Below are 262,303 nucleotides of genomic sequence, written 5' to 3' on the forward strand. Positions count from 1 at the left end.
TGAAGAGCTGCTGGCCAGAGAGCCTCCTGGCTGTCAGCCTGAAAAAAATGCTGTGAGTCTTTTGAATTTAAAAGACTGTGTTGCCCTTAAGGAGAGGGTGAAGAGGGGGCCTCTTCATCATCACCGGGACAATTTCAGAAACCTCTTGTTGGCTGCTTCAATCAATGCAAGCTGCCGGTGGTGGCCACTCCTGCTGCCAGCAGTCACCGAGCCAAAAGCATTGGTCACAGGCATAACGGGAGCATCCTGCAGTGCTTCAGGACAGCTCCGTGTCCATCGACCCCCACCTACAGCAATCTCATCATTGCTTTGTTCTGCCAACAGCCTCTGTGCCTTAGAATTCTGAAACTTCGTTTGTAGCCGTGCTAATGTAATATTGGTTGTGCTCTAGAATGAGTATTTAATAACTACAGGGATTCAAAATGAACAGCTAACTGAGCAGATTTAATAAGAGAGAGACAAAACAAATTCAATGACACTGCTTATAATGCCTAATAAAGTTATTTTACTGTACTCTGGAGGTTAGCTATTCAATTGGCTCCTACAACCCATGCCAATATTCTTAAAAGGCTCTAGCACCAAACGGGCACAGGTGCAGTGGTTACTCCGTGTGACAAGGATTTCAGAGACAGCTACTCAAGCATATGATCCCACCGACAGAAGACATAATAGAAGGATATTACTATGAAGCTGCCACAACTGCCAGCCCCCGTTACAGTGACTAGTTGATTAGCTTGTGCAGATAAATATCCCAACACCCACTGGGGTATTTTTCCTAGGAAAACAATCGACTCCAAGTTAGCTTGCTACATTTTTCCAAAAAGAAATGGTTTAAATTTCCAGCATTTCAAGAACAACCCAAAAGAAATGTTGCCATTCAATAATAAACTCTTCTCTAAAAAGACTTAAATGCAAGTCTTGTAATATATTCCTTCCTTCAGCCACAAGTTAATTTTCATCAAAGCTTATTTTGACACGGTGTCATCATAAATGTAAAATACGACTCAAGTGTTAGAATTATTTTCCTAAAGTGTTTTATCCACTTTAACAGTGTTGGTCTCCTGACATTTCTCTTGCACTCAAGCCCTAAATATTACTCATTTCCAGATTCAGGCACAAGGATGTTATCCAGCAGCCTCCTCCATCCCCAAGGCGCACTGTTGGCCTGGGCTCAGAGAGCTTTGCCTTTCCTACCCATCTGCTCACCTGTGAGCTGCACTCCTCAACAAAAAACATTCACCCAGTACTCCTGGTCCTGCACATTGGCTGAGAGCAGGATGAGAAGACTCATTCCTGAGGGGTCAAGGATCTTGTAAACATGAGAGCTGCAGAGAGAAGTGACCTACCTGCTTCTCATTCAAGACGTGAGGTTTGTGATCCGTGTATGTCTCGTTAACATTAACCCACTTAACAGAGACTTCTCTTGCTCCTGAAGCCTCCTGGCATTTTTAATGCAATCGAAGGATGAGCAACAGGCCCCGTTTCCCAGATTATATCATCAGCTGTCAAGGAAAGGGCTTCCTTTTCAACTGCTATTCGTTTTATTGTGATACATGGTATTGGTTTCAAAGAACAGTGATTTAGTCTGCTCTGTAAATAGAGTTATTGACTGGAATGTATTTTACCCTGCATTGCCATTTGCCTTTAACAGCACTTTTAATACCCTTGCTGCAGTCAAGCCCTGTAAGACAATGAGATGTTTTTGCTCCATGGTCTTTACAAAGATTCTTGGTACAGCCCAATCCTTCAGCTCAGAAGCATATTGAAAAAGAAATAAAGATGCCTGTTGCATATCAAGTATAGCTGTTTGTCTTTAGATATTCTACTTTTTGGGCCCAAATCCACAAAAACAGGATGCACATGTAGAAGGGGGGATAACCTGTCTCCAGGCTGGGGACGGATGGTGCTGCACGAGGGGACAACTGAGCAGAGGGCAGCCCTCGGGCAACACACCGCTACACGGCCAGCTGCAGCCTCCTGCAATGCCAGCAGCATCCTTCCTGCTACTGACACTGTGGCAGCAAGAAAAGCCCCGTGTCTTTTATAGTGGTAGTGCTTGTGCAGACACTGAAGTGAGAGTAGTCATATCATAGCCCTATTATTCTGGGCAGGGGACAGTGAACCTAAATTGCTTGCAAAGGTCTCCGTGTTCTGGTGTAGCTTAGGAAATATTCTTTCCTTTTAACCGAGGCTCGTGGTAGGTTCCTGAAGCAGAGTTCCATAAATCAAGTTTTGCTGCATCCTGACTCCTCTCTTGAAACTACACAGAAGTACTTTTGATAGCTCTGAAGAATACTGAAGCAAGAATAACTTCCCTGTGAAACAGTAATGGTGCAAGCAGCAAACATTCCTGCTACAGGGATTTTAAATTACTGAGCGCGTCAACTAGCTGCTGCAGTGTGAAAGCCAAACTTTTTAAAGAAAGTGAATGTGTGTGGTCTGGGAGAAAGCAGAAGGGGGCGGATGTCTGGAGCTGAACTCTCAGAACAAGCAGAAGAGGTTTATTTTAGAAGAATATTGTGTTGTCAAGTTGCTACAAAACTTCCCTCCCCAGTGCTGCTACTGCCGTATTTATTAAAAAAATCCAACTTTTCTTCTAACTTGGCAAGGTCTAGCGGAGAGAGGAGCAATAACATCCTCTCCGTGTTGTTCAAGATGCAAAGTCAAGCACCTGAAAGTTAAAAATGCCACAGCTGAGATTGACTGTGCAACCTTAATTTGCCCCCTTGTGCCTGTGCATAATTATATGGTCTCTAATTAAATGAACATGAGCTTCAATTAAAAGATCCTGCCTTGTTGAGCAGCACTGGATGGATGAGGAGTGAAGAGCGTGTTTGTAGGACAACTTGATCTTTCAGGATTTCCCACTTGTGTGCCATGACAGCAGGAATATGAGGAAAGCAAGAAGTTGGTCTCATCTTCATGGAAATCAACAGAATTGTCCTGCTTTTAAAATCAAACTGAGGTATTTCAACTTGAAACAAAATAAAATATTTTAAAGGAGGTAATGTGGGAGTTACATTTTTTTAATTTTTATTTTTTGCCACGTTGGTTTTCCATTTGCAGCACTAGCCCATGGCTTTAGCATCAGTTTTGGTTAGGCTCTGAAATTTACTGCAAATCAGAACCATTTAATTCCCAAGAATTGATATAATTTCCCCTCCCCCCCCCATTCATAAAGTGAAATGAAGTACTACTGCTCTGTTCCTAATTCAAAGTCTAAAAGAAGCAAAGTGAGAAATGCTTTGTACTTGGAATGAACAGAAACAGCCCCTAAACAGACACGGCTGGTGCACGAACCTGGGCTGGAGGCTCCTTCCACCCCCTCCTGGCCCAACTCTCCCACGTTCACTTTGCTCTTCAGCTCATCTCACACTCTGGGAAGTGGGCAAAGCGAAGCCTCAAGCCAACAGAAAATGAAACCCATCCTGGGATAAACCTGATGAAACTGAGCAGCTCTGCCCTTACCTTCCTTCAGCTCCAAAAGGGGCTGCAGCTTCAGAGTAATTCCTCCCTCCCCACGCAGCTCTTACAAGAGCCACAAATCCCTGGTTACTTTTGATTTACAATAGAGGCAAGGTCATCCGTATCAAGAAAAAAAACAAGGTCTATATTTTCAGGTACTGAGATACAATTTATCATAGAGATCAATGACACTTTTATTCTCTATAGAGATGAACTACCCATTTTGCAGTAAAATTATCAAAGGGTTTTTCTCCTTTCTGTTGCAGGAGCTGCATCATTTGAAAACCAACTTGTAACAGAACATTTTAGCATTAGCATCCAGCTCTTCCAGCTGCCTCTCTAACACATAGCTCACTTTTCTTATATTAGTGACCAGAAGAAAAGGGAATGGTGAAATTGGTGAAGCAAGATCTGATTTGGGCAGCAGAAGGTAATACTAATGGTACCCCCTGAGTCAAGAGGTATTGCTGAGCCCTTTCAATTAAAATAATTGCCCCTTCCCAGCTCTCAGGCTGTGCACCAAAGCAGTCACCTCCGGAGACACACACCAGTCTGTGCCAAAAGCTGTCATGATGGATTACCCAGGAAGTTGCCCAGCACTGCCTTTTTCCTAACAGGATATGAAAAAAACAGAGTCCTATTTGAAGTTCTCCGCCAGAGCCCAAACACGCCTCGTACCTTGTGCTCAGCAGCACTGCTGAGCATCCAAAATCCAGTTCAGGCATTTCCATATACAAAGACTGGCTGCTTGTCCCCTGCTTGAGTTTATTTAGGAGTTGTACAGTTGTCTAGTTTTACTGGAATAACAGAAATGCTCTGTAGGATATATGTAACCACACGCCCATCACAGACAGGCTTATTACAGCGGTAAGTAGGGCTTAGCCTTTGCTGCAAGCTCAACCAGTTTCATTCTCTACCACCTCATGACGATACAGAGCCATCCACAAGCACCAGCTACAAACACTGTTGTCAAAACCACCGACATGGTTATAACAGTAGGAAAAGAAAATTTCTTTGTCACCTTTTCAAACTGCATGACTAAGCTAGGAGGGAGGTGATGAACAGGTAAGCATTTGGTGGCACACGTCGTACCTGTGCCAGAGCTGTGTCAGCACAAACTCTACAGCAGAAGCAGCCTAAATATTCCTAGAAGTAATAATGTGCATGCCCACAGCTTGAGCCACAGTCTTTGCCTTCTCTGCCCACTGTATCCTATAGCAAGATAAGTCTATTAAAAGGATTTCTTTTTTAAAGTACTCCTTTAAAAGCACATGAAATTCCCAGTTTTATTGATGGTTACTCAGGATTAAAACCTTATTCAAATGAATTTCCCTTAAGCTATACACTCTCCCTAAGCTATTATCATTATTTTCAGTAAAAGATGTTTTTTGGGATTTTTTTCTAGTGTTTCAGCTCCTTTGGTATAAATTTACAATGCACGTTCAATATTTTTGACCTTACGCTATTCAAATACTGTCACTTCCAAAATGATTATTTGCTGTTTACTGATCTCAGGGTTGATGAAAGCAAAGTAACTTTTTGCCCCTACATGTGTACAGTTCTCTCCTGCTTCTGCAGACATTTCTGCTCCAACTGCCATGGACAATAAATACCACGTCTGGAGACACCAGTGCAGACAGCACAGCACTTGTTCATAGGGATTTCCTTCCTTTGACAATTTCCAGATAATAATAGTTGAGAGATTAAAGGGAACCTTTTTATTCTCTGTACAGTTCTGCCAATTAACCACAATTACGTCCAAAAGAAAAAAAGATCACTAGACTTTTTAGCAGCTTTTATGGCCTTGCCTCAAGCTATTTGCTCATTCCAGTTCTCAAAACACCATCTCCAGGCAGCAAGAAAACAAGCAGCAGGCACATCATAAGCAGCACACTTTTCCTTCAGGTACTCATCCACACGTCAAGCAGACCATTTCGGAGAAAAATAACTTCCTTCTTCATATTTTTTCAGTGGCATTACATTTCATTTGTGTTTGCCCAGACTTGTATGTCAGTGGCTAATATAGTGGAGGTATAGGCATACCTCCACCGTGGAGGTACTTCTGCGTGGCATTTTAAGGAGAATTAGGATTTTAAGGATACTACAGAACAATAATCAGGATGTCTTAAATATCTTGAACCTTCCTGAATAAGTCACTTTGTAGTACAACATGAATGAAAATCCCTATAACACAATGAAAGGCAAATATATAGATAGATATTAAAAATAAGGTCCCCTATTAAAAGGGGAGTGGGGTCCTGATTCAGCTCTTAGTGCTCTGTATTCATTTGCAGCTACATGAAGAGAGCAAAACGAATGCGAAGTACCATCAGGACCACCTGCTTGTTCTATTTTGCAATCACTTTACAATCAGCCTACAAGGTATTAAATGACTGCAAAAGTGCATGGCAATGGAAAAGCAAGGAAATAGAGACACCAGGAAATCATACGCTTGATCCAGCTGCGTCCTGGGCCCCATCATTTTTGATCCATAACGCAAGTTTGTAGGAGTGAACCACTCAGCTTTTAGAAGTGAAAAACATCATTGGATTTTCTCTGCCTTCATAGATCATCAGGGACATTTTAGGACAGGTGCTGCTTTTGGTTGAAGTATTGCCCAGAGTGGAAGCACCAATCTCCCCGAACAATCTGCATCCCTGCAAAAGAAGCACTGATCTGCTCCCCTGCCATCAGCAAAATACTTGCAGTTTTTGATTTCACGACTTTGGCCAAGCCAATACCCAAAGCATCAGCTATTTAACCTTCCAAAATCAGAGTGAGATCTGACTTCTGTAGAAGTTCTGTGGAATTATTCCAGATTTTGCAAGACAAAAATGCCTTAAAAATGAAGAAACCCTGGCTTCTGCAAATTGGGAATGGACTAATGGAAGCAAATCATCTAAATATTTTCAGGATGAAGGGCCAAAACAAAACATATTTTAAAACTGTATATTCAAAACGTTAATTGATGTTTTTATCATTATTATATTATCTTTTCTCCTGTACTGGGAATTAAATTGTGTGATGGAAACGGGAGTAAAATAAATAAATACATGGAACTCCCACTGTGTAAACTGATCCCAAACTACCCCCAGCTGTGCATTCACAAGCTCTGCAGGACTGAGTGCTTCCCTGACCTATAACACGGGGCTATTCCACAGCCTTGCTGCTCCAGCAGGTCCTGTCCTCTTTACAGGACGTGGCCAGCAGAGAGATGTCTCCTGTGGGCTGGGTAACACCAACACCCCCAGAGGCAGCACCACTTCCAGCACAGTCCCAGTCTCCTCTCTAGGGATTTGCCAGTTTGTCCTTCCCTCCTCCAGGCCAGGCAGCCATAAAACCAGCAGGTTGGATCCTGCAGCGGTAAGTGACAGCTCTGCAGTGATTTAATGGCAAATGGAAAAGCAAGGTCTCCTCACTGAGTGTCAGCTTCATCATCTGCCTACCTAACGGGCTGTTAACAAATTCACTTCACAACAAATGATTACAGGAGAGACGTTATTGCACAGGCTAGCAGAAAAACATACTTTTTTTTTTTCTAACAAATAAGCCGGGTTTTCTTTTGTCTGACTTCACCAAATCTCCTATTCTTTACATATTTCATAAGTGGTCATCCACAAGAGGGTCAGCCTGTGAGATTCAAGATCTCCTTGTCAAACACATGCCAGAGTAAAGCAGTGTTTCAGTATTCAGAAGCCAGCGTTAGATTTATCAGAGGTAGCAGCAGATGGGGGATCATCATAGGAAGTATACTTCCTAATTCACAAAACATATGTGCTGATGTAATGTAGCACGGTTGCATGATTTTTGTGTGACTTACAAAAGAAAAAAATTTTGTACGTAGGATATTGATTTATGGTCATGTGTCACACTTGTTACATATTTTACTTAAAAATCATTGCAAAACTGTGTACATTAAAGTACACTGGATGAAATAGAAGGCAATATCTTGTCTACATACCTTTAATGTTTGCTTTTAGATACAACCAAACCTAAAGCTGAAAGAAAAAGCATGAAAATGGAGTTTCAAAAGCTGTTGGAAGAAAAAAGAAAAAAAAAAAAAAAACACAAACCAACTATGAGATAAACCTGAGAAAAAACAAGTATGAGCTGTTTGCAGTTTTAGAATACACAGCACAAGCGGGCAGATGGCATTTCACAACTCCTTTATAATTCAACGTCTACAGCTAAGCCATATGTATTCCCAAAACTCCCACCAGCCATATAGAATTGCTCACATTACTACGGACTTACTTTTCCAGGTGCTAGATGTTAAAAGCAGAAGGTAGTTAAGGCTACTCATTTGTTACACCCCAAACTACATATTCTAGAGGTCCCAGCCCCTGGTGATCGCTTACAGCTTCACCCAGGTATAACATCCCTAGAAGAGGGGAGAGCAGACAGTTGCCTGCTGGCACGGTGAGGTTAAAACACCAGAAACAACCCAGCCCTACCAGCGATGTACTCAGCTGACTGTGGACATCCACCAGACCAGAACACCTTGTGCATAAGCCACCCTCCCAGCTGCTCCTTTGCTGGAAGGAGCTGAAAGGTTTATTGGTGTGAAGGTGTTTACATGGACCCCCCGTTACACCACCCAATGGAGCTCCCACCAGCCTTGTGTGAGCTGGGGGCCCAGACCAGAACTCAGCTCAGCCTCTGCTCAGCTCTGGCTTAGAGCAGCAACAAGCTCCGATCAATGATTTATAGATCATACATTTAAAATAAAATTTAAAAAAAAAAAAAAAAAAAAAGGATGAAAAAAGGAGGAAAAGACTTCTTCCCCTGTTGCCTGGTACAAACAGGAGCAGTAAAGCTCTTCACAGAAATGATTAGAAGTGGCAATAAACAGGAGGCAAAATTCATCGAACCTTGTTGTACAAAGTTAGCCCTAGAGAGAGGGAAACACCTGCTGTGGGAAAACTGAAAAGAGAATATTTTTCTAAGGTAGCACATAGTATAGGGTCGTGGAGCCCATTATCACTGCTAAATAATCACCTGGGCATGAGCTCTGCAACGCAGTAGTGTTTAAGACAACTGGAGCAGTGGGGCTGGAGCATACCAAACTAATGAAAGCAGGAGGCAGCCCTGCTTTTTTTTTTGTTCCTGCTGCCAATCCTATCAGAAGCAGAAAGAAAAATAAGCATAGGTACCCACACCCAGAAACTCTCTATGCAATACAGTGGGAACAAGGAGAAGGCAGGTGCTGGAGCAGTGCAAGGTGAGTGACGGGTCTGGAAGCGAGGCCAGTACCGAAATGGAACCCAGACTCTTTCACATGAGCCTGCGCCACAGCTCGCTGGAAATGAGGAACGTGAGCTCCCCCCTCCAACACACGCTCTGCCAGCAGTTGTCTTCCTGACAGACACACGAGCAAACCCCGCTCAGGCTGACAGCTCATAGCAGCAAACACACTAAATTGGCCTCCCCCTTTGGCTTTCCACTGGAAAACTCACCCGTGCAGTAGAACCCACCATTGCCACTTACTTTACTCACTTTCTTGCGGCACAATCAGATTCCAGCTCTGTTTGATCCACAGTTCACTTTATAGGCATCTAGTGTTTTAATAGGCTCTTCTTGGCATCTTCTCACTTTGGAAGCAGCTACCTCATCCTCGTACTTTGTGATACACATTCAGTGGTTTTGTGCCTTTGTTCTCTTTTACATCTTTAAATCCTCATATTGTGTTATGCCAACACACCGTAAAGTAAGGAATCAAAGCCATCATTCAATGCAGGGAATTTTTTCATTTGTCTTTCTGTTCCTCATCTTTCATTAATGATGCACAAAGTCTTATCTTCTGCTTTCTTAATCCTTTACCCTTCTCTACCCTTTCTACTTTGTGATGTACACGGACTTTTGTGTTACAAACTCTTCAAAGACATCATTACTCTTTACATTTTTATGCACTGAAATATCTTTGTAATCTATGATCAAAGACTTGCTATATCTGGCTGCATTCATTTTCTTTATTTACTCTTCCTATGTCAGCCATTTTTATTTACATTAATTTTGCTATGATGTTGTGCTTCCTGAGCCATCAAATCAGGAAGACCAGGCAATCCCAAGCCACGTTAGCCAACATACATTAAGCAATACCAACAAGCCAGACATGAACATAATAGATGAGGTGGTCACATAGTCTTGAAACAGCTAAGCTCCTACTATGTTAATTCTTATTTCCCTTAGGGTGACTAGCTAGTGACCCCAGATCACCACCCATATCCCTGTGAGCTTTCCTCAGAGCCCATTCAGCTGAATCATCCTAATCCCTACCGCACTCTGGATGCAACTCCTATGGTATATGCAGTCAAAACGTGGATGCTTACACCACCACAAAGATATTTATGCACGTAGCATGTTCCCAGAGCAGTACCACGTGAATTATGGCATTGTACTGTGGATGAACCACATTTTTAATCCCTGAATTTTCTCCATCAGTATTTTCATTTTTGGTGCTTGTGTGAATGAAGACTGAACGTGAATTACCATTTGGTCTAGTCAAGTACATGGATGATCACCATTACTCCACAACTAGACTACGAGGTCCAAGGAGTGCAGATTGGTAGCTTTTTTTTTTTTTTAAAGCCAGCAAGATATTGAACTCCCTTTGTAGCTTTAAACCATACACATTCTTTTTGATTATTTTTTTTATATATATTTGTTCTCCTGTAATCCATTTCTGACCTATTCCTTTTCTTTTTTTTTTCCTTATTTTTAAATTTCCTTAGCTTTCCATTTCACAAAGCTAAAATTTCCACTTACCCCATGATTGCCTCCACATTCATGCATTAACCTTGGATACTGAACAAACTTGATCATAAAAGCTTTCTGAGCACAACATTTCATTTGAAAACGTGCATCTATGCTCTGAAACATTTTTCAGCTCTTAAATGTTGTATTATGTAGCCATTTGATTTCAGGGTGGAGGTTACTGTGCTACTTACATGCCTTCTACATCAATATATCTGGTTTAAACAGGTTTTGTGTTTGATTTTTTTTTAATTTTTTTTTTTGTTGTTAGGTTTGGAGTTTTTTTGTGGGTAGGCTGCTTGGACAGTGGATGACTGAAATGCAGTTGTACAGGTAACCAGCACTGCAACTAATGCACCAAAATAAATTGTTTTATAAGTAAGGTGGAAGTGTTGCACAAATGTTATTAAACTGCAATTTACAACTATTTTTTAAAAGCCCATATAAGAAAGCACACATTTATTTAGCATCAGGACTGCATTATCGAATCTTGGGAACATCAAAATAAAATATGCCTAAAGAATCAGCAGGCACGTCGATGAAAATATGCATCTGTATGCTTTCAGCCTAAAAATATGAACTACAGAACTCAACAACCATATCCAAACTACTGTGAAACAGGTCTTTTGAAGATTTTCTATCACTAACTGGCAGGTTCAACAGCTGCTAATTTTAGCAGCATTTGTTCTACATTGTTTGTGATTCTGTTGTTTTTTAATGTGATTCCATGCGTTTATAAAGCAACAGAGAATATTAGCTATACGCTGCCTTGCTCCATCCAGGCATTTAGTAGCACACAACACTTGGTTTTATGTCTTATTTGACTCCTCTATAGCTTGGCTTCCCCATAGAACCTAATCCAGGTTTAGAATTATTTTAAACTACTCTACCTAAGTCCTTCTTAATTTTTTTTCATAGCAAGTTTGTCACCAGCCTAGCAAGGCAGTCACTTTTGTTTGCAAAAGCACACTCCTACCAGCAAGAGGAAATACTGCTCTGAAAATCTCTGCAGACTACAGATACTTTACAGGGCACCTGAATGTGTCCCTCACATGCCAGTGCAGAGGTATTTCATCCCCGAAGACCAGCAAAAACTGACTAAGTAGGTATTTATACCCTGATATAGCGGGAGCCATTAAAAAGCTGACAACTGCTACACCAAACAGAAAATGCAGCAAAACGCCCTGGTAAATTTAATTACTGCAAGTAATAAATGTGCAGGTTTTATTGGTATTCCCCATCTGCAGCTCTGCAAACTCTGTGAACAGCAATACTTTAAGCCTGGCATCACGTCTTGGAAGCGCCAACCCCGCTGCAGAGGGTCAGGAGCTCGCTAGAGATGCCACAGAGATGCTACAGAGATGCTACCCCTGGAAAGGAGGAAACGGTGATCAATTGTGGGCTGCTGCAGTGAGACAGCACCTTCTGTCAACATCAGGCACCGGATCAATATCCCTGGACATAACCCTCATGTTCATTCAGCTCTTTAGGAACAAAGAAGAATGACATATATACGGGGTAAAGTTTTTCTCACCTAATGTAACGCTATGGATGACCACAAGATCAGCCAGTTGAGTCAGGCAAAAACATTAACAACCTGCATAAACGGTAAGTCTAGCTTTAAAGGGGTAGAAAAACAAACAAACAAACAAAAAAGAATAATAAATTATTTCCTTTATGCATTAAAAACAACAGTACTCAACTCTTGCAGAAGGGATGGAAGTGTATCCTGTCAAACTGGAGCACTGACAGGACCAATACTCTTTTAAAGCAGAGTGAGACACTGAAAACATCAGTCTTTGGAGTTAACATCTCACAAGTCAAGTTCTGCCCCGGGACAGCAGGCGAAGTGCAGTGGGACCACTCTATATGCTTTTTATGGAGAGGAAAAAAAAAAAAAATCAGCTCCAAAGAAAGGAATTCAACCAGTCGTCACTGATGCTGGGCCAAAAAAGCTTTCTGGCTGCAGCATTCTTCTCTGCAAGGTCAGAGGTGAGCACGATACCTTTATTATTGCTCATAGCTCATTTTCCTTGAATCATGTATGAATACAATCCAAGAAGCTAATTAAAGACATAAAACTTCTCTGGGATTGGATTAAGGGTTGTCACTTTGTTCTTTACTGTAGAGGGATAATTTTTTACAGCTTGAAGCGAAGTTACATATTTTCACAAGACAATGCAGAATGAAAAAGGGAAACAAAGAAATACACACTTTACCGAAAGCCAATAAAAGGGAGACAGATTAGCTCTCAATCACACAGAAATGGGTCAAAGTAGTAAATCTAACTCTGCAGATCTATAAAGGAAAGATCCATCTTTGTCTCTGCGGTTTAAGTAAAAGTTTGACAAGAAAGTTAATAATGTGAAAAAAGGAAGGAGGATTTATAAAAATCTTTTTGCAAAAAGTAAATAATTGAAACAAGCTGCAGACCTCAGGAATTATTGTGGCTCCGCTTCAGCATGGAAAAACCATGCCTGAATTTTGTATGGTATGCAGAATGCCACTAAATGCCAAATGCTTCAGAAAGCCAACTGGCATGAAGATGCAGCAACTTCAGAAGCTCCATGACGTTACAAATATTTGTCAGAATTTTCCTTCAGCCCTTCCACACCTCTGCACTCATGCAAAGCCGGGGTAACATGGTGCAGCGTGTTTTGTAAGCACAAGACTTCGAGCCCAACACCTCCCTATGAATTTCCTCTCCCTTGACTGCCTTGTAGCACCTGAACCACACCACACACTTCTCTAACGTATTTAATTAAACCTCGCTCTCCCTTCTTTACACAAGACTGATGATGGGAGGGAATTTGCTGAGAAAGATCAAGCCGTGCTCCGAAGTGACAACCTTTCCTAGGAGAAGCCCCAGGCACACATCCCAAAGAACAAAGTCTCCGAGAAAATAACCGTGGCTTAGGTAATAAAGCAAATTTCATTCTGCTGTACTCAGGTGGTCATTTCCTTCTGCAACTGCAGTGCGGAAAGGTTTATTTCTGGCCCTGTCACAGAAGCAATTTCCATAAAAATCTTTCAAAAATGTCTTCTCTCACCTTAAACCCAGGCTGCTCAGCATTCAGAAACTCAAATGCAAGACAAAAAAATAAAAAAAATCTCACGCACTCGAGAGTTAAACCGACTGTTCATGGAAGGAATTATCCTCTGTGGGCAGCCTGGTAGAAGCTTTGAAGTTGGGAAAGCAACCGGTTTCCTAGCACCAGCTGGACTTTTTTTAGCCAGCAAATTTGCAGCTAATTCAGTAGTTCAAGACATCAGCAAGAGCTTCATGTTTCTTGCTTTCCCTCTGGCACATCACAATTTTTTCCACTTTTGTGCTAAAGGTCCCAGGTTTGCTACCATGCCCACAGCCCACACCAGGTTTGTGGCGTGGCTTTACCATGTGAGAGTCAGACTTTTTGTGGAATCTTCTGGACTGGTTTTAAGGGATCAAATGGTCTACTTCAGTCCCAAATTTTTACCAACGTTTTATCACCGCCAGTTATATCACTGCATACCCCTACTTTTCCAGCAGGATAATGAATATCTGCATTCCTCAGCTGCGAGTGACTGGTAAATCGTCCTGGCTTCTGCTGTTGCAGCTTTATTTTCCCACCTTGGTTAACTGAGCCTTATTTCCTCAATCTGCTTAGCGAGATACCTGATTCCCCAGAATCCTAAATTGTTGCTCAGAAATGAGTGCAGATTATTTGGCCTGTCTACTTATCAGCTTTCAAATGCTAATCTGAAGTGATGATTACCTCACGTTTTTATGTTTTGTCTTAGCCAGGATTGTAATTTCAAATATTATCTGATTATATACCTCCCCTGACGAGTTCAAAAGAAACAAAAGGCAGTAACTAAGACGCAAGCTTTAATTGCAGGAAGAAGAAAAGGCTCTGCACAAGGTTCATGTGGCAAAATCAGCAACAAATGTCATTTTGTCACGAAATAGGTTGTCACGTCAAAGAACGTGTGCAAATGAGGGCTGAGCATCTTCCAGAGCAAGAAAGCACTTGCACACTGGCTGAGAGATCCTGAACTCGTTATAAAGAACTGAAATACACAAAAAAAAAATAGCACTCATTACTGGAACGCCGGGTATTCACAAGACAAGCAGGGAAAAGAAGTTGGGAAAGGTAGAGGAGGTAGGGAAATGTCAGGTAAAAAAGGTCAAAGACTGAAGCTGTTTGGATCCAAGTCACTGGAGAAAAAATAGTAAGATTGGATATTCTGAAAGCCTGCTTTAGAACCCAATATCATTTTAAATGTACATTCATTCCCAAATTAATGTTCAGGATTAGGTTTAATTTTATCCATGACTTTTGTTACTATGGAATACCAATCTCCCAGCACAGGAAAAAACGTTCTGCTAACAGTACTTGTTTACTTTAAGCTCGATAGCAAACATATTTCAAACACCGCTGTTGAACCAAAAATTGGTGATGGATGTTATTTTAGATGTCTGAGAAAGATACTCTGGATCAAGAGAGATACAAACCAACTGGAGAGAGTAACAGGAGCGCAATGAGGCTAATCGGAGATTCACAAAGCATGACATGAAGATTAAAAACATTTAGAGCCGTGTGCCCTAAAGAGAAGGCAGCTCACGGGGAGGACCTCAAAGTCTTCATGAGGGGAACATAATCTTTTTTTCATACCTGTGACGGATAAGACAAGTTGCTCAGTTTTTTGGACTCGTTACAAAAAGATAGATGTTGGGAAAACGTTAAGAAAATCTTTCTAATGGCAAGGATGAGGAAGCAGAATAGATTAGCTGAGTCTCTAACATTGGAGATCTTTCAGAACGCATTGAATAAATATATGATACCATTAATATACCTTTGATCCTGCCATGGGGCTGATGAGTTACATGACCTCTCCAACACCCTTCCAGAGTATTCTACCATAGTTCTCTCACGCAGTTGCTCAAAAACGTAGGAACCAAGCTGATAACCAAAAATGCTGTTTCCAAGATTATTATTATTATTAATTTAGGAACTTGTAATCAATACAAGATAAATCTCATTTTCAGGTACCACAAAGTTGCTGGTTTCCCTGCTCTAGTTATCACCATCTTTAAGTAGCTGGGAACATACACAGAATTTGGGGTAATTTCCATTATTTGGTTTGCAAGCCGGTTCTGAAGGGTGGTTGATTAATTCCACTGGAAACGTGCTAAGGGGCATTTCAGCAAAGATGTTTCTGTTACAATTACCCTTGAAACGTAGAGATCTTTAAATATTTCAAGCTATCCACTTCAAAGCCTTTATTTCTGCAGAGGCAATAAAGGTCAAACATAGCTTGATACATAAACCAGGACATCCCTGAGAAACAAACAAAGGGTTTCGACATCATTTTGGAGGAGATCTTGCATTTAAATTCTCCAAGTCATTTTCTGGGAAGGCTCCTAAATCATTCATACTTAGTATCTGGTTGAGTTAATTCTCACCTTTAATGCAACCAGAAGGCTCCCATGAACCAGCTTACTGATAAATAGAATGTCCAGCATTTCCAAAATCTAGTTCATGGCAGTAAGAAGATTTAATATCTTTTCAATAAAGATTATCTCCACTTATGGGAGTCATTTGTTCTAGAGGAGTATTTTAAAAAATGCTGGCAATGACTTTAAAGAATCTATACTAATGATTCTTGCCCAGTATATTCTGAACACCTGCGCTTCTGCACATCTGCAGTTTGAACCCTGTTAATAAATCTTCCAGGCACTAGGAAGAGAGGGCTTTTATAGTAACTTAAATCAATGGCCATTTTGACTTAAATATATTCTATTTGGGGCACTGTCAAGAGGATTTTGAGTTTTGATTGTTAAGTATGGCTAAAACTGACTTACATTATGACAAACCATGAGGGCGCTTCACGTTCAGCCAAATCAAAGCGTCCTCTTGCTCCAGAGATGTATATTACATTTCGAGATCTCTCTATCTTGTGTAGCATATAGTTGCCTCTCCACTACCTCGACCCCCAAGCAAAAATATAACAGAGCTGAGTTGTCTGCAAGCTTTCAAAACTCATGACTGAAGAGTAGAAGATGAAAAGCTCTCTGCATCATGCCCCACGCTCTGCTAGAGGTTAGGACTAGGTTCTGTCTCCAAGCCTGTGAACTGAGCTCCATTTACTCAGCATCACTCAGTTTTTCTGTGAACCTATTTACAATGTGATCTGTTTTGATCACACGAGTAAATCATCTAGATACCATGTAAATGAAATTAAAGCTTCAGCTTTAATCAAAGCAATCCTTTTTCATGTTGTAAGTTGCGTACTTTGATCTCATTGGAGCCCAAGCTTTAATCCTTAGGGCCACATCACCATGAGCAGTACCTGGTTCTGCTCACCTGTTAACAGATAACTCCTGAAGCACCAAAACCACATTTGACTTTTTTTCCCCATCCTGGTCACTACTCCCTGAATCATATGACAAACTGTGAGAGCAAAGACATGCTGTACCCTGGGGCTTTCTGGACATGCCTGGGTACAGAGTGCCAGAGGGAGATGCACGCAAAGCACCAGGTTGGGCAGTCCAGGAGCAGCAGTGAGAGACTGCAGCACAGCAGAGCCTTTCCATCACCCTTGGCAAAGGACTCTTCTAGAGGCAAGGGAAAACCCTGAGCTTGAAACTATGCTTCCAGAGGAAAACAAGCCCCACAGGAAAAGATTTCCAATTCCCTGACAGAGTAAGGAGCAGAAAGAGTATTTGTCAAACAAACAGACAAAAAAACTATAAACAACAACCATGAGAAAACTGTCTCTTTTTAGGATGCTCACTTTAGGACTCTACATGTCATTTGATCTCCCCATATCAACTGTCTATGTTGGTGAGGAAAAACTGCCACAAATGAATTTTAAAGGATCTGGCATTTCACAACTATTTGAGATTTGCAATAAAGGTAAGTGTTGCAAAACAAGATGCTGGTAGCTTTTACAAGAATCAGCTGAAGCAGCAATGGCAAAAGTTCACGTTAAAAATTCAGTTCTTGCATCATTAGAAGAAACTGGACAGTGAAAAGTATTGACTAGCGTTGTACAGTGACAGAGGTAGATAAAATCTTCTCCCAGATCCTAGTTTTACAGCTTATTTTACCCTGCACTGCTCAACAGAAGGGAACGGTCACGTAAGCTGCTTTCCTGAGCAGTTTGTTGACTACCTCCTCTGTAAACAGCTGTTAACGCTGGGTAGCAGCTTTACCACTTCAATACACTGCTACAGGTTTCGTCTTCGTTACAAATCCCTTTCAGAAAGGGAATGAAAGAGGTTATTACCTTCACTAGTTCACTTACCTTGCTAAGATACTGCACTTTGTGTTTTTCATCCTCTCTTTCCAAGAAGAAAAATGTCATGAAACAATAGCCATCCAAGTACTTCAGAGTATGTGTGAATTTGCATTATGGTTAACTTCTGCTCTAGTTAGGATTTTCAACACAGCACTGTACTATACACCTCATGGACTGAAATTATGCTTTTGAGGCTACTTTAGCTATCATTTAAATATGCATTGATTTTTTATTTATTTTAAAGAGATGCATTATTAATTAACAGCAGAACAAAGAAGCTTCCCTGGAATTAATCCAGTCTGTCACTGAAAAGCACAGGCAGGATGCCATCCTGAACAAAACCACTTAGTAACCCAAGGGCAAGACTCCACGCAGCAAGCTCAATGGCCAGCCTTTCAAGAAAAGTCTATTAGGACAAAATCTCTTCTGTCTGCAGCTTATGTTGGGCACAACAGAGTAATTCAGTGACTGGACTGGGGATGGGTAACACTCAGCTTAGTTAAAAGCTGCACAAGTTAAAAGCAGCACAAGGACTGCTTGTATGATTGCCCAAGCAAGTTCTATCCTTTCCTCTTCTCCCATCCAAACCACTGATTTCTTTTGAGAGATTCACGGCTCACAGTGACACCAGAAGAACTAGCAAATACCACCCAACATCACCATTCTAGTTCAACAGCAGAATGATGTTACTACTTGAAATATCAAATCCATGGTCCAATTTGAGATGTTGAAAAAAAGAACAGTGTCTGTGAATTTAATGACTTCATCATAAACTTGCTCACACTTACCTTGTAAGTCCCTCTCTGATCTTGCTGGCCGAGTGCATGTGTGCACCACAGAGCTGGAAACCAGGAGTACTCAGCTCAGTAGAGAACAGATGTGTTTTAAAGATGCTTTCTTATTTGTAGAGGCAAAGACTGCCTTCAGTGCAAATTAACACAATCTGCATGCCATTCGGGCTTGTGCTTGCTGACAACACCAGGACAACAGTCAAAGATGCAGAGAGAAGTTTTTTTCAGAGAAAACCCAGCGTGGTCCTGCAAATGAATGACAGAAAGGACAGTTAGCATAGTAGCCAATGGAAAAGTATTTCACCAATCTTTAGGATATTACATTGTTTTTTACATTTAAACACGTGTAAAACAATAGTCACTTATTTTTTTGCACAAGCATAAATGAGAACGCGCGTTTCAGTTAATGGAGCATGAGCCACAGGTTGCTCAATAGAGCGGAAAGCAGAAGCCCATTAGAAAATTGTGCCTTGTCTGTTTGCACAAGACAGCTGGCAGACCAGAATCAGCTAAGAAGTTGTGACAGAGCAACCCAAACACACACCTCCAGCCCCACTTCAGAGCACCTGAGCACAACTGTTGCTCACGACACAGAAACAACTAGTTATTAACACCACTTATTTTGAAGGGTGCCTCGTGCTCATGCACAAATCAGGCAGGCACAGCTAAGCAGCCACTGCACACCAGCCATCTAGGTGCGTGGTTTTCAGCTATTAGAAACAAGGGAACATGACTTGGCCCCACTGGCAATGAACGAGCATCAGCTCACTCGGATTGCAAGTCACTCCAAAGACCAAGTGAGTCTGCCCACAGCCTCAGATGCCTACACGTGGCTGATACTAGCCAGCCTCTCTCTTAAAACCCATCACTATTCCAGAGAATTTGGGAGTTTACCACCCAATTTACCCACCACATCAGATGCCTGTGATGAAGAGCAGGCTGCACTCCAGATAAACATTTCCATGTGCAAGCCTCTAACTTATGCTTCCAGCTGACTGGCCCACACAGAATCCAGACTCTCAGATGTGCTCTACAAACGCATTTGGATGCCACATCACTTTCTGACAGGTGTTGGAAGTAATTCAGGAAAGCTGCATTAATGCAACTTTAAAGCAAGAGGACCCCAGGCTAAATAGAAAAAAAAAATCCAGAGGGAAGTACATACAAATTGACAGGGCTCTTATGTCAGGCTGGTCATTTTGCCTTTTCTCCTCTTCCTTTTTACTTTTCCCTTCCCGAGGGGCCCAGGCATTAGGCTGAGCACAGAACTGTCAGTTCAGATTTTCAGCCTTAGGAGATGGATTTCCCCTATGACATGAGTCACGCTCATACTAACCTTTTGCAACTGTATATGTGTAGTTAATCATATGCAGCCACACTGAACCTGATTGTTAACAGGCTGAGTAAATATAACTACACCCTCGTTATCTTGTTTAAAGGTAGAAAGACTAATTTGAATTCTAACTGGAAATACTGATTCAATGAATAAGCCTGAAATGTAGTGGTTTTCAATTACACTAAGAAATTGGTCTTTTGAATTTCCAAATTATGCAAGGCAAAGCAGGTTCAATTTAATCTATACACGGGGATATATTTGCCATCTTCATAGCGCTGCATGTCAGTGGTGATAGCTAAGAGGCAAATAAGGATCTGTAACGTTGGCTGTTGGTGCCCTCCAGGGGCCAGGCCGAGTATAGCTTTCAGCCAAAATATTTTTTGAGGATTCCAGCATATACGATAAATATTGCATATCAGCCTGCTTTAAAAGCCTGTTACTGCCATTATTCACTTTCTCTCAGAGGACAAATTCCCTCCACGGTCCCACAGACACTGGGATGCTTAATCAAACAGGAGCAATTAAGGGAGATATGTATCTATATTTAACTACTCCCATTCCCCTTGCCTAGATTCCTATGAAAATAAGGCTTAGATATGACCATGGCGTGCATCAGTCCATCCTCTTCCCCAAACCTGGAAGCCTTTCCCTGGATTCCAGTAAGCCTGGGGGCAAGTAGAGATTGTGAATATTCTCCGTGCTGACAGGACGCATGAAAACAGGCATCGGGAAATGAAAGCAGACTGCCTCGATGCCCCACGTACTGGGAGACTCAGTCCTTATACCCACTACAGGCTGAACCTTAGGGTGCAAAATCCCAAGGGAACTCAAGCTTGTAACTTCTATCTGTGGCATGAGCTATTACTTCTGCCCATTGTTGGCTGCAGGCTTGCTTCAGTTTTATGTCAAACAAGTGATACCCTCCAGTGTGCTTTGCAACAAGACAGGTGAATCCTTTTCCCTTATAGATTGCAGATTGGTTCCTTTAAATGTAGGGATTATTGATTTCATTTTTTTTCCCTTGCCATTCCACACCATAGCTGCCACAAAGCTAGACTTCAGAAAGGGGAAGGAAAAAGCAGGGCTATCAGAGTAAGGACAGAATAAGTCCACACAAGTCCAGAAGATAAACTGTACATCCTATTCATAACACAGCTCCAGCAGACATCCCTCTGATCCAGGATATTCCTGGGATTAGCGGAACACTTCACTGCCTCCCTGCACACCATTCAGTATCCGCAGGACAGCATGACAGAGGAGATGCATCATCAGGGCATAGTTACACTAGAGTTTCTCCTATGTAACATGTTATAAGGATTCCCATACATCACGAAAGCACGCTGCCAGAACAAGGTTTTCTTTAATTTCCAGTCTCATGTGCAATAGTAACTACTCCTTAAAGATACCCTTTCTGCAAAATTAGGGCTCAAACCCTTGGTATACCACAGGTGTCTGCACCATATTAAAGTCAAATTCTCCCTTCCCACCCTCACAGCACAAGTTATCCAATAAAAGAAGCCTTCGCTGCAGACTGCTCCTCTTCCACTGAAGCAGGTAGCGCACAACTGTTATGTTTCCAATGTTGAATTTTGAGTACCTGCTAAGATTTTTCAGCCTGCTGTGCATGAGTATTTAAACAAAAAGATTAGATTTCCTTATGGGCATAAGCAGGCAGGACTGTGCTGGACTCTGACCACCTAGCAAGGCGGCACATGCCTAGCTCTGGGCCCTGTGCTTTCTTCCCCAGAAAGCCCAGCGCTAAGCTCTAGGCCCAGCTGCTGCTGACCAGCCAACGCCTTACTTGGGGCTGCTGAGACTTCCAGAGCCAGCACTGCTGAAGGAAGTTCTACCATGCAAGGTGCACGAAGCAGCCTCTGACTATAGCTGCTGAAAGTCCACGTCACCTTCCCCTGCACACAGGTCTCTGGTCACACCAAGAACTGAGGCTTTGAAGATGAGGAGAAGCCAAAAAGTCTTTGCCATAATAAATACTAGATAATTGTTCTGATTCTTCTTCCTTCTGCCAGTTACAAGTGGAAATCAAGCCTACAGAGCTAGTGCAGATCATCTTTATGCAATTACGATTTATGATGAACTACCCAGCCTCAGCAGCACTCCCCAAGCTCCAGCACAACGATTCTAAATGGGAGACCTGTAGCAGCAATGACACAATGTCAATTCGCAGTATTTAACATACCCACAAGCTAGAATGTACACTCCTGGTTTGCTGCTACATTTGACCACATAGCTCATGGATGAAAAATTACTTCAGAAATCGGAATGGCAGGTAATTAGCAACACATGCTGTCTTCCATTGCTATGTTTTGTTCTCCTTAATTCATTTCCATCCATGTTCTCTCATTGTTTTCAGGGTTTATTTGTAGGCAGCTCCAAACTTGAAAAGCAACTTTGCTACTGGCAACACTACTACATTATTTTTGCAACGTGACAAGTTTGGAGTTCAGACTGAGCGTAGTCACAAACAGCTGAAAAATGTGACAATGGACAGTCAGAAACCTGAGCAGATTTCCTAACCTTAGTACCAGTTCAACCTTTGTGGAAGTGCAGCTCTGTCTTTTTGCCTCCCAGGCATACTGGGAGACATCAGACTTGAGAGAAGAGCATCAGGTAATACATAAACCAATACACCAAAGTATCTGACTTCTGGCCCATGGGGGACCTTAGACCTAGGGCTGCATGTGCTTTTTGTGAAGGCAACAAAAAGGAAAATCATACTCCACTGAGCCTGCCTCATCTGAGCCTATTCACTTACTTCTAGTCAAGATTAACACAGAAGTTCTGGAAGAGTGATCTCTAGCATATTTCATGCCTTTCACTTGCTGAAGGAAGGAGAAGAACTGAGCATATGTATCTTGATCACCTACAAACCTATGTGAGGGGCAGTTCAGCAGCTTTGCCTGTGCTGGACACTTGAGAACTGCACCCTCTCTCCAGCACCTGCAGGTGGCATGGTTTTCTTGCCTATTTCTAATCTATGCTCTATAATCACATTCCAGGGGGAAAAAAAATGTTCTAGATGAAAAGGGGTTTCAAAGATTAAGTACTGATTTATGATTTATTTTGTTCAAAGCCATCAATTTAAACAATTGCTTTATTTTCCACAGGCTGTGCTGGATTTGATTTAGAAAACATTGACAAGAAAAGATTAATGCTGGAGAGCAGAAAATGAATTAGAGGAGATTGACAATGAAATCCACAACACTGAGCTCTGAGCTGCACAATATGAAGGCTCATGAAAGCACGACTCATATTGATCATAACAGTAGCAAACATCTTCAAATAATGAAGCAGTGCCCGTCTTTGGAATTAAAGTTCAGCTGGTATTTCTACCTAGATAGTATTTCACTACAAAGCTTTTGCAGAATGACTAATCTTTTCTTACAACAAAATATTTTTTATCTCTAGTGCCAGGTTCTCAAACAGTGCTGACGTAGTCACCCATGCTCCCCCACCTCCAGGTGAAAGAAATTGAAAATCAGTATTTTGGGTGGCTGAAATGGTGCGCGGTCAGCTTGAAACAGCTTTTAAAGTTTTTTATCCACCTTCAGGAAATCAGAATTTGTATCATGTCTTTCTTCACACACCAGCGATTTCAGAAAATTTAGTCCAACATGCAGTGAGGTCTCTGATGTTAGCACGCTGACAGAACCAAGGACTTCACACTAAGCTATCCAACTTGCCATTAGTTTTACACATAGTCCCATGCACTTTGGCTTGAGCCAGACCCACTGTAGCTAGCTACCTGCCACAGATTAAATGTTAGAAATCTCACAGAGAACGTTAAAAACAGCAAAAACAAAAGTAGAAAGTACCCCCATAGCTAGTACAGACTGAGGTGCGTACACACCAGAGTGCTGATGTGTATCCAACTACTTCAGATCTACCAGAGATGATCACAGCTGCATGTGCCAACACAGAGCAAGCAAGGCAGCAAGAAGTCACCAAAAAGGGACAACCAACACCAAATAGGAGAGAAGCTGACTGAAAATTCACAGCATTTTTGCATTTTACCTCAGCGCACATCTCCATCCCTGCGGCCTGCCACAGCCCAGAAAACAGGCCCCAGCGCACTTCACCACAAACTAGCCACTGATCCTTAGGTTTCAAAAATAAAAATAATAATAATAATAATAAAAAAAAAAAGTATTGCACAGCTCTTGGAGGACTCCCCCCACAAGAAGTCACACAGACTGACAATTTTAGGGTGAAAAATCATCCTTGGCCCAGTGGCACCACTCCTTCGGTCCATGGCGCACTTCGTAGGGCCTGGAGATCCTGCACGGATCCCTTTCCACCAAGCAGCACGCGGCTCCAAAGCAGATTAGGCCCAAGCAGTTATTGAGTGACTTGGAACAAAACACGGGCTAGTGAGAAGTACATGGGGTAGTTTAAGATGCCATACACCACTGGCCTGGCAGAGGAGTTGATTTAATGTACATTTAGCTTGATGTTGTTGATGAAAAGAGTCCCTTTTTCTTAATGCCCGACAGTTTGTTTCTGCCTTTCATCCTGTGCCATTTCAAGTGTTGGCAAATTTTTGTCACAGATAGGATCTCCAAAGTGATCCAACTAGGAAAAAAATTAAGAAAACAACTTTGTTTCAAGTCAGGTCCTCAGACCATCAGCCATCACCTCAGGACCATCAGGATGCATCAGCCAGCAGAGCCAAGAGGGATGGGAGATGGGGCAGACAAGAAGAGCAGTCCCAGGCCCAACACCCCCATGTCGACATGTCTCAGACTCCTTGCAGTATCCCCTCTACCAGCCCCATAGCCTATCAGATATAGGATCTCACAGTCTTTACATTGAAAGTACCAGGATGTGGATTGAAGTAGGAAAAATACACACAGATACGTTTATGCTTGGTTCGGCTGCCAAGCTGCCTCAAAATGGGAAAGAACATTTGAGGCCAAACCACTTAAATTAATAGCTTTGTAGCCAGCCTGCAATACCTTGGACACAGAACTGAGACATTCATAGCATGTGACAATATTTCAGTAATCATAACTGCTTTTGAAAAGCAAACTGCAGCTAATCAGGGTGGTCTTGTTTCTCTTAAGTACATTAAAAAGTTCTGAGTTCAAGCACTCGTTACATCAACACAGCACTTCTTAGGCTGACAGCATTAGACTGCATTGAAGGGCTTTTGAGATGTTGATACTCTGTCCTGCGGCCCTATTACCTCATTCAACAGCTAGAAATGGTAAGCGTCTCGTTTCTCTGCTCAGGGCCCCTTGCTGCTCTTCCCTGGCACAGAGTCTTGCTGAGCTTGGAAAGCAGACAACACATATTAGAAATTTTAATTCAGATTAGGTATTTTAGTGTGGCATAGGAGTTTCCCAGAGTTTTCCTCCTCATGCTTCTGGCTTCATTAATCAACTCAGCTCTGCCAAAGCATATTGTAGGAAGATGTCTGTAGCTACTGTGGTCTAGGGCATAATCATACCTCAGCAATGAATGCTTACAAGCCCATGTCTTCTCCTTAAATGAGGACACAAGCAACCAAACTGCCTGGCATTCACACAATGCCGCAGTTAACTCCTCCAGCAAGAGGATGATTCTTGTACTCAAAAGGGAGAAAAGCAAGGGAAGAGTTGGGAGAAGTGCTAGGAAAGATGCAGACCTTGAAAAGAGCTTGTTTCAGAGAGAGGACTCTGGTAGAGAAGCCATGGTAGCTACCAGAGTGCCAGCCTAGCTCAGCAGTGGAAGGGGAGATCCACCTACATCTCCAGCAGTTAGAAGTACAGTAAATATTTCAGTGTTGTGAGCAACATAGCAGGACTCAATTCTTCTCCATCTTACTAAGTTCTTCATACCTCTACGTTACAGATCACGCTGTGAGATAACTGCAGTCAAACAGCAAAATCCTGCTGTGGTAACACAACGCACTTCGCTCCCCACCACTCCAGACAAGATGACGGCTCCCACATTGAAGGGATGTATGACAAAGTTTGCTGTCACAGAGCCACGGGGAGGAAATAACAGAATAAAAGCTGAGAAGCTCTTAAGATCAGCAGAATTTGAGCCAGAATAGCACAGTCGTCATTGCTCTGCTCTTAAAGAGCACCCACAACAGCACATCACAGCAAGCTATAAACACATGCCAGAAGCCTCCTCCCAAATATAATCCTTCTCCAGAACCCTGAGACCCACAAGTTGTCACCCACAGCCAGCCCCTCTCATTGAGGGGCCCTCCAGCCCTCACCCCTTTCTCAGCTGTGCATGTGGCACACCTGAGCTCTCTAAACACCCTGACAATCCTCATCTAGCTGATTAGGCTGAAAATAGGCACAACTGTCTTCTTGATAGCTGCAAGCAGAGCATAGCTAACAAGCAAAAATCTTGTGGCATTTCAATTTGAAAAGGTCTCTTGGTACCTTATTTTCTTCTGGTTTACATCTCCCATGTTTATGGTGGAGGAGACGAGAGGGAATATGGAGCTGAGACAGGGGTGGGACAGGGTGACAAAGCTGGTAGGTATGAAACAAAACTATTCACTACATCACTATTGACCAGTCTGTAGCCATACAATTTAATTTTCCAGAAGATAAGTTACAGCTCCTCTCTTTGATCCCCAGTTATCTAGCATCTCCACTTCTGTCAGAAGAGACTCGGTAACAATCTCTTTGCTTTGGCTGAAAGCAGAAAGAGCTGTAAACACTTGACTGCTTCCTTCCTATCCGCCCTCCTGCAGGCAGCGCACACATCTCTGTTGGTGGCCGCACCAAGCCCCTGGCTTACCTCTACCCGTTGTGCCCTCCCTCCTGCGTGAGGCACCCCACAGCAGCTGTGCAGCAGAAGCAGAGCTCTGCACTTGGCTTTGCCAGCGGGCACCGTCCACCCTGGCACTTCCCAGAGCCCGACCCCTTGCACAGAACCAGCTCCCTCACACACCCAAGCGTTTTTTTTTCTTGTACTCAAATTCCATTTTTCAAGAGCTGTGAGCACCTTGGTAGAAGGGAGGAGCCATTTAGCAGTATTAAATCTCAAAATATCTTAAATTACCCCCCTCCTTCTGGATCAGTTCTTTCCATTTATATCATCTTCCACCTGGGTAGTATGAAACACTAGCAGAAAGCTGATAATTATGTTTTTTATAGAGATTAGATGTTAAATGTTTTCTGATGATGTTTGGAGCTCAGACTTAGGCACACCAATTCAGCAAAGAAAATTATTCCCATTTTCCCCAGAGAAAAGCATTAGTGTCCATTGAATAGAAGGAGTATTTCCCCCACAAAAATTGCACTGGCTGAAGACCAAGAACAGACTTCAAGCCTGATCCAATAAGAGATTCACAACTCTAAACTCAGAAATTTTCCCCTTTAAATGCCTCTCGAAGAAAGGAAAGAGCTCCTATTGGAATTACTCCTAGAGCCGAAAGACCTTCGGATATCAAGCCCTAGAATTATTCAGTTACTCTGTGCTGAAAGAGCAATTTCAGAGTATTTGTGGAGGAAGGTTTTTAAACATTAATTAGTGAGCCTCCCTCTTACTCCCCAGTCTGTGAGAATATATTCTGCACAAGTGGAATCAAAGCTAAGCTTGTAGAAGAATTAATACTTAAAGCCTTTTGAGGATTTTTTTTCTTTTTCCTCCTAAAACAAAGACATTACTAATTCTCACCATGCCATCTACACGCCACCCCAAGACAGCCTGCCCGCACAGACAGGGCACACAAAAGCCTTGCACTCACCCAGCCATAAGGACACAAACAAGATCAGCACCCAGAACCAAAAAAGATCCTTCTGTACTGGAGACAAAAACAAAGATCAAACTTCCACAGCCCTCTAACAGGAGGCAGAAACCATGGAGCAACCCAGCTGCAAGACTGCCCAGCCCCAGGAGGCCTCAAGTAGGGGCCAGCCCTGCTCCCACTCATCCCCTACAGCTTCTCAGCCACCTGTGCATGCACCTGAGCTGCCTCGTGCCCTGTAGGCTCCCAGGGCACATCTCCCACAGCAGACTGGCTCAACGGCAATCACCCATCACATCTCCCTTTGGGGAGGATCTCAGGGATATCATGCTGCCCCCCGGGAGCTTGGCCCCCAGGGTATGCTGCATGCACAGCACCTGGATAGGGACACTTTGAAGGCCTCAGGACTGCTCAGGTCAATGTTTCTAGAACTTTTTATTCTGTGAAAAAAAAATCTTTTACATTTCAAGTTTATTTCCAACATAGGAGGAATTGCTTAAATATTATATTCTTTATAAGTTAAAGCATTTAAGATTTTGAACACCTCAACTTTTCCATTGTGCCAGCACATATATGTAGTACTTGAACATATACAACAACAAAACACCTGAAGTCCATCACTTGCAAAGACTTACCTACAGAGTTGTGAAGTATAAGTGTTTCCTTGGAGCAGTAAACACACGTGGTGAGTACCACTGTTGTAATTTAAACAGTGCTACAGAGTACTCAGCTGTGACTTAAATTCAGCAGCGCAGCTCAGGGCACTGAACACTGCGCCTGAAGCAAAATCTCCAGATATCTGTTCTGTCTCATGCTGTAGCAACTTCCCCTCCTCGTTTCTCCCACCCAGCACTCCCATTTTCAACTGCCTAAGGAGGAATTACCCACAAAGGCAGGCCGATCAGCTGTTTCTAAGAATTGGACTAGAATCTTGGCATCCTCTGTCAGATCTACAGAGCAGGAGGCATCTCATGCATACCGCTAATTTCCTCTCTTCTTTAAGTCCTTCTTTCCTCCAGCTTTCTTTAAGTCCTTCCAGGTTTCCTTCATTAAATTAGAGACTATAATGTGCATGAAAAGAGTAAGATAAGAATCTGCTAGAATCAAACTTTTCAGTACTGCTAGTTTAGAACAAATATGTATAAAGTGTACAACACAATTGACATCAGATGGAAATTATGCTTACTTTTTAAAAAACAGAAGATGACCCAAGTCCTTCCTTTACATTTCCTGATATGCTTTTCAGTCACCTATAGACAATATTTCATCTGTGAGAAACAGTGAGAACTAATCCTGTATGCGGTATTACTGTAATTAAAGTTACTTAATCTCTAGATACTATGCTCACCTCTATCAGCACCAGCAGGCTGAATTCCTATTTGAAAAGTAATACAGAGTGAAGTCTTTAAGGAAGACATACTTTTTCCAAGGACAAAACAATGAAGCAGCCAAGATTTGTTTCTATTTGTCTGGTAATCTCTTCCTTTGGAAATACAGTGAACCGTGCAAACTGGTTTACAGGTCTCAATGATGGTCCTGGGTGGTACGTGGTATGCTCTTTCTTCCTCTTCCCTTCCTCAAGTTATTAAAAAATAAATAAATAAATAAATAACAAGAATAGAGACTGAAAGCAGCCCACTGAAACAATCCAACCACATTTGCTAATGGGCCACTTTATTGCTTTCAGCAAGGGAATGCTATTACATTCCTTAATCCACCTGCAAATCGATGATGATTTTAACTTGCTTTCAGCAGGCAGATATGTGTGCACGAGCTATATTGTCTGACGAGCCAGCCACCCGTGCATGATTGATCAGCATCCTACCTTGGGTGTGTCAGAATCACAATAATATGACAAATTCTCTTTGTCATGCTTCAGCTTTTGCTGGTTGTTAACACAAAGCAGGTGTAAAGGAAAGGAATAAAAAACACCAGCCGTCATGGCAGATATTGGAGAAGAGGGCTGCGAACAAAGGGCTAACAGAAAGGATCCCGAGGGACTGGCATTCAGCAGGAAAGACCATCTGAAACCCCTTCCCGGTACCCAGCAGACAGTCAATCACTCGATAATTCCCTCCAATTGTTCCACATTAAACTGTTAGTTGGGTTACACTTAGATCTGTGTTTCATTAGTCTTTAACAAATTACAAGGAAACTGCCCAGGGTTAACTTTTCCTCCCCGTCGCCACAGAGCCACGTTAGCTGGGCTCTCTGCGGGATGATCTATGTTCCTGCAGAAATGACGGTCAGGCTCAGAAAGTTCAGTTCTTGAAGCTGTGCATGCTTTTTGTTTGGTTGTTTTTACCCAATGTCTGTATCATGTATCTGATAGCTCATCTTTGGGAGTTTTTTACACTGGATTTCTTCTCCCTTCCAGTTCTCTATATAAAAGGACTTCTACACTGTAGTAGAATAGGAGCCTATTTTTGACGTAGTACTCCGTGCTTAATGTTATTAAGTGTCATGGTCGATTTGGATGCATTAAAACATTACAGTTAACTGGTTAAAATCCCATCCTGCCACCATTTACTCTAAGTTATCTCAACTACTGCAGCAGAATCGCACAGAGGAATAAAATTACATACATGCATACTTATTTGCTGATAATGACTTCAGTTTGCATCCAGCTGAGTGAAAGATGCAGCTGAAGTACAATTGTACCATACCTCTCCCACAAATTTCCCCACAAAATCACCGAGTCATGAACTATGACTACAGAAATTCAGGGCCCCTTTGCTCAGGTGTGAGTACTGGTGTAAGATGCAACCTTCCCAGAAGTCAAGGCTACCGATCTTGCCTTCCTTGGCTCAAGCAAAACTTCAGAAACACTCCTCTATGTTGTAAAGACCTGAAGGTTAATATCCTGCTCAATATATCAGCTCTCTTTCAGAAATCACACAATGAAATCCTTTCTCCAGGCCAGCACAGTCACTGACATGAAATTCAAACAAAAAAAAAATGCAGGGCCTCTGCTTTTTCCTGAAATGAAAATTGGAAAGATTATCATTTCCTTAGGCAAACTATTATCTGGGTCAGCACTACTTTATTGTGTAGCAGGCAATACTAACTGGTGTTGATTTGGCTTCAGCCTCACTAATAAAACCAGAAAATATTGCTGAGGTACCTTTTGCTGGCAGTTAGCTTTGGAATTTCCGATGGCCCCCGAATTAGCAGAATCTGAGAACTGTAACTGCTGCTCCATAAATCTTGCTCGGTGTAGTCCTGAACTGAAGTCCACTGAGGCTGATAGGAGCCCTTATTTTAACACATTTGGGAAAATATCTACTGTGAGTTCTCTGAAAGCTACTAAAGTCCATAACAAAATATTCACTTACTACACTTGATCCCGAGTTTAGTTTTTCTTTCTCATGCCTGAACCATGACCTGTGCTTTCTTCTGAACACGAGAGCTTATCTGCAGCCACATCTTTCCCATTTTTGCTCTTAAGCCTTTACATAAAATGTTTTCAAATACAGACCACATGTTTTTTAATATACTGAACTTAAATTTCATTTTATGGAACCCAAGCAATCGTGCTCAGTAATTTCTTTTCCCTTAGATCTGTGCATCTGATTCATTTATTATTTTTTTTTAATACCAGCCATGTATTTACTACACTTCAATTTTCTGATGTGGCCTCACTTCAAGTTTTGACATTTTGCTGAAAAGTTTCAACAGCAATTAGTCAAAACACAATGACGTTTTGGTTTTCAGTTTAATCCATACCAGAGCTTAGACCAAAGCAGTTTTCTTGCAGTGAACACAGACTTTCTAATTACGCTCACTAATCAGAGGAGTTGTAAGAGCTTTTTAGGTGGAGGAGTGCCTCTCGGAGCGCATGGTCTAGCCTAACAAGCACGATTTGATGCTCCTTGAAGCTAAATGGCAGTTTCCACCCCAGCAGCTGGGCACGAGGGCACGCAGAAAGCAGACTCCCCTGAGTCCCTCAAGAGGCCTTGGCTCCGATGCACAGTTCCCATCAACTCCCCCTCTCTGCTCCTCTCCTTCCCCCAGAATCAGCCTTGATGATCTCCCAACACTTTCTGATTTAACCTTTTGGTACTTTTAAGAAATCTGCTGACTGTAACGAATTGAATTAACTTACCCCGAGCTAAGCAGCGCTGTTTCCAGCGGTTCTGGCACAGGCTGGGTGACCAGAAACTGAGACCAGCGCTGCAGGGCTGTATCTCAAATCTCATAGCTGAGGGAAACGTAGGATATTTAACCCTACCTCTTAACTGGCTTTCAGTTAACACTGGATCCTGAGCTGCTCCACACCTCCCAGTGGAAACCAGTAAGCGCAGGGGAGCAGCTAACTGGGCCAGCCCCTCACTTGCTCTCCTGGAGCACCCCCCCAGCTATCTCCAGGGGATGCCTAGGGGATTTTTAAATTGCTGTTACTTGACTAAGGAAATCCAGATCATTATCATGAACTACTTTTATATGCAAAGGATGCTATAGATTTAAAGTTTTCCAGCAGCAAAACAGATCTGTGTTGTTGCCCCAGAAACAATTGGGTCCACACCAGCATATCCAGAGACGTGTTGGACCATTCGCCCTTTCACACGTGAACCAGGACCTGCTGGAGCATTTTTCATAAAGGGAGGTACAGGGACAACAAATTTTGACTACATATTTAGAGGACTATGCACCACTTCATACCATTGTCATAAAAGGCCTCCAAGTTTAAAAACCCCTGTATCTGCCAACCGATTCCTACACACAGAAAATGCTGTTTCTGTAACGCTGTTCAGTTCCTCCCATTTTGGGAACATTGCATCTGCACGGGAGATGCACAAGCACTGAAGACACAAACGCAGCTATTCACACAAAAGCTAAAGCCAGCCAGATTTCCAGGAGCCAGGCCACCAGGCAGATCAAGCCCTGGCACAGCCCGCTGTGCTCCTCGTGCTGGGGGAAAACCAGCAGGAACTGCAGCTGCAGTGCCAGCAAGGTGTCAGCCAGGGGCAGTGCAGTTACAACTTCCCCAACAAGGCCGTTTTCCAGATGCCGAGTGCTATCAGCCAGCAGCAGGAACGGTGCCCAGGCCACATATGTGCTAACGTAGTAAGACACCGCGATGGGAGCCAACAAGCTCCTGCAGATAGCTACGAGGATACAAACCAAGAGCCATTCCATGGAATTACATGACTTATATCCCTCTATACTCATATACAAAGGGTAACTAACTGCCTCGAAAAATAACTAGGCCTGGTGTGGATTGCATGCCCCAGGCTGCAGCGAGGTTGCCCGTGCCAGCACTGCCCTCAAACATCCCCAAGAGGACGTCTGTGAATGGTGGAGAGCAAGGTGGGATAAAGCTCACGTCAAAACGCATGCTTGTTTCCAATCTAAAAAGATCTGAACTAGGAAAATCTGGAATTCTGGCTCTGTAACAACCATTCATCTGAAAATGCGGGTGCAGATATATACAGTGTTTAATCAGTTATAATGTGTAAGGGCCAGCTCTGCTCCCCCTGAATCCAAGGAGAACCATCCTAATGAGACTCTCACAGGATGTATGGACCACATGTTGCAGCAGCAAAGCTCCTTCAGGGCATAGCAGGGGCTGGAAAGTTTTACCAGAGAAACTCATCCATGAAATGCAACTCCTGATGCCCTTTATATCAGAGAGCGAACCTCATGCTGGCTCTGATTAGCTGGCAGGGAAGAGCTGAATTAAAAGCAGCGACCAGAATGCAGGATAAGTAGTTGTTATCAGAAAATCACCAGCTAATTGCTTCCCAGTCCCATTAATTTATTTACTGATCTCATCATTTGACTGCTGAAATTTTTCCAGCATCACTGGGTCTCATTGTCATAACATTGGATGCTACTAAAAAAAATTAAGAACGCAGCACACCATAGAATTGTTGCGTGCATATGAGGAGACAAGGGGCAAGTAAAATTTTAATACTATCTTCTTTATTATTTTGACTTTGGGGGAAATAGAGATTTGGGAGGAAGTCTGAAGATTGGCTTCTTTTCCTTGTTCTGAAAAGACAGAACTTTTTGTAAGAAACATAATTGGTAAAAACTTTCTTTGATGGAAAAAATCTTTTTCTTCAAAAGGCATACCGATAAAGAAGTTTTGTTCAATCCTAATAGGTACATTTTAGATTCTTGCACAAATTGTACTGCAACAATTTCGGATTTTGATGTATCCTTCCTACCTCAGTTACTTGCTAATGTAAGCATAACAAATTATCTGCTATCATCTAGCTGAAGCTATTAGACTGCAGTTAATAATTTACCTCTCAACTCATCTTTATTCTGAACATGCAAATTATTAATTGATTACAGGTTTTCCATAGTCATCTGTGTAAATGACTGCTCTTGCCTTTCATTACTGCCTCCTTTTCCACCTGTCCGTCAATCAGCTCTTCTTGGTGATGCCAAAATAACATTTCACGCTCGTGCTGTTTGCAGAATGCCAAGGCTCAAATGAAAGCACAAAGGAGGAGCCCGCACAACAGGAATGTAGCCTCTCAGGCGTGATGCTGCCCATTGGGATGCACGATGTTCACTGTTTTTTCAGCACTTTTGGAAGAAACTATGAAAAGTGCACAACATAAAACACTGCTTCTGTGCAGCGTGAATAGCAGCTGTAAGCAAGAAGTCAAAAACTGGAACAAATTTCAAGTTCTTCACGTATCTGCTGTCATATTTGCAGGTACATAAGGTAAAATGGATAGCTGGATCTCTGGAGATACGGGATTATTAAACATGATGCTGTTCACATACACTAGGCACAGAGCTACATCCTTTTTGAGACCTGACTTACTAACACAAGGGTATTTTGGCATCTTCACATGTGCAATGCAGAGCCATGCTTTGCACAGCACAGCTTTCGTACCAGTCTGTTATGTGAATCTGGAGTGCTTTATCCTCAAGATGCCATAAACAAAGTGCTTCTGTGTCCTTGTGCGAAAGGTGATGGGTGCCATTCAGCTGCTGGGACTGTCAGCTTTCTCAGGCAAGTATTTTCTGCTGTAAACCTTACCCTGTGCGCTCTTAAAATAAATCTCATTGTATATGAAAAATGCTTATTGTTGATAAAGGAAGGAAAAAGAAGAAAAAGAAAATACTGATAAAATACAGTGCTACCCTAAAGCTTTGGAAGGAAATGGAACAGTAGCAGATGCCTCCTCTAGCAAGGTAGATAACGTATGAGTCCAGATGAACTTCAAGAATTAGCTCTACTGCAGCTTCACCCGTTTTTCTCTCATGCACCAACAGCAGGTTACTAACAGTTTCCTGCTAGCTGCTAAACCAACAGTGGGTTAGGTCATGGTAAAAAGCCAGGATATTATTACAAGCTGTGGGTTTAATCTTGTAAGAAATCATGTGATGGCTTTATCTCTAGCTTTGAAGACCTACCTCCACAGATCCCTGCTCTTGGCGTGGCTGTGCTAGAGGAGGGGAGGCAGGAAAAGCCTGGCTAATTTCAGAGCTCTGCCGACAAGATAGCACCAGCCACAGGGCAAGCCAAGAGCACTCTCAGGCTCTGCAGGAAAAATCATTTATACCTGTACATACTGCACCATCCACTAAAAAGAATGGCCAGAAGTCAGAAAACCAGTCCTTTTTAGTTTGCTTTTAATATAATGATTCTGTTTTTGCTCTTTGCTTTGTTTTGTTTTGGAGTGTTTCGTTGTTGTTTTATGATACATTTGCATTACGTCTTCAATATTTTTCCTACCACCCTGATTAGAAAAATTCATTTTTCCCTTGGTGAGTCTCATACGGCATCTTCATCCCAGAAACAGAGACTATAAGAAAACACAACGAGGCTTGGATACTCAAAAGGTATTTGAATGACTAACTCCCCTCGGTTTCAAGCACCACATCACCATTATTCTTCCTGAGTGCTCTTCCACTCTGCCAAGCACAAGAACAAGAGGTTGTTCTTTACGCTGGCTGCCTCCTGATCTCCTCATGCAGTTTTGAATCTTTTCCAAACCACATCCCCGATTTTAGCAGGGAAAGGAGACCGGGAGAAAGATGTTCACATCTGTGAAGAGCCACATCTGCAGGCAGCCCTCCTGCGTTCAATCCTCTGCTTTGGCTGTGGAGAAGGCGGCCTTGATTGCACAGACCTTTGAAGTTTAACAGTGATTTGAATGTGCTGACAGACAGTGTCATTGCCACATTTATATCAAAAGTTGATTATCTATTGAAAGGAAGTCTGTTTATGTGTTTACTTCCACTTTTGTTAATATCGGGAAAGGAAAGGGAAATTAACATATGAAAATGCCAGATGTGACTAATAGCTATCAAAGTAAGACAGGACTGGGCTCCAGTGAAATGAGTCTGCTAATTTGGAATAATCTGATATTGTCTTTTCTGCCTTAGAGTTACTCAGGCCCCCACAGTAAAAAGATTTATTGGGAAGCAGAAAACCTGTGTTCTTCCTCACTAAGACTTTGCACTCATATGACGGCATTGTTTCTTGTACACAGTTGTAGGACAGCACCAAAAGAACAGCATAAATTCTCTCGGGTACCTTTCAGTCCCTGTTCAAAGACATGAAGTATTTGGCATCCAAGATTTATGCACCAAGGTGATACTCTAATAAATTATGTCAAGACATCTGAAAGTCATCATTTCTGTGCACATGCATGCATTTTAAAAGAAAATCTACAAGAGGATCAAAAACAAGATTAAACCACATCTGTTTGGGTTTAAACTACATTGTCTGCAGAGTTCAAAGTTGTTTCCCTTCATCTAAAAAAACTTATCCAGCTGTTTTTTATCTTAAATTCCTACCACTATCAAAGAAGTGTTTTCATTGGCCAACTGATGTTATTTCTAGAAGCTGAGCTAGTTAGGAATGGAGCTAAGTAACAAAATATGCTTTATTCATCAAAGGTCTACCCTCTGTGACTCGACTTGGCACACTGAGAAAATTAATAGAGAGGTTTCACCAGGTTCTAATGGGAGCCGTGTATCTACTGTATGTCATCATGCAATAAATTAGGTCCTCAATCTTTTTACGCCAGTAATTGACTACAACTGACACCGATAAGAAAAACATGAGACAGAATGAATTGGAAGAGGCACAAATTATACAATAAATAAACAAATACTACACAAATTCAATACGTGGGAAAGAGAAATGTTTTGAGAGCTGTCATCAATCAGTAAACATTCTGCATGAGTGCAGGTGTTGTGCGGTAGTGTTGTAATAGCCTGACTTGTTCAGCTACCACTGACAAATGTACACACCCAAGGACACGTGTCTGTGTACGTTTACATGCACACACACACACAGGAACACTAGAGCATGAACTCCCGATGTTCTGCGTTAAACACAGAGTGCAATAAGTGGTACGGCAAGCTGCCTCCATCACAATTACAGGGCTTTGTGTTAAAACAGGAAATAAATGCAAAGCTAATCTAAAGGCATATGACATGACAGCTGCATCCCAAGCAATGAATTTCACATTTTTATATGCCCTCTGCCTTTCTGAATGGCTGCAGCAGCACGTGAAGGCCTGTTTCACACACCAGGGCCACAATTTCACTCCAGTGGGAACTGGCTGAAGCCTCTCGTGCACCAGGCTACGTCCTAACTCCCAGAGGCCAAGTTCCCTAAAGCCTAAGGCCAGCTTGGATCCACAAACTGAGCAGCAGAATGGTCATTTTGGCCAAACGGCTCTCGGAGCTGCCCTCTTACCCCCTCCCCACACGCAGAGCCCAAGAAGGGAGCAGGCACCGTGCTTCCAGCCGGGAAGCTGCAGACACCTGGGGAGCTGGAGGGCAGGCAGGTGGGGGCCTGGGGGTCCTGTTCCTGGATCTTGGAACCTAAACACCCAGAAGTTTTCTTTACTTCACAGATCTGGCACTATTCTTTCTGAAAGCAGGGATATAACTTGCTTTTTTACGCAGCAAACAGGAAAACCGAACAGTTGGACACCCTACAGCTGGTCTACTAATGTCGCAATCTTTTCAATATGTTCATTATTCAGTTGCCACAGATTCATACATTTGATAGCTCTTGATCTGCAGATCATTCACATCGTGGCCTAACAGCTGGCATTTCATGCCATAACACTGTAACGATGTACCCGTAATGTATAGAACACATGGGGCTAACTCTGTTCACTGAGTACATATTATGTGCTCTGCTGTCAAACAATATTTTACACATTTCCAATTTACATTTAACATTGTGTGGGATAAACCAATAAATCATTTGGCCTGGGAAGAGGAACAATACCAGCTAATTCATGCAACTAATCCGAAGCACATCATTTTTGTTATTGTGATTGTTTTCACTGAAATCTTGAACTTGAAAATGTTTTGGGTGGTCTTTGTTCTGAATACGTCCCCCTCCTCTTTCCAAAATCCAGCATTTCAGAGCAAGCTCTGCTTGTCTTATCTGCTCCCAACAATTGGAAAAAAGCAGGGATTCAGCCTGCTGACACACGCTTAGAGACTGCTCACAGAAGGCTGGCCCTCGGTGTACAGCTCAGGAGGAAAACCTGTAAATGGATTCTCCAAAGCAGGAAAGTTCAAGAATGGAAATAAATCAAGATGAAGAACAACACAAAAATATGTCATCAATTTATTCAAACACCTTCTGGCATACAGCAAGAAAAATAGCCCCGGTGCCCCCATCACTACTTAATGCAATTCTCTTTTTCCTGGTCACGGTAATGCGCGTTCCAACCTCTGCCCGAAAATGAAATACAAATCTGGCCAGACAGAATTCACACAGCTCCAAGGGAACGAGTTCAGTAACGCCCAAGTGGCTTAGTAATTTCAGTCACATTTTCAAAGTCCCAAAGCAGCATTCAGGCCCAATTCCTGTGTTTAAGTTTCGTGCCCTTCAGTACCTTTTGGCATCTGGCTTAGGCCAGCAAGCGCATTCAGCTGTAGTTACACCGACTTCTTAATTTTTTATAGGAAAACCGTGCATCAACGTAGCAGATCTTCCACTCAGCAGCCATAGGATGGCCTAGAAATTGCAAATACACAGCAAAACCCAAGCAAATACGCAGCAAAACCCAAGCAGTTCAAAAACAAGCCCTCATTGCCAGCTCCACAGCCCTGTGAGGGAGGTGAGCTGAGGACAGATTGAGCAGCAAGTACCCCAGCCCGACCCGCCGCACGTACGAGCTCCTGGCAGTGCTAGGTCAGGGTATTTCTTTCCCCTTCCCACACCAACACACCCTTCATAATTTCAAAGATGGATGGATGCAGACTAGGAGTTTGAGGTTTTTGGCTGCCTAACAGCAGCAGGAGCCATCCAAGCAATTTGAATTTCAAATCTGTGGAGGAGCTGGAGGGCAGCCCTTGGTGGATGGCTGGTCACAGCTGCCTGAGCAGCAAATACTGTGGTGGGATCACTTTCTAACTGCTTTTTTACTTAGTAATAGACAAGTCTTATTTAGCAAAACTGTTCACAGTAATCTGTAATCTTCACTGCAGACCCTAAAAATTCAATGTGAAAAGGACAAATGTTTAGAAAAATTTGATGTGTAAATATTGCATAAATACGAAATAGGTGTTTATAAGGCTCTTGTGTGTCTTGAGTCTCATAAACATGCTGGGAGACAGGTAACTTCCTAGGTGCCTCTCACCCCACTGATAACGCGAGGACAGACGCACACACCATGCCTCACACCAACCAGTCCTCCTGCGATATGCCAGAAGCAACAGGCATCTCCAGCTGTGGGAAGACAGGCTTTTTTAGATCATTGCCTAGTGAGTAGCGATCAAAATACTCCCTTGTGCCTGGGCAACTCACGTCAGATATAACATCAAATAGCTTAGAATAAACATCCAGTCCTTGCGGTCCCACAGTCCTCCTACCAGCCCCACCGAGTCATTCAGTGACTATTTTCCAGCGCCAGAAAATATGAAAATTAAAACCTCAACAAGATTATAGAGTTTGCCATCACATTGGCTTTGCTAATATTGCTTCATATTATGTAAACTGTGAGCACTGTAGTTATGGGAAGGCATTGTAACCTTCCTTGCCAGAGTGGTGACAAACAGAATCTGAACCCTCTTTTTTTTTTTAAATACAGGGCTGAACCATCCCTCATCTTTTAAAACACATGCCCAGGAGCCAGCTATTCAGCTTCAAACTCACCTGCAAAGCACTTCAGGGACGTGCAGCATGTTATGACTTTGCTTCCATCTGAGCTCTGCACTGCTTTCCTCGGCAGTGGTGTCTTGCCTTACACCAGCAGCTCCAGTAACAGGGCTCTGGGGGGAGAAACAGACTCAGACAAAACCCTATTGTTTAATCACTCAGAAATACAGTAAATATTTCAAAAGAGCTTAATGTTATAAAAGCAAACACGAGAAGCAAAATCTTGCTGATCTGAAAGCAATTTTAGAGATATTTTCTGTCCAAGGAGACCCTTCTTCAGACCTCCAAAATGTTCTTATTGTTCCTCCTACCACAGGACCTGTGAGCTCTGGCCAAGTCCTTTGACTCTGACTGTTCAAGGACATGAAGACACAACCCATGCGAGACAGTTTGCAATTAAACCAGCACAAGAGACAATCTAGGGATACGGGTAAGCCTGGGGAGCTTTCCAGGCAAACATGATCATCTTGACAAGCCCCGGTATAGTCTGCATTTAGATTTCTGATGGTTATCAAACAACCACAGGGAGTTTTATGGAAATTTTGAAGGAAAGTATGCGCTTTGTGAATGTGGAAGAGATGTTCCTCCTATGAGCACGGTAAGTATATATCTGATCAGTACAGAATGGAGATGGGCATCGTGGGACAGCTGCATTTGGGAGGCAACCTTTTGATAATGATGGTTAAACAACCAGCTGGGCAGGCTGCAACAGGCCTCATAACACCTTGTAAGCAAAGCCAAAATGTTTATAGGTGATAGACGGGAAAGGGAAGTCAGTGATGAACACCAATGGAAGGACACAATGGAGAATGGCACAGGAACCTGTCAGGAAAACATGAATAAAATGCGATGAAAAAGCTTGCTGAGGGCACTGTTTGATTTCAGAATTTTAAATCAATTAATAACTTATTTTGGAAGAGCAGGGAGGGTCCTACTGTCCCTTGTGTGTTTCTCTTCCTCCCCACGTGCAGCCAGCAGGAACAGACCATCGCTACTCATCGAAAAGAGCAGAAAAGAGTGAACTGACTCACTGCCATCCGACGGGGTCTGAAGCTGACACAGAGCAGGAAGGTTGGGGAAGGAGGAAATAAAGAGAGGTCTCAGTGGCAGAGGACCCTTCCCAGGAAGAAAGGGAGCATTATCCTTGGAGTCAGAGCAAGGGGAAGGCTGGGGAGAGAGCAGCGCAACACAAAGAGCAGCCCCCATCCCTCCCCGTTCCGCATGCTGCTCTGATCTCACTCGTAGGCTGAAGGTCTAATTAGCGCTGTACTGGCCTGATGGTAACAGAAGATAGCAAACGAATTGCTGTTCTTCACATGGAAAGGAGATGTTTTAGTGGCTTGAGTTTTCCTTGTGCGGCTGTAAAGAAAATATGCTTATTTTCCTTTTTATATACCGGGAAACATATGGAAGCTGGATTATATTTGTCCCAGTCTGCCAGCATTTTAAATTTATAGAACCCAAATCCTTTGGGGAATGTAATAAATTTACATACATTCTCGAGTGCTAATGCTTGCACAGGGATCTTTAGATTAGTGAATCCGTGTGCACAAGCCCATATGCACAACCACCTCTGCAGAGGCCTCGCACACACAGAAGGCAACGCGGGTTGATGCTTCGCACGTTGGTGCTGCTCAGGCCTGTGTCAGACCAGAAGCTCCTTACTCCGTGCAGGCACAGCTCCTCGGAGGACATCTCCTTTAAAATCTATCTGTAGACTGTACAAAGGTATTTGTTTTATCAGCATACATCACCTAGGATGCAACAAGGCTTTCCAGGCTCCATTAAGCTCCAAACATTTCTCGGTCTTTTTAGCTGATGCAAAGATTTAGCCCTAAGAAATACCAGCCACAGCCCCCTCCGTCCTACAGCTAAGCACTTCATCTCAACAGTGCATTTAAATTGATGAAAAAATCTCACTTGCAACTATTTTACAATTTTATTATGATTGTTCTGTTTTGTTCAGTGACTGCCTGATGCAAGCCAAGCTGATTTATACGTTGAACTGGAATTTGTGTACCAGCAAGATTCCCTGATAGCATTTTTCAACAGAAGCATTTGAAAGCATCCCTATTTCTATCACGTGAAGGCCCAAAACTAGTTTTCTTTATCCTCACGAGTTACCAACAAATGTGTGCACACATTGACACGCCGCAGGAACTTTATAAATCTCACATCTGAGCTGGGGAACTGCAGGAACATGGGGATCCCACGAGGGGTCTCCTTTAGGGGAGCTCCCCCAAAGCGTGCAGCAGAGCCCGGGGCAAACCCAGTTGCCTGCAGCTTTTTCGAGAGTACCTAAAATCTGCAATTGCCAGACGTGAACCCACGCATACCTTGGCCCTGAGTTAGCAGAAGGTGGCAGTGTTGGATCCACCATCTCCCTGAGCCGCAGCCGAGCCTCCAGCAGGAGCAGCTGGCAGCACAAACGCCTTTAATAATGACAAATTACACATCCGCTGCTCAATTAGTCATCAGTCACATTGTGATCCCCTCCTCTGTCAGGTGGCTGCAGTCAAAGTCCTTAATTCGGAATTATCGGTTTTGTTTTTAAAATAATAATAATAATTAAACCCCCACCCCACTAACACAAGTGGGGAGGGGGGAGCCAGGGCGCCTGTGCCCACGCAGTCCCCTGGGCAGCCGGACCTGGGCTCGCTGCTTCTGTGGCTGAGATTTTTTTGTGAGGGCTACGGGAGCACCACACCAGGTCTCTTCTGTGCCATTGTCCAGACCCAGCTACATTATGAAGCCGAAAAATTACAGGACAGCAACCCCAGACCGTGCCCAATGGGCCTTTTGCAGATGAGATGTGTGTTCCTTACTCAGTAAAGCCTTAGGACTGCAAATGGAGCCGTGTCCTTGAAAAGCCTTACTACGAGCCCCAAGACCTCACCATCTGGCAAAATCAGTCCCCACACCACCACTGGATTCGGGGTTTGCACAGAAACACTCCAATTTCCCCTTCCACCACAGGACATCACAGCCAGGTGGTGAACTTCTACCTCATGTCCCATCTGAAAGCCTCAGGTGCCGAGGAGCAGCTTGCAGGCGCTCGCTCACCCACGCCGCTGGACGTAGGGGAAGGATCTGCTGCCAGGGAAAGGAGCAGGCAAACAGCCTGGCTCCGACAGGAAACATAACACCAGCTGATTCGGGGCTCTTTAGCATATGAATGTGTAAATTCGCTGTGACAGGTGGGATGTTTCAAGGACTTTCAATAGAAAGCCAACTGCTGCTCGGTTATCATTAGAAATTCCTCACCGCGATGCCAACGCCTGGCACCCCATGCTGGGGAACCCAGCTCCGAACCAGCTTCAGAGAGGGAGAGAGAGCAGCTCGAATCCATGCTCCTGCTGGGTGATTCCCTGATCGGAGCACAACTAGCAAAATATTTGCTCATGCAAATGTTTCCTGCCATGAGCAGCTTAACAATATCAATGTGTTTCATGCAGGCAAATAAACAGTAAATAACGGGAAGCATATGAGGCAAGGAGAAATACTTGGAATCCTCCAAATTGCCGAGCTCTTTGCTTTAAGGAGAGTCAGAGCCCAGCAGCCCAGCACTGACCTCACCCTGTAACACAGCCAGGGCAGGAAGAGGCTGAGGAAGGGCTTTCCAAGAGCACTGAGCCCTGCACCTCTCGGCCAGCCACTCGGGCGCTCACCAGTCTTCCAGCAGCAGCTGCTGGATGCTAAACCCCAGCGAAAGAGCTCAGGAGATCCCTCCCGTGCCCTGATCCAGCCTCCCTCCCCAGCAGGGCTGCTCCTGTTCTGCCCCAGTGGGGACGCAAGAGGTGGCAGTGCCACCCATGGGTGCCACCCAGTGCCACCCGCTGTCTGCAGGGCACTCTGCTGGCAAGGACGAGTGGCAGAGGGTAATTTCTCCAGATGGGTCTCCTGGAAAGAATCAGTGAGACAGGGACACGTTTTAAGGACTTGCTCAGAGTTTTTGGTGGCTCCTGTCCAACGGCCAGCACACAGGAACAGCCTGCATATTTTCACTCTCCTGGAATAACACTGAGAAAAGTTCCCATCTGCCTCCTACAGCTCCGTTCCCTTTCTGAGCTGAGGGACAACAGATCTCCAGCTGGGTCTGCCCGGCCTCAGGAAGGGACAAAACAGTCCCACAGGCAGCTCAGCAGGTCAGGCCCAGATTTAAATCCTCAGCTCATCACATCCACGCCTCCTGCATCACCCCTCTCCACCTCAGTCCCCCCAGTTCCCCCACTGTGATTTGGCTGTGCCTCATTTTGTTTTTATTGACATAAACACAAAGAGAGGTGCTCAGACACTGCAATACCAAAATGACCCACGTGCTGGCAGATACATACCTGGGAGACCTGCAACAACAGCAGCTACAAGAGACCTTTTTTTTTTTTTTTTTTTTTTTTTCCCCTCCTTCATCAGGCAGAACCTGTATTCCAGGGACAGAGGGGATTTTTCTTAAAACTAGGAAAACACTGCTTGCAGTGACCTAGCAGAGCCGTGCTCGGTGAACCAACTGTCATGCTCTACATACACTAAGTGCTACACTAAGTGAAACGAAACAAATGAATTAAAAAAGATTAACAGCTCCAAAGCTGAAAGACATGGAGCCTTTTATGTCTTTCTCTCCAGGATATCTGGGACATTTGTTGTGAACACAAGTACGCTGCACATGATTACAATTTATTGAATTAAACCCAGAATAGTTTCTGTTGTGTAAAGTAGCACTTTCTTCCCTTATCTAACGCAGATGAAATGTCAAACTTCAATGCCCATCTGCGATACCGTGTTCCATTACAAATCTATTGAGCAAATTAAACTAGGTTCATCTGGAATAGGTTTTTTTCTAGTTTGCTTTTTGAGGTTATGAGCAGGGCTTCGGGCAGCTGCTGCAATCAGTCTGCAAGTTAAATGTTGGTTTCATGGTGGCTGATGACCTAACAGGAACAGCGAATGTTGAGCACTAGCGGAAAATAGTAGGATTTTGTTTAACCAACTTACATTTCCTCTCTCTCTCTCTCTCTCTTTTTTTTTTGTCTGAAGAAGTTACTTTTCTAAAAAGGAAAATTTTTGCTGCAAGAGCCTTTGGTTTCCACCCCTAAAAGACCCAGCCGGGGGATTCACTTTGTTTAACAATCACCTTGAAATGTGTCCTTTAACCAAGACACACTGCGTTTAGCTCTGAAGTTCAGACGTTCGCTCCAGTTTGAATCTAACTTTGAAGGAAGTTTTGAGAAGCACGCTCGCACCTAGGCTTTGCCTGTAGAGGAGGATTTACACCGCAGGCCTTTAGCCACAAACCCCCATGAGTTCCACGGCCCATAAGCAAAATCGCAATGACTGCCCACAGGCTCCCGACACGCACCAAAGCTGCTGCTAATGTTTATATTACTCCCGGTGCTGCATTTGCTGCCGTGCAGGCTAAGGGCTCAGCACATGACTGCACTTTCAGCTGCAGGGAGCACTTGTGAGCACCGACAGCATGGGCAGTGCTGCCAACACGCACACGGCAGCAGGCACGGAGGAGGCTGGTGCACAGGGGCTGCGCGGCTCCGATCCAGCAAACGGGGACCAGCTCAAACAGGGAAGAAGCACAGACCTGGCACATCCTTGCGAGGATAAGTAAGGGCCAAGCAAGCCCCAGACCTGCAGGGAAGCTGCATGGGAGCAGCCAGAGATAGGGGCGGTGCAGGTTGGTGCTGGGGTATAGCCTATGCTCACACAGACACACTGGGCATTATAATGTATATCAAGCAGTTTAGAAAGGCCTTGCAAGGCCTCTGCTCACCTAAAGGTCTCCAGAATGTATCAGCTACCAAAAAACATGGCTTCAAAGTTACAGAAAGAAAGAAGAAAAAAAAAAAAAAAAACAAACATCTAAAAGCCCAAATGGAGGCAGACAGCTAGAGCCAGTGCTCCAGGAAGTGTCACTTTACAATACGCAAAGTCTGTGGAGGTGATGACATTAACACTCACGGCAGAATTTCACTCCCGGTGCTGCTAAGAAGCAGCTGAGAAGCTCACAGCTCTGCCCAAGGTGTCTCTTGAAGTCTCCTGTATTTCTTTGCACTTCCATGACAACAGCTTTCTGTCGCTCTCTCCTAGCACCGCATATTGTGAAATCAGAGTTATTAGCTACGTTAGCTGAGGCAGGGTGCAAAACAACCCTGAGCCCTCTTCCTTAGATCTTGGAAAACCATTTGACTCAGCTTGATTTCCTTACCACGAGTATAAAAAAAATAGGCATTGAAAATGTTTACAAACCCTTTTCATGTGGAGAGGAAGAACGTGAGTTCCCTTTAATCTTTCTTAGCTCGTGCGTGTTAACTGCACGTTTAGGGACAGCCAGCTGACTTGCATTTCAGGAGGGATGTGCAGGGACCGCTGAAGCCTCAGAAGGCTGCAGGAGCCAGAGGTGACTGGGGAACAACGTACAGAGATCACCACAAGAGCAAGAGCTAGCTCAGAGACCTGCAGACTGACGTCCCACACTCACCTGTCCCTGTAGACCAGGGAAAGGCAAACTTTCCTCTTCACCTCTGCTGGGGCCAGATCTCCAACTTGACAGAAAAGAGGAGAAAGATTTTCTTGCTTAAGTGTAGGTGTTTGCAGAGAGTGTGCTCTTTACTGCACTGATGGGGATCAACTTTAGTTTGTGGGTCATTGTGAAGGCAAAAGTTTAATTATCATTTACGATACAAGATAGTTTAAGGATGGGAAAAAAAAAAAAAAAAAAAAAAAAAAGAGGTGAAGAGAACAACCAACAGATCACACCAAGAGTACCGGGGCTGCTGCTGTTATGGAGTGATGAGATTTAGGCTTTAGTCAATGTATGACCACCACCCCAAGTACCCACACTACTGACACATTTCCTAAGTCCTTTCAAGAGTTTCAGGTTATTCTGGATGTCCTACAAGCCTTCTTGCAAGGACAGCATTGAAAAAAAATACACAAAGAGCAGTACTGGAAGGACAGTGGGGTGCATAGTGTAGTAGTATGCAGTACACTGCTATTTAGTACGTAGCTGTGTGCCATAAAACCCACAGCTCAGGGTGTCGTGAGCTACCTGAGGGCTCCAGTCTTTCAGTTACAACTTGCCACAGACAAACTGATTGCATTCAGGAGGGGTTTTATTGGGCAGCATTGATGTGAATTTTATCACATTATAGTTCTCCCCATTTGGGTTGCAAAATTGGCCATAGTTCCAAGAAAAGTATTAAATAGTGCTAAGAAAACAAGCAATATCTAACGTGAAATCTGCCACGTAATGTGAGATGGAGCTGGTGAGAAGTTTTCCAACAGGACCTTCTTCCAGGAGGAAATTTGGTTTCCTTGAATCCAAAATGTGTTCAGAAACGTGTCATGTTCAATGACACCATGTTTGAAAAAGAGCTGGAGCAGGGCTTACATTGAGGCTGAACATTCAAACTTTCCTGGAGTGGAACTTTTCTGTTTGGAAATGGATACTTTTGATCCTTTTAATCTGATGTTATGCAATACAAAACAGAAAAATCAAATTCAGACCATAATTACATTAAAGTAAAAAGTTTCTGTTGTCTTAAAATAATCCTTCACCCACAAAAACTCATGCCACAAGAATCCAAAACTGTGTGTAAAGCTCTCATTTTACAGTAGAAAGTGATTTGAAAAGTGATTTGAAATCACAGTAAAATCCTGTGAAACGGATCCCTCTCTGTTCTTGCAGAGGAAGAGCCTCTGCTTATGGCTCTTGGGTAAATTCAAAACTGGAATAAAATGTGCAATTGCTCAGCTGGTCTGAAATGCAATGAGAGCTGTAGACTTCGGGTATGCTATCTGTATAGAGGGTGAATTACAGATGATATGGCAGAGAGCTGTGTTCAGACCCCTCGAGGTCTGAAAAGATCCTGAGACATTTCTGCCCCAGTTCTGCTCCTCGCTCCGTTGGCTCTGACCCGGGAGAGCCGGTGAGCACAAGCCGTGCTCGCTAACAAATGGCTGTGTTCTTGCCATTACCCGGATTTCAAAGCCAGGAGGGATCACATAGACTCAACACCTGCGTAGCACAGTATCAGCGTTCTCCCTTTTAACACTGGCCCAGGTTGCCAAGTCCTGTGAATTTTTGGCAAGGGGTGGATTTTGTTCGGGGTGAGAGCTGCTCTTCCGACCACATGAGAACCTCCAGCTTTCTCAGAAATTTTAGCCAAGCTAAGGGGAACTTTCAGCCAACCTTTCTGACAAGCTGTTTGTCCTGGTGTCTGCTTCCCAGGATGGATGCAGCTGCAAACTTCCCGAGACCAGGCGATGCTCTCCTCGCTCCCATCGGTAACCCAACACTGGGCTGACAAGGAAGGAGGGGGGAATGGAGATGGAGAAAGATCAACAGATAAATAGGATCAGATTTCAAGCACAAGAAGCAATTCCTCTGGACTCCCCCTCCACTGCCAGCTCTTTCTTCCTCTTCTCCACCCAAGCTGGTTTGAAAGAGTAGGAGGGGAATGGGGCTGCAGCTGTACTTGGAGAAAGAATGAATCCCTCCTGCTCCTCCAGCCCAAGAGCATCCCATAATGAGCACAGTTACTGCTGCGGGAACAGGGCAGATGGTGAGGAAGTCTCTAGAGGAAATAGGACAGGCAGAATTGATGAGAATGGAGAAAGCAGAGGGAACATGAGTGGTTTGAAGGAGACTAAACAGGCCAATTTGGAGATAAGATAAACTGACGGAACCATTTTTATTGGTGAATCTGAGGGAACAGACAGCACCGCCTCACACGCACACCAAAAAGGGCAGGAAAGTGGGGGAAAAACATTTTTAAAATATCATCCAGAAAACAGACCCCAAAACTTTCTCTTTAAAAATTGTACAGTTGGGGATGGAAGAGGAAGGTGTTAAATCCCACCTCGTTTCAGATCTAGTCAGGTTAAAATTTCTGCACTGTAACACAGGTTTGCCAAAACCAAGACAGGAGGAAGCAGAGACATCGGTGTAAGCTGGGTCAGCCACACGCAAAGCCCCGGGCTGGCACCTGGTACTGTGACCCCCCAAAAAATGCTGTAATGAATCGATTGCTAACACCTCTTCCCTGGAGAGCCTTGGCTCTCCCTCTAAGCAAGAAACTGGGAGACTACAGCCCAGCTAGCTGAACACAAACCAATAAAGAGCCTTTGGAAGACCGTCTCTAAGTTGTAAAAAGCCACTGTGAAGCTGAAGGGTTTGTAGATCTGGAGGGTGAGCAAGGCTCTATCAAATAGCAACAGCGACCGAGCTGAACTGGCTCTTGTAGCTCATCAAATCTGTTCTTCTCTAATAATTTACAGCTGAATAGAAGGCTCAGTGGAAGTATTGGATAAGAAAATGCTGCGTGCAGTGCCCACTTTTAACAACTGCCTGGGAGTGATTATTTATGTGCGAGTGCCAGAGAATTCGACATGATGGATTAGAAAGCAAAGCCAAATTCTGCTGTCAAGGAAATCCGAAGGAATGTACTGGATTTCAACAGAGCAACTGTGCATCTACAGTATTTTTTCACAAGCACTGAACTTTGACATTTGGTCCTTTAGGAAGAGCTTGAGGTAAGAAAATGGGGGGGGGGGGGAACTGGCAGGGGGATAGCTTAAATGATCATTGAATGAAAGAGTGGGAAAGGTCCGTGGTCTGCTATCCAAGCTCTTTTATTTTTGTTGGAAGGATCTTCCCCTATCAAGCCCAACTCCTAATTATTTGGAGATCTTGATGTTCATCCAAGTCTCCGTTTAGCTAGCAAGAAATGAGCTTCAAAGGAAATTAGCGCTTTTAAACTGTTTGATTGTGTTGCTGTTGTTTTGTTTTGCTTTGTTTTATGGTTTTTTGTTTGGTTGCTTGGGTTGGATGTTTTTTGTTCTTTTTTCCCTCCAGTAGCTTTCATGGCATTTTCACTTCCTTCAGCATTTCAGATTTCAAACTTAAACAAGCGTGAAATCTTTACTCTATTGGAGCCAATGGCAAAATTCCCACTTATTTGGATCATCCCACAATTTCATGCTATACGTTTTGCCCAAGCTTTACTGCAATCAAAGCTTCTTTGTTGCTCCGGTTAAAGCAGACTGTTTCCAGATTCTGGCACTACTAACGTAAAGATAAAGAGCTACAAAATGGAGGTAATACTGGAAAGGAAGGTACTGCTTGAGCAGAGGCAGTCGCTTTGACTGGAGGATTAAGAGAAGGAAAAGCCATATAGGTGCACGAGGGCAATCTTTATAGCCCTACTAGAGCTCAGCTGCACACTATCTGTATGGCACTGGGGGCAGCCTGCTCAAAAAGATCTAGACAGAAAGTAATCGCTATCAGCTTGCTTTGCTGAGGCAGGCACATATGAGCTGACACCCTGAATTATGATAAAGCTGAAAGAGTTGAAAAATGGCATCAATTACAAAAAGTATATATAAATAATAATAATTCACAGAAAATACTCCCTGTTTCATGCCCAACCCAATAAAACAGTGAAATAAGCATGAGGGCAGGTGGGGAAAACTGGACAGAGAGAAACACTGCACTTTGCTCAGGCTGCAGGAGAACAGCAAGGTGTTCTCCTTAGATTAGCCCCTTTGTCCTGAGAAATGGAAAAGGTTAAATTACAGACTCTAGGAAAGTATCAGAGCATCTAAATTATCTTGACCGTAACATCAGCAATGCTTTCTCATCTATAGATAATATACTAGTTAAAGATAAACCTTAAATTAACTGCTACATCATTAGACAAAAACTTTCGATAGGTAGCTAGCAGCATAATGAAAAAAAAAAGGGGGGGGGGGGGGGGGGGGGGCTGGTCTGTGTTCAGTAACCTCTTCAGTTACCATCTTAGCATTTGCAGAGTATTTTAGGAGGAATTGTGGCCTTGACTCTACATGCCATATGAACCCAAGCTCTACGCTCTGCATACACCCGGAACAGGGAAGCTCTGATCACGTGGAAAACTTTAACTATGCTCTTTCTAGAAATTTCGGCATTTGGTTGTGAAGTCACAATACAGTCTTAGTAAAGGTGTTTGTATGGGATTAATGACAGTGAGAATTCAGGGAGCCTAAAAAAAGGTATTTACTATTTAATGTTAGCACCCTAGTTGATCTTTAAGTCAAGTTCACCTACGAAGATATTCCTGTTATGTTTCTGTAACTCCTAATAAAACACTACCTTTTTCAACAAATCTCCGCTCTGGAGGTCAGAATTCCTCACTGGTTCACTTGAGTGCTGCAGCAGCACGGTGCTTTCTTACTGTCTGACTTAGGCAATGGCTATTACCCACTCCTAACTTACCAGATGCACCCTTGAACAACTGGAAAATGGACAAAGCTTGGGACTGAGAGCCACAGCCTTACTCTGTTCGCTCGTGGGGTAGCAGAGCCCCCTACAAAGAGCTCATAGCAAAGCAATGAGTAAGTCCTGCGAGAACATAACTCCCCCTGAATTATGTAGGTCGTGTCTAGACACAACTACTTACATTCCACATAATCAAATAATTCTTAATAAGAAGTTGCCTAAATACTGGGCCTGGTTGTGGCACCTTCACTCAGGTAAAATAATCCCTGACATTGAAGACACCTATGGATTTCAGCTGGGATAATTCCCCGTCCAACAAGGCTGGCAGGGTCCGGTCCAATGTGGTTCCAATTATTGTTTAAAGTCAAGCACATTCTCATGACCGAAGTACATTTTAATAAGTATATTCCCTTAAATGTCCAGTAAGGCTCATGGTAATCTACTTAAGCATTATTTTCTGGAAGGTTTAAGATTCCTGTAAGCTGAATTACATGTGGAAAGTTACATTAATGTGTCTTTGTATAAACTGAAAGTTTATTGTTTTATTATTATAGAAAAAACATAAAAAGATTTGTCTGAAGCTATTGGCTATTGTGCTACACATCTGGTGGAATGTTAGTTATTACAATAACTCCTTCAGCGCCCTCAAATGAAGCCCTAGGCTAAAAATGAAAATAAGTAATACGATAATACTGCAAAAAGATGTTACAGAATCGTACCAAAATACTGAGCCAAATCCAGCTGTCAAGAGAAAAAAAATCTGGCTGAGTTTTAAAAATAGCAATAAATTAGGAAGAAATAAAAAAAAAAAGGTCAAAAACCTCATGACCAAGCCATATCCTCAGCCAAATCCTGGGTGCTGTTGTAGCATGCTGGCAAGATGAGCAGTGCTAGAGCCAAGTGCAGAAGGAGCTTTGGCTAGTCTGAAGTTGACACTGTTGTTTCTGTTCCCAGAGCTAATTAAAGGCTTCCCAGAAACATTGGCTAAGCTTAATTTTGTGCTGGTCACAGATCAGGTCTGGGGACAGCGTGAGGAAGAAGGAGAGACTGCGAAGAGCCAGCAGGAATCAAAGGAGGTGAAGATGGGCAGGAGAGGCTGAGAAATGTGATGTGTCAGGAGGTTGTGAGAAAAGAGGCTGTGAGCAGGCAATGGGCTTTTGAGGAGTGAAGCAGAGCAAAGGCTGCCAGCAAAATTCAGTCCAAATTCCGGGGTGGGTGATGGGAATAGGGGGCTTGAGGGAAGGAATCAGAAAGTCTCACTGGCATGCGGTTTTGCTGGGGAAGGTAAAAGGGGTAAGGAAGGCTGGGGGAGGTCAGTGAGATGTGAAGTAGCTGGAGAGGCAGGGGATGTGTATGGGGAAAGGCACCAAGGAAGAACAAGTGGGTGCTAATGCTGGGAAGGAGACCATGAAGCATCAAGCGTTTCGTGAAGGCTGGAGGGTGAGCACGGGGAGGACGAGCCTCCCCCATTTGCTCTTTCCTTCCCACCCTTCAGCTCTCTCCCCTTTGCCATCCCCCTGATAACAGCAACAGCTCTTCCCGCTGCCTGGGACCCTCAGCCGGCGTGGGGCCCTGCAATAACCCCCCAGCACAGGGAAGGGCTCTGGAGCGGGACAGCAGAGGCAGAGACACAGATTTAAGTCTGCAACAGCTGATCCTCATCTCCCCGAGCAAAGGCAAAGTATGCAGTCTGTCATCCCTCCATCTGCTGCCTTAATCTCTTGTAACCTCTGTTGGAGGCAACATCCATTTTCTGGTGGAAAAGAAATGTAGACAGGCCCGTACCAGTTGCCTAAAAAAAGGTGGCATAACTGAAAGCAGCCCTGAGTGCTTTTACTTCTGCAAAAGACCCAGACTGGTTCCAGCAACCAATGTCTATATTTATATTTATTGCTCTCCCGATCCAGAGCATATTTACCATGAGAGCTAATGGAGCAATATTTCTTCTCCTATCAGCACTGGCTGCTGCAGAGTCTGGGTCCTGTGGCAAAGCAGTGTCATGCTGCTGCGCAGCTTTCCTTCCCCTCAGCTGAAGTCTGTATTGCTTTTACATCCAACCCGAGCCTGCCTCTTCCAAAAAACTAATCTATGCACAATATATTTGGGGTTATGGCAGGGAATGAACTAAAAACAGTTCACAGAGACAAACTGCTCCACATATATTAATCTTGCTGTTTTCTCTACATCTTAAAACTCTTCCATATCACTTACCTGAACATCCGTCTTCTCCAGATGTTTGGCTTTTCATACCAGTGGCATATTGCACATGTATCTAATAATGTTACTGATAATTGCTGCTATGAAGGAGAATTTTTTTGGATCCATCACAGTAATATCATTGGCTTTTCTAAAGACCACATAATAATTTAATTAATAATGATATTAGGGAGAGGAAAGAAAATTGATAGTCTTATTCTGGAAAATATTTAATAACCAATGAGTTAATAAGCACGCTTTAGAAATGTGCTCTGTCTAGTCTAGACTTATCTCTAAAAAAAAAAAAAAATCAGGAAAAGTGGTTAGGGATAAATAAGCTAACTAGAAACATCTGCCTTTAATATTCCATTTTGACGTCAGTGAATCTTTATTGGCCTCCCAAAATAGTCCTAGGTTTTGTGAAACAAGCAGCAAACAAAACATAATGTTGTCCAGTTTTTAAAAGATTTTCCATTGATGATAAAAGTAGAAGTCATCACTATTTCAATTTTAAAAACATGCTTTTGTTGCACTCATAGCAAAACTCAGGCCAATTCATGACCTCAAGGGTTATCCTGTTTCACATAATCTGAACGTTGCTTGCAACTTTCATTAAACCTACTCACGGTCTTTATAGGATAAATATTTTGGCTTTGGCTGTTTAGTTGCATCTGGAGGAGCACCAGCAGCCTGCAGCCCCTCTGCTGACACGCTACTCTCTACCTCACCTACAAGCCCAAATGCCTCCGTAGCTGGAGATATGGCCTCATAAAGCATTTTTTTTCGTGAAGAAAAAAGGAAAAGCCAGCAAGGCTGCTGCTGTGGAGTCCATGCGGAGCAAGCCCATGAGGCAGTCCTGCAGCATCGGCAGTGGTTTTGCTGGACTGACTTGGTCTTTGGAACAAATTGCACAGGGCAAAAGCTAATCCAAAGCCTTCCTGCCACTCGGGTCCAGCTCAGCTTCACACCAATTGAAGAGGGCTCCCGCATCCCACAGCTGGGACTCCGCGTTGGCCCCGAAGAGGCTGGCACAGACTGCCAATACGTACTTAAGACAGAAAAGCCACAGGCAGGCCAAGGGCTGTGGTTAGGCAGACCCAGTTAGTCCAACTCCCTGTGCATGCTGCATACCTCTCCTGTGACTAATGGTCTGGAGCTGGGGCAGAGAGAGTGCTGCGCAGCCAGCGTTTCCTTCACCATTTCTCTAACCCCTCTGCAAAAGAAAGTGTTGGAACATAAGTTAGGAAGGACAAATTTCAGCGAGCAGGAAGATTTGCCCTATTTCAGGGAAATATAAATCGTCTAACTCCTAAAAGAGACAGAGAGATGGAAGGAAGCCACTCTGATCGTGACTTTCACTCCTGTACAAACATCTTTTGCAAACCTCTTCATATCATTTCAAGCACATTTTCAATAGATTCAGAAAAAGTGCCCCTCCTCTACACACAGAGCAAAAAACCAAGCACATTTCTGCAAGCCACAACACAAAGTTTAATGGCATTCCAAGCCTGATGCACATCCAGGACTGATGATGTGGCAACAACAGCCCCGCAACAACTGGAACCGATGTGAAGAAATGTAACTGCTCTCTAAACAAAACCCCTTTGATCTATTTTCCCTTGGACAGAAGTGTGATGTTGTTGTTCTCCTTGGGAATTATGAAATCACTTTCTAAAACTCAAGTTTTCTGTAAACAAGGAAAGTGTATTGCCAAAATCATGCAAAGGAAACCACACTTCCAGATAATACACAAGTTTCATAATTCTTCCACTGTTCAAATACTAATAACTGTGATGGGTCAGTCAAGCCTTTTCTGATAAGACTGCAAGAACATCAATCTTTGGGGTAAATACTTCTCATCATTCAATTCCTTGAAAGTAAATGTTAAAGAAGTAGGTTAAAATTGTGGAATTTAATAATTAAGAATTAAGAATCGTGCCCTTTGCAGCAGCCAGCACGGATTGCTCACAGCCATAGCTGTGTGGTAGCTGTAGCTCAGTCTGCTGGAACAAAGAGGACCCCACTGTCAACAGATGCTCACACTGAGTTAACAACCAGTTCTGAACTCGGAGGCATGACCAACCCATGGGTTGGCCCTCGTATAAATGTTTAATTAGATCCTTCTACATCAGCCCATACATTTTTTCTCTTTTACCAACAGGCTAACCCTTCTCTTTCAAAGCTCTTTACCTCCACAGCTATTTCGGTGCTTTCTCAGTCATGGTATTGAGCTTCAGGGATCGCAGCTATGCCTTCACCACGGACTTCTAATTTGGATGCTCAGCTTGAGAGATGCCATCCACTTGCACCTCCCATAGCTTCAACTCCAGTTTGCCCCAGTTTCTTTCCCTTAATTACAGCTGAAAGCAAATATTCAACAAAATTGGGGTTTTTAGTTTCAAAGGCAAAAGATAAGCTCCCTCAAGTTCTTTTCTCCCTTCCATTACTGTTTCTCCAGTTTCAACCCACCCTTTTTTGTGTCTTGTGCTCTGTGCCGAGCATCAGTTCAGCAGGCTGCCAGCAGACCCCCCAGAACAGAGCTCTCCTCAAAACCAAATTTATGTCCCTGTTTTCAGCTGCCATTCTAACACAGTGTGAATATCAGATACTGGCTATATTTATAATCACTTCTGTCCCAAAAGAGAAGGCTGTACCAGAGACCCGAGAGGATTTCTGACAAGTCTTCAACATTTCAATTGTGCCCGTGTCTGTCTCAGAGCGAAGCTCCCTCCCTGACCCTCTCAACAGATTTGTGATGTATTGGCCTCACACAGACAATGGTGGTTGTTGGAGGCTTTGTCTGCAAGGTGGTTCTCATATTCAGAGCCAAACCACAATGTCAGATGGAGCAGCAGGGAGTGGTGGTAGAAAAGGGAGGACGTGCACTAAAACCGACCCTGCTAACCTCCCACCAGCCCGCGAGGACACACAAGGGTACCGGCACGTTGCCCCAGACTTGCAGGAGAAGCTAGAAATGGCACTCCTGGCAAAGAGCTTGGGATTTCTGCCCAGCAGACCTTGTATGGGTCAAAGATAAAATCCGTAACCAGTTGTGCCAGCCCTGAGCTGACCGTCCTCCCCGAGCACAGAGAGCACAAGCTGTAAAATGGTTGCTGTTACAAAACCCTTTGTTCCAGCCCGCTGGGTTTCCCACACTCCTTGAGCAGCCCGGAGCCTCACTTCAACTTCTTCTCAGCTCTCCCCTTTGCTTTCTGATCAGTGCCAGCCCTGGCCACCAGCTCAAACTTAGTCCTTGGGCAACAAATGACATGAATGACCTTTCTTTCTTCCAATTTAATTTACTCGTTATTTACTGTACTTTATCCAGTGCCTTCCCTACGCAAGCCATGCCATAAATACAGCCTAGATCTGCCAGCAAGCCTCCTGCTACTTTAATAACCCATCAGTACCTATTATATATAGCATAACACATAATGAAATCCAATAGCACATTAAAATAGTCGGCAACCATGCACACCCTTATCTTTCACCTTCTTTTACTGGAAACCTGCCCATTTCACACATCTTGTACTTCCTGAGACCAGTGCTTCCTTTCTCCTAACTGCAGTTTTATTGCTTTGTCCAGAAAGAAAAAAATATTCCCTTAACAAATCAGTTGCGTGTTTGTTTAAAGCCTACAAGGCCTATGAATCTCTTTTATCTCACTTAGTCTTTATCTCCCTCAGTGTTTTCTAATGAAAAACAAAATAATCATTGCCTTTCAGATGACCTAGCATGGGAAGCCAGGAACACATTACTTATTTTATGAACCTGAAGATTAAAGGGCTACAGTAGCTCAGGTTACATTCTCCGGTTGGGAGCGCATACCTTCGTCCGATTCATTAAGAGTTAATTCCATATTTCAACTCTTCCTATCGATGAAAAACATTTATAAAAATGCCATATACAAATAGTTGAGTCAGACATTACAAACCCTCTGCTTTGGAGCTTCTTCTTTCCCATGGAGTATTCCAAATGTCTATCATCCAGACACCTGGCTTATAGTCTTCTTCTTCTTCTTTTTCTTTTTATTTAAATTAATTTCCATGATGATCCTTTTGATCATTGCCGAGTATACCTTGCAAGAGGTCGGATGGCTTAGTTCTCAGCACTCAGTGGGCGAAACGGCAGAGATGAGGGCACCAAAGTGCAGACAGTGCCAGAAAGAAGAGAATTTATCCCACAAAGATTCTTGAGATTTTTTAGATAAGCAGAGGCTATAAAACAGGCATATGCAAATGCAGAGGTACAAGTGCCCAAGAATAATTTCTGACAATTAAGATGATTGCCTGGAGTGCTGCGTGAAGTCTGTGATGATGCAAGGATAAAAGGACAAATGGCTGAAGTGGCGAGAAGTGTAATTTTAGCTACACTACACAAATGTGCCCTTTTACCCTTAAAACAGATTATCTGCAATTATCAGCACCGTGGGGAAGGAATGCAGGGATATACATTCAGAGCATAACTGTCACTGATGGCAAACCATTTTATGGATAGGGGGCTTAATTAACTGCTTGTGTAATTGTTCAAAATTTCAGTAACCCAAAGAAGCTCCTTCTGTTCATAACAGCAACGATTCTGAGCCCCTCCTCTGTTTATCAAATGGTCTTTAAATAATAAGTGCTTATACATATATGAACTTTTTCCTACAAGCAGACACTGTAATTAAAAGAGTAGGCATGCAGCTTTTTCCTCTGCAGGTCCCTACATTCATTTCAAAAGAAGCTGGATATCATTCTGTCTTCATTTTAAACATGTCAGAGAAACATGAAACAATTTACTCAGCTCAGCTGCCTGTAACTATAGAAGAAAAGGATACTGTAGGTGTAGACATTGCTAGCCCTCTCGGTGGTAGGAAAAAAAACAAACAAACAAACAAACAAACAAAAAAAACTTTTCCTCACCAAAAGGTACTGAAAACTAGAAGGTAAACACAAGCACAAGGGCTTTCGGAAGGCCTCACTGTGTAACACTGCAGCACTTTAGGAAACCTTCAGAGCTGCTTCAAACATCTCGAGGAATTAAAGCACAATATTTTAGAAGACACCCAACTCTTTATTATTGAGAAACCCCAGTCACTGACCATTAGACCCGATTGTCTGTTACAGATACTAAAAAATGCATCAAGTATGCAGAATCATCAGCCCATATAGATGCTTACAACCTCGCTCAAGACATATCTTAGCCTTAATACCCTAGAAAACTGTGGCAGTTCAGCCATTAACTCTAGTGCAGGCCTTTCAGGTCTCCCATCAGTCAAGCCAAATTTTTTCTCACTTGTTTGGAAAAGTACTTCCATCAGGACGTGAAGTGCCTGATGATCTCTTCAGATCCTCCCATTCTCTCACACCTGTCCCAGCTGTTCAAGCCAGGCACTGAGCAGATGATTTCAGAAAAAACAAAGAGGACAAAAACAGATAGGTCAAACAGATTTTAAAAAATAAAATAAATTAAAAAATAAAATTAAAAAAAAAAAAAAAAAGATAGAGAAAATGTTTAGGGTTTAAGCTAAAGAGCGCAAAGAGAACTCATGAAGCAAGATGAAAAGAATGTGGGTTTCTCAACCCACAAAGCCCATTGCTATCCTATTAGTAACCTTTTTCCCATGGCTAAAACTTCCCAGATTCTTGTAAGTCAGGCCAGTGGGAACATCCAGGTACAGTGACATAACTGAAATTGTACACTGCTGAAATTCACAGTGTTGCAGAATGAGTGTAGAGTGGATGCGGCTGAGCTAGATATTAAGGATATTAGCAATATGTTTTAACAATTTCGCCATACCAGCTTGGAAACTTAGTGGGTTATTTCAGAAGAGCAGATAGCTACACGATAGCCTCGTCAGAGTTTAGATCTAATCAACAAAGAGAAACTAAACCACTTCAGTTATACCACTAAAGCTGAAGATGCACAATGCTGTTGCAAATAGAGAATGATCTAGCTGTGCTTACCTTCATGTAGCTATTCCAAAACAGAAAAGGGAATAAGTTAAGGTGCAGCCATCTCTCTACTGGCACAATAAAGACCACTTTCAAGGCTGTATATTTTTTCCAGGAATTCCACTTAAAAACTAGCTCTGCTAATCAACAAAATGCTGAAGAGCCATGCCTCGAACAGCTGTAGATTAGCCATGCATTGCAACCAGAAAACAAAGCTTCACCAACCCATTGAGCATTTTCACCAGAAAATTTATTTACCATTGTATGTACCTTCTCACAGCCTCAGACACAGCAACATGCTCTTCCCTCACCAAAATTCGGGACACAGGCAGGACTGTGAGGATGCACGACACGTGCTGTTAAGTGGGAATCTCAGCTGGGGACTGTGACCAGGGAACAGAACGGCAGACAGAAACAACAGCTGAATGTCTGAGAAAATGAAAATGCAATATGGAAATAACTCTGCCCATAGCGGTGTGTTTAGTAGGAGGAATTCACATAAGAAATAAAAGACTGTCCTCTCTGCAGCCAGACACTAATTGCCCCTACTTAACTTTCTTTACCTTCACAGTCCTCCACATGCTATAGTTACACCACTACCTAAACCCCAACATATTTTCTCTGTACCCAAAGCTCCATAAGAAGAGAGAAGGAGCCATGTACTGCTTGTGACAGAGCGAGCATTATGTAAGATAAAAATAATGTCCAGCCCAGGAATTAACTCTTTTCTTCCACCCTTTAATTGCTTTAGAATAAGCACCATATTAGAAAGCAATTGGTACATATACAAACATGGGTACCTAAAGGGCTCTTTTCACCCAGGATGTCTGGAGGCTCTTCTAACAAAATATGCAATATATGTTACAGCGATTGGAGAGAATATTGGGGGAAAAAATTAAACTTTGCAGCCACTGGGAACAATCGGTGAAATATGCTTCTTCCCTCCACGAGTGGCGGAGCACTTAATTCTGGTGCAGTGCTGCTGAGAACTTGCAGACTGGTGTGGGTTTTGTGCTGGCAGTGACAGATAGCTTCATACCGCAGTACGGAATAACAGAAGTTGAGACTCTGTATCCCGTTTCTCCTGTGGTTAAATAATGCCAATTTTATTCTGTCATCCAGTCTCACTGAGGAACTGTAGGAAGAGAGATGAAACAGCAATTGGATCTGTAAACCACGATTTTAGGCTAGGCAGGACGTTCCTGGTTAGAATTTTGGTATGAGCTATTCCAGGAATAAATAAGCATCTTTTTCAGTAATGTAAGTCTTTAATTATAACATCTAGGACTTTACAACCATGAAGCTTAAAAGCTGAGCTTTGAAAATGCAGAGAAACTGAATCTTCTAAAATGTTGTCTGACACCACAGGTAACCCTTTCATTCCTTCTTATTTTTTCTTGCACTAGGTAGTGCCTCCTGTCATTAAGCTAAAGAATTTCTCACTGAATCATCTGAAGCATAACATTGATGAGACACAGTTAACCTGTATTCTTGTCTGCTGCGGAGTGGAGGAATAAAAGCTTTCTGGTATGTAAGTTCAAAGAAATGGACCTTTTACCAGATTTGAACAGTTGTCTTGGGAATGCAGATTTATGAAAATTGATACCCTGTCTTTGTCTGCCAGAACAATGTGCCTTTCTTTTCCACATTTGCCCCCTGACTATTCTACTGAGTCAGAACTTCTTCAGAAAACTTTTTTAATTAATAGAGGATACCCTTGCAGACACAAGGTTTTAAGATGTCTCTGAAAAACCTCTCTTTGGATACAGTCAAAGAGGAAGATATTTAGACTTCACATTCAATTTAAATTAGAGGTCAGAGTTCAAAAGTGTAGTTTGCCCTTGTCATGTTCTATTTGGAATTCAAATAGTCAGAAAAACAAAGGCAAAATGACACATCCCCACCATTGGTATTCTCTAGTCTGCTCCAAAACAGGCAGACGGGTAAAAGAAAGAGCATTTTTTATGGTATTTATTGAGCTATGCTATATATAAACTCTGCATTACTCTGAAAAAGCTCTGAAATACAATAAAATAATCTGACTAAAAGAGTTGCAGGTATATGCAGCTACTGACTATGACTGACATCAAAACTACTTCTCTCACTAGTAATAAACTTAGTTAAGTTTATCAGAATAACTTGAAAACAGAATTTAGGGAAGATAAATTTGTAGATGTCCTTACACCAGCTGTTACCTATACAAAATTTTCTTCCCATTGCCATTTATTCTGTTTCCTTGTTCTCTCTGGGAGGAAATAATATCAACTTCACTTATTTTTGCCATTTTTTCCTGAGATTAAACAGTAAAAAAGGAAAAAATAGAGAAGAAAAAAAAATATATATATATTATATACATCAATGAAAAAGTGATGATAGTTTTTTTCCAAATATTTGTTCATGCAAATTTTGTTTAAAGTTACAGCACTATTGCGAAGCACTCCAGAAACATTTTTTCCATACAGTGTACAGGCTGCAAACAAAGTCACAGAAAATAAAAAAGTGGAGTTACAGAATGCAGCAGCAGCAGCTACAGAAGCCAAAGCAGCAGCTGAGACAATACAAAATAGACAAACCTCTCTCCTTTTTAAGTATCTGTACCATATGGAAGCTTCTATTTACACAAGTGCAAGCCTGCTTCTACCATAAATATTTTTTCTATAAAAATATAAGGACTACATATAATCTGTAAGGATTTATCATTCATTTACTTATTGTTCTTCACATAGTCACGTACCTTCAGATCTCCTTTCAATTATACTCTCACTAAGAGCTCCTGGAGCTACAATTTATTTTTCTTCCAACCATGCCAACTGCAGCTAAGCACTTTCCTAAATTCCACAGTTCTGGTCACAGGAGTTCCACGTAACTTCTCCTGTCTCACAGTTTGAAGTCTAAAACATATTCCAGCCTGTGTTTTCATTCACTCCCACATCTGTGTCAAGCCTACATATTGCACCCACCACCTGATGGCTGTGAGAAACACTTACATGTATCTGCAGATTTCATGCTGCCTTCACTTCTGCCTCTTTTCTATATACAAAATGCTCTGATATTATTTTTGGTTGATGACTTGACTGATTAGGCTTGTTTGAGTAAGATCATGCAGCTATAAGGGCTGCCTGTGTAAATAACGAGAAGGACAGTACGGAGAGGTAACACTTTGCACTGAGTTAATACATACATGTATAAAATGGACTGAAACCTTTGAGGAAGATGAGGGCAATAAGAAAAAGTTATTTTTTGTTGTGCTGAGCTCAATATTAAAAAATAAATAAAATAAAATAAAATAAAATAAAATAAAATAAAATAAAATAAAATAAAATAAAATAAAATAAAATAAAATAAAATAAAAAATAGAAATCCAAGCCATACCACATATAGTGCAATATGCTACCAGCTGATGATGACCAAAGAATCCACTCACAAAAACTCAGCCTCTCCTTCGACTGATCTGGGAGATGACTAATGATTTATTGGACAAATACAAGATTTTTAACATACAGGGCCCCGAAAAGAGCTTGCTTCTTTTCTGTTGTAATCAAACCCTACACAGCCATTCTGCTCAGAGGCATGGTGTACAGTTAGTGTCAGGAAGACGGATGGAAATCTGAGGTTCATCAGAACATTCTGACAGGACTGGAGAAAAATGTAAAAATGTCACTTTCCTGACATCAAAGAATCAATAAGCAGCACTTACATTTTAAGTTCTGAGTAATAAAAGTAGATAGACAGCATTTTAATGTTTGTTTCCCTTTTTATAACATATTTCTAATGAGCTTTTTTTTTTCCTTCCAGACAAAGCAAGTTGGAGGTATTTTCTCACAGCACAAGCTAATGTTCTCAATCTGTTTTTCCTTTCTAGGATCTGCATAGACAAATTCCACAGCAACCTCTGATGATAAGATCAGACAGTAGTAGCAGAGACATCTTTAAATCATATTTACAATACGTCCCCTCTGGGCCAACCAAAGAGCAATGTTTTTTAGAACAATACATATTGGCAATTTTTTGTGCTCCATTTAAAGATAATTTTAGCTCTTCAGTGTCATGCAAATGCTCAAGGCTTTACTCAGATAAAACTGCTATCAAGGCGCTGGGAGCTCTGCCAGGAAAAGAGCAAACAAGTCTCCTAAGAGGAGTTCATCTTGAGAAAGGCTTCAGGATTTACTCGACAGAGCACAGAACAGTGCATTTTACCCGGCTTTAAAAGACAATGAAAACATGTTTTTAAAAGGAAAAAAGGCACCAAAACCTATTAACCTACTATCTGTAGCAGGACAGGCAGAGCCCAGACCTTCCTCCCTCTCCTTCCCCGGACCACAGCCAGGCTTCAAACACCTACCCTCAGTGCACCATACCGAAAAGCTTCTTCGCCAGCCCTACTAAACTGTTCCTAAACTTTTCTCAGTGATCCAAGAGTTGCCCCACTTACCCAGGGAACAGCAGATAAAGCCCACTGCCTCCAGAACAATTCCTTAAATACACTGCAGCTCAAGGGGACCTGGCAGCTGAAAATGATGTAAATATGAGATTATATTATCTGGTATTGTTATTATAATTTTATGGTCCTGTCTGTATACAGCGTCTTAAAACTTTGCAAGCTCTTTTCTTGTTTGGCTTTCGCTGCCTCTAAGCGTCCTGCTGAATTTATAATCCCTTTCCTTTAGCTTCTTTTTCTATCTCTTTACTTGAAGATCTGGCATGCAATGAATCAAAGAAGGGATATTTATACCCATACTGTGAGAATGTTTACAATATATAGAAAATTCTGTCTGTGGCTTGCTCTTTGTATATTTTCAGAATAAATGACAGTTTTCTAAACGTACTATATTACTGTTGAGTCCACAGAGTCTGTATTTATGTAACTAAAATGCTTTTATTTAGACCTTTGCAACATGCCAAAATTAAAAAATATTTTAATGAATGAATCAAAGTAGTATAGCATAAAAAAAATCTGCAATGTATTACCATCTCAGAATAAAGATCTATGTGAAAAAACCTCTCAGATACAAAGAGTCTGTTTGTTTTACAAAAAGTAGTTTTGTTATTTTTACACCCATTGTTTTAATAACAGAAACTTTGATCTCAAAAATATTTTAGCATGAAACATGAATATGGTAATAGCCAAAGTTTCCATTTAGCTGCTGCTTCATGTTCCAAGAATATTGGGCTCCACTACAAGCAGCATTTAATAAGACTCATATGGACTCCAGGCAACCTTCTAGAGGTCTTGATGCAGAGCTGTTTAAGCTCTAAGAAGTTTCATTCAGGTATGCAGATTTTCAAACTTGAGACTATCAATAGCAACATTAAGGCCCTGTCTTAATTCTCCCAACACCAAAATCTGGTTTAATGAACCCGAATTTTATGGGAGAATGTTCCAATCAATCATGCTGACATTAAGCACTCCATGACTTCCCTGAATTTTATTTGCCGAGTTCCTTCACAGAGCTAAGAAGTCGTTACATTACTTAAGCATCTTGTATTAAATTCAGTCCTCTGTGAAGTTCTGGAAACAAAGGAAGCAGCTACTAATACTCCATTTCCTTACTCCCCTTCAAAGCACTATGAAAACATTCAGAAAATATAGCTAAAATCTGTCTTATTCTAATGCATTTTCCTCTTTAGGCCTACTTCCAAGTGTAGGCAGGTATGAATGAATGAGGCAACATCCCACTTTCCTGCCCACAAATGTCATTGGGGAAAAAAATGGAGGATTTTGTAAATTTGTCTGGCATTTCCAGATGTCAAGCAGCCCTGTCTGACCACATGTGGATCAGCTCTGCCATGCACCTGTAATGAGCCCAGTGCCTCTGGGACTGCCAGGCCTATGATGTATGCATGGGTAAACGGATACTGATGGATTTATTGAGCATGTGCAAATCATCTCTATAGCACACTGTATATCATAAGTATAACATTTACAGAAGCATCGGTTCTGGTGTATGTTCACTACCGAAATGAAGCAGAGATGTTGCCGGGATTCCCAGAAGCGGATGCTGCTGGGATGTGAGCTACTCAGGTCAAGGCAGCGGTGGATCAAGTTTTCAGAAGAGATCCATCACAGAGAGATTAAAGACGTGCTGCTGGCAGCTCTGGGGGTATTCTGAGCAACCTGGTGGCAACCAAATTTATTTTAAAAGCAGTTGTATAAACATAGTTACATCAGGGCCTGCTAGAAGCTGCCTTAGAAGGAGACTGATGTTGGGTGGAATGGCACTGTGGGCTAACATTTATTCTTCATTAAGTAATGCTTCTGATAAACTGAAGCCTTCATCACATCCCAAATCAAGTTATATGTGTATTCTTTCAGCTTGCACACCTTTCCAAGATCCCTGAGGTGAATGAATAAATCTTACAAATGGTTATACGCCTCTAATGATACCTCTTGAAAGGTAGCTGAATATAATAAATTCTAGTTAATCTTGATGGATGGGTTGGAAGCAAGGCATGTAAGAGACAGCTAGCAAATGCACTAGTATTAGCCATTTCCATTACCATTAAACATGCCACTCTGCCCTTGAAAGCTGATTAACATCGACACCTCCGAAAAAACATTGGAAAACCTCCAGCATCAGATGTGACCTTGCAGTACTGCAGAAGGCAGTGAGTCCTCTGAGCATGTTCTCTAATCTTCAATTATGGTATGAATACCATTAACTTTTTAGAGGGCTCCAAAATTAGGAAGCTGCTTTCTTCACTCCTGCTTCCCATCAGTAAAGAGGACACATGGTTGGGGGTAACATGCTTATGAAAACAATGATACACTCATTTCCTAATTGTAAGTAGAGCACAGTTTGCCACTAGGGTTCAAGACATCCACATGTGCAGTGCGCTTTGGTCAAGGCATCAATTCTGACAGTGGACCCCAATTTTGGGAAGCACAAAGGCAGAACCTGCCACTGATCCACTGAATTCAATCCTGATGAATTCTGCACTTTGAGCGATGTTGGTTTAGTGTGGGTCAAAGCAAACAAAGAGATTATAATCCGATTCCTGAAACCGGGGAAGCCTGAATCATCTACTTTTACATGTTGCATCCAAGTAAACTGAATCATACTGGCAACATAGGAAAATTTATATTGCTACTTAACAGAGGCAGCCCTTGCAGAGCAAGGACATTCACAGCTATTAAATAGCTGGAATATTTCAGTGTAGCTACTTTGAAAATATCAGAGTTCAGCATATATTTCTGATCCAGTATTCCTATAAAACCCATAGCAAAAAGAGTATCCAAGTTAGAGAAAGAGTGAATTACAGTGCACTGCAAAAAAGTCTCTAGAAGAGATGAGATGTTTGCAGTGTTTGTATTGCAAATGTTTTTGATGTTCCTCAGCAAACAATTTCCATGTTAAAGAAATTCCAGACTCAACTCCAGGGCTTGTCAAAGTTTTCTTCGCAACATTATTTTTCCAAAAAGGTTTACCATAAAAACGGCCTAAAAATAACCTGATCTCAGCCATAAGCTAGTGCGTTTCGTAGAATCATGTTTCATTTGGATTCAAAATTCATTTAAGGATTTATTTAGTTTTGCTAACTGAGAATTCACTACGTAAGTAACATATAACACATGGCCTATGTGATTATGATCACAGCGTCTCAGACCAGCTGAGGCTCGAGGCACCTCCGGGTACCTCCAGGTCCCCCCCAGCCCCTGCAGGGTCCCCCCCGAGCAGGGTGCCCAGCCCCACGCTCATGCATCCACCCAGCACCATGGTGCCTTCTGGTGCTCCTGGCTGTGCCCAGTGCCCCTGGTTCTGGTGCTGGGCACCACCGAGCATGGTCGGGCTCTGTCCTCTCCTCACCTCCCTTCTGGTGTTTATGGCCATGGGGGAGTCTCATCTTCTGCAGGCCGAGCAGCCCCAGTTCTCCCAAACTCTCCTTGTAGCTGAGACAACTCAGGCTCTTTTGTACCTTGATGGCCCTTCCTTGGGCTCTCACCAGTCTCTTGGGAGCTCCACGTCCCTCTTGTGCTGAGCATCATGGTGTAGTGGGGATCATGGCACTGGAGCCAGCACTCCAGGAGCAGCCTCAGCAGCGCTGAGCAGTGGGGAAGGAGCGCCTCGACCTGCGAGCAGCTTCGCCTGGGGCAGCCCAGGGTAACATCAGCCTGTGGTAATCAGTCATCTTCCATCACTGGAAGAGACCTCATGGACGGCAGGCAGCTCCCACCACCCAGCGCCTCCCCACTATCACCATTTCTCCCAGGATGTTCTGACAAAAGGACAGCATTCGAAACCTGCTTCTTTTTCCCGTTCCAGAGCAGCATCCTGGAAGGGGCTGAACACGGGCAAACCAGCACAATGTTGAGGTGTGCCCCTGGTTTGGGGCCACAGCCAGCAACGTGCCAAATCCCATACCCTACACTTCTCCTCCTGCAGCTGGCAGGCCCCAAGCCCGACCAGCACCCAGGTATCAGCGCCTGCAAGCCGCGGCCGGCCGAGCTGCGGCAGTGCTCCCCGTTCGGTGGGAGGAAAACCATCTGGATTTCACAGTTCACAACTGGGGCAGGCATTCCAGCGCAGGCAGGCTCCCACTGACTTTCACTTTGTTTTCTTTAAAACAGACCAAGTTGCTGTCAGCTTTCCTATGACTTTCTCCCGCTTTAATTTACATCCCAGGCTAACTCTGCAAGCTTTTTCCACTGGAATAAGCCAGGGAAAGAGTTTTTATCCTGCGGCATTTAGGGAAAACCAATCAAGTTATGCAAGGAGGTTGGGATTATTTCTAGTCTGGGTTTTTTGGTTTTGTTTAATTATTTTTTCTTATTTCTTTAACAAACTTGTTATTTTCATTTTCAGGTTTTATTTGGGCTAAAAATTTGGGCTACAATTCTAGGAAAACTATTGTTACCAAGTTATAAGAAGGTTAAAATTGGAATATTTTTGAAATTGCTACTACATCTTTCAGATCTCAGTCAGGCTTATGGTACAAGACTTAGCTCAAGAGGAAATTAGCAGAACAAATAATCGCTGGCTCATTGGTATAGCAACTATGAGGATGCAAACTATCCTGGCTACGTAGCTTAGCACATATCTGCCTCCATACGTATACTTGATTTTCTGATGTTCTCCAATAATTTGGTAAGCAACCTCTGCAGATCAATTCCATTTAGTGTTGTACTATTTTTAAAAGGAATGTCCTTAAACATCCCTGTAATTCCAGCTTTCTCCTAGCATTACTAACTTTGGAAATGGGTGATAGCCTCCTGTGACTTCAGTGGTCACAGCAGCTTGGCACACACATGTCTCAGATTAAAAACAAAAAAGAGCCAAGAGAATATTTTAATGCAGTAAAGTATCACAAAGTCACATAAAATGTAATAAGCTTCCATACAAAATACAATGTTCTTTGCAGCCATAAAATCTATCTCAGAATTTATTTCTTGGATTTTTGAAAGGAAAAATTTCCTAGCATAGCACATTTAATATCTTTAAAATAACCAGGTTCCACTTAACATAAAATTGCTTTTTCCTCAACCATTTAACTGACCCCTTTTAAGATAAACTCCACAGTGAGATGGATCTGTGCACTGTCAGAGGCAGTCCTGATCCTGGTATTGGTGCCCCTAGAGAGCAACCTGCACTAAAAGTGCAATACTTGTGTATGTTCTCACCATGGATATAGCCTAGGAGTTTATCTAGATAGTAGATGGGAAGGCCAAAGAAAAGAATGCAATGAATTGTTTCTAAATGGTATTTTTTGCCAGAGGTTTTTCAAACTTACATTATTGTTTAACTCATCACGGACCCGTATTATCCTAGGCACCTTCAGAGTAGCTCTGAGTACAAGAAAAAGTTTCAGGTTACTGAAATACAGTTGAATGGATAAAAAATTTTATTCCAAGACAGATTTTTAAGCATCAAATAGGGACTTTAAAAAATGACTGGCAAATCAAATTGATCCTTTATGCTATATCTAATAACTGTGGTCACTAAACACCAGATTAGAATCTTGTTACCATGTTTGAGCTGAAGGCACTGTTATTTGAAAGATCAGGCTCATGTCCAATCACAATTTTCTGTGTTTCTTATGAGGAAATATAGCAAATTCCAAGATGTATTTAAAAATAAATCCCTGGATCTTCTCTCCACCTAATTTAAAACTTCTTCAATTAAGCTTTGGAGACTTTTACAACAAATCAGATATAAACATTATGAAAACATAGCAAGTAGGACTCCAGGGATTCTTTTAAAACTCTGCAATGAATAAGAGATGTAGTGTGAAGTTTTGTAATTCCCAAGTGATGGTTTAGGAGTTCAAATTGCAAAGTTTCCAAGTAAATATCACTGTAGGCATGACTGTCTAAGAATAGAAAGGAGGCAAGGTCTGTAGGATGTAATAATGTTTAGGAGACTAAATTATACAGCAAAAAAGACACAAATTTGGGGCACATAAGTCATTCTTCGTGTCATTGAAGAACCACTGAAGAATCCCACATAGACTTTTTAAAAAGGGTTTGTGTGCCAGAAAACTTTGTGTTCTTTCTAACTAACTGATCTAATAAAAGATGGAAAATAACTTTGCCTTAAAAGTTACTGCCTTTTGCCACTCTGGACAAACTGGTTACTTGGACAGTGATACGACGTTCAACCCAATTTAAAATCACTCCCTACTACACCAAACAGTCCAAAAGGAACACATATATACTTATACAAAGCTGGTGTACAACCACCAGACAAGATAAGCAGTATACATGCCGTTTTTAAGTGTTTCACAAGTCACAGGGTATCTCAGTGAAGGCGCTCAGGAGAAGCAATTAAGTGGTCAGTTACCTGTGATAAATGATAACATATTCATTTCCTTCAGCAACAGAAGGACCTAAACTGCATTACAAACATCCAAGCAGAGTCAGTGCATCCTTTAATCACCACAAGCATGCCTACATGAAAAACATTTGTCAGAAAACTTGAATGAGAAATTTCCATTGAATTATTAAAAGATACCTATCATAGCTTGTAATCCATATCTACAAACAAAATTGTTTCTGAGTTCTCACTCTTCAGGTGCTGCTCTCCCATTCCTGCAAGCCATGTTCTCCAGGAGTATCACTGCACCCCAGTATGGTGCTTTTGGACTATGCACGCATGTATTCTTCTGTACAACAAAAATCCCCCAGTCTGTGAGGGTGCCTGACCTTGATTCCAGTAAGTGAAACAAGACGTTAATTATTTTGCAGTGCTGAGATATGAACATAGCATCTGTTTGAAGGAACAGTACCTTAGCTCCGGTAGAAATGTTAAAAGTATACTCAAAAATACCAAAATACTCTGCATTTGTCACATAAAATTCTTAGCTGACTCATATAAGGAACAAGAGATGCTGTAGGAAGGCCTGCCTTGCTCAGGCTTGCACTAAAAGTGCAAGAATTTCACAGAAGTTGAACAGTTCCTTCAAGCTTTGGTGGCAGCCACTACCCAGGACTAGCCACTCACAGACTCCTGCTCCGATTCTGCAATAACATAATTTCTGTACGGTGATCTGTTCTTATTTATTTTTTTATCCTCCTTCCTGCCTCCTGCTTTTCAAACCACCTAAAATACATCAGCCAAGGGCAGCCCCCCCCAAACTAATACTGTTGTTTCCTGTTGACTGTATTTTTTTCCATTAAAATAATTAGTCATACAGGCTTTTTCCTTAGGGCAAGTCTAGCCAGTTAATTATTAAGTAACTAAACTGCTGAACTGCTTGCAGGAACTCTGACCCATCACCAGTCATCATTTGGCCCCAGTGTATTCACAGTGAACGAGCAGCGGGAAGGCGCGGACGGCTGCTACCCGCGAGGGCAGCAGCAGAGATGACAGGGAAGTTGTAGGGCTCTAGGCGAGGTGCAGAGGAGCTATATGGGGATGTAGGTCCTTCACACGGTTGTTTTGGACTTCCACAGATCATGTAAGATGCCTGCCAGGTTGGGATAGAAGCCCGTTCAGGGCAAGGAAGGCCTTGTTATTTACATAAGGATGCCAAACAGCTCCCTAAGGGAGGATCTAAATGTGAACTCGTTTATGTGAAATGTGAACGCCAACTGTGAACTCACAAAGTTGCCATTGCCCTGTAGCTGTACAGAACAGATGCCTTCTTATTTAGGCATCCCAGTATCATCTGCAACCTGGATCTTCTCAGCTGTATGTTCTCAATGAATAAATTAAAAAGTCAAAACATGCAAACAGTAAACTAAGCCGGACTAAATCAACCTCGAACAAGAAATGCACAGTGACTGCTGCGGAATACATTGTGCTTCTTAAAGCCCAGGGACATTCAAACACTGTCAGTAGCACAAAAAGGTACTTCTTTCCTCATTTTTTGCACAGCAGGAGATAAATGAACTTTGAAGTCTCATTTCAGCTCATCCCAGAACAAAGACAACAAAGGTGCTCCCTGTGCTGGCATGGGTCATTCTTGCAACCATGACTTCACCTAGCGAGGACAAGGGTGCCCCTCTCTATGAACCCTAAGTCTGGTTTGTGTAAAGACTGGTGTTTTCTTTCACAAGCCTGCCATTTCCAGAGACTAGTTTATTCTTGCTAGGATTAAGTAGATAGCAAGAAAAACATGCTGCAGTAGATGTTGTCAGCCAATTAAAGCTGATCATGGCCCGATACAGATAATAGAAATTCTACAGAATACTGTTCAGATTCCCAGACAATAAATCTTAGAAATAATGTCTGAGATACTGTTTCAGCCCAATAGTATCTCTCAAACATTTATACAATGATATATGTGTGCAGTTACTTCTATTTGGAGCAACGGTCTCTCTCGATTGATTTAAGTAACTGAAATGTTGAGCCTTGAAGCCTGTCTTGTTATTATTTCTCTCTGCTTAATCTGTGCTGAAAACAAAAAAGCCAATCACCAAAATAAAGATGACTGCAAAAAGAGATCATGCATTGGTACCAGTCATTTTTAAAGTCAACATTAATTCTTGATCATAAAGATTTTTTTTTATGAGCCTGCAGATACTACTTACAGTCAGGGATTCCACCCTGACCTCTCATTTTATTTAAATATCACATACAATTATAATGGTTTGTCATTTTTCAGTCTCTATTTATTACCTCTGCATGCTGTATCCATACAAGTCTTTATCTAGTTTCCCATCTAGTCCAAATAGGAGTGACATGTTTGAGTGAAGTACAAGTATTCTAGCAGGAAGAGCTCATTATATGTGATAAGGGATAGTTCCTTATAACATTGCATTAAGACCATATGAAATCTACCTAGAATGCTTTTATGAGATCCACTAGCCCTATAAAAATGGTACAATAGTCAGGGAATAATTTGAGACAGGTAAGATCTGAATGGCAACGTATGCAGTGCATTTGGAGCAGTCTGAGTTACAATACCAACTGTACCTTATTTCCTTTGGAGAAGCCACAGAAAACCCCCAAACCCCTCAAAACCCCAAATCCTTAAGAAGCACTATGGAGCAGCAATTTTTGGTGGAGAGGAACAGTGGACCCTTATTTTCATCCGAAAGCCAAAGCAGTTACTTTATTCATATGTAGAAACACAACCTCCCCCCTACGCTTAATGTCACAAAAATGCTAACTGCTCATGGGGGAAATATTAGATCAATGCTAAAAAACAGCTGGGAGAGACCAGGGGAAACATTGCACAAGATCCGCAAGCACTTTGTGGAATATTTAGCTGGCACTTTTCTGGACTGTTTGTGAGCATTTTCTGATATTTCTGAAGGCATGCTGGGAAAATGGTATGGGAAAATAACAGTGAAGTAGTGGAGCCATATGAAAAAAATCAACAACAAATAATAATGAAAGAAGCTAATTTATTTCCCAGATAAATCAATGCTAAAGCAGAATTACACTGTCAGTAGCAGTATTTCTTGCTAGGAAAGCACAAGACTAAGCTATATTATTTCTATAATCAGCTCCCTTCCTTACTATTCCCACCAAGCTGAGGCTTCCAGCTGCAAATGAGAGGCATCACTGTGTGCACACATTCCAAGAACTCTGCCAGTATCCTACCTCCCTCTCTCCTGGCCTCTTGTTGACTAAATTCAGCTTTTGCTAATTTTCAAAAATGCAATCACTGTTTTTTATGAAAACTGCTTGCGCTCTCTTGTGCGGAGCTGAGCAGCACTCAATCAATTCATATTCACTAGATTTGCACTTGTCTCCTCAGACTGTATCACCTGAGAAAGATTTCTTCTTCACAGCTACTTTAAATATAATTATACACCTCTCTTCCCCAACGCAGAACCTGCCTCTACCCCTCTCCACTTCCCTGTTTTGAAGTTTTCTGTATAGTTTCACCTCTTTCAAAGGTATGTAGGCCATATGTTGCAGGCTCCTCTGCTCTATTTTTTCCCAGGTCACCTTGATTTTGGTCTCTTATGCAGAAAGTTCAGTGTCTGAGAGCAGACACAGCCTTTGCCTTTGTGGCAGACATAAGTTAAGAGACCCAGAACTTCTGCAAAATGCCACCAACAGCGTGCAGACAGTTTGAGCATCAACATTTACCATCCAAGGCCCCAGAAGGGTGTATATTCCAGTAAGAAGCCAACCCCTTGAGCAATATAAAAGGCCTGCCAAGGACAGCCAAGTAAAACCAGATGCCGTGGGTTGGAAAGATACAGAGTGCACTGGTAGACAGTGTGAGATGAGAAAACAAGGAGAGGACAAGGAAATGAGTGGACAAATGAAGGGAGAGAGAAAAGAGCTACAAGGAGAGAAGTGACATTTTAGTGCAGTATGAGAAAACATACTACAGGCAGGCTATGCAGTAAGATAAAGGAAGACAGACATAAGTGTAAAAGGGAGAAAAGTGCTTTTTGGATCTATATGCCCAAATAATTGCTAGCTGTAATACTGTTTACTACATGAGAAGTAATTTAGCCGTTAGCATCTGTGAGACAAGACTGCATGATCTCAAAAATGCAGGCCTTATCAAATGCTGGGAAAAATATAGAAGTGTGAATCATAGTATTCAACTACTGTCGTGGTTTAACCCGGCTGGCAGCTAAACACCACGCAGCCGTTCGCTCACCCTCCCCCCTCCCTCTCTGGGACGGGGGAGAGAAATGGAAAGTGAAGCCCGTGAGTTGAGATAAAGACAGTTTAATAAGACAGGAAAATAATAATAATAATAATAATAATGATGATACAATGGTGATAATACGAAAGTAATAATAGTATGTACAAACAAGTGATGCACAATGCAATTGCTCACCACCCGCTGACCGATGCCCAACCTAACCACGAACAGTCCGCCCCCCCTCCCCCGGCTAGCCACCCCTATATATTGTTTAGCATGACGTCAGATGGTATGGAATACCCCTTTGGCTAGTTTGGGTCACCTGTCCTGGGTCTGTCCCCTCCCAGCTCTTACTGCACCCCCCAGCCTGCCCGTTGGCAGGACAGAGCAAAGGCTGAGATGTCCTTGGCTTAGTATAAGCACTGCTCTGCAACAATTAAAGCATCGGGGTGTTATCAGCACTCTTCTCATTCTAAGCCAAAACACAGCATTCCACCAGCTACTAGGAAGAAAATTAATTCTGTGCTAACTGAAACCAGGACAACTACATAAAAAATAAATCTATGACCTAAGGGTTTTACCCTTAGTTTTTACCCTTACTTTTGCCATTGGTCTGAATGGTGCCATCCTATTTCAATTTGTCTGTCTCCAGTAAATTCCTGAAAATTGCCCACATGCTACCTTTACACAGGATGGGTCAATACTGCACTGACTGAGCATGATATTAAGGGAACGGCAAATGTGCAACTTAAACAAATTTTGGTAACTTGAAATAATTCCTACCACCAGTTCAGTACACTAACCTTTGCCTTTAGAAAAGCTATAGTCAGATAAATCATTTAACTCGACCATCAAGGCTGTTACCTTTGACTTTTTCCATTACTTTCTATCTTGTTATTCAATGACTTAAATCAGTCACTAGAGCCTACTTTGTCAAATTTAATCTATAAAGCAACTATATCATGATTTTCTGATGATTTTTCCACACAGTCCAATTTTCAGTATGAACTTTACTAAATTTATCTTTACATTACAAAAAAAAAAAAGTCAATTTCCACAGTGGTTAATGAAAAATGTATCAGAAGACCTAAAGCTATTGCAAAATAAAAACACATATTGAGATAATACCTGCCTTCAGAACCAAATAAATCCAGTCGTCAGAGACTGGGGCTAAAGGGACAGGCACTGGAGTTGGAGTTACTTGGGTCTGCAGCAGTATACATCCACTGTGACTGCTTATAGCCAGAAACACAATGCAGAGCAACAAGTGGCTTTATATAAACATGTCTCAGGGAGACACAACCTGTCTGCTCTTCCCATAAGGTTTCTCAGCTACGGTTCCGATGAGCAAACAGCAGAAAAGGATGGAAAAGCACCTCCCATCCCCAATATACAGCCGGTTAAGTAGCAAATGTCAAGAAGGTCCTCACAGCAAATTTTTGAATATGCAGGATGCAGGGTGTCACAGTTACAGCTTGTAAATGGTATGAAGTTTTTGCCCTGGCCATATGTGCCATAGGCGAAGTCTCCCTGACTTCATTGCACAAGGTCCTCTCATAAGAACAGTTATTTTAAATAGAGTATGGAAAGTTCTCGTTGTAGTCTTTATAAATGCTGTGTAATGGAAAATGAATTTGCGGAAAACAAAGAGTAGGTATGAGAGCAATCTCGTAATGTCGTCATTGTTTCAAAGCGATGTACAAACATACAGCGTTAGCCATTATACTGAAAACAATCATCTGCCTAAAATAGCCTGCAGCAGCAAACAGCTACAGAAAGGGATTTGTTACCAATCATATAACACTCTGTACTAGTTGCTAGTTAGATCTTCTTCCAATATTTAGCAGGCTTCTCTGCAGTTTGGGAGGAGCCTTTATCCTAAATAAAGTGCCAAGTTTTCAGCCTCCTAGTTGAGCTACAACTTGTTGAACACAAGCTGCAGGAGAGAGGGAAGACCTGTGGAAATGCTACATAGATCATTTTCAAAATTTTATTCCCATTGTGATGTTAATGGAAATTTTCACAGATAAGTATAAAACTGGGGCAATTAATTTTTTTTCTAACTGATTAATTCTGGATACAGCCACGTCAGCACATTTTTTGGAAAACCTGGGGTGTGAAACTAAAAGGATTCACCCCCACAACCTCTCGGGAGGAAGGCTTGCTCCAGAGGAGGCACACAGTAGGCCTGGGAGATTGGCACCTTAGGACCATGGCTGCCAATCCCACTCACATGCCTCAGATAAGGAAAACTAGTCAAAGGAAAACTAGTCACATGCTAAGTGTGGAGCACAATCCTCATTTCAAAATTGACTTACTTGGTTATCCACTCCAGCCCTCTGCTCCAAACCAGCGTCTCTCCTCTGATATCAGAAATTTCAGCCTCATGCATAAGTCCTCCTAAAAACACAAAAATAAGAAAACTGTTCCTGAACTCTCATAGTGACTTGTCCTTCATACTACTAGACGTGACTGAAAATGTTCAGACAATTTTTATCTTAATATCTTTTAATTAAGCAAAACAAAACAAGGACAATTTTCAAACATAGCATTATCTTTATTATCATAATTAATTTGTTCATTTTCCAGATAAAATATTTTCCATATGTTTTTACATAGCATCCTGGGTAACAATACTTTAAAAAAACTAGTTACTCAGAAGGAAAAAATATAAGTAACTACTTTCATACAACTTTAAGAAAAAAAAATAGAAATTGTAAAATAAACTGTCGGCAATATCTACTCATAACAATTTGTATCTAACTTCTTACACTAGGAACAGATTTGACATTTCAAGGAGCTTTCAGAAAATTCTGCCTTTATTTTTCAGTCAGATCTACTATTTATCTCTAAAACTGTTTTGCTGTGAGGCTCACATTCTGTCACTGGCAAATGAAGCAGAGACTGACAAAATATAAAGATGTTACTCTTCTTTTCTTCATTTTGAAACCTTTGTCAGTTCAGAAAAGATCTTAGAAACACCAACTCCACTTCTAAACTGTTCTTGGTCTAAAATGTTAATGTAATTTCAGGGCATACTTAGTATTGTAAAACCACAAGGGAAAAAGAATAAAAGAAAGGATCTGGAAGTTATCTACCTAGATCAAGACATTTGGAAAACAAAAATAAGGCTAAAACTGAAACAGTTATGAGGGCCACAGAAAATGTTTTGAAAATGTTTCTCATTACAGCTAGACTGCTATGCATATTAACATTTAACAATATGTTTGAATAGAGTTGGTGGCAGCATCTTGTGCAGTAGGACTACGCTCAGGATTGGTGATTTTCAGAGCGCAAACATAAAGGTTTCTGACGCTCCACATTTTTGCAGTGTTAGGAAATTACATGAGCCAGCCATACTGCAAAGGCCTTGGGGGTCCCTGTACCTACCCAGCCTTGCCTCTTCAAAACTTTTAGGGCTCCCAAAGGATTCTGATCATGCAAAGTGGAAAAATTTTCCAACCTTCAGGGCAGAGAACCCTTAAACAAATCCTGTTTAAATAAGTACCTCTTGTCTCCTAGCAGCAAAACTGGGTCTGTGTAATAGATAAGATGTACCTGCTTCCTTCTTCTAAACTGAATGGTTGGTTTCCAGAATACACACAGCTCCCTTCGCTTGCACCATTTTGAAATAAGGGTAAATGTTGGCTCATTTTAATGAGAAAAAACATGTTAGCGTAGACAAATGTGCATCAGTCGCAGCCCCATGTTTTGTGAGGGCGTGTATTTCCACATGAAACAACACAGTACACACTTCACATGCCTGAAAGGTTTTTTTTGTTCATTTGTTTTTCTTTAAAACAGTTTGGTTTACATCCTTCTGGAAAGTAAAGATTCACAACTCCAGGATGTTCTGGCTTTCTCTGTGATTCCTGCAGTACGGAATCAACTCCATGTGAAAATCAGCAAGGAAAACTTCACATTTTGAAAATCGTAACTTGCACATAGGGGTTTCCACAATGGCTTAACAGTTGTCTGATTTCAGCACTTCCTTGGCAAGAATGTCACTGATGTAAGATCTCGGAAATACAAACATTAGTTTTTGGGATGAGAGCCCTTGCCATATTCAGGTTTTCTGGTGTGGGAAGTTTCCTACAGACATCTTCAGTTTATATCACGTCAAATCTGTGATCTTTCAAGCTCACTATTTCTCCAAAGTGTCATCGTGAAGTTATTGTGCAAATCTGCATAGGCAGAGATAAGCAGTTGGAATGCACCACACAGAAGTCATGTAAAATCTTTTCATATGAAATCTTTTACCAGTTAAGTGATGTAACTTTTCTGAGCTCTCATTCAGCAGCCAAATAAAAGTGAATGAAGATTACACATACTAGAGAGCAGCTCTCAACCTTTCCCAGACCACAACAAGCCATTTTTGACCTGCACAGGCAATCTGATGCTCATCCTAGCCTGACTATACAAGGTTTCTTTTTAAAAAGAGTAAACTTATTTTTATTACAGTATTTAAAACCATGCATATTAATTCTAATTAATTTTCTAAAAGTGCACACAACCTTTTTCAAGTGGTACATTTCAGGTACTCACCATATTTGCTCCTTTTCACTGGGCAAACTTTGTCATGCCCTTGCTCTAACTTCACAAACGCCTGTTACACCTCTCTGCCCATGGCTTCACTTTATCCCAACTCCATTCCCAGCGAAGTAACTCTTTAAAATCTGTACTTGTTATTTTTCAGTATTGGAACCTCCTTTTTTTTATAAATGTGTGTCCTAAAGCAACACAAATGCCACAGAAAATACAAGAGCCCTGAAACTAAAAGGCTTCTGTAAGTGACCACCACCTTCAAAAAGACCTTTACTATTTAAGAAGAAAAAAAAAAAAAAAAAAAAAAAAAAAGGCTCAATTAGGATCAAATTAGAGCCCAGAATCCTGTCTCTAAGAGCGCTCAGGTGGGGTTACTCATCTTACACAGATAAGAGCATGGTCTGTTTGCAGGGACTCTCTCCTAGCTCCTGACAATCAGTAATTTGGAAACTTCTGAGACAGAGGCCAGCAACAACAGCTGGGCTCAGCATCCAGAGATGCTCTGCCCCCTTCCTGAACCCACATAAAGCTTTGGTCTCTACAACACCCTGCAGTAGTGCTCATCAGGGAAAACAACGTTCTCCCAACACTTTTTTTCTTTTTTTTTTTTTTCTTGGGGTTCACCTGGACCAGAATTGAAGAATATTTTACTTAACAGACTGGGATTTCCAGAAGGCTTCTGGTTTTGAACTAACACATACGTTTTAAATGGGAATTATTCCTTGGCTTATAAAAATTTCAACAGTGCTGTAAATATATAAACAGGGCAGCTGCTTACCTAACAAATAGTGGATGATCACAAAAGCCTGCCTGTCAAATACACCTTGTGCAAGTATTAAGAACTGTTTATTTTGGAAGCTGTACAAAAGCATCTTGCAATAATCCAGTGGAGAGAACAGAACGCTCCACATTATTCACACTCATTCTGCCAGTATGAAAAGTAAATCCATTTCCATTCCCCCTACTGAAAATAGGAATATTTTTCACATTTTTAAGAGCAAATGATTGGACTTCAGGACTTTCAGAAATGTAAGAAAACGCGTAGAAATGCTCTTGGATTTGCCACTTCAATCGGTCCAAAACACACCCATGCAAAATGCCACGCGTTAGTTCTACCTGGCAGGTTCACAACATCCGTGAGCATGGAAGAAAAGGAAAAGATGCTGAGCAATCACTAGTACTCCAGGACACCCATTCTCCGAGATGCTGGCTGATCTCCACTACCGCTGCACTCACTGCACAAACTCCTCCAGAACATGCCTTTTAATTACAGCTTGTGTTTTATGTCCCACCCATTACCATCGAGTTAACTACAGGCTGGATTTAAACATTATCATTAGCTACAGCGTGTAAGATGTGTGAAAGGGAATTAGGCATATATAATGACAGTTCTCTCTCTCTAAATGTTCAAATAAGGGAGGAAAAGACAAAGAAATTATATAGTACTGAATGTGGTGTCTACATCATAATTTGATACCTGCTGCACGTTTTTGTGTTGCTGGGGAATTTCAAAGATGCAGAATTTGTGGTCACAGGCCAGAGCACAGAACTGGATGCTTTCTGGGATGTATCCTCCGCTGAAATTTGGAATCATTGTGCAGCTTCAGGCAAGCAGCAGCCACATCTGGGCCTCGGTCATGTACTCAGATCACAGACTTGCACATAAAAAGCAACTGCTCACCAAAGCTAGCTCAACATCAAGTGAAGAATGGCCCAGAAAAAAAAGCCATTAGAACACAGCTAATTCTCCCTCACCACACAGAGGAGTGTTCATAACAAAAAGGACAATAAATAACTTCAAAACTCTCAGATATGGTAGTGGTGAGTTAAGATAATGATGTGGACGGAGAGCACTGAACATGACTGATTGAACGCATTTCCTAAAAAGCCCCAGAAATAAGAGCATTATCTTGTATTTCTCTCTTTCCATTTTAATTTAGGAACGGGTTCTCATAGCTAGCATTCTTCTGGGCCTTGTCTGTGTATCATTCATAAATAAAATACAAACATTACTATGACCTTAGCTAGGTGAAGAGATGAGGAGGAGAAAGCAAGTTATGAGATTGGCTCAGATGATGCCAGTCTTTCACCTACCTGTCTGAGAACAGCCAGATCTCTGAGGCAGGTAAGTAGCTGCTAATCAGCTCCACAAAAGTACGTATAGAACTGCAGGAAAGGATGTTTGTGTTTCTGCTGGGTGCTATCTTTTACTTCTTACTCAAACACTCCTTCTGAAAGATGGTGATTGATTCAAATTTTTGGGGCAGCGTGATCTGTTGCTGGTCTATGATTACCTTCTAAGCATCCGCTCTATTGTTCCATCAACCTTCAGCTTGTACCGTGAAATCCTAGCTCAACTGCCAAGGCAGAGTCTACCCTCTTGCCAAATACTTTATGAGAGTGTCATCTCAGTCGTTATCATTACGCAGCATCTATACAGTGGGTGATGCTGACTGTGCTCTACCATTGTAAGACTGACATCTCGTTTGGTCCTCTCTCACCAGCTCTTCTATTAATGCAAGCTTATATTTCCACCAGCAGTAAAAAGAAAGGATTGAGGTGGGTTTATTTGGTTTCTACTTTTTTAAAGGTAAACTGATGTAAAAAAACATAGCAGCAGAAAAAATGCAGACTGAATGAAACCTGCTAAAAAAATAAAAAAAAAAGAGTTTTGCAGACCTTCCAGAGTTGTCATTGTGTCCATGCTATATAGCAAAGTGCAAAAATGATGTGCCCTTACCCTGTCTATGACAGGCCAGCAAAGTTAAGAGGCAGAGCCCTGGTGACAGGAGAGCTGACTAAACACGATTTACCTTCCTTGGCTGTGGCAATGTAATTTCAGCCCCGTTGGCAATACCCTGGAAACCAAAGTGCCTTTCAGTTTCAAACCTCAGCCTTTGAAAATAACATTAAAGGCTCCTGCGGAGAGACTGCTTCTTAAAATTTCTTTTTTCCAAGGGGGAACTGCAATGTGCCTCCAGCAGGGAAGGCTCCATTTGTGCCTCCTCCCGTGGATAGTGGCAGCAGGGAGAGGGGAACTTCGGTTCCCTGTCAGTGTTCCCAACCCCTGCCCAACTGCACTGCAGAGGCCTTCAAAGGCTTCCATCATGTTTCATTTGTAAATAATCAATTCCTCCATAAACATCCCATTAAAGCCTGTCACAGGACTCAGCGCAGCAGCTGCCTAGCCATGACTTCAAATGAAAACGTTATGAGAGGTCTCGCCTGTATTTTCCATCCAAATATTTGTAGGGCTCCGAATAGCGTGAGGACACCGGTACTGGTGTCACTCACTGGAATCGGTGGAAGCTCTGCCTCTGACTCCAACAGGAATGGCCTCAGGGATCCTGTACCAACAGATCTGAATCACTAAGCCTCACCTGCGTCAGCTATCGTTGAAGACAGCACCGTATTATCATTGCTAGGTACTCCAGCATGCTCCTGAGCACCAGAGGCTCTTTATATGCTCATGTAACAGGGGTGGTGTGACGGTGGTCACAAGGGGCTCCAACCCAGAGCAGGTATCTCCCCGCTGCACTGACGGATTGCCCCGTCACACAAGCCACAGACAGAGGCTTGATGGGTTGCAGCACTCAGATCTCTCCGTGCACCCTCAGCCCGTGTGGCCTGGGGCTTTATTTCAGACGAGGTGTCCACAGAGAGTGCTCTCATATGCTCAGCCTCATGTAGGACCACAGAGAGGAACGGGCGCCCTGGCTATGGCCACCAGAGCGTGGGTGCCCAGGAGAGCGGCGTGCGGCCAGGTGAGGGGTGCAGGATGTGGCGCTGTGGCACAAACACTGATGTTTTGTCCCCAAGGCTTGGGGAGCACACGGAGGACACCCGGGCACCGCTCGTACCCAACAAACGTGGCCCCATAACCAGCAAGTCCCACAGCGAGAGGGAGTGTCGGCGCCACGGCCAGGGGCTGTGCGTGGTGTCCAGATGCAGCTAACCGACAACTTTAATCCCCAATTCTGCCATAATTCTTTTAAAAACGGGCAAAACCCCCTTAAAGCTGTGCGCAGCCAAGTCGTGAGGTGATCCGCTACGGGAAGGGGGGGGGAGGCGCGGAGGTGGGAGGGGCCCGGCGGGGAGGGGCCTCGAGGGGCGGGGCTCCGGTGGGTGTGGCCTCGATGGGGCGGGGCTTTGCGGGGCGGGGCGGGGCTTTGCGCAGGCGGCGCCCGGGAGCGCGGCGGCGGCGGCAGCGGCGGGGCCGGGCCGGGCGCTGCCCGGGAGCGGCGGGGGCAGCGGGGCTGCGGGCAGGGCGCTGTGCCGGGGCTGTGCCGGGGCTTTGAGCTTTGTGCCGGGGCTGCCGCGGGTTCTGCGCTTCGCCCCGTGCCGCTTCGGGCGGGCTCACGCCCGTGCATCTCTCCGCTCGCTTCCCGGCGGAGCGGAAGGAGGATGGGGTTCGAGCTGGATCGCTTCAGCGGGGACGTGGACCCCGACTTCAAGTGCAACCTGTGCAACAAGGTGCTGGAGGACCCGCTGACCACCCCCTGCGGCCATGTGTTCTGCGCCGGCTGCGTGCTGCCCTGGGTGGTGCAGCAGGGCAGCTGCCCCGTCAACTGCCAGCGCATCTCCACCAAGGAGCTCAACCACGTCCTGCCCCTCAAGAGCCTCATCCTCAAGCTGGACATCAAGTGCGACAACCACGCGCGGGGCTGCGAGGCGGTGGTGCCGCTGCAGCAGCTGGGCGAGCACGCCGAGACGTGCGACTTCTCGCCGGCCAAGTGCCGCAACCGCGGCTGCCGCCAGGTGCTCAACCTGCGCGACGTGGAGCAGCACATGCGGGAGCGCTGCGAGGCCAGGCCGGCCGGGCTGTGCGAGCAGGGCTGCGGCTTGGTGCTCACCCACGGCGAGCGCCGGGCCGGCGGCCACGGCTGCCTGCGGGCCCTGCGAGCCCACGGCGCCGCGCTGCAGGCGCGGGCGGCGGCGCTGGAGAAGGCGCTGAAGAAGGAGGCGCTGCGAGCCGGCAAGCGGGAGCAGTCGCTGCTGTCGCGACTGGCGGCGGCGCAGCTGGAGCTGCAGGTGACGGCGCTGCGCTACCAGAAGCGCTTCACGCAGTACAGCGCCCGCCTCGACGCCCTGGCCCGCGCCCGCGCCGCTTCGCCCGGCAAGGTAAGGGGGGGACGAGCCGGAGGAGGGGGGGTGAAGGGGGTGATGTCGGGGAGCCCGCCCGCCCTGTCGCGATACCGAGGGGCGAGGTGCAGAGGCTCCCCGAGGGGCCGCGCGCTCCCTCAGGGGGCCTCGCGGGGCTGGAGGGGGCTCCCCGCGGTCCCGTCGGGTGAGGCTGTGCCTCCACGTCCCCCAAACCACCCTTGTGGGGTCCCCCATGCCCCCCGCCAGCCATTTCAGGCTCCGGAGCAGCCACGTCGTGGTGCGAGGCACCCGTCTCATGCTTGGCGTTTTTTCCAGACCTGCGCTGGGTTCTTTACACAGTTCAGGAGGAGAAAAACTGCCTTGATTTCAGGCAGTCTGAAATAAAGTGTTTATAAAGTGGCCAGAACCAAAAGGCAGAGCTGTCGTGGCACCGAGTTCTGACTGGGATGAGGCTCCCCAGCGAGGGCAGTGCTGGAAGCCAATTCTCTCTTAAATGAAGACATTTGGAGTCCTCCCCATGACCTGGACTGTGCCAGCACAGACCCAGCAGCATTAGAGGGCCTGAGACTGTCAGACATCTATAGGCACACCTCGAGAAAGGCTGGGGCTCCAAAAGCTATGTAAAGGAAACAAAACTTAAGTTTTCTCTCTTATTTTTCCCTTAAAGAAACACAGGGCCACACAACTCACCGTGTTCTGCTAGCTCCAAGCAGAAAGTATCCCAATACTGCCAATACTGCTCTGACTTCAATGCTGGGTGTGACAGAATCACCCCCTGCATCTCCCCCTCCTCACCTCTGACCTGATGCCAACAGCACACCTCTGTTGGTGGCTGGGGTTGGTTTGCGTTATTTGGCTTCGTAATAGCAGCTGAGCACGCTTTAGCACGAAAGGCACTGCTACAAAACGTAGCAAGCGTGCAGGGAAGATAATTTCCAGCCCTACTTTTTATCAAATTTATGGACACAGCTGCCCAAGACGCCTGCACTGGTTTCCAGCCGCGTTACAAAAGGCTGTTATGCAGCTTTCTGAGGCAGTGCCTGATCTGAAGAAAGCTGGAAGGTGTCATGTCACCACAGCCTTGTGGTCTAGCGGTCAATCAATTACATGTCTTTCACAGCATTTCGGGCAGCTTTCCAACACCAACAGCTTTAGTCTGCCCAGCTCCCAGAGAACTACAATCAGGAAACTTGCATCTTTGTGCACCAGAGAGTTTTTTTAAAAGACCCTTGGTAATCACCTAGCGCAGGGGATGCTTTACCAATTTGGGGATGTGGCTGGCTTCCAAGTTTTTACTCAGGGGTTATTTTCTCAGAGGCACTCGCACAGGCTGTGCGGTGCAGGATGCGGATTATAAACACTCAGCGGGGCGTTATGTGCTTGCCTAAGGATTAGGTCTCTCAATGCCGGGATTACACATATGGTAATACAGAATAACAGATTTCAATTTCAGAAGTGATCGCTTATTCAAAGCGTGCAGCGCCATTGCTATCGTTATTTTACCGTCATCGATATTCATGCTTCGTAGGTTCTGTTAAAAACTGTAATTGTTTGTTCCCTGTTAAAACACAGACCTGGCACTAATGAACTGAGTTTTCTGGCTACATGTGATGATTCCAGAACTCACCGTAGGATGTTCTGGCTTCTCGGTAGGCAAAGAAAAAGGATCTTCTCACTTACCTGATGGGTGGTTGCTTGTTGCTGCAGACGTAGAGCCAGTCTAGAATAAATCAGAGGGCGTATACCCTAGTCAAAACAGACAAAGTGCCCACTTACAGTTCTGTTTAAATGCTTAGGTACGGGGGAAACATGATAGTGATGGATGTCAGGCCATTTCCATCACGAAGGACCCAAACTTGTGGTCTTTTGGCTGGGGCAACTGTTTTTGAGCAATTTTGGAAAGCCAGGTCTGGATTTGTTTTAGCATAGACTCCCTTTGTGGTACCAGATGAATCACTTCGCTTTTCTGTGCTTCCATCTCCCATTTCTGAAGTGAGTTTATAACACTGCCACAACTATATAAAGACACACATAAAATATATATTTTATACACACAGAGAGAGTTATCTGAAAATACCTCACAATTTTGTAAGTCCATTAAATAGCTAGATTTGCATTAAGTGATTCCAGTTGCGTTTTCCATGTGTACTCTTCCCCATCTTCTTAGCCACTGAGGGAATGCTTTAATTTTACAGTGTATTTACTGGATGTCTGATCCATGCTAGTTCCAAAAGACGAATCTGAAGGTTTATTTAGAGGGTAACTTTACTCCTTGGTTGAGAGGTGAGGCTTATTGTGGGCAAGCTTGAGGAGGGAGTGGTAGGGAAGGCAGTGTGTCTTTCTCAAAATTAGTATTGCCTTTGATCAGCCCTGTCAATCCTGAAACATCAAAGTCTAAATAAGCAAGAAAAACCTCATGCTATTCAAACAATGCTTAATCCTTGCTGAAACATACCACTGTTCACACCTATTGATAAGCCGATCTAGTCGGTCCTTTATGTACACAGCCATCAAAGTCCTTCGGGAAGAAGTGAGTAGGGGGGAATCAAAACCAATTTATGGAGCTGGTTCCAGCTCAGGGGGAGCAGACGGCACAGCGCGATGTAAAGGCTGTACATGGCAATGTCTGCTCTCAGGATGGCATTTTAAACTGTACAGATGTCAGTCTACAAAGGGCGAGTAAAGGCTTTAAGGCCTGCCAAAGCAAGATCTTCGGAAGTCTGGTCTTAGGCCCTTCTGCTTTCCTGATGACCAAAGGCAGGGACAGACTTCCAGTAAATACATCAGACAGATACGGGAGCCAGTTCACGATCTGGTGTTTAGGACCCGAGGTTTAATGCCTCCATGGAGGGGGCAACACAAGTTCTGATTGCATAAAAGCCAAACGAAGCCCTTTAAAACAAGATTGCATTTTTTCTCAGGCTGTCCCCAACCAGGCTCAGCTGGGCTTCGGTCAATAAACAAGGAGCTGAAGTGCTTCCTGGAACAGGCAGCGCGGCTTTGCCACGTGATTACCAAACAGATCAGCCTTCCAATCGAGGAAGCAAAAGGCAGATTTACCCAGCTGGCAAGCACACTCATCTCAAGAATTACCTGTAAGAGTGCTACTCGGCTGCGGGAACACACCGTGCCGGTAACCCCCAGGTTTGCTGCAGAGCCAGGTGTGGGGCAGGGCTAGGTGCAGGCCGCGGCGTCTCCAGTTCCTCACTGCTTGATGGTTGCTGCTCTGAGGCACTAGATACAGCAGAGGAGAAAAGAAAGGCAGAGCCCAAGGCATGAATCTACAAAAGTTCCCAAACATTGGAGCACCGCTGCCTGCCCTGTGCCTGGGTGAGGTAGCCCAGATGGCGGAGTTATCGCTGGGCAGTGACGTGGGGCTGTGCTCTGCAACGCCACTCTGCAGCCCCAGAGAGGATGGAGACAGCACACAGACCTGTCAGGATGGACTGGAAAGTTTCTTAAAACCCCTGTGGTCATTTTTCAGGAGTACTTCAGAAAGGCACTGCGTTAGGGTGGGTTTTTCCCACAACCTTTGACTGGTTCAAGCTTACCTGCTTTAATAATGGTTCTGCTAGGCGTACGCCATCAAATCAGAGCCATGTAAGGAAGCTTTAATGAAAGCATTCAGCTTTAATTACGGAAGGTGTCTTGAGAGCAACATTGAAATTGTTTCTTGATTGTTCTAATTGATTTGTCTTCTTAAAAAGGCCTAACAGAGGAAGCCAACAGTGACAGCAGCATGTCCTTGTCCTTTAAATGCTGAATTACCAGGCCCTGAAAGTGGCCTCCCAGGACTGGAAATCTGCTCCTTGAAATCCTGCCTGACGTCTGGGTTTGACGACTTGCAGGGCAATAGCCTTTACTTCATCTTCCAGGCCTCCTCTGGGTACCTGATCCTTACTAGTGCAGAGTGTAGGCAAAGTCAAATAAAATTGGCTGGAACACATTCCTATTTCTCTGTAACAGGTCCAAGTCTGCTTATGGGACCTACAGGATAGATAAGATCACAAACTGACAAGAAAATTGCAACCCAAAATTTCAGGCCACTGGGGCAGCAGCCCTGTGGTGGAGCCTTGGGCATGCGGTCAGTGGGGCTCTGCTGGTTTACGCTGGGAGGGAACTGTTCTTTGTTATCACCCCCAAATCTAAGAGTAATTCAGTAATCCAGGATCACTTCAACATTCTTGATGAGTTTAATTGACATTAGTATTTGACTGGCAACTTCAAATTGATACGTTAGAAGAAAAATGCACAAACTAGAAACATCTGCACCAAATTACAGTGTAACTGTTGTAATTTTTGTCATTAATCAGTTATGAAAACCAGACTCGTAAGATAACTTCCTCAAACTTTCTTGTGTTCATAACTTTTTCACCCTTTCCATAAAAGAAAAAAAAAAAAATGGAGGTAGCATTGTTCATAGAGATCTGTAGATGCACCACGTGCACTGTTGTATAGTTTTGTGGTGTAGTGTGATGAATGACAGCCACCTGATTGCGATTGAAATTAGCGTATTGTGAGGATTTAGTTGTATTGAACAGTGCATGCACTAAACGTTGTTAATTTACTTAGTTAACTTTGTTAACTTTTGTGAAACTTACAGACCTTGAGTAGCATCACAGTGTCACAAAGGATATTTTGTGTACGTTTTTATAGAAGTTGTACTCTACATGAGCAAATGTGCAGTTAGGAGCAAGCTTGGGTAGGGCAGGATAACAGAGCACAGCTGCTCCAGTATTACCCATCTGTCCTGTCTGTCTTTGTGGTGCATTTTTTGCCTAATCAGACAACTCTTCACTGTGGAATTTCATCTTTTAGGGAATTACCATAATGATTTTCAGTCGTGGAGGATTTCTGTTTTGCTAGTTTCAAATTTGCTGGTCGTTTTTTTCCAAAGAAAAATGTATTACGAATCTCTTCACAGCAGGCACTGTGGATAGCCATTAGCATCACAGGCCTTTTACAGAATTTGTAGCAGTTTTCTTTAAAGCTGTTTTCTAAAACTCACCAGAGAATTGCTGTTGTATAGCAGTTCATATCTGATACTTTCTCAAACAATGTACTGCAGCTAGCACTGGAGAGAAACAACAAAAATGCAGTCCTTCAGACACCCTCAAGCACTGGAAAAGTCAAGAATCCGACTACTGGAAACATGGAGTATTTTACATAACACATCACGTATGACTGGGTCAAGTAGTTGCAGGAACAGCATTGCATATAAATATCTTCTGTTGCTGTTAAGTGTCTCTGTGGATCTCAATAAAAAATACGCATAAATCTCAGAGGGCGGCTTTTGCAGAGGCACACCACGGCGGAGGCCGGAGCGCTCCCACAGATGTGGTTTTTCTCCAAACTTCATGGGAAAAGAAAGTAACAAAGCAACCCAGCAGACCCGCATGGAAGTGTTATCTGCCCTGCTCACCGATGCGCACAAATGTTTTGAATACGTTTATCTGTTCTTTGCAGGGCGAGGAAACCAAAGCGCTGACTCTTGTCCTCCATCGTGACTCAGGCTCGCTTGGATTTAATATTATTGGTGGCCGACCATGCGTGGTATGTTAATTGTTAAAATATGTTTGCCCTTTCCAGTTGGGAAAAGCACGTAGGTCAACACTTAGAGGAAAAATGCTGCTGACAAGCATTTGGTTCTCTTGGGATTCTTTCAGAGCAAATTTTATGGTCAGAGTTGTATTGGATGTGTACGATGGCTGTTACGTCTGTACTGTCTCTTCCCTCACAACACATTTAATCTTACATGTGGCCACCTCTAGGAACACTGATGTAGGTGGAGTGTAACTCCCCAAACGGGGAACCCTTTGGTATCTCCTCCTCAGACCATTCCGCTTTGAAGATAGCGCACGAGTTCAGGACCCACAGCTTTGAGCCCTTTACAGTTCATTAGGAAAACATTACTCTCCTCTCCACCCAAGATTAGGCAGCCCTGTGTGCAGGTGAAGGGATGTAACTTAACCAACCTACTTTTGAATTCCACGATTTCAGCAGATGTTTCCTGCACCACACACTCACTAATGTATTTTTTCTTGATTCTTGTTGGCCAGGGCTGCTGCATATGACTTTAATTAGATGAAGGAGTGGATTATACCTTGTCCTAGTAATTTAGAAAGTATTCAGAAGTACTTCTTGGCCTCTTGGAAATGTGACATTAATCACGATTTATGCCTAGTAAATTCACTTGAAAGTTATTCTTTATAGTTAACGTCTTTCAATTACTTTTCTGAGACACGGTTCTGCACCGATAGAAGCTGATTTCGCAGTACACAGAATCTGGAGACCCCTTGTTAGGTAGAATTTGATTTCCACAGTTTTGTTTGTAAGCCCCCAGAGGAAGAGCTGTGCAGCTAAAAATAAAAATGCACTGTTGCCTTACGTTTGATGTGCAAGCAGGCTGCTGTCTCACTGGGTTTTACATTAAGAATAATTATAATGACAGTTACTACTGAACTGGCCTAAGTCAGAGGAAAATGATTACCATGCAGCTAATGAACCTAATGAAAGTCCGTTCCTGGTTGTACAATTTTTCAGAATGGGAGTATCAGGTGTTCTCATTAGCACAAATAACCCCATATTAAAACATCCCTACGAATATTTCTTCTAAATTGCATACACTGTTATGACACAGACAAGTTTTAGCTGAGGGAAAATTAGAGTTAGTTCAAGGTACAATATTATATTTTTCTTTTCCTCCCTAAAGGACAATCAAGACGGTTCATCCAGCGAAGGAATTTTTGTATCGAAAATAGTCGACACGGGGCCTGCTGCTAAGGAAGGAGGGCTGCAAATTCACGACAGGATTATTGAGGTATGCGAATACACTGTCCAGTCTCTTTTAATAGTATGAGTTCCGTGTCAGGTCTTCAAATGGCATGATGTTTTAGTGTGGGTTTGGGAGAAATGCACCGTGGTAAACACTGTCTAGAAGACATGCCTGTTAAAATATGCTTGACTTGACTCAGTGCTGACCTTTATGGCTTTAGGTATAGTCCTTACCTAAATATAGAAACCAGATTATGGATGGTATGTGCATGTCCTGACTTTCTGAGGAGCTAGCATCTATCTGGTATGCCATAGATATTTCTTTTTAAAGCTATTGGAAACTTGTAAGTTATTTAGTTAAAACCATATGTGAAATAGCTGTAGCGTAAACCATGATTTTATTTATCTTGGTTTCTAAGACCAAGGAAAATAAATGTTTTGAACAGTTAGACAAAAATCTACTCTGAAGTTTCCATAGGGTTTATTGTAAACCTGTCCGAATAACTCCCATAATGTTGTTTGTAAGTCCTTCTATTATTCAGATTGCAGCCTGAATTGCTTCTCATTTTGCCAGTCTTGACCTCAATAAAAAGTCCTTTCTGTGAAAGAGATGGTTGCTTGAAATGTTTGTCGTAATTTGCAGTGAGTAAATTTCTTTTTTTGAAAGAGAAGGAAAGGTTAGTTTTCATGAAAGGCAGCTGATTGTGAGTCAGTTTCCATTGTTTAGCATTTTACAGTTAGGAAAAGTATTCTTCACTGCCTTATTTTTGTAGGCTGGGGAAGCTTTGAGAGTCTATTGTTCAAAAAGATAAGTGCAGTGTTTGTTGCCAAGGATATCATGGAACAGCCAGTTTCTCTAAGTAATGGAATTCCATTGCTCTTATGTTTTGCAAATGAGCAATAAACAGCTGTTAAGGATTTTCTGTTGGCAGGAGACAATGTGTATTTGCTATTTTCTGTACTGTTATGGTAAATTGTATTCACAATTTAGTAAGGATATAAAATATTAATTAAGTTTCTTCATAAGGAAAAGAGTGGAGCCACAGTAGCACAACTATAAAAAGATAAGAAGCTGAGCTGAAGTGATCCAGAGTTGCTTAGACTATATATGATATAACATAATTCTGAAGAGGTCTGGACAATTTTGTGAGAACTATGCAATTTTGTTTGAACTGAAAAATTTTCCCATAGGCATACATTTCCCTAAAGCATATTTGAGAAGCTGACATCTGTTTTTGAAGCAGTGTTTGGTCACACAATTGAAACAGCCATGAAAAACAAAACTTTGGAAAAATCAAATAGCCCAAAGTTAGGAGATGGCTTGGTCTCGTTATGCAAGCTCAGCTCAGTCTGCTTGAGAACGAGCGCTGTAACTCAGGCTGGAACTGCAGGCGTGCAGCATTTTGTCGGTAGGATTTGGCAGGGGAGAACAGGGACGGCTGACCTCCACGAGCTCTACAGCATCTGCTCTCTTGCGAGGGACCTCCCTCCTTACTGCTTTTCTTTGCTCCATTTTTCCACAAGTTCAGCATTTGGCAGTGGTAGCACAGGGCAGGCCAAGCAGCTAAATACTGCTGTGCTGTATTGGCCAGTAGGAACCCAAGAAGAACACAGAAGAAAGCAGACAGGGTGGGATTTCATGCTGTGCCTCTTCTTGAGTGCTGTGGTGCCTTTATGAGTAGCATTTGTGCAGGCTTTTTCCCTCAATTCATTTACATTTTAATATAGCAGAAAAGTCCAGAGTAGAGACACAAGGGGAATGTATCCTGTTTATAGCACACCAAAGGTAGCAAGAAGCCTTGTGCAGGAACCTGTGTTGACAACTCTTGTTATGCTGACACAAATTAATTTTCATATGCACTCTTCTCACATTTAAATATCTGCTAAATACTGATGAAAAATTAGCAAAATTATTATGGAATTGTTGACCTTGGGAGCATGAGTTTGGATTAGAAATGTCATCTTGAAGCAAATCTCTGCATGGTGCCCAGCTGATGTGTTCTGGTTCCCTCTGTGGAGTACTCTCTCTGTGTTCTAACTGAGATATTACAAAGCCCTAAAAATACATGCACTGGGGACATCAGGACCTGAAAAGAACTGTTTCATTCTGTACTCTGTGCAATTTGTGTTTATTGCACTGTATTTTAACTTTATTCCAGGTAAGGAAAAAGAGGATACCTCCTGCACCATGGCATTTAAATCAGCTTTATCATACTATTATATTAGTTAATTGAAATATCCTGTACATTTTCTAGATGAAAATTAGGTGATGTTCAATCATAACATCCTTCTAGAGGCAGATGTTTTTATTGCCTTTCCAAAAGGAAACTTCAACCCATATTTGATTTTTCAGTTGAATTGCCAGACTCATTTACAGATACAGGTTTAACTGTGGACTCAGATGGAATTCAACATAGAGATTAGAGCATACTAGTGGTCACATTTGCTTTGAGAAGCATGAAAGATGGTAAAGAAAGATAAATATCTAGAACAGAGTTTGGCTATCAGGGACATACGCGACTTGCTCATATATTATTACAGTTGTAAGTATCACCAGTGTGATTTTAAATAGACCCTTTCACAAAGAACTCTTATTCCAGTATAAGTTGCTGAGCATAACATCATAACATTGAGCATTCCAGAATCCATGACAGTGAACTTAAAATGCAGTGAAATGTAAATTATTTGATTTCCTTTTGAAAACATTTCGCTCAGATCTTACAGTAGATGCATTTTGGAGCACGTATAAAATAAAAGCATTGTTTTTCATTTTCAAAACTGTCAAAACATTTCTTATTACTTAGCAGGATTAGGCAGTGTAAAATTTAGACACATAGTGCTGTTTATAGCTGATAACAAATGCTGCTTGCAAATTCAATCCCCCTGACAAATTGATACTGAGATAAACTTTGAATTATGTCTGAGACAGTTTTTAAACATATTTTCCCACTCTAGTGTGGGTTTGGATTTTCTGCTTTATACCTTTTAAAAGGTTAAATGCAAAAAAAGTAAATCAAGTTTAAGAATTGTCTTGAATTTTCAGTGAAAGCATTTTTTTTTGGCCCTTTGTATATCACTAACATAAGCAGTGCCACTGTGAGGTGTGTTCCTACTGTGAAATGACATACATCATCAAGATGAATGATGCGTGGTTCGTGCTACTCAGCCTGCAAAGCACGCAACAGAAATAAAATCTTTTTCCCTTGTACTTCATTTTACTAAATCTGTTAAATAATAAATATATTTAGTGTTTATGTAGGACTATGAAGAATGCATTATGGCTGTTAACCATTAATTATTTCCCTTCGCTGTTTTTTAATATTATCCATATTTTGCAAATGGGTAGTCTGAGGTATACAGGAAAATATCTTGAGAATATCTTGAGAAGTTCTTGTCAGGTCAGGGTTAAAGACTCAGATCTCAGTCTATTCATTATTGCTTTATGTAAACCAATGCTTCATACCTATGTCTGTTTCCAGGTCTTTCACAATTACTGTAGAAGCAAAGTAATGATATTATGAGATTTTCTCTGATTCGACTGCAGGTTTTTCATGCACTGCTCTGACTTCAAAGCAAACAGCTGATTTAATCCATTACTAGTAATTCACTGAATTATTGTTAAGATGCTCCGTAACAAATCACTGTATTAGAAACATGCTGAAACTATTGATTTTAATGCAGAGGAATTACTGTTCTCACAGATTACATTTTTGTCAGGGTAACAAAATGGTCCTAATTTCCCCTTATAACAGAAGTTGGTTCAAGTCCCAGACATGAATGACTCCTCTACGCAGCTGCCTGGCATTTCTTAAGACAAAATTAGATTTCCAGAGTTTTTATTTTTAAGCACATCAGCTCTGAAAGGTTATAAATTAAATATGGCATTCTTTTCTCACTAACTAGTAAACTTGTTTGTTTAGCTTCGGGACTGTTTAGAAAGAAGGAGACTTTTGAAATGCTGACTGCTTGCCACCTTAAAACATTTTAAGTACAATTACGGTACTGTTGAGGTAGTATAAACTGTCATAGCTGCACTGAAACCTCCAGGATTTATGCCACCTGGGACTTGCCCAGTGTTTCATGCTGCTCACAGGAAGGATCATTAGTTTAGGAGTTGAGAACATGTCTTAGTGCATTTGATTGATTTTCCCCAAAGCACGCTCATTTGCTACAAATTATAGGCTGCTTTTCTATTACACGGATTTCTTCACAGGTTACACATAGGAACAATGAAACTTTTTAGCAAATGTTCTCCTATATACTTGCAATTAAAGTTTACAATTTGCTCTGGATTCTGTTTGCCCCGTAGCATAGAGGCTGCTTTAGCAGAGCCACTTTCTGCTCACGTGAGGTGGTTTTTTGGCAACCCACGCATGGTTTCTGAGTTAACAGCACAGCCTCCAAAAAGCCAAGTCTGCACAGAGAAAGCACATCGGCCAGGCAGGAAGGGCAAGGAGAGGAGCACTCACAGGAGTGTGGCATACGTTTCCGTGTCAGTGAAATATAGATGCTAAGGAAGATCTGCTGCTTTGAAATGGAGTAAATGGAGAAACATTTCATGGGGTCTGCTGGTATGGGATGGGGTCTAGTTTTTCAACGTGGTTGAGTCTCTGGACTGAGTCTGTGTTGCCTGCCCAGCTTTCTTGCTAGCCTGCAGTTATCCCTAAGCAGTACACCCAGCTCAACTTATCACTGCTCACAGGAGGCTTCCACAAATAATTAGTAAATAAAATTATTAACCAAACAATTTTTCATTTGCTGGTGAGTGATTTTTAAAAATCACACCAGCTTTAATATGATAAATCTATGCCTATAGCTACTTACAAAAATCATACTGAACTGTCATAGACAGAGGTTAAACAGAATTTTTTTCATTGTTGTGAACGGCAGAGTTCAGCTCTGCAAACAAGATTTACTATACAGATACATACACTTACTTGGTAATTAATTTTCTGGAAGAAAACGTTTTCAGACAGCAACTTAAAATTGAATGTTCGTGTTCCTGCCAGGACATGCAAGAACAGTGGAGAATTTGTGGAGAGGGAACACAACGGGGCAGTGAGTACAGCTGTAGCAAAGCCAGCTTTTTTTGGAGATCGTACTTATGGAAGATTTTCCAAGTCCTTTGTCCCTATCTGTTAATGGTATCACGAAGCAGCGTTACGTCTGTGCTAAAACATAGGTCTTGCAGCTTGGTCACTGCTAAAACAGAGTAATAATCAGCTTAAGAGGAAAATGTAAATGAAAACAGAAGATCTTGGTTATCACTGCATTTTTTCATCTCGAATGCTTTTGCTTGATTCCACACCAGCTCTCCAGCCTGAGCTGTGGCAGGGAGGTGGGGAAGCAGGGGGATGACCAGACAGCAAACAGTGAACTGAAGAGGTGTAACAGACATTTATGCTAAATACTGCACCGCTGTCCTTCCCCCAGACAACAACAAAAGATAAATCCATCCGAGGGGATGAAAATCTGAAGTGCTGCAAAGAAATTAGCAACTGTTCCTAGTCTTAGGGACCTCTGGGCCCTGTCTCTTCACTGAAGCAGAGCTATAGTTCTAAGCACATTTCACGTTGTAACCTCTGAAAAAGTCCTGCATGTTCCCCTCAGGTATCCCCACCATTTTATTGCCTTCCTGTCACTAGAAACCCACAGCATGCTGACCCTAAGCTTAAATTATCAAAAAAAAAAAAAAAGTTCCCTAAACTCAGGAATAGACCCCCCTCTGTGTCACACTTTAACAGGATTACAGCATCCATGCCCCTTTCCACCTTTAATAAAAACAAAAGCACTATGGTACCTTTTCATAACACTTTAAAAACCAAACAGCGTAAGGCCCAGATTGTACAGCACCTGCCCCATGCCCTACATTTTTTTTTTTGCTCTGGTTATTAACTTGCTCAGTATTGCAAGGATCAGGACTCAGAAAGGAAATGCAAAGAGCTCTGATAACTCTCAGGCCTTTCACACCTCTGGACTCACATGAGAAACTCAAATATTGTGGATCACAAGACTTGCCAAGCAGCTCCTCCATTCTCCCCAAGTCGTATTTCCCATTTCCCAGTAAACCAATCCATGCTTGGGGTGGTTTCACCCCAGTAACATCTCACTGGAGACAAGCCTGGAGTGTCACCTCGTGGGCTGCAGGAGCCACGGTGATGCTGCACACCCATGTTGGGCCAGGACATGTGCACCAAGGAGAGAATACAACTTGAGAGATCAAGATTTTGGTCTTATAAGCAATCACCCCTTTTGAAGTGAAATATAGCCATTTCGTATTCTCTTCAGCTAAGCACGCAGCAACATGTCAAACTCCAACAACTACTCTTTTAAAAGCATGCACATAGAGCATATAACAATGAGACAATTTAATCTTTTCACATGCGGTACAATTTTTCGCATTTCAAATCATCTCCTGCTCGGTTTTCCACATTTGAAGCCAAACCATTATGATTAACTGTTAAATTTTATTTTTAGATTTCTGAATGCGCTGAGTCTTTTTAGAGAAAACACACAGAATGTCCTATCAACTATTTTCACACATTTTGTTCATATCGCAATAATTGAGCAATCCGATGCAATCATCCCTAATTTAGGACACATGTAGTACATTACCATGTCAATTGTACTAAAAGATAGGCACAAAGTGAGAGCAAATGAACTAGAAAAAAAGCCAGCTCAGACCATTGCCATTCAAAATGCACTTAAGTAAAATTTGTATAACTATTCATTTGGAATTAAAAGAAAAATGGAATTTGTCCAGCAAAAATGAATAAAGCAGGATGCGTGAGGGTGACCAGATTTGACCAGATCCTCCCAAGAACCCTGAATCGAGAGCTGCCGATCCTGCAGCTCTAGCCCAGTTTGTACTGGTTGTGGGATTTTTCTTCAGAAGATTGCTTCATGCAAACCTGCCTGTCTCACCTGCAAGCCTCACTTGTCTGTTTTTCACAGTACCACATTTCCTCTTTTTCCCCCACATATACATTATGGAAAATGAAATAAAATCCTGGAATCAGTTCTGGGAACAAATACAGCACAAAGCTGCTTCTGAACAATGGCATTTGTAGTGTCTAAATAAGACTATTACTGCTTGATATTAAACAAAACATCTTCCAATATGAGGTATGGTTTTAGTTTTGTTCCCTCTTACTCATTTACACCATGAAAAATTTAAAACTGTTCACAAGTAACTGCGCTTTTGTGCTTTAAGCACTAAAAGATGACAACTTACCAGCATTGTGATACTAATCCCAACATTGTTGACTGCTTTTCACATGATGTTTTGGTATTTAAAATAGTGTAATTTTACTATTTTATATTCCACTACGAAGTGCAACTACAGAACTTGCAAGGTTTTTAGAGTTAGCATCCAGAACCCCGGTATACTATCCACAGTTTACTTATGATTCATTTACTAGCAGTACTAAATTTATCCTGTTTAAACTGGGTTTAGATGACATATGAAGAGGCATGACTGGTCTTTTAATTGTAATGAGTTTTATCTGGAAACATTTGTCTTTAGTCTTTTCTTTCTGCCAAAATCCTGGTAACTTTTGGACAAGTGTGCAACACCGACAGCAAGTAAAAGCTCTGGTGATCAGGTCTGGCCCACACTCCCCTTCAATTTATGCACAGATTTTTGAAGAGGTGACCCACAGGAACCCAGCCCTATAAAATATCACAGGGATATGGGTAATTTTGAAGCCTCATCTTCAATTTTATCACCGAGTGATATCTCGCCTCCCAGGAGCAGGGAATGGCTGAGGCTGGAGAGGACCTCCGCAGCTCATCCAGCCCAAGCCCTGTGCTCAGAGTAGGGTCAGCTCCCTCCGTGGGAGGATAAAAGCACGAACACATTGTACCTATGAATAGTCCTTCTGGGCCATGGCTCTGAGCAGGAATTTGAGCTGAAAACTAGTAAACATTTGTTTGATTGATTGGATGAACATGAGAAAGAAACCAGCAACAGGAAGGGAGAGTGAAAATATTTCCTAAATCATTTGAAAAAAAGAATTTAGTGTTTTTTCATCTCTCTCAGTTCTGCAGGCTTCCCAGCTCAGGAAGACTTGGTTTATTTCTTAAAAGGTCTTGCTTATAAAGCAGACCTTTCTCTGGCTCTGGCCAGCTCTAATAAAAATTAGCAGTAACTTTAGCAGCTGCCATACCACATGACTGCTTGGAATTGCATAACTTTTTTCCTTCTAAAGAAGCACACAAAGAGATCATCTGATCCCCTCCCTTGCAGTGTTCTCTGTGAAGTATATTTCTCTAACTTCATTTCTAAACAAAAATCTTTTTCTTCTTTCCTTTAACAGTCTTCTCTTTTTAAGACTGAAATCTGGCCGTAAATAGTAACGAGCCCTAGGCAGAGCTTTCCTGAGTTAAGCCCATGAATAAATAGGGTGATTTATTTATTGCTACTCAAACTATTAGTGTTCATCAATAACAGGGCATGTCATGGTCAAAAGCTAATGTCAGCCTCAAGTCGTTCAAAGAAATATTTTGTTGCGGAAATTGTGGCTTTTTAGGGCTAGTGGTATTTCTGAGAGTCAGATGGAGATACACTGTGGTTTGACAAGGGGAAGATAATAGAAAGAAAAGACTCAGAAAAGACTCCTATGGCCATAACAGATGTAAACCGAACACAGACTGTTGGCTCAGTCCGGGTCCCATTTAATTCGCTGGAAATCCCAGAGTATTTAACCTGATCCACAAATACAGAACAGTTGGAAGTTTAAATTACTCTTCCTGTGTGGCATGTGGAAATGGACCATTGTTTTCTGGCTAATTGGTTTTCCCTCTAGCAAAAAAGGGGAAAAAAAATTAAATGCTGAGCTAGTGCAGCAGCGTGGTACTGCTTATGCAGGCTGCTGCGGAGCGTAGAAGGGGAACTGATCCCAAAGCAGACGGCGTGCTGCTCCATGCAAAGATGTGGGCTAACCCACTGGGTAATGGATAAGCGTGGCCAAGAGCATGGCTTTGCACCCTTCCTCCACAATGGGACTTTCTGCTGACCCCGCTGGGCATAGGGCAGGCACACTGGTGCAGTGCAGTCACACCGAACAAGAACTTTGACACCACAACTCTCTCACCAACTTTTAAGTGCTTTATTTCTTTTTAAAGAAACTCCTGATGGACTTACAGAAGCCTCTAAGCCTATACTGGGCATAGAAGTTTATAATCATTTGCCAAAACCTAAGGAGAAATAACCCCCTTTCCTGTACAGTGCTTTTCCTGATGCAGATTTCTTACAAAAAATGAAATCTTTGTTTTATGAGGAGACCTCACTGACTGCATATTTTTGTCTCTCCTTTAGCGCACTTGGAATTAAGGCTAACATTCATATATTGCAAGTGTTAAGGAAATCTCATGTCTATAGTTAGAAAGAATTAAATCATTCAGTGTTCTTTGAAAGGACTGCAAAGTCTTTAAAGCTTAGTTCATCCCAAATGTGAACAAGGCAATGGTAATGTCACAGAATATGAGATGTTGCTAAAAATAATGGGCAAGCTCTCAGGCAAGGGAGCCCTGGGACCTGCACTTCACAAGGGCACCGTCACTGCCTTGTACCACTTAGATCCCTTTCCCCACTTGAGCTGAAGCAGTTGCTTTAACCACAAGCTTGCAATGAAAATTACATAAATTCAATTTTTACGTTTGCATTTTCCCATTTTCTTTGCCAGTAGGACTTGCCTTTTCCTGCTGGTTTGTTAAGAACCCCTAGCTCTTGTTTCACAGTAAAAGTTTTGGCACCTTTCATAACGCAGACACAAGACCAGCTAGCTTCTAAAAGCATTTCCTCAGCAGTGGTAAGCATCAAATATTTTGGAACAAAGCAACAAGCAGTCTTCAGATGCAGTTACAGTTGATAAATGTCCTGCTAGCAACTCTTGTTTTAATCTAAAAGTTCACACAGCCAACTCTGATTCCTTCCTGTATCTGAAGAAGCCAGTACATACCGATGCCTTTTTTTTTTTTTTTTTAATATAACCTTTCATTGTTTTCCCTTCATTTTGGCCTCCCTCTTTTCTCTTGCTTTGTAGGCAGCTCCCTCTGCGGCAGGGGAATTGCTGTTTCTATTACAAACCTTCCTCTAGCAACTGGAACCTTTTCTTTCAGTTTTAGCCAGTTTTACCCCCTGCTGGTAATTAAAATACTGTCTCGCTTTGCGTCACATTCACCAAAAAGCAAGTTTGTTTGCCCTCCGTATGGATTTCACATTGCAGAAGACTTTTGCAGACTTTCAGAGCTGCTGACTCGAAGCAAGTAATAAACATAGGAATGAGCAGGGGTGTCAGGGAGTGATAGATAATATGTTAGCCTCCTGTCAGGCCTAGCAAATCTCCACGTTTTATAGATGATTAGAGGCTACTTTCACTGGGCTGATGCTGTGCATTTCAGCTACGGTTTTCCTGGCTTCTTTTCCACAGACTCTGTTGCAGTTAGATACCTGAATTCATTAGATTTATGAGAAGCATTTTAGTAACGTGGCTCATGCAGAAATAGGGAAGTTTGGGGGGCTGGGAAGCTCATGGAGATGCTGAGAAGCTTCTGTTGGGATGAAATGAATTTCATGCATAAGCCAAGAAATCAGGATAAATAGCATCCCTGACAGTCTCCTCTGTGTTTGCGTGACTTGCTCTTGGCCAATACTGGTCTCTTGATGAGGCTTCATGCTTCTTTTTGCATAATGAGTTATAATGTGAATAGCTTTATAGAACAAAGGAACCAAAATCCCACAGTAAGGGCCAAGATGATACATGTATCCCCAATTCTGTCCCTTTGCCCTGAGTAACAGTTGACTCTAAAAATAATTTCTTTACTATTGGTTTATTCCATACCCTGAGGTTCTGTTCCATATGAACAAGGATTGCAGTCTGGCCCATTCTGCTTATTTTTGTCCGATTGCAACGCTTTAATTCCCCCCCTTTAAAAAAGGGTTGAAAAAAAAAAAAACCATAAGCTCAAAAGCTTTTAAGTACTTAGAAAGTTCCAGCAGTTTCAGGAAGAAATGCAATTATCATGGCTACTTAATTAAAGTGAGCTGTCAATGAAGCAATAAACCATGGTAGAATTTACTTATCTTTGTAGGAGAATGCAAATTAAGGCTGTAAATGGAGGTCTTGGGAAAGGTCTCAATGCTTTCTGCCACTGGACTAATAATCACACTTAGTCATTCATATTCTCAGGCAATCAGATGATGTACATCTTTTGCCAGGAAAAGTAGTGCTATGGGAATAACTATATACATACACCATCAAACAGATGCTAAAACAATAAATGCCTTTGTTTATATCCATTGTTGATACAGTACCCAATAAGTTAACTTTAAGTCACAACATTTCAAACCATGCTAGTCCTTTCCCAAAGGAAATTGTCTTTAAGTAAAGTAGCCCAAAGATAGTAGGACAGTATTTTAAAAGCTGACAAAAATCAAAAGACAAATCCTGGCCTGAAAGTACAGGCATATTGCCCAGGGAATTTGATCTCCTCTAGGGCAGGAGTTGTGGCCAGCTGAAGTCAGTGGTGAAGGAGGTTTTGGACCAAGTGCAGATCCATAATGAAGAGGTTATGCCCACTTGCAGTAGTGAGTTTACAAGATCTGATGGCCACATCTGTCCTGATCTGATGATAAAAAGTAAATTCAGAAGTATTCATTCTGTTATTCTAAGTTCAATGCAAGCATATAGTACGATCTGTAAGTGAATTCATTGGGATAAAAACAAGCATTACCATAAGCTGTCTACTGCAGAAAAAACCTGAACATGTATGGGAATGCTTAACTTTAAGTATGGAATTTGCTTTACTAAAGCCAAAAGGACTACTCATCTGCTTAAAATTAAGCATATACATTAGAATAAGAAAAATGGGGTCTTAGTACTCAAGAGTGTCAGAGTCTACAAGCATATGAAAACAATCAACAAATGGCATATCCACTGATACAGGAGACAAATTCATTTTACATTTCCTTTTATTATGTAAAACCTTAGCTAGTCATTCAAGAATCCAAATTATGGTATTTATGATACTTGAGGAAGAATTTTATAAAGCAAATTGTTACTTAACTCCTTTATAACCACCCAATTATTATAAATTGCTTGAGTTTTGCTTCCTTTAGTTGGTAACATCTAGCTTAGCTAGCAGATTCCTAGCTGCTTTTATTCTCCAAACTAAATTTCTGATACAAGATAGCGAACCACCACATACTGATGTTTCTGTTACAGATAACTACATATTTACAGTAAAAATGCAGTATTGGCTTTCAGTTTGTAAAGACTTTTCCATGTTCGTAGCATTTTTTGTTACAGTACACTTCTATTCCTTGCTTTACTTTTTTTTTTTTTTTACCATTAATTCTGGAGTAGATACAGGATTGGAACCTGAAATGACTTGACAAAAACTTCTACCACTGCTTTTTGTGATTTAGAGACATCATGCTTTCTATATTGTTGAGTGTTTGAGTTGTTTAAAATGGCTTTTCTTCTCAGAAAGAAAAAACTCAGATCGTGGTGGTTTTCTGTGTCACAACAACTAGGTTTATTATGTAAAAGCTTACGGTTCAGCTCCAAAGGTACAAGTTTCCTTTTGGTTGGATGTACAGATTAGAATTGATCTAGAATTTGTCTACAGTTAGCTTGTTGAGAAAACCTTTATCACTGTTGTCACATAGCCATTTTGTTGTCTGAATAGCCTCGGGATTAAAGTACACTTGTATTTTAGAAAACGTAACATTTAGGGCATTAAAAGGACTAAGTGTGTCTGTAAATCACAAGTGAGCCTGATTTTTGTTTTCCTTTATCCTTTACTATGTCAGACAGAGGATTTCCTACCATTGCTTGTGAAAAGAAAGCTGGGGCTGGAATTAGAAAGGAAAGCATAAAACTAATTGTTTGATGGTTTAATGTTACAGACCACCTACTCTGCAAAGGCTGAGAGTTTGTTAAATTGAAATTCTAAAGAATAAAAAAGCTAAAGACCAGCAACAAACAAATAGGTAATACTTAGCAGAAAATTAGAGGAACAATAAAGTAATATAATTGCATTTTGTTAGCAGTTTGGTACTTAACTCTACATGTAAGAAGATATAAAGCTAAAGGAGTCACTTAGAGGAAAAGTGGCTAAATCCATTCTACATCCTGTGGGCTTCCACTGTAATGCTATTCAGATTAAGTTTAAATATTATATTGTTTAGAAAATAAAGACTTCATAGAGCTGACACATTTAACATTCCTAACAATCTTGTGATAAGAGCTATATATATTCAAATGTTGCTTTAATTCCTTTATTTTACAATTAAGAGGAGATGATTATATAGCAAGCATGTAAGGAAGGAGAAAAAAAAGTGTGTATTACAAGACGTGGCTTTTTTTTTAAAAAAAAAAAAAGCAGAAGGCAAGAAGATTTTTGTACTTCTTTTGGGAACTCAATTTACTTAGAAAGTATTTTACTTGGAGAAAATGGGGAAGTTAGCACAAAGAATAGACAGATCTTTCAGTGCATTGCATACAACTTGAGAACATGTAATTCTCATCCTCCTAATAAAACTTGAAAACCTCTTCAATGAAATTAAATTTAATATTTACTTTTGGGTGAAATATTTCCTTACTTAGTCACCCTTAAATAGTTTACGTCAGGGACATTGTTCAGCACTTAGCTTCTTTGTTAACTTCTTTGTTGTCTATGAGGACTTTAAACATGAAAAGAAATTGTCAAAATCAGAGGATCTGATTGTACAGCTACAGATTGGTATGGACTGCCCAGCTCAAAGCCAGCACGACCACAGATTAGTTTACAGGAGTTTAGCTTAGTGTAAGTGAAACAACTTTAAACAATGAAGAAGTTAAAAATCTGTCAGCTGAAGTTTAATTTTACTCTGAATATTTTCCAGAGACAACGGTAACATTTCACTGCTATTTGTCTGGCTCTTTGGCTTCCCTGATGATAACATTGTATAGGAATTTACATAGAGCGGGCTGAAACCTTTCATTCCCAAACACATTTATCTTTGCCTCGATCACTCGGGAGCCTCACAGCACAAGCGCAGGAGGCCAGGAGATGCATCCTACATGCTGCAAACCTGCAAGAAGCCGAGCAATCTTCCTGCTTTGGTAAACCTGGGAGCAATGTAATTTTTACTCCTGCTCTCTTCTTTTGGGGTGAGTCTGAATCCATCTATTGTTTTGTCAAAAGACAGCTGCAGAGGACACGAGGGAAGTTGGATTGAGAAAGATGGAGCTGGAAGTTTTCTTGGTCCACAGATGTTTGTGGCAGCAGCTCCCTGCAGACATCAGTGATTAGCTCTCAAAGTCCAATAGGTTCAGTAAAGCAGAGCAATGCCAGATACATTTTAACAGGTGCCAGGGGAAGCTTTCTCACCTCACACACTTACACCAAAGTAAGATTTTGGTTATGACCTGACACAGCCATTTTCCCCCTATCAGGGGAGGAAGAATTTCACATCAGCAGCTGCTGGGCTGCTGAGCAGGCTGACACTGCCTTTCCTTTCCAGGTGGGGAGTGTTATTGTTTCCAGTGCCCCTTTTAGAGACCTCTTGCACAGAGCCTAGGGATGTGGAAAGACACTGGAAGCTAGTCTGAATCCTTGCAACAGGTGGTTAGAGTCAAACTGCACTGCATAAAAGTTGTAGTCCTTCCAAGACTTCCATTTTAGCTGCATGAATTATGTCTTATGTAGCTAGATAGGAGTCTCAGTAAGTTGCACTCAATTTTCATGTGCTTTTTATAGTAAGCAACCAGGACAAACGTTAGTTTAGTTTTCTGCTTCAAAATGCACATAGACAAAACCAGCTCATCTAATATGCAATAGCAGCACAATAACCAGTTGATTTACTTAAGCTTTAAAGTACATTTCTTCAAGCCCATGGGGCAGAAGTTCTTTCCACTTAGAAGATGCCTTGCACTTGGGCTGTTAAAAGGTTGCTAATGATAGAGCTGGATGAGCCACCATCTCATACAGCTGATTGCTAACAGTTAGCAAGGCATTATATGGACTTCTTTTCTCTGTATTTGCAAAGAAATCAAAAAAAATATTTCATGGCCTGGTGTGATAGCAGATGATTTTCTAAGGTCAGCTCCCATGTCTGTTGGCTTTCTTCTTCCTCTGAATGAGACCAGAATTTGGGCCCCAAGATGCAGCAAGAGCACAAGCATTGCTTAAGAGCTGAACTAAGCATACCTGTCAGCTCCGCAGCATCAGAATGGTCTCAGGCATTTCCATTCCTAATTCTTCAATGTAACAAAAGGCAAAGAGACCTTCAAATACGAAGGGTTCGTGGCTCTCATTTGCGGTGTCCACTGTAAGTTCTGAGACAGAGCTCAACACTGAAATCCTTATCAGCAGAGTTGTACTTATTTAGGTAATTGTTTACATAGCAGTTCCTTCACAGCATACTTTTAGTGCATTCACATGTTCCCTGCTGCAGTCAGCATGGGGTCATACTGACACTATTTTTTCCCATGGTAAGAGGCCTTAGATAGAAGACCAAAGGAAAATGATCAAATATGGTGATTTCAAGAACCTACTAAAACTAATTGTTCCTACAACCAGTACTAAACAGAGAAGTTAGTTGAATGTCATCAACAAAACAGACTTAAGCAACAGAAGGTAGATAATGCAAGACTGTTTTACATAAGCACCAAATATTTGACAGTTTTACAACTGGCTTGTTATTTCCGACAACTGCTGCATTAGGATAAAGAGCATTTGCTCTTTCCATTTCTGGCTTTCTCACACTCTCAAAACTACTCATGCCTGGAGGATGTGCTAAGGAACCAAGGCTTTGTGTTAATTCCACTTTGTCCTCTGAAAGGCTATTTACTTATTCAGCTATCACAGTCGATCCCAAAGGTTTATTTAAGCAGTTCACCAGGAAGAAAAGGAAACTGTCCATTAAGGTAGGGGCTTGCATTGGCTTCAGCGGGCTTATTTCATGTGTAATCAGGAGTATTTTTTCTCCTTCCTCTGCAGAGAGTAGGGATTTTCTGCCCTACACGACCTTTAAACCACAGTAAGGAAGTTGCACGAGATCCAAGGCTGTAGGTCATCTTTTATTCTTACCACCCTCGTAATGCCTGGGGTCACAAACTGAAACTGAATCCCCAGTGGCAATAGTGCCATCTCCAAAAACACGAAAACAAAAGCTGAAGTTGTTAGAATGCTTCCTAAGCCATAGCTACACCACCTGCCGTCATACAACGTATGTACAAGCTGTACCTACACTTTCATGATGAATAGAAAGCATCAATAAGTTATAAATTACTTAACTCCAGTTTTGATTTGCTGTATTTGACCATTTCTAACAGCAATTAATAATGTCCTTTTAATAATGTCCTTTTGAAAAAGAGCAACATGTGAATCAGTTTACAGATAAAGCATTCATTTTTGGTGTACTTAAGGCTCCCAGGGGGAGATTTGAGTGTTTGAGGAATGTCGGGTGGGGTAGACTGTGGCTTCTCTTCAGCCCATGATATTAGATTAGCCCCAAATTACTGGTCCTGCTGCCATTTTTAGTGATTTGGTATCAGCGGCTACAGACTCTTCCGAGATAAGTCGAGGGCATGTAGGCTCTGAAGGGTTCTCATTCTGGTGCAGGACTATATCAGTCTGGCAGCTGTTGCTTTGATTGAAAAGGTATGCTGACAGTTCAGGGCAAGCTCCAACAAATGGCACCAGCTTCTGAAAAATGCACTTTAACAGAACTACCCCCAAAAGAGTGTTTAAGGGTTTCAGTGTTATGTCTAACAGTTGTGCTGAAACGTGAGTTTTTACAGTGCAAAATGAACCAACATTAAAATGCTTGTAGAAATATTTAGGGATGTATAATAAACACTAAACCATTACTCAGAGAGGACCTGTTGACATATATAATCTATAGCACTCACATTATTGCTAGTTTCAACCAAAGATAGTACACTTAGAGTATGTAGTATTTATACTTGAGAAGGCGGCTTGCAGAAGAGTGATAAGATGATAGCTAAAATGCACATGAATCCAGGGCCTGAAGTTCCTAACTAGTCCCCCATTCTGGGACAGATACTGGTTCCAGAGAGCAGAAACCAGCTGAGAAATTGAGATCCAGACCAGACACTTCTACAAGTCTGGGAGTCATTAAATTGAATCTAACTCTCAGACCATCTCAGCTATTTTCAAGCGCAGAAGAAACCATTATTTCAGATAAATTTCCCCATGGGCCATATTCTCCACTACTGTGCCCCTTGTGTGGTCATTTTATTTAATGTGAAAAGCATGTAAAACAATTGTTCTCACTGATGGTGTTTTACACTCGCTGTAATTTATGTGACTGCACACAGTACAGGGTAGGAGGAGAGAGACCCAAAGGAGATGGAAAATCTGTGCAGAGAAGATGCTGGCAGATTTTCTGCCCCTGGATACTTCACCTTTTTGTCTCACAATTAAACCCAACAATTCACGCTCATGCTGTTTTGCAACATCGGAAAAACATTGTTATTCAGTGTTTTGACTTGTGTCACTGCAAAACCTGGGAGCTGACTCATTACTCCAGTCTGCCTACTAATAATAGCACTGACGGAGCTAGACATATATTCAAAGATCTCCTCAAAGATTTGTATATATAGCAAATCTAAACTGTAAGGACTTATTACCATTCCTGCATGGTAGCTGGAAGTGCCATCCTAAACTGGGGGGCAGAGCACCACCTATTTCATTTTAACTTTTTTTTGAAAAAACACTGTTTTTGCAGGTGGCCCATCTGAAAGTGGTGTCAGAGGGAGGACAGATGCTACTGTGGGGTCACAGAAGTAACCTGGGGTAGGAGCATCCCAGAAGCAGTGTTAGCTGACAGAGGTGCATCTGGGCAGCTGTGGGTGGGTTTCTCCAAGCCACAAAGGGAATCAGGAACAGAGATGGAGGCTCAGCTGAATTCTGAATCCCCAGATCCCAGCTACTTACCTTTCTGACAAACTCAAGATATTTTCTATTTTAAATAATTCAATATGGTAGTATTACATTCAGAACTTTGCAATCCATTTCACCCCAAACTATTAGGCAATCATTGAACAAGGAGTCAAGGCAACAAATTCGGATTAAAACTTCCTTTTTGGGTCATTTTTCCCCTCCTTCATTGTGCTGAAATCATCACTTCCAGGGTGATTTTGGCTCACGTACTTTCACATCATACTTGGTGAACGTAAAGAGCGCACATGCAGCCAGTTACCATGGCTTTGCAGTGATATGGCTGTAAGTAACCTGGGGTAACAAGCAGATACACTCCAGATCCTAGCTTTCAGTGAGGAGTTTGTCCGCTGCTAGCCCCACCTTCAGTCCCTCAAGCTTATGTGCAAACTGTCCCTTACTCTCAGTGGGTAAAAAGGAAAAACAGGGCAGTTGTCCACAAGTTTGAAATAATGCTTTGACTTCGGGAAATGTCTGTTAAACCAGGTATAATTTTGTAAAGAACATAGCATTCCTAATACATAGGTTAAGATACACGGAGAGAGATGGTTTGCTTATTGTTAATTCTGTATGACCAAGGTTACATGGAAAAAGAAATATTGCGTGGGTATATACAGTTGCAGGACATTTACTGTAAAACTGATGCAATTGTGTTGCTCAAATATTCTCCCCAAAATCCTAATTACTAACAGGTTAGTGTATAAGAACTTGCAAATGGGACTTGATTAATACCAGAAAATCCCCATAGAGTACCAGATGTCATCATATCAGATGATTCACACTGAATTCCAGTGCCTGAAGGAAACCGCCTGTAGGTGCTGTCACTGTAAGGGACAAACACAGACTATCCTATATCCTATTTACTCATCACAAAACCATTCCTTCTTTCCTTTACCCCCCCAAAAAAAAAAAAAAAATGATGTAAGAACTGTAGTCTCTGTTGTTGAAACACTGCAACAAGTCACAGGGAGACTCAAAGTTTTCTAAGAAATGTGAGGATTCAATTTTTCTTTGAACTTGTTTTGCAGTTTCAAGCCTTTCTCCTTGTCATGAGGGCTCAAGATTTTGTGATAAAAGGTGATGTTCCCACTCAAGACCACCATTCTTAGAAGCAAGGCCTTAAAAGAGAAACAAGAACTTCGGGCAGGCCAGTGGGCATGTAGGCCTGAGCAAGGCCTCTGGGGTACAACTCAAGGAGTCTGCTTTGTAAGAAAGAGACAGACAGATGGATGGATGTCAGGACAGATAGGCAGATGGGTACCCAGGTCTGTGCCCAGACAGATCTCATCTTTGTGCACTGAGCCTGCCTGACATACTTGGATGCCAAGGGGGTTGTCATCCACAGTTACACTGTTATCAAAACTAGGGATGCTGTTTGGGGATTTCTATTATGTACATCCACATACGCAATTTTTACCCATATCATTTATCTTGTTGGGCCCCTGATCTTGGTGATGTCTCAGGTGTTTCAATAAATAGAGTGAACATTTTTCCCCCACTCTAAATGTATAAGCTCTTGAGCCATCACTGCTTTGCTGCTGAGTGGCAATATGAACTGCTAAGCACCAAGTACTGTCCACAGCTTGAAGACCTACCAGATACTCTCTTGAAGCTATCGTTTTCAGAGGTACAGCAAATAAAAACAAAGCTATACTGCTGAATTTAAAATACATAATCAATTTTCAGTGCAAACATTCAAAGATATAATGAAAAGCTGCTGTAACAACAGTTCTCCCTGCGTAACTACTGTTGCGGGGTTGAATATGCCATTTGTAAGGTTTAAATTGCTTTTGCAGTCAAGTGTTGTAATCCATTAGTGATAAGAAAAGGTATTTGTCTATCGGTGGTGGTTTACTACATTCCTTGTATTAGAAACAATTTAGTCTCTTAGGTGAACCCAGTGCAGGAAATTGTTTAGAGAGTCTGGCTGCAGAGCTGGAAAAATAGAGTAGTTAGTGCTCCCTTCCCCCAGCAGTAACATGATGTGTAACCCAACAGTGACAGTGAACAACTTAACCTTTCAGAGTTCTGCACAGAGCAGCACTGCATACTTCTACTAAAGTATTTCAATTGCTTCACTCATAACTCCTCCTAAGCAAAGCTCTGTTGAAAAAAAGTCACGTTTTTCAACTCTTCCTGGAATTTTTTCTTTAAGAATAGTTAAGTTCCTTCTTTGCTTTCTGTTGATTATGTTAATTGATGGTTTTAGGTAGTATCATTACTCTTACAACAAACAAATCTTAAATCTCCAGACAAATGGAGGAAAAGTAAGATTTGGTTCTTGTAAATGGAAATTGCAACTTGTCTGTAAAAATAAGCTTTCAGATCAGATTTTCTACCAACCGCATTGCTTTCCTTTGGGTTTTAGAATAGTGCTTGCTAAATGTTATCGGCTTTGCATGTTTGGCTAACCATTAGTTGGGAATCAGTACATTTCCTAGGGTTTCTTTTTCCTCTATAAAGATGCTGACAAATGTTGCAACAGCCCTCTAACATGTGATCTAACACAGTAAAGCATGACACATATTACATATCACAGACTCATCGAAATCAGAGCTGGGAAAAGTGTATCAGATGATAACATCAGCCCCATACTGGCACTGAACTGGTATACTAATAATCTTGGCCGCTGCTTTGTATCCTGTTTATCAGTGTCCAATAGCAGAATGTAGAATTAGAAAATAGCTTCAGATCCATAATCTACTGCATGTGTACAAAACAAGATTTTCTAAATTTTAAAAAGTAAAAATTCAAAAGCACTGCAACCTCGAGTCTGACTGTAATGCAATCATCCCCATATATGTTTATTATTACAAATAAGTTTCATTTTTGAGAAGGAGTAGGTCTCACAGGAAAGCAGGTCAGCAGCCTGTTAGAGTCTGGTCTCAAACTATCCTGAAACCCAAAAGCAGCCTTCCTGTGGGATTTAAGAGCTGCGGCTGTTCCAGCAAATTCAAGATGTGTCAACAAAAGCTTAGCACCTAGACAAAAGCTGCAGTCATTGGGCTGGACAACACTTGATATTGTACATAGGATCTCTATTCTCCTGTTTTAAATAATCCATGCCAAGTACAAGGTTTTTAGGTTTCAAGATGCTCACTGTTTGCTGGCAGTCTTTGCTTTGTCCCACAAAACACCCAAATTCCATTTTTGGCAGAGGAATTGGAACACGAATACTGCAGAGATGTCAGCTCTCCCCGTTAATGCATTTGGCAGGAGGAGCTCTGAACCAGAAGGCAGGCTGACTATTACCTCCCAGAGAGGTATGGTTTACTGTCTTTGGAAAGCAAGCACTGAAGGAGGAAACTCAACAAAATGCTTGATTCAGGGTTTACTTGTTTATCGGGAGTGCTGCATGACTTAAGCTACCAACTCCTGAAGAGCAGTCTGCCAGCACCACATCTTCCTGACAAAACGCAAGGCATCTAGCCATGTGGTGATAGCCTATTATTCACAGCAAATAATCACATTAATACTGGATTCTTTCTTGTGGAAAGCATTTGGAAATCATACATTATCATTAGCACAAATGTTTCCTGATATCGCACTGCCAGCGTGCTTCTAGCAGAGCCTGCGAGCAGCAGCGAGGCTTTTAGTGACGGTGGTGCCTGCAGCTGAGTGGGAGGGCACCAGTGCCACAGCATCTGAGCAGGTCAGATTTCTCTTATGGTTTTAATCTGTGTTCATCTGACAGTGATTCTGACTTGTTTGCATTGAATGTAACCATATGTTCTGTTTTCAACAACATGAAAAAGTAAGGGCACTGTTCATAAGCTGAAAGGCCTCAACAGAGAGCGAAAGGATAGCGCTGCATGTGCTCCACCATTAGTTCTTGATCTTCAAAGGCTGGCTTAGATTTACTGCATCTGTCAATCATCTCCAAGCACTTACTCCATTTTTCCCTCTCTGCAAGTCCCATCCATCAAACCTACTTCTGTCAAGCAGACAGTGAAAGGCATCAGCCCCTCTAGAGGGCCTCTCCAGCTGAAAGCAAAACAAGCACCTGATAATCCACTGGCAACCCTGCGGGATATAAATATACCTGCAGTCCATCAGGTCAGCCACAGGGAAGCTAAAGGCTGAAACCCCAGGCTGCTCTGCCCAGCCAGGTCAAAATAAGTGTACCTTCTTGTACCTTTTCAATTCTCCTCAAATGGGAAAGGTCTGTCTGGACCGAAGGCCTGGACCCTGCAGGACTGGACTCCTCGAGCCATCTGATGGCACAGTTTCCACTCTACTTTGGATTACATTTTATCTCACATCACACAAAGGCTGAGTTGAATTGGGTGCTTACCTGAACAGATCAATATCCTGTATTATTTAGCTGTAAATAGGAAGCCCGTTCAGTTTTAGGCCATAAGTATTGTTGTATGAAATAGTAACTATAGGAGGGCAGACTTCAGGCTCCGTGTTGTAAACACTGTCAGATGCAGAAAATAGTTTCTGGTTTTTATACAAGGTATTAGACTATCAAGATGTGATTACAAGGCATACGTTTTTCTGGAAGCCTATTTATATGCAGCTGAACACTGCTTTTGATTCATGAAGCTCCTTTTTTTTTTTTTTTAATATAAAATGCAGTTTGGCAAGTTTTAGCACTTAGTTAACTAATTCCCACCAGAAATACAGAAAGCATGGTTTCCATTTATAGCAAAATGGATTAAGCTGATTTAGAAATACTGTATGTTGACAGTACTATTTAAAAGCATATGGACAATTTGCTCCTTTCTTCTTCACGACAAAAATGAGTGGTAACCATCAAATGCTGTGCATCAGAATACTATCCTCTCTTTTTGGTGAAGATCAGCATAATCTCTTCCAGTTGTAAAACAGAATCCAAAGCAGCCTGATTTATTGGTCTTTACTATCCTCAAAAGTCACTGAGGCATCTGTACAGCCCTTTCTAGGCAAAGTTAGTGTAAATCTCTGCGTGAAGTTCTACAGAACATGCCTGTGATTGGTACAATGGTTCAAAACACTAGATATTAGTTAACTGTAAATATTTGGTTATCTTTTTTCTATTAATTGCAAGGAGTTTACACTAGCATAACTCCAAGCTTCTAAAGATCAATGACAATATAAAACTGATGCAAAAGGAGAAGAACTAAGTTTGTTATTAGTGTGGGCCCCATTAGAGCCTCTATAATTAAGTATCCTATTTATGTTTTTGGAAGAAGTCTCTTGCAGAACCCTGCAGTAGAACAGAAAATCCCAGAGTAAGAGACGTGTGCACCCTTATCTCTGCCAGTGCCACCTGCTAATCCTGCAGATCAGAGGCCTGTGAGAGGAGCACAGTTCATCCCCTGCACAGCTCTAACACTGCATGCAGCAGTATGGGGAAAGCTGCTGCTGTGCGGCCAGACAGCTGGCATCCTCTTGGGCTGCTAGGTGTCATCTGCCAAATGAAACAGGTGGTAGCAAAGCTCCCTATTTTCATATAGGCACTTGAAAAGAGGGTATCACAGCAAGAAGTGACGCTATGGGACATTTAGATTTGTCTCAAAAATCTGCACAATTCTGTGTTCATAGAGCCCTGGAAAAATGGCTGGGAAGATCAATGAGCAAAGCCATGTAACAAGTCCTGTCCTCAAGTGTAGAAGTGAGCAGGAATATTTTTATTTACAGTAAGTGCACTGAGCTGGAAAATACAAATCTTCTGACTTCCAACAAGCAGGGACTGAAAGCATTTTCAGCTGAAGTCTGTGAAGCTGTGTGCCTACATGATCTGACACAGCTCAGTCTGTAGCCACTCTGTCCATTTGCTGACTGCAGTATATTATAGTGAAAAAATAACACCACAGTGCTTTCTTACAAATATGCTATGTTGATGCCATGAATACTTTGTTAGTGATCCAGAACATTCAGTTTATTTTAATTTTCTCCTCAACTATTCTTAAAAATGAGCAAAAGTTACAAAAAAGTACTGTGTACAAAGCTGGACCTGTGGAAAATATCTGGATGAGGTACCAGCATCCTGAGTGTCCCAGGAAGGTGGTAGCAAACTGTCAGGCTTTGCACAGTTACTACAGAACCAGGAAAGTGATGTTCCAAATGTAATAGTCCAATGGGTTTTTGCTCATCTTCAGGTGTACACACCATAGTCTAAATTTTAGAACTGTACTGGCCAAAGATACTGGTTTTAGTTTCATAGCTGCCCCTCTGAACAACAGACTTACGTATTTGGGGAAAGAAGGAATATAGCAACAAACAAAAAAAGAGCAAATCTGTGATTACTATTGCATGCTGCAAATTATGGTACTATTTAACTAGTATAAAAACCTGGAAATACCAAATGATTAAGCCAATGAAGAAAACACATCAGGAAAAAAGTCATCCAGACAGGTATACACCAGTTATTCTAATCCTCTCCTGCTAGCAAACATCAAATGAAGTTTACAGTCCCTTCAAGCAAAGCCATCAGATGTTTCAGGCTTTAAAAACAGCCAGTTGTTGGCCTTTTTTATTGGAAAGTTGAAGAAATATTCCCAATACAATAATACTGTGCAGCCATAGTGCTCCATGGAAATAACCCATGTGTGACAATAAGCATCCTAATGTTCACACTGCCCACTTCCCATGGAAGACCAAGAGTCAAGTTCAGGTCTGTATTAATAAAGGTTAATCTGGATGCTGTCAAAGTTCTGGAGTCCCTCAACCACTTGCATGACTGTCCTTAGATAAGCCAGCTATTAACAGGATATTACATTAACTTTTAAATATATTTATATACACACACATCAAAATGGTCGCGTATACATTTTGAATGAGATTTTCAGAACAACCTTTTATGATTTAGTGCCTTCACAAACAGATGCATACATCTAGATTTGAAGTATCTTACCCTTAGGAGGTTTAAAAAATATAATCATGCCACGTTTTTGAGAAAAAGCCATTCCTATTCTGGGATCTCATTGCACTCAACTTTGTTATGGATACAACAATATCTCCAGGGCTAAGCACATTGAAATTATTGTAATCCAATTGTGCTGAAATATTTAAGGGAGTTTGTTGCTGTAAGAACATTCCATTTGACTCAATCAAGACACACGGCCAGAATGTTTTCAGAAATAAAAATTATGGCTTTTATCCAACTTCTATGAAGGCAAATGGCAAGGCTATCATGTTTAAGTCAGGCTTGGATTGGACTCTGCATTGCACTGCCTGGTTCATGTAACAGTTGTTAGTGTTGAACAAAATGATTTACCAATTTTAACAGCAGCTTACACAAGCTATGTGGCTAGATACAATAATCAGCTGCTTTACCCTGCCAGGTAGGTATCTGAGAAAAGCACAGAAGGCCACATTTCAGACTTTTCAGACTTAGCTTTCATTATCTGCCTGACACGCTGTACTTGCAATCTAGCTTTTATCACCTGTGTAGTATTTCATCCTACTGTTGGCTGAACATACTCCCCTACATGTGTTATATTATTCATTAATTTAAAAACATGTAATATGTAAACACAATGTGTAATTTCATACAGAGCACTTCAGGTTTTTCAAAATTAAGATTTAGAGAAACTGATTGCATTAACTTTCCTAGCATATGAAGCTCCTGTCAAGTAATGCAAATCAGAACTTCTCATTTTAAGTTCCACATGTGCACAGCAAATACATGGCCTAACTAAAAAACAACTCTGAACTTTTCAAACATTTTGATGGAAATAATCACTGCAACTGTCTCTTAGGACTTTGAGCATCAAAACCTCTTTATGATACTTGATTTTAAGTCCCTTCAGTTCCTTATGCACATAAGGAATCATCCTGCAGGCAGAGGTCTGTCCCTTGCACCATATATACTTTAAGGCTCAGTTGCATTGTACTTGCAAAATCCAAAAAAAAATTCACAATTTATGTTTGAGGAACAGGTATGTTTAATCTCACAAGTAAACACCCCAGTTTTAGCATATGATGGGATTTACGCTACTAGCGATTTTTATTGATCATGGTAGCCTGATAAAACCCTGCTAGTGCACATTCTACCAGGGCATAGTTTGACATCTGTAAGTAGTTCCAGAGAGCTTTTTCAACTCAGTTCTGCTGCTTCATTTATGCAGCCACTGATTTTAATGGGACCATTTACAAACCTAAGTGTCATCAGCATAACCTTAGATTGTATTAACCTGTATTTGAGCCTTGATGGGGTTGCCATTAGGTGTTGGTGTTGATTAACACTGCATGATTGCACAGAACAGTAATCTGAAGAATGCAGACCTCAGCGTGCATTTCTGATGCTTCCATGTAAATGTTTTTCCTTCCAACACTCAAAGCCTGTAAGAGGCTAACGCATGACTCATACAGGGGCACAGAGGAGTCAGAAGACTGGAGTCCTGTTTTTATACAAAAGCCCTCTTCAGTCCTGGCTCAAAACATTGCATTGATATTGCAATGATAAAATGTACATTTTCAGCCTTTTAACATTAATCTCCTGATTTAAGGATATTTCACTTTACAACAGGCTGTGTTTTGTCCTTTTAGCTCTTCTATTTTTAATCCAAGGGCAAACTAAGAAAAAAAAAAAGGATGCACAGAGAAATCATGTTTATGCTTTGAGGTTAAATCTGCAGTGTGCTATCTGCTTGGTGCTACATCTCATGGGAGCACTTCTCCTCAGATGAAGCTTCACAGAGTTGCTTTATTTCGGTGAACACCCATGGCTGTTCTGCACTAGGTGAAGCTTTGGCCTGCAGTTCTAGCCCTGTGAGCACAATTTATTTCCATTGGTAACAACTGATATTTCTAGTGAGCAATCTGCATCAGTAGGAGAATGAGTGGGCAGTTCAGACAGACAGCAGGAATTGTTAAGAGGGGAAAAGGACCCTTGTTAGCAAAAATGTTATGAAATAAAAGCAGCAAGGGAAAGATCTACAGCAAAAACACAAGTAAATAAGTTATGCGCTCTTAATCCTTTTGTCCTGTGGCAGTTAGATGTTTTCTTAATGTAATACAAGGCATTTTAGGTGATGTTGAACACTTCATTAGTTAATACTTGAGAATTGTCTTGAACCTTTACAGATGAAGTCCTGCTTTCAGTATTCACCTCTACTAATAGAAATTGCGGAGAAATTGTGACCACATGGTCAATTTTATTACCAAAGTCAGAATGAGGAAACATGCTGACGGAAATCAGTTCAGAAATATTTACTGAAATATTTCCAGATTTCCTAACCCAAGGCTGATGACCCAGTTCCAAGAAAAGATAATGCAAATTTTATAAATACAAAACAGCTGCTTTCTTTAAATCAGCATGTTTTCTTTGAGAAATGGGCCAGAGAGCTTAGCATACTGAAGAATGAGTTTGCATTGTTAGTTTTGAGGTGACTAATTTATCTGTAGTGAACTTGTTATTTAAAAATCACTGCAGCTTAAGGCTTAACATCTTTTGAATCTACTCATTTAAAGCTCTGTTAAATGGACTTGTGTGCTGTCATTAGTGCACACGTAGTTGTCAAGGAAGTGTTGGTGGTTTTTGTTAGAACATACACATCTCAATTATTCTGCTTTCACACAACATAGGGCTGTTAGAAAATTTAATCATGATTACTAACCCTAACATGCTTTTTCAACTTCTGATTTCCGAGATACAGATTACTTTAGGCAATGCAAAAAACTTTTCTCCACTGCTGGTATGTCTCCCTTCTTCCTGTATCAGTTTATCTTACAAGTTTCTTTGTAGGAAAAGAATGGGCAGCTACACAACCCTAAAGAAAGAGCCCTTCTGGTCCATCCTCAGACTCTCCATTCAGAGTGAAGCTCTGAACCACTGTGCTGCTCTGCATGAGTAGAGCTCCATTCAGCTTGCCATTCAACTCTGCTTTTCTGTTGCCAGCACCGGGTGACATCTTCTGATGCAAGATACTGTTTGTAGTTGAGATCTGTATCTTAGATTACTTCAAGGAAATAGTCAAATTGGCATGTTGTGTGCACTATTTTAGTCAGATTCATAAGTGTGTCCTAGTTCCTTGCATTTCCCTTAGGCTAGGCACCATACATGTAATCTGCTCAAAGCACATTGAGTTTGCATTGGTCTGTAGTAGGAGAAAGATTTTTAACCATTTTAAAGAGATTTAGAATGGAGATCTATGCACCTCCAGGTGACGAGCAATTTAGGAGACTTGGCAAGTCAGCCCAGAGCTCTTAAGTCCTACGCCAGCATGGCAAACTTAGGAACATTTATTTGTAATGTAGCTTGTTCTGAAAATATCATTGTCTTTCCAACTTTTCAATAAAATAGTTGAATTAATACTATTTTACAGTAAAAAAAAAATATTTCCCAAAGCCTTTGTTACTGCTTTTCAACTCACCTCTATGAGCTTCTGTAACAAGTTGGTTTTGAGATGCTGTTTCATGTTGCCTGACTACACAGCTTCATAGCCCTAGCATTACTACACTAATTCATTACGTAGTCACCAACCATACTCCAGTGGTTGAAGAACTGCCACTGGAACATAGCAAAGCACAGACAGCTCTGGCTGAACAAAAGGAATTAATATAGAAGCAGCGCCAATGTTGTTATTAATGATAAAGAAATGATATTTAAGACACTTGATTGGTATAGCAAGCCTTATTTTCCTCTCTGAAGAGAGATCTATCAATGCTTATGTCTGCTCATGGTAGCTCACTAACTCAGGATTCTAAAAAATGCAGGCAATATTTCCAACTGTTTGCCATTTCCAAAATGTTTGCCATTTTCAAAGACATTTCCAAATGACTTCACTGAACGACACATAGAATAGAAACTAACACAGCCATTCAGAGGCAAACACAGTGTGAGGCAATATTTTACTATGGAAAGCAATAAACTTCTTGAAATATTGACTAAGAAACAGGATGAATAATACTGATAGAGAGGATCATCAGTACAGAGGTAAAAATACTGAGATTCACTGCTAAATTATACATACAGAATGGTCTTATTTTTCTTCCCTCTAACCATATCATATTCAAACCATGAAAGAGATTTCATAGGTGATCATTTTAGATATTCCTAAGCAGAGACATATTACAGCTGCACCCATTGTTACAGAGCAGAAAACATCCCTTATGTGTTAATATCACGAGTAAGAATGAAAAGCTGACTTCAACAAGTCTTAGCTGCCGTAGAGCAGTATACAGCACTGGAACATATATACCTCATTAACAAACCACACTCTGTTTTAATTTAGACACATGTAAATATCACTGGAGTAGTTCCAGATTCATATTGGTGTAATTGATAGCAAATTTGGAGAGTGTATACACACACACAATAAGCTTTCCTCATACTACTGTATACAAGGTTTTTAAAATAGAAGAAAAATAAGAATATTTTGGATTACAGATTTCTATCAGAATACTCTTGCTTATTTGATCCTGATGTTTAGTAACTTAAAATTCCAAATAATTGATTCTTCCTTGATAATAAGGGTTCATCTTTGTTTCTGGACTGTTTTTCGTGACATTTTTGTACCTTGTCTTGGAAAGTACTGTGTGAGAAGGCCAGCAGCAAGTAATTACAGTTTATTGTATTTCAGAATGAATCATGGCATAAACTGGATATTTGGCTGGTATCTTTAACTATCTATGCAATTATATTAATGTCTTACATATGTAGAGAACTCTTTCCATCAGAAGATTTCAGCTGTTTGTAAAGGTGGGTGAGTGCTGTTGCCTGGGATTTTACAGATGGGGATCCATAGGTGCAGAGAGGCTACATATATGCAAGAAGGCAGCACTAGAAGCCATTTTCTGGGATGAAATTGACATACACCAACCACCTGATTCTACTGTCTCCATATAGATTTAAAGGATTACACGTAGAATAAGTCCATTTCATAAAATGCATTCAGGTTGCACTGGTTATTTTTGCTATGTTCAGAAATAAGTGACAGTATTTAACAACATAACGACATGGACACCACAGTAAAGACTCATGCATTCAGACTAGGCTGTGCTAGCTACAAACTCCAGGGAATATTTGACAATGCTGTCAGTAATCCACAAACTGGTTCATCTAGAAGTCAGTGACAAGGGCCGCATAATGTTTCCCCTCATTCAAATGGAAGAGAGGAAGAGAACGCTTTTAGCGGTTTCCAAGGGGCAGCTGGTAGTCTGGAACCTCACAGAAATGCCTTCAGCAAGCCATCGCTCATCCTTCCACAGTGATCTGGCAACTTGAGTGACCCCCTGGGACCATGGGCAGCTGGGCACAAGTAAGAGCAAACCTGAATTGCTCCACAGATCTCAGTCTTCTCAACCAAAGAATATGAAAATACACGTTTAGCTTCCACCTCTAAGAGAAGTCTTCAACTTCTTAGCCATAAGAATAAACATCTACTAAAAAGACTTTGACAAGACTCAACTGTAGACCCTGAACTAGGTCAAAACAAGCAAGCCTTTCACCCCCACTGAAACGTAACCTTTCCCAAGTCAGTTTTATGCCTATTGCTTGCCTTCCTTAACAGAGAGGCTCACTGGGGTGCAGCTACCCTAACAGGCAAAGAGCCCAAGCCTAGAGACATCCAAGCAGTGACAATGATTCTTAACCTACATGTGAAAGGTAACTGTAATAGCAATATAAAATGATATTAAAAACAAAAAAATTAGTGATAAAGCAGGCCAGTGATGGCAACATGTCCTACCAGCAGTGCAGTGAACACCAGACAAAGCCAAGAGAGCAAGCGAGGTCCATGGTCAAGTCAGGAAACAAGCTGGGGACTGGTACCCCTCCAGCATGGCTCAGGAAGGGCCAGGACCCCCCGGGCTGAGCTTAAGAGGGCTTCTGGGCCCATGGGTGGGTGGGTGGAGGCCCCAGCTGAGGCTGGTCAGGGCCATCAAGGCCTCTGGGCATCCTGCGCTTGTCACTGTTTATCCCAGAGCAGGACAAAGATCTCCTCTTGTTTAGTTGGGATGACTTCAGAGTCCCCGAGCCATTTTAAGCTCTCACAGGTTTTGCAGTAAAAATCTGGAGTGAATTTGTTGCAGTTGTAATACCCTTGAAGTGCCACATGTTTTCTGCGCTGTCAAGAAGCTGCACAGCTTTACTTCCCTAGTTCTCCCTCTTCCTAAGCACTCCTTGAAGGTACCAATCTTTCTGAAAGGGACCTGTGCCATCGGCGGTGTCACAGCCCGTGCAGTTTCTGTGTCACCAGGAGATGGGCCGTTCCCCCTCAGAAATGGAGGACAGCACCGGCAGGGTGGCTGCAGGGCACCACAGCACTGTGAAAGCTCACACACTGCCTGGATTGCCCTGCCACAGTCAGTGTAATGAAATAATGTTATTTGGAAAACATCTAAGGCCTAGCTCAGCTGCCTGGGCTCACGGGCCTGCAGCTCTCTCCCCATTTCACTGACAGTATGTGGCAAAAGCACATCCAACGTGATTGCTTATAACAGTTCACAAGTTTTGCTGTTTAAGTCGACTCCTGCCACTGTATCTTCCCTCTTACAATGGACTCAGACTTCATGTGCAGCTTGAGCAAAGTTTCCTCCTTGTCTGAGAAAAGTGTGGCGGGAAAGCCTGGTGTTGACCCATGGCAGTTTATGCTGTTTCAGATGTGCTCCATGCATTTCTCTTTGCCTGCCTGGAAGGGCCAGCAGCCCTGCTTTCCTCTTAAAAGGCTGATAAAGTGGAGCTTTGTTTGCTCCAGTTCCATGTACAAGTTTGTAGAAGTTGCTGACTTGTCCTTGATAAAGTAATATGCAACAACATGTACCCTAACAAGGCTTGCTTTCTGAAGCCGGACTGATAAATATAACCAGAACAGAAAACACAGAAATTCTGGAGGCTTGTTGTTGTTTTCCCTCCCTTGCTGTAAGCTCCTCGGTGAAGCCCTAAAGCCCAGTGGGCACAGTGACCAGGTTTGTGCTCACACGTGTGCGTTCACCTCCACTGGTAGCTCGTGGCTCTGCCCGTTCCCATTTACCCGTCCCTTCGCGCAGTTCTCCTGCCAGCCCAGGCCCGGCTTGTCCTGCCTGTATGAATGATCCCACTGATTTCAGACCGGCCGAGGGCAGGCAGCAGAATGGGTGCCTTGTCGCAGACCTGCACAAGCGTGCGGTTGCCGGCAGCGTGGGCTCGCTTCTCGCTTTCTTCCCCTTCCCCTTCCCCCTGCCCGAGGCGGCCGTCTCTCGACGTGCTCGACGGCTGTAACCGGAGCTCCTCGCTGCTCGCTGCGCTGGACTTTGTTTTTCTTGGCACGCCGCTCGCTGAGACACTTTAAAACAGAAAGCAAGTCAAAGCACTCTTGGCTTACTTCCTCGCCTCTTCTCCCCCTTTCCTTTCTTGAAACAGTTTGTGAATAAAATGGCAATACTCTCTCCTAAAAGCGTTCAGCTACAATGCTGAGATCGGCATTGCGAAGTACTCTTTTCAGTGCTCAAAAGCGGCAGATGTTTGCAACAGGCACAGCGGGATAAACCCATCCAGGATTCCTGCGTGGGGACGTGAAGGTGCAGGCTCGATTTTTGGTGGAAATATGAATCCCTGTAGATCACTTGCTGCATATTTTAATGACATTTAAACATAACCAGATACAATTAATACTTGAGAAGTGGGGAGCTATTCTAAGCAACGGGATCTGAAAGTGCTGTGTTCAACTGAAGGCTTATTCACCATTCACTTAGAAATGTGCTGAAAACAGTCTGTAGGAAATTAACTAAAATAACATTTTTCCCAAGTGGAATATTTTAATTCATGCTCATATGAAATGCAAAGAAAACACGTGTATCTGTAAAGTATTCTTGTAAGCACAAAACAAATGCTCCCTCCTGCGCTTCTTCCTCGGTTCGACCGATGCTTCTCGAAAATGCGCAGGAATTTTAATCTCTCGTGACTGTGCAGCACAGTGCTCGAGCCTATATGGGGGATGGAAAATTTACATGTACCTGGAAGCAGACATAAATCACAGTCAGCCCGAGCACTTTGCAGGCTCCACAGACCCCTCCAGACAGCCAGCCACACATTTCAACTCATTCCAGACATTTTGAAGACCAGAATATCTGCTGCATTTTTTTTTTTTACTACAGCAGCCCTGCACCTTTTTGCATTCCCACAGCTCCCAGGGAGTTGAAGTGCTGGACTGTGTCAGCTGGCATAGTTGTGATTCAGCCCAGTCTTCCTTGAGCATTTTTAAAATGGGCTGTCTTGCTCTAATGCATTCTTCTATTCTTTTGTTTCAAAGCTACTAGCTTACCCACTTTTTTTAAGTATTTTGTTATGTAGATAGTAAGAATACTTTCCTGGCTAGTTCTTTTGAAGAGATTCTTCTGCTGGAAAAATATGCAACAGCTGATGATCATTTCCATGTAAAGCAGATACAGTTGCTATTCCAGGGCACAGTAAATAGTGAGCAATAATGATTTTCCATTTTTTTGTAAGTTTGTATTAAAGAACAGAAATAAAACTGAATTGTATAACACACCTTGAAGACTGTAAGCTTTTCTTGTTGCAGCTGTGATGCCAAGAAAATTCAATAGCCAAGGACCTAGACAGATTTTCCATCATTTAGATTCACGTTTAGGTTCACAGGCAGAGATTTACACAGCCCTGACAAGTAAGGTAGCCAAGCGCGTGGCTCTGTTGGCCTGGCACACTGAGCTGGTCTCTGAAGCGGTTAGGCTGGGCTTCACGGCACAGCTCAGGCCAGCTTACTTCTGCTGACAGGTAATTTCAGTCACTGAGGTAATAAATCGGATTATGAGCAGACAGAACTAGAATCCAGGAGACCGAGCAGCCAGAGTACGTGGTGCTGCTGAGCTTGTGGTCTTTGCTGCAGGTGAACCCAGCCCCTGCTGAGCAGCAGAGCCCTGGCAGCAGGGATAGGCAAGGGATGGAGGTGGGGACACCAATGGATGTCCCTGCCCATGTAAAATGGGCAGCTGCTGCTGATGAATCTCGTTAGGACCAGAACAGTTAGGAACAGTCAAAATGTTAGAAAACGCTATGTTTGGTAAGAAAACACCGTCTTTTAAGTCTAAGCACCTATACAAAGTGGCGTGGGTGGTATTGCAAAATAGCCAATCATTTGTATAGTTTGAAATCAATATAGTGTTAATAAATGTAAACATTTGCCTTTTATTAGTTAGAAAATAATTTTAATGGTCTGTGCCTCTGCTTCATTTAATGAAACTGTTTTACATCTCTGGTATGTGTGCTTAGTGGATGGTACTTATTAAAGAAGTAAGTGTATGCCAATGGATGGTAGTTATTAAAAAATCGGTGTGTGCCAAAAGCTGTCAGACTAGCTTACTGTTGAATAAAGGGTGGCATAAACATTTGTGTTTAACAAACAGAAGAGAATTAAGGCAAAAGCAATAACGTTAAGACTACCACACAATGTATGTTTCCTCTATAAAACTGGTCTTCAGGAACATAATATGGACTGTTTAAGGACACATTTTTTCTAGAGTCTTTCATTCTTCTAAGAACGAAAGCGTGTACTGCCTAGGAGCAGCGCTCTCATATATAATACTATGGAGTTAATCTCATTAACAAGGGTAGCATTCAATGTATGATGTGCACACATAAATGTTCTAGCATGCACTGGTGTGCCGGAAAGCATTGTAGCTGCATGAATTGAGACACCTTCCATCAGTGAAATCCTGCCAGTGGCTGCGAAGTACACAGTCAGGACAACAGTTCAGAATGAATCCCTGATGAAAAGAAGTATTTTAGGCAATCTTCTACTCCAGTATTTCTCCTGCAACTGTGTTGTCTTCTTTTGTACCAACCTTTTTCTGCTCCTCTGAAATTCTCAGCAGCTTCTCCTCCTGCTATTGCTAGTGCTGTGCTGTGAGTTACACCATCTTCTGTAGCTAAAAGGAGGGAACCGCTCACTTCCAGATGTGAAGATAGAGTACCTCTGGCTCAGAATATTATCGAATACCATGATGACAACTCATTTTATGGATCCGATTGCCGTTGGAAGACGCAGATGTGAAACAGGAATCTGACTGCTTTGTATGATCCTGGCTACTTAACAGAGACGTGGGAGAGCTTGTAGAAGAATGAGACACAGGAGAATACAATTCTGTACAAAAAACTGGAGGAGGGTCACACCCTGCACTGTCCTTCTGCCAATTTAGAAGACAATTATAGAGAAGAGGCTTTGCTCAAGCCACACACATTGAAAAAAGTGGAATTAGAGGGAAGTGATTAAGAGAAGGGTTAAGAGGGGGAAGATGTAAAATCCAGTCTCCTGGGCTTTATTTAGAAATGTCTGGCAAGCAAGACTTCCATAACAAGTCAAAAAGCACATTTGCATTTTGAAGCCATGACAAAATACATGTTATGCTCAGTAATGTTACACTTCTGCAGTTACAATTGGTTTTAATTAAGTTTATACATTACATATATACATACAGATGCACAAACGGATGGCCCCAAGTTAACTGTTTATTGCCTGACTTCCAGGAGGGCCACAAAGAAATGACATGATGGCATCAGATATTTTACCACCAAAACTTTGGTAACCACATTTTGGCCTCTCCCTTCGTTTTGTCTCAGGACAGTCTTACATTGTGTACTGCGCTGCATACGAGCCAAGGAAAATCATTTCAGAAGAATGGAAACTATCCTTCATCTTAGGTTAATCAAAGAGGCAATAAAAATTGCAGATCCTGTAACATTTGTTCAGACCACTGGATAAAATGAGATCAGTGAAAGTTAGCAGAATTTATTAGACAGCCAAAGGTAAAAAAAAAAAGGATGGAGAATTAACAAGTGCTTAACTTTCACTGAAGTAGTCGCGTATCTTGTGAATCCAAAAGAATAGCTACTTCAGTAGCTATAAATATCCAGTGATAGTTTTATGTATTCATTTATCTTTCAGATATTTCCACATTTGCCTTGCCCGTTTCCTTTCTCCATGTAGGCTGAGTGTCCTGTAACACCTCCCTCCTCCTTGGAGGGTCTGAAGAAGAAGGTTTCTGTAGGTCCTTTCTTGAGGGGCATTGTCGATGAGGGGCCCATTCCCGTGTGCAAAGCTTTCAGACTTTACAAGGCCCGGTAGCTCTAATGCCTTCCCTTGGTTATAAAGCAAAGTAGCAGTGACCATTTCCTATTAGGATTAAGTTTTCTGAGCAATTTTTGACACTGGTAAAGCAGCCACAGAAAAGGTAATAACTGTTTTGTGGGAATAACTTTACGGTGTTGTTTGGTGGGTGTCTTTATGGACAGAGGATGTGGGGACACCATGGACATGCAGGACAGATGTCCTGCACCAGGAGGCCAGCAGGCTGCGAGGCCTTGCTGTCACCCCTAGTGATGCGGCCTCCCGGGATATAGGAACAGAAAAGGAAAAGGGTAGTTACTAAAGAGTTGCTGAAAAGACCTTCGCTTTCTAAAACAGGAAATTAAGCTAAATACTTCAAAATGGAAACCTTAAAATACAGTCAAAGTAAGTGAAAAAATATCTTCGAGTTAAAGTGAGCTACTTTGGCATAGGCCTCTGAGCATTAATTCCTGCCAGCAATACTTAGAAAAAATATAAGCCTAATTAGGACAGAAGGACTGATGTGGGTATTGGCCTTACTTTTATAAATCCTTCAATGTTGCTCCATTTAACCCTGCCAATGAATCTTTTTCTTTGATCTTACACTAACAGGATTAAAATCAACTTGTTAAAATTGAATCCTGAGGTCACAGTGAAGATTCACTAAGGCAGAACTTTGTTAGTTACTGTTTTCTTTTAGAAAAACAAAAAAGCTTGTCTGGGGATTTTCTTATCCCAGCAAAGTTTATTTTCTGGAGTTCTTTAATTATGATGCTTGATACTACTAATAATTTTACAGTCAGATATTTCTTAGATATAACCAGAAGCTATTTGTTATCCATCTTCCCTCCTTTCTGGGACTAGAAGGGCTATGTTCTGTCACGGTATCTTTGTGTTCGGGAGGACAGCCCCTCTGGCATCTTCTCTGGAGCGCCTACACTGTTCTTAATGGAAATAATTGGAAGGTTAAAAATAAATCTTCACAATCTTGATACTTCCTTGCATTGCATGTATACTCCAAAGGTAAAGCTAAATTGCTTAACGGAGTTAATCCAGAAACAAATCATCTGCATGGCGAAAACACGTGGAAGTGACACCTGAGATCATCCAGCAGGTGGGATCAGCTTTCTGTCCTTCGCTCCCTTCCTGTGCCATACATACTGTTACTGGCAATCTCACAGAATTACTGGGAGTCTTACCCCGATTTTGTAAAGTGCAGTAAGTTGTTAGGCACTATATCATTTGATTCCAACATCTATACAGAAATTTTATGTTTGAAGTGTTGGCAGCAGTCTTGAGGTTACTCACATTAATAACTCTATAACAACGTTTACTGCTACACAGAATTTAATAGGGAAATTAAGCATAGTAGTGGTTTCATTATTTAGTAGTGGCCTTACGTAACAATTTTATTTTTATTAGCAGGGGTGTTATATTGTAAAAATTGCCTATGTTATGAACTACAAAACTACGCTATAAACCTTAGTAAAGAGGCCAGTCAACCACGTGCAACTGCTGCATTCCAGAATCAACATACTTAGTCTCATGTCTAACATCATTTAGTACACAGCTAATGCAAGTAAGTCATGAGAGACATAAAGGGTACATATTTATGTAGAAAACACGAACCCTATTCCTTTACAACAAGTAGTAATGGAATATATGTGCATGTGCATGGAAGTAATGGTAAATGAGTAAAGCACAGCCATGAGATTAATTCATAGCGATTGATTCATATGGATGGAATAATATAATAGTTCAGCACTGTGTTAGGAAAATGCTGAAGAAATTTCATTTGTGTCATTTGTGGGAAGGCCTTGAAAAGCTGTCATCATGTCATCAGTTTGCTGGAAAAAAATATGGTCAGTTTAAAAAATTATGGGTTTGGTTTTTAGTTGTTGTAAATCTTTGCTTTTTCTGCCCAGTGGAAAAGGAGCAGTCACACCAGATCTGTCCTAGTCTTTCTTTTGTTTTGGCTTCCTCTTTTCCTTTTTGTTATAACGGAATTTAAAGAGATTTCTCATTTCTCACATTACTTAGTTTAATTTGTTTGAAAGCTGCTTGAGTGTTTACTTTCTTATTCCAATAAAGGATCTGTGGAGTTATGGGTACTGTTTATTTGCCCAGTCAATTGGCTAGTTTTTTGATCTGCTTTACTATTATATGCTAAATTCCTCTGAAGTCATATAATATTTACTTGTGGCCTTGCTTGGGTGCAAAAGAAAATATAAATTCACATTTGTGACTTATTGAAGACTAATCAAATCCCATAAACAATTCTGAGCAGGCTAGATTGGCTTCCCATATGATTTTCTTACAAGAACTGATTACAGATTTAAGTAGGAAAAGTAGCATTAGCTTACCTTCTAATTGCATTAATGTGTTCTGCATATGTTCAAAACTCTTCATTACTGGCTATTTATACCAATAGTATAAATATTAGTGAATATATTAGTGGAGTACAAAGTGATAAAAGCTATTGACTGGCAACGAGAAAATTTCCTTAAAACTGAAAAATATGCTATCTCTAATCAGCACAAGTTATAAATAGTTCAAGTTGCACTTTGAAGAAGAGAAAAGATGCTAGTGTAGAAAAAGAGAAGTGTGTTTCATCAAAAATATTTACATTGTGAAAGACATTTTCTACTAAGATGGAAAAATACTTCAAGCTGTAAAAAAACATGCTGTCATCTTTTCACACTTTGAAAATAATGGCCAATGTGTTGGTAAGAAGTTGGCTTATTTCTCTGGACCACTTACAAATATGTATGAATAAGCAAGCTGTAAAATTTCCAAGCTCACATCAAAATACCAGTAACAGTTTAGGGCAGAGATTCCAAGTAAAATTCCAGTACCCACGTGTCCCTGAGACAGCCATTCATTCCAGTGCAGAAAAGCTCAGCAACATTCAGAAGTTACACTCTTACATCTTAGGAAGGGCATTGGGATTAAAACATCAGCATATGTAAGTGTTCTGTTAAACCCCTAAGAAAGTGTGTGCCCCAAAATTTCATAAAGTACAGTAACCCTAAAAAGCAACCCTGAACCTGCAGTTTTGATCAGTGGAAGTGCTTTAGCTATGAATCTTAGATGTTGCTGCAAAGCATGAACTTAAAAGTATAAATGAATGCATAAACTACCAGAATAAAACATATTAAGCAGTTCTGTGATGAGGATAATTGCAGGTTGTATCCCTTCAAAACGCATGCTTTTCTGATGTTCTGTATCCAATCTGACTGAAGACCCCCACAATAAAGACTGTGCAAGAAACCACAAATGGGAAGTGCAGAGCCCATTATCTTGAAGTTTATTAAGAACATAATTGCACCTTTTGATTTGTATTACTTTGTACGCTATCCCACTGATTGAAGTAATCAGGATGCAGAGAGAGGATTACAATGGATGGAAAGTTCAGGAACTTATTTTGCCTATAGTTACTTCTAACTCCCAAGTTTAGTAGCAAAAAGTGTTTGGATTAACTGGAGAATTGAAGAATGAGAATAAGGTATTTTAGCTCTTGGTCATCATAAGAAATGGTGACACAAAGAACATGTTTATCTGTACGGAACAAAAAAGATTACCCAAATTACGTGTTTACAGCAGATCACATGGAATGCAGCTACAGATGAGGGGAGACGGTCCAGAACACCTTGTGGTACTTTTTAGATTAGACAAAATATCCTTACAGCTAGGGCCAAATTCTCTTTTAGATCCCAAAACAGATCTCAAGTGCTGCAAAACTGAGCTCTGCTGCCCCTAATGAAGATCCTTGCTGTGTGATGAAACCCAGACCCCCACTGCAGGCACCCGGCTACCTCTTCCATGCGGTGAGAAGAGAGGAGCACCAGAGCATTCTGCAGAGCCCAGCACTGATGGGCAGGCCACCTTCTGGCTCCTCGTGATTTCGGCCTTTAATACATGTGAACGTGACTTTCACTGCTCAGGTCAAAATTATAAACATCACAGTCAGCATTTGGTTTTTAAAAGTTTGAAGGAGAAAGTGTTGTTTCATGCTGAATATTAGCTTCTTCTTGAAAAGGCAATAAAAAAGTGTCAGATATTACCCTGTAATATGTTTAGGCATGCCAGCTTTCTGTAGGGAACCTGAAAGCTTGGCTAAGGAGAAGAAACACTTTGAATATCAGACCAGCCTTTTCCTCCTAGCTTTGTGGTATTACCCCATCTGCTGAAGAGATATAATCCATATTGTCCTAATGCCTTGTATAATTCTTGTTAAATAATCACTTGAAGCTTCTCTGGAAGTCATGAAACTCTTGTGTCCACATTCTTCCTATGTTGATTTCTGCTTCAAATGCATTTTCAGTGCTCTTAGAGCCTGAAATCGGCAGTTTCCTGTGAACTTCAGGGCAGAAAAAAAAAAAATCAGGCAGTTTTAATCTTCCCTGTGTACTTCATGAAAGCAGTCACCGGGCTGTTTGAGGGATTAACTAACAGGAGCTTTAACGCAGCCACTCGTGTAGGCAGCTCCCAGGCAGCTCCCAGCAGAGCATGAACGGCCGCGGCCCTCACGGCCCCATCACGTGCTGCTTCCTTCGGGTCTTGGTAGAAGGCCCTCAGCATCAGACGGAGCTGAACTCTGACCTTGGCCCTTGCAGCCTTGATTATCAGCAAGGGCAGTTTGTTAGGGGTTATTGTGTGTGCGGGTCCGAGGCAGCTGGGCAGTCAGGAATTCCTAAAGCAAACAGCGAGAAGCTACAAACGTGCTACATATACAAAGGGCTTTCACCTTTCATTCATACGCAGCACATTACACAGACAAATTTCTGTAAGAGATGGTTGAACTGTACATGGAAAGGCTCACCAGCTAGGAGAGCTGTAGATACTTTTCTTTATTCCTGTGATCAGACCGAAATCCCCGCACAGGGCACAGTACTGTTCGGGCAGAGCCTCGCGGGGCTGCCTTACTGACAGGCTGAACTTTGCTTCACGTACAGAACTGCTAATTTCACCACGGTTGTTCCTTTTTGTGTCTTTTTCCCAAACCTCAGTTAATCATCCCAGCTACAAAGTGAGAGGATACCAGGAGGCAGGAACCTGAAATACAGGGAAAAAGTCATCCTGCGCTGGGTGACGGGCTGGAGCTGACAGCTCTTAAGCATTAGACCCGATCTCAGGGGGTATTTGGGGCTGCACAGTCAGTTTGAATGTTCGAGCAGGGACACTAATGCGAAGTGAAGTTGTGGGGTGCCAGCCCTCCCGCAGGTCAGCCAGATTAGGTGCCTGCAGTTGGGCATTAGCACATCGGGGAACGCTCAGCTTGTGGCCACCTGTGGAAAGCTCATTTTGAGTGATATGCATAGCAGCAGCCCAGAACCACCACAGCAGTGCTCAACTGTTCCAAAAAAAAAATAAAAAAAATCGGTCTGTATTCCCCCAAACCTACCCCATTGTGGTCCTCTGTCTTGCTGCCTTCTCCTGCAGCCTGTTTTCCCCAACTCCTTCCCTGTTCCTGGACCCCCAGCTCCGATCACCTTCCAGTTACAGACGTCTCCCTGCAGGCCACACACCCCAGGCTACGCTGCTGCCCTGTGCTTTTAGCTGGGCTGCTTCTTCCTTGTGCTCGCAGCCACTTTGTCACCTGTCTCCAGGGCGTAAGCGAGGAGCTGCGAGCTCCCGGCCGCAGCAGCCCTGGGGACTGGGGACATGCCGAGCACAGCTGAAGCATCTGCCCCCAAAGAGAGAGTCCTAAAACTTATGGAAAACAGCACATTTTCTCCTATATTCCTTCTCAGAAACAGACGAGCATCTCTTTTTTTTTTTCTTGAAAATTTCTCCTCAAAATCAAACATGAAGCAGATACCCTGCATGGTAATTCCAGCCTCCTGGATTAAACTGGAAAAGTGCAAGTGACTGTAAAATGATCTGAAAAGTTGTCAAGGATAACTAACTGCAGGTATCTTTACCAATCCCGCCTGAAATATGTAATGGACAAAAGGGTGGTGTGAAATACTGTTTCTGAAAGCTCCCCAATTCATGTTGTATATGTAGGAAGGAAGGATGGAAATTTAGCTCAATAGTGCACAGCCTGCAGGCAGGCCTTGGACAAAGCTCACTTCCATTGAGAAATGTTCCTGCAGTCTGTATTTCAGTGATCCAGAAAGTGGTGGGGATGAAGTAAGGGCAATATCAAACCCATTAATTAGAGTGGTAAACTGAGACTGGAGGTCAACCAGCAGAGAGATACCCAGACAGGAATGGGGTTTGGGATGGGACGCAGGAAAGGAAACCCGCAGGCTGGTGCTGAAGCCAAGTGGGAGCCCAGGCAGAAGAGGCAGATTTTGACCCACCAAAGCGTGCCACAGAGCCGAGATGGGCGCCGAGGGGCTGTTCCCAGTGCGGGGCCCTGCCAGGAGCTGAGATCCCCACCAGTGATTTCAGTAGCTGGTAAAAACAAATAGATCTGCAGTAGATTTTTATGCTTCATTCCGTGTTGTCGGTGGTGTTGTTTTTAATTTGATACTGACAATTTTCACTTATGAGCTGATGAACCGAGGATTTTCATTTAGCAGGACAGGTTTCTTTAAATAATCTACTTAGGACAGAAATGCATATTTTGGCATGAAAAACTATTTCTGTTCCCCAGCGTCTCCGGAACACCACAGACTTGAAAGCAAAAGTTTTTTGTTGCATAAGCAAAAAAAATGTGCATGTCAAAGCTGAATTTTCTTGATTGTTTTCCTTGAAAATATCAGCTAAACCTTCCAAGGGAATACATTTTACAAATCCACATCGGTTGATTAGAAACAAATCAAACCAGATGCACTAACGGCCTTCATATGAAAATTCCCAAGCTAGACTAGATCATATTTGGAACCAAAATGCTGTAGCAGCTTGAAACCTAATGACTGAGAAAATATGTTCTGTCCTCTTGTCTGTAAGCATTACCCTTGAAAAAACATTTTGTGCAGTATGCTGCCCATCCTAGGTGTGTTCTGGCATGTGTGGGCGACAGAAGTGAACTCTGGACGTGTTTCCAGCTTTAAGACCAGCGGGTCTGTCATGTGTTGCCCTTCCCTAGTTATGGTATTTACTGACAATCCAGTCTCTAATTCTCAGAGAAAAGCATTCCGGATTTCCAGAGCTATATGTGCAGTGCATTTGCTCAGATGTATAAAGTTACTCCCATGTGAAAGTACCCACAAGGTCAGGACCTACGTTGTCTCCAAGTAGCAAATAAGAGCTGCATGCTAATAGTGCAACTGCCTTCCTGAGTTCGTGTTAGAGCATTTGATAGCACAGCACGAGAAGAGGAATGCCATTTCAGCAGGGAATCTGTAATGAATGAGACAGATAATGAGCAGAAATCACGGGAACAGCTGTAAGTTTCGTATGAGGAATCATTTGTTGAACTGCCTTAGTAGTCTTACTCTGCCAAAGAATTTTTGATAAATGCTGTCACTGAAATGGTTTGTTAGATACTTTATTTATTAATGCTGCACTTTCGAGGTAATGCAGTTCGTGAGATCCCACCTAAATCATACACATTTAAATCTCTCCAGGAGAACACACTTGAGCACATAAATACTTTGAGCAGGTCCTCGATTACACTGATTTACACCAGCAGAGGAACCATTTTCCTTTCTGACAAGTAACACCTGTAAATGCTGAACAGAAGCTGTGGTATTTAGCATTTGAAAATTTGAGAGAACTTCTTGAAGAAACCAAAGAATTAAAAGGAAAATTCTTCATTATTCAGGGTGCTTTTGCCAAACTCAGCACCCATCAGAGTCCAAGGAAAAGCTCCTCTGAACATCAGTTTAGATCCATGCAGCAGTTAGCAAAAGCTTTCAAGAAGGGTCTCACCCATTATGAAAAAATAATGACTCGGCATTAAACAACATCGTGTTTTCTGATATGGTGACTTTTAAAGTATTGGCCCCTTTTTACAAATTTCATTTGATTACAAACTCTTTTTTAATTTTGTATTTCCTATTATGAATACAACTAACGTAGATCTTCTCCTTATAAATCTGAGTTAATTAAATAGCAGTATGCCAGTGAAAGCAATCTCCTTCTAAATACAGACTCTTTGGGTCCTGAAAATCCCTCTTATTACAAATAACTGCTGTTACTTCAAAGCAGCTAGTGAAAACCAACTGCTCTTTCATTTTTAATAAAGAGATTTTCGGGTCCAAGGGGGCACACCTGATATTGTTTGCATGCAAAGCAAGTGGTCTGTAATAAGTGGCCCAATGAAAGTTTAAGCCTGCTTTCAAGGGTCATCGGCTTTTCTGACTGTTACTTGATCTGTTTAGAACTGGCTAATTTGTTAATCAGAGCAAAGCTTCAGACTTGCTGTGATCACCTCCTGAATGCTGTTTTCACACACTAATCATTAAAGCAAAAATTCTATACAGGGTTGTCATGTGCTTTCCTAAAACACAAAATACATTCACATCTGGTGTGAGGATAAATCATGCTTCAGATGTCAGAAGTTTGGACAGTTCATACAGGGTTTTAAAATCTATTTTCGCCTAATATTTTGCATCAGTGGTTTTGCTTTTCCTGTTACTTACTACAAATCAGCCTGAGTTGATTTTCATCTCTGACTGTTTTCTGCCTACGTGTTTTAGTGGAATTAGTGCCTATTCAGATGGTGTCTAATGTAAAACAGACTTACTGTCTCTTTGTATCCTAAAACCAATTTGGTTGCAGGAAGCATAGGATCTCAAAACGACACCGAATCTATGGGTTTGTCTGGATGAAAAAGTCACAGTGACAGAATCTGATTTAAAAAAAAAAAATCATTGTTGATTGGTGCCAAACTCCACTTTTGGATTGAATTTTCTCATTTAGTTGAGGTGAATCCTTTCCTAGTAGCTTTACATTAAATCTAAATATTCCAATCTTCAACAAAAAAGAGTAACTGCACAGGTTTTTGCTCAACTTTTGCTAGAAGAAGCTAAGTTGTACCAGTTCAATTTTCTCATATAAACTACTTCCCGTACAACAATATGGGCTCTGTATGTATGGAAAATAGAGTGAAAATAGCAGAGTATAAAATGTATGTCAGCTAGAAAATAAGTGACCTGCTTCTGAGAATATTTATGCGTTTTCTCCTGACTTGGCTTGGGGAAGAAAACAGCTTGACAAAACATCAGCTGTGAGCAGGATGTTTCTGCCATTGAAAATCCACATGGTCATACTTGAGAGGCTTCTGGAAAAATGAAATGCCGTAGTTGAGAGTCTGGAGAGTTTATTGGAAAGGCATTTACCCTAACATCCGCCAAGCAGGGTCTGCTTTCCAGCGCAGTTATCGTGTTTTGCCTGCTTGAACTGGTCACTTAGGAGTTACCATAATAATGCGTGCTTTGAGTTGTTTTATGCATAACTAGTCAGCTAGAGCAATGCACAGTGAAGTCTTTCATAAAAAATACCTCCACAGTTATACCTATTTGCAATTTCTTTTAGACCCCCTGCCAGTAGAATGGTTCAAAAGGAAGATGTATTCACATCTGAGCTTGTTAAAGCATAAAAATCTTCATCTGCCTTACTCTGTGCATATAAGTCACTGAAAAAATGCCGTAAAGTTCAGAATCATTGTTCTTTATAGTCTTTCCAGTCTGGAAGTCAGATACATGACTGTAGGCCAGTCTCGTTGCATGAAATAAAATATTTCTCCGGAACACCACGGTTAGTCTTTAACTGATTTACTATAGTTAAACAGTAACAGTGAGAGTGTTCATAGTACCAAGACTGGTGGCAAAACCGCCCGTACAAACAAGCCATTCATGAGAGCAGGGAGCTCACGAACAGTCTGAGCTTTTTCTCAACATTGCAGTGTGGGGCAGGACTACCAAGGAAATGTCAGCCCTGCTCTGCAGTCCAGCTGGAATAAATTCTAAAATGAAAGGTCTCAAGATAGCGAGTAAGACCATTCGTGTTTTGAAGGTTACAGAGAATAAGATTGGTCTCGGCATGAACGCCCGTAGTGTGGTGAAGTCACCGCGGTGCCCTGGCAGCCGTCCTCTGCAGGAGGTTAAAAACCAGAGAATCCCCAGCACCGGTGATGGTTGGCATGGCTGCACTGGGACATTAAGTGGTACTTTATTAGCAGGAGCTTCTCCTTCTTAACTGGTTAGAGGAGGGAGCTGACAAAAAAATCTAATGAGAATTATTAAGTCTGTTATTGTGCGTGAGCTGATCTTCTTCCACTCCATCCATTTCCCCTGCATTGGTCAAAAAAAAGAAGGAAAGCTACTGAATGCTTTGCTAAGCTACCACTTCACAACACAATCAAATCAGCAATGGTGCATTTATTACAGGAAGACTGCTTCAGTTCAGGTGGCTTGGGGAATAGCATCTCATCCACCAATGCCCTTCCACCTTTCTCTGCCCATCCGAGTATCCCTTCCATGCTGCTTGGTATCTGGTGTTCTTACTCTATACTACTAGTTCATAGGCAGTGCTGATAAACAGGTTTAAAAACTTCCCGATAATCCTTTACATGCACCTTTCTGGCTGTTGAGCCACTCATTACAATAATTTATTGGAGGACTTTGGGTATCTCACACAGCATTTGTATTCTGTGTCAATTAAATACCAGGCTGCGTGATTACTCATGGACATATGACCATGTGCCGAACACCATGGCCTTCCCAAATGCCTGCAACTTTGCAAGATTGTTTGTGCTGACACAAAAGAGAAACTTTTGACAAATGGACCACAGCACCCCAAAAGCAGGGTTAGAAAAAGTCACTGCTGGGAAAGGAGAAGATGGTTCAGAGACAGTTTGCGAACCAGATGTGTCACTGAGTGCGGTTCCATTTATTTATTATATTATTGGGTATTCTGACATAGCAATCGTTCAGCCCAGCACACGGGGTGTGTTCCCACAGGGTGACTGAGCGGTGACAAGGGCTGGGAGCCTGTGAGCAGCGCCCAGCTCTCCGGTTCCAGCTGTCCTGCGAACCCTCAAGAGGCAAGTACAGGTGAAGGAAGCAAAGAAACCCCAGAGCCCAGCCAAAGGGCCAGCTCCTGAAGTAGCCTGGTGTCACCAGCTCCTCCAGCTGTCCCTGCAGCACAGAAGCAACTGAAGAGGCTGAAATTGCTGCTTGTGCATCATGCACCGCACCGTGAAGAAATGCTCCTTTTTACAGCAGTGATGGTAGCTCAGAATAAATGTCCTACCTGGGGTGTGACAAACAAAGCAGTAGCGATTTAATAATGCAATGCTGTGTGCACGGGAAAATCTTAGTTAGAACCCCCTTGCTTTTTGGCTCCCGTAAATATTCTCCAACACTTTCCCTTCGGAGAGGCATTTTGCACAGCTGAAGTCTGCTCAAAACAGGTGGTCAGGGTTGTTTTGCTGTTTGTTTGGGGGAGCTTTACAGCAGAACTACAGCTGCCATGTTTTAGTTTTCAACACATTCAGAAAATAGAAACAAGTAGTCTTCTTTGTAGAGCTACAGACAGACACAATAAGCCAAGTTTTAAGGCTGCTTCAGTGTTTGTGTAGTTCTCACCAAGGGAAATTTTTCTTGTATGAGCAGTGAGATTTTTCTGATTGCTTTTTGTGCTCAGATCGCAGCTTTGAAAGCTGTTGACACACATGCACAACAGACTTTGCCTTTTATTTTTTTCTGCTCAATTGAAAGCAGCTTTTCTTCCCTTAGATTTATGATATCTTGTTTTCCTGAGTATTAAAATACTTTGAGAAAAGACAGAAAAATATATTAATTTTCCATGGCCAATATATTTTAGTAGAAAATTGGTGAATGCTTATGTTAAACCTAAACAATGAAAGCTGTTAGGACACAGAACTACAGCGTTAGCAAGCCAGCTTCACAAAAGATAGCTAGGCAAGAGAAACATGGAAACAGCTCCCAAACCTGAGAAAATTACCTGTAAAAGATTAACCTCGCTTCTAAGCATATGCAACAGGATACATGCAGGATTTGTTTATGATGACCTTTAAGGGATTTGTGTTATGATTTGGAAATGAGACCGAGCTGCATCTTCTGTCCCTGTAAATGCAACAGACCCCAAAGTCTGCAGGGGAGTTGGAAAGCCCCCATGGTGTAGGGGCCAACAGAATTATCTGGCCCCCCAGGGCACTGGCCCCTCTTCAGAGATGCGCCCGAGTGCAACCATGAGCACCTGTGCTGGGTTTTCTGAGGTGCACGGTTTGTGCTTTTAGTGTGGAGTTTGCCAAAAATGGAACAAAATACTCAGGTTTCTGGTCACAGGTAGCTCAGTGTGTTCAAGACTGTTGTTTTCTCAGCAGGTCAGTAATGCTGTGTTTGTTCGTTACGTGATTCAGGAATAAATTTAGTGCCCTTCATAAGAATTCCCTGTTTTCAAATATGCCAAGCTAGATAGTCACAGTATAGCAGAAAGTTCAGGTCTTCACTCGGCTCAGGACTGATTTGCAACAATTAAATTTTTATTCCTAAAATTAGGAAATTCTTCCCAATTCAGGGCATGGCTCCGGGGCTCTTCATCACAAAAGCAAGCTCTACCAATGTAGCAAAAATTGATAGTTACAATTTGTGCAGTTTCTTGGGAAAAAGCCTGAGGATTTGTATATAATTTGCATTTTGCCCCTTGGCTTTCACATAATTAGGGACATCTCTAGGTTTGTTTTTCAAACTGAGGCCATTAGGGGAGTGCCAGTGAATTCCTGTGTGAGCCTACAGGGCTGCGTCTGCCAAGGTGCGAGGCTTTTCCTGGGAAAGGAAACAAAGCCTTCATTTTAGTTAACTTAATAGTGAGCCATTTAGAAAAGATGGGGGAATGTGCTAACAAAGAACAAATATAACAGAAACTGAGATATTTCGTTTGTATATCCGATAGAATTATCTTCTTGGGTTTTAAGCTTTTAAAACTTAAGATGTTCTTGGAGGGGAAGTCAAGTTCTCATTTTAGGGAAAAAAATCAAGATGACTAAGATTGCATGTATTTAATTTAGCTCCACCAATGTTTATAGCACTGGACACACAGTGTTTTACTGCAGTAAGATGAATATTTATTAACAATTCAAAATGATCTGTTCCAAAATGTACAATGCACTCACAGTGATGTTTTACCACAGAAGTCCAGGTGTTTCCTGTCCCAGTTTGGAAAGGCTGTGAGCTTCTGATAGGTTTACTGAGCAACGCTGTTGTAAGCTTAATGTGCAGCAAAATAATACTTTACTCTGTCTCATCCCTGGAAATGCAAATGGTTAGAATATTTAAATGCTGGTATTGCCCAATCTAGTGTGGAGGATGGACTTCAGAAAATTTATTTAATATGTGCAGGGAACAGCCACTGCACTTTATTTCAACATCTCTGCTGTATTTATGTAAAGAGTTTCACTAACATGGAATGGAAAAGTGAAGAACTCAGTAGAAATCGAGTTTTTCAGCGTTGTTCCTCCATCAACATGTATGCTTCCATTATAACAATTGCTTACATTTATGTCGATGGTAATTCCACAGACTTGGGGCTTTGTTCTTTTTTGTGCTGTCCATCAGGGCGTACTGGACTGTTCAGTTGCTTGCATTTCAGCAAAGTATTCCTCCACTATTAAGGCAACCTGCTTGGGCTGTAAAATACTCACTTCCCGCGTAGCCACAAAGAATTTTAGCTATGACTGTACTGTAGGAGATTGCAGCTACACACTTCTTACCCAGAGAACTGCAATTGCAATTCATGGATTCCTGGCAGCAGAGGTGAGCTGAACAGGCCATGCCCGTACACTGCAGTCCTGCTGCCAGCCCAGCATCGGGCCCCCCTGCCCTCACAAGCAGCTTTCCTTTTCCTTCCAGGAGAAGCCGGGAGGCAGGGACAGAAACACGCACTGAGATGATACACATGCTGGCCTGACGTTCAGCAGCCGGAGCATCCATGCTCCGGGAGCAAAAAAGCTCCCAAGGCCAACAGTTGTCATGTAGCTGTCATTAAGGGGTTGGAAACTTCGTTTTTTGCAGTGATTCTAATCTTAACAGAATTCTACTTACATCTGAAACCTGTCATTATAGAGCTTGAACTCTGGAGTGTAGTGCGCCAGCATTTCCTCATTACCAGAGTCTGTGTCCAAGCCACTGAATACATATCCAACGATAAGCAAACTGACCTACTTTTCCATGCTTCCCAGATGGAAAGCTTTACCTTAGGATTATAAGTGCGTGCCGTGTTTAGAAAGCATGCTCCCCTGTCTGTTGGTTTACAGAGAGGAAATTAGGTTTTTGTTTATTTCTGTTTACCACAGATAGGCTAGTAAATCTCTCAGTCTGTAGATTTTCTAAGGAACTCAGAGCTGTACTTCTGTCAACAGTTGTACTTCTGTGTGATCACCACATCACAACAAGGAGACGATTTCAAGAGCATTCAGTCACTTACAAAGTCAGTTTCTTTTGAAGGGCTAACCTTGATGATAGCTGTCTGAAAATGTTCATTGGGATGACTAGGTAAAGGCAATGGAAAGTGGTTTCCTTAAGGGTGCTTCCCTGGGAGACGAACATCAGCAGGGAAACTGTTGAGAGACATTGGCCATCAGTCTACATTTGTTCTAATAAGAAGAAATTAAAAGAACACCAACAATCTGCCTTCATCGACTCGGCTCTTTACTGGGGTCAGGGTACCATGGCTTCAGCCAGCAGGCAGGTCCTCCAGAGGAGCTCCCTGCTGTCACCTCTGCCTTTCCGAGCAGACATCCACCAGCCTGAGCATTTCTCTTGTGGTATAAAAGCGAGGCCTGCTCCCTTTTTTCACATATTCCCGACAAGGCTTTACAAGTTAACCTGTTTTAACTCCACCAAAACTCACTGAAAACTACCAGAATGTCTACACACCACTAAATGATTTACCTCTTACGTTCTGGTATGATCTGGTGCCTCCAGACAGTCACACACACAGGCTGATGGAGAGCACGGGCCCGAGGACATCGCTCCGTGAGGCGAGGACACGCTCGTGACAGGCTGGCAGCAGAGGGGCCGGGCCTTTCTTCAGGTTGCTGTCGCTTTCTCAGAAGGACCAAATATAAGTGCTTCTCCTTGAAAAGCAGCATGAAGATGCCTTTCAAAGAGACATGACCAGCCGAGGGAAACCAATTAGTGCCAATTAAGCTGGCTCTGTTCGGCAAGCCTTTGTGAATGCTTTGATGGAAGTCAGGAGACGCTTCCGTCTTCCACGGCTGTCCTGTGACTGCAGTGCCGGCTGTTCCAGCCAGTTCCTCTTAAGCCCTACGGCAGGAGCACCCCAGAGTCCTGTTTTGTCCCTTCTGCTTCAAAAACCAGCAAAACACCGTGTGAGTAGGAGGGAACAAAAAACTTGGACAGAATCCTCAGCCAGGAAGTGAAGATGTTATTAGAAAGCTCAATTTCAAAAATACAAAACAATCAAGGAAACAATCAACAACAACAACAAAAAACAACCACCATCATATTTCTTCAGGCACCTAGTGAAAATTAAATTTTAAAGCTGGGTGGACTAGCCCAGAACAAAGTTTTCTGTGGAGTTCTTGTTACGTGATAAGAAAAGTTGTTGCTCTGAGGACACGGTTTGGCAGAGGACTGTTAAGTCCTTTTGAAATGACACATTATGCCAGTACAGTGTGGCATCAGTCGGCAGGGCTATGGTAACTTCAAATCCCAATTCTAAAAAGTGTATTAAATTTTATTGTTAATACCATTTCTAGCCTAAAGATGCCTTCTCTTCTGCTCCCCTCAATATTCATAGCAGTGCACCAAGTGCTCCCTGTGCAGTTGGCAGAAGAAAACATGAAAGATTTCTTCTGGAAGACTTTTTGGCACCGCAAGAGCTGAGTTTTCTTCAGCAGGGCTGGCGGCTGAAGGCCGCAGCTCGGAAGCCATCTAGTGGCCTCCTCTCCTCGGGCATAAGCACGCCCTGTGGGTACGCCACGATTTCAGTCTAGATGTGGCACACAAAAGTAAGCAAAGGGACCCCTAACACGCCAAGTCAACTCTTTGGTTGCCTGGAAGCCTCCATTCATATAAATGTGTTTTTCTTTGGTTATTTTGATTATTGGCACACGTCAGTGCTCACAGAATTTGAAGTTTATTTTGCTTAGTAATTAGCACACTGAATAAGAATATTAATCAAACACTAGAGAATAGTGAAACAGAAGATGCTTTCTGCTTAGGTTTGTGTGGTGTTTGGATAGGTGCAGCAGGAAGGAGAAGTAGGGCATATCTCAGCCTAAGAACTCGTCTCTCATTTATTGCTGTTCCAATCTAAAAGATGTGCTTTGAGGGTAGGAGGCAACATGTGAAGTTTGAACATGCTGGAGTTTTCCTCACTTCTACCAGCTCTCCCCTCTTACTTCTTCTTTTTCAGTCATTGTAGTCCTGAATTTGTTGTTCCTTCTTCAGTTAGGAATAGTGGATATTGGGAGCAGTATTATATACAGCATACTCCTCCTTATATCAAGGAATATACATCTGTCTGAAGAGTGTCTATTCAGGAACTGATATGCATTAAAAGGTGTTTGCTACAGCTGCCTATTTTCACTCGTGATGCCCTTCAGCCAATTAAACCGTTTTTCTTCACATTGAAGTCCTTTTTCCTACAGGATTTTCCTAAATCCTTTGTTTCCCTCCACCACAAGAGCCCAGCCTTCCCTCACATCGCTGTGACCCACACACCAGGCACCGCTAGGCCGAGCCGCTCCTGCCCTCCTGTCCCCGCCACCTTCCATGTGGTGGTGGCCTCAGGCCGCCCTCGTCCTGCTCTTGGGAACAAAACCCCTCATTACTTCAGGGGCTTGCCGATTGTTTCTTTCAATTCGGAACACTGGAAATGAGAACACCTATTTTTCTGTTTTTGCTGACTGCAGCTCTTTTTGGCCTGGGCACCCTGGGGAAGCGGGATGTAGTCATCCAATCTCGTAACGACGTGGGCCCTAATGAGTAACACATTTGTACTTTCCATTCTCAGTCTGAGAAAAAGGCCTACAAATAAAGCGTATTTGCCCTCAGATCAAGAAAACCTTTTTCTTACATAATGCCATTAAATTTTAAATTAGATGTACAGGCAATTATTGGTGAAAATGTTAAATACTGTATAACCTACGAATATGACCTAATTTAATATAATTTTATAAATGCTTGAATTCAATTAAATAAAAACTTTTGTATAACATTTAAACTGTTTGCTTAGTTCTCCCCAGAGCTCACAGTAGGTTACTGTGAGCCAAACAGCATTACAGCATTTGTTTAAAATGCCAAAAGGCTTAGGATAGATCCCATACACTTCTAGCTGAATCCCTAGTCACTGAACAGCAATTTCTGGGCAGAAGCTGCTGTATTAAATAATTGCTAGCTAATAAATATATTTTAGACACATTATAAACCTGGATGTTAAACCTGCTAGAGTAAATGAAATGTTTATTGCAGAAAAAGATACAATTTGCTGTTTTGACCTAGGTGCGTTGTCATGGAAACCGAAATCTTTCTTGTGCAATAAAAAATCTGCTTGTCATCTGATTTGAGCCAGTTATTTGCACAGGTGGTTTTCTTAGCAGACAAGTACTTAGTAAAAACAAATCTATTCTTTCTCAATAGTTCCATTATGTGTTCCCACAACAATGTGTTTCATTTCACTGGCTTTGTAATTAATGGTCCATTATCAACTAATTAAATCACATTTAGATTTTATATGAGTTTGTCTGTTACACAACACTTGCTCACCAATCCTATTTCTTGGGTGTGTTAACCTTGGAAGAGTTTTAATTAATGGTGAGAATGCAGTACTGTAGGTTGCACGGTTCTTCAGACAGACTAAAGTAATGACAAATGGGGACACATAAATATATCCAACAATTTAATACCAATTTCCTTAAATGAAATAAAGCAGCAGTAGGAGTAACTGAAATCAGATTTCCAATCTGTACGTAAAACTGTTGTAAAATATCAAGTTCATATGGTTGCAGACAATGGAAACTGAAATGTGAACTATGCTAACAGTTCCAAAATGTCATCCAAAAGAAAATTTAACTTAATAAACAACATCTTTGCTGTTAGGCTTGCTCCAGACCTCACTGAGATCAGTGAAAAGATGTTCATTAACTGTTTTTTGGATCAAACCCTTGATTTGCGGTCCTTAGGGCAGAGGTTGCCTCTGTCTGTGACAGCACACCACACAGTAGAGCTGGTTTCTAATCCTGCTTTGGCTTTTCTACAGTATCATAAAAACAAGTAGTAGTAGTAGAAGGGAGTTGGAAGTGGCTATTAAGACAAAAGAAAGGACTTTTGTACATTTACTTTGTTTTCTACAGGAATGTTAAGCAAGACTAGGAGGGCACAATGAAGGAGTTTTTGAAGCAATCCCCATATGATTTCCTTGGCATCTTACAAACTACTTGTACTTGAGACTACTGACATCCATAATCAACTGGAGCCAAGGGGACACTGTTTTTTCACTTTTTTCTTAGGTTAGTGGATAGCAGTGTCACCTCCACACAGATTTATCAAGACTGGCAGGGCACTGGCAGTTCCTACCTCATACTTCTCAGTGCTCAGTGGCGAAACGTCAGAAGCTCTCCACAAGGTGGGCTGGGGACAGTCCTGAGCACGAGGTTACAGCTCAGCAGCCCAGGCTGTGCAAAGTGCTGCCCCGTGGCACCATTCACTTCAAAAGGTTTCAAAAGCCCTAAAGAAAGAAATTCTGAATCCCATTTGGAGGGGAGAGAAAGGGTTAAATGTGAAATTTCCCATTCGAAGCCACTGGCTCTTGAGCTGCTTTTCCAGGCAGTTTTGAGCATCTGCTACAAATAACAAACTGTGCAGGATTTAAGATTTTGAGAAAATATTCTAGGTAAATAACAGGCCCTTACACATTCCTTTGCAAATGTGGCAAATAGTGTAAACAGATTTTTGAGACCGATTATACGAGTTATATGTTTAGTCTACAAACTGGATACAGTTAACTAAAGCTCCTTTGTTTCTACTTGGAAGGGATTTATCAAAGATTTAAGAAACAGGTTTTATACGTGCAATGGAATGTTAAATCACGTGCAACCCGAGTGCCTTGGAAACACAACGCTTTGGGGTACTTTAAGAAACCACCCTAGTTAAAAAAGCATTTTATATGTTCTTAAACTATTTGTCAGTGAATTTTGCACACTTGTAGAGAAAAACAGTATATCTATTCAGCAATATATTTAGAAATGTATTTATCAATGCAAAAATGAACTTTTCTCTCATTATTATACTTGCTGTATGTATTTCGCTAGATGGCACTAGAGTACTATAAACATTGGAAGAACATGTAATTCAGTTACTGCATGTGAGTGTTTATACTTCAGTTTACTTTTATAATACATATTAGGTGCAATGGTGATGAGTATTAGCATAAAGCAAGCCAATGTTGAGATATAAACTCATACACACTGGTTTTCTCTCTCCCACACATGGACACAAACACGTACACACTGCACAGAGAAGGTCAAAGGCTGAAACGCAATGGAGAGACTTGAGGGGAACTGTAGTGGAGGAAGCATTTCAGTTCACAAAAGAAAATGAGAGAAGAAGCATCTATAAAGAATGAAAGGAGCAGCAAAAGAACAGGTTTCAAAAGTTTTGAGAGGAGACTATGCCCAAAACTGGAACAACAGCTTCAATGCATTAAAAATACCAGTAAACTGGGAAAGGCTATGTTTATAGAACTGAAATTCTACAAAAGGCTTAGGAAAGAAGAAAGACCTTCCAGATTGAATTTGAGGGTAGATAAGAGATACTCTAGGGATATTATATTTCCTTGTTTTGGAGAAAGAAAATGTTCTGTCCATAATCTTACGAATTTCCTGAAGATTAGTGAATAGCAAACTAGGGCCCAGACTTCATCTGCTGTTGGCTTTTGTGGCTCCTCTGACTTAAGTGAAGTCTCTCTGACTTAAAACATATGAAGATCAGAGCTCTGTATATTTGAAGCATTTATCAAGCAAGCACATGACATCTTCTATTGAAAGTTTGTTGTGGTTTTTTGTTTGTTTGTTTTTAGTTTTTGGTTTGGGGGTTTTATCCAAAGAATAGTATTAAATTATGTGCAAAGTTTAGGATCTGATATTTTCTCTAAATTGTATTAACAATATGTTTTTCGTGGGAGTATGCGGATGTTCTAGTTGTTACTTGCATTTTTTCTTTAATTGATCTCATCCAGATTAATGCATTGTAGTTAAAGTAGTAATTTGGTAATCCTATGGTTCCACACACATGAGGCTAAAAGTATAAACTGCATACTCTGACAGATGCGATTTGGCAGATTTAGCTGCAGTGGCTTAAGACGTGACCACCCCCAGCTGTTCACCTAACACCACTGCCTTCCAGCATCATCGTCCCCTGGAAGGGGTGACAGAACGGGACATGTGTCAGCACTTCCAGTGCCCCAGTTCACAGCCTGGCATTTCAGCCTAAAGCATCGGTGAGGGTGGTGTGAAAGACAGGCGTGAACTGGACCAAGGTACAGACACTGCTACGACAGCAGCGATCATCATCAACACAGAGCAGGCAGCTGGGGGCAGGAGCTGCCACAGCTGCATCTGCCAGAGCTCAACACTGGGAGCCAAAGGCATCAGCAGACCTACAAATCTACGTGCTTAAATCCAGCCCTGTTAACAAAACCCTTGAGCACCTTCTCAACTGCACTGACATCTCAAAGCTAAACTAAAGCCTGTTAAAAATTCACCAACTAACTTTTTGTCAGTTCTGAATTAGAAGCTAAAATAATTTTCTTCTATTTTATTATTGAAATTATTTATAATTCTATAGCTTTTGACATTATTGCAGTATCACATTATCACATTCTGTGGTGCAGTAGTATTAATTTACAGTGGTAAAGACCTACCTCGTGAAGGCATGCATCCTTTTGCACTGACAAGAAAGTGTCGGTAGGGTGGGCTATAGATGACTCTGAAGCATAATCTTCCTATTCTTAGAAGAATATCACTTACTGAACACTTCCGAGCTGGTAATCATGTTTTTCCTGTTGATTCAGTGAAAAAGAGTGTTAATGTGACATTCAGGTTTAATTGTATGATGCATGCTTTTAGCCTTTTAACTGATGTTATTACCAACTGTAACTCTCAGAGTAAAGAACAACTTTTATCAAAATTATAACTACTGAATATGAATATTCAATTTATGTCACACGACTGTCACACGACTCTTGATTTCAGTACTGTAGGGTTCAGAGAGAAGTGAAAATTTTCTCAAATTCCACAAATCTGGGCCCAATAGTATCGTGTTTGTCTCCAGTCGCAATTCCCAGCAGGTCCTGAAACGTGTGAAGGGTTGGAGCCATCAAACGCCCTGATCTCAGGAGAAAATGCAGCATGAATTCTGTGTGGTTCAGGTTGTTCAGTTTAATCTGGCTTTCCTTCAGCTGCTGGTGCTCCTCACAGAGCCGCGCAGCGCCTGGGCCTAGCGCTGTGGGCTCCTCACTACAGCAAAGCTGGCGTGATAAAATCTCTGTTTCAAGCCTAAGTTGGATATTGGCCCGCTTCAGACAAGAGCCCAATGTAGCTTTGCAGATGTGACTGAAGTGGCTCGGTGGTTTGGGCTGTCTCGGGAGCGGGTTCAGTCAGCCGGTGAGCCATGGACGTCCATCGGTGGCGCGGTGCCGTGGTGTGGGCCGGGGGCAGCTCCCACAGCGCTCCCAGTCGCATTAATTGGGGTCCTGTGGAAGTCAAAAGGAGCTTGGTCGCTGCTGTCACAGGGAGCAGTGCTAGTTAGGCAGAAAGCACTTCTGTGCTGCCATCACCTTCCTGCGTGTGACATACAATTACTTCAAGGTGAGAAGGAGCTCCTGTAATGGAGGTATTTGAATACTAAGCCTCATTGATTGGGGCTGTTAACAGGGCTGTAACCCCGGGCAGCGTGGCCTGTGCTTCATGGCACATCAGGCGTGTCTGCCATTCCCCTCACAGTGATACGTACACTGCTATTTCTTAAAATGTTGCTGAAATATCCAAAAATGGCTGGGATAGTTGTGTTTCTTTAAAAATATTGTAATAAAATTTGTTGTTAGAGTTTATTGCTGTGCACCCATGAATATTTACGTAATTCTATTGGCTTCCTCACTGGCCATAACAAACTCAAAAGCAGTCCGATGCTTGAAACTGTTAGTAAATAGCAACAGTTCTGTGGTTTCCATGTTTTACTAACAGTGTGCTTATTTAAGTGTTCTTCTGTAGTCAGCTGCCTATTTCTGAATGATCATTCTGGAGGTTGTCTCTCCTGACAGATACATAAAAATGTATCTGACCCACTTGTTACGTATTGGATTTTTCTTAATAATCTCATTAAAAAGTATGCAGTGAACACAAAACCATAATTTACCTGGTGTTGTAGTTTCATTAGACATCAAAAGGGTGCTTGATGGAGTAGAATAATCCTATTCTGCATCCTTCATTGAATGTCTTTCAGAATAAGTTTATTCATTTAATTAGAAGGCATCTCTAAGTGAAGACTGAGCTGGTTTTACTAGTCTGACCGAATTTGCATTTGTTATCCAAAGCACTCTCTATTTCACTGTACTTACGATAAGTGTATTAGAACACATGCTGGAAAATATCTCCCCAAATTGGTACTTATTTTCAAAATTGTGTTAGTACTAATTCAAAAGTGAAGGAACAGAGGAGCTCCGATACATTTTAAAGTGGAATTTTCCCTTCAAACCTGTGGATTAGTCATGGCAAACAATGAAATGTTTAACTCAACATTAAATGGGATTATTAAATATCTTTTCAAAGTGGAAAATCACATGCATTATTCTATTCCCAGTACAAAAGGACAGTGAATTAGTTTCTCTCTTCATTCTGTATAAAACAATGAATAATACCATGGGCATACTTCAGCCTCAGAGGACTTTGCTGATCACATACACTGAAAAATATCTGGATCATTTCAACATGAAGGTGACATTCTCTGTGATTAAAACCTGCTATTGTTACGATGATGGTGAGGCTTGTAGTACTTGGGTTGTTGCAAACTGGGGTATTGTAGCTAAGGCACATTTTAACTCCCCATCATAGTCCTGTAAGCAGACAAACATAGTTTTGGAAAGATGCTGTGCATAGTCCTTTACAACTCAGCAGCCATAACAGACAGTTGGAAGTGTAAGGCTATTTCATTTCCATTTTTCTCTTTTATGTGTCTGGCTTTTGGGAGTGTGACCTTTCTCACATCTCTAGATCGATAACGTCTGTAACCATTAATTCTAGGAAAACCAGGACCTGCTTGTAACACTAGAGATTAGGATATATCAGACGGTCAAGTCTCTCCCTGCTCAAGAATGGATAGGTGGCTAACTAGGCTGTTCTCTTCTTAATCGATGCCATCGGCTTCCCAGGAAAAGGGATGCTTGCAGGCCAGAGAAGTGCAAAGACAGATAGCTCTTCAGTATCCAAAACAGCAAGAAGGGAATGAAGCTGGAAAACCTAGCCCAAAAAGTAATGTATCACCTTAAAGCAAATGTTTTCTTCCATAGTATACGACTCTCTTATGCCTGTAGGTTAGGTGCAAGTTTATTTCATGCACGGTATCAAAGAAATTGCAGGTATTTTCTAAAATTAGATGTCTTTCCTCATGTCAGTAATAGTCATAATGAGCATCAATAGCTAGCAAAAACATCACTAAGCTCCAAATTTATGGTATTCAGAATTCTTCCTGCTAAGTAAGCACGAGAAGCTCTCAGCCAACTGTGTAAACTTCTTTTTAAGGAAAAAAAAAATCAGATGGAAATTATGTCAGCCTAACAGGAACCATTGTCTTTGTACGGGCACGTGAAAGGATCTCTGGAAGCAGGGCTGTTAGTTAATGAGATCATTTGAATAGTCTTTGTAAGTGGCTGGCAATCCCACGAGGCCGAGGGAAGTACTAGTCTTTCACCTTTTGGCCCATTTCACATTGAGCAATGACAAGGTTGCCTGAAATGTATTCTGTAGAGACTGCTTTAGAGAAAACGAAGTGAAAGGCATTTACGAGGTTTTCTCACTACCTCTCATTTGTTAAGGAGTATCCCTCTGGAAAATCTTTCCTTTGCCCACAGCTGGAGTCCCTGCAGTCCACACAGGGCGCTGCATTTATTCTTTCAATGCAGAATGCCTGTTTACTTTGCTTCAAAATTGTTTCAAATCTCTGAGCATTTTTGTACTGAACTATTCTTGGCCAGGCAAGTATGATGAAGTGCACCAAGTCTGCTGTGAGTGAGTTAACAGATTCATTATGAGCTGGAACACAGGAGGGCTCAGAAGTAACAAGTGATGTTGCTTTTGGCTTTTTTTGGGAGGGAGATGCTGGTGAACAGGGCAAGACAGCAAAGGTAGCCAGTTTTGTCCAGGTGCTTGATTCTTTTCTTACTGTAATTACTACTTGGAGACAGGTTAGTATTTGAAATAACCTGATGCTTTTGTTACACAAATCTATATTAACCCAACGGAATGACCACATAGTTTGAGGGGATAACTTACACACCAGGGAGGCACAAACCCAGTGGCTGAGGCACGTCCCTCTGGGAGGAGCTCCCAGCAGTCAGTGACAAGTCAGTGCTCATCCCGAACCCACCAGCACAGTTCTGCAGAAAGGAATTCAGCAGAGAAAAAGAGTTGAGTCTGTATACAAAACATTTTGAACATGGGAGATGCTGCTGAGCATTTTCAGCTAGTTTTTATTACCTTCTCAAAATTGTATCTTTTCATGGGATGAATAAAGTTTAATGAATTGATCTTGTTCGGAATTTTTCAAGGCAGGAAATAAATCTTCCAGTTGCTTCCAATCACCTCTTGTCCTGCCACTAGACTGCGTCCTGGCTGTTCTGTAATCTTCTTTTCATGTTTGTTAGACTATTTGTCTCACTTAGCTTGTGTCCAATCCCTGCTTAATGCTGTGGCATATAAAACAAGAGTAGGTACAAAGTCATGCCAAAAACTTGAGCTAGGAACAGGTTTTGGGTTGAGTCAGCATGTGCCGGGGTTCAGCAAGCTGGTGTTTTTCTGGGGTGGCTGCCATCCTGTGCCTCAGCAGCTAAGCATTTGCTTTTCAGACAGTGCAGGTGTAAACCCGTCTCCATTAATTCAGTGGCAAAATTCCCATCACCTGCAAGGAGACCAGGGTGCCTTCTCGAGTCTCTGGGCTCACTGTGGTATTTCTTCTGTCTGGTGTGCTGTGCCAGCACTTTGTGTTTCCTTTGTTTGCTGTGGCTTATTTGATACAACAGCTATTGTTCTATGTTAAGCCCTTTTTTTTTGTTCACTTTTATGGTGCTTCCATCTACCCCTTTACTAAAACAACAAATAAAATAACACATTAAGCATGAAGACAAAGTAGGTCTCTAGTCCCTTTTGATATGAAGTAAAACTTCAACATATAAATTGAAGGGCAGGCGCTCGAAGCCGTATCTAGAAGACACCAAGGTGAAATAAGCTTTCAGAGCGATGAGGAATGGCACAATTCCTCGCGACGGCACGGTGACTGAGGCACAGCGGTGGTTCAAAGGGCATGAACACGTTCAATGTCGCTGTTATTCTTTCTCTGCCGTGCGGGTAAAAATGAGACAAGCTGCACGCATTTCTGTCAGTGGTCATGAAGGAAGGCTGAGTGAAGAGTGTGCCTTCTGAAGCACTGATAAAAGAGCTTGTTTGATGTTTTTTCTATATGATGGCTTCCTATATTTCTATCAGTGCTATTTCTTAGCCAGATCCACTCTGTTCTTACAAACGACTTTGTTTTCTTTGTCCCTGCATGCTTGAGGTAGATGCTGATGACACATGAAAAGCAAATGTATAAGCTGATTTCATTAACAATTAGTTCTCTTTTTCTGCATTTAATGTTTTATGTTGCCGTGCTGATACAAAGTACCTAAATATTTGCCGTACCAAATCACAGCCGAGTAGATTTAGAGCTAAGCCAGTCAGCGCTGCAGCCTCGTCCCATGGCGTGGGATGTCCCGCTCTGCAGGGTGGGACTGCAGCCCCCTGGGCTATGAGATGTGCCGAGCCTGAAGCAGTTGAGCCCGTCCCAGAGTTACCCACACACAGCTACAGAGAGAAACAAACTCAAGTTTGTTTTAAATGCATTAGTTGAACTTCACTAAATGCTTGTGTCGACATTCTCATCTGGAATTAAAGCAGCCTTAATTCAGTTTCATTCACTTAGAAAATTGATTAACTGTATGGACAGAGCATTGCAAGCAATAATATTACCAGAGCTTAATGAGTGACCATTCATCAGCTGCCCCTCAATAACTTCTCGTCTGTAAGCTCCCCTTCCACATAGCTGCAGGGTTTTGCCTTGTATTTGCTAGGGGCTTAGCCCTCTAGTGTGGTCTTCAGAAAAGAAGCTGCAGGACCTTGGGGTGTGCTCGATCTGGAGATGCAGAGGCTCCGAAGACAGCGATGGCACATTTGGGTAGATGGCACGTAGGTGCACCTACAGGGACAGTCTAGCTTGGCAAGCAAGGTGCTGTTTTTCCGTAATTTAAAATCTCTACAAAGTTCACTACACAATGAAACAACCGTTCTTGAATTATACAATTTAACATAATTACAAGCCTTAGTGAAGGAATTAAGATGAACAAGTAACAAGCAAGCACTCTGCAGGGTTTTTCAAATCATTGTAAAGTTTGGAAAATTGGGCCCACTGTGTCTGTTACCCACTTTATAACACAGTCATAACTGGCTTGTTTGGTTTGTTACACTGCTGGATACTCTCATGGATCTTAAAGCCTGGCCAATTGTTTTATTTATTGGTAATTTTGTTGAATGCCACAGTGAAATGGAATAACTGGACTTTGTTTATAGTGCCAAAATATGTTTTCCTGAAGGGCTGTTTTCAGCAGCCAGTGCAGTTAAGCAAACCCATGGTCCATGTACCACGGAGAGATTTAGGATTGGAATTGGTTATTTGCTTCCTGCATTATCTTCACATTTACAGCAAGTGAAGCACAATGGCTTTCAGATTTCACCACTTTCCTTTGCACTTACGTTAAGACAGATTCCTTGTGCAGGGTTTTCTCCTCCTCATGGTCAGCCGAGATAACCACCTTCTTGGCATAAGCTTGCTGATACAAGAGCAGGTGAGGTCTTTGGGAAGGCGTTGTGGGGTTTGGAGAACCATTTGAGCTGCATTAGCCTGTACAATTAAAAGATGCTCTGTCAATCTGTACATTGAACCAACTTTTCACTTCACGTGGTAGTGTCCAGCTTCAGATAAGCTGAAGAGGTCTGAATTCCAGAGATTGCTGATACCTAATGTACATGAACAAGTCTCTCTGAAGTCGCAGAATTTAAATGGTATATTGGAGCACAAGTGCTCTGTCTCTTTTTGATGCTCTTTCCCAGACTTTCTGCAAACATCACAAGTAAAGCAATTCAAGAAATGGATGTTCTTTGATCAGTAAGATACAGCCATACAAAATCACAGCCTCACATGCAACAGTGGCAATTTAGAGGAAGACCTGGAAAACAAGAACAACATAGTTAGGAGTAGCTGGCATGGCGGAAGCATAGGATATAGATGTGAAAGGCACATGAGGAGAGAAGGGGAATTATAAGCAGAGAAGCAGTAATGCAGGTTGTGGAAGAAGCAAGGACACCAGTGTTTTAATTAGATAAAACTGACAGAATTAGTTGCTTCTTATGAAAGCCACCATAGGATTCTTTTTTTTTAATTTATTCAGCTTTCCTTTCATGAACCAAAAACCTGCTTCTAGTTAGGCTGTATGAAATTTATCATTTTAAGTGAAAACATTCCAGTAAATCACCTCTTTCCCAAGCTTGCCCCTTCCCCAGAACTCACAGAACATCAAAACACAAATGAGGGGGAGAAAAATGAATCTAACAAGAAGTCTGCTAATGTGTTCATGTGTGTTGCTTTAAAATAGCCACTGTGGGGTCTTTGCCATTATCTGTGGAAGGCATATAATTGTGGAAATTTTTAAAGGTCCCATCTGGCTCCCCAATACATTTATTCTAATTGTGAAAAAGCAGGGATATTCTTGCCTCTCATTAGTATAAGCCTACTCGCCGTAGTTTCTTTCTCGTAACAACATAGGTCAAAGAGGAAGCTCCTTAATGAGAATCTTGGTAACATAAACAGGAAATATAGATCATTTTATCTTCATTTGCTACTCAAAACTTCATACTCAAAATGAAAACACTAATTTTTATTTTTATTTGTCTTTCTCTTGGGCCTTTAATCTATTAAGCAGGGCAATTACAGAATGCATTTTCATCATAAGTACTCCCATTTATGAATTAATTTACCAGCATAGGAGCCAGGAACTAAAGGACAATATAATTTTAATTCTTTGGTTTTATCTCTGGAAACAGTTGTTTTCACTTCTTCAGTCCTCAAATTAGGTGGAAAGGAAGAATTGCATTGAGTTTAAACTTAGATGATCAAAAAGAAGAGCAGGGCACTTCAAATTTCTGTCAACATGCATTTTATGCATCGTCTTCATATAGTCATGCAGAAGCCAAAATATAACAATTAGCTGCCTTTCCACTATATGCTGGGAAGGAAGAAAAAGAAATTCTGTTTCAAGATTGCTCTTTTATTTCATACATCCGCAAAACCACACATGTTTAGGAGGTGCTTATCAGTAGTGCCATGCAATTACTAAACTAGGTTATGTGGGAGAAACAGAAATAAAATCAAATAACCCCTCTTCTAGCTTACTTATGCTGCAATCCAACCTACTTTTCCTGGCTAGCAAAACCTGGCACCAGACAGAGTGAACTGCAAAGTCAGACAAGAACCAGGGAAGCGCGTTCAAGTTGAAGCTGGAAGACGCGGGCAAGGTTAGCTGGTTTAGGCGCATTGCTCGTCACTCACGCAACCCCACGTGGCATGTTGGTTACAGCTTGGCTGCTCAAATGGAAGCTCAGATGTTTGCTGTCCCGTCTCAGTTTCGTGCACACGCTAATTTGCAATCCGAGCGCAGCATTGTTTGTCTGGTGTCACAAGCAGCAGCTTGTGTTAGTGAGGCTCACAAGCTGCTTGTGCAATCCTTTCCTTCAGCTCAGGTGCTGTTGCCACCGTAGGGCTGCTTTCCCTCAAACTGAGAGGTAAAGAGGAGTTCTTTAACTAAAACCAACTCTCTTGTGAGGACATGCCAGAACGCTGCCTATCATAAAAAGTTTAATGCAAACCAAAAAATCCATATGTTTCTTATGCTTTTGTTGATCCTAGGATATGAAGCAATTGAAATAATCTATATTGAGTTGTTACATGTTTATTACTCAGTGTAGAATTTTTATTTTTTGTTTGGAAAAAAAAAATGCTGAAGGTGAGAGAACTTAATCCACTAGCATCTGGGGAGTACGAAGTTTCACAAACAGGACTGCACACATGTTCCTCCATTGTGCTGCATTTCTGTTTAACTGATTGAGAATGCCTTAAACACAGCATGTTAGCTCCAGAAAGCTTATCTGAGGATGATCAAGCGTGCTATGGAAACAACTTTCAAAAGCAAGCAACTCAAGTGAAAGGTTAGTGAATGGCTAAAACCAGCACTGCAGCTGTGGACGTCCTAGCTTTACAAATACAGATCTAGTTCCAGAAGTTACGATTAAAGCTGATGTCTTCATAACATACATCTTTACAGGTACATCTAGTTTGTAGAATACAAAGTACCTCACTATGTAAAACTGTCTTGTAAAACTTGTCTGTGTACACTGACTTGGAAATAACTACAGAATTGGTTAAGTCTCTGTGCACTACATCGCTCTTAGTTTGTCAGGATCAAACTAACTCATAGCACGTATTTTCTGCATACCTCATATATGTGTGCTATGAAAATTCAAACCTGAACGTTGCCTATGGTTTGATACCAGAGAAGGTAAAGTTTTGCATGAAATGTAGTCTTTCTTTTGGATGAAAAAATTGTCTTTGAATGTTCTCATTTGGGTATTTAAAACAAATGTGTTCCCAATCAAATGGCAATTTAATTGAGTTGAAATGAAATGCTAAATACAACAGCTATAGATTTTTAATATTCTCCTTCAAATCACTGCCCTTTAGCATAAAAGTAGGTTATTATCACTTTGGGGAATGGGATCATCCCAAGAAATCAAGTGGCAAAATCTTACCAAAGTCACTTCTTCTTGGGCATTTAATTGAAGAACTGAGTACACAATCACTGCATGAATTTTCATAAAGCTACTCTAGGGATGGTATGTGAAAATAATTTATGTCTGCTTTATGCAAGGTCATTAGTGCTCATACAGAACACTAATAATGACACTAAATCATCTCATATAACATTTAGCTTGTTAGCATAATAGAGTGTTTTTGGTGGAAAAAAATAATTTAATGGCAAATGCTTTATCTTTGGAAACAGAGTACTTAAAGGTTGTTGGTGTTTTGATAGAATTATTTTTTGTGGGATGTTTAGCCTGTAAGTGAACTGGAAAAAAAAAAAAAAAAACTTCTATAAAAACTTCTGTAAGTTAAATTTCTGTACAGTTTTGAGCAATTTTTATTTTGGGAATATAAACAACTGTACCCATTAAGTGAAACAGCTGTGCACTGTAAGTTCGTTTCACTTCATGAGGACTTTTTTTTTGTCATTCTTTGATTTTGTGCTGCAACATTCTTTACGGATGATTAGAGCATGTAGCTAAAACACAAGACTTTATCGTGCATACCTTCACAAACACAGAATAAGAACCAGACTTTGCCCTGAAGGATTAAAATCTAGGCAGATAAGTAGGATGAAATCTTAAAATAGAGGCAGAATGATCTCTTCCTATGAAAAAATATGCAAAAATATGATGAAGAAATAGAACTGATACAGGACTTGGTATTAAAAGAACAAACTTTATAAAATGGTTCGTTTCATTCCTTCAATTTAAAACCCCCCAGAAGCTTTAACTTCTTTTTGCACATAGTCATCACTACCCCAAGTAATTCAGCATTTTCCTTCTACCTAAGTTGCAAAAGCAAAGTGTTGCTTGCTTGAATGGCCCAACCTGAGCAGTTCAGCCTGGTAGGTAGACTCATTCCATCCCCACATGTACAGACAACATTACCTGCTTTGAAATTAGTAATGGAATTGCTCTAGTCTAAAAATACTGCAGATAATGCTTGCATAATAATCTAGTCTTTAGGGTACTCAGAAAGAAATCTAAGCGCAGTACTCTCCTCAAATCCACACTATCCACCTAATAAATGCCTTATCCTGTTGCACAGGTCAAGGGAAAGAAAATCACTCTATGTCCCGTTGAACTTGTGATTCTGACTGGGTCAGATTCTTCCTAGTCTGGATCTTCTTGCATCTCTCTCATGGTTACACTCAACATCATTTCCATTTATTTTTTAACCAAAAAAAAAAAAAAAAGTAATATAATGGCGTGAGTCTTGCACTGAACGTGTTGGGGAGCACAGATTGTGTACAGACATCTTCAGTTAAGTCCCCCTCAGACTGCTTTGCTCGCTCAGACCCATGCACATGGTGGATGTTCTCCCACCCTGTGTGTCCTCCTCCCACCCATGTCCTCCTCCCACCCCGTCCTGTGCTTGCAGGACAGAAACGGCAATTACAGGGTGTTTGTCACATGGGCCTGCCTTACTCATATTAGACTGGCCGTAAAAAGACATCATCTAGTTATATTCATACAATGCAAGTAATAGTAACACCATTAATATGCAAGGCTGTGTGTCTTCTTATCCATTATCTCAGCCTTTTTCTTATAAGCATACATATCCGTCACTACCTGGCAGCTGTATCCGCTCATCCGCTCTTCCTTAAGACTATCCATATTCACTGATTAAGATAAAATTTTGTGGACAAAAGCTGCAAAGCAGTATCTCACATGCTGTTTATTGTTAAGGGGATATTTAATAGCTTTTAAATTCATTTAAGAAAATGGGAGCAGTGAGTCACATGTAATTATTCCCAGATAGATCATTAATTACTCGATAAAGTTTCTACATAATGCTGCCTTTTGCTTTTTTTGCCATAATGATGGGCTATTTCTCATTTATCTCAGTTTGCTTGTCAGTTATTCCAGCTCCCTTTCATCCCCTATCTGTGATATGTATGTAAATATTACAGATTGAGATTGATAAAGGTTTAAGAAAAGGCTGTTGCTTTATTGGATTACAGAAGAGTTTATGAGAAACTCATTTGATTATTGTGTTACAATGGTATCATTTGCACCAACACACGTATGGCTGTTTTGGTACCTAAATGGTAACTGCATTTTTTGTGGGTTTGTAATTCAGCTTTGGAAATTTTAGTTTGAGAATGCCAAACAAAGACACTAATAAAAAAAGTACATTTGAAACTAAAATTGCGCTTTTCAAAAGTTCACCTGGTGACACAAGGCTTGTCTTCATTTAATCACAACTTTAGATGAAGTCCTCTGAACTTTAATGTACTGGAAATCAAGTGAGGTTGCATGTACCACATCTTCTTAAAGAGCACTCAGTAAATAGGCTCTAGGAAATCAAGGAGTTGGATTTGCCAATTTACATGACATCTAAATTGACTTGTTCTCCTTCCTCTCTTTTGAGACCCAGACTTAAGAGTTCAGAAGGAAGGAGAAACATGACAGGCTGAAACTTAAGGAAAGGTCATTAGTTCTCCCTCTGTTTTCATTACTTTGCTAATTTTACTGTTGAACTGATTGGGCTATCCCATGGCAACATGTACCTTTTGGTGCTGCCTGATCTGGCATTCGGAGGGCTGACAGCTTCATGATGCTCTGCAACCAGCACGTGGTGTCTCTGTCCCGGCCCTTTGGTGCACCCTGAGGATGTAATGCCTTACTAGGCACAGCTCCCAGCAGCAAATACCTGGAGAAAACCTGAAACAGAGTAGTGATAACTTGCTCAGTAGCAGCTGGTGATCTCTGGGAATAAATTTATCCTCCTCCATAAACACTTGGACATTTATGAGTGTAGGCTGCGTTCATTCTCTGATACACCCAGTGCCGTTGTGAGGTTATTACTAAGTTATTATTATCCTGCCAACTAAAACACATCTAGCTGAAACATTTTAGATTAGTGTTACTCTTCCACATTACACTCTTTATTTCTCCATAAATAAACAAAAATAAAAGAACTACCACAGGAAAGCACAGAGAGCTGAACTCACATCCCTGTGTTTGAGTCCTGCCTATTCTCAGTGTCCCAACGATTGTGTGCTTGCCCCGCAGCAGTAGATCATTCCAGCCTTGCCATGAGGGATACGTTGCTGTTAGAGTAATCATTTCAAAGTGTTTTTCCTCAAAGAAGATAGAAAGGATGGTCTGCTGTCTTGTGAACTGATAACAAGACAATCCTGTTTGTTCCATTATTGCCCTACATCTGCTCTCAATTATTCTGCAGTTAACTTAGTGCAAAACGTGGTGGGATGTATGTCAGTAGCAAGTCTTAAAACTGTCTGCAGAAGCTAAACAAAGCTTAACAAAGTTAAACACTTGAAAAGACACCCAGTCATCGTCACCAAGAACCAAGCTCAGCTCTCTGTCCAAGCATCGGGCATCTCAGGACTGAACGAGAAGCCGGAGCAGACAGTGACTGTCCCAGCACCTTCCAGGCAGAGCGAAGAAGGAATATGTACGGTTAGGGCTTGTGATGAGGCTCAGCTATTCAGTCTTGCTTGTAGCACTTCTGCAATCTTGCTTAAAAAGTAGCTGCCTGTTTGTTTTAAGTGTCTGAATTGTTGGGTAGATGCCCTTGTACCAGGGGATTTGTAACGTCTTTATAACGGCAAATATATTGGCCAAAATGAAGATTCAGAAAGTCAGATACAAAATTCATTCTTTCTGCAGCACAGGTGTATGGTATAATGGTGAATTTATATAGCCCATATAAATGGAATACAGAATCAACCCTAGATAATGGAGCTAGAAATATTTCTTATTAGCGTCACTGATGTTCAAATACTGAGGAACATTGGCAGTAAAATGGGAATTAGGTCAGGCCACCAGCTGAACCTTAAATTTGTATTCTTGTTTGGAGAGTTAATGCAAATACACTTCACCAGGCTATCCACGATTAAAGCATATTTCATATTTCCTGGTCAAAGTAATGTTCTTTTGAAAACTAATGAAAAAGGAATTTGTCTCACAGGGGGCTGAGGAATTCAGATACCAGCCTGGGGAAGCAATCTGCTCAGGCTGTGGCACTGATGATGTTAACCCAGCCCTCCACAAATTACGTTCCTATCAGCCACAGAGATAATCTATGATGTAGTGTGGTGTGGTCACAAAATAAACCAAGTGGAGCATCTGAATTTCTAGACTCTTTGATATTTTCTTCAGGTTCTCATGGGATGTGTGTGCTCCCCAGAGCCTCATGTGAAGGCGTTTGAAGTCTACGGAAATCTTTCTATTGACTTCATAAAGCTTTGGAGTAGGCTTCTAAGGGGATGGGTGTAGAAATGTGCTTCGTATCTCTGGATCAATGTCATAAGCTTTCCTTGCCTTTAAAGGAAAAGCTCAGTTTTTAGAGAAGCACAGTACAATACAGAACAGCCAGAAACACGGCAAATGTTCTCCCTTATCACTCGATACAACTTGGAAACGTGTTGTTTTGGAGCAACAGCCTAATACCGCCACAGTTTGTTTAGCATCTTGGCTGTGTTTTAGGATACTGATTGCTGTGGGATTTTAATGCCATTCCCAGATCCTGATCTAGGCCCACCCACCGCCGTCCCACAGGACAGTCAGTGACTGGCTCAGCAGCTGGAACACCGACCTGGGATAAATCAAACCCAGAGCCTTGAGATAAAACACCCTTTCCAGCTGCTGGCTTACCAATCAATACACATTTTTACTGCCGTTGCATTTAACATGTGGGACTTCACAACTGATTAGCAAAACTCTCTTGTAAGAGGAGCAGAACTTTCCAAAATCATATTTATGGAACTGGTATAACATAGCCCTTTTGTACATGAGAAGATGTGTGGTACACACCCCCATCTGTAGGGGGAAAGTGTTTTATATATTTCATATTAATGACTGCAATACACTTAATAGCAACTTACACAAATTTCACCTTTAAATTTTCTAAATATACCATTGGAAAAAAAAAAAAAAAACCTACTTTGGAATTACAGAAAGGGTCCAAACATTTTATTGTAACAATATATCTGCCATTTTATGAAATGAGCTGTTTTAGTCCTGATTCAGTACACACACAAGTCAATGAACATAATAATGGCATTTGCTACATGCTTGAGCCTGGAAGAAAGGGTTGATAAGGGAAGATAGGGTTGAGCCATTTTGATGCAGCCATCTTGCTTCATTTCCGAAAAATAAGCAAGGGACTATACATGTATTTATCATTGTCGATAATATATGATATATTATTTCTTATATGTCATGGCATAGAAATTGGGTTTGGTGACTTAAGTTTACATTCCAGTTTTAACAGGAGGAGAGTAGTAATTTAACTTATTTTTCATTGAAATGGTAATGGTTGGTGTGTTGGAAAACAGTCTGTGTTGTATAACCCTTTCTAAATAGGACAATAATATTTGATAAATATTTGTTAAATCTTTTTAATTGCTGTTTTGTTTAAACTTCATTAGTCATTCAGAACCAGGCTTATTGCTTCTTTCTTTTTCACCTCCTAGAAGAGATGGCAGTAGGAGATGAAAGAAAAGGCTGCTTTATTTTTTTGAACCTGAATGTAAGGGTAGAGGCTATTTACATTTTAGTGACGGAGATTAAAGCTTTGGTGTTGGAACCTTCTGGCCCCCATTCTGCAATACCAGGCAAACTGAATTTGGCATAAGCCCAAAGAGGGAAGAGCAAATAGGGGTTACAGCTACCTGGAAAGTCCTCTCTGATCTCAGCATGGTCCTGCTGACAGTGCAAAAGGCTGGACCCACCAGACTTCTTTCACACCCCTGACTCCTCATTCTTGCTAGAATAGATCAAAAAAAAAAAAAAATCCGTTGTACTATTTCATAAATAAGTACATAACCTCACTGCGCTTCAGACAAAGGGTGAGGGTGTGGGAGCCCACGAGGAGGACGTGGGATCCAGGCTGCCTGTAAAGGAAGCGTTTCTTCTGCTTTAGAGGAGGATGCAGGGGGTGACCCGTTAGTCATCTCTAGCCCTCAGGCTGCTGGCTCTGCCACTAAATTAGGCCTTTTAAAATCAAGGAGTTCAATGGTAGGTAATGGGGGGTTGTAAAGCAGGGTTCAGCTTTTTCACGTTTTTTCAGTCTTAAAACTTCTCCAAACCTCAGTATGTCCGATCCACTAATAATGCCACAATATATGTATTTCTATTAGACTTCCTATTGAACGCTAGTCTAATACCTTTGCTCTCTTTATTTATGATGAGATTGTTTCCAGCTACTGTTAATTTATTTTACACAGCCCATGATGTAATCGTTAAGCAGTTGTAATGAAGATTGAAGGTTTAATAATGCCAAGTGTTACAAATTTCTATTTAATCATTCCTAAATCGATTAGTTACTTTCACCCAAATGCCGTGCCACTGAAACACAGAGAGCTAAAGATACAAACCGCTGTGGCCAGTGTTTGATAAATGTTATTTTGGTGCGGTGGTAATTGAGTTATTGAATTTACTCATCTTCCAAATGATGTTTGCATTGTCTCAGCCATATGTGTTTAGGGCCAGGGGAAGGTCATTAGGAGCTTCAGACCGGGGGCATGTTTGGGTTAAAGTGATTTTGAACAGCCAGTGTTGAGGTTAGTCAATTAAAAGAAATAGCACAGTGAGATGCTACAGAAGGGCATGTTATGGGCTGGTCAGCAGGGAGGTCCCAAAGGCCTGTTTAAAATAGTCCAAAGAATCTGTAAGTGAATGTCTACTCCTAGCCCCGGGCTCTTTAGCCACTGACAAATTGCTGTGTGAGATGCCCTTCACTTAAAGCAGGTCTCAGCTATAAACAAATGTCACACTCTCGTGGCTACGTATAGGACAAGCCTGTAAAGGCCAAGATAATATATTAAATGATAATACCTTTTATATGTATAAACACACCCTTAAATGAACTTCCTTACGGGAAGATGAAGGCTGCAGATGGGAAACAGCAAATTCTTCAGATCTGACTTTGGTGGCAGGGACCGTCCTGGGCTGGGCCAGCGGCTCGGGTGGGTCATTGCTGCTGAGCCCTGTGTGAAGATCAACACCACGTTCAGGGGATTATTCGATAGGATAAAGCTGTTTCAGAGATAGAATTCAACAGATAATATATTTATATCTATATCCTTGGACACAGAGTATGTGAGTGTTTTGTTCCCCCCAAAGAGTGCGTCACTTCTACTGCAGACTGCATGCTGATGAACGCATCTCTGCTGATCAGCTTTGACTGAGTAGGTGGAAAGTTTCCCCTCAGAATTAGATAACCCCTTTCCTGAGTGACCAAACAGCATTTTCAGCAGAGTTCAAATATCAAGTGATCGCTGCCTGCATTTGGAAACGGTTTAGGATTAAAAAGGAAAGAGTTTTGTCATTTTTTGGATGTTTATGAACAATCGGACTATCAGAACCAAATGAGCAGGAGAAGCAGCCCTCCGTGTTTCTCACGTAATTGCAGACATTTTCAGGGACCTGATATGCTCTCCTCTGAACAATCACTGGGAAGAGCAAAGTCTCACTTAAGGTGAAAAATGGGACCACTTTATTTCTAATACTTGGCTGGTGGCTGTATAGAGAGACCCTTCTTTAGCTCCAAAACACTGGAAAGAGGCTCCTGCTCTCCAATTTTCTGGTGTGCATTCCTTAAAAAAATCTATTGTTTTATAAATAGTGATTTGTATTTTATTTCTGTCCTCTAAACACTATTTAAATCAGAAGTAATAATTTCTAATCCTGTAAAATGCCCAAAGCTTAAGTCAATAAACATTTGATGAATATATCGCCCAAGGACATTCTGTGTGGCTGATAAATGCTCATTGCAGGAGTGCCTGGCAGCTTTTGTGGTTAAACCTTTGCTTTTATACAATTAAATGGGCGACTGACTCCTTCAAATACTGGACACACTCTTAAATGCTAATTGCACGAGGAGTCGGAGAGCTTCTTGTGGGCAAATGAAACAAAGACCTTTCCCTTGGTGCCAGGAAATGAGCAGCCAGAGCCGGGGTCATCAGGCTCTGGTTCACCAGGGGTTCCAGGAGCAGAGGGCTGTTAGGGCACACTGCCCAGGTCCCCTGCAACTTTTGGGGTCTCCCTCCAGGCTGGGTGTGAGGTCTCTGATTGTCCATCCAGCCTGGCTAAGGCTGCTGGCCCACAAGGCTGCTTCCTGTGGAGAGAAGGGACAGGATGGGATGGGATGGGATGGGATGGGACAGCCACCTACTGCTGCCCACCCCAGAAGGGTGTTTATTCTCTGTCCAGTGCTGCGTAGCAGCTGAGACATTTTCAGCCTCCTCAGTTACTCTACCATATGCCAAATTTGTAAAATCTTGTTCACATTTTTTTTTCTCCCTTTAGCCAAAGACAGCTCTTTAGGAGAGAAATACGGAGCTGACAATTACACTGCTTCCTGCTGTGAATAAACTGTAGGACATCCTTAGCCATCAGGCTTTACAGGGAGACCTGAGAAGTATCTTTAGCCTTTCTTCCCTGTGTTGATGAAGTTACAAAGTGAGGCACAAGCAGTTTGACTGTAGCATTAGAGATCAACCAGGGAGAATATCCCATTTTAATGCACCGTAGGTCTTGTGTGCTGACTTCTGCATCAGTCAGGCAGAAATGATGGAAACAAAGTGGGAGAAAAGGAAACGCTAATTATTGTTATCTCTAATGATCACTGGTAACGTAAACAAAGCATTTAGAGACTCTGGGTAGTTATTGTCTGTATTGCTCTAGCCACGATGTCACCCAGGACCGCATCTCACATGACAAGGAACAATTAAATGAAAATGTGTCCAGGCTATGCCCCTGCCAAACTGAATCATGACCCTTCTTTTGGCAGCCTCCTGCATGAATCCGCCCCTTGGGGAATACCAGGCGGTAGCTGATTTGCCAGCTGACGTGACACATGCATTTTTTTGTGCATGTATGTCATGTCAGTGACATTACGCAGTCCCTGAAAGCAGAGCTTATGCCTCAGCAGAATGCTCTATTTTTAATATTGCTTAAATGTTCAGAGATGAACAGCAAGGTCCAAGGAGAAAGGCAGCGTCTCTTCATAGACATTTGCTTTGTTCCAAATCAAAATTCATAGCCATTTGATTTTAAAATACACTGTACAATATACACAGATGTAAGTGTATTAAATTACCTAGTTTGAATATAAACAGCTGCGGATGTAGTAGCTGAGAGCACCTGGGGAGTTGTATTCTACAGACATAGGATTTTCTGTACAATTCATTCAATTATAGCGTGAAATGTGTCTAAAAGAGTTATTTGAAGGGCTTTTGTTCTCCAGCACAATATCTGCCTCCCACTCCCTTCTTCCTTTTGTACGGAAGCCCCAGAACACAGTCCAGAAAGGGAAGAAGATGTAAGAAGCATCTTCTGCTGAGGAAGGCCAGGCGGCTGCACAGCCAAACAAACTTAGCACACAACTTGCAGGACGCTGGTACATTAGAGGAGGTTTGAGTAACTGTCTTGTCTGTGTTACATACAGCTCTTCACTTGGATTCAGCTTGTTTATATTTCCTCCATAGCAAATATTTTCTTTATTTCAATTAAAGACAACTCCCTAGCTAAAGGAACATCGCAGTGATTTCTGGATCAAAGCACAATAAACCCAGTGAGAAGCTTTGTACAGAATCTATGGAAATGCCTATTTCATTTACCTGGCTGTAGCTACAGGTTAGCTTGTTCCAACTGCCTGATCAGCTTGGCACAGCATCTATACCACACCTGAACTGGGGTTTGGTGGCCTGAGCATGGAAATTTAGTGTCATTTAGGCACTGTGGAGTATCTGACCTGGTCTTCAGGTACTGCTTGAAAGGGCTGCAGATCCTCCTATGTCCTCCATCCTATCTGTCAGCTCAGTTCTTCGTTTGTAGTATGGCTGTTACATCAGTTTTTAGGCATTTGCTTTATTTAAAGGTCATCTCAGATCTTTACATCTCCCCCTTTTTTTCTGCCTTTACAGAAAGGTACTTTCTGAAACCAGATCTGAGTCAGTTGGATAGCATTTTCCAGGCATCCTATGTCTCTCCTTGCTAACGGATGCTTGAAGCACAAGGAGGGCCAGTAAATGCAGATTCAGGTTTTGAAAAATACAATCGTCAACTATTTCAGACAAGAGAGGAATCATAATATATTCTCAAATTTATAATTTGTCATTATAGCCATTAAAGTCCAACGTGATTCCTTTAAGATAATCCACCTATTTTTAAGTGAACTGTTGCTGGTATTAATCAGCAAGGAAGGTGCAATAATCATCCAGGATCATTCTACCGACATAAAAACTCCTACCATTGATTAAGCTTAATGTTTACCATAAGAAGTCCCAAGCCCTAGTACTTCAGTACTCAAAAGCATCGCTGATATTTGCAGTTGTTCCAGAGTAACCTTTTGTCCATCTAATACAGTGGCTGGGTCTGTGTCTTTCTACAGTTGTAGTGTGAGACAACATGAATTTTACCAGAATCCTAATATAAATAGTCCTCTTAAGAAATGTTTCTTCTTTACAAAGACATTCATTTCTGCAGTTGTTGATTAGGACTATGTTGCATTAGGATGTTGTATAGATTAGGACTTTCCAGGACAAACTCCTCAAAGCTGATCAGTTTTTCAAAGCCAACATACAACTCAAAGACATTTAATACAAGCCGTTGTTCAATTTATCCTATCTTGGAGTACCAACACTTTTAATAAAATTAATAAATAGGCACCCCATGGCAAGCAGGATTAAATTACCTCTTTTTTTCCCCCTAATTAGACTTCAGACAATGTTATATTATGTGGTTAAGGGAAAGGAACTTTGCCTCGGATTTCAAAGTGGTGAATCTCAGTTTAATTCTGCTAATGGCAGCTAACACAGATGGCTAAAAAGAGTAATTATCTTCTTTAGCTTTCTGCCACCTGCCACAAGTGAACTGTTTTCTTTAATTGCTCAGAATTACTCTTAATCACACAAAACAGATACTTAAATCCTAGTCACATATTGCAACTCAAGAGCAAGATTTTAACCCTAAGCATGTGACTTAAGAAATTACCATCATGACCAAGAGTACAATGCTGGCTATGTGCTGTGACAGTTGAAAAGATTAATCCTTTATCTTCCAGGTAGGAGGAAAGTTTGCAGGCTAATCAGAAAAGTCCTGTGGTCTGATCCAAGTAATTACTAGAGCAACCGAAAGGCTATATCCGCAGTAGCAGGGGAAAAAAAAATCACACAATTTCTTCCTGCTGATATGCTTTCTCTAACAAATGGTCACTTTTAAAAGCCACAAAATCAAACAGACTTTTCTTAAAAATGACTTGCTCAACAACTTAAAGATGTAACGTTAAGTATATCTGAGTGATGAGTCAAAGCTTTTTAGGTTCTCGAAGATGTATTTTAACAGAGATAATAATCCTATTTCCATTGGGGCAGCATTTTGAGTTAAATTGATGCTGGGCATTTAAAAATCCCAACACGACACCTTTTGGAAGTTTCTGACAACACTGTATTTTATAATAGCAATTCCTGCGCCCCCACCATTCAGAGATGATGTATTTTTTGGAAGAACAGTAAGTCTTCCCTTTCTTCTTTATTTCCACTCCTGATAGCTAAAGAAGGACAAATTCAGACTCTGCAGAAGATCTGAGAAGTCATCTCTTCATTTCTGCTCACCGACAGCAAAAATCATCTTTAAGCTGAATCACCACCCTAAGCTGAAAAAGCACTAATGCAAATCCTGAGTTTTAGATAAAGTGATTGTAAGAGAAAGGAAAAAACATCCAACTCACTGTTCCGTGAATTGCAAAGTCAGTAACTCTCCATCACCATTTCTCTGAAATTTGCTAGAGAAAGTTCACAACAGAGTTTATACATAAGGAGATAAGAGGAAAATAATTTCTTTGATTTTAAATGAAAGCCAAAACCAGGAGCAAAGTTTCACTTCTCAGTATAAGGCCATTTTGCTCAGTAGACGTGACCTGTACTATATGTATTATACCTTTTTGAGAACACATTCTTTTTCAAAAATTATTCCACGATTTTGAAGTGAGTTAGACTTCTGAAGACTGCAGTTTAGCATCTTTGTGCTGTTACAGCTTTGTGTCTAAAGGTGTGAGTGGCAGGGGGAAAGGAAAGCCACTGGAACCACAGACCTGGAACGCAGCCTTTAGAAGTTTGCATTTTTCACCGACCTATGGAAAAACAGACCTAGAATATGAAATTAGCACTGGCTGATGAACTCTGTAGAAAAGTATTTCTGAACTTGATCTTTATGGATTTTCATCATCTGTGTATGCCTGGTGCTGTGCTCCAACTTAGAGTTTCTGTTTTTATAAGTGCCTCTGACTGCTCTGACTGCCGCTTCTGAGACAGCCTCAGCTGTATAAAAAGCCCATGAGTAGGAGTGTGGAAAAAAAAGGGTCTGACTGCATCATTTCCCCTGTGTATTTATAACCACAGCAGTGAAAGTTAGAGTAATAATAGTATTTACCTTTGTTACTTGGTAAATAACAAACTATTATTGGACAATTATAGTAAAGGTCAAAGTCGGCTTTCTTTTTTTCCCCTTTAAGAAACACGCTCGTGCTGGTTTTAGCTTCAGTTAAAAAGTGCTTTTCATAAAGTCGTGTAATATATCAAACAGTTGAATGGATCAAAGCTTATGACACTAACTTAATTTAACCGTAAAAGATAAGAGTTCTCCTGTGGAGCTTGCTCAAGTATCCTTGTTATCATCTGGCTCCAGCTTTCATGTTTGTTACAATAGAAATAATAAGAATCGTTCATAAAATGCAGATATTTTCTTATAAATATTGTCATAGTGACAATAGGTGTTTTTAATCAACTCTAGCAGTGGCCAGCGAGTGCTGGCAGTGTTTGTTGCCAGTAGTGCACGCTGCTCACAGGAAATGAAAATAACAGCAGAAGGAGGAAAGATTAAATGCAATCAATGCTTCACTGTACAATAAGTAACAGGCTTTCGGAGTTTTAATGGACTAAATAGTGTAATGTGTTTGGTTTGGTAACCGCAGAGTTTAATCAAGTATTTTTAAATTTTTAAACAGGAAATGGCCTTTTCTCAGAAGGATATACATATTTGCAGTCCATAAATCAGTTCCTGAGTCACAAGGACCCTGAGCTCATAGTCTTGACCGTGCAAGTAACTTGAACTCTTTTTCTGAAGAAACTCCCAGTCGTCGTGGTAGTGTAACAGGATTTGATGAGTTCCTGATGCTTTTCCAGCATTTTGTCCCTTTCAAGGTCCCTTAATGCTGTTTTTCCAAGCCATGTTCAGGCTGTGGAGTGTCCCAGACCGCTTCCCAGGGGTTAGCTTCAGTCACTGGGTGCTACCTGAAGGACCCAGATCTGGCACGGGGATTTATCCCAAGACCTCACGCACCATGGCCTGGCAGACAAACTGCTGTCTCCACCAGCAGTGCAGCAGGCACGGCAAGCAATGCTGTAAAGACTCATGGCTTCTCACCTTTCATTTCTAAACCTTCCCCAAAGCACGACTGGATTTGGCATTAAGCAAACCTGCAAGGTTTTGAGCACCACTGCCATGCAGGGGTGTCCCCAGCTCCAGCTGATGTTGAGGGGAATGGACACGCTCATGTGTAGAGTATTGAGCACAGTAGGTGGCTTTTTTAACACTGTACAAATGTCAGATTTTAGACAAGATAGCATGTAGCTGTGACAGCTGTCTTTTAAATTATGCAGAAGAAGCAGCTTGGGACAAATGTAAGTGAACAGTAGCTTGTTAAAGGAATCTACCTAATACAGCAATGTTTATTCCTCCAGAAAACACAAATACAGTATCATTTTGCAATGAGCTCAGGTAAAAGTGGAGGTGCATGTATTTTCTGACATGCTTGCTAGATATCATGGTATAAATATGTATTACCAAACACAAAATATGCACATACATTCACATACGCTCTCTATTCTAAGATTACTGATAACTTATCCTTTGCCAAAATGAGACAGAAAATTTACAAAACGTGTATAGTTAATATACCCGCTCAATGAATACCTTTGAAAAACCTAATTCATAAATTATGCATTAAGTTAGCAACTATACATGCATGCATTGACAGGATATTATTATGACAAAGGCAGCTATCTTTTCAAAAAGTCGGGGACACATTAAAACACTACTGAATGACAAGCAGAATGGGGAGCCTTTCAACAGAGCTTAATCAGAGACTATTCTGGAAGCAAAAAGACGAGTGCTGGGAGTCCCATTCTCTCCAAAGAATCAGATGTCTCTGAGTATAATCTGTGTACAAATCCCTTGGTTTACAAGCAGAGGATCCCCACAGACTCTTGGCCTTGGTACCTCATGCACAAGAAATATTTGCAGTATTAAAGCTTGTATTTAGGGAAGACTTTTTATCCAAAGCTTTTTTAAATTAAACTTACAGTAAGGAAGAAACTGTGAGTGCAGAGATGGAGAATGTTAGAAACACTTTTAAGGAAACACTGAAACTAAATGAAAAATATCTGAAATGTTCCTGTGTAAGTTATGGGAAAGGTTTTCAGAAACATGCTCTGAGGAAGACACGCCAGACAGGGAAATGTTCATGACTATACTTGTGATGCTGTATGGAAAAATATTGGAAATTACTAAAAAAAAAAAAAAAATTGAGTAGCTGCTGTTTTATGCAGTGACGTTTGAGGCATTACTTCAGAGGGAGAGGTTGTAGAGTAGTGATAAATGTGGAAACAAAGCACAGGCAGACAGGCCTGTCTTCAACCCTACCTTGCTGTAGGCTTGTATCAAGCACAGCCACCATCAGCCTTCCCTTCCTCCTGCTGACAGGAAGCTCCCTGGGAAAAAAAATAAAATAATAATTAAAAAAAAAAAAAGATGCCATTATCTTTCTCTCCTTTAAAGTAGTTTTAAAGTTTTCTTAACTTGGTCAGATGAGGAAACCCTGTAAAACTGCACAGGAACAAGACACTCCCCTACTTAAAGGTTTGACAGTAATGCAAAATAAACCATTAAAAATACCAAGGAGGAACAACCTCGCTCTGAATACAGCACTGCTGTGATTCCGAATTCTTGTTTCCTAATGCCACACCAATGTACACAGCTTCATGTAGGCAGCTTTCACTATAAAAATTATAAACTGCTCAAATAAATTTAAAATAAATCATGGCACAGAAATATGCATTAATGTACACAAAATTCTTAAGAATTTTGCTATTTTTAAAAATCAGGACATGTTGAATTAAAAAGATGCATCCATAAGTAGAAATATTTGAGCTAGTAGAACCGGGAGATTATGGGTAGGTATTCTGGGAGGTTACCTTTTAGAGCTATTTTATTCATTGGCACTTGTTTTCTGTTCATTTGCTTCCTTAGCTCTGTCTTCTGTGGCATCATGCCACCATGACCACAGTGACAGAGTTTTGTCTCTGCTGGATTAATCAGTGTGTTCTTTGATCCATAACATATGCTCCTGGTAGACATTTCGAGTCAACATATTCAAGATTTGTGGTCTGGCAGTTCAGTGCCTGATGTTAACCTAGCTGACAGACAGTTTAAAGTATTTAATTTTTCCTTTTTTTTTTGTTTTATTTGAGCCTGTCTTTCATACATAATAGAATTTAAGGCAATAAAACATCTGATGTTATAGCTTTGGCTTAATATCTTTGCTCAGAGATTCCTTTTTTCTGTCACTGAGAGGCCACCCAGACAAATCTCAGACCTTTATAGGCACAGTGTGGACGTTTTTATGCACATTTTAGGCACAAGGTTTCTGTGTTCATTGGTCTGGGAAGTCTGTCCGTATGGGAGAGGACTTCAGAGCTCCTCAGGGCTTGGCAAGGGCCTCGCATGGCTACGCTGGCACGGCGGTGGGCTGAGAGGCAGCGCCAGGGGCCTGGCCAGGTGATGCAGCCGTGGAAGAGTCCCAGGGGCAGTTAATTAACGTACTTACAATCGCTCTGCTGTGACTCAGGCTTTAGAGGACTTTGTGCCGAGAGCCCAAAATCAGTCCTCTGGGACGATGCCGGAGGGTGGTGCGGGATGCAGGAGGCACAGGGCTCCTCGTGGCCCTGCTTGTTGGTGGGGGATGAGGACATACGGTGAGCTGCAAAAGTGGCTGATGCGAAGTCTTATTTCCTCTAGGGGCTGTGTGAACTTATTAAAAAGTTCTATCTGAAACTGGTAACGGGGACAGAAGGAGTAGGGTGGTAACCTAGGATATTTTTCTTTAGTATCTCAATTAAATACATTGATGAGATTAAAAGTATTTAATTATTTTTTCATTGGGAGGTATAGCATGTGATTTATGGCCCTGCTACTCCTTTACTGATCATACTGCTATAAAGTGCTGCATAATATATTGCTTTTGACTATGCCATGCACAGATAGAAATGGCAAGTGTAAAATGGGATTAACTATCCTCAAAATAGTCTGGTCTTGAAATTACTTACACAAGGCCAGTGCAGAAACTCCCCCTGACTTCAGCGGGTGCTGCTGATGGGTGTCCCCGTCCCCATCTTCCACTGCAGACAGGAACATCCTGGTCAGTGGCCGGCCTGCACTGAGCCCCAAAATATACTACATAATACAGAGAAAACAGATTTCTTTTTATTAAAAAATAAAAGCATCTCCCTGCCATGAAGAATTAAACAGAAAATGAATGGAGAAACCAAATGTCAGCTGCTGCCTTAGACTTCAAGGTTCAGGAAACTCCACTTAGTGGGAGTGGGGAAAGACTGGCAGGCTGAAATGTAAGAGAGTAATTGTATTCTAAGAAGATTATGGAAGATTATTTTTCTTGCGGGCCCCAGATTTCTGCAAAAACAATCCTGAATTGCATCCTACAAGGCAAAATGAATTCAGCCATTGCTCTAAGTGACAGGGTTTTATTAACTGCGTATTCATTTGGTGTGTTCAAAATTAAAAATGGGCTCGTATTACAAAACGTTACATGCATCTTTCTTTCATTTGACAACACGGATCTCAATGTGATTAACAATGTGGCAGCTCATAGCAAGAAAAAAATAATTGTTTTTTCAATATACAACCCCCATAATAATTCAGAAATCAATATGCATCCTCAGAGAATTTCCCCCAGCAGAGGTTTGTAGGAAGCAGGGTGGCCTGCCTTCATTTCCTTATGAATGTGGAGCTGCTGAAGCCTTGGCTAGCCTGGCTTTTTTTTTTTAAATGTTTAACTATAACCACTGGGACTGGAATCATAGCTCCTAGTGGCCTAGTATGAATATTAATAAGACACTGGGCCATGGAGTTCCTTGCTGATTTTGACAGTTTAAAGGATCAGTTAGTTAATTAGAAGATGACATGGCACATCGCATCCCTTGGCTCCATCCTGCCTTCTGTCTCCTCTTTTCATTTTCTTTTTTGACATGTTAGATTACATCATTACTTGTAGTTTCACTTGTTAGCCACACCATGAAATGAGAATATTTTAAGCTTTAATTATTGTGATTTTTCTCCTCTGCTAAGAACATGAAACTCAAAGAAAGCATACAGAAACTTGAATTTCAAAGACTTAGGAATACATGTTTGGCAGTTTATAACCTGCTAAATACAGCCAATAAAGAGAAAAGGATTTTAAGTAGCACAGAAAATCATGTTGATCATCATATTGGCAACTAAGCTATTATTTTAAGTAGGTGCCCCCATTGTCTGTGCTTTATTTGTGAGTTATTTAATGCTCTCATAGGTGCATTTCTCAGAAATTTAAAGTCTCTTCCCCCCAGCCATGAACTGATTGTGCCTGTAGACATGTACTTGGAATCCAGTACATTCATTGCACTGCACTGTCCTTAAAAAAAAAAAAAAATATGAATTTTCTATCATTATCATAGCCAGACAAAAATGATTTGAACAGAAAGCGTGGAACTATGCATCAGCCTTCTCGTTTTGGGGGAACAGTAAAGGGTTACAAAGATGGACATTGGGTAATAAATTTCACTAAAACATTGACATATTTCTTGACTATACCTGATACCCCAAAATAGATGAACCACAACCCAAAACAGAAAAATAAAAACATTAATTTGTAAATCACACAGTAAACTGCAGAAACTTTAGCACTTTAGAGCCCAGCGTCCTACTGCAGGTAGCCATCAGGACAAAAATTCTGGACGTGTAATAATATTTTGGCAGAACAAAAACCACTTATTGTGCGTAGGACTAGACGATCTAATTAATTAATACTTGTCTTCTAAGTTACGTTCTGTCTGTAAAATCCTTATCGACGATGTTGGTTTGTTTCTGCGGTGTAAGTGAATCAAACACACATGCATCTTACTTCCTTGGTAGGATTGCCAGTCTAAAGAGTCTGCAGGAACAACTGAATTCAGTTTCTGCATTGTGGAAAGCCTGCAGCTATGGGACTTCATTGTGAATTACAAGATTAGCGGGTAAATGTGTGTTCCGATAGGAATGAGCGTTTCTGGGTTATTATTGGTATTCATCATTGTGTCTGCCTGTGTACTTTCACATTTCTTTTATCAAATGTTTATATTTTTGTATTCATTTCAATACTGCTTAATCAATACTGGTTCTCGGAATATGTTTTTTGAGGGAAGAAATTGCAGAGGAAGTATATCTACATAATAATTCTACGTAGTTAGCCAATACAATAACCTGTGTAGATAATTTATTTTTTTCATTAAAGTAAACATGTAACGTACCATTGATTCACAGTGCTGCACAAAAACACAGCGCTAATAACAAGTGGAAATGGCTTCCATCACCATTTAAGGCAGAGCAAGATCAAGTTAATAACTGTGGAAGGACCAAAGCTGTGAGTTCTGTGGTTTCCAACGATGGGCCTTACCCCCTGGACTAGAATTCCTTGTTCAAAGTGAGCCACGTTAGATGTGAGAAGTGTCCTTCCTGTGGCAGAGAAGGGACTGTGGCCTTAGACTGTCTTTTATGAAATCAGTGTTATCACAATAGTATTGATTTTGTAATGAAACAAGAAATGAACCGGTGTAGTCGCAATTTCATAGGCTGGTGAGGCTGTAAGATATGGGGACCAGGATAAATGGAAAGCAAGCACCAGGCTAAGCCGTTGATGTGTTTTATACACTGGACAATAGGTAACTGACTGCACCAGAGCACGCTGTAGGATTTCAGCATCTTTGGTGTTCTGCCATATTCAGAAGAAGGTGATTCCAAGATTACGTGTTGGCTGGCACTAGGAAAACACAGGTGAAGTTCCCAGTGCTGGCACAGCCTGTCTCTGTGCCTGTAAATCAGTGGGTGTCACCGTGTGCCTCTGTTACCCTGTACGTTTGGTCTGTTTGGACTGTACTTTGCTGAAGCAGAGACGACGGCTGCTTCATGCGTGCCCGACCCTCAGCCACTGCTGGGCTCTCTCTGTGTGCCCACAGTGGAATTAATCACACAGAGCAGCTCTGGAAATAACGCCCATCACCTTCAGAAGAAATGCAGCTTTCCCAACTTCAAATACAGAAATTAACACTTACATTTCCTTTGTTCCTAGGAGTCTTAAATCCCATTTCATTCAAGATCTGCTCATCTTCTGCGTCTTTTTTGCTCAGGACTTCTCGCTGGGAATTAGAAATCAGATTCTTAATGTGCACCTGAACCTAGAAATGATTACAAAGGCAAACATATCAGCAACTTTTTTCATATTGACTGCCATTTACTGTTAATACTTAATATTCCCACATATCCTTTTCATCAGGTGGTTAATATAAAACCTAATGAACCATAGATGGCATTCCTGTTTTGCTCTGTTTCAAATTAAGTGTGGAGCAGTGAAAACTGAGAAATTAAAATCTTTTCAAATAGAAATGGCTTAAAATTCATAGTATGAATGAAGTAGCTAAAACACAAAACCAAGAGAAGACTGTAATACTTAGCAGGTCTTGGCAGTTTCTGACCATGTATTATTAAGTATTATTCTGCTGACCCTAAGGGGAGTTCATCTGGAGACGTTAAGGTCAAAGAGTAGAAGCATTTGGACACAGTCAAATGGATTTTACACCTTTGTATCTTTCTGACATTACTGTTTTGCTTCAGCAAACTGCCTAATATCAGATATATCCTATTTGCTGCCTTTCTAAATCACTTCAATTTTCTTTGTCCCTGGGCTACCGTTATATGATCGGGATCCAAAGCTCTCACAGGCTGTGATATACTATTTTACTTGCTCATTTGTATTAGAATGAACTTTATTAGCTTTTGGGCACGTGTCTATCAGTTTCAAAGATTAAGTATTATGTCAATAGTTTTTATGCTGCATTCGAGTACACTGAGTCATTTTGCTTGCTCTGAGATTATTAAAAGAGTATTATCGCTTTTACAGAAAACATTTTTATTTTTAAATGAACTATCACTCACCGCAGTCTGTGCTTACCAGCGCTATCCCTCTGAAGTGATACTTCACTGCAAAAGCAAAATGGGGATGGGAGCTCTGGAAGTAATTTTAGATTGGACAGCGCATGAACCTTATAAACACCAGTGTATAACATTTGACGCTACACTCATATTCTTTCATGATCTGCTTTCTTCCTTTAAATATTCTTAATTTTCTATTAAACGTTTTTCTAACTGTGCTAGCAATGACCACGGTGCTTTTACCATGTAAAAACTGACAATTTGTGCATCCTTATATTTGTCATTCTTCTTAAGTAGAAAGCTAAACCACCTGTAAAAAATTAGAGAGACAAACTTGGCTGTTCCAGTATCAAACCCAGGAAATCAAAGATGCTTTCTGAGAGGAAGCTGAGGTTTCTTGTAAGATGGAAGAAGCTTTTAGAGCACAAATCCAGCCTATAATCAGATTTTCTCATTTCCTTGCCAGTCTTCTGTACTTTGGGGCTTGTGGTTCTTAGTGGCTGAATACATTTTGTCACATTTTCAAAGATGGACAAGGATAAGCGTGTCAAGGATTTGGGCTAAAGAACAACTACTTAAAGCATTATCTGTTTCCAGGTCCCTCACTCAGGCATTGCTAGGTCTGAGTATTGCAGATGGTGATTTTGGAACTGGTTTATTAAAAGGTGAAAGAGCACTTCTTTTTTAATTTGTTCAGTCTCTGTCCTCAGTAGTTAAAACCCTGTTTCACCCACTCCCAACGCTGTGTGACTGTAAATCCAGCATGTACATCTCTGGTTTAGGGATCGTCTTTTATCTTAATCATTGACCAAGACCTCTTGGCACTGCAGTAACAGACACTCAGACAGGCAGCCCCCAGGAGGAGGAGTTTTGTAGTCCACAGGTCAGCTCTTAGCATCCTCATTCTCTCCATCACAAGGTCTCAGTGGCATATTAAACAGTTATTTACCCTGTTCTGACCTCATCATTTCTGCTTCATGAAAGACTGAGTTAACACGGTAGCGTTCTCATATGTGCTGGCCTTGAAGTGCTTACGGTGATGTTGCTCTGATTTTTCTGTAACGTTCCTGTTTTTCTCAAGCGGCATGAATTAAGAAGATATCAGACTCTTTAAAGAGCTTAGAGGACAGAACAGTTCTTTCAATGGTTTAACAATAAATATCATTTCATTTAAGTTACTTCTGAGAATTGGAACTCTTTCAGAGAAGCTAAGTAGAGCAAATAAGGATCTCAAGACATCAACATTAACTGATGGGAATAAAGCCAACGTTTTACATTTGCTTTCACATCCTCTCTTGTGGTATGTTTTAGTTTAAATATTTTGGCTCAAGTCTTGAAGCTTCCAGTGCACAGGCAGATTGCTCTGCCCATATGCAAAACGGTGCAGAATTGAGATCTTTTTGCTATTACATTTTGAGTATGTATTCAATTTTTGTGCCTGCACAATGCCATAGAAAATCCTAGTCTGCTTTCAAGTATTCAACAAAGGACTTTTTAGAAAGGTGTTTTTAAAGTAGAGCCATATTAATTAAATGTAGTATTAAGAATCACACACTTCACAGCTATCAGTGGATTGTGGTATTTAAAATTTGCAAATAAACACAGGGAAACAGAACTTCAACACATTCTCAACAAAAAGGCACTCAAGCTTTAATAGAGGCAACCCAGTGGCTATAATTAAAAAGCACCCTGAAACACTTTGAAAAATTCCAGATACTTGCTTTAAAGTCCAGTTGTGTAGCACGAACAGTTTTCTTTCACACCACCCTATGTAATCAGAATCTGTACAGTTTCCTGACTTCTGTTTATGTAACATGCGAATGCGAGAATTATTTATAAAGTCACAGCTGCTCTCTTTCCTAGCCTTTGCTTCTCTCAAGTCTTAAATATTTGTAAAAATAAGAAAAGTAATTAAAGTATTGATACATTTAGCAAACATTTCCACAATCACACTGCTTAAATAGGAATCATTTGTTGAAACAGAATTTGCTAAGTATATGTACAAAAACACAATGTTAAATAGTTACTACATGCTAACAAAGCCAACTCGCATTTAAAGAAACAAAATAAACAATGCCAAACCATTACTAATATTGCAGTCAACCGCTCAAACATTAGGAACTCCCAGAACTGAGTGCAACGGTTTGGTGTTTGCCCAGATCTGGGGAGCAGCTATGTGCCATCTGCTCCTCGCACAAAGGACGTGAGTTTATTCTTGCTGGTGGGAACTGCTGTCTAGGAGCCAGCACTTGGCAGCGTCAGTCCTTACCCTTGAAAAGCTGGCAGAGAGTGCTTTTTAGCCTTTGAGTTCCCTCATAATGTTCCCCTCCAGGGTGCCGGTCCCCTGTGGGCGCTTTATTTCCCTCTTTATTCTGATTCACCAACCCGTGCAGACGGAGCACCTCGAGTGCACAGGCTTTGTGCGTTCCCTTTACCTGCCAACACCTGACAGGCTTAATTAAAAAATAAATCAAACATTTAAGTAGCAAAATTTAAACTCGGTTTGTAGTTATGAGCTGAGGGATTGTAGGTTGCAGCTAAGAAGAAGACAAAAAGCAAACCGGGTCTGTGTGCTGGGACAGGATTCCCTCCCAGCCGCCACCCGCACCCTGTTGAGGACACCCCGCTGCTCCCGCTGGGCCAGGCGCTGGGGATGCTTGCTGTCTCCAGTTCCTTGGAAACTGGCCCTTGGACACCAAAGCGAATGCCTGATAGTTGGAGCCAGGTATCTTGGTAAAAAGGATTTTGCAGCGCTGGTCACATGTAATCAGTCAGGGAGCAAGTAATCTAGATAAATGCTAATGAAAGCTCTTCCTGGCACCCTGTGCATTCAGAGGCTATTTACCATTGTTCCTAGTCAGCTGGCTTGCTAACTTCCCATTCAGTCTGGGTTGCTCGGGTTCAGCTGGGACCACTGTAATATTTACATGATATGTGATATAAGACGTCCCCTCTGCAGCCCCATTTTGTTAAGCTCATTATCTGTGGCACACTGGCGAGACCACACATGACACGTCGTTAACACAGGTGACAGATCCAGTGACAGGTTGCCTTATCCGGACAAACCGAAGGAGGCCAGTTTACCTCCACCACATACAGCACGTGTTTAATGGTTTTCTGTAACCCCCAGACATGCCTGGGTACGTGTGTGTGTCATAAAGCACCTGCACCCACCTTGTGCAGTTCAGGTGGCTCTGTCAGGCTGCCTGAGTCCAGCCGTGAGGGACACCAAAAAGACCTTTTTGGTTTTGGTGTCAGCTCCTGAACCTCACAAAGAGCAATTAGGAACGGTAACAGCAGTGCCAGGGCCTCTTCGTACCTCCTGGTGTTTCCTCTAGAGTTGGTTCATCATCGAAGAAGTCTCATAGAAGTTAAACTGAAAAGTTGTAGCAGCTTTTTACCCAGAACATGCACGGTGCGGCAGCTGAAAAGCTGACCAAATTTAGCAGCTTTCAACAAGGACAACACAAACCATCCCTGTGCCAGGCTTCAAGTTCTTGTTTCAAGTTACACCGATACTAAAACCTTCTCAAAGGAAACGTATCCAGAATTTCTTAACATGGGCAGGCAGTGTATTTCTTTCTGTACTCTTACTCTTGGAAATGACTAAAGCACTACGGCTGAAGCAAAAATCTGCCTTGGCCAATGCCCAGAATAGAAGTTTTCAGCCCAAATGCTAGAAGTTTGGCAAAGTACCATAAAAAACTAGGCTATACTAACATGAGGCAGTGCCACAGTTTCTGCCTATGAGATGAACAGAGAAACATGAATTAGATTTCGATAATGAAAAACATCTTTGTTGAGCTAAATGCTGGCCTGACTGTCAGGCTGGCTTATTTACCAGAGCAACAGTGCAACAAAGCCAGCCACACCACTGAGCCACCCTGCTTGCTGCTCAGCAGCGTGCTTGCTCTGCTAGCTGAAGAACCCGAAGCATCACTTACAGGGGAGAGCTCCGCTCGGTCATCAAAACAGTCTTCTGCTGGACTTGCTCTCCTGGCCTGATGTACAGATTATCTTTTCAAATCAGATGAATCTTTCTGCAAACAGATTATTACTGGTCTCAGTGGCATTTACTAGATACAATGGAACATTATCTCTTACAGCCCATTACATCACCACAGAAAAATAATAAACGAGTGCATTTCAATTGAAATTGCAATTGAGATATCATGCATGTTTGTTTTATTTCTTAACATATCCAGCTGTGTGCTGTTTCTGAGAAAAACTCTTGACTGAACCCAGCCACCTGAACTAAAGTTTAATATTTAAATAGCAACTAGTGTTTAAGAAGAAACAAAATTGCATGAAGAAAAAAAAAGAAAGAAACATAGGCAACATCTTTGAAAATTTGACCTTAAGTTACTTTATCAAATTGCATAACCAAAAGTTATCTAATGAAAGCCATAAACATCTTTACAATTATGCTAGGGTCCTTGTTTTCTTAATTCAGTTATCATTATTTTTTCTGCTTTTAGGGAGCACTAATTCCCTTTTGCAGGAGCCTTCTAGTTGTTTGAAATTCTCAGCTGCTGGCTGTCGACCAACTTTGAAAAGCCCTTAGTATGTAGCTGAATAGAAGTATATCGAACAGCAAAACCCTGAACCCTTCTGCAGCACAGAGGGCCAGCAGTAGGATCTGGCAGTCTCTGTCTTGCTCTAACCTTAGAAGTTATCGCAGCAGGAACCTCGAGTGAGAAGCATCCCAGTCACAGCACAGGGCTGGAGTCCTTAGCTGCTTTCTGATGTTTCCCTTCTTTGTTTCCCTGAGGTGGGAAGGCACCCAAACACACTCTGGAGTGCAAGGGTGTCTAGGATCCTTCCTGGCACAGTCTCTAGTTGGTCACATCTAGCATAGCCTAAACTGCATTTCAGTAGCTGATAATTTCAGTGCAAATTGTGAGTGAGTACCATTGTGGCAATGGCTGGGCATCCTACAGCAGGATACCTCTGGATCGTTGGGACATAAAGCTGAACGTGTCCTCACACAAAATCTCCACTGTCATTTACAGAAATCTGCTGAGCCAACAGTCAGAAACCAGGTAGACAACCACAGTCTGAGACCCAGGCCCTCTGCCATAAACACCCATGTCTGAATTTAAACTCTTTGTCTCATTCTTGTGCTATTGTGGCTTCATCTTCATAGCAGAATAGATCGAAATAAGGATTGTAAAAATGCACGCTTTCTGAATGTTTAAACAATTTGAAAGAGTATAGTCCATCCGACTCATATCACAATGTAGTGTTTCCTACAGACTAGGAAATATCCATAAAGCTTACACTTGTGGGTACTTTTCTAGTTCGTTAGGCAGTTCGCTGCTCTTTTATCCTTTTACATCTATGGCACCATTTTAATGAGGATCGAGGCACTCAAATACTGAACAGTCACACACACCACACTCATTGTCTTTTTTAAAATCTGGTAACATTTAGATATTTAATCAAACAAATAATATGCACACCTGTCATTTACACTATTCAGACAGAGAAAGCAGCATGAATGGCCATTTTTCAGTTCGTATAAATTTACACTAAGGCTAACCTCTAACTATTAAACTAAGGCTCTCTTTTTTTCTTCTATATCCACATACATCCACCAGTAACATCTCTATTGCTTTGTAGCGAAGTCCTAAGGCTGTGCATAGGCTTTAGGGATAGAGATGGCCTTTCTCTGTTGTTTGGTAAATTCCTAGTTCAGTCAGCTCCTGCTATAAAACTGAGCCTCTCAGATGCCACCACAGTATGAGAGAAAAATAAATGCTACTGGGCATATTCAACTCTGCCACAGCCACTGCCGAGCTCTGTGCTGTTGGATTCATTGCATTGTGACTTACATTTAAAACGTACTTCTAGTCTGCTTAAATATGTTAAGAATTATCCTGAGGGACCATGGTAAAATGTAGTCATGTTTATTTGTAATTGCTACAAAATGGTTTACAAAATTGTTAGTGTCTTTTATTATGCCTGCTACTGAAGCACTTGCCTGTTAATTAGAGAAATTTCAGCTGTCATAGTTGGCAATTATAGCTTCTGTATCACTGTCTGTTATGAATAGTCAATGAGAGCTGATTAATATGCATGAGGAGCAGTATATAGCGTGCGCACTGGAGCACAGCACGGCAGCCGGAGTGGAGCAGCAGAGGGAGTGTTGTGTACTGCCAGGGAAGAGGGAAAGCTCTAAAGAAAAGAGCACAGTTGCTCGGCAGCACCCAGTGCGATAGCACTGTGAACTGTTCCAGGCCAGCCGACTCACCTGGGTGTTCCAAAGGATTTCTGCATGCATGCTTGTTAACAGATTTCTGTGGCTGCCCTGCTGAATAAGGAAGATTATTTCTGCCACTTGTTTAAACATGGGATGCAGTTTGTGCACTCTACAGAAGCAAGAAGAACAGTACAAATTACTGTATGAAGTTTGTCAGGTAAAGCATTAGATTTCATTTCTAAAAGCAAATGTTCTCTTTTAGGCTTGTGAGCCCTGTTGATGACAGGGAAAATAGAATAGCAAGAATTGCTTATACAAATGGTAATGAAAGTGTCTGTTGCCTTATTTGATGTGTGTGAGATAATTATCATGTTTTTACCTTCCCATTTACACTTGCAGAACATCAAATATGTAAATGCATGCTATTATATGTCAAACTTCACAGAACTTTGTGGCGTGAAATAGGACACTGTGCTTTATTTCTCTAGCATGCATTAGTAAAATTTCTTGACAAGGGTCATGGCTTGGTCACACACTCTTTGAACAAGTCAGGAAAGACATGGGCAATGATTAATGCTCAAAAGGTTTTGTCTCTGTTTACAAGTACACACAGACACTTTCTGTGCGATGCCTTCATTCAGTGCTGAATCCAGCCTTTAAGTGACTGCTCCTGTCAGTGTAAGTTTTTATGTCCAGTTCTTGCACCTCTGTGTGCAGAAATATCAGCTAACAGATAGCTAGAACTGACAGCAGATTAAAACCAATACCCTGCAGATCTGATCTGGGTGGTTCTCTGGGGACCCAGGAGTTGGACTTGATGATCCTTGTGGGCCCCTTCCAACTTGGGATAATCTGTGATTCTGTGATTAAGCATCTGATAACTTTTCAAAAAATGTGATAACACCAACTTCTGTTACAAAAAACCCATTTCCTATCTTTCTGTGTTCCTTTCTGTCTCTGAAATTCCTTGTTCTGTCACATCTAAATATAATTTGGACCCCAAAAGTGTGATGGAACCAAGTAAAGTGACAGCCAGGTATTTAAGGGACATATGCTTAGTGATCTGACATAAACATAGGCAGGTAGTAAACCTCTGAAAACTGAAGCAAGTTGAACACTCCAGACAAACAGAAAACTCCCAGCTCTCTCACATTGTACTTTACTACTTCGCCATTCCTAATGTGGGTTAGAGAGTGTGACAGTCACCAAGTGACACGAGGGCTGATGCGGGTGACACGTCCCGGTGCTGTCATGTTTTCCGCTTGCCGGCAGAGGGTATTGCTCAGCGTCGCAGCACAGCAAAACCCAGGGCTCCTCGCTGTGCTACCTGCGTTTGATCACAGATCCTGATGTCACTGACAACACCGTGAATAATATATGTGTTTTGTGTGTAATGCTAGCAGGGAAGTGATTAAATTTTAAACACGCAGTTTTGATCTAATTCCCAGTCGCTCACCCAAAGGACACTGGGGCTTTGTGGAAGGGAAAAAAAAACTTGCGAGAACAAATCGGAAGACACGCTTACTGTCATTTCTATTTATACCGACTCACTTCCACTTGCTAAGCTGCTATGCATGTGACGATGGCAAGAATTTGAGAGAGAGATAATCAGATTTCTTGGACATGGCTCCGTACTGAGAACGGGCTTCAGATGCTGCCCACAATAGCAGACTTGGTGCCAGTTAGCGTTTGTGTGAGCCCTCCGTTCGCATCCTGCTGGGGCTGCTGGAATAGTCACTTATCCCCCAAGGTCACCAAGTTTTCCTGCAGTCTGGGTTTGATGACTATCAGTGAATCACATTCAGAAGTGCAACAACCAGAGCAGACAGCGACAGTAACAAATTATGAATATTTTAATTGTTTAGGAAGCTTGCACAATTTCTGTTGTGAAATGATGGAAGCAGGGAACCTTTGGAAGTTACTAACATCTCCCAACAGATGCAGGGCACCATTCTTTAAATACGTGCCCTTAAAATCCATCGCAGGAACAGTCCTAGTGATATTTGAGATGACTAAACTATCCGGTGCTGACTGCAGGTGCAGCTCCCTGGCAGGAGTTTGGATTTAGAAACCAACCTGCAAAGTCCTGCAGCCTCGTTTGTGCAGGGGGGGTGGCTCAGTGCACAGCAGCAGCGATTAATGTTAGGCATGAGAGAGAGAGAAAGAGAGAGAGAGAGAGAGACCCTTGGGGAAACGTGGTCGGAGTACCCTCAGCTCCCACAGAAGTGAAAGGTGCATGTAATCCTATAAAATCAGGATTTCTAACATAGTAAAATCTGAATTATTTAAGACTATAATCCCTGATTATTCCAAAATACAAATTATTGTGCAAAATTACTTTAACAGGATACTACTTCGATTTCTCTGTCTCACAAGATAGGTGGGAGGGAATGCTATAGCTTAGGGACTATGTCCAGATAATTAAATGTCACTGGAACTACAGAAAGCATCTTCATACAACTTAAGCACAATCAGTAAAAATTTAATGGTAAAGGAGATGAAGCATCATCTTCATTTAAAATAACAGGATATAAGAGATGAAAGTTTTAAAACATGTTAGCAGCGATAAATACCTCTTACAGTAGGTTTTATTTCATATCATCCATGTAACCCTAACATCATGGGATAAGCTGACATTGCCATTCTGGAGAAAACTAAAAGAAGCTTTTTTTCAAGTCTGATGTAGACAAAATGTACATAATTTGGTTTTAGGAAATATTGAGCATTGTTACAGATAAATCCTCTTAGCCTTATTTTTAAAAGGTTAATGACTGCGAGGTGTAGGAATTCAGAAAACACTTGCAAGAATTAATAATAATACATAACTACACTTTCTCTATTAGGCCAAGAGCTTTAGTGTGGCTGGGAAAATAATGCTTCAATAAATTACAATTCCAGAAGGTCTGGTACGTCTGGCTCCGTAAGTCCTCATAACAGAGAGCACAAAGAGGATCAAATATACCAGGGCTCAGGCTTTATCCCTTCCTCATCCATAGATAATTCAAAGAGATCCTCTTCATTAAGGGCTTTGGCACATTGCCTACAATTTCTTTTTGGGCTGCTGTGAGCTTAATGATGCAGAACAATGGTCTTCCCTCTTGTTGAACACATACCTTATTGGACCTTTAATCACATAATAAAAAGCAAATTAACACACCTAGTCATTAAAGGCTATTGTAGCCGTGCATATCAATGCTTTGTATCGCGAATACAAAGGGGACTGGGGCAGCTTGGATTCCTGGTGCAGAACAGTGTCACTGCGCTGTGCGTGTATCAGCGACGTACCCTCAGGTTCACTTCCCAGCTGCATGCAGCATGTGAAGTGAAGTAACTATGTGCCACTAGAGTTTGGTTTTCTAGTTAAATGGGAATTTTCTTCTGAACATTTTTAAGTTTGTGAAAATAGACAAGGGGGGAGAATTTTCTTAAGAGTGAAACCATGAAACGCAGAAGCTGTTTGAGACCAGTTTTCTTTCCAGTTGGCTTTTCTCAATGTCTCTAACTTGGATACAAACAGCAGAAATAAGAGGTGTTCCCTTTGTAGGGAAATCCCTTGGGGAACAGGAAGTAATCCCACTGAAGGAAATTTACAGAAGAGTGAGTCATCTGAGGCAGAGCTTTAGAGTTTGTAAAATAAAAAATAGTGATTAGGACCTCTGTTTTCTGAGTACCTATTTCACCCTAAGCGCACATTTACACACAGTCTGGGAGGTAAGCACACAGTGAAACCATTTCCTAAATAAGCACCTAATATTTCCAAGGGCAAGGACGTAGGATTTTAACTCACATGCCTCTATCTGGACAGGCAGTGTCTAAAGGTGTTCCCTGAGATTCAAGATGATGGAGCTCATCCAGGTCTTAGGGTGGGAAGATATCATAAAAACATCAAAACTGACACTTCCAGCTGAGAAATCATGGGTTAAGTGAGCACGGTGACCAAATCCTCCAGGCTGTCCCTCCAGAATAAGGATAGAAACACTGGCAGGAAACAAGCTCACATTGCCACTGCCCTTGCTTCAAATGATCTGAGGTCAGAAGACTTCTGCCTCCGTGATTGTTGAGCTGGCACCTTCCACAAATACTAAAGTTCATATATAAATAAACAGTTGATGCAATGACCTTTTAGTGTTTCAGTAACTTGAAAGCTCTGCTCACATGCTCATGGCCTGGCACAAATCTGAGACAAGTAAACGACAGCACTGGTAATAACAATAGCGGGCAAACTGGGTTTGTCCTTTAAACATGACTAAGATAGTATGTGGCCAAAGTAATATAAACACCAAGGTCAAATGGCTGTGCTAATGAGAAGATGGTAGCGATGAAGAAATAACCAACGCTGTATTTCATCAGCAGCTTCCAGCAGCAGCACTTGCAAGGAGACTTCCCTCAGCAGCACTAACACAAGGCGGTTGCACTGAGCTGTCACTGATGCAGCTCCCTTTGCCATTACAATTCCACTCACACACTTGGAATTGCAAAAATTAAACTAAAGCAATCAGTTGTTAAGAAAGACTGATTCAAGGACACAGTCTAACTAGACTTCAACCTCACTGAGCTATGATGTTATCCCAAATCAGAGCCAAACTGGAGCCTGCCAAAGCAACTACCTGTCTCAGAGAAAATCCTAATAACAACTGTAAGATTCAGGAAACACAAATAATTGCATCTGTATATAGGCTTTTCACACCCTCAGATTTAACTGCACAGCCAGAGAATTAGCCAGGCTACATTTCAGTAGTTTTCAACGCTAAAACTGAACTGGTTGCACCAACTGTAGTAAACTGGTCTATTTGAAATACACGGTATGGCTTCAAATACTTCTCACATACATTTTTTGTACTGCAGCTGAAATTAAGGATAGTGTTGAAGTTAGACTCTGTCACTTCGCTACCATTAAACTTGACCTCAATAACAGTTGTGAACCTACCACACTTACTTCAAAGTAGGCATGTGTTTGCTTAAACAAGATGTTAATTCCAAGGGCTTTGTTCTAGACAGGGTTTTCTACCGCTGAATTAGTTCAGCTGTAGAAAAACTCTGCTTGACAGACTGGAGACTCATAATCTTCAGAAAACTGCCCTTTAATGATTGTGGCGCCTGTCTGTGGCTCAGAAGTCCCCTTTCTTAATTAGACATTTACCAGAAACTGGCAATTGAAATTTTCCTCTTCACTTGACGATGAATAATGCAATGCCTCTGTTAGGCTTTCTCTAGAAGATACTCTCTATTGCATATTAGAGGAATATTTTGATCATTAAAGGAACATAAACAAGATGCGGTAAGAAATAAACAAAATGCCTTATGGTCACCTGTGATATAAGTGGCGAATTTGACCTACTGTATACCTGAAATGTCTTACTGCTTCGTGATCTTCCTGAAATCTACAGTGCCTTTCTTCGTTACCTTTAGCAGATAAAATGCTTAACCACAGCATAACTCTATTTGGATTTTTTTTATTATTATTAAGTGATAAATGATTGAAAAGATGGGTTTTGTAATGCTTTACACTTATACATCTGTTTAATGCTATGAAGCAGGTGGCAAGAAACCACAAGGGAGAAGGCACCAGGGACAATCATTCTGTGCCTTACTGTCACATGTCAGGCATGGGCTGGGAAAGAGGAAACATATGGAGTAATGAAAAAGTGCAGCTTTAATAAATGTGTTTTGTTGTGTTCATTAATAATGAAACAAAAGGTCACGCTTCATTTTCACTAGGACAGTACAACTCTACATTTTCACAGAAATGGCACTGTTCATCTCAGAGACTGGAGGTAGGGCCAGCTAGTCCTCCTGAAGCAGGTGGCCACGTAGGCATTTGACAGGAGGGTGGCAGAATAAATAATGGAAAATATGCTTATACCTCACTGTCTACGTACATACACAACCCTTCAATAGTCTCCAAACAGTGACTATTGAAGCAAGGTGATAACTCTGGACACGGCCTTGGAGGTGATGGGACACATTCTCCACTGGCACAGGACCTGGGCACTTTCTGATTTCATTTCTAATTGCTGAAATTTCACCTGGCTTTACCCCGAGAAACCACCTTAGCTGTGCTCATTAGCATTTTCCAAACAGCACCATCAGACTCCCTGGGAACACTTGAGAAATAAATGCTTCACAGAAAGGTAATCTGTACATCTAAAGCAATACTTGGCTAACGCATTTTCATGGATCATGTTCATTTACACTGACTGAATTAGACCTAACAGCACCATCTCTGAGAAATTTAGCATCCAAACATTAAAAGATCACAGCTGATAAGAAAGCCTTGTTGAATTTAGCAGACTTGCTTGCAGAGTGCAACAGAAGCCCTTGTACTTGACCTTACTGTAGCTGTATAACTGCTATCAGTTTTAACCAAATAAAGGAAAATTGAGGTGGTTTTCTTCCGTACACCAGTAGCACACTACTGAAGTTCTAGGTCATGGTCAAGGAGCATGGACTGAAAGGGCAGAGATGAGTTGGTGTTGGTGGGAATTAAACCAACACTACAGCTTTGGAGGTTTGTGTTCCTCAGCTGAACGCACGGCCCTGCTTCTGGAGGCAGATGGCACAGGATCACAAAGCCTGCCCTGCAGACACCAGGTAGCCACTGAAAGAGCAGGTCCCCAGCTGCCCCCAGATGGATCTGTCACTCCTGCTGGGTTCCCAGAGAGGAGCACTGGGCATTTTTTCCATCTCATCCTGGCAGCAACTTCCATAACAAGATAAGCAACCTCAAGACAGCTCTATTCAGAGCTGTCCTCAAGTGCTCTTTGCCCTGTTTTACATCAGTGGGACATTCGTGGAAGAAGGGAGGGGAGTGGGAGGATGGACTCAGGAACTCCAAATGGTGAGCAGCAGTGCAGAAACGGGAACGCTGACAATTTGAATGTTCTCAAGCAGGCTGCCTTTAATTTCAGTGTGCAGGTTTTGGTTCTGGTGTACCCTGGTGACTTTGGGTAAAACACTGACTTGTTTTCTGTTTCATCTTCTCATCCATACAATACTCCTTGTGACTTGTTGCTCAGAGCAGGCTCTCCAGAGGAGGCACTGCCTTTTGTTCTGTGCTTGCATATTCTGATACACTACTAAAATAATATTAGTGTTATTTTAAGGCCTAAGCTATATGCCAGCTTGCACTACTCTGATTTTAATTGAGGTATTTTGATTGCTACACTGTCAGCTGTTTTAGCAGTAGATGCTGGGAGGACATAGCAGGGGAAAGGTCCCTCCGAGTACACCTTACACCCTTCTCAAAGCACCCTCTACATACCACTGTTGGGGAAAAGTTACTGTTCTACAGGGACTTTTGACCCGATTCAGTAACACAGCTGGTTTCTTACATTACTCAGATATAACTGAAATCTGTGCAACATTATAATGTAATCAGATTAATGCTCTGATGCTATTTACTATCATTGTGCAATATACTTGGTGTACACCCATGTTGACTGCAGTTAGGTTGTGCTGGAATGACAGGAGACAACTCGGGACATCAGTCAGACACCTCTGGGTCTTGTACCTGCATGGGGACCCTTGTTACAGAAGTCTGTATTTTAAAGGTAAATACAGAAGCACACATTTTTTTTAAAGAAAATTCTCATTCACAAAGAAGGTACAATTCGCAGTACTAGACAAGTACACAGATACAAGTTTTGCCTCCTGTGAAAGCACACTTGAGGAGGGGGGCAGCATTTCCAAGTAACATCACTGCACAAGCATAAGTCTTTGAACATTTGCCCATGTTTGCCACAACCATGGGCAAATCTAGAAAATGAGCAAAAGTGGGTAAGTGCAGTCACTGAATTCTGCTCATTAGCAAGTCATGAGTATTTACGGCTGTCATTTGTCCCTCGCTCATAAATATAATTGATTGGCTCCCTCTGGGTCATGCGACTGAGACGGCAGAAAGAGGCATTCAAAAGGGAGGGCCTGTAAACTTGTCTCCATGTTTTATACTGACTAGGGCTATTAAGCCATGAACAGATAGGCAAAAGGTTGCATTTCTAATGGTGACAAGATACCTTAAAGTATTTCTGCCCTCATATAAGATCGTTTAACAAGATAAATGCATATGCAAGAAAAAAGGCTCCAAGTAAACTTTGTATCTAGAGAAAGTCCAAGAGTTTCAGACACCCCAGCATTGGTCTAAAACTGTTTTCACTGAAGTAACTGATAAAAGTTCCCTGTGGTTTTGAGCTGTGATACATAGGAGCAGAGCCTGAGAATCCAACCAGAAGCGGGCACAGTTCAGTATGCAGTGTGCAGTACTGGTGCTGTAACATTAATTCGTAAATGTGCTAATTACTAACAGAGTAAAAGTTCCTTTATTTCAGTGGTCTTTTTCCCAAGATTTTCCATTTGGAAGTTAACAGTTTAGAGAACAAATGTATTCTGTACTCTTAAGTAAAGAATTTTTCTTTGGTCTTAACTATTTTGTCATGGATGGCTCACAAGGCAGAAGGGAAATGCACACACATGGAAACAGTCTATTACTAAACAATTCTTTTTTTTTTTTTTTTTTAAAAAAAAGAGAGACTGTCCATATGAGGGAAATAAAAGAGGGATTAGATGGAGCAGCAAGAAGAATTAACCTATATTTTGAACCTTCCTTTTCCAATTCCTGAGGAAAAGGAGGTTTAGAAAATAGGCTTTTTGCTGCTCTAGTTTCTATAAAATCTTTAAAGTTCTGCTGCTTTTTCTTAATATGCAGACTTCTTAAGAACTTGCTAAAGAAGTGAATCAGACCATAAAGAGCGTTTTAAATGGAACACAGACGTCTGTAGCCGAACAGAACTAGCATTTTTATAGTGCACTTCCCAAGGATTTGCATGAATTTCTACAAAGAAAAGCTGCTTACTCATTCTTAAGCAAAAAAGTTTTCCTCTGTGACATTTGTGAAGCAGAGAACCAACAAGCTGTACAATGCATACAAATGTTTGCCATTCATGACATTAAACCCATAAAAATCGGTCTAACTTGATGGATGGAAAAATACTTTTCTTTTACAGAAACCTTTCTAGTTTCTGTAGTATAACTCAAAAACCCAACAAACATTATACGTTATTTAAGCAAGAATGAGGTACAAAATAATTATAAGTATGCCAGTAAACTCTTATACTAAGGGATTTTCTGGCTTTCTCACCTTTCAGTTAACTTCTACTTGCAAACATCCAGAGCTACTTCATCTATGCTATTGTAACTGGTATTTGTACATGCTTGAGTGCAAGGCTCCTTACCTGCTTTCATTGAGTGTCCAGCCTCATTCCCCTCTGCATATCGCCTTCCCGCATGTCCCTGTCCTGCAGCCCTCACATTTTCTCTTCAAGTCTGCACAGCTCCCAGCCACTCGTGGTCACGGTGTCCTTGTGGCTGCAAGGGGGGAAACAAGGAATCATTTTCAAGAAAACGTTACCTTAAACATGTGCAAATAACCCAGTGTAAATAACCTAGTGGTGTAAATTCTACCACAGGGAAAGAAAAAGAATAACAGCTGGTTTTTTCATAAGCATTATATCAGAAAGAAATAAAATAAGAATTAGTTGTCTATATAAACAAGCGGTGCATTTTGATATACCTAGGAAGCTCCCAGTTTATGTCTGCCATAACCAAGTAGCAACTAGCCTGCTTTACCCCCCCAGCAAAACAGCACCAGTGGCCATCTGTACTGCAGCATCCCGTACTCCAGAAGAATGCTGTGTATGCATCCAACATCGGATGATGTGGGTCATAAATCTTGTAGCTGACAAACTATTTAATAGGTAGTTACCCAAGCAACAGCGATTTGAAAACACTCAGGAATCCCCTTGGGTCTTACCAAGACTACAGCCAGCAAAGTCCTACTGCACACTGCTGTGCGTTTGTCTCCTCCAAGGTAGCATTCAAAATTTTCTAGCCTTTTTCATGGCTCTTAGAAGTCTGATCTTGAAGCATCATTGCATTATACTTGTTGCTTTCACATCTCCTGTCACGTGCTGTTCTGATGTTTAGGGTACAGCCTCATAGTTAAGATCGTATAATGCTTCTGGTTTGGGCCAGATATGGCATATTGACTTTTTTTTTTCTCCCTTTTATGAATTACTGTTTGCTTTTTTATCACAATTTACTTCTTGGAAATAGAAATTGATAAACGCCCCATGACTGAAATGCGAGTTTCCAACATCATTTCCATTTGTTTGGTTGGTGGGACATTTGTATTTGTGTCAGGTCTCCTCTGTTGCATCTTGTCTATCAGATCTCCCCTTCCTGATTACAAATATACATCATGTGTGCTGTAATGGACCTTGACAGCATTTTCCTTTACACTGTCAGACTTCTGCCATTCCTGTCGACTGCTGGTGGCTTACTTGGCTTTGTAACATTTTGCTTTGTTTTGCTGTAGTACTTTGCTTCAATCAGAGCCTAACGCATTGCAAAGGCAAAGCTCCCAGTGACTTTAGTGACCATCAAATCAAACTCCATGACTATTTTATTGTCATTCCAAGTAGTGAAAGAAAACTTCTAGGAGATGCTGACTTTCCAGACAGGATTATGCCAGGTGTACCCATAGATTTCTTGCTGCCTTTACAAGGCAGATTTTAGCTAGCATGCCCTCTGCAGCCTACTCTTGTACAGAGCAGTACAAAGTACAGCATACACTATAAATGTTCAGTGCATAATCATCACATAATTTCTATTTTAAAAAGTCTATCATCCCTTCCTTCTTCAGCTTGTAGTCTTAATTCTCATTATCTTTCTCCGTGTCTCACGCAGTTGTTGAGCCTACTGTCTGGCTCCACCACAAATTTCATCAAGGCCCATTCCTTACACTTGAGTTTAACTGCAGCTTTCTCCATATTCAATTTAATCCCAATGCAAAGAAGGCCCAAAAGCTAAGCATTTCAACATTTCAGACAAGTTAATTTATCCATCTTTTTTTTTGCCATGAAAGATCCCATTGTCTCTGTCACATGGCATGTAAGGTTCTTAAGAAATTATGCATATTTGTAGGTTTTTGGCAGTCTTCTGAAGCATTCATATGCATGGATTTTTTCCTTCTGTGTTATTTCAGATGTAACTATTTATAAGGGAGAATTTTGCTGAGTATAATTCAGCAGCATTAGGAATAACGTTTATGATTACAGAACCACTTTTTTAACAAAGTGAAACTGCACAGATATATTCATATATTCAGTGGCTTTTAAGCACCAGGAATAATTTGTCAATTGTGACAAATCTTCCAGATAGCAGCAGAACACCTGAATCAGTATCATCTATTTGCTAAAGTTTCATAAGAACTCAAAAGTAACCACAAGTGCTAATTCCACATAGATATCAGAATCAGGCCATTGAGATGCCATTGTCATGAATGTTGTGCCACTAGAAATCACATACCAACACCTGCTGCCTTTTCTGGACCAAAAAGCAACTTGGCCAGGTACACAGAAGCAGACTTGAGACTTACTAGTTTCCATTATCCAGGTTTTTAAGGACCTGTGCTTAAACAGTGTAATTTCCCCACTTTAAATTTAATTTTCCCCACTTTAAAACATGCTTCTCCATCACTGCTTCCTCTTCCATCGCTCTCCATTCAGAACCCAAACAGCTAGGAGCAACAGCTCAGTGCAGCGACTACCTCTGGCAGTGTTAGCGCAGTTCTCGATACGCCTGGTAGGTCAGCAGTCCACCACACTGGCTATGACTGCAGATGAAAACAAAAACCTGCAGAGTTAAAAGGATCCTACCCAGTCTGAGTTAAGAAATCAGTCTTTTATAAGGCATCCTCAGACTGACCAGAAACCATTTGTTGTGTGCATGGCTTCTGGCCAGAGAATTGCTCGCCAGCACGATGAGATGCTGCCATATATCACAGAAATACTTGGAAAGAGCTCTGGTAGTAACAATTTATGATATAGTCCAACTACCGCCTCTTCCCTGCATTATATCAATCTGATTTTGAAGTCTGACTATTTAAATAACAATCACATATGAAAGCACAAAGGCAATACCAGCCCTTGGATCTGCAGCAATGAAGTGTCCTAAGGATTCTTAACAGGCCTATACTAAAAGACACATAATCCAAGTCAATAGGAAATACCAGGGGATAACCTGGAAGCTATCCTTTGCATGATTTTACCAGCTTTTAACGTAAAGGCATAGAAAGCAGCTCACATGAAAAGTTTCTTGCGCAAGAGTTATTCTTAGCACATTTCTGGAAAGCATTATGCTCGCTGCAATTTAGATTCTTTGCTTTGATTGCTTGTTGTATTTAGTTGTACCAAATAATTAGGATGCACACAGTAAAATGTGCTACATTTAATTTGTGGCAAATAATAAAACTGGAACCATAATCAACATTTCCTTTTTCAAGACAAAACATTACGCTGAACTTAATTTTACAGCTGTACAAATTGTTTTAAAGTAATCTGCTCAATTGGGCAAGTTAATGATGTTTAATTTGACCAGGCCAAACTTTACATGCTGTGCATTACTGTGAGCGATTGCGGTCAATACAACTGTTTGTGCAATGCAAATGCAATGCTAACACCTCCCCTTCTCAGCTGGCTCAACAAAAAAAACTGGTGTCATCGCCCCCCTAAGATAAACCAAAGATGACAGCATAATAAGTGTTACGTGCACAAGGTAATTCAGAAGGAATTTAGCCTTTTCAATCGATTCTGCACTCAAGTTAACCCTCTTTATTATTGCCCAGCTTCTTGCTGCAAGCGAAACATTAAGCATGGGCTAAATTCAGTTAGTGCACTGAGTAATGGTGCTCTGCAAGTGGTCCCACTTACTGTAATGGGACTAAACGTGGCAGAGCACGGTGTGAACTAAGTGCTCTCTGATACAAGCAAAGCTACCAGCAGCAGGATATTTGGTTTAGAGTTTTAAATCATATTCTAGAAGCTGGTGTGGTATAGTACTCAGGACCTCTGTCTGGATCAGCAATCTGGATCTGGATCAGGAAAGATCTCTCTGCTTGCCAAGGACTTGCAGCTGTGACCCTGATCTGGGTTTTGGTGCAATGAACAGGACCTTCACTACTCCTTGGAGATATGAGTGGTCTGTGTTCAAATTCTCACCTCAGACCCCCATCTTCCAGAGTCTGGCATGCCTAGCACTGGTACTTCTGGGTTGGGTCTCTCAGTCGTGTTTAGTAAAGGTCTTCTGCTTTGTGTAAGTGTTCGTGCAACCAGGTAATGGTGGTAAGACCTGGGGATGGGAAATGGCCAAGCTACAGAGACAAAAAGTGATTCTGAAAAAGCATCCATGATTGGGTCTTATTTTTTCTATTGCCTATCTCAGTATGATGTCCAAGCCCACCCTTCAGTGCAGGTTTTATTGTGATGATACCAGGTACTTCTGGTACTTCTATCACATTTCATCTGAAAAGGTGTTTATCATACACTGGTACACGTTGATATCTAGCTCTGTAATTGCGATTCTTCTGCCAACAGTTCTGTAATGAGGTTAAATGATTTAAAAAATAATAATAATAGTAATTAATTTTTTTTTACAAAGACATATTACAGGAGAATCAAGAACTTGTTTTGTTTGAGCAAGGACTGAGGGATTTCTAATCTGCAAGAAACAAATGGGATGCCGTTCTGTACTTTAGCTAAAAGAGTGAGCCCAGTGAAATCTACGAATTAAAACAAAAAGCAGAGCACAGGATTTGTTACGTCATTCCTGTGATAAGGGAAAAAGAGATGCATAACACTGCATAAATAGTTCCTAGTACTTGCTGAATGTAAGCTTAGGTGAAGCTGAGCCTTTTAAACTAACAGGACTGACAAAGCTATCCTCCACTTGCTGACTTTCTCTCCATGTTCTGCTTTTTTCTCTCCCGTAGGTCAATGGGAAGGATTTATCTAAGGCAACACATGAGCAGGCAGTGGAAGCCTTCAAAACCGCCAAGGAGCCCATCGTGGTGCAGGTCCTGAGGAGAACCCCACGCACCAAGATCTTCACTCCTCACGAGTCCCAGCTGGTCGATGTGGGCACGCAGACCGATATCACTTTTGAACACATCATGGCTCTAAGCAAGATGGGCTCACCTACGCCACCGGTCTCTGTGCTGGACCCGTACCTCCTACCTGAAGAGTAAGTAACGGTTCATGAAGCACTTGAAAATCCTTGCATTCCTTAACGTGGCATGTTAGAAGTAGTGCACAAACTCACCTTTACTTGCTGGTGACTGTGTACTCCCAGAAGTAGCCAGAATCCATACACCACTGAACCATAACTCAAAGCATTTTCACTTTTTCTACACATTAGCCAGCCATTACTCACATGAGTAATGCCACTGAGTCACAACACGGCCTCATAAAGCTCATTTTTTGTTGGCATTTGATGGATAAAGTTATTGCTTCTTGTAATTCCTCTCACTGCCTCTTTGGGTTGCTTATGTTTTAACTTTATTTTTTATGGCTGCCATAAATTGTGTAATGCTAAGAGTCGCTACATTCTGTTCCAGTGTATTAATTACTTTATTATAACCCTGCAGCGATGTTACTCAAATAAATTATTTTCTAGGACTAAAATTACTTACCAGTGCTGTCATGGATGTTTTAGAATCAAATTTTAATTATTGTTAATGGTAGCTTGATGCTTTTGTACGTACAAATAAAAATGACAATTATCTCCTGGCGCACACACACCACGCCCTCACATGCTGTTCCAGAGGAAAACAGCTCCCCGAGGAATCCATGCAAATTGCCTCTTGTCTTGCCACATACCTCCACAAAGTCAAAAGTAATTGAAAAGATTCTCAGCGTCTCAGTTGTTGTGCGTGGCAGCCTGTGAGCCATGCACGTCCTGGCTCTGAACAGAGCCCCACCGGGAGCCTGAGCTGTGAGCAGCAGCCCACAAACACCCCCCAGCACGCCCCTCCGGACATCGCTGTCAGTGCTCCTAGGAAATAGGATCTGACTACAAACAGGCACCGACCCTGTGCTGCTCCTGGGTGACTTTTATGGCATGTTAACATCCGCACGTTCAGCTGGGAGCTGAGCCTCTGTGTGCAGCGTGTATTCCTTTCATGACTCCCAGCGCTGATTACTTGAAAGGTGGTTCAATCACATCACTGCATTGCCACCTATTCCCAGCCCATTGAAAATTCAAGCACAGCTGCATGTATTAGTGGAAATGCTTGACAAATGGCTAGACTTGAGTGTGTTTGCAGAGAACAGGCAGTGCAGCTTAGGGCACTGTGGAGAGGACACTTATTCTTGGAGCACCTACCCTGCAGACCCCCAAAGATATATGCAGGAGGGGTTTTCAGTACCTCGTCAGCTACCTGTGACTTTCCAGCTGTGAAACCAAACACATTAGGAGCATGGCAAAGATTAATTCATGAGAAATCATTTAGGTTGCAACACGCGTGCATAATAGCAGCTCAGTGCTATCAAGTAGCTTCGTATTGCCCCATGACCATTAGACACAGGTTCCAACTGCTGGCCTCACTTTGAGCTCTAGATGTTGGTCTTAACCACGCAGCCTGCCTCACTGCCATCCCTCCATCCCAGGGCAGTCAGACAGCTTTTAAAGCACTCTCTTACCCAGCAAGTGCAAGCAAACAAAAAGTAATGCAGGTTTATGGAGTCTGCCTAAAGCCTCCTTAACGTTTCATGTCATTTTTTTCCAAATTCCATTTAAATAAATGTAGCCTGCATAGAGCAACTTGGGTGACTTAACCACTTAGCAGATGCTGTTACTTAAATAGCCTCACACTTACACAGAAGCATGTATCTAGTTAACAGAGAATTAAAAGGAGATATAAAATTGCAGCATATAAAAGAGAGATCACAAAAGAATTACACTGCTTAAACTTGCAAAGTGTAGATAGTGAAGCTGTCGGAGAGCTCAAGTTGTAAAAAGCATCACGCCAATAATGAATGGCAGCATGAAAAGAGTGGTGCATATTTAAGTACTATTTAAATCATTATGCACAGCCTGTTGCATTCAAGTCAATCAACAAATGCTGTTGATTTAAATCCAAATAGCTGGGTGGCAAATTATTTTTATAATACTTCATTTGATACAATTTTGTCTCTTTAAGGCAAAGAAAAAATACCATGCAGGCAGGCAAGGATGATTCTGTGTGCATCTCTGCAAATGACCTGAGCTAACAAATAATCTCATATTCCTTCTCATCTTGCACCCTGGCAAATACCTACCCACTTGGCTGTGTCACCTCATACCCATTATCCTGTTTTGCCACCATTCCTTCTACATTTTTCCCCAAGTCAGCTCTATATTTGGAGAAAAATCCCTAAGCAACTGTTCAGACTCTTTACAAGTTTCTCATTCATCATCAGGTGTCAAATGTTTCATATACTTCTTATAATACACATAGTTTTGTCTAATGCATTTATTGGTATAAAAGTAGTACAGTATATATAATTAACCCCATGCAACTTCTTGGTTTAGTTGTTAGTCTGTTTCATGACAACTTGCTATAAGCTTGGAAGGGATTATCCTAGCTAAAGCACTGAGTGCTATCCTAAAACATCTTTTTTTTTTTTTTCCCAGCCATCCATCAGTGCACGAGTACTATGATCCAAATGACTACATGGGAGGAATTCATCAAGAAATGGACCGAGATGAGTTAGAACTGGAGGTACGTCATGTTTAGTAACCACTTCATTTACTGAAAGTTTAACATGTGCATGTCATGGTCTTTATATCTTTATGTAAGCGAAAAGACACTTTAAAGCAGTTATTTGTAGTAACATTGCTCCTTGGTTACTTTGCAGACTGCAAACCATAATGATACCTTTAGCAACGTACTTAACTGTGTGCTATGAGCCAGATCTTCAGCTAACAAACTAAAATAACGAATTCATTAATTCCATCAGTTAAATTCTGTAAAACTATGCAGATTTCGACTTTCCAAAAATCTCGAAGACTTTGCAAGTTTGCTGAATGGCAGGACCTATTCCACACACTCACAGTAAAAATGTGCGAGTTTCCCTTAAATATTCCCTAGCTGAGAAACATGTTCTTGATCATACTATTTAGAAGTATTTTAAGTTTACAAGACAAGACCAGAATAGATCTGCCACTATCCTAACCTGTTCCTCCCTTTTTCATTACAAAAGTTACATAAGGATACGTATAAAACTATAGATAATAAAAGAACCAGACATGAAGACATGCAAGTTCATTTTCAGTTTTCTTGTTCTTAGTTTTAATAACCTGTCCCCAGCCCTTCAGAGTACAACACACAAATTGTTGGCTTTAGCTCTGCAACTAGTGCTGCAACTTGAGCAGCACTGACCCACTGAGATGCTTTTAATTGTTTACAATAAATAACAGTAAAGTATCTCGTTACTTCTATATACTGCCAGCAATGTCTGATCCAGATAATACATTCATGGTTATCAGTAAGTGAATGGTTTACTCCTAGCTTGCTTGCACTACTGATTTCTTAGATCCTGGTCCTGCTAAGGACGCTGTCAGAGTGAGTGATGCTGACCTATCTGTAGTCCTGTTTAAATCAGCAATACATTTATCAACAGCTTCAATGAGAGCAAGGTTTGGTCATTCTATGAGCATGAAGTTGTTCCCTCCTGTAAAAATGTTTGCAGGATCAAGGCCTCAATCCTCACAAACGGTTTGCAAGCTGCCTTCAAATCTGCAGATCTGGTAGTAATTCATCTCTGTATACAAACCCAAATAGAAGTCAGGACAAAATCAACGTGGCAGTAAAACAAGCCCTGTTCAAGGCTTTCCTTTACAAACAAGTGCTTTTTTTTCCTTAAATAAAACCAAATACAATATAGATTTCAGTCTTAAGGGAAAATGCAGACCAAATTAGTACTTTCTGCCAGTGTCTTTTCAAAACCTATCTTTTAGGAAATTTAGTATTGTGGATAAATTGTATTGCCTCCATTAGAAGGTCAACTAGTTGAGCTGAAAACAGTTTAAACACACGCACTTCAGTAGCCAGACGTTAATATGGCTTAAACCACAACATTAATAATTTTGACATTGATATAGTACTTGATGGCAAAAGGTGATCAGCTCAGTAACACAGGGAGATGAACATTAGAAAAGTCTCTGTAGCCTAATAGTATTTCTTAAAAACCACTAAAGATTCTTGTTCAAATTGTAGCGACTATGATCAATGGTAAGGTCAAAGTGCTAACAGGGACTCAACTGGCTAGTTGCTTTTTGTTTGCCTTTTGATAGATACGCTTTAAAAGACCACAAAGGCACTGTTTCATTGACTGCAGCAGGAATGCCTAAAGTAAGAAAGCCATCAAGGCAGCCTTCTGGGTCTCTATGTCCATAAAATGTGCTTTGAATTTAAATCAGAAACTCCTCATCTAAACTTATATGATCTACAACTGACTGGTTGGTGATTTGTACCGAGTAAACAAGACAAAAAACAGCGAAACACCCGAGTTCACAACAAGCTGCTAATGTAAATAGTCTGTAGGAAGGAATTTATGCTGGTAGTACTGCCAAGGCACCAAATTGTGTTCTCAGTTTTCTCTCAACATTTATCTTAAAACCGAGGACTCAGAGGTAACTGCCATATATTCCCTACTCCAAAAAAATAAATAAATACTTTCTCTTTTTTTTTTTTTCAAGTTTATATGCCACAAGGAAAGAAGGACTAAATCCTGAATTCTATTCCATTCCTAGATTCTATTATAAATTAAAAGTACATTTGTTTTTCACAGAGGCCCAGCCAGAAGTCATTTTGGGTTCATAAAGGACGAATAATATCACTCCAGGCTTCCCCAGCAGCATTATGCGCTAATATTTTTATTCCAACAAGCATGTGCCCTAAGTGAGGGCTTTCTCAGTGTGCTCATTTTCTGAGATTACGAAGAACACTCTAAATCAAGAAGGGGACTTGTCCTCTCACATCCGACTTGCTGCCTTCACCCCCCTGATACCCAAGCAGCCTATCGGTCCCATTTCCTTTCTGAGTAGAGAACTGATTCAATTCAAGACAAGATTTTTCCTTCTGCTATAAAAGCGACAGTTACCAAAAGAAGCCCCCACACAGTATAAAAGGAAATAGTGGAATATTTATTTCTCTGCCATTCTTTCCTCGGTGAAACCTATTGATGAAAAGTAGGCCCTGTGGGCCAGGTATCTCAGAAGTCAGCGCAGGAGAAAAAAAATAAAAAATAATAAAATTTTAAAAAAGCTTTTTATAGAGAGAGACAAAAGGGCAAAGTACTTACTGTGCAAGCTTTGGACAATGCTTGCTGAATGTTTGAACTCTCTTTTTTTTACCCATCATTGTCCACTCATTCCAATTTTCTACTGCTCATTTTTGCCTTGTTAGAGAAAAGACTTTGATTTTTATAAATTTATAGGAAGGCCATAATTTTAAATCATCAGTACAATAATTTAATAATCTGTTGCAAATGAAGGATCTTTTGAGTTTATAGAGGTTAATTTACTATTACCACTTACTCCTAATCTATTCTCCTGAGCAGTTGCAGGTACAATGTCACAGTGCACGCTCATTTCTTCTTGCCTCACTACAAATGCCACATGGATTTCAGCTGCTAGCTCCTCGAGCCCTCTTGGGCTGCATTTGATATGCAGCTGAGAATCAAACAATTCTCCTGCACAGACTTGTTTTGGGAATAGCATACAAATATTTCTCTTGGACATCTCTCAAAATGTCTCTTTTACCTGATCTAAAGAAGCAGAAGATTTTAAGTGTGTGTAGAAGTTAAATCATATGTGAAGTTTTTACATCAGTCATATCAGCACAGCCCCTGCCCCTGCCACACTTTGTGCATTACCACCTTCGTCTGCTCACTAATTTCTGTAGATCAGGAGCGGGTGTTGACAAACGTCAGTGTATCCCTCCTGCGAGGTAGGTGGCTGATGCATTTCATAGTGCGGTCAGGATCCTGTGCAGAGCTCATTACGATAGTTCTGGAGCCCCAGCAGAGCACTGATATTCGTTCATCTCATGCTGGATGGGTGGCACAGCGGACTAACCTGACAGAGCAAGTGCTGAGCAAGGGCTTTGGACACAGCCCGGCCGCTGCTGTGCACGTGGTGCCTTTGCCTGCAGCAGGAGCACATAAGGCTACGGGCTCACAGGATCAGGCCCTTGGGCTGTCCTGGAGCGCAACACCAAAGAGTGAAGAGTAAGAAATGGCAAGTCTGGTTACCCCTTCAACGGTCTTTAGGCCCACATTAATTCCTAGAGCTTAATTAATTCCTGGTACAATTACACAAGCTACCACAGTAGCTGTACTTGCAGATGCCAATTGTCTGTTCTAGTTTTCCCTTTCATGTATCTGTGCATTATACAAATCCCACTCTGAACATGGGAAATAACCTTTCCTTTGAAGACTCTGGAGCTGATTCTCCAACTCCAACTGGAATTGCTCACTTTTATCTCTCAAATATTTCAAACCTTTATGATTATATTAAAACGCTATTGACGCAAAGACCTGTAGAAAGCAGCTGTTCCTACCTTCAAGTACACAAAATTATCATATTAGGGTAGTATCAAACCAAGTTATTCTGTTCCTACCCAAGGACTGTACCCAAGGGTAAGTACGTCAACGAGTTGCTCATAAAAATTCAGGTTCTAAACACCTGCTCCAACAATTTTTTGTTTGCTTTAGTTTTTTGGTGCTTCATTTGTGAGCACGTTTTTAAAGCATGTGTGTCTTGATGCATTTTAAATGTAAACCCATACTTAATGTTCAATTATTATAACACTCTTCGTACTTGTGCACTGTTGGAAAAAACACCTATTGTTTTCCAAAACATTCTGCAGGTAGGTTTGAAATTAATAGCTTGCTCTGTCCTCTCCAAGTGTTTGTATTTAAGCAGGATCTGTTTCAATAACGACCAAAGCCACCATAACTTGTTTTTTTAGACACTACCACCACCAGTCTGACAAACGTCATAAAGAGCTACAGTGCTAGTTTCTTGCCACTATTTCACTGTCATGCTTTCAAATGAGTAATCTATATAAAAATCTTCTTTAAGACCCAAAATCTTCTTGTTAAAGCGTGCAGGAAATAAAGGATTCTTTCTAGGCCTCAATTAGGCCCAACTCAACACACTCCCAACTCGTCCCTAATTCACACCACAATTTCATCCAGAATAAACGCATTGATTGCAGTGGTACTCCCAGGGATTAAACACAACAACTGAGATCAGAATCGCTTTGTCAATCCACTTTGTCTCATCTTTTCTACTGAAGAGTTTTTAAACCTCCTCTCTAGAAAGCCCCAAAAGCTTTAGAAATCTGGAAGAAAAAAAAAAAAAAAAAAAGCCTCACTATTAAAGCATTGTGTTCAAGCAGTAAGTAACAAAAGAGGGAGAAAAAGAGCAGCAGTTCACCATGGATACTATTGATTGAAACCATTTAAATACCATCTGAAATGTCACTGACATTTACAGCTACGTTTCTTGGAAAAAAAGAAATTACACATGTTGACAAGTAAATAACATGAGATTGCTGATCTTGGCAGCTGTCATCTAGACATGCCAATAAATTATTCATATCAGCTTGTTTTATTGTCTCACCCCGTACAAATGGCACAGCTCGGGTCAAAACAGAAGAGACGTTCACAAATAATGAATCGTGTTATCGGGACTTCTCCGCTGCAGCAGAGGCCCAAGCACAAGTGCTCGGTGCCTCGCAGTGCAGCAGGGTCTGGCCCCAGCCGGGATGGCCCCAGGCTCGCTCAGGGGCTGTGTCCCCTTTCTCAACACGTGTCCCTCTGCCCTGCCTGCCTGGTCCCGCTCCATCCCTTCCCGGTAATGCGTTCTGATGGGTGTAAGGCACAACGTGGGGCCCTTTTCAAAGCTTTGCTCACTGCCAGGCAATCCTTAAGGGGAATAAAAAAAACTACTCTTGCTACAACTCCTCTACCTATGACAAACCATCCTTCTTCCCCGAGGAAGCATCCTGAGGACCGATGCAATAAGCTGGTTAAGTGTGTTGGGCTCCTGAGGGTCCTTAGGGTGCGGGGATGTCCCTCCGAAGGGAAAAGCAAAGCTGAGAGCTGATGGTGTGGATGGGTACGTGGACTGCACGCCAGCCAGGAGCATCCCACAGCTCCGTGGGGTGTCTCCAGGGCTTTTACAGCCCTTTTATACCATCCAGTATCACAGAGCAGCAGGAAACAGGAAAAAAAGTAACCCAGCTAAAATCTTTGAGGCAAAAGCCTAGAGGAAAACCATGTATTTTTAAGATGGCTTAAATGTCTCCAAGGCTGACACGACCACCACAGAGCAGTGGAATGATAAAGCATGACCTGCTCGAACCACACCCTTGCAAGATATCGAAGCACTTACTGTATTTCTCTTACAATGCTGAATCCTTTGCTGACAATATATATCTTCAGTCACACCTCGGAGAAACTTATTACAGCATTTCATGAAAATTACACAAGTTAAGGTAATCCAGTATTATATTTCTCTCTGAAAAGCAAGAAAATTTCCCTGCTTATAAGAAAATATATATCAGCTGTGGCAAATATTGAAATCATACTTTATAAGTATTTTAGCATTTGAAGTCTTACCACTACATGAAATATAGGCAATTTTTCTTCTTTAAGATCAATAAAAGGTCTATTTTCAAAATGACTTTATATTGATTGGAGGGTCAAAAAAGCCCCAAGCATTGATTGTCTGCATATAATCACGTTTTGCTCAGTAAGTTAACCTGGTCTACACAATAAAATGAAAAGAGATCTACTATATCACTTAAGCAAAATATTTTCATTGTATTTGAAAAATTGCTTCCATCAGTCACCGGTGTCTCACTGACAATGTCTTTTTCTTTTCTTTTTTATTTTTTTAACCTCAGGAAGTAGATTTGCATAGAGTGAACAGCCAGGACAAGCTTGGCCTTACTGTATGTTACCGAACGGATGATGAGGATGACATTGGTATTTATGTGAGTGAGGTAAGACTGAGCTGATCTCCACAAGATAAAATTTGTCTTCTGACCTGCAGTGCTGGGCATTTAAGACACATCCCTGCTTCTGTTTGTACCATAGTCAAAAAAACAGCCAGCATGCAGTACTTGGAAGAAATCTAATTATTTTTCCTTTCCTCCAAACTGCGTGAAATCCTGCATCCATTGAAGTCAAACTCCTACTGACTTCAATGAGAAGGTGGAGAGAGCAAAGACAGAAGAAGCAGGGTGAACACGTTTTGTTTTTTTCCTAGATTTCAGTGCAGAGCACATCAAAAGATAAGTTTGACCCCTGAAATAGCAAGCATTTTCCTACAGTGTTTCCCATTTATTTCTCTTCTCACCATTCTTCTCTAAGAGTGACATGGTATGATAGGTTTAAGGGTGATGTAATGCATATTGGCATGATTTTTCCTTAATTACAACTTATCTCCAATGACATTAAGAAACTCTGCACCAGATTATAATGCTAGAACCAAAGAAAATTAAAAATTGTCCCTGCTTCTTAAGAAATAGAGTGGAAAAAATGTTCAAGTACACAACCTTCAGAAGGCTCAGGAAGAAATGTTTTGATTTTAACTTAACTATTTTGACCTGCATTTCATTTTGCCTTACATAAGCGAGGAAAAGTCTTGTAATCACTAATGAGTTTATCACATCAGTCATAGCACCAATACTGGATTTACAATGGGAAGTAAAAGGCAGAGCTCTAAAACCTCCAAAATGTTTACATTTCTCTTATTTTGTAGATTGATCCCAACAGTATTGCTGCCAAAGACGGTCGGCTCCGAGAAGGGGATCGCATTATTCAAGTACGTGTGTAAATGTTCAAAAGCCTGCTGACACACTATAACCTGCCACAACCATTTAAATTCTGTTAATTTATTTTATTGTATTTTTACAAATCGTTCCTTTCAAATTGGTATTCATGGAGTGGTTTGGGTTGGAAGGGACCTTAAAGATCATCCGGTTCCAACCCCACTGCCAAGGGCAGGGACACCTCCCACCAGAGCAGGTTGCTCCTACAGTTCTGTTCAAAATTCATACAGCTCCTTTTACCTTTCTGAAGACGTTTCCTTTCCTTTGCTAGTCAGATCAAAATCAGCCAGATTTTGATGTTCCTGGCCAGGTAAAGCCCTATGTTAGCCCTGCTCTCCAGGCTAATCATTTTGTCAGCAGACTTCATCCGCTTTCGTCACATACTCTGATACACTGCCACTTTTAAGCCTTCCTTCTGAAACAGGAACACTCCATTCTGGCCCAAGCAATTGCTCCCCTTTGCAGAATCTCTCTGGGCAGCCCAATTTAGGGGGTTGCTGATAGTTGTTCAGCAGGCTGAGCCCCACTCCTGTATGCCAGGATGAGGAGCCTTCCCAGTGCAGCCCTACACCACAGGGCTTTTGGCAGAAGCAGTCTGTCTTCTGCACAGAGACTAACGCAAGCAGAGGTCCTCATCCCACGTAGCCTTTGGGAAGGGTATTCACAGCCCACCTGCCCCACTCGAGGATCTTCCTTTCCACCCAGAGCTGACCCTGCTCCCTCTCTATCCATGTGAAATGATTTCACTCTGCTGCTCTTTCCTTTAAAGATCAATGGCATAGAGGTACAGAACCGAGAAGAAGCTGTGGCACTTCTCACCAGTGAAGAGAGCAAGAATATCTCCTTACTCGTTGCAAGACCAGAAATTCAGGTACTGTAACAACAGCAATAAATAAATACAACCTCTTGAGTCTTAATTAAAGACTAGCTTTTTTATAAAAAGTTGTTCCCATCTTTTGAAGAATTTTAACCTACCTAAATCTACCATGTCTACCTAAAAGCCTATTATACCTCTTGACTAAATATATATATGGTCTAAAATAATGGAATTCAGCAGTCACAATGCTTCTATATATGTTTTGTATTAAAATCCAATTTATAAGAAGTTCAGTGATTTATGTATGCTGCAATGCTATTACAAACATCGGTGTGCGGTATTATGGATGGTCTCAAGCCATAGCTATGAAGAATATACTGAACTCTAAATCCTATAGCTATTGATTATTCATTCATTAAAACACCTATTATTTAGTCCTTTATAATGCCGTCTCTTAATGTAGTTAAAGACTGTCAAGAAGCATCCTCAGCTGTAATAAAAGGTTGAAGCAGATCCCTTTATCAAGCTGGGATTAGCACAACAAAAGTGCCGAACAAACAGCCACAAGCACTGTTGTTTGATCTGTCTCTTGCTCCATGTGCTGAGAGCAACCCTCGCCAGTGCACCCAGAGACACGGGGTCGTGCCCATGACTGTCTCGTTAGCCTCAACGTTTCTGATCTTTTCCTTGGAGATGGCTGAGGTTGGGAGGAAAAAGTCTTGCAGACCCACAGGAAGCATTTTTCACTCTGGCCCTTTATGCTGCCTCACAAGTGGTGCATTCAAAGCGTTGGGCCCTGGAGTATTTTATACATCCTAATCAAATCATGTGCAAACCAAAACAGCCCCAATGCTTAGAAGTATTTCCAGGGATGAAAGGGCTGGTTTTGTTTCATATAAAGGGCTGATGAAGATAAAACCATGATGTTGGAAGTCGAGGTGGCTCTGGGGGGAGGTAGGGCAGTCAATGCCCACACTTGGTACAAGGGGATGTGTGCTTCCTCACAGGACGCAGCACTGCCATCACAGGAAAGAATCCCCTTAGGTTTTCCAATCTCTTTCCTCAAAAAGGAACATAATTTATATCAGTCTTCATTCTTTTGATAACATTTGGTTTGTTTTTCCCTCCCTTTTCACATAGCTGGATGAAGGATGGATGGATGATGACAGAAATGATTTTCTGGATGACTTGCACATGGACATGTTAGAGGAGCAGCACCACCAGGCAATGCAATTTACTGCCAGCATGCTCCAGCAGGTACTGCTGTTCTGTTGTGCAGTGGTGTCAAAACGGCACCTTGCACTCAATATTCCAATATTGAGCTTGACTGAATATACTTAGTGTCCCAAATGATGATCAAGGCAAAAAGACTTCCTGCAAAAATCAAGATATTACTTAATGATCCACAAACACCTTCTTGGGGATCCAATTGTTTTAAAATGTTACCTTTTTTATTTTGTCCATTAAGACAACATGATCACAGTTCTTAGAAATCCACCATCTGGCTGTGGTCAGTGACAGAAGCAGCTAGGTATATGATAGAGAGAGCAGGCAGAGAGCTGACTTCTAAAACATCCAATCTGATATGCACACACATACTGAAAACAGCCTGCCTCCCAAACCCATAAAATCCAAATGGAGAACTCAGGCAAATGACTGAAGTGAGGTCTATATATACAGGGAGAAAGGCAAAGAAAAAGTCTTTGCATAGCAAAGTTTATGCAGGGCCACAGATTTGGACCCAGATTCCCTGTTGTTCTGCCATGATCTGTGTATTCTTACCTGGGCACCACAGTAGAACTGGATACTTTTGTGCACCTAAATGGGAACAGTACAATTTTGAACATTTGAATTCTAGTGTTGTTGCTAAATAAATGAAAAACAGACCTCAAACTCTGTTGAAAAGGCCATCCACAGCATGCTGTGTTTTCAGGCACCATTTCTATGTGTTCTTATTAAAATGGAGCTTGTTTTCCCTACAAGTAAAAGCCAAAGATACACAAAGTCTAACAGGTGATGCATAAAGAAAACTATTTAATAAACACCCTGAGATATTTTATGGCCTTGCAATAATTTCTCTTTGTCTTTTGATCTTTACTGCTAGAAGAAGCACGAGGAAGATGGTGGTACCACAGACACAGCCACCATTTTATCTAACCAGCACGAGAAGGACAGCGGCGTGGGGCGCACAGACGACAGCACTCGGAACGATGAGAGCTCTGAGCAGGAAAACAATGCCGATGATCACACCACTTCCTCCAACACTTTAGGGAGCCAGAAGAAGCTGACTTACAGTCACGACACCCTCGGAAGTGGCGATATGCAGTTCAGTAACGAATCGTTCATCTCAGCCGACTGCACAGACGTCGACTTCCTTGGCATCCCCGTAGACGAATGTGAGCGATTCCGGGAACTGCTGGAGCTGAAGTGCCAGGTGAAGTCTGCCAGCCCTTACAGCCTGTACTACCATAACAGCACTCTGGATATGAGCAAAAGCGACCAAGAAAGCGTTGACAAAGAGCTGGAGATGCTGAATGAGGAGCTGCGCAATATCGAGCTGGAGTGCCTGAATATTGTGAGAGCTCATAAAATGCAGCAGCTGAAAGATCAGTACCGGGAGCCCTGGATGCTGCATAACAGCGGCTTCCGCAACTACAACACCAGCATCGACGTTCGCAGGCACGAGCTCTCAGACATTACAGAGCTCCCTGAGAAGTCTGACAAGGATAGCTCGAGCGCGTACAACACAGGGGAAAGCTGCCGGAGCACACCGCTCACGCTGGAGATTTCCCCTGACAATTCGCTGCGCAGAACTGCGGAAGGCGTCAACTGTCAAGGTAACGAGGGGGCAGTGGCGTACAACGTCTCCCAAAAGAATTTACTGGCTGTCTCAGAAAGCCACGAATCCAGCACTGGTAAATGCCATTCCTCTGCTAAAGATCCCGACCTTGGCAAGCAGCTGGAAAGCAAGGAGAGAAAAGCCAGTGATGGAAGCAAAAGCCCTACGCATGGTCAAAAACCTTCTGGCTCCTACGTCTCCCCGTACCATCACTCCCCATATAAGCATGCTCATATTCCTGCCCATGCACAGCACTACCAGAGCTACATGCAGCTGATCCAACAGAAATCAGCGGTGGAGTACGCACAGAGCCAAATGAGCCTGGTGAGTATGTGTAAAGACTTTAACGCGAGCCAAAGCGAGCCGAGGATGGAGTGGAAAGTCAAAGTGCGAAGCGACGGGACGCGGTACATCACAAAGAGGCCGGTCAGGGACCGGCTGCTGAGAGAACGTGCCATCAAGATCAAGGAAGAGCGCAGCGGAATGACTACCGATGACGATGCCATAAGTGAAATGAAGATGGGCCGGTACTGGAGTAAGGAAGAGCGCAAGCAGCATTTAGTGAAGGCGAAGGAGCAGAGGAGGAGGCGTGAGTTCATGATGCAGAGCAGGCTAGATTGTTTGAAGGAACAGCAAGGTGCAGAAGAAAAGAAAGAGATGAATATCATTGAACTGAGCCACAAAAAAATGATGAAGAAAAGAAATAAAAAAATATTTGACAATTGGATGACAATCCAGGAACTCCTTACCCACGGAACAAAGTCACCGGATGGCACACGAGTGTACAATTCCTTCCTGTCAGTGACTACTGTATAATCACCATTGCTAAGTTATGTACATAAAACGCTACCATTGGGGTAGAAATCAATGCCTCGTTCAATGTGGCAAGATTTTTGTATATAAGATACGGTCATCGAGTTTATAGTTCAAATACTGAACTCTACAACTGTGGGTGCCAGGATCTCCGCCGTGAAGTGGAGAGAAAGTTTGCCCATCTCCTTCAAAGGCAATACTAGCAGTGCTTTTTGGAATACTGATTGTACTTTTTTACTTGTTACCTTTTACATAAAGCCTTTAACTATCAGAAATGTATTAACCATACTTACACAGGTAATTTGCTTAAACTATATTCATATAAAAGGTACCCGTGCTTTTCTTTGCCTAAAAAAATGCAAAAACCCCACAAGAGCAACTGCACATATGTATTTTTTGTGAAACCATATTTTGTGATACTATTTTGCTGTTGTTCACTTCTACACCAAGTGCTGTTTATCAATATTTAGCTCAAGGTTTAAACTCAGAATTATTGAATTCCTAACGGAGTCATTCTCTTGTAATATTTAACATTTATCAAACAGCAGTCTTTAGAGTTATGATCAACATTTAAACATTTTTCCTTTTAAGGTTTCTAAAGAAAGTATATAGGTTTCATCTGAAAAGCCTGAAGCAAAGTACAGTATACTGCAGCTTTAAAGGATTTTAAAGCATGCTTGCAAATGTTGCAACCTATTGAAAAATGTGCATGTACAGCTAATTTGTTTATATAAGACAGTTTGTGGAATTTGAAAAGCCCATGGTAGTAACTGTTTGCTTTATAGATTTGAATGTACTGAATTATAAAAGCAGTTTCATGGAATCATCATTAGCTACAAACGTTAACAAGTAAAATGAAGTAAAATAAATTATTGTTTTATATTTCAAACAATTTTACATTCTTTTGACTCCCTTCTGGTTTCGCCATGCTGAGTATCCTTTCCTGGATCGTAGCTCCTGCGCTGCCAGGACTGCCTGCCCGAGTCGCACCTAGAAGGAAAATCTGCATCCTGACCTTGGGGGGATTTTGGATGGAGGTGTTCTTGAGGGAAGGAGACATAGAGGGAAGAAGCAAGAGGGAAGTAAGAGGAACATGAAAAGTAGAATCAAGCAATGCAGATAATAAACTCACAAGGCATTTAAGATGACCTGCAAGTGAGAAAAAAAAACAGGACTTCAACTCTTCTGTTTTGTTTTGTTTCATGATTTATTAAACTGACCTACAAACAACAGCATGGGTTTGCATTAAAAAGAGACAAATATATAAATTAAATATATGATTTAAATCAAACATACAAATTAAAACAGAAGAGATGGGGAAAAGGATAAAGAGTAAATGTCAGAAAGGCATCTTACTCTTTTTCTGTTTTTCTATTTCTAATTAAGAATTCAAATATAAATTGGATTTTTTGATGGATAAATGGTAAACTAAACTCATTATCAATAGCTCCCAGATTCTTCACCCCTTCTCCTTTTTGCTCGCTGCCACAAAAAGCTCTCACCCAAACCCTTCTAAATCTCTGTTCTGAACTCTTCCACCATAACTATATGAGCAAAAACTATAACCTGAATGATAGAGGTGAAAAGCTGGAAGGGGAGAAATTAACAGCTTCTCAGTGCCTATTTTGCCAGTTATCAGGAAGCAAGCAACAGACGTGTGGTTTTTCCCCCATTCTCTTTGAGCACTGAATTAGCATTGAATGTATATCTACCATATTCCACAGTCAGCTATTTTACATACAGGAAAATATATCATAAGCCACTGCAAATCATCACTGCCCCTTGAAATCTGACACTCATAACAGTAATCCTCTGTACATTTACCTTTGAATGATATTTACCTTTGGGACAACGTACCGGTCTTGCTGTAGTGTGTGGAAGATTTTCTACTGACTTTGCTAGAGCCAGGAATTCACTTGACATACTAGAAGCTGGTTACCATCACAAGTTGCACAGAAGGAAAAGCATAATGTACGATATTCACAACACGCTGCCTTCAACATAAGGTGCTTCCTATCTCTGTCTCACATCGGCTTTACTCTGATTTTTTGTTCTGTTCATCCCAATTGCAAGGAGAGCACCCTTAGCAGGATATTGCTTCTTCTATAGCTCAGAAATCCACATGGACGGGCAGAGCTATAATTAGCGTGGAATCACAATCCCTAAACAGGCATGAAAAGGCCTTTAAACTGTCTTTATTCTACCTGGAAATGTTAGAGTAGGATTTGAAATGCTCTATTGAGGAAAAATTATCAAGTTGTTCCTCATACAAATAGGCTCCTCTGGAAAAACTTCACAGGTAACGGGTTCCTAAGGCATCAGTCAGATAAATGCTGAGCATTACGTGCATGTGTGTAACAGCAGAAACGTACCTGGGAATGTGTAGAAATTATACCAAAGCATCAACAGTATAAGATTTGCATTCTGTTAAGATGCTGAAATAAAATTATTGGCCAAGAATTACTTTGATACCTTTGAGTTTTTCCTCTCTGAGCATTTGTTATTTTGGTCACTTAAAAATCACGTCTGCTGTAGTATTATGGTTTGTTAATTAACATAATTTCACAGAATCCATCAGTTATCCTGCAAATCTGGGCAAAAGTTATGCAAAACTTTTTCTAGCTTCGTTAGTTACCTTATCTCACATCCTTTTTCATTGCCTTGTAGAAGTACTTAATGCCACACTGAAAAGGGAGATTTGGGTTCTTTTAATAGATTGCAAGGAAATAGTGGAAATTACCATAAAGTGAGTCCAAACCTGACCTCATTACAGTGAAATGAATCGGCCCAGAAAGCAGCCTTTGATGCCTAAGTGGAAATACGTCATATAACAGCTTCTCTAAAAACTTGTCTTATAGGAGGTACCTCAGTGCTTAAAAGATAACAACAACTGACTTACTTGAGGCTTCACCTGGCAGCCTCTCTCAGCCACCTCTGCAGAGCAGCAGAGCCAGCCTCAGCGGGGCCGATGCTCGGCAGGAGGCTGACCCTTAGCTTCAGCCCCGGTTGCTCTGCCTGCTGCAGGGACCCCCGGGTGTGTTCCTCGTGCTGGGGAGGCTGGTTCCAAGCACCTCCTGAACTTCGTTTGAGCCTGGAATGAGCTAAAGGGAGTGTTTCTCATTTACACCTGGAAGTACAGATATTCATTTCCATCCTCCTCCTTTTCCCTTCCTCCCTGGCCACTTCATTGAGTGTAATCTCCTCCTGGGTGACAGCCAAGCCCAGAGTAGGACAGGGAGAGAGCCTAAATACACGAAGGGAGAACAAGCAATTGCCAAGCAGCTGGGGAGATTTTGTCTCCTTACAGGACGTGTGTGTACAGCTCTCGGAGGCTCTCCAGCACGCAGCCTTCATTCATTCCTGCCACCCACACCCGTCCCTGCTTTGGCTGGCATGCTGCCGTCACACACCTGGTGCTTCTGTCCCCATCCTACACCAACACCCCCTCAGCAAACCAGAGATTTGAGCAGGAATCCCTGCATACAGCTTGATGCCAAATTTGGCCTGATTCTTCCCAGAAAAACAGGCTCCGTGTCAAACTCAGGGCAGTTTCCCTAAACTGGAGGATGTCTCCCAGATGTAAGATCTATAAAAATGTAAAATACTTATTTGCAAATAGGGTTTAAATCAGCATGGAATCACCCAGCTTGGATGTGCACTGAAATGGGAAAGCCCTGAACCAAACCTAACAGCGTTTTTTTGTAAATTAAAAGAAGAGAACTTGCACATTAGGGATGGCAAATAAAATGAGGTAAGACTCCAAATTGCCTAGGGAATACTGGTTGGAGAACTAATTAGGATTATAAACTGAAAGTATGTAAATTAACCAAATATAATTATCTACTAGTGGCCTTTGGAAATAGGTTACAGGATACTTGTTAGCAAAATTGCTCAAATGCCTGGAAGCCATACAAAGCAAGCCATAAGCGATTTAAACTCCTATTTTTGTTTTATTTCCAATTCTTTTTAAATCAGTTGTTGTATTAAGGACATCTTGGAACATAAACTAATTAGAAAGAAGTCAAAAAACAAAAGGCAGAAACTGTCACAGCAGATGCTGTACCTCCAGCCCAAGGTACTGAGGAGGTACCTTTAATAAAACCAAGAGGCCTCCGGTTTTATTAAAAGTAAATTCTTTACTGTAACAAAATAGCAAAGATTCTGCTTGGGTTTTCATCCCAGCAGCTTTTCTCTTCATCAGAACCATTTCTATGAGCTTCCAGCCAGAGTTAATCTGGAAGAGTGGCAGCTTTTTGCACAAGCACAGCTCAGCAGCACAAGGTTTCAGTGAAGATGCGTTTGCTGTTCGAATGCAGAGATGCAGAATTAATGCCACTTTTCTCTGAGTGTCCGGCAGGACACAAAGCAGTACTAGAGACCGGGGCTTCTATGGGGAAAGCTACCTAAATATCTTTTAATTGTGACTGTTTAAAAGACATTAATCATCCCGCAGCCCTGCTAACATAATGCCCTCCCAAGCTGTGCCTGCCCAAAAGCTCCAGCAGATCCATGCTAATAAATTATGCAGATATTTCTGGTGCAGGACTGGCCATAAACCTTCTAATGGCCAGGTTTGCAAGATAGCATGCAATGCCCAGAAGAGTTCTTGTGTTAACTCCTCCTCTCAGTTGGGTCCTAAACCTTCTTCCTGGAATCGTAAAATGCCCAAAACACTGGAAACACCCTCATTTCTGTAACATAAAGAGATGCAATCGCCTACTTTGAAAACTAGCTGGAAAACACAATAACAAAATGAATTGAAAAGCCACTTGCCTACTCTACTGGATTCAATCTGCTGGTTTTGAATATTTCATCCAAGTTCTGTTACCTAAATGAATATATTAACATTGTGGATCTAATCACAGTCACAGTGCTCTTTACTGATGAAGTCCAAAATGGGAACCAAGTTCCACCAGTTTATTATGAAAGAATTGTGTCATCTTCTGCAACACAGAATGCTTCTTGGATAAGATTTAATCAAATCAATGAATAATGCAAACAACAGCCTGATAACAATGCTCCAATTAGCGGTTCAATTTACAGAAATACAATGCCAATATTATAAAAGTCAGCGTAGCTCCACTGAAGTCAAAGCCCAAATAAAAATCTGGTGTGATATTCTTACTTTTTTGGTAATTTTAAAAAGATAACTAAACCTCTCCAGTATCTTCTCCCAGCACCTGCATTTACCCACGAAAAGTCAAGCTGAAATAAACCCCACCAGCTTACCTAGTCCTCCCAGCAGATGATGTTGGCCTTAGGTCATGCATTTCTCACGTCCTACTTGCATCTCTCCCCTTTCTGGGGAAAATGAGTCAGCTACATCGGAAAGGGACCAGAAGGAATAATCACTGCCGTTTCTTAGTTGGGCCTGGGCCCAGCTATGACTAGGGATCACTTACATATGCAGGAAATTACATACATAAAGCACACACACAAAAAGCCAAACCTGGCTCTGCCTGTATGTTTTGAATTTGTGTTTAGATCTTAAGGACCAGAAAGTCCATTTCACGTATGATATAATCAGCATATAATATTTCACATTAAATTATAATTCTGCTCTTTTGGAGCTAGAAAAATCCCCAAAGGACTGGAAATCTCTTCATTTCCACAGCTTAAAAGATTATATGGCTTGCTCTGAAAGCCAGGTAGGAGAGTCTATTATAAAATGCAACCCTGAAGGACAGCACATGCCCAGAACAAAGGTTTGAAACCAAACTGCTGACAAATCCTACACTGCAGAAGTGCAAAAGGGCACAATAGCTTGGGTGGCTGGGTCGTGGGCCGCTCATTTGGGCCAGGAGAGCACTCAGTCTGTCCTTTCAGATAAGTTTGCCAGGGAGGAGCTTTACAAGTAATTTCTTTGACAATCCATCCTTTTTATGTTAGGCAACTGCGGGACCATGCAACAGGGAGCCCCATTAACTGAGAATAAGAACTTCTCTGTAAAAGTGAACTTCTGGTGACCCTCTCTCAAAGAAAATACTTTATCATATTGGAGCGCGGGCCTCCCAGGTGTCACAGCGCGGCTCGCACCGGGCGGGATTCCATTGTCCCCATTAGGAGAGCCTGCTTTGATTTCCGATAATCCAGCCTTTGGCTTAGCTGGGCTTTGTTAGCTTAGAATGCCATAAACAAAGACTCCCCAAAAGGCAAATCCAACTATAATTGTTTAATAAAAGCAAACCTAAAGGCTGCAAATTGAAGGGACCCAAGTTTTGTCAAATTTCTGCTTAGCTCCAGTTCAGTGTAAGCATCCACCACTTACCAGTCCTCAGGGCTCGAGGTAGCAGCCAAAATAAAAGCAGGAATGTCACATCCAAATAATTTCCACAAGAAACAAGTCTCAGTTACGCCATAAGATCCAGCAAGCACAGATGCCAAGTGTAACAAAAAGCAAAGCCAGTTTTACAAAGCTATTCCAGAGAAGGCTTCTCTGCTCTACTGCATTTAAGCCCTCATTCAGAGAAACTCCACGGGCTTCTCTCCACAACCCGAACTCAAGGCAGAGGCAAGCACTACATGCTGGTTGGTAATAACCTGATGAGCCTTTTTCAGCATTTCCATTCCAAAGTCATCAAAAGCTATCTAGGAAGGAAAGACGGATCCTTCCTATACAGACAACTGCACGGCTTTCTCCTGTGTCAGCGTTTATCAGCACAACTACAAGTTGTGCTTCATTGAGTCTTGCCAGAAGTCTTTGTAGGCATCTCTCTGTGCCTCTGTTGATGCAGGAAGGAACCTCTGGAGATCAGCTAATGCACTCAAACACAACATTATGAAGCACTGCTGAACACAACAAACAAACAAGGAATGCAGACCTAAGGCAAAGGCCAGAAGCACAAAGAAGCAGCCACTAAAAGAGGGTCAAGAGTTTCAGCACAGGCTCTGCTTCTCTTCTCTGCAAGCATCACTGTAACACACACTGCAGCCTCTTACGTCCTAGTCTTGCAAGTCTGGAGACTTGTCTTTAAGCACCCAGATCACCACCTTCCAATGCAAACCACGGCAGTGTCTCGGGTTTTGTGGGAGGCCGTGTGAGTGGTTCTTGGGGTGTAGGACCAGGCAGTGCCTGCATGAGCAGGGTGCTGTGGGTCCCAGGGCCCCAGTGGGCAGCCAAGCAGCACAGTCCCTGTCCCCACCAGTGCCCCGAGCACAGCTGGCTCGTGTCAAGGTGGCTGCAGCACCACGCTGCAGCTCTGTGACACAGCCCCAGACCTGAGCAGGCATCAAATCAGAATCAGTTGTGCAAGGCTCATGCTTGATACAGGAGGTTTAGCAGATGTTTTCGTATTTCTGCCCTTAAAAATATCTGCAGTGGAAGTAAAACACATACCACACACCTAGAGGACGGAGGAGGTTACATGCCTTTAGGCATGCTCACAACAGCATCGTTCATTTGAATTATTCAGGCTGGGGAAAAAGTCACATTATTAAGAAAAAGTAATAACCACCACATAACACATCTGCGCATATTTGTGAGCCACTCGTGCCAACTCTTCTCCTTCCTGAGTCCCAGTACAGTTTCTAAGTCCTTTTTCTAAGCACAAATGGCACTGGTCCCCCAGTGGAAGTTTTGCTTGACTTTATAGGAGAAGGAGCAGACCTCGCTGAAGAAAAGCAGCTTCACTCATCAGCATTAATGGCTTGTATATCAAACATTCACAGACAAACGAGAAACAAAAACAAAGCTAGAAAACCCTTTCACCATGTTTTACAGTAATGTAGCATCTGTCGTTTTCAAAACTAAGTCAGAATGAATGTGGCAATTTCGGTTGCCTGCATGTGGCTGCTGATGAGTGCAGAGAAATATTTCCAAATTAAATGGATGAACATCCATGTGGCTAAAATAGTACAAATAGGACCAGGCACAGCTGGTACTTTGTCTCCTAGCATGGAGATTAGTGCCATCAGCAGGGGCACACGAGCCCAAAATGCAGTAATTCTGCTAAATAACAAGTGCCTGCCAAAGGGCTTGTATATTCCCAGCTCAGCTTTAAACCTCAAGTCATCACCAACATCTGAGACAAGGTTGCCTTAAAACTGCAGTTCAGAGTTCTGCCCTCTCCACTGCAGGAAGAGGAGACCTGCTTCAGACCCAGATTCCCCATTTTGCCAGCCTCTCTCACTTTCCTGGCTGCCCCAGAGCAATTTGTTCCCGATGAGGCTGTACCACGTGGAAGGGTCATCAGGGACTAGAAATCAGCACCCACAGTGAGAGGGAACATCTCTGTTCCCTCTCTGTGAGGACATTCAAGTCGGTCTCTAGCAGGGGAGCAGTGCCAAAGGACACATTTAGGGAAGGCAGCGACTGCCAGCCTCTTACAGGGTCGGCATTCTGGCTTGTGATCCTTCCCCACCTTGGGCTGACTGAGGGCTGTGGCTGACAGGAGCAGTGGTGCTGTGGGAGGTCTCAGGACCATCAGCCAGCGGTCAGATGTTGAGAGGAGCTCCGCCAGGACAGGAGGCGGCCAGCTACAAAAACACTGCCACGGACTGAAGCATCTGCAGCCTTCCCGTGCTGCCAGTGAGTGCCGTGCTCCCGTCGCTGTCTGCTCCTCCCTGCACAACCAAACATCTCCTTCGCACACAGGGCTACAGAAATAAGATTGTTTAAACTGTGACACAAAGGCCTCTACTCACAGAGACCATATGGAAACACTACAGTGGGTTATTTTACAAGGCCACCACAGGTTCCACCCTTTCACTGCTTTCTTAGGGATGAAGAAAGGAGCGAAGAGAAGGGCACTGCTGACACATCAGACCCCAGGAGTATCACCACACGTGCCAGGACACACAGCGAGCTGTTTTATCTCCCTTCTGAGACATTGCTAGTGTCTTTCAAAGCAAACGTTATCCTCTGCGTGGTCCTGAAACACAAATTCTGCAGTAACACCGCAGGTGAGCATATGAAAAGCAGTGGGGAGCCCCTGGGCTGCAGCTGAGTGGCACATCACAGAGCCAAGGGCCCTCCAGAATGGGTGAATCCACCCAGGGCTGCAGTCCTGCTGGAAGAAAAGGGAAATGGGAAAGAAAAGTGGGTTTGGGGCTTTTGTTGTTTTCATTTTTATATTAACAGCACCTGCTGAACCAGGTATGTGCCCAGCATGAGTAAGCTAAGGAGAAGGGAAGGGCCCCTGAGCAACTCCAGGTCAGAGGCCAAAGCAGACAGAACTTGGCTGAGCAAGGATTGAAACCAGATCCATACGAGTCCTCTCCCTGCAGGACTGCTGTATACTCCCTCTGCCCAAACAGCATTAACTTTTGGTGTGAAAGGAGCCTGTCCGCACAGAGTCTGTGCAGGGGCTGCAGGATCCCCCTGGGATGCCTCATCCACAACCTGAACTGGAAATTCAGACTTCAGTTTTCAGATTTCTCAGGTTCTTCACAGGTCATCCTCCCCTCCTCTCCAGCTAGAAAGCCCTTCCTGAATCTTAAAACACTCCGAGTGAAAGCTGGGGAGAAGCTGTGCCTCCCTCCCCAGCCTAAAGCTTCAGTTTTGTCATTTATGTGAGAAAAACATTTTGTTGAAAAACTCTGTTCACATCAATACTCATGCTACAGATACACATAAATACACTTCCACAGATTTCAGCTGCCAATGTCCACTCTCACCCACCACGGGCACAGGGAACCCAACAAGTTTCAGCGGGCAATTATTAGAAGAGAAGGCGAACCATTCAGCAAGTGAACAGCCAGAAAGGGAGACGGGAAATGCGTTCACTTCTGGCTCGTTTGTCTGAAGCAGAGTTACTACAAGCAGTGAGTAGCTTACAGTGAATAATACCCTACTTGAAAACAAAATCAAACTTGTTCTGTGCTACTTCTTGGAGAGGAATACAATCAGATTTGTATAAAGCCTTCTTTTTAAGGATGTTTTATTTTGTTTGAAAGTCACGTGAAATCTTAGAGACTAAAACAAATCCTAAAATACCCTGACAGAATTAGGCTATTTAAAGATAAGCCTGGAAAGCAGAAAGCTGGGAAAACCCAGCAAAAATAAGTCTCTGCCAACATCTGAGTGAATAGTTCAGAAGGGGGACAGATGAAAGAGCATTTCTAGTCTTTGTAAATTTGCGTTCTAGGATTTAGTGGGTGAACAGAAATTTAAACCAATATAGAGCATGAAATAGCTGTAAGTCCCTAGGATTTAATTCAAAACCCACTAAAGGTAGTGGATTTTTGATCAGGCTCACGTAATTGAGGATTCTTCCCAGTATGTTAGAAAGTCTAGTATGTATCCTAAAGGAGCCCAGCAGCACAAGATTCGGCATAGTTACAAGTCAGACCACAATTTGGTCTAGAATTTCTTGCTGGTAATTTCAAGATGTAGCTGAAGGAAAGTTTTTCTGCCAGAAGATGAATGATTTATACTCATGAAGTCACCGTCTCAGATATTTTCTATCCTGACAAGTCTCAGCTGGGGCTTTATTTTCTCATTGGCCATCCTTAATTAGCAGACAAGTTTTATTGCTTCATTGTCTTTCTACCCACTCACTTGTGAACAGGCCAAAGTATTGACAGCGAGCAGTGCTCCAAACGCAGACAAAAAGCTCATGGGTAGGGACCCACTGGAGGAATTTCCCAGCCAATGCTGACTACAGGGAGATGGAAAGCTTCCCTGTGAAGATTTTCCATTGGAGAATGTTCTCATAAACAAATGCTCCAAGGGATCCTTGCTCTCACAGCCCAGAATTGGGGTGGGCACCACAATGACTCATGGCAACCACAGCTTCAAGTCAGCTCTTCTTTGAGCCCTAATCGAGTTTCTTCTTTTGTCTAACAGAAATACAAACATTCTTTGCTTAGTAATACTTGGCCATGATGAGCCAAACATCTTCCTGCACTTGCAATGGCAAACATGATTTCAGCTTACCTGAAGAGTAGAAATTTTCCTGGGGGGTGGAGGTGTGCAGGATGAAGAAGGAAGAGGGTTTAAAATACAAGCTACCAGGATTAGATTTGCTGCTACGTGAATAGTGAGAAAATGACCAATACTGCCTAATAGTTGAATCTCAATCTATTTTTTTTCCCCCACTTTTATGGCTCTCTGTCTGCTTCATGCCAGTGTGAGCTGCAAACCATAACTTTAATAGCTTCAACCAAAGAGTTATGATAATATCAGATACTGCGGATGATGAGCAAATAACAGCAAAACTGTAATGAAAAGTATATATTTATGTCCTTGCTATTAAACCCCGAGCTATAAACACTGACAGCCCTAAGAGTAGCAGTTTCTATTGTCATTGATTAATGCCTTGTTTTGAAGAACAAGGAGAAGGTGAAAATGAAAAAGAAACAAAGAGATTGTTTGCTTCTCTCCATCTGAAAAATTGCACTGGCTATTTTAGGTGCAACCTGCATTTCTGGAACATTTTCATATGAGGCAAAATGCCCAGAAGTGGAAGTACTCTTAGAGGGCGACCTTCTAGGGGCTCTGAATTGTACCACCGTGCATGTTAACACACCGATTAACCACTGACCATGCTCACTAATGTACACGCTCCAAATTTGTTTCTTATGTCCTTTCCATTAGCATAAGTCTCCGCTGACAGTGCAGCCATACCCACCATGTATTCACTGCAAAACAAAGCTCTTTTAACTCTTAGGTGACTATCGCCTCAAAAACCTTGAGGAGAAAAAGTCAACCCAATACCTTCCAGGCAAAACAAGGCAAAAGCTTTGCAATCAATGAAATACATCATGATAACCACTGATACAAAAATAGCTGATGCCTCTGATGGCATCACAGATGCAGATGACAGCTTAAAACTTAAATCAGAAGATGTTTTCATGTCCCACCTAGCTGCATATTCAGAGGATGACATGTTCCCAGCACAAGCCTTATGCCCACATCTGGTTCTGAATGGAAAAAATAAGGTCACACACTCAACATTTCTGCAACGCTACCACCCTCATCCAATCTGATAAGAGAGAAGTTTCACTTCTGCTGTTTCTGCTCTGATGAAACGTTCACACGAACTTATGCTGAGAGAGCACAAAAGATTTGCCCAATTCTTCCCTCCAGCACTGCTCCCCATCTACTGAACTCCTCTCCCTCACCAGACAACCACACCACCTGATAACCACCTAAGCAAATCCAAAATCATATCCTCTTGAGATTCCAGCACAAAAGAGCCTAAAGGTTCTCTTTTTAATCATTTTAGATTAAAAAAGAAACAGAGAAAGAAAGAAAAGGAACGATCTAACTAAATATATATAACTTGGCATGCCTGAGACTCACCCAGCAGAGAGGTAAGCCTGTGCCAATTCCTGAGGACAGGCACCATGCTCCTAAAACACAGCGCATGGCATAGCCTCGGTGCTACAAGCAGAATATTACACTGGCAGTTCATCAATTCTGCTGCCAACCCACTGACCCTTCTCCCATTAAAAAGGCATCAGCTGTTCCCTCCATTGACACTTCCCATTCCTCTTCCTCAAGCCTCCAAGCTCGTAACTTCTGGTTAGACCTATCCAGCCCCCATGGCATAACTTGCTGCTTTTTTGCAGGCAGCCACCCTGGGCATTGGTCTGACACTGCAATTCCACAAGTCCTCTCAACACTCGTTCTAACAAGCTCAGGTAAAAATGGGTTTTCTTACACTGGCAAGGGTAGAGAGGAGACCTTTCTGGTCAAAAGCCTAATATTTTTCCTTACCTGAAAGAAAACTTATTTCTCCTCAACATCAGAAATGGTAATCATGCAACACTGTTGTGTTTTGCTATTGACGTGCACTGCTCTTACAGAGGGAGCAGAGGTGCCCCATCCTAGGGACCTTCACTATGGGCCTATGGCTTTGTGCTACTCCTTAAGGGAACTGTTTGGATGTTTTTTTTTTTATCTTTTTTTTTTTTTTTTTTAATAACCCAGATTGTTATTATTATTGCTGCTGTAGTTGCTAAAGAGCTCTAGGGGGAGATGTGGAAATAGTCTATTCCCTTGTGTAATGCCTGAAATCAAACCAGAATATATCAGCCTGACACTATGTGCCTGTTATTGCTTTAAAGCTGGTTATTAAAAACAAACAAAAACAATTGCTGCACCACACCAGATTCCACCTCCTCCAGAATGGAAGGGCAATTTAATCCAGTGGTGAAAGACACACGCAGGATTCAAGCCTCCTGCACAACTTTACAACAGCTCAGGCGAGCACAGATGCTCTGCATTTATATCCAAACCTCTTAACTAACTCTAGCAGGCAGCCTCACTAAGGGGTAGGTGACTAGGACAGTGATGTACAGTAACTGCTTGACACATTTGTCCATGATTTGGTGCTGTGCTCCCTTCAGAACAACTGGGCAGATCCAGTGGTTACCTCTGGAAGGAAGGGAAGATCTGTGCTTGCTTTGGGAGCAACTGAAGGAATTACCAGGGGGCAGCAGGACAGGCTGCGGGAGGTCCCTCTCTTGAGCAACTCGCTGTTGGGGTTATGTTGCAGGAGGTCAACACGTGCCTACCTCCAAAACTCTGGCACCTCAGGATCTCCAGGACTTTGCTGGTGATTTTAGAGGAGCTACACAGATAAACACAACCACCTTGCTGGGCCCTGCTGCACCGTGCTCCATCTCCTCCTGAAAGGGAGGAAATAGCAGAAGAAGGCAGGGGAGGAGGGAGGTTCTGAGGAAAAGGGGGTTTAAAAAGCTGGAAATTAAACAGTTTCCTTGCTTACACAAAGAAATCAAGCATGCAGTCATTTTTAAATACTTTGAGCACACCAGCAGCTCCCCAGGCATGTGACATGGTTAGGCTGGCAATAAATGGAGTGAACAAGAGAGCGGGTATATAAAAATAATCAAGTGAAGTACTAAGGATAATAGCAGGCAAACACAAATCTCTGCAAACTTTAAAGAGATTGCTTCTCTTGAAGCACATATAAAGAACACAAAGCTAATCAGCCATTTAATGGACAATCCTATAAATTAAGGGACTACGGAAAGCTGGTGTCTGGAGATAAATGGATTTTCTTTTCTTTAAGTGTTTGTAAATTTAGGAAAGATGCAGCTGGCCTTTGTTTTCTTGAAAATAAATCATTTGGAGAGATATTACTCTTCTACCAGCAATGAAATTGAGAAGAAAAACACAAGCAAACAAAACCTATACGTGACACACTAGCTGCAGTTTAGGAGGGTTTGGACAAGGGCCTGGACTTTTCAAGCAGTTTCTTTCAGACCGACTTTAATATGTTTTGCCTGCTAGAACACTGTGTTGACAGGCTCATCACACTGATGCTACTATATGCTGCAAACCTGTTTTTATTTATATTTCATGTGCATTATAAATCTTTCAGCTGAATAGTGTATACGCTTGCACCACGACTACAGAATTCCCACTCTGCACTACCCCTAACTGCATTCCTAACAGCAACGCTGCCCTAATGGTAGTTTTAACAGAGACTTCTTTCTTCTGTTCTTCTTTTGGAGGTCTTGATTGCCAGTATTAAAACAGAAAAATACATAGCTTGCCACGTCCTCTTTTTCCATTTTGTGATTATAATTTGTGTTGAAGAAAATTTTACAAATAAATTTTAAGTATGGAAAGCTGGAGGCCAGGCAGCCTCCCAGCAGATACTACAATTGTTGGACACTCCCAAAGCCATGTTACTGCTTAAGTGACAGCTGAAGAATTAACACAAAACAACTTCAGGAAATGTGCATACAAATTCTTCACCCAGAATAGCTGCATGAGGATAATTTCAGAGCTTTGAAATGTGTTTTCAGACCAGAGTACAACTCTCCTCTAGCACCACGACAGCTGAACCAGTGTTGTATAATGGGCTGTCAACATCTGGGAACATGTAGCTGAAAGCGCCATGTGGAAGATGATGTTCAAACCCAAAATCTGGTGGTGTAATTATTCGTGTGCTGTTTAAAGAATGGCAAGCTCTCTACCCACCACAAAGAGGCTTTGACCACCTTCCCTCTCCCAGGAGCAGATGAACAGAGAAAACCCCACAGAGCACTGATGCAGCTCCTTTAAGCAAAAGGAGCTTGATCCACAATTTGGCCTTTTAAAAGAAAAATGTGAATTGATGCTCTTTGGACCTTATACAAACACCACTGTTTGCGTGAAGGCACTCGAAGTTGTTCTGTACTTTCACCTGCAATTTTCTGAAGATTTCCCTTTTTCTCCCCGTGGCTTGGAAGGAGCGGTGTCCAGCTAATGAGAAGTCTGAGGAGCTGCATTAATCTCTGTGAGTCACTATCTCAGCTGCAACTACTGTTCAATATTCTTAACTGCCAGGACCACAAATATAGGTTTTCTCCACAATAAATGCTTTTATAATACCAGCAAGGCAGCTCTAGGGAGAACTGTTATCATGAAATAATTATGCCCTTTTGGGGTATGAGCACATGGCTGTGCTTTATGGCTTCAGAGCAACACCCCACATGAATTACAGCCACATGGCTCCTGTTGTGCTTTTCTCTTAAAGACAGGAGGTTTCCTGTCCTCCCCCTCCCGTATTTTTAGAAGGTGGTTCAGGCACCTCAGCTAAAAATGTGCTCGCAAGAATCGTACGAGAACGAACAGCTGTGACTTTCTTACTTTACAGCCATCTGTATTCATGTATTTTTAATGAATCGCTTTGGCTATTCAGTCACACAAAAGTTCCCTTGGATGTGGTATTTGTAGATTACCTCATTATCAGACAACCCGTTCGCTGCTGAGAGGATGACTAACGCGGCAGGATCCTTACTACAGCTCGCGTGCGCTGCTTTTCGCAGGTGAAGAGGAGTACCAGGACTTTGCTGGGGAAAGAGGGACAAAGGGACGAACCTTTCACAGCTACACCATCCCTTCCGACAGCTTGGTTTCACAGAGGCAAGTAACTCAATCTCCCCCAAGACTACCAAAATAGACCCATCGACATTCTCAGCTGCATGCGAGGAAAGCAGAATTGCAGGGCTTCCTCACTCACACTTGTTTTTACTCCTTAATCATCTCTAACTCACATACACACACACAATGATGCCAGATGTGTCTTGTTGTGCGTGCATGTGTCAGTTAGTGCCCCATTTATAGCTCATCATAAAGCAAGGCTAGATATCATAGCACTTAAAGGCCCACAGAAGGGTCTATTTGAAGTATTAGAAAAGGCACACAGAAAAGCAAGATATTAGAACAGACTCACAGGAATACAAAAGAGCTGCATGTCTGCAATGGCGAGGTGAAGAGGTCTGGGCCAGGCAGGATCAGATTTAGGGACTGAAGCTACCTCTAACCTGGTGCTCGCAGCTGGCAGCTCCAACCCCTCGCTGCCTGGAACATGGCAAACACATCAGTCTGATACATCAAAACTTTATCTTTACTAGTGCAATAACAGCCATGGGTTTATGAACCACTGGATAAAACCACCAACAGACAAATTAGATCACTTTGGCTGTGGCTGCTGGAATGTAATAGATGGCTCTTCAGCCGGGGCAACCGAGCACAGGCTGCAGTGATTAATGGGAAAAGCCTGATGGTGTAAAAACTGTTTAACAGAAGAGAGCAATATGGCATGCAAACCAAACCAAACCAACCATAAATAACATAGGCACCCTTACAAAGATTTATGAATATTTATTTCACATATAAATCTCATTGCAGTAATATCAGAAAGGGAATATGCATTTCTTTGGCCTATTTGTACAGAACTGAATGGAAACATCACTTCAGAAAAGTTCCACATCCCCCCCTTTTCCTCTCAAGATGCAATATAGCAGCGTCTTGGCTAAATGTTTCCCAAAAACTTTGGCAGTAAAATTATGTTCATTGGCACTGCTATAATTATACAGTAAATATTTATTTATTTCTATATTTATTTACCGTATAATTATGATTAATACAGTAGTAGAGCACGAACAACACAGAGCTGGGTCTTGCTCACAGCTGCTGAGGGAGGTGTCCTGTAGAGAGCCCCAGCATCCAGCGCCATGCCTGCAGCGCAGGTTGGAGTGTGTTCATGGAAAACTTTACGTGTGCTAAGCCCTAAGCAGCACGGCGACTCTCGCCGTCAGAAGAGCAGTTTATTATCTACTCCTAAGAGATGAATACTGAACTTTTTTGCATTCCAGCAGGCCCGATTTTATAAGCAGTCTTTGATCAGGCAAGAAATTGCTATTTCTCCATTGCTCAGGCTTCGTTCTAGGGCAGAACGTGCTGTGGGATGCCTCTCCCTAACATGACAATACCTGCTGTTTTCTGTTCCAGTCTAGTAACCAAATAGCACAGCTAAATAGGGAAGCACTGGGCCAAACCTTCTTGTTAATGCTCCGGTGATTAAATCAAAGGCTGTGAAAATTTGTCTAGCAGTTAAACACAATTGAATTTATCTTTCCAGCCGTATGTACCCGTGCCAAGCACCACATATTCCTTAATTTGAACTTCAATTGCGAAGTCTTTGGAATCTCACCATGCACGAATCCATCCACGAGCTGAAGACCAGAAAGCACGTAATGGCTTTTCCCTGGGCTTGGAGGTGAAAGTCGGGCCAGCTTCAAAATGAATCATCAAGAAAGGGAACGAGTGCATCAAACCTTACGCCACCACATTGCTCGTGACAGGGAGAGTCCCCACCTCTGGCAGAAGTGGTGGGGAACAGGGATGTGGCACATCACAGGACACGAAGCACAACCCTGTCCTGGTTGGGGCTGCTCACCGAGGGCACATCCTTGTCACCCCATTACACAGAAGTGCTGGGGCCTGCAGCCAACGCACGTTCCTGGGCTGCTACAGAGCACGGGGGGCTGCAGCTGAAACCACAAAGCAGCACTAAGACCACACTTGGCCAGTTGCACAAGAGGAGTTTGGAAGGTAGATTTTTATGTAGTGATTTTGAATGTTTTCCTCTGTTGATCCACAGTGGGCAGGCTCTGTATGAGTTCACCAGACAACGACTTCAGCCAGCGCTGTCCCCGTGCTTCCATATATTTGTAAGAGCTCCCAGCTGTCTCCGAAGGCAGGATGGGCCTAAGCCTCATTTGAAGTCTGAAGGCTTGGTTCATAAGCACAAAGCCACATAAGAAAAAAGCCTCAGGATTTTTGCCCTTTTTATTGCTCCAAATGCCAAGAAAAGATTAAAATTAATATCAACCCGAATAAAGTAGGATAAGAAATAAAAGAAACATTTACTGCCTTAGATACGGGTCTATGCCCCTGACATTTCCATATCAGGGCAGTATTCTCCCTGCTTTAGCAGCAGGCAAGCATAAAACATGCTCTTATTGCAAACACCATGAATTTTTCTGTCCTTTTAAACTTAGCTGTGGAAGGTTGCATACTATAAAAAAAGAGAGAGAGAATGGAAGACTTTCATACTACATAAAGCAATTACCACGGCTGTCAGCAAGAACACGATTTACTACATGGAAAGGGTAAAGAGAAAGGAATGTACCAAGCAGTTCAGAGGAAAAAAGAAAAAAAAAAAAAGGAAAAAAAATACAAAAAATACAAGGTTACAAGATACTTTCCCTACCCCAAATTTGGTAGAGGCCACGCAGATGTAGAGCAGCCTCCAGAGCCCCAGTTACCCCACGGGCCTTTATCTGTACAGGATTTTGATCCCATCAAAGCCAGAGCAGCTACCTGTAGGTGTGTGGCTCTTTGGAAGCTGCTTCTCTGATGGAAAACGTATGGCTACAGAAAAAGATTGCTGTGCAGTTCAGAGGTTACCCCAAATAGTCATCTGCAAAACTGGAAGATGTGATTTGGCCAAGAGACTTCTCAGCAAATTGTGCCAACCCTACAGACTTGTGGGAGATGAACCACATGTGTCACCCAGCGTTGCTGCCACCCCTGGAAGCGTTTACAAGACGGTCAAGGTAAAGCAGACCGTTTTCTTCAAAATGGCAAGAGTTCGAAAGATTAGAATTTTTCTAAAAGAATACAGCAAAAACATTGCAGTTTCGACATGAAGCAACAGCCAGTCAGCGTTACCAACTTGGAGAAGACGGTGCAAGCTAAAGAATAAGTACAGAGGCCTTTGGCAAACTCCCAAGGAAAGCAAATCTCAGTCTCAGGCAAACAAACTCCTCACTGGAGCAAAAAAGGGGATAGCTCGGGATTTATTCCATGGAGCGTGTGCTCGTGTTGTTCATGTTTATGTTTTGTTTTCTGCGGATCCTCATTGAGCCACAGCAGGAAGATACAGCAGTGATAAAGGCTGCAACAAGTCGTAACACTGAACTGTTAATTATTGCTGTGACTGCTGGTGCCCATAATTTTGGATTCTCAGCTAATTCAGATGAGGGTCCCCTGTAGACAGATTGCCATGCTTAGCACAAAACAAACCTGGTGCCTGCATAGCCAGTAGGAAAAGCAAGCTTCTGAAGTGCAGTCAAACACAGGAGTTAAGCTCAAATCGCTTTTGAATTGCTAAACCATTGCTATGAGAGATTGCACATAAATATTAACACCACTACTAAGCACTGGTATTTCATATTCCTGCTTGAAGCAAGTTTTTATTGCTGAGTTGTAATTGCCTGAAATTAACACCTTTTCCCGAAAACGCTGACAGATCATTCATTGTAACAGTGCTACCAGGCACAAAACACAGCTACGACACTAATACCAGTCTATTTAAACGGGAAAGCAGAGGAAAAGAGAGCTCTGGGTGTTCATATCAGCCAGCAAGCCCTAGAGCAGCCCGTCCCCTTTACGGCCCTATGAACCTCTCCAGGGGGATCAGCTCAACTGCCAAAGGGGGGCAAGGAGCCCACCAGCTGCCACCGCCTGAAAAATTATCTGCCATGGCTTGGCATCGCTGCTTGGTGCCTGCTCCTGACCCGAGACACCAGTGCTGCTGCGGGGGGATGGCAGGTCAGTAAAAGGCCAGAATTCAACTGGATGCTGCAGATCAATCAGACAAGCTGCCAAGGAGCATCTCACTTTGACTGCTTTCATTTTCCAGGAAAGGCGATGATACGAGCTGACACGATCGCCCTGACCTGGCACCAGCTGGTTGTTTTGTAGGTGCTCATTTCTTTCCCCTTGATTTGTTACAAAAAAAAGCAGCCAACGTGAGGCATCTCCCACCCCAAAACAAATGGATGGATGAAGGTGAGTAAGGAAGGGATGGAGAGAGTAGCTGATGAAGCTAATTTACTCTTTATACCTCTCAGTTTTAGTTTCTACATAAGCACAGTTACAAAGAAATATTTATCTTTTCTAATTTCAATATTTTAATATTTATATTTTTAAAAATGATGGCAGATGTCTAAAAAAGTGAATTTCCAAATACATTGCTTTATATGTATACATATATATATATACATATATAAAATTATCTACTTTTCCATGATTTTTTTTTCTCCCACAAGACATTTCAAGCAGATGACACTGTTGAAGTTAGAGACACAGCTTTCATTTCCTCTGCAGCAAAACGCCCCCAAAGCGATCCAAATCTTTCCTATCGATCCCCAGTGAAACCCTCCTGCTGGCACGCTCTGCTGCAAACCCCAAATTAAGTTAAGATTTGTGCAGTGGAACCCTGGCCATCCTCCTGACAAACCATGGCCGTGCCTCACGTCAGCCTGTTTGGCTGTGGCCCAAGGTACAGCCCTTGGAGGATAACCCTCCTGCTGCATCCCTGACACCTCCCGGCAGAGCTCTAACAGCTCTCACCTCAGCAGGGCAAGCAGCACACTTTCTTCCTGCCTGCAGCAACAAAAAAGCTCATAAAGCTGTTGGTTGCCTGATTTCTTGCCATGAACAACTCCTCATGCAGCCTCACAGAAAATTATGATGCTGCACTGCTACAGTGGTTTCTCCCATTGCATTTTGCTGGGCCAGGGTTTCATCACCTACTTCCAAGGTGGCATTGGTCATTCACGTTGCTTTGAGCCTTCACAGCGTCAGACAGCACAAACCCCACTGTTCTGAAATTTCTGGTCTTCCTTCCTTGCTTTTTTCTGCAGGTAAATTGGTCAAAATAACATATTTACTCCACAGTTTGCAGAGCCAATGAAAATAATTTGCCCAAATTACCTTGAAAACGCCAAAACTGGAATAATTTGTCTACTCTGATAGCTAAAGTGAACCTAACATCTCTTCTCAGCAGTACTAGCACACTGCTTTTCTGTAACGCACTCCCCAACCACCAATTCCAGGCGAGCTGCCCATCAGACAGCACGATGGTCTCTTTTTGCAGGTGGATGGAGGCAGGAGGAGCCCAGCAGCGATTTTTTCAGAAGACACAGAGCTTTGGCCTATCCCTCTTGATTTCAGCAGGAACAGAGTTAAGTCAGTGTTGTGAGTTACTTTGATAATCCAGGCCTAAATTAGCTCTGCAAATACTGGCAAACTCAGAAGGCTGTTGACTCCCAGGCATCTGTGAAGTTTCCTTGAGTCAAAAAGTAACACCATACAGAAGAACTTATTTATTCTGATGGGTCACTCTGCATCGGATTTGGATAAATGCTTGGATTAACCCTCCTCAATTGCTATAGCCTAATTGCATCCCAAAACACTGGGTCTTTCTGTAACATACAACCCCTGTACACACAGCATTGTTTTAAATGAGCAGGTTTCCTCATCAGTAATCTTCAGGTTGGATTTCGGGTTTTAACAAAATCCTCTCTAAAATACCAGGTTAAAATGATGAGTTGAAGTAGAGATTTTCAGACATACACTTTAGGAGTTTAGTGTTAGGGTTCATCTGATTTATTTTTTTTTTTAGCTTCTGAAAGAGAAGAATGGAGGAAGAGCTTCAAATTTCAACGAAATACATAATCCATCCTTTGCCTAAACCCTCCAAGTCACAGCACGCTCACCACCTGCTTTACTTTTACACACGCAGCCTGGGCTCAGCAGGGAACAGTCTGTTGCAGTGAGGATTTCAATACAATTGCAAGGGCAAATGCTACAACTCAATCTGAAGTGAAGAGGGAGAAATATAAACAAGATCTACTGAGAAGCAAGCTTCCTGCCATTAGCAGCACATTGCACGTACCTGCACCTGTGAGTTTGCACACATAGCAAGAGCTCGGGGACTTGCCTTGTGGCACTGGTTACAACTGGGGGAACAAGTCTATTAGACAGCGACACTCTTTAACCTATTTCTGCAACCAAAGTTAGGAAACCAAAAACAAAACAACAACAAACAAAAATCTGAGATATATATATCAGCTACCAGAAGACACCCAGCACAGAGTTCAAAATAGACTTTGTGACAAAGACTCGTATGTACAGATAAACCATCTATTTCCACAGCTCAGTGATTCTCTTTGTGCATTCAGGAAAGCCAAACAGAAAGCAGCCTTCCCTCCTCCACAGTGCAGAAAGCCCTCCTTCACCTATCTCCTGCAGTGTCCTGTTGCTAAAGGCACGCAGCACCGCCTCGCTGCCCGGCACTTTGACAATAACCCGATGAAAAACTGTGTAATCACAAAAAGTGACAAAAGTAATCCACGAGGATCTGCAAAAGACATCACTTATATGGGAAAGGCTTGGCAAATACTGACCTTCCCTCCATAACCCACCGGCAGGTAATCTGCACTGTAGTTATTAACAAAGACAGTCACATAAGCCTGAGACGGTCGAATGATTTAACACGTCCAGGTAAAACTTTTATACTGCCCCTTAATTTACTACCCACTAGCGACCCTTCTTTTTATCGGACGGAACAGGATAGATTAGATCTTCCATGTAAATTTTATGTTTTGTCATCTAGGAGATTTACAGCCTTATTGCACCTCCTGCATTCAATGAGGTAAAGCAATGTAACAGTTGTCTCACAGCGCGTGACACCGTAGAGTTGATGCTTCTGAAAAGCACCGAGTACCAGAGGATGCATCAGCCAGAAAAACATTCAGGTGTGGGGAAATTCAGGAGGGAAACAAGGGGCACACAACAACAGCAAGGCTCAGTCGGACCCTACCACTACCCCGAAAAGAGCTGGTTGGGAATTCTTTATTTTGAATGTAAATATCATTTTTGTAAAAAACAAACCCATAGTACTCAGCTCCTCAACTCGTTTAGGAACTGTAGCACTGAGTAACTCACATTTTGGTCCACAACAGCAGTGGAAATAAAATATGGCAGAAATATGACTTGCAGGAACAAATTCCCCAGATTTGGGTATAAAAAACTCCTATTACCAACAATAAAAATCCCAAAGTATGGTTAAAAATCCCATGCTGTATCTCCCTAAGCAGTTGCTTTAAAAAATAAAATAAAATACATAGCCTAATACAAATGATGATCCATTTGTGTATATGGTGACTATAACAGCAACTTCAATAGCCACCAAAGCACAAAACCAAACTCCCCTTCATTTCAGAAGATAACCTCCATGTCTTCTGCCATGGCCCCATGTTTGTGAAGATCTCCAAAGCACAGTATTTTGATCAGCCGGCTGGCACACCATCTATTAATGGGTTAATAAAAAGATTAGCACATGCTGCCCTCCCCTCCTTGCATTGCAGTGCCAACATCTCCCATACAAGGGCTGAAAAATATGACAAGTGACAGCTGTAATGGGATGGACAGGTGTCTGATTACAGATAATGTTGTCATTGTTTACTAAGCCACATCTGAGCTTCCTTCAAATGAGAAGGTAAAGAAAACAGCTAAGCAGGTTGTAATTCAGAAAGACAGATCTTTGTTAAAAGAGAACTCTGGACTCCACATTTAATCAAGATAAGCTAGATTATGAGCAGTCAGGCAGCCCAGCGTGCAATATGTGCTATTAGTAATACATCAAATAAGCTCTGGGAACTTCCTACTAAAATCACAATTCACAAGCAAGTTTTATTGGAAATTTAATCAAAATAAAGAACAAGTATGTAGCTTAAGAATGTTACATGAAACATTAAGGCTAAGTATAGTACCTGAAGCATCAACTCTTACACATGCCCCTAATATATGATACATCAATTTTTCAGAACACAGATACGATGCATCAACATTAGCTCTTACATCTGAAAAGCAAAGGTTAGACAAATATCTTATAACTCATATCTCAAAGCCAGGTGAAATTAAATGAGAGTACTTTAATAGTTACCCCACGTTTCCCAATTGCTTAAAAATCAAAAGCACTTGTTTTGTTTGGAGCACCAGTACCGTTCTGAGCAGGAAACTCCTCATAATCTGATTTTAGAGTCGTGCTCTTGTTTTGATGGATCTGCTTCTTGAAATTATTGTCAGCATCCAAAATGCTGCAGGGGAGTAATGAGTTTTATTTGATTTCAGTCAGAAGTGAGATTTGTGTATATCATTCTCCTGACTAGACAGAAATAAATTAACTTATCACAGTACTTGGGAGCCTACAAAACTAGCTTCTGTAGAACTGCTGATTCCCCACGTGAGCATTGGGTCTGTCTATCCCAAAGAGAAGTGTGTTACCAAAGCACCCGACCCAGCTGGCTCTGCACTGATGCAGGGCAATCCCATCGGGGTGCATTGAAGCTGGAGGCAGGACACGAATGCAGCCGCTCTGTTATAAGCCCAGAGCCCTCTGGGCCCTCTCCTCGCACCCCTGGGTGCACCCTGCCAGTCCCTGGTGCGCAGCCCCAGCTCGGTGCTCAGCTCACATGCACATCACTGCTACGGGCACAGGCAGAGCACTTCACTGCTCTTAATTCGTAAATGTTGCTGCTCTGTTTTATTGGGTTTTTAAGTTAAATTGGAATTGGTAGATAATTCTTGTTTAAAAGCAAGTACCTTCACACCTTGCTGTCTCACAGCTCTTTAAATCTCCAACTCGTGGCGGCAGACCATAGAAAATGCTGGGAGTGAAGACTGGGGGGGGAGAGGAGCTCTGAAGCTAAAAAGACAAATCTCTGCAAAACAGCAGCACTGACCACTTCCAAAACCTCACCATTATTAAACAGCCTCCTCCACCTTAATCCCTGCACAGCGATCAAAACTCCCCTTATCTTTAGTCTTCACACAAGCTCCGACTCTGCCTGGGACTATTCTCAGGTCTCTGTGCTGAACTGAGACCTTCAGCTGCTAAATGGGGCTAGAGCACGAAATCCCTGTACAATCACATAGATACAGAATTGCCAAGAAATGGAAAATGCCAGAGGAAACAGAGCCCCATACCACCGACGTGCTGAACCAGGAGTGCTGTCTAAAGCAAGAGAAGCAGTTCAGTGTTTTTTTGCTGAGCCTCCCAGCTCTGATGCCAGAGGTCAAACCCCTTTTGGTTCCGTGCCTAGCTGTGAGGGACCAAACTAAAGTCACTGGCTTACTGTATAAATATCATAGTAACGGTGCATTTCAGCCATTTTTCACCAGGATCAGATCTCAAGTGAGGAAAAAAAAAAAAAAAAAGAAAACCTCTAAATTTCTTTGCCAATTGTCAGAGATATCAAGGACCTTTTTCACACATTGATTTTTTGGTGTTATTTACTTTACAACAGTAGGAATATCCCTTTGCATGTTCCAGATATAAGGAAGCTAAAGAAGTAATCTATATGAGCGTAAGATAGGATATTGAACTAGATTCCCTGAAGCAGAAGTCACTGGCATAGAGGTAATATTTCAGAAGGATGGAATTGATTTCTGACCTAGTACTTCAGCATCCCGCATTCATGAGCGCTCATACTGGATGAAAACAAGTCGATACGAGAGGCATATGAGATTTAAAAGGCTACAGAGTACAGTAGGATAACAATGGATAATTTACGCATGATGCTTAATAAGCAACTGCAGAAAAGCTACTCTTTCCTTTTGCCTGTGCCCAGTGCAGCTTTCCTTTTTCTTTAGAGGCACAAAATTAATTTTATAGGGTGATCTAAATACAGCTAAGTCAGGCCACCACCTAACTGTCAGGCACACACCTCTGGTTGTGAGCCACTAGGATGGGGTATTTATTCTTACAGGTGCCTTTTATTAACCAGTAACAGCAGCAACTAAGGGGTATCCAAGAGAAAATTTGTAAAGCTTACTTTTGCCAATTCAAGTGGGTTGGGTTCGTCTGACGGCTTCCTCTTTAGGGAAGGGCTGTACTTCCTTCGGTTCAGCATCCCAATTTAAAGAACAGATTCCCCCATGCCCAAATGGAAAAGTTGCAGGGAAGCTGTGCACCACAGTGAGGCTTTCTTCAACTGAGCCATGTGTTTCAGTGTCAGAGAATACTTAATAACTGGGAACAGCACTACCCGACCATTTTACTGCTTTCTGTGGTACTCAACACCATTTCTGTTCCTGGTTCTTCCTCAGTAAATCTTGATCAATCACAGCCTTTTCAGTTTTATCTCAGTCTCAGACACTCAGAATTTGTAAATAACAAATAAAAATAAAACAAAAAACACCACTAAAAGAACAGTCTTAGTTACTTTTCTCTGATTTGTCAAAAAAAAAAATCAAGAGCTCATAAAAATGTGAGTAAAAGGTCGGTTCTGAGTAACGTCAGTTGCTATTCAGCACTAATAGTTCACTTAAATCAAATCCCAATCTTACACTAAAAAGCTTCATTTTACTTCTTTAAGTAAACCTATATACTAACAATGCCAAGTATTGTCAGATTAAAATATGAGACAAATTAACCCTCATTAAGAAAATGCACCTGCAACGCAGCCTACCAACTGTGAAAAAGCAACTGTTCACGAGATTTGCATTCGTATTGTCTTCACCCCTCATTAAGCAGCCCCGCTGAATTTCGCTGATCAGCCACTGGCTGCTCTATGTTCGGCAGGAGACATCTCTTTGGAGTCGTGGCAATTATGGAAAATCAAATGATTTGCTCAAAACAAAAAAAGCCAGTCTTGTATAGAAGTCATCATTCCTTCCTGCTTTTTGAAAGAAAACTTTATGCAAGAAGTGTCTCTAGCTACAAAGAATATTTTACAAGTTACGATAATAAATTTCTAAATTTCTGTTAGGATTTTATTTTTGAGTAAGGAGAAGCCAAAAAAAAATAAGCACCATACATGAAATACTAGATGGAAATATCACTACAACTCAACATAAAAGACCTAATCCAGACAGAAGTGTTTTCAAGCTGTTTTCACACAGCCCAATACAAAAACTTTATATTGGCTTAAACATTGGCCTGCACACCATTGACTTTCACCAGTTTCTAAAAGCATGAAGGTACAAATTAAGTAATAAAACCAAAGGTAAAGCAGCCTAGACTTTGCTTCTCATTTGAACTGTGCAGTTAGCAGCACACTAATGAAAAGGCTATCAAGCCATTTGAATGCTTCCAACTATAATAATCTGAAGGACACAGTTATCTATGATACGTTTAAACAAAAATAACTTGATCAGATGCTCTACTTGTTTCTACTACATTTTGTATATATTGAGGGCACCATATTTTAATTTGTGGTTTGAGAAATATAGAATCAGGACCCAACCAAGAAACATGGATATCAGATGACAAAATGATCGGTCCTAAGAGCAATTAGGTAAATAATAAATAAAAAATAAAACCTCAATCAGGTTACTTGAAGCACAGGAGCAGTTCCACTTCAGTGAGAACAGAAATAGTTAGCTTTCAACTTCATATTTAATTCAGAACTTTAAAAAGAGTTTGTTGGTTTTTTTTTGGTGCATTCCTCCCTATCCCCAGCATCCTTTCCAATGTCAGTTCAGAGTTAAAATATCGCGTTCATCTCTTTGAGTCACTTGCAAGTAAGACACCTGCAACTACCAGCTCCAAGTTTACAACTTCTTTGAGCACAGCAATACAATTGCGTGGTGAATAAGTGGTCAGCAACATTTGAAACAACAACTACAAAACACGGCAGCGAGGCCTGAAGTTCGTAGTCATACAGAGAAGCCACCTGGGAATAGGTGAAAGAGCAGTGGGAAGAAACAAGGAGGCTTAGCTCCGATATTCACATCTCACCCGCTCTGACAGCCCAGCCTAAGTCAAGCAACTGGCACACGGCAAAATTGTGCAGATGGCCAGACATCCGTGTCTGGCCCGTAGCACTTCCATTCCACCCTCGCCAAATACCCAACCAAGGAAGTCAGTGTCCTTCAGCCAAGCTCCCGCACAGAGCACAGATCAGTTGTAGTAATTCTCCGCAAGAGAGTCATTGCCTCAATCTGAGCCATCCTACCCAGTGTGTCAACCAAATCTGAGCCGTTCAGCTTATTTTTTGTGGTCTTCGGGATAACTGGCGTTAGGCTAATAGCTGGAATTATTTTGGCACAGACCCTCTAGAGATGGGGCTCCTAAGCATCTCTGTTCTCTGTTGGCTGCACAGCACTGAGGTCTCCCGCGATGCTCAGCTTCAGGTAAGCCAAGTTCTGAAGCCACGTCTGGATCTGAGCCTGCCCCAGGTATTTCAAGCAAAAGTGACCAGCTACAGAAATCCAATGCAGAATCTGATATTAGCTAATTTAACACCTTAAAAAAATAATAACTGCAAATAAAGGCCTGGCTAGCTGTGTTACGGCCATTCCATTGCACTATGCCTGTCCTTCTATAGCATCCCCAGGGCTCTGGTAATATACTTGCTTTCCCCAGGGAAATCTCACTGCCCAAGGTGATTTTGCAATGACAAAGCACAATGAAAGCCAAATGCAGACATCCTCTCTAACTAGGCTCAGTGACGCCTCTGTTGCGCTGAAGAGAAGGAAAAGTTGCTCTTTATTGCAAATACAGCTTGATCTGCCGGAGTGGTCTATGATTGACTGAGGACCTTCCTAAACCTTGATTTAGAAAGAACAGAAGGTTACTGGTGTTATAAAATGGCTAGAGGGGGTGAGGCAAGAATCCACTGAGTCCTCTGCCCTGTCCATCAACAGACACTGAGGAAAGAAGAATGTACGATGTGTGTGTAGTGATACTTCTCGTTACCTCTCTCCATGGCTCAGGTACACCAACCTCTCTGTACCTCACAGCCCACCATATTATCTTTTTTTCACTGTCTTCCCCACGTAATATGAAACATGAAGTAGCCTTTGGACACAGGCTGCTAAACATCTACATACACCTACAAGCACGTGTACCTACATCCTTCTTTGACAAACACAGCAGAGAGCCTCCTTCGCTGACTGCCAACGGATAGATAATGCCTCACAGACCTCATTTGATTTCTTTGTGTGCGTTTTCTCCCTTCAACTCATAGCATAATTAAACCGAAAGATTTAATACTCATGGATCATTGGGTGGGGGGAATTATTGCTCGTTGATTTTCAACTTACTCAACAAACCCTGCTAACCCTAAGGTCATCCATCAACTGAATGGTTATGTTATACATTATCCAGGACAGACAAAGGAAAATTCTTATGCAATTCTCCATCAAGAAGTGCTATATTCTCTGTAGTTTTCAGATATATTATTCATGTAGATCTCATATGGCAGAGTCACAAAGATAATGCATCGGGCATGAAAAATGTATCACTGTCCATGTGATACATCTATGCTGGAATCAAATGTGAAATATTTTTTTATTTAAATAAAAGATGTTGTACAGACATTTTATACCTCTCTAATAATACTGAGATATTACATTTATACAGCCAAAACCCGATGTTGCCATGTATTAGGCCGTTCCAAATAACTTGCAGTCATTTCTCTTCCAGGCCTGTAAATTAAAACTAAGCAATTATTTAGGAAAACCTTGTCTTGATCTAAAGCCCCCACATGAACACGTTACCTGATTGTTCCAGTGTTTAATTACCTGCATGTTTTCCTACATGACCAACCATGGTAGAAGTTTACCAGACTAAAAGAAGCCACCACTCTTTTCTCCATCAGAAAGGCACCCTTGTGGAGGAGACCCACCTGTATTTTCATAGTTCTAGAAGTGGTCAGTTTTTGCAAAACCAAATGCCACTAGGAGATGTAATAGCCTGCACTTCAAACACAAGGTGAACTTGCCTGGTACTGCTTCTCACAACAGAAGTACAGACTAGAGCATGCCTATGAAAAAGGATACAACACGTGGTTCCAGGAAAGAGTGAGAACTACCTCTGCCAGACGCCCCTCACAGAGCCAGACCACACTGCTGCAAAGCACACAGTAACAGAAAACCAGGTGCAGTAAGAAGCTCAAGGGACCAAGAAGCTGAAGAGTAAAGATTTGGCAGGTACTTAGAAGCTGCAGTTACCACAAAAGCCTCTCCAAAGGTCAAGTATGATGTTGCAGGGACAGCCAAGCCACGTCTGTCATTCTCCTTCTAGAGAAGCAAAAATCCTTCAAGGGGAAAGGATCCTAATTAGTGAAGAGCAGAACAAACCACTTGACAAAAATAACATCTCAAACAATCTTCAGCCTTTGAAGAGGCTAACTAAATAAACCTGAAGGAAAGACATGTTGGTTGGCACATTGCACCAAAATTCTGTAGAGCGAGCCTCTAGCAAACTTCTCCCCCTCCCCAACACGCTTTTTTTTTTTTTTTTTTTTTTTTTAAAGCACTTTGGTCAAGGCTTTGCTAAACTATCTACTTGTTCTTGCCTTGAAAACTCTTACTGTAACTCTTACTATACTGTTGCATTGCTGTTACTTCTGTTACCTCAATGCCTACCTGAGTGACTTTGAATGTTTGTTCCTTCATAGGTGGTTTTGGACTACATCTATATGAACCTAAAGATTGTAACAGTGAAAATAATACACCCAAGAATGCAGTAACCTCTATTTCCTTGGCAGTCTTGAATGTGAGGCTGGATTCTAAAATGACATGCCAGACCCCAAACACAACCTATGCTAAGAACACTGCAGTTACATGCAGATTTTAACTTCCCTCTTGCCGATCCATGAAGCAAAATTTATGGCAAAGGCCACATGTACGTGGCTGTCTTGGCCAAAATGAAGGTGCAATGAAGCTATGGGGTAAGTAATAAGACATTCAAAGACAAGAAGTATTTAAAAAGAGTGAACAAGATGTCAACAGGTAAACAATCTCAGACCTCTGAGCTGACACAAGAAGTGGTCTACACAAATTCTTTAAAAAAAAAAAAAAAAATCAGTTGAACTATCAAGAAAATTAAATTAGAGGTCAGCAAATGAACTTAGTACAGGAGAAATCCACAGCTAGTGAAGAACACATACCGTGATGTTAAGTCTCCTAGGACATTGATTGTTCAAAGAAGTCTGATTTTTGTCCAACATCCTGAGCAGAGCTACAGAAGCAGTAAAACACACACTGCAGCTAAGTACCTGCTGATGGGCATAATTAGGTATGTCTCACTCTGCACATTCTTTTTTCAAAATGCTGTACTGGCAATCTCATCTTAATAACTCCACTCTTTGTGCAGCAGCACCTTTGGCATGCAGCCCAGCAAAAAGTGGGAAATAACTTGGAAAAAATGTTAACATAACAGAAAAACACAGCTATAAAACCATTCATCTCCCTCTCCCAAAGTGCCATGGTGACCTGCTACATGTGCACAGCTTGAATGTTTGTATTCCCCTCCTGGAAACCCATGACAGATAGAAGCTGTTCCTTTGTCTTTGCAAGAGCCCAAGTGGCTGGTGTAGTTTTAGTTTATTCTGGAACTAACGTCCCTTCTTACAGGTTATTCCTCCTTCAAGACTCTATTTGAACCTCTTTGTGCAATTCTAACCTTTCTGAAACATCCTTGGATGCCAGAAATTGAGTAATTGCATTGCGCAACCCATGATCCGGATCTACGCAGAATTTGATGATTCACAGGACAAAATGATTTGACACGTAACCCAAATCCTCCCTTCGCCTGCTGAGATCACAGATCAGCTCACCTTGCGTTTTCAGCAGTGTCAGAAATAGAACCAAATATTCAGGTACCTGGAGCTGTTTAGAGAAGCTAGCTTTTACAGCCTCTTGTGTACTGCAGCAATCCTAATTCCTGAGAAACATCGCCCCTGAGTTTAGCATGTTGAGCCTAATACCCACAACTAGCAGATTCTTACTGTAAATCCCAGATTATGGGGAGTATACTTCAACATTTAAGTCAATGCAATTTTTTATTGTATATATCATGGTTATTTGCATAAAGAGAAAAAGTGCAAATCTTTTTGTTTTTCCAAAGATCTCATTCTGGCCCAATCACGGCCTTTCTAAACTAATCTGCTGTTTGTGTTTGCCAAGAATAATTTAAAATTCATGTAAATTGTGAAATAAAGCACTATGAAATTAATGACAGATCATAACATTTTACCACTGTGGTGAAAACTAAACTTTCTCAAGATCACATTGACAGCCATGGAAGCTGTGCAAACACAGCAGTTTGCAAATGAATAGCCTCCACGTATCAACCCACACACGTGTGCTCCTCTGTATGGAAACTTACTGTGAGGTTATTTGTTTTTTTTCACACAAGCTATTCCTTGCTGATACCTATAAAAGATATAGTTTTTGTTTTTGTTTCCCCCCCCCCCCCCCCCCCCTCTCCTTTTTAAGTTCTGGTTTCTTTTCTCTAAAGCACTCCAACAAGCAAGACTCACATATATATCTATCCTCCCCTAGAACCACAACCTTAATAGTCCATCTCCCTGGTGCTGTAACCCACAAAGCTTTTTCACACCTTACATGTGACAACAAACTGGTTTGTCTGAGTGGCCTGTCCAGACAGATTTGCAGCCTCAAAACAGATTGCAGCTAGAACCCAGAGAACTGACAAAAAAAACAGTTATTTATTCTTTGTAACTTGAAAAAGTAACACTAGGAAAAGGAGAGCTGATAATGTACTTCATGCTATCACTCTCATAACTAAAACAGCCAAACAACCATTAAATTATCCTGCACTATTAATTTTTCTTTGTATCCAAGCAAAGCTCTGCTGAGCTTGATCTGAAGGTACAGAGACAGGTGGCTGCCAATGAGAAAATCATCCATGGCAATCACGCTACCATGATGACATCCAAGATCGTGATACTGAAAACCAGCATGAAATCACCATTTTGTCACTCAGAGGTCAGAAGATAATAGGTGAGTTGTTGGTGCAGTTGTAAGCGACTTTCCAAGCTTTACTGATTAGCTTTTTCCAGAGAGCGCAACCATAATACTAATTACAAAAAAGCCAGAATGATGAAATAAAGTTTGTAGGTTATAACAGCTCTGAAGAGATGGCAGAGTCCTATGATTATGTAAGAAATATAACACTGGAGATGCTTAATTGCACTGGCTTCATTCCCACAGCCCACTCTGCCAACGGAGGAGTAAATCACCTGAAAAGCATGAAAACACTAAAGACGCAGAACCACCACTCCGTGACAAACTCAGACCTTTTTCTACCTTACCTCATCCTCAATGACATTGCTAGAGACAGCCACAACATGACTCATTCTACCCAGGAAAAGTTTCTTAACACCAGTGTATATTCTAATATGGCTGATTTTTAAAAAAATAACTGAGTTATCAACAGCACCAAAGTAATTAGCCATAGATTAGGTTTTCCTGGTACCCTAGAGCACCCAACTCCTACTGAATTTCAGGGGGATGTGATTACCTCAAGCACTTTTGAGAATATCAGTCTTCACTCTGGCTGTATTCCTAATATGATTTAAGGAGGAAAATCATCTTCACCAACAACGCTGTCCAGGTTTCCAAGCGTTCTACAGTATTTAGATGATGAGTTTTGAGTTCATGTTCTTAAAAAACACAGTTTTGAAAATCATTTCAGTAGCTTGGGAATTGAAACTCCGTTTTCAGGAGTTATCTGGCAGTTAAAAGCCTAAAACTAATTAAAAGTCAATACAACTCAAGTATTATTGAACGTTTCATTCACATGTCGGTAGCATCCCAACTTGGATTTGGAACACAACGATCTTCAATTTCATACTCAAAGACTGAGGATATTTAGTAAAATAATCTTCACTCAAGACATTACTAAAATTAGCAAAAATACACCGAGACAGGGATTTAGATACTATTATCTGAAAGGAAAATGTGCAAGCCAGATAACACTACCCTCTTACAAAATTTTTATAATTCCCCTTAGCTTGTGTGTTGTTTCTGTGCTAATTGTGCTAGCTCTCAGTGTAGAGATAGTTTATAGCAAGAGATGCTTTTAGCAAATTTCAAGGTACTATTTTCTGCAGTAATTGCAGGACAGCAAATTGGTAACAAAGATTAAGTTAAGCAAAACATGCTAGTAAGAGGTCTTTTACAGAGTAAAGCTCTCCCCAGCATTAAATAATAGCAGCAAGAACTATTATCTCAGACACCTACAGGAGGAACATCCTTCACGTGTAATTATACGTTTAGCAGCACTGTGGGTAACAGAAGGCAGACCCTTGGAGCCTGCAAGTGCCACAAAAAGCAAAGATAAAACATGACCAGCCTTCATAATCCTTCCAAATACGAGGATCCGTCTTACCCTAAATTCCACGTATTTCCTCACCCTAGTGGTTTTTGTTCTGTTTTGTTTGTTTCGCGATCTTGTTTGTCTGTTTTTAAAGCCACCACTGGTATTACACTTCCCCACCATGTCTGACAGACCCCTAAAACTTAGTTTCCAAGAAGCACTTTCCTAATACCAGATTCAACCATTTCAGTTAATGTTTGATTAAGGATTTCTCCCTAACCACATTCAAAGGGTTGAACATCACTTTTTATTCTCACTCAATATCTGATCTTGGGTAACGATCAACAAAATGATCATTAGAATGTGAACAGTGCCAGAAGAGTAACAAACGCAATGACAGACAGGAAAATGAACAAGCCTGCTGGATGCAGAGATACTATCACATCTGTGTGTCTAAGGGTTGGCAGAGCTAAGGTACGTGGTGAGGAATGGTCTCTGGCTTTTGCTGTGCTGGTTTTCTTTGTTCCTTCTTGCCCAAACCATTACACTGCTTCTGTATTCTTCGAGCATTATAATTGGCACAGATACTCAAATCTGTTTTCTCTCACTGCTTACTCTTAGCATTACTTTAGTGCCCAGAAGCTCTGTTCTGACTCAATGTTTCCACTGAGCAGGACCCTGCAAAAAAAGGCAGAGCGCAACCACCACGCATGCCCCACAAAGGGCACCACTTAACGTGCAAGTTAGGAGCCAGAAGATGTTCAGGGTGCAGCAATCCACAACCCAGGAACACACTAAATCTAATCTCATGTTTCTAAACTTATTACCTGTACGGTAAATGGCAAGTGTGCATGCACCAGGAATGAGCATACCTGAACTGGGCAGCTAGCTTAGCTCACAGGCTGAACAACTTGGCAGAAGTACAGGCGTTGGCTGATCAGGTGTCCAGGGTGCTGAAAAGGCTTGTACAGCAAGGAATAAGAAAGTGCCAACAGTTTGTAGAACATTAAATGAAGTAAATCTAGAGAGAAATATTTTTAATCATGGAATTAAAATTCAAATTGTATCCTTTGTGCTTTTGTGTCATGCTACTTTTTCACTCCCCTTAGATACCCTTCCTCACCTTTATAGATACATAAAAGATGAAGAATACCATTTAATTATCAATTTTGGTAACAGGAACTGAAAATATTCAGGTTGAAAATGCCCTAAATGCTTTTGAAGCCCAAAAAAGGAACCTGAAAAATTCTACAAGGAAAAATACAAAAAATACACAGAATATAGCAGCAGGTCCAGGCTACTAAGTTAACAGTTTTTGCCTTCAGTTTCAGAAGGATGATTTTTTTGTTCTTTGCATTCATTATACACAGTGTTATCAAGTACTTTCCAGCACACACTAGAAATAATCCAGCTGCTTTTTATCTATTCAAAGGGCAAAAGCCCAATAGCATACAGCAATAACACAGGAAAGTGGTATTGATTGATGGCACAATACACTAAATTCAAAAAATGCCCTCATTTGGCTATATTCCATTCCCCTCTGACATAAAAATGAAGAAGGAGCCAAGGCAATGGAATCATGAAGGACAACAAAAGATTTCTTGACTGAACTCAGACACTGGCACCGCATTAGTCCAACAGACATGAATAGTTACTTGCAAAGTCTACAGCAGGCAGGGATAGGAAAGCCACAGGTCAGCCTTCGGCATTTCTTGCTCTGCAATGGTTTATTTAGAAGCCCTGGTTGCTCTCATGTTGCCATTTTAAAGGAATGCCTGTCAAGTCTGGTAGATTTTACAAAGGAGTCACAAGAGAAGTGCTTGGATTTTGTAACTTGGAGGGGAAAAAGTACCAAGGGTAGGATTTAAGGAATACCAAACTCAGCCACAGCCAGCCGTTCTAACTTGAGTTTTTCTAACTGGAGTTCAGCTTCTCATGGAGGTACCAAATAACATAGCTAGCGTTGAGAACATTAGCACTGCAGTGGGCCACGGTAGCTGCTGAACATTAGAACATGCTGAACATTAGAATAAGTGTTCCTATGTTCTTCTATATTCAAAAAGTCAAAGGTTTCTTCATTATTTTACATGGGGGAAGTAAGTGTCATCCCTAGGTTACTTCAGAAAACAAACACTTTCAGACTTTGGAATGGGTGAAGCTCCAGTGTTTGCTTTAGATTTAAGTTATTACTCTTTAAAAGGAAATCCAATACAAGCACAGACACTTAATTACTTGTGAATCAGTCCTATATAAATATTAGACCATAAATTAGGCTCTTTGAAAGCAATTCTTCTGCTTCCTGAGGTCTAGTGAAGAATAACTTGCAATAAAACAGCAGTGTGCCACAGCATAAAGACCTTCATATTTTACCAGAGCTAAGAGAATGAAAGATTCAGATGCTTTAAATCCTCCTTGAGATTAAAAATCTTGGGAAAGAAATCCATATAGAAACCAATATACAAACTCCTTTACAGTAAGAGCTCTGCTGCTTTCAGACCGCTATTGTACTAAGTTTAGTACTCAAAGTCTCCTAGCAGGGGACAAAGCCTCTCTCTCCAAAGTTAAAAATTTTAAATTTAGAAGCCGGAGGAGTTCTGATAAACTCTAGACAGGTCAGACTAGATTCAGACCCTTGTTATTTTGAATGTGCCACTTAATAACTACCGAAGCATCAGTGACAGATGGAACGAGCTGCATCAGCAGGGTAGCAACTGGACTGCCAGCCTCTAGAGGGATATTTAGCTGCAGACGGGCACATGTGTAGCAGGAGACTTCAAGTACCATTTGCACCACACTATGAATCTTCATCTTGTAAGGGATCTGAACAAAACTGACACTTGGCATTTCACCATTCTCCAAAGACTTAGGCGTTCTCTCACAAAACACTATAAATCTCCAGCAAGGGAAGAAACATATTTAGTAATTAACCTCCACTGGGACTTTAACATTGACCACTAGCAAACTCTGCAAAGCGCTGGAGATTGATCAACACAACTGCCTTGCTGACAGGCGGGCTTGCCTAGGGACAGCCCAAGCAACAACAGCCCACGGAGCTCAGCATAACGTTAACACCACATTTACTTGGACGAGTGGCAACAGTCTTAGTTTCCATGGCACTCATGACATCCAACTGGCAAAAAGGTACATGTCTAGTTACTACTGAACTTGTACGTCCAGTATCCATACCATGTACTTAAGCTGATAGCTTGAGTTTCCCTATATGACCTGAATAAGACTGGCCATTAAATCAGCATCATAAGTTACGGATCTTCATAAATCAAAGAACATGTACGATTCTCCTTCCCCCATCATCCATGCAGAATTGTGCTCATCTCACAAGCATCTCTTTCATCTACATGAGAAAACAATCCCATTCAAAAATGTGAATAAAAAACCCTATGATATCTTCTAAGATGAACAAACATGAGCTGAGATCATATTTATTTAATTCTACCTGAAACCGTATACTTCAGTTGTAGTGATACTGAATTTGATCTTACAGCATCCTGTTAAAAGAATAAAGGTTACGAAAGTAGTTAAAGACACCCCTTTATAGCTCATCATCAAACCACTGCCAGTTATTTTAATCACAGTTAATGTCATCAGCTGTCAGAAGAGATTTTTATAACATGCTGTCACCAAGATTAGAAGTGTAGCAGCAATTTTATATTTGTGTTTAGGCTATGGAGGAAATTTTTATCTCATAAAAACATCCAAGAAAATTACTAGCTTGTGTGTATGTGCTTACAAAGAAGTGAAATGAGATATTTCAGTTTCCTCAGTAGTAGGGTGGATAGGTAGAGTTGCCTACTTTTGTCCATTTCAATGAAAAATCCCACCTCTACATGAATTTTAATGTGTTCTGTACAAACAGCCTGAGTGCTTCTACTAGATATCTTGTCTTCAAATTAGGGCCCTGTTAAAGTGAGGCACAGCAACACTCCAAATGAAACCATTGTCTTGGAGGAGAGAGAAGCTTTACTGCATTTCAGGACTTCATCAATGCATCCTCGAAAAAAGCAGCGAACTGATGCACATGGGATTTATTTTTTTTTTTCCAGGCTACTTTCAAAAAATTATTTTTATTTGGCTGCATTGTCTGTCAGGATTCCTGAGCTAAGGTCACTTTCACTCTTACCATGCATCAGTCACGTCCTGCCATGTCCCACCGATAACAAAATGCAGAGCGGATAGTAAGGAATACAGGGCAGAACTTCTCAGATCCTGCTGTGACCAGGTACAGTTGCTACCAAGTGAACATTTACCAGTCACTTGTCTTGGTCAAACAAGCAGCAGCATATTGGTCTGACCACAAATAGCACATACAAGTATTCCCCAAGCAGCTGAGTTCATAATAAGCTGATTTTTTTCATTTACGATGATCTCACTAATTTTCAACAAAGTTACTCCCATTAACAAAGTTAAAATCTTGCAGGTATTTGCAGAATCTGGACACTCGACTAAACTCATGGGATAGGGGATGATTTTTTTTTTTTTTAATTAAGTGTGTGAACAGTGCAATGAAACCTCAATTAAGATCTCTAGAGACTAGAAACATCCAAGTAATAAAGCCTCAATGGTGATGTAGCTTGCCATGTGCAGTTGGCACGTTAGATCCCAGCACACCAGTTAATTATTTTGATTTACAAGAACACACACGCTCACTACTGGGAAGGGTTTTGAGCTGCCCTTATTGAATGAATGGTAGTCTGTGCACTTCATAGGCTGTGGCAATATTCAAATCAAATTTCAAATGAAATATCATACGGTAGCATTTTGGTCTGCCTTCCCCTCTCCGCTCCCATTTTCTCCCACACTACACGTTCCATTGATTAGAAGTTAACGAAGCTCTGACTCTACAGACCTTGCCCCTACAATTCCAGTCTGAAATATGACCAGGCAAAATTTCTGTGACAAATTCTAGATAAACATCACACACTTTCACTGCAGCTACAAACCTGACACTCAGGCCACGTTCACTTTGGTTTATGAATCTTTGAGTAAACTATGGCCAAATTTCAAAGAAGCACAGACTAAAGCTGTCCTGAAATCCCAGTGCAAGGGATTTCAAGTGTTTTGGGCAGAAAGCACAAAACTAAACCAGAAGCCATGCCTCTTTTTTTTTTTTTTTTTTTTTTTTTTTTGACCCAGCAAGTTCCACTGAATTTTAGTTCAGATAAAACCTTAAACTCAAAAATGAGATTATAGAAAAATCTCACCAAAACCAGGGGAAAAACACCTTGATCAAGCAGACACCTGAAGACCCAGTTTCACAAAGCCCCATTAACCATATTAAGGCAGAAACTAACAGACCCTTGCTGGGTAAATTGCTGCTGACAGTTGGAGCTTTTCCAATGAAAATGTCTTATAAGCAATAGGGACATCTCAAATGAGAAGGATATTGGAAATCCTGCGCTGAAACAGCTGCTATTTCTCATGTTATCACCCACTTGGGAACTCATGTCCTTGCACAAAACAGATTTTGCATGAGTAAGCCACGGAGCTGGGTCTGGAGCACTCAGAACAGTGGAAGTGACTCACAGTCTAGGCTCAGATGTGACCCATTTGGTTTCCTCTGAAAGAACCCATGCCAGCCACGGATTTGGCATGAAACTGCCCACAGGCTGACCATCAAATACTGAAATGATTTACGATGAACCTATAAATGCCTAAGTTCCTCCATGCCATTCATCATCTCTGCCTTCATGCACGACAGAATTGGGATAACAGGATCAGAGAGGCTTTTGGGCAGGATTTTTTCCTTCCCGATGAAGAAATCACTAGGAACACCAGCACGTGCTTACGTCCATCATCCTGTACACAGCTTTCAAACTGAAGTGTGAAGCTTTCCATGGTTAATCACATATTTTGTCCTTTCTGTAACTGAGGTATTTTTTCTGTTTTCCTGGTTTAGTAGCTTAGGAAACTGTATATTTAGCTCTTCTTATTATAGAGGCACAATGGAATGGAAGTCTCATTCCTATTTCTCTCTCACCCACAGCTTAAACACAATTAACTTTTCATTTGATGCATTCTTCCTGTCTGCACTCATAACGCTCCCCCAGGAAATGAGAACCAATAAGTCCTCCACAAGAGTAGAAGAGCAGGGTACTGACCAAATATTGTATAATGATATATTATAGGCATATGGGAAAAAAAGTTAATTAAAGACCACAGCTATCCTTTGGGAAAATGTTTAATATATTAGGCTCTTGGAGCAGAACAATGCAACATAAACAAACCCTCCCTTTTCAGAAACTGTGAATACACACATTTGGGAAAAAACAACGAAATCTGGCACTAGTATTATTGGTCATAGGCTATATTTATGTCTAATAAGATACGCAAAGAACACACCTTCATGAACAGAACCGTGACATTTTTCTGCACAGAAGAAAAATGGGAGTTTGTCTGGCTACTCATTAGCATCCATTTCCAAAGGAACAAACCCAGTTTCTAAGGTAATATCAAGCGATCCTTAAGGTTAGATTTTCTTTTATTTATGTCAGTAACTCCACTGGAGCAGATGCTAATTTTTAGCACCTGCAACAGGTTTACAAAAATGTTAGCATTTGCACTTGAATGTAAACAGGATGTTTGCGTGAAATTTGAGTGCAATTTTTGTGCAGCAGGCTCCAATGAAAGCCCAAATGAATTAACCCCAATCTTTCAACTTCCACTGACTTTGATGAGCCATAGACACATTGGTGCCCAGCCTCCTTGGGCTTCCCACTGCTGTCATCAGGAAAATAGCTATTCAGATTTGGTCTGAAAAAATCCTGTCCTTGCTTTGCACTGAAATAATGAATCACATGCTGTGGTGGTTTTAGGAAAGGTGGTTTTAAGTGTTTTTTTATGGTTAGGAAAATCCTAACCATATAGATTATGTGCCAGCATGTTTGATGACAAGAGAAATGCCTTACCCAAACCACAAAACAGGGGGCACATGCTTTGCAGCAGGGTCTGAGACCCTGGCTGGAAGAAAACAGTCCAAACTTCCTGCACAGTTTCACAGCAACCCAGGTATCCCTGCTCAGTGGGCCAGTGGCTACGTCTGACACACAGATCCCAGCCAGGGAAAAAAAAAAAAAAAAAGAATTAAAGAGAGAGAAAAAAAGACTACGCAATCAAAAGCAGAAAGCATGGCAGAGACCTGTGAGGATGCAAGTTACAGTGAAACCCACCTGCTTCCAGCCTTGGGGAGGACACACAACATGAGTAATTTACAGCATTTACATTTTACCTTCAGTTTCAAAATTCAAGCCAGAAACATCACAGAACTCTGAAGTTGTGTGTTCAGTGTAAATGAAGAATAAATACAGTTAGAGAATGGATGGCTGTAGGTACATCTGCGGTAAACCATGAGCTTTTTCTTTAATTCACATTAACATTTTAAAATCACATGTAATGTGCAACTTGCTGTACTTATGTACTTACTTAACCAGGACACCTGGCACTTTTTAGATCCTGCCATAAAAATTAAGTGATGTGTACGGCTTCCCCCCATATACTTATTTTCACCAACAGATATTAGAATACTTGATTTGAATGGGTATTTTACAGGAGGGAGAATGATGATGTAGCAGATTGGGGTACAGCCAAAGCTGTCATGCTTGCCTAAATCGTAAGTCAGGGCTGTATCCTATATGCAATGCCAACAACTCTAATAAAGAGGTCAACCTCTAAATAGGGTACTCGTGGCACTAACAGCAGCGTTAGGCAGGCACCTCAAAGGAATGTCCTTCTTGGTATTTGTTTGGAGACTTTAAAAAAAAAAATCTACCCCCACACAAACTCTATAATCTGTACACGTACCATTTTTTTTCTTAGTTCTTAAAAGTAAACACATAGGTTTGCAACTGGGCCACCCACAATCTGAAACAAGAGTCATTTGTCTGAATACACAGCAAGAAAAGCAGTCTCTGTGTTAAAAACACACATGTATATTCTATATGTTTAAAGTTTTAAGTCAGAGCTCCTCTCTGAATAGAGCTATTGTACCTGTGATTTATCAGACAACATATTGGTATTTACTTTTGCAATTACAAGCACATTTTCCAATAACACTCAGATGATTGTTTCTTAAAAGCAACTTCACATGAAAGGAATAATAAGCACAAAATGATGTTTCATTAAAACCACTAAAGAAATTTTATTAGCAGTTCCATCAGATTTAACTAGCATCTTTAGTATATGCACGTGGGTATGTATAATCTTTGTCAGATTTGTCAGCTTTTGATGGATGTTTTCACTCTCACAGTGTTATTATTACTCCTATAGAGTAATACCGGCAGCAGGGACCTATAGTTTATTAGACCTTGCGTTGCATCTGCCACAGTGCCCTGGGGCTGGCGTATAGTCATCTAATCCAAATAATATTCCTTGCAATTACACTTGATTGTTAACTGTATATATTCAGTTCCACTTACGTTTGACTGTTGTTGTTCTCTGAGGTTTTCTTCAGACGAGCCATGCTTGAGCTCCCAGACAGTAGGTGGGATAATCCAGATAATTAGAACTGAAACGCAAAGTAAAAACGATATTAATTGAAATAGCTACTAGTAGATTAACACGTCATTGACAACACAGACCAACAGCATGGCTTTGAAACCTTTTGGTCACACGTCTTAAAGGCAGCAGGTTAAAAACTTAACTTGGTACCACATGCTAACGCCACCCCAGTACAGCAGTCCTTCTAGAACTAAACCAAGGCAAGAGCACCTGCTGCTCTGCACTGCAGTGCGATTAGCTTCTTATTGCAGAGTAGGGGCAATAACTAAGAAGAGGAACCAACCCATCTGCAGCATTTGAATGGAGGTTGTGGAGCTGCTTTGAGGCAGCAGAAAGAATTCTCTCACTTGTCACTAAATGTGGCTGCTCAGTCTGAATGCATAAGAATAAAAATGCAGTTTTGTACAAAGGAGAAAGAAGAATTCACGTGCTTTTATTTGCAGGAAAGTGACAGCATGCAAGCCAGAAGGCAGGAACACAGAAGAGGGGAACTAATGACAACATTTGCTTTCATTATCAAGTCAGAAAGCTCTTTGCCACAAGCTAGGTAAGCTTCTGCCTCAGGTACAGCAAAGAATCAACAAAAGCCAGAGACAGGAAAACAAGCATTTGCCACTATCAAATTATTTTGTCAAGTTATGCTTAAGGGTTGATTGATGCACTTTAACATCAAATAGCATTAAGTTTGGAAGCTCTCTGAGATGCGTAGTCATCATTCATCAGTAAAGCTTAAATTTTCAGATCAACCAGTGTGAGAGAAATTAATTTGGAAGCTGTCAAGATTTCTTTGTATAATTATGGTTCTGCAGCAATTAGGAAGTGAGTTTACATTATTTGCTAAGATAGATAATTGCTAAGCCTGCTACCAATAATAAAACAAGTTTTCTCTTCAACAGTGTGTTAATCTTGAAGATAGACACCTAAATAGACATATTTATTCACATAAACATTCACATTTTTCTGAATAAGCTTGCCTAGTTCAACACCATGAGTCTTACACAGTTTGAATTACTTTATATTCAGGAAAAAATATATGTATTTTGTAGTTGTACCAGAAGGATCACTGTGGCCTCCTAAAAATAAATAGAATAATTAAATAATTAGTCATACCAGCAGACAAGCAAAGATGGTCTAAAAAATATCAGAAGACTGAAAGCATAAATCATGAATACAACCCATATAATCTTTGACCTACACACAAGCTACAAGGTTCAAAGGTGGCATTGCATTATGTATTTATTGCTTGGCTAAGCCATTATTCACCAGGCTTGATTTTAAGAGGTAGGTATGATGGGAGTCTTGTATGGGGAAGAATATATCATGAAATCTTCCATATACAGGATGGTACAGCTAATTTATCTTTTGTTGCCTTCTGCTCAATTTATGGCATGGCAGCTTTCTACAAAATGAAGATTCACAATCTAATGCAAGAGCAGAACAAAGTGCAGCCATTCACAGAGCAGCCTTCACATTCAGCACCGTCCTCAGAAGATCTACTCGTCATGTTGATGAATGAAAAAAGGCAAACGGCACGGTAAGGCCGGAGGAGACAGAACAGCAAAGCACAAAGCTATTTCTACCCCAGCACACCACCACACACAGACACATCTACAGTGATAACAACAGGGCTGAAGCAACCCATCTGCCCCTTTGGGCGTGAGGATGAGGTTGCCCAGCACTCCCAGTGCTTAATTACTGGGTGCGAGAACGACTACACCTCCAACCCTTTAGCCACAATCACACTCTGCTGTCTTGTTCCCCTTTCCCTGGGCCTTTCTGATGGTACCCTGCCTTCAGTGAACAGTCCAGCAGGGCTGAAATTCCCTATAAATTGGTAGGGAACCCGTGATTTGGACTGCACTGTTTTTCCGCATTTCTTCACAGTTCTTAAATTCTCAAAGGTCTTTGCTGGGCATTTCTACAGAAAAATAACACTTTTGTCATGCATTAAAAAAGCAATGTGAGATCAAGAGTGGATCTTCACAGCATCCATGCAGATTTAGAAAGACAGAAACTCCATTAGATCCACACAGCCCTAGAGAACAGCTTCAGGGTCCAGCTGACAGAGTCTTTTTTCAAGGCTGTGATAACAGACAAAAGCCCTCTGTTCATCTCCTGTGGAAAAATTTACTGATCTGAAATGTTATAAAACTGTAGACAGCCAAGCACCACTTAGAAGTAGCCATGAAACCCTAAAACAAAGACAACAGCAATGTGAAAATATATTAAATTCACAGTACCACTAGGTTCTACATGGAAACAACTTTCAAAATCTGGGTGTTTGTCTTTCTTAGCAACCCTTTGAGAAGTTGATTCCTTCTGGTTTCAATTTAAAATGATGATCATGCATTACTCAAAAATATTTTTTTCTCATTTCCCTCTGTGTTTAAGGCTTATTTTAATTGCTTCATGAACTGGTATTCTATTCTTAAGGAAGGTTTTCAATTTCTGTTGAAAGTATACCAAATCCTTGTAAATATCTGGATTTTGTTCCACTGGAGGATCACCACCAATACCACAGAAAGCTTGGGGGAGAACAATTGCAACAGGTAACCAAGAGTCCAGGGAAGAAGGGGTAAAATAAGATTTACCAGAAAGGCAAAAATCATTAGAAGGGTGTCAAAAGAAAGTGCTCAGGAAATACCATCCTCCAAGCATTAATTGCTTCCAGTCAAAATAAGAGTATCTGCTTCAGTAATGTATCTTTTTTATTGTAGATTCACTAAATCCCAGGGGTGCTGTTTGCACATTTTAGTTGACAAGCATCAGCCAACTAAGGTAGGGTGAACACAAAAGCCCAGCTTCACAGAGCCTAAATCACACCGCAGTCCCTGCGTTCCACATTTCCTATTGGCTAAATGGCCTTGGACGTCTGAAACAGGGCCCAAGGGCCTATGGTGAGAGGCTGTGCCAAGGGGCAGCACAAAGCTCCAGCTGAGAATAGTAACGATGCAAAGTGACCGCATCTCGAATGAGAAGAGGATGTGCAAATATGAGTTGCAAAGAGAAGAGTTTAAAAGGAACCACTTCCCACCACATCAACATAGAGCCCTGCAGATCATGCACCAAACACGTCACCTTCCAGCAAGCTGCAAGGGCTCTGAATGTTCCAGTCACTAATGATTTGACTCTCTAGGACCAAGTCTTGGAGCCCATAAGCTGCAATTTTTCCTCCCTCCGAACACATGAAGAAATTTTACATTAACTGTTCAAAGATGTTTGAGCTAAAACCAGGAGCTGGGGTCAACACGCTGTCCTTTCATTGGGGTGGAATCCAGTTCTTGATTAATTAAAAGTAAATCCCAAATCAAAGCTAAAGAGAACTACTTCTTCCAGCCTTTCCCCAGTGGAACTGTTTGTGCTCTTGAAAAAAATCAAGAGCAGTGTTAACTCAGCTTCTTCTAACTCATTTGAAAAACTGGGATCTTGGCTGGTGGCATTTGCAGCCAGCAAGGGGCATGATTTGCTTCTTATCACGCTTGTGAAACAAAAAGGCAAATTTTCCTCTTCTCTGTTGATCACAAGAGATTTCTTAGTCTTGTTCTTTCGGTGTGAAGCAACTCCTCCTGGTTTTGACTCTGTTCCGTGGAACACATGGTTGGTTTATTGGTTTAACTGCCTGAAGGCAAGAGGTTGTCTCTCACTAGGGAAAACTGAATCCTAACCACTGCCATGCCAATATTCTGCTCTTGTCAGCAAGAAAACTACGTAACAGACCCCTTAATGCAAAGTGTTCATAAAGAATGAAGAGAAAAAAATGGCATTACAACTCATGCATGAATGGGTGTTCAGTTTCCACCGTATTCAACTCTAACGGAGAGAAAGCAATTCTGTAAAAAACGTTTTTGGTGCATGCTTTCTGGTATTGCCTGTGGGCATATTAGATAGCAGTTATTTGCAGTATTTACATTTTTTTTTTTTTTACCAACTTATCAAGAGAAAATCCAATTGTTCCTAATGACACTCACTCCATGCGTCTCCTATTCTCATACATGGGGAAGCGTTTATTATCCATTTGTAGTAATTAAGACACTGATGTTATATGGATCCATAAAACCAACTTCATTTAGCAAATACAGGCTTTTTTCAAACTTGCAACATCAAAAATATTTTTAAAAAAATAAAAGCTTAGTTATAACATACAGCATATTTTGAATGACTAACTGATATCAGAAAATCACTAATCTTAGATTTGGAAAAATAAAACCATGTTCTCTAAGATAACTTTTTCCAATATTAGCTAGGAAGTGAAATAATTAACCAGCAGAAAATGACAGTGAGATATGTTTTACAACATCTGCCTTTCTTTATTCAAGCTTTTTTGTTACAAAACAGTTAGGCAAACTGCTTTTAACCAGTACAGGGCCATGTATTACCAGGGGGAGGTGGAATCTTCCCTAGCCCTTCACAGACTTCACCATTTGTTTCTGATGCACAAAATACTCAAAATGAGTCAACATTCTGTGTGCCTTGGTGGTGAAAACGGCCAGCTGTACCTGGGTTGCATCAATACCTCTGCCACAATATGTCTGTATGTACTTCAGAAGACTAATGGGTCCTCTGAACACCATCACATCATCACAAGATCAGGAGATGCTAGGTGAAATCCCAAAGCAGTGAAGTCCTTGGGAACACCTGCATTAAACTTTGGGTTCCTTCTCCATCTTCATTCTCTCTGTAGAAGCACTGCACAACCACAGAACTTCATGAAATCAACCTGAAGTTTACATTACTTAATTGTAAATCTTCTCACTCCTGTGGAGGGACCCCCAGTCCGCAGGCATTCCTCCAGAAGAAACACAGCTCCTCATTTCTTGAAATGCTATCTTGCTCTACATCAAGTCCTATTAAATTTTCTCTCTTGGCAGTGCTGTATTTATCCACTGCAACACATGTGAAATTAGAACTGGAATACTTGACAAGTGTTTTCTTCCTCTAGCCATGAGGTAAAACAAACCGTGCTCCTCTGTAAATCCTTCCTGTAAGTGCACATCTAATTCCAAACACCACAATAGCTGTGGTGTTTTTTCCTGGAGAAAGATGGAGTTCAAGTCTTCTCATGGCATAGAGTTTAAATGAAATGTTTGAAAGAGGTGTCTCACTGGAGCTTGACAAAGTTTTTGTAAAGATGCCCAAATCCTAGCAAGTTTAGATTTCAATATAACATATAAAACTTGGACTGTGTTTTCTAAGGTTAGCAAATTCTCCAGGCAGACTCGGGCTTTAGTTCAAGCAGATCTGGACTGATTTATACTTTGATATTATGCCCAAAACTATAATTAAGAAAGGTTTTCACTAAAACTAAGTGCAACTCAGTGAAGCGGTCTCATTTTTCCAGTGAGATGAGTCCCAATGCATTCACTCTGTAAAAGGAAGCAGGGGTGAAGAGAGCTTCCCCATTGCACACTGAGATGACTGAAAAGAGAATCCAAAGACAATAAAGAATAACATGGCGCTCAGCCCAAGTGTCAAGATATGACAGAAAACCAGCTTTGCCTGCATTTCTTCTGATTAATATTCCAATTCAAGAGAAGTGCACATTTCAATCTTCAGATTTAAGCATAGCACTGTGGGATAAAGAGGTTTGGTACCTGGGAAGGCAGCTTCCCAGCAACATTCCTATTTTATTTTTCCCCTTTGATAACAAGGGGTGCAACTCACAGGAAACCAGATGCTCAGCTGGAACAGTCAATAGAGCACTGAAGTGAGCACTAACCTAAACCAATGGAGAGCTGTTGAACAGGAGTTTACTCCTACTGCAGAGGTGGTCTTACATCTGACTGCCTCTCCAGTCCTCAGTGCCACAGTGAATCAAACCTGAAGGACACTGAGTATAACAACTTTCATCTGAGTCATAAAAACAGTCCCTCCAGGGGTCCAAGGGACCCTCCAGGCTGAAAGAAACAAGATAGGATAGGACAGGGCAGGACGCACTAGCGGCATTCGTATCAGTTCAATATGTGCTGTCAAAACAGCGACACACTACTAGCTCCTGTGCAGATTTTACTTTAGCAGCTTTGGTAATACCTCATCTTTTATCCCCAACTTGAGGTACCACACGGTACACTGACAGAAATAAAAATACCCTGCTATCACATTTGATTTTAACATGTAAATTACAGCTATACGCATGTTGAAACCCTCCACTCAATATCCCAAAGGAGTTTAAGACCAGCCAGCAAGTTTTAGGGGTGATGGTATACATAACCTGGTTTTAGGGCCTGCTCCAATCGTTATAAAAAAAATGTCCTCAGTATGAATTGGGCTGTATGTTTAAGATGTACTGATTCTTCATTATACTGCTTCACAGCATGCTGCCAGAAGTTGAGTCTTTATTGTTTTTTCAAACCAAAATCTGTTTAGCAGTTCAATGGCATAATGTATTACATAGCAGAAGTTGAATTACTAATTATCTATTTAATTTATACAAAATTCTACCTCTGAAAACGGCGATTTGCATATATATTGAGTAGAGTTGGCATTTAAAACTGCAGTCGAAGATACATATTAATGTTCAGTAAAAAAGAACATAAATACGTAGGGGAAAAGGGAACTGAAACTGAGCTTCTTCAGTACCTACAATAACAGGTTCTTCAATCCTGACCAAAGTCTATAAACACATACTAAATGTAGATAAATAATACAAGATGTTATTAAGGTATTTCAGCTTCACATTTTAAAGCACTACATTGCAGTAGACCAGGGTGACTAGTCTTCAGCAAGCCACTTAGGTGGGAAAATAAATAAATAAATAAACAAAATGGTTGTTTCTACCTCTTCTCATTGCTCAGGATGGACATTTCTCTCTGCAAAAGCCTTAAGAGTTTGCATTCATATTAATAGCACACTTACTGATAGTCATTATCAGTGCCACCTATCTCAATGATATCCTGGGGTTTGATTGCACAGTTCCTCTTCTCGTATGAAGAGATGGGAGCTTCCTATGTCACCTTCTTCCTCCCTTTACAGATAGAGGGGTGCCTTAAAAGCACAACACTAAACTACACTGGAATCAGGGGACAGCATCCTATGGATTTTGGTAGGCTTTCAGTCAAGACTTGACTCTAAATGCATACTGAAATAAAGCTGAAATTATTTATTTTATCTTCAGTGGACTTCCTTTCAATTTAAATCCTTGCTAAGGAGATAATATTAGAGAGAAATTGTCTCACATTGACCACACACACACGATTGTGTTAAAGGTTAGACAAAACCCTGGTTTATTTATTTATTAAACCAACCTTCACTTAAATATATTTACATAGTGGGTCCTGATTGAGTCATGTCTTTATAAAATGAAAAAAAAACACTCTTATCTCTGGTTTAAGAATAAAAAACACACCTGCTTTGCCTGAAATGCTCAGCGTGGTATTGCCAGTAACAGTACTTAGAAACATAACTGCTCAAATTATTTGCTATAATGGTGCCACGCTACAGTTCCCAGCAGAATTGGAATTGCTGAATGCTACAGTCTCCACAAGGAGCAAAATGGTAGCATGGTACTTATGTGAAAATTCACTAGGTTTCTGCTATCAAGGGAATAGTTTCCTCCTGTGATAATGCTAAAAATAAAGCACGCTGAGTTTTAATGCTGCTGAAAATAAAATTGGTGTGAATAAGTGATTATTTATATAAAAAATGCGCAGTCAAGACATCTGCTACCGTCTCACTACTTTGCTACAGCGGGCTTATGCAAACTACTGCCCATTTGTGCTTGTATTTGTCCTGATACATTTGTCCTTTATCATCTAGAAGGACCACTGTCTGCACGGCGTTCTTATTTCATTAAGAGGAAGTGAGATACAACTACTTTTGGAGTAAGCTGTCCATTTGCAGTAAGTACAGTGAGAAGACCTGCTCCAAACACTGGAATGTTGTTTATTTTTCCTTTGCATTTGACAACCACGTTTCCCAGTCATTACTTGCAGCATTACCAAGAATTTAGAACAAAGGAAACGTAGGCTGTAGCAGAAAATGGATTGAGTTTAATTTTCACTCTGTAAGTGGCCTCTTGTGCAAGTCATTGCAGCTCCCCATCCTCACAATCTCTGCTTCAACTGAAAATTCTTCAGAGGTAATGGCCATGTGAGAGATGATGCAAATATTAAGAGGCAATCTGCTCTGGGGATGCAAGGTGATGTTTTATACAAACACTAATGATACAGACTGTTCCTTTAACATGCCACAAGGGCTTTATATTAATTCTGCTAGAGGATCTGGTATGTTGTTATTTTTCTAGGAAAGCAGTATCAATTTAAAAGTCATAAATGGGAAAATGAGTTTTGCTTATCTTGGGGTCTACTGCTGAAAAACATTATGAACCCTTCCCTCAAATTGTGAGTTGCTATCAGAAAATATACTTTACACAGAAGTTTCTGGAAGGTTTAAGATTAGCATGACAGTTACATGGATAGATGTAAAATACTTTTGACATGCTTCTCTGCTAGAGCTTGATTCAGGAAAGCACTTCAGCATATGCTTGTGAGCTTTGCTGAAACAGAGCCCAGAAGTGACACCCCTTTTGACAGCTTCCTTATAACTGAAGCAAATTAACCCTCTTGTGGGGCCCTCTCCCTGCCCTTGGCTACTCACACACATGATGGAACAGATACAGGGTATGACACAGCCTTGCAGTGCTGGGGGACTTACACCTTACTGGAGAACAGCATCTACTTGCAAATGGCGTAAGGAAGCAGATGTATGTGGCTCTTCCCCTTTGTTTC

The 262,303-nt window shown here is 41.6% G+C and overlaps 1 protein-coding gene across 3 annotated transcripts; it reads left to right on the forward strand.

Annotated features, from left to right (window-relative positions):
• The first annotated feature begins 82,600 nt into the window (after positions 1-82,600).
• Positions 82,601-212,026, forward strand: PDZRN3 (PDZ domain containing ring finger 3). Of its 3 annotated transcripts, none has more exons than XM_082768370.1 (10): positions 82,601-83,504; positions 88,953-89,039; positions 90,199-90,306; positions 196,589-196,839; positions 199,270-199,357; positions 205,556-205,654; positions 206,416-206,478; positions 207,255-207,356; positions 208,443-208,559; positions 209,410-212,026. In XM_082768370.1, the coding sequence occupies exons 1-10, from the start codon at positions 82,788-82,790 to the stop codon at positions 210,955-210,957; spliced, it is 3,180 nt and encodes a 1,059-aa protein (XP_082624496.1). In that variant the 5' UTR covers positions 82,601-82,787; the 3' UTR covers positions 210,958-212,026. The 3 variants fall into 3 exon arrangements, with proteins under 3 accessions (XP_082624496.1, XP_082624495.1, XP_082624497.1); XM_082768369.1 differs by having other exon boundaries at positions 209,407-212,025; XM_082768371.1 differs by lacking the exons at positions 82,601-83,504; positions 88,953-89,039; positions 90,199-90,306 and adding an exon at positions 182,732-182,983 and having other exon boundaries at positions 209,407-212,025.
• Positions 212,027-262,303: the final 50,277 nt, after the last annotated feature.

Source organism: Aythya marila (assembly GCF_965140915.1).
Source record: "Aythya marila genome assembly, chromosome: 10".
Lineage (NCBI taxonomy): Eukaryota > Metazoa > Chordata > Aves > Anseriformes > Anatidae > Aythya > Aythya marila.

Excerpts from the sequence above, each read along its gene's own strand:
- PDZRN3 (XM_082768369.1), top strand. The coding sequence starts at position 82,788 with ATGGGGTTCGAGCTGGATCGCTTCAGCGGGGACGTGGACCCCGACTTC. Across the intron at positions 199,358-205,555 it reads GAGATGAGTTAGAACTGGAG|GAAGTAGATTTGCATAGAGT; the intron begins GTACGTCATGTT and ends TTTTAACCTCAG. Across the intron at positions 205,655-206,415 it reads TTGGTATTTATGTGAGTGAG|ATTGATCCCAACAGTATTGC; the intron begins GTAAGACTGAGC and ends CTTATTTTGTAG.